The sequence below is a fragment of the Sturnus vulgaris genome, chromosome 2 (assembly GCF_052056855.1).
Source record: "Sturnus vulgaris isolate bStuVul1 chromosome 2, bStuVul1.hap1, whole genome shotgun sequence".
In the NCBI taxonomy this organism is placed as follows: domain Eukaryota; kingdom Metazoa; phylum Chordata; class Aves; order Passeriformes; family Sturnidae; genus Sturnus; species Sturnus vulgaris.
In genome coordinates this window covers 26,389,764-26,675,976 of record NC_142244.1, presented here as the reverse complement: position 1 = coordinate 26,675,976, position 286,213 = coordinate 26,389,764, and the positions used below count along the sequence as shown (strand labels likewise).

General features: G+C 44.7%; 9 protein-coding genes and 1 long non-coding RNA gene across 20 annotated transcripts in view; 5 read left to right on the top strand and 5 right to left on the bottom strand.

The window, feature by feature from the left end:
• The window catches only part of NHLH2 (nescient helix-loop-helix 2), a 4,381-nt gene extending 3,270 nt beyond the window's left edge, over positions 1-1,111 (top strand). Inside the window, exon 2 of the mRNA XM_088158992.1 lies at positions 1-1,111. This exon is cut by the window's left edge and continues 513 nt beyond it. The gene's annotated coding sequence lies outside the window, so the exon portion shown is untranslated.
• A 34,783-nt stretch (positions 1,112-35,894) lies between these two features.
• CASQ2 (calsequestrin 2) lies at positions 35,895-70,651 on the top strand. The gene is made up of 11 exons (XM_014890301.2): positions 35,895-36,171; positions 49,149-49,233; positions 51,399-51,499; positions 53,662-53,773; positions 55,821-55,894; positions 56,339-56,469; positions 60,447-60,492; positions 63,182-63,236; positions 63,860-63,960; positions 64,346-64,420; positions 68,721-70,651. Exons 1-11 carry the CDS (start codon positions 35,938-35,940, stop codon positions 68,919-68,921), a joined length of 1,215 nt encoding a protein of 404 aa, XP_014745787.1. The 5' UTR covers positions 35,895-35,937; the 3' UTR covers positions 68,922-70,651.
• An 8,366-nt stretch (positions 70,652-79,017) lies between these two features.
• VANGL1 (VANGL planar cell polarity protein 1) lies at positions 79,018-129,732 on the bottom strand. Its single transcript, XM_014890291.2, has 8 exons — positions 129,615-129,732; positions 121,629-121,915; positions 119,785-119,911; positions 115,971-116,578; positions 95,707-95,840; positions 88,129-88,261; positions 85,953-86,187; positions 79,018-84,736 (listed from the first exon to the last, which is right to left on the bottom strand). The coding sequence occupies exons 2-8, from the start codon at positions 121,709-121,711 to the stop codon at positions 84,476-84,478; spliced, it is 1,581 nt and encodes a 526-aa protein (XP_014745777.1). The 5' UTR covers positions 121,712-121,915; positions 129,615-129,732; the 3' UTR covers positions 79,018-84,475.
• A 47-nt stretch (positions 129,733-129,779) lies between these two features.
• Positions 129,780-133,419, top strand: LOC148224688 (uncharacterized). The gene is made up of 2 exons (XR_015801204.1): positions 129,780-131,639; positions 132,931-133,419. It is a non-coding gene; the product is annotated as an uncharacterized LOC148224688 (long non-coding RNA).
• A 3,125-nt stretch (positions 133,420-136,544) lies between these two features.
• Positions 136,545-159,982, bottom strand: LOC106861703 (ATP-dependent chromatin remodeler CHD1L). Its single transcript, XM_088158991.1, is given in 25 exon segments — positions 136,545-136,886; positions 137,587-137,695; positions 137,936-138,050; positions 138,271-138,341; positions 139,088-139,186; positions 140,236-140,444; positions 141,055-141,218; positions 141,580-141,725; positions 143,041-143,208; positions 144,330-144,481; positions 144,904-145,018; positions 146,606-146,673; positions 146,675-146,714; positions 147,814-147,887; positions 149,066-149,162; positions 149,603-149,695; positions 150,796-150,951; positions 151,455-151,502; positions 151,505-151,613; positions 152,852-152,933; positions 155,566-155,597; positions 155,949-156,059; positions 157,308-157,418; positions 158,177-158,289; positions 159,837-159,982. Coding segments are annotated over 25 exon segments (2,658 nt in total). The 5' UTR covers positions 159,934-159,982; the 3' UTR covers positions 136,545-136,807.
• Positions 159,884-177,410, top strand: LOC106861699 (uncharacterized). 2 transcript variants are annotated; one of them, XM_014890267.2, is made up of 20 exons: positions 159,884-160,206; positions 160,289-160,345; positions 161,865-161,902; positions 163,162-163,302; positions 164,258-164,320; positions 165,910-166,030; positions 166,426-166,518; positions 168,319-168,479; positions 169,515-169,600; positions 169,837-169,920; positions 170,745-170,807; positions 170,947-171,024; positions 171,113-171,201; positions 171,924-171,960; positions 173,167-173,315; positions 173,534-173,596; positions 173,903-173,978; positions 174,355-174,439; positions 174,602-174,689; positions 175,196-177,410. In XM_014890267.2, exons 1-20 carry the CDS (start codon positions 160,054-160,056, stop codon positions 175,304-175,306), a joined length of 1,836 nt encoding a protein of 611 aa, XP_014745753.2. In that variant the 5' UTR covers positions 159,884-160,053; the 3' UTR covers positions 175,307-177,410. The 2 variants fall into 2 exon arrangements, with proteins under 2 accessions (XP_014745753.2, XP_088015108.1); XM_088158982.1 differs by having other exon boundaries at positions 174,984-177,410.
• Positions 176,283-207,298, bottom strand: TMEM39A (transmembrane protein 39A). 3 transcript variants are annotated; one of them, XM_088158983.1, is made up of 10 exons: positions 207,082-207,298; positions 198,803-198,861; positions 185,718-185,911; positions 183,987-184,209; positions 182,513-182,596; positions 180,973-181,115; positions 180,176-180,518; positions 179,185-179,372; positions 178,570-178,690; positions 176,283-178,041 (listed from the first exon to the last, which is right to left on the bottom strand). In XM_088158983.1, the coding sequence occupies exons 3-10, from the start codon at positions 185,828-185,830 to the stop codon at positions 177,808-177,810; spliced, it is 1,449 nt and encodes a 482-aa protein (XP_088015109.1). In that variant the 5' UTR covers positions 185,831-185,911; positions 198,803-198,861; positions 207,082-207,298; the 3' UTR covers positions 176,283-177,807. The 3 variants fall into 3 exon arrangements, with proteins under 3 accessions (XP_088015109.1, XP_014745757.1, XP_014745756.1); XM_014890271.2 differs by lacking the exon at positions 198,803-198,861; XM_014890270.2 differs by lacking the exons at positions 198,803-198,861; positions 207,082-207,298 and adding an exon at positions 196,065-196,376.
• B4GALT4 (beta-1,4-galactosyltransferase 4) lies at positions 207,228-235,309 on the top strand. Of its 4 annotated transcripts, none has more exons than XM_088158985.1 (8): positions 207,228-207,892; positions 209,274-209,343; positions 221,602-222,082; positions 223,634-223,866; positions 227,192-227,379; positions 231,670-231,792; positions 234,130-234,234; positions 234,677-235,309. In XM_088158985.1, the coding sequence occupies exons 3-8, from the start codon at positions 221,815-221,817 to the stop codon at positions 234,816-234,818; spliced, it is 1,059 nt and encodes a 352-aa protein (XP_088015111.1). In that variant the 5' UTR covers positions 207,228-207,892; positions 209,274-209,343; positions 221,602-221,814; the 3' UTR covers positions 234,819-235,309. The 4 variants fall into 4 exon arrangements, with proteins under 4 accessions (XP_088015111.1, XP_088015110.1, XP_088015112.1 ...); XM_088158984.1 differs by having other exon boundaries at positions 207,396-207,575; XM_088158986.1 differs by lacking the exon at positions 209,274-209,343 and having other exon boundaries at positions 207,396-207,575.
• On the bottom strand, positions 228,831-251,314 carry LOC106861702 (beta-1,4-galactosyltransferase 3-like). Of its 4 annotated transcripts, none has more exons than XR_015801203.1 (7): positions 250,724-251,314; positions 243,609-243,844; positions 241,233-241,423; positions 240,498-240,620; positions 237,778-237,882; positions 236,497-236,875; positions 228,831-235,103 (listed from the first exon to the last, which is right to left on the bottom strand). XR_015801203.1 is itself a non-coding variant. In XM_088158990.1 (7 exons), the coding sequence occupies exons 2-7, from the start codon at positions 250,755-250,757 to the stop codon at positions 236,734-236,736; spliced, it is 831 nt and encodes a 276-aa protein (XP_088015116.1). In that variant the 5' UTR covers positions 250,758-250,851; positions 250,949-251,286; the 3' UTR covers positions 228,831-236,733. The 4 variants fall into 4 exon arrangements, 3 of the variants coding, with proteins under 3 accessions (XP_088015116.1, XP_014745763.1, XP_088015115.1); XM_088158990.1 differs by having other exon boundaries at positions 228,831-236,875; positions 250,724-250,851; positions 250,949-251,286; XM_014890277.2 differs by having other exon boundaries at positions 228,831-236,875.
• Positions 251,315-255,064: 3,750 nt separating this feature from the next.
• On the bottom strand, positions 255,065-282,739 carry LOC106861696 (galactosylgalactosylxylosylprotein 3-beta-glucuronosyltransferase 1-like). Of its 2 annotated transcripts, none has more exons than XM_014890263.2 (6): positions 282,563-282,739; positions 264,288-264,436; positions 263,432-263,970; positions 261,991-262,287; positions 261,401-261,508; positions 255,065-258,398 (listed from the first exon to the last, which is right to left on the bottom strand). In XM_014890263.2, exons 2-5 carry the CDS (start codon positions 264,397-264,399, stop codon positions 261,422-261,424), a joined length of 1,035 nt encoding a protein of 344 aa, XP_014745749.1. In that variant the 5' UTR covers positions 264,400-264,436; positions 282,563-282,739; the 3' UTR covers positions 255,065-258,398; positions 261,401-261,421. The 2 variants fall into 2 exon arrangements, with proteins under 2 accessions (XP_014745749.1, XP_088015114.1); XM_088158988.1 differs by having other exon boundaries at positions 263,432-263,967; positions 282,563-282,736.
• Between the last annotated feature and the right edge of the window lie 3,474 nt (positions 282,740-286,213).

Here is a 286,213-nt window from a genome sequence, read left to right as displayed (position 1 = left end):
GGCCACGGCGGGCAGCGCCTTCGCCGGGGCGGGAGGTCCTCGCTGCTTGTGCTCCCCCCTCGGAGGGCTCCCGCCCGGTCGAGAGTCCGCTTTTCGAAGAGAAGTGTAAAACCGGATTGTCTCTTCAGGCTGTCAAGTGCCCCTTTATATATATCCAAAAACATCTACTTGTGACCTTAAACGTGTTACCCATGGGTGCAGTTAAAAATAACTATTTTTTATTTATGGTAGAAGGAGTTGACAATTTATTTTTTTCAAGATTTATTTATTTTTCAGAGTGGTGGCAATTTTACTTTGGATACTTCGTGCCAATTGGTTTCTATAGTCGGGTGTTTACACTTTCTCCTGTGGAATATTATGTTTGACTTTAGGAGTGTTTGTTGGGACCAATACAGTGTTCATTTTCTTTTCTTTTTAATTTATTTTTTCCCTCCAATTATATTGCACTTGTGTACCACAAACCTCCCCTCCCTCCCTGTTTATATTTTATATATATCAATGCATTTATTCTTGAGCTTTTTTCTTTTTTTCTTTGTATGGGATCAACAACCACTAGCACTTAACTAGGAGAGGTTTTTTTTAAAAACTTGTTGTTATTCTGATCTATAGTTGCGTCTGAAAAGTACTTTGCAGATCGTTTATAAGGGATGTAGTTTCTTTGTGGGTGTATATGTGAGTGTGCTATACATGCATGTGTGTGGGAGTGAGCGTGGGTGTGTATGTGTGTGGTATATTTTTAGGAAAGGACATTTTTTCCTTAAAAAAAAGAAAAAAAAAGAAAGAAAAATAAATCCAGGACTGCTTTCCTTTGTGACAACCAAAAAAATTCTATAACCTGAAAATGTTTCATGTTCTTTGCTGTGAATCTCTTAAAACAAGAAGCGCATTTTAGGGACAAAAGAGAAAAAGAAAAAAAACCACATCTGCTATCCAAAGATTTTAGTCTTTTTCAGGGTTTTTTTGTGTGTCTATGTTGCTTTATATAATGCAATATTTTGTAGTGAAAATAGATAAATCTGGTTTCTATCTGATGCGTTTTTCATATCTCTCATGAATGGTGAGCTGTTTTGCATATAAATAAAAGTATAAAATAAAAGCTGTTTTTTCCTAATTATTTTTCCCTGTTGGTCCTTCTGTCAGACAGACAAGAGATGGCCTTATGGATAAGGATTGCAAACGCTTCTCAAGTAACATGGGGGAAGCTTCAACAGGTTACCTGCCTCTTCCTAGGGAGACTCGGGTTGCATTCCCTCTACCACAGCTCCCTTGCTCCAGCTGCTCTCAGCTGGCTGCCCTGCCCAAATGCAGACATAGGACCCTTGCTGCTACTTTCTCCCAGTCTCATCATGACTGGTATCTGGTCACATGTCCCAAAGTTCAAGCTGTATAATCCAATCTGATGGTTGCAAGCACCTGTTTCGCTATCTCACTCTTTGAAATGTCTGGCTTTGCCACCCAAATGTATGTGTTGTGTCCTGCCTGAGTGTACTGAGGTTTTTTTTCTTGTTTAAATTCAGCTTTGATCCTTCTCTAGGCAGGTCTTATTCTACTGAAACCAAGGAAAAATCTTGTGCCCTTTCCCTACTTTAAAAAATCTCAACCAAAATCTTTTTATATAAGGCTTCATTGCCAAATCTTGTCATTTGAAACATGGAACTCAATGGCAGACAGGTTACTACCAGAGACTATCTCATTTATTAAACCCTTTTCTCACTTACCACAAGGGGTTAATTTTACCTATAACTTGAATATTGCTATTGATTCTGGTGGCTTCATCATCCATTCTTATTTGTTGGAGAGATAAAACCCTCCCCTCCACTCCATTTTTATGGCTGACACTTTGTGCAGCGATTCAATTAAGTGTAGTCTTGACCAGCTCAAAAGCTTCATGAAGAAAACCTGTCAGAGAGACTGTTAATTCCATTTCCTACAATATACACTTGCCATGTCCCAGGGTAGCACACACTGGTTTGGCAGTTCAATGCACAGGTTTCAAATCCTGCATTTCAGGGCTGAAATGACTCCAACTTTGGAGATGACTTTCTTTGGGACAGGTTTGTTTCTTAGGTTCAATATCAGGGCACTGTGTTGAGTTTGATGTAATTGTCTGAGTGATATTATAAATCCTGCTATCCAAAAAGTATTCATGGTACCAGAACTTCGGTGGACTTATTTAATAAAAAGATAAACATTATTTCCTTCTTGACCATTGGGAAAGCATGTTTTAGGGGAAGAGATTGCTCTGCAACGCCTGCCTGTAAAGTATGATGGCTGCAGTCACTGGTAGTTGTAGATGTGCACCATACATTCCCCCTGGCCTCACTTCCCCTTCTGGAGGTCTCGCACAGATGTTAGAGGCACAGGTTGAGATAATGCTCAAGTCTCAGGTTCCCAGCCATGTGATCCTGTGCCCAAATGATAACCCAGAAATGCTCCTGTGTTGTGAGCAAAGAAGAGCACAGCTTGGAGATGTGTGGGAACAGGCTCAGGAAGTCAGAAAATCTTGTGGGCTGTTCCATTCCTACCATCCCTGAGATAACAAAAAGCCTGTCTGCACTCACAGAGCAGCAAGATCTTTGCTTTTGGTAGTATCCAAAGGGTCAGATCTCAAGTTTAACCTACAAAAGGGTCAGGGCACTTGATCTGAAGAGAGGTCCTTTTCTTCCCAAGTTTTATCTGATGGAAGAAATTGCTTCTTCCTACAAGTCCCATCTCACTTGCATACACTCACCACCTGGCTTAAATCCTGTCCCCACCATAATATCACCTCAACTTCTATTTTTCCTGCTAGCACCAAGAAAGAAACTCATTTTCATCTAGCAGTTGATGAGTGTTGAAAACAGAAATGTAGGTATGTAGGTTTTGCTCCCACATTCCACACCTTTTTGTATTCTTAAGGAGCTGAGTAGTATGTACAAGTTACAAGGCCTATACAAAAAAACCCAAAAAACCAAAAAACAAACAAACAAAAAACCCCCCCCCAAAAAAAACAAACCAAAAACAAAAAAAAAACCCCGAAAACCAACAAACTAACAAACAAACAACAACAACAACAAAAAACCACCAACCAAAAAAAACAAACAAAAAAAAACAACAAAAAAAATGGGCTGTGTGGCTAAGTGCTCAGAAGTCTGGATTTATGAAGAATGGGTAAACAAATATTACTCCATCTCATTGCAAGTCTGGGTTAGATAGCAATAAAGTCTAATTATATAATAAAAGTTTGCCTATGTCTATGTTCCCTCAGCAATGAAGGAATGAATGACCTTGAATGACAACACTATAGGAGGACTGGGGTTGGAACTGGTGAATGGAAGTTTATATCATACTCAGCTACTACAACAATTGGCAGAGAAGAGACACAGTTAATATTTCCTGGTATTTTAGCTACATTCAGATGCCTTTCTTTCACAACTGAAGAAGAGCTCATCTTACAAACCATGAAAGAAAGTGCTCTCAGAGACAGAGAAGGCAGAGCACTATCTCTGGACCTCTAGCTGACTCTAAAACAGGGACTTTAGGCCTGAATTCAATACAATATATAAAACATTTAAAACATTACATAAAATATATAAAATATTGAATGGAAACCTCCAGCATTCACAGAGAACAAGCAGGTCTAATGGATAAACCCAGAATATCCCAGTACAAGGGATATCCAGTGCATGCTAACATCAGGTTACAACACCTATTAAGACACATTTTCAGGCCTATATGGACTCACAAGGACACAGTGCAATATACACTCACATGGTATCATTAGGAAGCAGGGCAGCTAATGCACTCATCTGAATCCTGGAAATAGATCCTGACCCTGATAGAGCAAACAAGGACAGACAGCAAGCCTGTAACTCCTCCAAACGAACATAATGGTTTTGACAGGACTGCACACCTAAGGGGGAACTGTATCTGAGTATCATACAGTTTCCTAAAAGATCTCGAGCACAAAATATTCCAAAATATAAAATTTCTATTCTAAAATTTATGGTGCTATTACATATGCACATATAAAAAGAAGAATTTCTAGGCATAGACCATCACTGTCCAGCAAACTGCATGGTACTGTGCATTTAGGATCACGTTACTCCCCAGTCACCAAGTCGTGTCTTATTGTTTGTGCTAAAAAGTGTGTGAGCCAGGTAGGATATGACCACTGATCTCACAGCAGATAAATTCTGAGGGTCTTGGATGTGATTTGATATCTTTGCTGTATTTCTAGCAAAGGGAATGTGTGTGTTTGAGAGAGATGGGGGGTGGGGAGCTGAAGAGAATGTTGTATATGAAACTCAACAAAGAAATGGATCTTTTCCATTATATAGCTGTGAAGAAATAGCAGAGACATTCTGTCTATCTCTTCACATATCTATCCATCTACCCATCCTGTACCCCAATTAACCCAGTTCTTTTAGGGTGAATAAATATGTTCTAATATCAGCCATTATTTTTCGGTACTCTCAGTTTATTCTCCAGGGTGGGACAGATCAATAACCACAATAGCAACCAACCCGAAACGCAAAGGCAATCCCCTGGTGCTTCTTATTTATTTCTTCAGAGCCGATTTAGTTTTTCCTGCCTCTTCCCCTGGTGATGGATTTTGCCTTTCCTCCCCAGAATGGCCGTGTTGTTTTATCCTGAGTGCTATTTGCATGTGAGCTTCAGATTCATCTTTGGCTCCTTGCACGGTTTGGGATGAGACCCTCTTGTCCCCAGAGAGGGGGGCAGGTGTTGCTCCAGTCGAGCGAATGGAACCAAATTACAGGACCGTCTGTCGCCTCCTCTGGGAGCAGGCAGAGGGAGGGGAGGAAGGGGAGGGGAGCAGGATGCCGTATTACAGAAAAGCAAAGCAGAACATCATACTGACGCCCATAAGAGCTTGAAAACACGAGTCGCCCCAGCCCATAGCCCCACGCAAAACCATGCAGCAGCCACCTCAAAGAGAAATGTCAGGAGCAGAGACAGAAATAAATTGAGTCACTGGGCTGGAATAACTCAGGCTCAAAATGAAGAGAGCTTAGACCCTGTCCCCTTTCAGACACAAGTGCAGGCACAAAGTCGCTGTTTTTCTCAGTGTACGGCTGTGCTCTTTGATGTCACCTCCTCTGTCCTTTCAGAGCAAGCTCCTCTGCCCACCACTGCTCTCCACCAAGTCCTCACTGTCCGGCTCTCAAAACAGCTCCTGCACCCTCCCTCCAGCTGCCCCTTCTGGCCTTCCCATAGCCACCCTGCCCTTCAAGTTCCCTGAGAGTGGCACAACTGTGCAGAGGTGGTTCTCTCCTCTGCCACCTCACCAGCCCGTGCCCTGCAGTACAGCCAGTCCTTGCTTTCATAGGGAGTTGCTTGGTGCTCGAGCTCAGGGCTGGTGTCTCACTTCTCATCCATGCAGACTGCTACTCAAGTGATCTGAGAGAGGTAATGTTACAGAACTTACACTTCTCAAATTCACTTATTTACTTAAGGAATTCTTAGCAAATTAATAAAATACCTCCATCCACCCCACCCTCCTTGTTTTTGCTGGTTTTTTCCTCCCAAACTTTTCTAGATATGAGTGCACACACACATTGATGTATGCAATGATTGCTCTCAGAGTGGCTGGGCACAGAGTCACTTGGAAAGCAACAGGTGACAGTTGTTCTGCTGTTCCTCACTAAAGAAGATTATCAGAAGAAATGTGTGGAGAATTCAGAAGAGATTTGGAAGAAGGCATGAAAAAAGGTGCCATTAGGAGTGCTTGAATCAAAGCAAAAGTAGCATGGAGTCAATGAAGGGCAGAAGAAGTCAGGTCACATAGGTGGAGGAGCCTCATCAATCAGAGATTGGGCATAACATGAAGGATTTTCCATGAGGGAAGTGGGGTGTACAAATGAACCTAGGGTCTACACCAGGGCATAATGAGGAACAAAAGGCATCTGAAAAGGCAGGCAGCAAACATAGGAAAAGATGACAGCAGGAAGTGTGAGGAAGGAGAAGGATTTGAGTGGCTGGGAAGAGCTGCTGGTATGGGTGGATAGGGAGAAAATGCTCCGGCAAAATCAGAAGGAGCAGCTCACTCAGGGGTTAAAAGCAAGTTCAGTTCAGGAACAGACAAGAACCAGGCAGGAAGGGAACTGAAAGGAGTTGTTAAGTAAACATTCAAAACTACTCAGGAGAGATCAGTACAACTTTAGTCGTGGCCAGAGGGATGGACTGGTACAGGAACGTTTTTTCAAGGACCAAAAGACAAGGGGTTTGTCATATAACATCTATCCTCTAGAGAAGTTCTCTGTCTCCTTGCTCAAAATGATTCTGTGCATAGAAGTGGCAGAGAGATTTGCAAACCCTAGGTCCAGAGCTCAGCAAGGGCTCACAGACAAGGTAAAAATAAATAAAGAAAGAAAAGTAATGCAGAACAAAGCAGAGCAGTAGAAAGCAGAATTCCAGTGTGTGCAGTCACAGCATTCAACTCTTTCCCACATATCATACCCAGTATTCCCAATACCAAGGGTCTTCTGACCATTTAAGCAATTTCAGGATTTCAGATAGGCTTCAAGACTATCCCAGAAATTATCCCTATAGGATAGAGCCATAAAGCTGTATTGGAATTTTCTTATTTAAGATAATAAAGACAAGGACTGACCATGAAAAATTCCAGAAGGACTGTATTAGACTGATAAAATAGCACAAGAAATTCAATTTAAATAAAGTGATGTGGTGATGCATGCAGGGAAGAACATTTCTAACTTCACATATAACTGATCAGTCCTGAGCCAAGCAGAGAAGCAAGATCTTGTAGCTGTGATATATTGCTTCATGATAACATCAGCTTGGGTCTTTGTGTCATGGAAAAAGAAAACAAAATGTAAGATATTATTATCACCACTGAGAGAACATAACAGAACAGATAGAGAGCAAGGCAGAGAACGCACATTATGCCATTGCATAAAACCAAAGTAAGTCTGTATCCTGAATTCCACGTGCAGCTCTGGTTCAGTCTCAGTAAGAGCAAAGTAAAAGTTCAAAAGGATCTGAGAATGGCAGAAAGGGTAATACAAAGCTTCCATACAGCAAATGACTAAGTGAAAAGGACTGAGCCAACAGTGATTTTACAGAAAGCCATCATATCCCAGTTAACAAGGGGATGGTGGAAAGGGATCAGTTGCTCCCTGTCTCATCCAATATAATTTGATACCAGGAGGTGTCAAATGAAACAGACTCAAAACAAACAAAAGGAAGTGTCTTGTAACACCAAGTGCAGTAAAACTATGGAACTCCTTCCTCGGGATATTGTGAAAGCAAAAATATTACACAAGTTCAAGGATAGAAGCTCAAAAAACAGAAATCTCCTCAGGATTAAATGTGTAGAAGTTCCTCCCAACTCAAGCTCTCCTGAAACTATGAATGGCTGAAGGGCAGCAGACCTTTAGCAATTGTATATACCTCTGCTATTGTGATAGCTCCCAGGCATTTGCTTTAGCTTTAATTTGCACTGCGATGCTGGGATAGATGGATTTTCAGTCTAGCTCAGTCTACATCTTCATCTTCTTCCATCTGAAGGAAATAGATCTTTGGCAGATGCCAGCATCTTTCAAGCCTTCAAAGCCTTCAGGTCTTTGGACCTGAACGCAAAAGCTGTCCACAAAAGCTGTCTGTAAGGTGAGTCTTCAGTGGGCCAATGTGACAAGATAAATATGATCTTTTAGGGAGGGAGAAGGACATGTTCCCTGGAGCAATAAACATAACAAATGTGGTTTTCCTGAAAGTCAAAGGATTGGAGTTTCATGTGAAACATATAAAGGTAAGCTTACAGCAGTTCCCTGATCTCAAAGGAGTTATTTATGATTGTCACCACAGTAACAATCCTAAGAAGGATCCTGAAGAAAATCATGGTATGGTAGGATGGTCAAATGTAGGATGGGGCCTGCCTTGAATTCAGCCCCAGCCTCCTTGTCCTGACATATTTTTAAGACTTTACTTTGACAGGACTGCCTTCTGAACAGGTAGGTCCTATTAGTCAGGGTCACAACCTCTTATCTTGCTTTAATTGCCCCAAGAAGATCTAAGCTCTGGAGACCTTAAATAATATTGAACTAGCAAAGTGCTTGAAAGAAGAAAGGACTGTTGAGAGACTTGAAGAGTTTATATTCAGCCATTGTGGTCATCCAAACCTAGTAAATTTTGACACACTTTAGATTTAAGCCTCAAAAATGAAGAAGAAACAAGGAAAATGAAGGAGAAGTTAAAATGGTAACAAAGAGAGGAGGAGTGAAAATAGTAGTTTACATGAACCATGGAGGGAATGGACAATCATCTTCTAAGCTCATCCCACTGAAGCTTTTTTGGTTGATCAAAGGTGTCTCAGACAAACAAACAGTCTCAGACCGCATATGCAGTCATTCAGAAAATCCCAGTACAGACCAGCTTGAATCTTGTGGCCAGAGGCCACCTCCAGTATGAGCTAGGTCCTGCTGACCAGCTAGGAATGGAGTCTTCAAAAGTGGTTTGGGGGCACTCAATCTGTCTTCCTGATGGAGACACAGAACACAAAAAGGATCCAGAGATTCAGAAATTATCTTTAGACATTGAAGTCTCTTTGCTGTACATAATCATATGACATATATCTCAAAGTCTACAGTCCCTAGTTCAGGGTCTATCACTGAAAGCATTGCTTTCAAACAAAGTGTCTTTAAAAAGTGTAGAGCAGCCCCCTTGTCTCTCCCAGTTCAGTGCTCCCCACACAAGGCTCTTCAGTGCCAAAGGATTTCTAAGGGAGACCTCCCAGCTTTCTTGACTCATGAAGTATCTTCTGACAATGTGCAAAGTAAATGAACACAAAACTTTCCTACTCCATTTGCCTTGTAACAGCATCTGAGATTTTAACTGATTTGAACCTTACTCTGTAAAGGTGAATACACCTCACTTGACCTTTTCTTTAATCATTCTTAAAGCACCTCTCAGTGGTGCATTTACAGTGCATACTTGAACTACCGACACTCCTGTGTATCATTTCAAGACATCCAGGACTCTTGCTACCACATAATTTGCTTCCCAGTAGCATCCAAAAAGTGAAACTACAACATAAAATGGGATTCAGAGTACATATTTAACAAGTTCTCAGAATACAGTGTTAAATGGGGCCAAGGCCAGGGTCAAATCCTATCACTCACACAGGGATTCTTGCACAAGGCTGCACTGTAGAGCCAAAGGCTTTGTATCTTTTTTAAAACATGCAGATATTTTCAGCAGTCTCTTAAATTCCCCCACCAGAAAGAGAGGTTCAGGTGAGAGCTGATACAGGATGAACTATTGATGCAGATCCTTAGTGGGATGAATATTTTGAAATCTCAGAATCCAAAACTCAAGCAGCATTAATCACCAATGTCATTCCATGAACCAAGGACCAAATGCATGGTGAAGCTTGCACTTAGCCTAGCATACACTTTCTAGGCTAGGGTTAAACCATGCTGGTGGGATGGCACAGAGAAACCTGAATTACTTGCTACCATAAACAAACTGTAATAGCATTCACCGTCTGTCTATTCAGACCAACTGCATTTAATTATCATGTGTCCAAGTTACAATAATGTATAGTTTTGATTTGTAATCTGTATGCAGATAGATTTGAAGCAAATTGAAAGGAAATGGATTTTATGTTATAATGTAGAAAGGAAAAGCACATTAAGATAAAGATGATTAGGTGGATTGGAAGAACCTTGTAAAAGATAATTGCGTTCAAAACAATAGCATCTTCAGCAGGGGAATTTCTGTCATGTGGAAATTATATTACTGTCACACTCAGGGAAGTGTCCACACCTTGTCTTCTTCCTTTGCATGGTGGCTCCTTAAGTTTCTCTAAGAGTTGCAACTTCTAGCTTGACTGACACCAGCAAAGTAATTTTTCTAAATCTCTGAATCTCACAGCCAGTCTGGTATTTCTCTGTGTCTCACATCCTCCTGGGAGACAACATATGCTTCCCTTTTCCACCCTTTACGTGTTTAGACTGCAAATGCTCTGTCAGCAGTAAAAAGGCCTGACCCACACAGCAGGAGAATTTGCAACCTGCCCAGTCCCACCCTGTCTGTGAAGCTGACTAGTCCCATCTAGCTTCATCCCACCATGAGAAGTATCTAAATCCTTGTCTAACACAGGTGTTCTCTCAATGCCATGAGGTGACTGAGCCACTCTGGTACGTGCCTCCAGAGAAACAAGACCTGCTCTTACTGACTGAGAGTAGTCACATGGGGATTTAATCACTGTTCCTAGCAGTGACATCTGAAAGAGATAAAAAAGGGAGCTGAGCAGCCTATGTATGCCCAGCTGCAGTCAGCCAGTTTGTTAAGGCATTAGATTCATCCACCAAACTAGGAGCCAGCTTTCAAACAGATCAACATCCCAGGCTGTTTTGATCCAGAGCTGTGGGTTAGCCTTGCTTTATTGCTGGTCACTGCTTTATGAGAGCAGGAACTGTCACTAATTATGGAGTGTGAGTAAAAGGTTGCACCCTTCAGCAAGCACTCAGAAGCAAGGAGGTTACCTTCATTCTCTCCTGGAGGGACTGGTACAGGATGACCTTAGTCTCCATATGTGCTGCACCACTGCTGTGGTTGTCACACAAACCAGTTACTGATGTGCTTCACCATATAATGGGATCCCTGCTTGACATCCCTGCAGCACATGACTTTGAAAAAATACCTACAAAAAGTAGAAATATTCAGTGATCCTCTGGATTAGCTGATTCAACGATGCTGAGTCTATTGTGTCTTAATGTCTCTTTTGAGAGAGAAATGGCACAGCTGGCAAGCAGCAGTAAGCCGGCCTGTTGTGGTCACATAACATCAACTGCCTCCTCATGATCCTGCTGTCTTTGTCTGAGGCCCTTCCAGAACAGAGAGTGCATCATTCCAGCTTCTTTTTCACTCATGTCGTGAGAAGCTGCTCCTTATTTCTTCACTGGATGTATTTACCTGTCTTCCATATTAGCAGAGCTAAATTCACCATTTGCAACTTTACCTCTGATTATAATGATGCATTATAGCAACTCCTGGGTCCATGAATCACATATCACTTTTTTTTTATGGTGGCTTTTCCTATGTTAGTCACCAGGGACTCTGATTCCCAGTGTTCCTGTCCGGATTTTTCTCGTTCTTCAGTTTCTTACTGACCATGTGACAAGCCACACTGTTGAAGTACTACTCTGAACTCTAGCAGTGCTAATCATCTGTTTGAATTTGGGTCTGTGTCCATCCTCAATAAGTACTTTAGTACCCAGTCTGATAGATTGTGGAGTACAGATATTTTGATATCACGTATATTGTATCCAGGAAAAATTGCTTCCATGCATTTGGAACCCTCTTGCTGGCTGACAATTACCTGGTTTTGGAATGGGTCCTCTACACTTTTTCAGAATCAACAGAATCTATGGGAGCAGATTTTGCTTCACAGTTTTGTTCACTTCAGCCTCTATAAACCCTAGGCACAGCTGGCACACAACACCTCTGAATTCTAATTTCGCGCATCTCATGGTTACTTGCCTGCCTTCCTTTTGGGATAATGGGAAGAACAACGGCACGTTCAATCCGCTGCAACCTTGCTGCAATCCTCCTGTTTATCAGAGCCGGTACCTACTGAGGAATTGTCTGTGCTGGGGCCTTGCCCAGGCCTGACATAAACAGCATCTTCCTCAGTGTCTACAGTTTGATCACTGAAGTCATACCCTTCATGCTCAATATAGACCACCGTAACAACCCTTGCTCTATTTTTTGCTTCTTGTGGTTTCACACAAATTAGCATTTTTGTTCATGTTTCATTTACAGTAATCTTACTATTTCACTCATGGTAACCCTACTATTCCTATTACTTATCCCTTAGATATTTGACAAGCTTCATCAGCTTCCTTGAGGCCACTGACCTCCTGATGCCAGCATGAAACATCTTTGGCCCCTCTCTGATTTTTTCAGTTCCTGAACACCTTTGATGTAATTCTTTGAACATATTTTTCTTGCCTACCTTGCTGTGTTAACTTCCCTTTCAGGCACACCATTTCCACCATAAGAAACAGACAGTTTTGCTAGTTCATCTGGAACCTCCAGCTTTTTCCAAAGTTGCTCCAAGTCACTAGTCATGCTATCCATCGCTGCAGATCTAAGTATCTTAATATCATCAATCTTGCTGTTATTTTCCTAGGAATTAGGGTAAGATATGAAACATGACCTGAATGTCAGAAGAAGGAAAGGATGTTTTCTAGAAAGGGTGTTGAACACTTTGCCAACACTCTGTTTTCCTAAAGCCTTATGCCAGAAGCCTGCTGATACGTCACACGTTACATCCAGGGAATATATTTGAGGATAACAAAAAAATGTCTCTGATGCCTGCAGTTAAAAAACATTCCCCTTCGTTTATTTGTTTCACGTCAGGAACTAATGGAAGAATTTTATCTATTTCATCTGTGACAGCAAATAGCTACTTCATTGACTTTTCTCCTTACTCAGTGATTCCTGATGCTCTAAGTCCATCTAGCCACACTTTTAGCCATCGATGAAATGCAAAGGAAACTTTTCTGTGTGTGCCTCTCAGCTGTATTCCCACAGTCTGTACTTGTGGTACCCATCATCAAAGAACTCCCACACAGTTAAGCGTATTCCAAGGAAAATGCAGCTCAGGGCTGTGCTCCACAGGGATGGGTCAGGCACTGTGGTCATACATGCCAAAGATGGACAGGCATGTAAGCTGTTAAATTCTGACAAAACTCTATTGCCAAGTGCCAAAGAGACTTAATCTGGTTTTCTCTGGAGACTCACGATCTGGCCAAACTGGGACAGTTTTTCAGGGTATAACAGAAGTCATATCCCCTGCAGTGGAGCTCCTTTCAAGCCAATTTCTAATCTCTGCTCCATAGAAACTTTAGATCTTCTCAAAGAAAGGCGCTACTAGTCAATTTTAAACTACAGATACATCTGTTTCTTTTTCTCTAACCTCCTTCCAAGATTAAACTCAGCTCCCTCAACCCAAACTACCAGAGACATCCACCATGGTGAATCTCAGCCTCCAGAATTACATTTGGCTGGTTTGTATAACACTGGGAACAGATTCTTAAAACCGGCCTTATAGAAAGCATTGTCAAAAACTCCTTTTTCTTGCTTTCTATCAATAGCTGTAGCAGAAAGCAAATACAAGAGCTGAAAGCAACAACCTATTGATCTGTACCTATCTGCAATGCTAAGGAACCTATTTCTGCCACATTCATTTCTCTGTCTTTTCAGTAAGCCAGCTACTACCACAAACCTTTCCTCTTTCAACCTCTGCATGCACCTGCTAGCATATTAATCCACAGAAATCACTTCCTGCAGTTGCCTGATGGATGAATTCAGCAGAGGCCTGTCCTGAAATATATCAATGGTCCACAGTTAGGCCAGGCTCAAGGGTCTGCTTTCTAATGATAGACACGAGGGCAACCACAGGATGCAACCTATGTGTGAGATGGATGCCCTGTGAGAAGAGGTGTAGAGATGAGAGGGGATGTGCTGCTCATGTAAATTTTATATATTAGATTAGCTGACAGCATCAATGCATAGAAGCAGGTTGCCCCTAGTCGCTAGGACTCCAAAGAAAAGGGAGACATAGTAGCAGTGCTAGATGATCCTATGATCCCTTCACCTTAATACCTCTCTGGAGAAGAATAACTGATGACTGCTGAAACTGAACAGCTCCTGTCTGAAAGGAACATGTACCTGCCTCACTTGGAGAGGGAAGTATCAACTAAGGGAGGATTTCATCCTTAAGAAAACAGCTCCACTTCTGTGATTGAAATAAGATATGAGACATTTAGAAAGAGTCCTAAAGCTAGCATGAGCACAATGACTGCTTGTAATCATTGTTTTTCCAATTTATTTATTTGCATTTCTATTCGTGTGAACAGATCACATTCAGCTTGTTCACTGGTTTTGATATGTTTCATTTTTTCTGGCTCCCTCTCTTTGAGTGTACCCTGAAGTTAGTCACCCACACACACATTAATAAACTTGCTGGATGGGGATGATGGACACATTCAGTGGGATTTGTTGTGCGCCACTTCTGAAAATGAGGCAAAGACAGTAACACAGCACTAGGTATCTCACTTGAAATTACTCTTTCTGAAAATCTTGGCCAGGATCAGGTCTTGTGTCTGCAAAACTCTCCTCTGCTTCCAGACTGATTATGCTACTTTGGTGTATTTATTACAACCTGGGTGCAATCAGTTCTCATGATGAATATCCCTTTAGCCATCCTATACCAATTACTCATGTGCTACCTGCTCAGTGGAAAAAAACAAGTGAATCTCATTTCTTCAGTCACCAAAGATTTCCCTGCCTCCTTTTCCATCGTTACATTTCTGGAAGCGCTTTTCCTCTTCTTTTATTTTAGTCCTGGGTGTCCCCTGAGCTCGGTGATTGCATTTAAAACAGACACAATGACATTATGAAGCATTAAACTAATGGCATTTGAGACCATTTTTCTCCCATAAACCATTATGACGTCCCTGGAATGGCTGGCAGAGGGCTGAACATCAGTGCCACCATCCAGGGCTGCATCCCTCTCTGCCACTTGGTACCCGCTCTGGGATTCAAGGTGCCATCTCTTGTGCTTCTCTTGCTGTTACAGCCCCCAAGAAAGCTGTTTTGATCTTCAGATGAGTTGTTTGGCACGACCATAATGACAAATATGTGAATGGGGAGTTAATCATGAATTGCAAAGTACCTATCAAATCCCCAAGGTAGAGAGGAATATATCTTCCTTCACACCCTTTTGATGTATAGTTAATTACACGAATCTGGAACTGTTACCATGTGCAAACAGAGTGAAAATTGACTTTCTAAGCCATCCCTGGCCCCTCTGCATATGTCACTCACTCTAGCCCAATATCATGCTCTGTCTGTACACACACAAATATATAATCAGTATGGGTTTAGACCCTTTTTTTGATAATCCAGCATTATAAAACGTTAGAGGCAAAGAACGGAATGTAGCATCCTTCAGGCCTGATGCAGCTTTTCTAAAAAGAAGAAAAAAAATCCTTATTTTATATTGGTTGTTCTTTCTCTTGCCCGAATAAAAGCTTTAGCACAGCTTGAAAGGGTTGCATGTGTTGAAATGTAGCCCAAGGATATGTGTTATTATCCATCCCCTCTTGACCAGCAGGGTCTCAGCTCTCTCTCCCTTTCAGCCTTTTGTTTGAACAGATGGGATTGGGGAATGAAGGGAAAGAAAGGCAGTCTGTTCTCATTAACGCTCCCAATACACAAACACAAACCTGAGCACAGGGGACCTACAGAACAAGACTGCTTCCACTCCACACATATCCACTGAGACCATATGTACCCATACAAAAAGGCAGACAGAAGATCCACGTTAAACCAGCTACTAAGCATTTACCAAAGATGACTCCTCACCAACTATTTAATTTTTTTTAATAGAAGTCCTTATAGGCAAATCTTTTTTTTTTCAGCCACCCAATTAAAAAAATAACCTTCACAGATGTGGTGTTGAGGTTGTTTTAAAAGAAAGATTGTCATTAAATCAGCCTAACACCTGAGCTGGGAGCATTTGTTTTCTCTTGGTCTGATGTGAGCTATGTAAAGAGGTTTCAGGCTGAACCTGACAGACTAAGGACAAGGTTCATGTAGCTCAGTCTCATGGCATGTGCCAAGGCTGCCTCATTTGGAAAAATTTCTCAAATACCTGCTGTCCTCCATGATGGGCTACTGGTCCATTGAAAATATCTCATGAACATTGTGGCCAGGGTAGGCTGTAACACTTCAAAGCTGGATTCTTCCATTCCCCTCATGGCTCTTGCATATTTTTGCATATTTACTGATAGAGAACTTGGAGGCCCACTTAAATAAATATTTGATGCCTTTCTTTGAACTAGGCATAGTCATTGGCCTCAGTGATCTCCTGTCACAGTGAAAGTCTTCATGGGCAGTATGTGAAGAAACATCTCCTTCCAGCAAAGCTTGACTCCTTGCTTTGGAAAAGTGCAAGCAGCTCTAAGCTCTGCAGCTTGATGGCTTACAACCCCACAGCAGCTGAGCAGAGATCAATGCCCACAGCCTGGGACAAATTTAAAGCCACTTGAAATGGCAAAGATGAGGAAGTGAGGTGGTATCCTCAGCACCCCATTGCACACCACACATTCATCGCACACAGATGGTTACCGCAGTGTGGCTGACATGTGGCAACTCATTAAACTGCTGTACTGCAGCCACACACTGGGCTCAAACCATGCTTGAAGCTGCAGCAGAATGAGTCTCTGTCTGAGCATGGCAGGCTCCTCCAGATACAGAGTTTCCTCTGCTCTCCTTTCTGGGTGGTGACCATCACTGCAGTGTGGAAAGCATTTCTGGGCAACTCAGGTCTCCCTGCCTCTTCCTTCCTTGCCATGTCAGCTCTGGCTCAGCTTGTGTTCACCTGTCCTCCCCAGCATTAAATGGGTCAGGCCTGAAAGGAAGATGTGCCAGATGTCTGCAGGTACTTAATAAGGACCTCCCAGATCAGAAGCACGACAGACACTGAGGTGGCTCTGAAACAAGCACTGGTGAAATGAATAGTCGGGAACCAATTCCCCAATAAGGGTCTTTGGTTTAAGCCCCCAACTGATCTTTGTAGTTGATCATATTTCCCTAGGAGCCTCACTATACCCTAAAGAGCACCATATTATTACTTCAGGTGTCTGGTAGCAAAGTGAGTGAAGCTAGAGAATGGCTCTCCTCCAGCTGCAGTAGGCTGCAGTGAGCTGGAGACATGGCAGCTCTTTCCTCAAGTGCAGAATGAAACCCCCGTGTATTATGTCCAGCATCAGGTAGATCTATATTTCATTACAGCCCCAGGCATTCGACATGTAGTCTCAAGAAAAGAGAACTGTCATTTTTTCCCCAGATATTGCAAGCATAGGGAATGTAGAGCAGAAAATGAAGCCGCTCTCCCCGCAGGGTTGTTTGCAGAAGATCACAAGGGAGCCAAAGTAGAGGAGCATTAGTACCTCTGTTTGCAGGCTCTCACACTCTCTGCGCATGCAGAGGCAGGTTTCCATAGCTGCACACCTCCTTTGTACACCACTGCACACACACGTGCTCTGCAGGTTACTGCCAGCAGAAGAGAGGTTGGCAAGACACCCTCTGCCAGCATTTTTCCATGAACAGTTGCCCAGTTTCCATAAATAACAGCAGCCCAGGGCAGAGCCCAAATGCAGCCCCCTGCTACCCAACCATGGACTGGCACAGAGCAAGCTAAAAGCTTGCAGGCCAGGTTGCACATGAGCTGCACCGTGAGGGTGGAGGCCCTGCACCGAGCCCCATGGCACAGCAGGTCAGGCACAACTGCTCTCAGCAGCTGAAGCACAGCTCATGTCTTGCAGCAGCACCACTTCAGCACAGTGCAGAGCACAGCTAATGAACCTGGAGGGGTTCACATCAGCAGCAAGCAGGTATAGCACAGCTCTCCTCAGTGATGGCTGCACAAGTAGCATGGCGAAAGGAGCCAGGGCCAGGACACATCACTTGGAACAAAGCAATGTTCAAGAGAAACCCTAGATCTCTGTAGCACACCTCCCAGTGCTCCCAGCCGAGGACTGGACTTCACATCAACTTTAATTGCACTTTAGGCAAGCAATGGTTAGCAGGAGAGACCAAACCACCAACCACCGTTTTCAGCATGCTGTAAGAACAATATTGTTATCTGGAGGCTGACACTTCGCCCATTAGCATGTCTACATGGCATAATTTATAGAAAATAGGTTATATTCCTAAAATCCCAGTTAGTCAACCAAGCAACACAGGTCCCCAAGCTCTTCAAAGCATAACACTTGGAAGTTTGAGCTTCGCAAACATGAGACAGCTCAGCAGTTTGCACTCTTCTTAGCAAGAAACGGCAATGCTTTCACCCAAACCATTACAACAACAAACCCACCCCCCTAAACTTAACAGAAGGGTCAACTGGAGTCTAAGAGTAAGGTTCCATAGTTTTCCTCTGTCTCTTCAGCAGAGGCAATTCGAAAAATTCAGCTCTTGTATTCAACCCATACCAGGAAAATAGCCTGGAATTTGAAATTATACTTCAAGAAAAAACTCTTTGCAAAGAAGTGAGTTTCAGATCAATTAAAACATTCTGCTTCACCTTAAACAAAGCCTAACCAAGAAGCTGCTTGAAAGTGAAGTATTAATACAAAACATTTCAATAACTTGGAGATGTCCCACCTTTAAATTACCTATGAGGGTGCAAGTGCCTGTGCACAATGAAAAGTTGCTCAGAGTGCCACTGCAAAATCAGCAAGTACCTTAGGCTGTGAGTTATCCAGCTTAATTCAGGCTGTGTCATGGAAAGATTGATTAAACTCCTCTCTGTGGACATTTCTAAAATGTCCCAAAGCTACAAAGGTAGGCTTTACAGTGCTTCTCCTCCTGATAGCTATACCTTTTCCCTACACAGCTGTTGCTAGTCATGCTTAGAAACAGGATGCTGACAGACAGCTCTTTGGTCCAATAGAGTTGTCACAACATTGCATGCAATGTTTTGCTCCACCAGTGCAGTGTGTTACTTGAGCCTGCAATGCCACGGGAGAGGTCAGCACCCCTGGCGCCACCTGACAAACCACTGCTTGAGCTCCATCTTCTGACACTTGCTGGCATCAGTTCCCATCAGCTGAATGCACCCTGCTGTTCCCCAAGCTCTCATATTATTTCAGATTCATGGAACAGGACACAGAAAAATGGCCAGGGTGCCACCATCAATGGGACTCAGGGGGTCAAATCCTAAATGCCACCTAGACTCATGACTAATGGTGCCAGGACTACTCCTTGGGGCTGTATGATCTGTGAGTGAAGATATACCTGTTTATACCTAGCTGAAAAGGACCAGCGGAGTTCAAGGAGAGTGTTGCCATTGCAAATAATGCCATCCACGTTCTAGACTACATCAGGAAAGTGGCCAGCAGATTGAGAGAAACTATCCTAATCTGATCCTAAGTGTTGGTGAGATTGTGCCTAGATAGTCTGTTCTGTTTGGACCTCCCTGGTTCCAGAGAGATCTTGAAAAACCTGGAAGTATCAATTGAGATAGTGAGGGACCTGGAGCACATAACCTATGAGAAAAGGTTTTAGGAGCTGGGCTTGTACTCTGGTGAAGAGAAGCTACCAGGCAGTATAAGAGCAGCCTACACTTATTTCAAACGGAGCCCCAGAGATGATGGAGCCAGACTCTTGTACAGTCCTAGTCACCAACAAGGTGTGGAGAGAGTGCAGAGAGGCTGAAGGGAGAGCTCAGCATGACAGTTCCTAAAAACAGGAGAAGCCATTCAGGAGCCAGAGCTGCTGCAGACAGAATACAATAGCCCTCTCTGAAGTTTTCTTGGGATCAATAACCAGAGGTCTCAGTTCAAGTCAGGGGTCAAGTGTTTTCATTGAGCTTCAGAAGTTGTGGTAACTCCTCTGTGCAACACAGACTGCTCCAGCTGTGCAGAGGTGTTTTTAAACTGGTCCTGGCTCTAGGACTTTTTGCATTATATCCCTCCATCTCCCCACACATTATGTCCCACATCTCCCAAGTGAATGTGGGAACATGACCATCCAAATTCATCTATGATGTTTAGACTTGGATCACAGCTGGGGCTGGAGACAGCAAGTAAAACACCATCTGTTCATTAGCTTTGAAAATTGCCCAAGTACAAAGCCAAAACTTCCTCTGAACTCTGTAGAACTGTAGATATGGATCTGAATCTTGTGTCTGGCTGATCCAAGTGCTCCTAAGTGGCAAGTGGTGAGGGGGGGATGGGCTTGCTGCTGGACTGCAACTGCTGGCTGCTGTCAGTTCCCAGTACTTCAATGCTGCCTGGCCTGACACTCGCTCTATTCTCAGTGAAATAGCTGGAGCTGGGATGCTTAGCTGGAACAGATCTTTAGCTTTGCTGCTTGGACTGATTTCTACCCGACAGCTCACTCTTTCTCCCAGTTACACACATATCCAAGGCACCCACTGACACATACCGAGGTGCCAAATTGTGAAAGAAAAGGGAAACTAGGGTGGGTAAGGAGGTCCACTTGAAGATGGGCCCCACTTTGCTGCTTGCTGCAGGATCCAGCTCCATGTCATCAATAGTCACAAGAGCTCAGCTCCCCACCAGCTGGTTCTACATGTTCGTATTCAAGCCCTGTGTGTGAATGTGATTTATGGTCCTCAAGAAAAACTAGGTCCTTTGGTCCCTGACAGTGGATGCACAGGGAGGACAACAGAGAGAACAAGCCACCCCTCCTGCAATCCAATATAAAATCAGAGGGATTGGCAATGGCAAAATTGGCAGAAGGAGCATGGCCCCTCTGTGCTGTCTGGACTATTTCCCAGAAGGGACAGCAAGGCCTGTGTAATCAGGCTCAGCTGGTAATCAGACAAAGTCCAAACTAGCATAAAGACTAAATTATCCCTTAGTCCTTCCAGCTCAGGGGAGAGAATATTGATAGGGGAGGCAAGGGTGGCTGCTGGACTGCAGCTGCCAGCAGCAGCCCATGCGGACAGAGAAGTATCTCTCTGTCTATATATACACCTAACTTGCCCCTCGCCCCATTGTCATTTAAATAGCTGGCACCTGGCGTGCAAAGGGCACATGCAAATCCCAGCGCCCCACTCAGCCGCGCACCAGCATCACTGTGGGCACTCCGCGGCCCTCGGGGGGGCACACCATCTGTGCCCACCAGCGCTCGCCGAGTGCTGCTTGGAGACCCTGCCGCTCCTCGCTGTTCTGTGTGCCCCGACCTGCCCCTCTCTCCAGTGCACAAAGAGGGGGACTGATGCCAGGCTGCCTGAATTGGTGTGAAAAGGGGCCCCAGCAGACAAGGCTAAACCTGAGCCCAACTGGCCATGTAGCTTTGTTTCCATCACTGCTGGAAGAACGTAAAAAAAAGCATCCCACCATGGGGAAGGTGGGGGTGTGCCTTGGTGCTGGATTCAGCCTTGGGAGAAGGATTTATCACACCCCTAAAATGCAGCAGACCCATCTTTACCTGTTCAAAAAATAGCAGCTGTCAAATTTATATGACCATTTTGAAATCATAAGATTTAATTTGCATAAATAGACTTTTACGTGTGTATTTGGTTGGGAGGGCGTGAGCATTTTTACATTTTAGTTTTTGACTCTTTAAAACCCTGTCATAGGTCATGGCTTCAAGCTGCCCTTTGCAACTTTGGGGGCCAGAGAGAGCCTCAGAATTTAAAAGTGGAAAGTTAAGACCTGAATCTCACTCTAGCAGTTACCTCTGAAGTCCTGTGACTCACCACCTCTCCTCACATTGCAGACACTCTGTCAGCTGCCCAAACACTGTCCACGGGGACCGCTCTGGAGCGCAGACCTCTGTATAGGTCCTGGTTAAAACACAGAATTTCATAATATATAAGGCTGGAAGGGATCTCTGTAGATCATCCGGTGCAACCTCCCCATTCAAGCAGGGTGGGGAGCAGGACAGGTGGGGACAGGATCCCGTCCAGACGGTTCTTGAATATTTCCATGAAAGGAGATTCCACATCCTCTCTGGGCAATCTGTTCCAGTGCTCAGTAACCTGTACAGTCAAGAAGTTCTTCCTCATGTTCAGATGGAGCTTTTTGGGTTCCAGTTTCTGCCTGTTGTCCTTTGTCCTGTTGCTGGGAACTACCGACAGGAGTTTGGCCCCATCTTCCTGGCATTCTCCCTTCTGATATTTAAATACATTGATAAGGTTCTCTCTGTCTTCTCGAGGCCGAACAGCTGCACCTCCCTCAGCCATTCTTTGCAAGGCACATGCTCCTAGTCCCTTAATCATTTAATCAACTTTTCACTGGACCCGCTCCAGGAGGTCCATGTCTCCTGTCCTGAGGAGCTCAGAACTGGACACAGCACTGCAGATGCAGCCTCGCCAGGGCTGAGCAGAGGGATAGGATCACTCCCCTCGATCTGCTTGCACTGCTCTTCCTAAAGTACCCCAAGACACTCATGGACTTCTTGGCCATAAGCGCACACTGTTGGCACCATCAGCCAAACACGGCGAAGGTGCTTCTAGAACAGCACCCGCTCTCTTAAGGGGGCTGCGTACAGGTCAGGAAGCATGCGTAGGGCACGGCACAACCGGCATCAGAAGCGGACTGCCCTGCTGTCCCACGGCGAGCTGTCCCTGGTCACTTGGGCTGTCCCTGCCGGGCTGTCCCTGGGTCCACCCTCACGCCCCGCGCGCGGCTGCCGGAACAAGGCGGGCGGGGCGTGCAGCGCCACACGCGGGGCGGCAGCGCCACCTGGCGGTTCCCCGTCAGGCGGCGGCCGCGGGCAGGGGACGCACGGCGGGCACGGCAGCGGCCGCAGAGGAGGAGGAGTAAAACAGGCTGGCTGGACGCAAGTATATCTAAAGATGAGGAAAAGCTTTTGAGGGCCTCAAAATCACGACACTGTAACAGGTTGCCCAGAGAAGCTCTAGATGGCCCATCTCTGGAAGTGCTCAAAGCCAGGCTGGATGGGGCTCTGGGCTAGTGGAAGGCATTCTTGCCCATGGCAGGGGGGTTGGAAGTAAATGATCTTTAAGGCCCTTTCCAACCCAAACTACTCTATGACTCTGATTCTATGACATGCCTCTTCCCAGCCATCAGCTTCAGCAGCAGTTTTCAGCCATGCCAAGGAGAGAGGCGAGATCTCCAACTTTTTGTTAAACTTCCACTCTATCAGCAGTTTATGATTTTCAGATCCTTCTGTGGCCCTTCATGACAGGTTTCATGCTATTACCCAAACATTCCCACTGCAATTTTCAAATAGAGATGCTTTAGTAGAGAATCTTTTCTCTCTTCTGTGACTGCAGGTAAAAGCTTGAGCAGAGGCACCCTGAAGCTGCCATGCTGGAGAAATATCATGAGCAAGAAACTTTTCAAATCCCTAGAACTAAATGATCGTTAAGGTCCCTTCGAACCCAAAACATGCTGTGATTCTATGGTTCTAGGTCACAGTCACCTCCTTTGCCTTTGTCAGAGGACATGGAAAGATCAGTCCCTGTCTCCTGCCAGGCACACCACATGTGATACGGGGGGCTATATCCCACCACCAAGGAGACTCAAGAGCCACCAGTTCAGTCTGAAGACCTGATTATCCTACAGTAGCTGCTCTCAGTCTTCTGACAGCTCCTAGCTAAGGCAAAGTCACTTTCAAGCTTCAGAGTTTGCTCTTAATTTAGAGTTTGGCATGTGGATGCTGGGTCTGCAAGGAGGGACAGCCTTTATCAACTACAAAAAGGCTGATCTCCCAGAGACTTTGATAATTAAAAATTATGAATGTGTTTATAGTTGATAGTCTGTGAGAAGCTATTGATGGCTGGCTGTATACTTCTGTGCAGCCCAGCCTCCCCCCGTCACAAATCAGCCACTAACAGAAAAGAGACCATTATATTAATTGCGTAGGATCATTTAAGAAGCTCTATCTAACTAAATCTTGAAGGACCTTCAGGAGTTGGGATCTGATCCAGGAAAGCAGTGACCCACATACTTAACTTCTAGTGCAAGGGCAGACCTAATAGGATGCAAAATTTAGCAGAGGCCTAAGTCTTTTCCCTGGGTTCAGGGCCATACACACTAACACTTTAGAGAAGGTCAACATCTTACAGCCTGCCAGTGTCAGTGGAGAGATAGATGGAGTGCTGCTTCCTAATTTTACTTATGCTAATAAATTCCCCACCTGTACACAGTAATTTACAGGCCAAAAAAGCCAAGCTACTGTCACTGGATAGCTACAAGACAGAAGCTGGTCATAGTGTTTGGTTTACTAGAGTTTAATAAGTGAGATGTCTCAGGGTTGGATAATTCTGGGCAGGTGTGGCTGCTCCTGCAACCTCTTCCTGAGTATCAGGCTCCCCAGGCTTCCTTCTGTTGGGGGCTGGTTTTTCCTTTCCTCTTTGCCTGTGGAAATTTTTCCCATTGACATGCACTGATGGCTAGGGGGGAGGGGGAGGGGAACCTCACTGGGTTTTGGGAGTTTTCTCTCAGGGGGAGGAGGGGGGAGCAGTTCCTGGCTCTCGCTCACTCTTGGCTTCAGAGGAGGAAGGTCGCTCCTATGTTCCTAATGCCAACATCCCGGTGCCGGGAGCTGCCTCTTCTACTGTTGGACCCCACACACCCAGGCCTACTAGGACATTCTTTTGCTTTCAGCTTTCTGTTTTCCAAGCGTCCTGCCTCTCCTCCATCCCTTCACATCTGGGACACAGTCACCATCACCTCAACGCTGCTGCAACCATGCCGGATCATAGCATCTGCCCTGTCCACCAGGAGCCTGCCAGCACTCACTGCCAGCTGTGACGGGAACTGCACCAGAGGGAAAAGTGCCTGCAGCCGAGAGGACTGGAACTGCATTCCTGTTCTGTTTGTTGTTAATTCCATAGTTGTTGTTTTGTTTGCCTTGTTATATATACTAGTAAAGAACTGTTATTCCTATCCCCATATTTTTGCCTGAGAGTCCTTTAATTTCAAAGTTATGCTAATTCAGAGGGAGGGATTTACTTCCTCCATTTCAAGGGAAGGCCTTGCTTTCCCTAGCAGACACCTGTCTTTCAAACCAGGACACCTTAAAAATGTTTCCAGTAAATGTGTGTATGTGTGTGTGTGCGCGAGCACGTATTAGGGCCTGATCCTCAAGCAGTGGTCTCTCATCTCTCATCTGAGACATAGTTTAGGTACAGGAAGGGAATTTTGGATAAAAATGAAAATATTGCAGTTCAAAATGTCAAAAGACATACTTTCACTCCAAACCATTCTGTCGAACTAAAACACACTTTTAAAGTCCTTTATGTTGCAGGATCTGTTCTTTCTGCCACTGGAGAGTTTTAGCTGGGTTTTTTCAATTAGCACTTCAATTGTCATGGAAATGTCATGGAAAGCCTTCCTGAGATGATTGGTGGGTAGTCTTCCCCTTTGGAGTACTACAGTTATTTGGATTGACACTGTCAGGATAAATGATGCTGTTCAGCCACATAGTTCTATATATGATCACAATACGTGGAAGTCAAAAGGACTAACTTAAGTCTTAAATACTCAGGGTCTTCATCAGATCTGAAAAAGTTTAAATGCATCAAAGACTCAGGCCCTGTTCTGATTCATCTACATGCTTAAATCTCTCCTCTGTAGGTCTGATCTGGACAAATAGCAATCAGAACAAGCTCTAGGAGCAGGAAAAAACATTTGAGTTTCACATCTTCACAAGACTAGCCTTAAGTATCTAATTGGCTGTTTAAACCCCAAAAATCTGCTACTTGCAAATGAAATAATGATCCTGAAATGACTGCAGCTTGAAATTGGTCGTTAAAAAGGGCATTGTGTTCATAAATCTGCAGGCTTTAACTCTGGCAAAATAGTCATGTAAGTTAGTCCAGAAAACACCACTTTATGGTGAGACAGGTATTTGTGTCTTTGTCAAAGCATCTCAGAGAGCATAATGAAAGCTCTGTAATCCTCCTGGAAATCTTTCCCTCTGTACTGGATTGAAATGCAAAGAAAGAAAGTAAGAAAATAAAAAAAAAATAAAAAAAAAAAGCCCAACAAGAAAAATACATTAACCAAGCATGAACAGGTATCAGTTGTATTTACTTAAATAAAGCTATCTTGGTTTCCTGCTACTGGCCAGTAAGAACTGAACACAAACTGCTGTGCTAGATAATTTTAGATCCCCTTTTACATGTGACATTTGCCTGACTGCACTAACTACTAGGTCAAATTACTGCATCCCTGCCCTGTATATCCACATCTGCTAATCCAGGGAGCTTTGTAGGAACTTAGTTGCAGCTGTCAGTGTGCAGGTACTACACATAGCTGTGATGTGCAGCTCCTGAGAGGTAGAAGAACTGAGCTGGCAGTGCCAGTTCTTCACCCCACGCACGTGCTCTGAGACACAAGAGGATGAAGAACACCATCAGTGTACAGCCTGACTTCTAAAACCTGTCACATCCTCCAAGCCGGCTTCTGTCTCCTGCCAATGAAAATATCTCTCAGTCAGGGATCTTCAGCATTCACTAGGACCACAGCACCCAGCAAGGGACCTGTTGAGAGCAATGTCATGCTGCCAAGCCAGGAGGAATATCTGAATGTTGGCCACAGGCTGGCATCTGGTGGTGTGATCTTCTCTTTGGTACAACTCCATTTGGAGTGTACCATATGGTACAGCTGGCAGCTCTAAGAGTCAGTCTGAAGACATCTTTGATGAACTCTGAGAAGAGGGGACAAATCTGGAGCCATGCCTTAGTTTTTTGTGATCCTCCTTACCAACAGTACCTGCTAAAATGCACCTTAAGAAGAAAACTCTTCACCTGCCTAAAGACAGCTTGTCTCCCACAAGGATATAGTAGTTCCCATTGTCCATGGAGCACTAGAGAAAGCCACATACCTACCTCCTAGAGTTTACACTACAAACCAGCCACTGTATCTCCTGTGCACCCTTTTCCTTGTCCCCTTTACCCCCAGACCATTCTGCCATGCCCCTCAGCCAGCCACCCCCAGACTCCATCAGCCAGGGGGTGGGAGGTCCCTTGGCAGGCAGGGATGGAAACAGGAGCACAGCCTGTGGAATGACTCCCCACTCCCAGGGGAGAGTTGACCTCTGCAAGCTGACACCATGCCAGGGCAAGTTATGAGTGAACCCAGAAGCCCTTTATGGAAACCATGACCCAGGCTGCAGCTCAGGGGTGCTGCCAGGTGGTACTTAACTAGAAATCTCAGGTTAGAAAAAAATCCAAACCCTTCTCTGGCATGCTAGCCCTAGGCTTGGAGAGTCACAGCTACTGCTTTTTCTTCCAGGAAAGCATTGCCTGCATGTTTTCGGGGGTGTTGGGCTTTTTTCCTTTCTTTCTTTCTCAGGACAGAGCTGGTGCAGGAGGCTGCTGCTGCTGAGGTATCTTCCTTCAAGCAGGGCTCCTCTGAGCATCTAGCCTACCAGGTGGAACCTCTCCTTCCCAACCTCCCACAGCAGCCAATGGCCTAGTGCTCTGTCCCAGGATGAAGAGACTCTTCATCAACACAAGCCAATGTTTCTTCAAGAGTGGGTGGCCATTTCTAAGGAGGGGCAAAAAGATTCAGAAGAACCTGCAAAATGTTTCTGCTGCCCAAGTGTTTCTGCTAACCACATAAACTGTGAGTAGTGGCTGATTTTCAGTATGGCAGAGACATTTTTTCGATAATGCAGAGACTTTTTACAAGGGCATGTAGTGATAGGACAAGAGATAGTGGCTTAAAACTGAAGGAGAATAGGTTTAAATTACATATTAGAAAGAAATTCTTTACTCTGAGGGTAGTGAGGTAGTGGAACAGATTGCCCAGAGAAGCTCTAGATGGCCCATCTCTGGCAGTGCTCAAAGCCAGGCTGGATGGGGCTCTGAGAAACCTGGTCTAGTGGAAGGTGTCCCTGCTCATGGCAGGGGGGTTGGAAGCAGACGATCTTTAAGGTCTCTTCCAACCCAAACTACTCTATGACTCTGTGATCCTATGACATGCCTCTTCCCAGCCATCAGCTTCAGCGGCAGTTTTCAGCCATCCTAAGGAGGGGGGTGAGATCTCCAAGTTTTTGCTAAACTTGTACTGTATCATCCTATAATTTGTAATTTCCAGATCCTTCTGTGGCTCTTCGTGACGTTTGATGCTGTTACCCAAACATTTCCACTGCAATTTTCAAACAGAGATGCTTTAGCAGAGAAGCTTTCCTCTCTTCTGTGACTGCAGGTAAAAGCTTGACCAGTAGCACCCTGAAGTTGCCAGAGAACAATGTCACAAGCAAGACACTTTTCAGATCTCGATATTTCTAAGCTGACTTAATGATCCAAGGGAAGGGGATACTTGAGTCATTACTTCTGAATTCTTGGGAACACTGTGTATCCGTACCCCAGCTACATATCAATATCCATGGTGAGTTTCCTGCCAATAGAACTTATTCACATAGAAATTTTTGAAAATTTTGCAAAATTTGAGTGGGACCAAAGAAAAAAGCACGTCCAGAGCATGCATAATGGACTGCCCGGAAGACATCTGGACTGCCTGGAAACTTATTCACCCCAGAAATGCAAGTGCCTGGTGAATTAACTTTTTAGAAAGACTCAGAGCCATTCCAGACAGTATAAAATCCACTTGGAAGAGAAGAAGAAGGTAGAAATTGAGCAGAAATTCAAGAGCAGCAAATCCACTCTGTCTCCTTAAGGAGCGCGCTAAGCTTGTCTGGCTCATCATTCAAAAGGAATGAGGTTCCTGGTGGCACAGTGAGCTCACCCCAGCGCTTCACAGCCTGTCAGCTGTGCCCCAACAGGCATCACTGTCCAGGCAGGGGAGGAGGAAGATTCTGAGGGGCAGCATAAGAGGCCAGGAGAAGAGGAGAGCTGAGCAGCCACTCCACCAAAACAGGTGTAAATCTGCTGGGAACAGCTCTGTCAGCAGCAGCAGGCACCACGCCACTAAATTAAACACCCCTCCAATCATCAAGCTGTTATTAAATATGCTGATGCTCTCATGGCTAGGAGAAACCTGACGTGCAGGTGTCACCCCAGACCTGTCCACCCCAAATGGGTGTGCTTCATGTGGGATCCTTCTTTTAGAGTCTGGCCCTAAAGAGCCGGGGGGAAGCAGTGCCAGTGGTTAATGCATGCGTGCATGAGTGCATGCAGACAGACACATAGACATATGCTCGGACATACCGATCATGGCCAAGGCTGGGCAAGAGTCCAGTGATCCCATCTCCTCCAGGAAAAAGGCAGGGGACTGATGGAAATGGCTGGGTTTTTCAGAAGGGAACATATTGCATCAGATCATGTGCTTTATTTATTTTACTTTATTAATAATGATTAAATTATTATGATATTATTTGTAATTGCTGAGGTCCCTGAGTCACAGCCGAGTCTGCACCATTCACACCTCAGTTCTTGGGGCACCATCTTTGGGCCAAACTTTCACACTGGCTCACAGCTCAGCTGTGGATCACTGAGCTTTCACTGAGATCTCAGCCCCTCTCACAGGAACATGTTTGGCCTGTTTTCTGAGCCAGCTGTCCTGAAAACATGGCCAGCAGCAGTTGCATCTCTTTCTCCAGCTCTCCATGATGCCGAAACCTTCAGGAGCCGAGACCTTCCCCAGGCTCCCTGCCTGCCTAAAGCACTAATCCCTGTGAGTCTGATGTCTAAGCACCTTGCAGCATCACATCATCCCTAGACCCTGCTGGCACAGTTCACATGAAGATCTGAGGCCTGGAAAGGTTTTTCCAGAGCCCTGTGGGAAGCCAGTGACTGTGGAAAACTTGGACATCCATCTCCTACCCACAGACTTCCTGTCCCTTGTAAAGCACCTACCCACACCTTTTCCGAGAGGGGAGATTATACCACTGTCTCAGAAGCAACGGCTTTAACTCGTCAGTTGTGATATCTCAGCAGAAGAAAGTGGCATTAAACAGAGCAAGGTGGCAGTGAAATGATGCGGTGGTTTTTCTGAAGTAGGGTGCACTAGAGGTATCTGGGGAAAAAAAATCTCTCATCAGTCAGCTTAAATTGCTGTGCAGGGATCTGATATGCACTGATACCAGCATATTTTAGAAGTTTATACATCAAACAAAGGTTGAAGGTCCCAGCACCAGATGTGTTCCAGACCCCTTCTTGCTCCCAGGTCCTGCAGAAGAGAAGATGGGCAGGAGCCCACTGCAGGTAGCAGTGGCCAGGGCTCTGTGTGTGCTATTTTGTGCAGCATGACTGGAATAGTTCTGAGTCACAGCTGGAGGGCCCCAACTCACTGTGATTACCAGCAAAGCAAAGATTTTACTAACCAGTCTATGGCTGTCACAGGCACAAAATTCTCCCATCCCAGTGCTACATGCAGGAAGCCCTCCAGGGAGCCCCTCCACCCTTTCCAGAGTGAGTTGCATGTGGACAAATACAACCCTGCTCCCACAGGCTGGCAGACCTCTCAGCCCAGATGGGAGGGTAGAACAGGTCACTGCCTCTGTGTCCTGTTGCAAACCATCTGCCACCTTTTCCAGTCCACCTGATGGGTTCCCTAACCACCACAACAGATTGCCCTCTGATGTCCCTTATCAGACCTTTGCATGAAGCAATTAACACTATGCATTTTCAATTAATTTCTCTCTTTCCATCCCATTTCCACACATGCCAATAGGCACATTTCTATTTGGCCACAGTGATGTCTTAGTTAAATCCTTTCTTGCTGTGTAGGGATTATTAGCTCATTAAGAGGTAACTATCCCAGTCCTTCTGGGGCAATCCCAGATTTGACCTTCTAAATTACTTTTTGACATGTACAAGTCACAGGTGCCAGATGAGGTCCCAAAGGCAGAGAGGTGCAATGATCCCCCTAAGGTGGCACAGAGTAACTTTGCTCTGCGGGACACAATGCCTAAAAAACACAAGATTTTTTTGAAATTACTGTGTCTGAGAATGAGTTAGGACACCTAGATTATCTTCTTGACCTTCCCTCTACAGCTTCTATATAATTTCATAGAAGTGCTTTTGTCTGTCCTGTACTTGTTTTTCCTTACCAAAACCACTGTCCATGAATCAGAATGGGTTTATAGCATCTGATCACACAGCAGGTCTCAAGACACCCCAGTCAAAGTACTGGCAGGTACTACAAAGATGTCTGGCAATTTGTAACAGGTAGAAAAGAGAGGGAATGCCAATGATACAGTTCCTCTTCCTTGTACTTGCCTGCCATCACTATCATGAATGCATTGGAGTACAGACAATGTAAAGCACCATGAAGGACTTACCACCTTTCAGGGCTGAAGGGAAGGGAGAGAGAACCAGGTATTTTTACACTGCAGAGCTTTTATCAGGATGATAGTGTTCCCTTTGGTCTCTTTAGGAAGCTTCAGTGTGTCTCTGAAGCTCCCACCCTGGTCATAGCAGTACACTGCAAGCTATTACCCCTTATGACCTTGCTTAGCTAGCTGGTGGCAAAAGGCATATTTTATGAAAACTCCTATCTTGCAAAACATACAAGGTCTTAGAAGCTTGAAAAGAGATTAGCTAAAGCAGAAGCCTAAATCCTGAAGCCCTGGAAAAAAGGCTTACTGAAGCATTGGGATCAGCAGTGGCTAGGGACATCTTACTATGTGAGATGGAAAGGACAGTGAAGGTGAGAACAACAGCACGGCGTATGGCTGCAGTGACCAGGAGGGAGGAAGTGTATATTCCTAATTTATAATACAAGTAGGAAAAAAAAAATCAAGAAGAAGGATATTTTTATTTGTCCTGTGTCCCCACCCTGCATTTCTGCAAGCCTGAATTGAAGGGATGAGGTTGTACTGTTTTGAGCTCTATTACTGAGTACCTATCCTCACAAAATTAGAAGAAATAAAATAAAATCCTATTTCAATTAATTTCAGGGGTGGTTTTGCAACCTAACCCTGGAGCTAGGATTTTGCTTGATGGATGAACCCAGAAAGCCAATAGTAGTGAATAAACCAACAGTGTTTCCTCTGAATTATCTCTCTCTTTGCCTCAAGTTTTGGGCCAGTTCTGAAGGCTGTTTGAGCAACCTGGGCACCTGTCATGGTGGACAGGCAGTGAGCCCTACCAGCTCATTCCTCAGAAAGCTTTCAGGGAAACATCTCTGCGATAGTTAGCTGGGGGAAAGCACTGTACTGGTTTCTTGAGGCAGGGCTAAGAGGTGCAGCAACAGAATGGAAGGAGTCAATGGTTAAGTAATCAGAGCTGGGAGGTTGAACCTTGCAGTCAGCTTATATCAGAGACTAACAGATGCCAGCTTTGCCAGGAAATGAGATATCTGAGCTGAAAGGCAAGTGTCTCAGGATTTAGTTCAGACTATATCATTCCCTTTGTGACACCGCCCACAGAAACACGTGTTGAAACTATAGGCAGTTAAATGGGAGCAGGAAGACACTAGACTATGCAGGAAGATAGCACAAAGTATTTGCAGTGAACAGAGGAGTGCAAAATCTGAAGTTTCACAGAGAAGCCGATGAAATTTCTTTGCTCCTCTAGTCCTTCCCTCCCACGGGGAGCTGCTATTGCTTCTACCCTATGAAAGAGGATCTGACACGCAGAGAAAATTTATGCCAGTGTGCTGTTGAAATGGGTCTTCAACAAAACTCAGGTTCCCCAAGTGCCTGGGGTCTGCACACTATACTTTTCTTGATAGTGAGCCTGACCCAAAACTCCAAATTTAAAACGCTGTCTGAGAGTGGATGGACATGCTTTGAAATTCCAAGGAGTGTTGCTTCTGAGATTGAGATGAGCTCATTTCAGTGCTGCTGTTAGCTAAGAGACATGATGAAGAGAATGCCGCAATACTTATGGCCTTTGTCAGACTGTGGGAGCATCTGCTTCAGTCCCAACTCTGCTACTCCTCAGGGAAAAAAGTGAAGCAACTCTGCTCAGATTCAAGTATTTGACTGCTGTTCTGAACATCCCAAAACACACGAATCCAGGATTTCAGATCTGTATTGGCAGGACTGCAAGGAGAAAATGTGCTTTGACTAAAGTTTATTGGAATTAAGCATTTCAGGTGATTAAGGCTGTTGTTCTGACTTTGAGGAATTCACTGTTACTTCTACCTTGTTGAATAAGGTGTCTTGAATTTCATAGAGATGCAGCTAGAGCTAGAAGACCACAGAAAGTGTCTGCTAGATTTTGCCCTAGCAGCCCCACTGAGGTTCTGAGTGGAGACACAGAGATGGACTCTCAGGTGACCATGACAACCAGGGTTGGTATGCTGGAAGAATTCCCTTTGATGCAGAGGTGAAGCCTAATGATCACAAATATTTGCTACTCATGCCACAAGCAGATAAATGAGATTCATGTTGGGCTAACAAAGCAACAATTTTTGTGAATAAGAAACTTTTTTTTCCTTTTTTGATAATAAAAGAGGAGAAAATGAAAAATGTATTATATCTATTTTTAGGTAGATTAAAAACTGAATCAGACTAGACAAAAAGTGCATTAAAAATAGCTTGAGCAATAGCTGAAGATCTACCAGAATAAAGGAGGTCAGGAGCCTCATAAGCCAGTGTCTGAAGTAGCTGCTAACATATAATTTTCACACCCTGTCTAATGTGCTCCTGCTTTAAAACACATTGTGACACCAGTGCAGCCTGCTCCTGCACCCCAGATCCATGGATGTCCTTCAAAGGCAAGCAACCAGCCTAATATATGTCTAATCATTCCACAAACTTGGTTTTGTGTTTTACATCCTAAACACTCAGCATAAACCTAACCAGCCTTGCCACCCACTGTGACAGAAGTCTTGTGTCTCCCACTAAAAGCAATCAGACTTATTCAGACTTACCTCTCTGTACTGGATTGAAAGCAAAACCAGTGAGAGACTCCAAGTCAGAAATACAATTTAATAGGAAAAAAAAAGAGAGAAAAAAATAGAATACATGCAATAGTACAAAAGAAAACCACTGACAGAGTCAGAATACAACCTGACACCTTGTCAGTCAGGGTGTTGGTAGCAGTTTGATTAAATGGTGGCTGCAGACCTTCTGGAGTGACAGGTGCTTCAGTTGAACCAGCGGTCGTGTACAAGGGTGCAATTTTCCTCCAAAGGTCCAGTGATGATGTGGAAAGGTCCAAATTTGCTCTGGTATCCAGTGGGAAAAGGATGCTTTTGTGTAGCAAATCTCAGTTTTTATCTAGGTAGGAAATGCTTGGCTCCTCCCCCTGGGTGAGGCATCTCACAATGGGATTATATAATTTAATCAGTCATGCAGTGGGACTCAGTGGCCCATTAACAGAAGATATCCTCCTGGAGGAAGGATGGGTAGTAGGAAAGATAAGGATGACTGCCCACCTGGTTTTTAACAGATGGCCCATTAGCACAGGATATCTCCCACAGAGATAAGGATCACTGCTTCACCTGGCTTCAACAGATGGTGTAGAATACAAACTTTTGGGCACATCTTTACATTGTAACCTAGAACACTCTCCCTCTAAAAATGACTGCCCCTGAAGGCTGCCACTAAGTGTATTTTGGAGGCTGCCTTGCCCATTTGGCTTTTATCCACATTCCTCAGGCTTTGTCATTAGGACTTTAATTTGCCAGCAAAGGTTGAACTTCTGAAAAGTCTTTGGAAACAAGACAGATTTGGAAACTACTACCCAGAGGGTTTCAGTCAGTATGTTGTGGGCTGTTCAGGTAGGAAGTGAAAGCAGACATAGAAGTGAAAGGATGTGTGCTCCTAAGTCACCTAGAAGATGTGTTAAATCTGCCCAGGAAAGTGTTCTAGTCACCATCCTTGAGGATTTTTAAAAGACATGTAGGTGTGATGCTTAGGGACATGGTTTAGTGGTGTTCTTATCAGTGTTTGATTAATGGCTGGACTTAATGGTCTTAAGTCTTTTACAACCTAATGGATTCTGTGATTCTGTAATTGCTAAGTAATGCTCATCTTTTGCCCCAAATGTTGAAATAATCCCAGACATAGAATTAAAGGGAAACAATTGCATTAAGAAGGGATATTGTCTCTTCTCTGGTGTGGATGGAGCAAAAGTGTGATGGAGCAGCAGGCAAGGAAAAGACCTGATAAGGCCACTTGTCTGCACATCACTTTGGCAGGGGGAAGGGAGCCATGCCTCCGTCAAGCTCTTCTCTGCCAGTCCCTCAGCAGGCCTTTTCCAGTGGATCCATGCTAGCCCCAGGGCTGGATTGTGGCCAGCTGGCCTGCCTCCACCTGCCTGTTGCTGCCAGTCATGGGTCAGAGGTGATACCGTGGTCAGAGGAGGGGAAGAGTTGAAGGACTGTGCCTCTGAACCGCTCTCCCCAGCAGCGCTGTGCAAGTGATACAGCAAAGCAGCAGCTGGTGCTGAGCTCCCACAGAAGGAGGAACTGGCCACCATCCCTGGTGGGGTGACATGAAGAAGGAGGAATATGCAGGGAATGCAAGAAGGTTGTGTGAAAAACCTACTCCAGTCCAACAGGCAGAAAGGGCAGCTGGCAGTGATGGTGCCATCTGACCATCCTCTTGAGAACAGGCCTGCCTCCTGCCCCAAGACACTGACTTGGGCACATGCCTCCCACCTGTCAGCCCCCTCAGCACGATAAAGTTTAACCACCCATGAGCAATGTATGTAGCTTGGGAACTGCTGTGAAAATGGGAGGCTTTAACATAAGCTTCCCTCTGCTTTTGGCTTACAGGTCCAAGGGCCAGCAATTCTCCTGCTGCCCCATAAGCAGAGAACATGCTTCAGAAGGCACCTTGAATGTCAGCTAGCAGCTCCAAATGGTGCTCCGGGCAAGAGAAAGAAGTCCCAAGAGTGGTCACCTCCTTTGCTGCTGAGGAAACAGGACGTTTCCCCTAGTGGTGCAGATGAGACTCTGAAATGGTTTAACCTGAGATCTGTTATCAAAAGCCTAATCATTGTGATACCCAATGGGATGTAAAGAGAGATACTCTTATTATAAATTGCAGTTAATACCTTCTATTTTTGTCAATTCCTAGTAGGACAGCCTGTGCCTTGGTTCTCCTGTACAAGTGAAGTCTGTCCCTTCTCAAACCCTGCCTGAATATTCCCAGGACTGACATCTTCCACGCCTCCCTCTTGTCCACTCCCTCTCTCTCAGATGATGCAGAGTGCCAGCAAGTCCCTCAATGGTGTCATATCTGTCCTTTTTATTCATTGCAGGGTTTATTTTTAGAATGAAACAACTGCTTCCTAAAAATGGAGTTCCTAATGACACAGGAGCTGGACACAGCTATGTAAGGAATCCAGGGCTTGGCCTGATAGCTTCTCCTGTCTATCTCTTTCTTTGTTGTGAGTACAGGACAGTAAAGATTGCTGCTCCCCACCAGCCTTGCAGTGTTTGGGCTCAATGCTAGGAAAGCAGCAGAGAGAAACTTAGAGAAACTAGTTCAAACTTCACCTGGAGTCTTTGGTCTCCCTCTTTTCTCGAATTAATAAAGAGGGGGACATTTACCCACCCTTCACTGGACTCCAAGGGTGCCTCTATGAAGGCAATTTGCTGGATCCTGGCAGGTTTTTACCTGCTTTCCTTCTGCAAGACAGAAGAGGGACTGAACTTCCCTACTTACGATGGGAAAGACCGAGTGATTGACCTGAATGAGAAGAATTACAAGCAGGCACTGAAGAAGTATGACATGCTCTGCCTGCTCTTCCATGAGCCTGTGAGCTCTGACAAGGTCTCCCAGAAGCAGTTCCAGATGACAGAGATGGTCCTGGAGGTAAGTGCCACTGCATGTCCCAGTCGGGGTCAGTACCACAGCACTGCTCAGAGTCGTGGAGAGGAGACACAAGACAGGAGAATCAAATGGTCTCATGCAGGGGAGGTTGGGCATCCAAAAGTCATTTCAGTTAGCCCCTGCCTGAATTCTGCAAAGCTCAGGAAAAAGACTCTTTTGTGCTCTTCTCAGTTTGCTGGGAAATAGTTTTTCTGGATTGTCTGTCAGAAACTCAGGCAATAGCAAGTAACTTTGCGAACCTCAGAAACATGAACTCAGCTCAGCTGAGCTTTCCCAAATCTCAGCACCTTTCAGTAGCTAGAAATTTTTTGATCCTTTCTCATTTTGTGCAAGCCAGTATCCCACTTGTATTCTGGATTGTCCCATTTTTTATCCCACTAGGAGCAGTCAGCCAAGAAACCTTATCAAGCTGTGCAGCAAAAGGGTGTCCTAGCTCCCCATCTCAAAACCTCCCTGTTGGTGCAGCATTAAATCCCTTTTTGTTTTTCTGACACTTGGTTGCCTGCTTGGAATCAGTCTATAGCTGCTTGTTAATGCAACCATTCACTTCTGTGTTGGAAAAAAGAATGTTGTTAATTCTGTCATGAATGAATGATTCATTAATCCTCAGTAAAATAAATCGTGGTAAAAGTGACAATGTAGATTCGTAGCATTCTTTCTTGTAGTGTAGCTGTAATCTAGGGAATCGTACAGCTACAAGCCTCGATTGTTAGGTCCATGTTTCTTACCAGGGGCTTGCAAATATTCCCTCTTAACTAAAAGACATATTTGAAAAGAAAGTGATTTCAGAATTGTAGAAGAAACACTTCAGCTTTATTTATCAGATTCAGAGAGAAAATGCATTGCACCCCTAAGAGTGTAGGAAATGTGAATAAGAAAATATGCTTGCTGAGGGCTAGGACCCAAAAAAGTCCAGTGTCAAGTTCTAGGTCTGCTGACCTCCTCAGCAAGCCTGATGACTGCCAGAAAGAAAGATCCAAAATCTAACCAGATTTTACTCACATGTCAGGCAATGGTTACTTTCTGCAGGTGAATGATCAAATAATATTTGGCAAAGAAAAGAAAAAAGTAATGCTTGAACTCCAGCTGAAATTTTTTTGTTGATAGTATAATCACATTGTTGTTTAATACGATAGCTATTTTGTGCTTGATAGGTGTCAAACACTCACTAGATACATATTTATAGACACCTGACAGAAGCATGTCCCATCCCTGGAAATGTTCAAGACAAAGTTGAATGGAGTACTGGGCAACCTATCATAGTGGAAAGTGTCCCTGTCCATGGAAGTGGTTTGGAACTAGATTATCTTTAAGATGCCTTCCAACCAGGCCATTCTATGTTTCCATGACTCTATGATCTGATGTCTACCATTAGTCTAAGTCCTCATGACACCATTATCCATGTTAACAATGACCCATATCCAGAGTGCAACAGCTGCAATACAATCTGGCTTTAAGCTTTTATTTTTCAGGATTGTATTCAGCTGTGAGTACATTAACTTAGGATTCAGGTGATTTATTTGGTTTCCAATTGCTCTCTGATATGGACTTATGCAACCTTGGGCAAGAGACTGAGGGTTAGACCTGCAGCAGACTTTACACAATTGTAGTGCTCCAGTCCCCTAGTGCTCAGCTTCCAATTAATGGTGCCATGCATCAACCAGCACTCGTGGCTCAAAATTTCCAAAGCACTTGCAGTGCTGACTCAGTGCATGTATCACAGTTTCAGAACAGTCCCTCCCCTAGACTGGGAACTGCAGCACCAGCAATCTGACAGCCCAAGCATAAGAGAGACCTGCAGACTGAGCACTTCTTTGCTTGTCACCTAGAGGGACTCAGAAGAGGAGAGAGTCTCAGAACACAACAGAGAAGATATGTTCTATTTTGCATAGGACACAGGCCAGCATGGTGCTACTGTTCCCAATTTCTATACTAACTCAACCATGGGAGCACTCATGAAAGCAGTGGGCAAGGCTGTAATCTGCTCCTTGTGAAAGAAATCAGCTCCCTCAGTTCAAGCCATAATGTGTTGTGCCATAGGGGGTCACTCTTAATTTTCCCTATGCAAGGTCATTCAGCTGCTGGACTTCACTGCATGTTCAACAGCACAGGGAGGAGGAAAGAAATGTCTACAGTAGCTCCTTGAGTGAGATGTGGAACTGTTTGCCTGCAAGATGAACTGCCTGGGATCAATATTCCTGGAAGCAGTCAGCAGCTGAACCCAGCTCTCTTGTAATTTGAGCAAGTCTTAGAGTAATGAGCCGCTCTGTAGGCACAGGAGTGGTGACAGGGCTCTCCTTCCAGCCAAACCTGAGAAAAGTTCACTCAGAAAGGTTTTACATATCTAATTTCAGTAGAGGGATCAGGACTTTGATTGCTGAAGGTCCTTTACACCTGAAATGAGGTATCGAAGAGGTAAATACTCCAGCCCTCACTATTCCCTGCCAGCTGGCTTGGAAGGTTCCCAGCATGGGGTGCTGCCTGTGTTAAGATGCTCCTTTCTAGAGCACCTTATGCTTTTCCATCTTAACTTACAGTTTTCCTGCTGTTTCACATTGAGACATGCTGCTCTCGTCTTTAGCCCCTTTCCATATAATGTCATCAGTCTTCATCTTAGGAATAAAAGCGAGCCTCTATCCAATACAAAGTCAGGTGTGGAACAAAGCAAAGGTTTGAGTTGGTGGTTAAGGGTTGCTACATCAGATTGTCTCATGGACATGCATGGATGGGCACATGAGTTTAATGAATTTAAGTCCAGAAAACCCCCAAATAGTCCACCCTTTCTGCTTCTCTTACATGCACCTTACAAGAAATGTACAATTCCAAAGATCAAAGGCCTGAAGAATTACCTTAAACACCAAAGAAAAGAGCAAGAGACATCTGCCACGGCTCCTTGAAATATGTAGCTAATCAGTAACAAGCTCTGACTGGGCCCTCTCCCAGGAGTGAAAAGCAGGTGAGGCTCTCTCTTAACTGAGTACTTTGAAATTCCATGGGGGTTGAGCTCATATGGCAACATTTCTTTCTTTTGGGGCACTTCAGCCTTTTCCCTTCCAAGTCTTTGCTCTTCACAAAACTTGCAATAGATTTGTTATGTCTGAGATAACTGACTGGAAAATTTATTTGAAAAGGGCCAATAGCTAGAAAATTTATTAGGGAAAGCAGCTGATAAATAGGGGAGAAAGAAGAGAATCACGAGGCTCTCATATACTTAGGAAATCAAACTGACAACCGGACAGCACATATGTAAAGTTAAGCAGTATTTAACTGCTCTCTGGCTAGGATGGAAAAGAGTTGGGGAAGGATTGTTCTAAGACAGCCCTGGGCAGAGATATCATGAGCACAGGCTGTTTCACAGCTCAGCTTAAAGGGTTCCTTTCTTCTGTGTACCTTTCTCCTATTACTCTGCACCACTAGCTACTGGAAAGCACCTGCACCTTGAGTAGGGAAAAGCCTCCATACTGGGCAATACGGAGTTTGATGCAGGCAGTCTCAAAGATAATAGTGGCCATTCCTACCCTGTGGTGATGTTTACAAGAACGCTGCACTCTCCATGAGGTGAACACAGTGAAGAAGATGAAACAGCCAAGCAATCAGAAGAATTGTTTAACAGACAAGTAAAATGTCCTAAATGGTCTCAACTTTAATGAAGTTAAGAGGAGAAAAGATCGAAGAAGTGAAGCTGAGAAATACCTATTCTGCCTGTTTCACACCATCATTTCTCAGACCTCCCTTCTCATCTCTGAATGTGCTAAATAGAGTTTGGCCTTTCAGTGGGCCAGCTCCTGTCTCTAGGAATCCTGTAGCAAGAATGAATGAGCATTCTTAGGGGCTTTCCTTTTGCTCTCTCCAGCAGCTGAGGTGTTCTCACTATCAAAGCAGACTGCCTGCGATGCACTCTGGTATCCTCTTTCTGCTGAAACTCCTTCAGTCCTGGCTCCCCTGCCATTCTGTGTGCATGTGTAATATCCTTAAAAAAGAGAGGCTCATCAAGCCCAGATATTTTAGTCCCTTCAATGCAACAGTGCCCCTGGACTGAAAGTTTGTGGAGAACTACCCTAGCACAAACCAGTCTGATAAGAGGAAAGAGAAAAAGGATATGGTACTCTCCTCTCCAGATAAGGCCTAGGATCAGTCCAGCCTCTAGCAATGAATGGCAGAACAAAGTGAAACTCCTGAACATATTTGGCCAATTCTGTAACACATGGAAACAGAGCCAGTATCTCCCTGTGGTGTGAAAGGGAAAGAAGGATTTTGACTCCAGTAAAAGACAAGGATTATACTGTTTGTAAGCTCTACCTTCTAATTCACTTATTCCCAAGTGCTGAAACTACTGCAGCTTCCAGCTCAGGATGGAAAAAGTAGTACAAGATCAGCTGGTTTGGAGGTAGTTTTACTCAAATGATCTTGAACTCTCTTGAGAGCAGATATTCCCATAAGAGTTCAGAGCCACGTAATACATAGCAAAAGATCTCTCTCTGCTTCTGATCCAACACAGAATCAAGTCTTACCAGTTTAGGTCTGTATACTTTATCCCAAAAATCCATAAGAACCAGGAGACGAGATTCTACTTTATCCCCATCTCCAGATATAAGTATAAAATCTTTAAAAAATACAAAATATCAGTAAAAATAGAAATATAAACCCAAGCCCTTTCTTTAAGCCCCCTTTGCTGTTTGTTTCACAAACTCAGATTTCAGACATTTTCTTTGAAAAGGGCCATGTTTATGGGACAGTGCCTCAACATAATTTAGTGTCAATGTAGGAGCATAAATATGGATATACAAGACATGTTCAATGAGTGTCACAGAAATTCTCAGTTCTCTGGGTCCCTACAGAACAAGTTCTCAAGGTGAGAGATGAGAGAGATCTGGCTGGATAGGTATGTGCAGAAGCTTACAGTGCAAGAGCTTGTAATAAAATAGGTGTTTTGATTTCTATGTCTACAAAAGAAGTGGCTTCCACTACAGATAAGTAAATGTAAAAAATAAGGAAGGGAGGAAGGAAAAGACAACGAAAAAGTATGCATTGATTACTTTGACGCCATGTAAGTAGGTCTCAACTCATCAATAGCCAGCAAAAAACTGATTTTTAGCAGTAGCACCCAGGAGGATTTCACTCACTGATATGGCAGTCACAAAAACAGGTTACAGAAAGCTCCCTTTCACAGATGGGCACATTGACATCTAGGGACAACTGTGTGCCTTGATCTTTCTGTAAAAGCGTGGCAAAAATAATTTCCAAGGCTGAATTACTTATTATTGCCATGTTTCTTTCTTTGAAGTCCCTCTGTCAGTTCCCAGTAGTGACTTTGGACTGGCTGCATGAGCAGCATCTCTCCTAAGACCCCACTTTCACAGCCATAACTCTGCTTTGAAATGCACCTTTCTCATCTGCTAAATTATGATTGGGGAGAGGATTGTACTGACATGAGCAGGAAACAGCTGTAATCCCAGGATCTATAGAATGCAAATGTGTCCTGGAGACATGGCAGACCCCTGAGAGCTTGGGCTTGCTTTGCTGACAGAATGCAAGGCCAAGTCTGCTCAGGTTTTGTGGCCTTTCTTGGCCCTGAAGTGTGTAGCTCTTATCATAGTCCAGCTGTTGCAGACAACCTCTGTAGGTGTGATAGAATCATGGAATAATTTAGATTGGAAAACACCTCTAAGATCATCAAGTCCAAACATTAACCCAGCACAGCCCACCACTAAACCTTATCTCTGAGTGCCACATCTACATATCTTTTAAATACTTCCAGGGATGGTGACCCCGCTTCCTCTGGTGCAATTTGAGGCCATTTCTAAGCAAGACCTTGAGCGACATGGAGACTCAGAAAGTTCTGAGTCACTCCCCCCTTCAGGAATGCAACTGAGGAAAAATGTGGAAAAGTCCATCCTCTTTAGTCTTGCTATCCTGCTATTCTAGTTGGGCTTCCCTAAAAGTGCCAGCAAGGGCTCCCAATGTCTTTGTGCTGAGCTGATTCTCAGGAGGCAGGGTCTCATTTTTCTATAATGAGATGCCTTTCATACAAATGCAGAATGGTTTGGATTTGAAGGGACTTTAGAGATTACCTAGTTCCAACCCTCCTGTCATGGACAGGAACACCTACCACTAAATGAAGTGTGACTTCCTCATCAGGGTGGATCATCACACCAGGCTGCTCAATGGCCCCTTCAGCCTGGCCATGAACACTTCCAGGGATGGGCCTTCCATGTCTTCTCTGGGCAATCTGTTCCAGTGTCTCACCAGGCTCACAATGGAGAATTTTTTTCTTGGCCTCATCCCGAGTGAGGGGCCCAAGAAGGGCTAGCTTGAACACACAGTCACCTACTCAGTGGACATGCGTGCTGTTTGTAGTTACCATTTCAAGTTCTCTGCCTTGGACCCTGACATTTCTCAGGAGCTGACTACAGGCTGGGGCAGCTGTTGCTCTCTGAGGCAGACTGGGTAGGGGTGGCCATGCCATGCTCACCCACCCTGACCTTACACCAGAGTCTGGTCTTCCAGTGCCCTTGATCTAAAGCCAAACTAATCAAAGCCTATGACTGCCCTTCCTTTGTGCCTGAGCCATTTGTGGGAAGAACGGAAAGGGGATATGATCTTTCTAAATACCCAGGAGGGAGAAGAGCTATTTAAGAAGAAAGCCTAAGGACAAATGGGCTATGAATAAAACAAGTCTAGAACTACAAAGTCCCTAATCACCAGAGGAGGAAGGAGAGAACAGTCCAATGAGTTTTAAATGGACACTGACTGCTTTGTGACAGAGATTGAATGACACGATTCTGAGTCTGATGACCAAAGATGTCCTTTTGCAGCCTCTGTCTCTAAATAATAGGCAACTAGGCACGAAATCCATGACCTAGGAAAGAAGTGACTTAGCAAGGTCCAAATTCTCCTTTCTTTTTTTTTTTTTTCCCCTTTACACATTGGGATTTACCTACATACATGAGAAAAAAAAACTTGCCCAAGGAAACAGAGTGAGCAGCGACCAATAACTCAATTCCCAGGCAGTCGCTCCTCCCCTGCCTGGCACCCCGGAGAGTCAGCGTTCCCTCCTGAGCAGTGCTGATGGTGCTCATTCCTGCACGCTCCCTGACACAGCTCCAGCGAAGGCCAGCTGCTGTACATGATATGTTCTTTTTCTGGAAACCCTGTTCGGCCCTGGCAGGAGAGACTGCCATCAGCTAGTAACCCTCTGACATCTCAAACCCAGTGCAAGGACGGCTGTGTACATTTAAAGCTTTCCTCAGTTCTTATTTCTCTCTGCTTACTCCTTGGGGAAAAGGGCTTTCTTGCCTCAAGGACAGCCTCGCTGATCCTTCCTATGGATGCAGGATGGGAGCTCCCATCTCTTGCCTGCAGCATCCTGGACTCTCTGGGATTTCAGAGGTGTTGGCTTACATGCACTTGGGTCAGAAACTGGAGAAATCTGTCTTGTTCCTGAGAGCCGGAGGCATAGGAATTACATGGGCATGTGTAGGTGAATGGGCTTAATACTAAGCATGCCTCCCTCCTCCAGGACCCACTAAAAGCCCCAGATTTCTGCCCTGCATGGGCTTCACAGCACCTGAAGGCAATCTAGCCTTCAGTTTCAAAATAACTTTTCTGAGGGCAGAAAGAACCAGGAAGCAATGGCCTTACTTTTGCCCTTGACATGCAAATTGCACAGCTGAGTTGTCGAAATATCTGCAATATAGTGCCAGCAGGGACTGGCTGGGAGCAGTGGCAGGTGGCCCCTGCACCCATGGGTGCTCGGTGGCACGGGACAGCCTCGGCTAGCTCACGGCTGGGGAGGCTGTGCTTTGGCTTGCAGATGGCTAAAATTAGGGATACCAGGAGCAGATAAAAATACAGCCATAGCAATGTGAAACCTTTAGAGAGGCAGTCAAAGAGCATGCTGCCATATGTCTGACCCCGCTGAGTAGCTGCGCAACAATTAAAACTCCAGGGCAGCATTTTTGAAGCATTACCTGTGAAAGCCAGCTCTGAGGGAGTGACCTTTGAGTGTTCCGTATCTGGGGACTTGCCTTTCAGTCCAAGGAGCAGTGATCCCTAGAAGGGGAGTTTCAGCCTCTCCAAGCAGCTCAGGCGGTGGAAAAGTGTAGTAACACACGCTCTCCTTCAGTCCCCACTGCCAGCAAAGTGACTTTTCTAGTGGCAGCTGCTCAGCAGGCTTCTGGCCCTGCTCTTTTATCACCACAGAGCTTCAGAACAGCCTGAATTATGGAAGAGTCTAACACATTACTAGTGTGGTATGCAAGGGAGTGCTAGTGGGGAGAGCACAGCATTAGGAAAGGGAAATAGCAGCCTCTGTTCTCAAAGAAACTGCCTAATGTCTCAAACAGAGCAGCCAACTAGAGTGTGTAGGTGGGAGTCCTGCTCAAGGATTCAAAACTTTTGGGGGAATACACTAAAAACTTACAATCTCCTCCTGCTGTTTCTGAAAATAAAAACCTAGCATTTCGGGATATACAATCATAATCATTTCATCAACCAGTTTCTGACCATCAGCATCAACTGCAAGATTAAAAAGAGTAGAAGAGAGGCAGCAGAGGAGTGTAGATAGCTTGAGGGATGTTTCCTCATCATCTCCTGTTGCTCTTCTCCCTGTATTGCTGGAGTTTTGTTCTTCCTCCACTGCTAAACAGCAAAACAGAAAGCTCCCCAAGGTCAGGAGAAGTGTACTCATGACAGCTTTCAGAGACACCCAAATGCCCCCAGCCCTCTTCCTTCCAACTTGAGCAGCTGGGAAAGATGAGCCTCACTGTCTGTGGGAGCTCTGGGCAGGTGCGAGAGAAGTGGGAAGAAAATCCAGGCCAGAATGCCATAATGTCACTTCACAATGAAAATTGACTATACTGAGACAGCCACCCCTCCCACCCTCATTTTTAACCCTCTCTGAGGGATTTTGTCTGCCATTTAGCAGCAAAACTGACACCAAATGTGAGCTTTGGCACAATCAGTATTGTCTGCAGCTGGCACACAGTGACGTTTCTGCTGCTGCATAGCCTAGTATTTCAGAATGACCCTTTGGGATTTCCTATATCTTCCAAACTTCCCAGCATCACATCTAGGCTCAGATTGGTGTGAAACTGAGATGTTGGGCACAGTGTTGTGCCTTTCCATATCCATTATTCTGAGTGCCTGTAACTGCTGACACCATCTAGGATGAGATGATTCTTGCATACTTGGTAGTACTCAAACTTCACTTTGGGCTGAACCTCTCACACATCCCGGTGGGCCATTCACCCTCTCACACTCACCCAAATTCAAGTGTGGTTATTACCTGAGGGATATAAGAGAAAGGAAGAATGCTGCTGAGCTCACACCTCCTTTTCCCAGTGCTGCACAGGGCACAGCTTGGTAGAAAGTATGCATTGCGAAGACTTCATGTACATGAGAATAAGTCTGCAAAATGTGCATGGGACATGAACTTACAGCCTATTGGGCTCTTTGCTCATGCTCTCAGCCAACTCTGACAGCCTAAAGTTCCTGCTCTACCTCAGGGTCTGCATGATCTCTTATGTCCAGTTCTTCCAGAGCAGTTTCTACCCACCATGTCTCTGTGCAGCTGTTGAAGCTAAATTACATGCGATAGAGATAGAAGCTGACACAAAGGCAAGGACTCTGGCTGGCCAAGACTTCGAGCAATATGAATTTAAAGACAGGAAGAGGAGGAGGAGGAGGGGCTGTGCTCTTAGATTACAGATGCCTCTGTCCCAAGGTCCTGAGCCAAGAGGATTGTCAAGATTAGAAACATTATCTGCATTCAAAACCCACTAGCCTTATGGAATCAGAAAATACTGTAAGGGGATATGTAAATGCTTGATACTGTAATGAGTAGGTGACAATTAGCTAAACTGCTGTGTGTCTGGCATACTCCATATTTTGCTGCCTTTTGGGGTTCAGATATAGGTGTGGGAATGTATCGTCACCTATGCATGGGCTAGACTCACCTGCTGCAGTGTAAAGCAGGGAAAGCAAGGCCAGGAGCAATGCCCAGCCCCTGCATAGCTTGCACTTACAGAACCCACCATAAACACCCTGCAAAGTCTCCTGCCTCCAGGCTCTGCCACAGTGGGATGGGCTCCCAAAAGTCTCAAGGACTTGCACAAAGACATCCCTATTGTGAGACCCTGCTCTGGACATTAGCTCAGGCTGTACCGCTCTCCTCCTTGTCTCATTGGCATGAAGGTCTCTGCAGAGGAGGAAGGCTGCCCACTGAGCTCCCAGCTCTGTCCCCACAGGCACATTCACACACCATTCACAAGCACTGTCCTATATGCCCAAACTCTTGCAAAACTCTTGGGATGAGCCTCTTCAGAGGAACACCTCCAAACACTCACACACCTCCAGGAGACAGTCTTGCTAGTCACAGTCATGCAAGCCCTGCCATACAAACAGGCACACCTCCAGCATTACTGAGACCATTTTTTACTATTGAGCACTCCCACAGTCTCACACAGAGAGGCTTTCATCACATCACCCAAGTTTTCTTAACACTTTTACTCTTTTCCAGCAAGCTGCCATGCTCATAGCTACAGAGCTGCACCCACACCACTCTGAAGAGCTACTTTGTGTGTGCTGCATGCTGACATTCATGACTCCTGATCAATGCCTCTTCTCTTGCATGCATCCCTGCTCACATCCAACCACTTGTCTGTAGCAGATGTTGCAGCTTTTCTGCATATTTCTGACCTTCTAACACCCACAAGAAACCCTAACCATATCTGGACTATCCATGGACTGGACTGGGCGTGACTGAGCAAGTCTTCTTCCCTTGGCCATTCTGCATTTTCCTCCAGTCACAGAGCAGCCAGAGTCTCAAGTGATGATTCTCAGGAACCTCTTGCTGGTATACACAAACACCAACAAGCAGGGACATGCTGACAATGTCCCAGTAAGCTGATGATCCTACAGGCTTCATCCTTTTGTCCAGTCAGGGCAGATCCCCATAATGGGAAACAGAAAATCTCTTCTCTTACCACCACTCACTTGCAGATGTCTAGAGAGCTAACAAGAGGTGTCCATCTCTCCTTGCAAATATGGGGCTGCAACTGCTCTCAGGTGCTCTAAGGTGGCCTGAGCCACCAGATGGGATGCCAAACCAGACCAGTGCCTTATCAGCCTAATAAATGGATGTGCAAACACAAACCAGTGCTCTGCCCCTTTCAGGCAGTGTCCATTGTAAGCACAAGCCATGAATGTACAGCCTTACCTTCATTTCAAAGCACTGGCAAAGAGCAAGGAAAGAGTATTGACACCCCTGTTTCCTGTATAACACAGGCCTTTTGCCTCCCATGGTGGATTTACCCCTAAAGGCAACAGGGCAGGTGCTGCAGGAGGATCAAAATTGCGGCAATGCTGTGGTGGTTGGTCCTCTTTTGGGACAGGCCTGAGGATGTGGAAGTGGTGGAAGGGAGAAAACAACTGCTTTCTCCATCTCTGCCTTTTACTCAAGTAAGGTCCCTGAGCCCTGACCACCAGAGTGCCTGCTACCATCCCCCAGAATTTCAGAGACAGGCTGTGTGATGACAGCACAGGGAGCTGGCTGGGCCCATGACACCCCTTTGCACAGGTGAAGTGGCTGCCCTGCCACTTTTGCTCTCCAATGCCTCTAATCACAGCTCACTCTCACAGAGGCCTGGCACAGGCAGAAGCTATTTATAGCAGGGGAGCCAAGGGGCCATGTGACCATGGTGGCAGTGCTGCTGGGTAACATTCAAACTGGCTTTGAGTCTGGGGGAGGGAACCAAAATGAGCCAGGGCAGGGAGGGAGCTTCATCATAAATCAACCCACCATTTCTCTGGCCATGGCTTTCTTCTGCCCCCTCCAGCCTCCTGCTGCCAAGCACTGACAGCTGTGCCCTAAAAAAGATATTCCTGCCCCAGAGGCTCCTGACCCCTCATCTCCATCATCCCCTGCCATCCAGCAGGGCTGGGAGGAGGAACAGCAAGAAGACCATCAGCATCAGAGGCATTTGTGCAGCAGGAAGGAATAGGGAGGAGGAGGAGGCTCTTACAGCTGCTTGGTGGTTCTCAGAGCATCATTTCTACCTTGTAGGGTCTCTAGTATGCTCGTGGTGGAGCTGTCAGTCATCCAGTGCATATGTGGATCCATTTACCAGGGTCACAGCATCTCTAGGAGCCAATTTGGAATTCACAGGGTCTCACCCGAGGTTGCTCTCACCATGGGGCCCTTGCAGAGCGTCTCTCCTTTCCCCACATATCTGTTTTCACAAAACAGGCAGGAACTCAATATCTTCAAGAGGCCCCTTCATCCAAGATGGTGGTAACAGGGTTCAGTGGTTTTGCAAAGCTGTGAGAAGGTGAACATTAGCATGGCTGGACTTAGATGCATTTCTTTAGTAAAACCAGGGGATCGAGATCTGGGGGCTTATTGAAGCCTGGACAGGAGGAATGACTTCAAGCACTTCACAGGAAAAGGAGCCTGCTTTGGCCACCCCATCACATGCATGAAGAAAACATAATGCTGCAGAGTCCTGCACTCACTGCTGCTTGGCACCATGCCCTTCCAGAGTTAAAATGTCCATGGTGCCCACATCACACTCCTCTGCAGGAGGCCACCAAGGCACCACAGAGGAAGCAGGTTTTGCTTTGTGTTGGTGGCATGGGACTTTCTTCCAGCCATGCCCTCTGCTTTGGTGTCCCCAGTTCACTCAGGAACCCTCTCCTGAGGCCAGTATCGAACAGCAGAGAACAGCACATGGCAGTGCCAGCAAACTCCCTCCTGCAACACAATGGGAAGAAACCCAATCCTTGTGATCTCTGGGTTATCTCAGCAAAGAGGCAGCATGTGACATATCCCACCCATTGGTGCTGCTCAACAGCAGAATATGGGTCATTTGTGTCTGTCATGCTAGCAGGGCGTGATGCCCTTTAGCTACCCTGTGTTGTAGCTAATGTACTAATGTTGGGTTCTCTGCTTCCTCCTACAGCTGGCAGCTCAGGTCCTGGAGCCCAGGAGCATTGGCTTTGGGATGGTGGACTCCAAGAAGGATGCTAAGCTTGCCAGAAAGTTAGGTGAGTCCCAGGTCTGATATCTCTGGAATAGCTTGAAGAGACTGTGAGAGTGATGTCCAACAAGCAGCCCCATACAGTGTGAGGTTTCGGGAGTGACCTCCGGGTGCCTCCTGTGCACCCACACTGTCAGGCCTATTCTTCTTTTATGTAAAAGCAAAGCCGCTAATAGTTGCTATAAAGTTATTTATTGCAGAAGCACATCAGTCTCAAAAGCAAATACAAAGCAAGGCAAAGCAATGGCTAAAAGCAATGGCTAAAAGCAATGGCAAAGCTGCAGTGGCAAAATGCACATGGCATAAAGCCATGGCATAGAGCCCCAGATTTCCCTGATCATGTTCTTTTATAGAAACTTTCCAACTAGCTAAGACACAAACTCGGACCACTACTTCTTAACCTATTAGAATTCTGGTTTCTTAGCACGCTAGACTACGTATAGACTATGTTCATGGCCTATCTTGTTCTAACTGAAAAATGTAAGCAATATTCTTAACTCTAACTCTATTATGTCTGAAGCTAGGTTCTTGGAGCCTCTAAGAAAACACTAACATGTTTTTCAACCTTAACTAGAACATGTACTACTTCTCAGGCATCTAAGACCTTTTGCTTACTAAAAGCACTTAAAACTTATTCCATTTACTTACTTATTTTCTCTCACTTATGTTACAACTTAAATCTTCACTTCTGCCTTGTAAGTGAAAGGCCTAATATACTTTAATCCATCTAAAGATTTCAATTCAATCCCTGCACTCTGATTTCTCTCTGAAGAAATCAGAGAGACTCCTGACTTACTGACTCCAACAATACAGGACAGCCAAATCCTTGCTACCAGGATGGGGAGAATGATGGTGGCACTTGCACACTGACCACTTGCCCACCCCAACAGGGGCAGGATCAGGGGTGGGGGGTGAGAGTGAGAGAGACAAGCCAAAAAAAGGGCTTCCAGAAAAAGGGTCTGTCTGTCAAAACAAACCACACCAAGTGAAAAAGAAAGGCAATTCATGCTGTAATGAAGACAGGGTGTATGTTCACAGCTTTCTGTGCAGAAATAGTAAATAGAGAAACTTCCTGCTCTTCCTACATAGAGACAAGACTGATACAACAGTGCAGAACCAGAACATACTGGGAAAACACTAAGTCCCTCAGATATCATCAGCCCCATGACACAGTGACCGACCCCTGTCAACAATTGCAGCAGCCACAGCCTTGCAATGACTTGTCAGTCAAGTGCTAATCATTCTGGCTTGTTCTCCAGAGTGAAAGAGGAAATCTGCTCTAAAGATGGAAGGCTGCTGCTTTCCCCACCCCTGGACACAGCTGCCTTCCAGGTCTGGCTGTCCCTTCATATTTTAGCCCACAAAGCATTAAGGAAATACTGTGTCACTTTAATACAACAGTACACAAAGATACCATTAAACCTAAGGTTTAAGCATACTGGAGTGTAATTTTCTTTCCTAAATTAGAGGCTGTGATTGCTAATGGGAGCTAAACTAAAGACAAGAGCTTCTGCCTCTCCAAGAAGGAACGAACTACCAACCTCCTTGGTCAGTGGTACCCTGCCATCCTGCATTGCAGGAGACCAGTGCTGTTGATTTTGGAACCTCCAACAAGGTTCTGTGGCACTCAGTCCTCAGTTCAGTGACATAGCAATGATATCTGTCACCCTGCAGTCTGTGGTATCTCTATCATTGGTTTCTAACCCTTTTGCCAAGGCCAGTTAAGCCTCAGTTTGAAGCTCACTTTCAGGTCACTGGTGACACTCACATACTTTAGCCTTCTCTGGACAGTCAGCACAACTTGAATCAAAATCCAATTTCCATATAGTGACAGGTTGTTAAAATCTGAGCTGCCAGTTAGAGCCCAAGATAGACAGCCAAGATAAAACAAGTTCCTGGTGCAGAAGTTTTCCAGCTGAGACCAAACTGTGACCTGAATGAAAAGTTAAACATTTGAGAAGAAGTTTACACCAGTTCTGGCTGAAGTCTGTCCCCTGTGTCATGAAACATCAGTCAGGGCATTACTCAGGATGTTTCTAACTAGACCAACACAGCAAACTGGCAACTGCATTTTCCCAGGAGGAATTGCTGGGATAACAAGCAAGACACTCTGCACTAAACATGTTTTTAACAACATGTTAACACTTATTGTTTCCTCTCTTCTTCTTTCAGGCTTGCTTGAAGAGGGAAGTCTCTATGTCTTTAAGGATGAGCGGTTGGTTGAATTTGATGGGGAAATGTCTGCAGATGTCTTGGTGGAATTCCTCTTGGATGTAAGCACATATAAGCTCAGAGCTAGATAAAACCTCTTAGAGGAGACCTTGCAAATACTTAGTTTGCTAAAACAAGTGTACCTTTGCTTGAAATTTCATCCCTGTTGGCTATTCACTGGTAGAGATGGCATTTCACATCTTCCCTAATGCCCGTCTGACCATGAGTTCCCAGGAAAGGTGGTACCCTTACATGGCACTAAACACTTTATTATATCTTAGAGACAACCGCCTTCTTTCCCATTTACACAGTATTCGAATGGAAGTCAGCTACAATCCATATAACTGACTGCTGTTCACCCACCTCGGTTAACAAGCTCACGTGCAAACACTTTGCCATTCACAAAATCTTTCATACTTTTTCTTTTTTTTTTTTTTAAGTGCTATTTTCAAAAAAAGAATATTCAAGATGTAGGATTCTCATAGAGCAACTAAAAAGAGCTCAGTGCACTGAAAAAGGCTTATGTTGCAAACTATTTGCCCATAAGCAACACAGCATCCCTTCAGTGAACTTGCCAAATTGCACTGCCACGAGCGAGAGGAAATCAGGGTCCTAGAACTAAACGGTTTTGGGTCATTTGTGCATGGGCACAACCTTTGTACCTAAATGTGAAAGCAATGCTGAATCCCAAGTCTACATGTTGCACTTCTCTTTATTTATGTTTTATTCCTAGAAGAGGCAACAGACCAAAAACATGGTCTTTGCTCTATAAATGAAAACATTTTGCAGTGGCTTGGCTTTCCTTTGAAGTGAGGCTTTCTTTGTAAGTGGCCATGCAGTAGTGCAGATAGGGGAGGTAAGGTGAGCAGTGGAGCTGGCAGGGTTTGTTTATCAGGGTGGCAGGTTGCCTACATGGTCACCTGTGGTTCAGGACTGCTGGTGAGGAGAGGCCTTGCCAGGGAATTAAAACAGATCCCTAGGACCTCAGTTCTCCCTTGACAATGTCTGTGGCTGCATGCATTGGATATTGTGACGAAAACACATGCAAATGTCTTCAGGACAGAAATAGGTACTGCCCTACCCATAACGGTCACAGACAGGGCAGAGCTTTGCCATCACCCCGCGGCAGTGGGGTCCCAGTTCCCATGGCTCAAACCACGATGGCAGCAGGAGACTGCACATGCTGCTGCAGGCACAGCATAGGCACAGCCTCACACTGGAACATCACTTTCAAGAATGCTGTAAGGTACTTCATGAGGTTTTGCTTGCTATGCCATGAGGTGGGTCACTGAATAATCATGTCCTGTGAAAAAAGTAAGAGAGCAAGGATTTCTGGTTTTGCGTTTTCCACTCAGGAAGGAAAATACCTGGCAAAGCAAGGAAATAAAACCAGACACATCTATGGTGTCTTGGCTGATCTGAAAAGTAAAAGAAACCCAGAGGTTCTCTACTCCTCTGTAGGCAGTAGTTTGTCTGTTTTCTTTTTCTTCTAGTGAAAACACAATTTATGTTGGGCAAAATAATCAGACTGAACCTTTTCACCAGCAGTGACAACTTAAGAATAAGAGAAACAAAGTTTGGATCCATGACACTCTAAAGTGCCAGACAGGTCTTCCAACTTCCTCATTAACATTGTGATGTGTGTAGGACCAAAGAATAGGTTTAAACTATTTTGCATAGGAGGAGGATCAGCCAGGAAAATTCACATCTAGACTTGCTACTGCTCCAAACGACTATTTGGCCACACTCTAGCATGCTGGTTTTAATGTTTTCCAAAAGCAATGGCCTCTTCCAGCAAATGAGACTTGAAAAAAAGTATATATAGATTTAGATACACCGGTATCATTCACAGATGTTCACAATGATCATACCAGCTCCTTTCAACTGCTCTTCTTTCTTCTTGGCTTCCTTAAAGCCGGCTGCAATTGCTACTACTCAACCCTCATTACAGTAGGTTCCTCAGCATTCATTTGGGTTACTCAGTCCTCTATCAACCTCCCTCTCAATGCTTCCACCTCTTCAGTGAACCTACTACCATCTCCCTTTGAAGGTGACCTGCGTCTCTCAGCTCCTCACATTAAGGCAGAGAGCACTAAGTAGGGTTTCCCGCTGCAAAGAAATTGGGTGACCTCTTTCTCCGTGCTTAGGCTGCTTGTGACACACCCTGCCAGGCATAGGTTGGTGCTGCAAATTACTGCATTACCACATGCATTTGTCATGGCAGTTGCTAGAGGATCCCGTGGAGGTCATAAACAGCAAGCTGGAACTTCAGGCCTTTGACCAGATTGACGACGAAATCAAACTCATCGGCTACTTCAAGGGAGAAGACTCAGAACGTAAGATAAACATGTTCCTTGTGGGCATTGGAGCTTGCCTGGGAGCTCTAGGGGCTGGGCACTCGTTGCTCTGCATGAAGGGTATTGTGGTATATGTCAGCCTGTGACAGAGTGAAAATTGCTGGAGGATGTGTGTTTGCAGGCAAGTTTCTGCTGGTACAGTGCATGACCCCAGTCCTACACCAACATGGGTGACCCTTCTGCAAGGTGTCTGCTGGCAAGAGAATGGCCATAATCCAGGGGCTCCTGCAGTAAAGTGAGTTTACCTTCCCCAAAAACCAGCTGAGGTCACAGTTACACTGAGAGAGCAAAGAAAAGGAGCAAAGTGTCCCTTGTAAGCAGTGAGCCCAAAGGATGAAAGAAGGAAGAAGGGAAAAGGGTGGGGAAGAGAAAGGGGGACACACATTAGATACTACCACTACTGGCAAACATACAGCAGCAGTAAGCAGGGCTCTTAGGGGTGGCCTGGCAGAGGCACTGACCTGTTCCTCCTTGCTGGTTCCCAAGACTGAGAAGAAGCTGGTCCCGTGCCCTGAGGGATATGCAACTAGGGACCATTCTGGGCAAACCCAACTTTCACAAGCCAAGAAAAATCCTCACATGAGAAATTCCCTGTCAAGCCTCTGCAGTCTCCTCTGCCAGCCCCAAGTGCTCTCCGGGCAGTGCTGGCAGTGTGCACCCTACCCTGGCATGTTCTGTCTTTAGCAGAAAGACACGTATTCCTATGTTAATAAGCCTGTCTCGGTTTGAAAGACAGGTATTTGCTAAGGAAAGGCAAGAACCCCTTCCCTGAGATGGAGAGTGCAACCCCCTCCTTTCCAATTATTATAGTTTGAAATCAGGGGCTTTCAGGCATAATATATAGGATGTAGGAATAACAGTTCTTTACTAATATATCTAACAAGGCAAACAAAAGAAACAACAGCTATAAAAATTGACAACAAAACAGAACAGTATAAGCCAGTTCCAGTCCCTTTGAGCCGCAGGCTCCCTCTCCCTGTGCTCAGTTCCCGGTGCTGTGGGCAGGGCAGGTCCCGCTCAGCTGAAGGGGCTGGGTGATGGCGGCAGCGGCCCAGGGGTGAGAGGGATGGGGAAAGTGACTCCTCCCTCACGGTGTCGGTCGTGGTGCTTGGCAGAATGTCCGGAGGTAGTAGGATGAAGTGGGAAAGCAGCAGTACAATGTCTGACAGCAGGGAACGTGGCTCCCGGCATTAGGATGGCGGGGAGGATGCTAGGTAGGAGCCCCGGCCGTCTTCCTCCGACTCCACGAGCGAGCGAGAGCGAGCCCGGGCCCCTGTCCCACCTCCTTTTCCGGTGTTCCCCCTGTCCCCACCCCCCTTCGAGAGAAACTGTTACTAGCTAAGGTGTAGCCACACATACTTAGCATAACAATGGAGGAAATTCCACAGAAAGAAAAGGGAACAATTCAACCCCTAACAAAGCCACATATCACCAGGTCTGCAATGCAACAGCCCACCCACCTCTCCGTCTTTCTCAAATTGTGCTGCAGGGCAGCGCTGTGACCCTAACACTGTTCAGTAATAATTACTTGGAAGAAAGGTGGGAAATGCTTGTTGTAAAATCCCCTGCAGGCTGGGAACATCTTTCCCAAATCCTGAGGTTCAGGAGGACCTGGTAGCAGTTACAGTAAAAACCTACCTGATTTCTGCCCCATCCTCCTGCAGCGGGAGAAGCATGCCTAATCACACTTGGTGACTGGTTAGGGAATGGCTGCAATCCTTAATGCTGGAACAACTCATTGTATTTGCCAGGCTGAACTACCCCCAGACCTGCTTCACAGAGCTGCTGATTTCAGCCCCAGTTAAGTATGGCATGCTGGGCTGTGCAGCTTTCCTAAACACTGTGGGACTGCACAGAATATTCCTGCACATGAAATCATCCTTCTTTGTAAGGGTGGAAGAAACATTGGGCAATCACTTGACGGAGTTTGCAGGAATTTGTATTTGTTCTTCCCCAATGCCTTCTGGGCTGATCAGAGTGTGGTCAGCTGCCTGTGAAATATCTTCTTCCCCTTTTCTCCTTCCAGATTTCAAGGCATTTGAAGAAGCTGCTGAACAATTCCAGCCCTACATCAAGTTTTTTGCCACCTTTGACAAAGGGGTAAGCATCCACACATCTTCATGGTAGCTCACGTATGCCACCATCTGTTTGCTGAGAGCTCAGGGTGTTCCCAGATTTGTCTGGTTTCAGCTTGCTGTTTTGGGCATTCCTGGATTTTGCGATGTTGGTGTCTGCATTGATATTTTGGCCCTATTGCAAGATAAAAGGCCATTTCTGCAGCGTGGAGGCAGGTCCTGATGTGGGTTTGGAACCCAGCACCTCCAGGTCTGCAGGCCCTAGGCTGTGGCTTTGCTCTGCCCCACTGCTTGACACCAATAGTGTAGGGTGCATCAGTGGGTTTTTAAACACAGAAAGATACAGTCTATTTTGTAGGCCACCCCAAAGAGTTCATGCTCTGAGAGAGCAGCTCTGCCACCAGCAAAGATTCTGGTAGGCAAAGAGGCACATCAGGTTCTCTCACCTGTGACTTCTGCACTGCAACAGGTTGCCAAGAAGCTAGGCTTAAAAATGAACGAGGTGGACTTCTATGAACCCTTTATGGATGAGCCTGTTCACATCCCTGATAAGCCTTACTCAGAAGAGGAACTGGTTGATTTTGTGAGAGAGCACAGAAGGTATGTAGCATACAGGATATTCCTGGACAAGGCAAGTTGATCAAGGGGTCTGTCATTGTGACCTTGCCTCTCTAGGGCATCACTCTCAAAAAAAAAATTAGGATGATGACCGCTTTTGATGATTTTCTGACCCAGGTTTGAAATGGTGAAATTACTGTTTTTTTCCTACTCCCAGAAGTGCAAGTAATCTGCATAGCAGTCACAGTTCACCACAATGGAGCTGTGATAACACAGTTTCCCTCCTCCTGCTCTTCCTCCTCCCTGGTTAGTCCTCACTCAAAAATAGAAATACCACTCAGGACAGTGACACAGGTTTCCTGCTGCTCCTACAGCTGCATTTCTCAGTAGACATTCAAGGGACCAGACGAGTTTGAGGAAAGCAGGGCCATCTCATTTAGAGGGGGGATCTCAAACCAGACTCAGCTGGAGGTCTGTGTTCACACAGACAGGAGATCATCTCCAGAATCTGAAACTCACCAGAAACAGTTCTCTGCTTTTTCTGAAATATAAAGGGCTCCTCTATGTTCCATGTATCCACAATTCACTTTGCTGACCTTCTAGGCTTCTCAGCCTTAGTCCTTCCCATTTTATTTTCCCCAAGCTCTTTCTGTCAAGCAGCAGCATCAGAAGGCTGATTAAACACAGCCATCTAAATACTATCCTAAGGAAAATTCTTCACCAGCACAAAATTGCAGTGGAATTACCCCAAGTCTTAGATACATCAAGATATTTTGTGGTGCTTAGTAGAAGCAAGGGGGTGGGCCATGTATTTTGCAAGTGCCAAAGCTCAGAAATTAATTAAAAAGAGTCCATAAAACCATATATCTGAAACCCCAAACTTGCCAAGGTGCTGCCATGGCAGGGGAAGAAGCCTGGAGTGACAGTAATATGTTCCCAGTAGTTCATGCTGGGCTTCTCAGTATGCCACCAGTAAAGGACCTAAAGCCACAGGCTGGAATTAATCAGACATGGAGACGATCTGTAGATTAAAATGAAGCAACCTCAACAGTTGCCATATGCTGGTTCCTTATAGGCAGCTCAGCAGGATATTTCCTGCAGGAAGGTATAGTGGCTCTCTCCCCCTCACACAGCAGACTTTCTCTCTTCCTAGACATGGACTATCCCTCCTCGGACACGCAAAGCCCCACTGCCATCTCTCCATCCCACTGAAGGATCCCCATCACATCACTGAGAAAAGCTACCACTGGTCAGCTGTACCCAGTCTTCTTGGCATGCCTCAAACAGCCCTTCCAAAACCAGCTTTCCCATTACTGTGCCCAGGCAGGATTCACTACCACTTCCTCCAACCCTGCACAGAAACTGGGATTTGCTGAGCTTTCATTGCAACCTTGAGACTGGAGCTGAAGCAGGTGCCCAGGAGGAGCTCTTACACAGCCTCCCAGCTGAAGCTTCCCTGCACAGCTGCAGGCTGTGGTGGGAAAGTTCATCCTCTCCACAGCAGGTCAGGAAACGAGTGCTCAGCACTGTGGGGTGATGCATCCGTGGCTGCACAGATGGGTGTCCAGCTGGGCACAGTGGTCACCGCCACTCCAAGGTCTCAGCCTAGATTTCACTCTCAGCTGCACAAATACAAATTACATGGTGCAGTCCTCTGGGCTGATGTCTCTTCCACATGCAAAGTGCTGGGGTTGGACATCCACTTCTCTGCAATTGTGGTCTAGCAACACGGGGGCTGAATTCTGCTCCCCTTACTTACCCAAACCCCACTTGCCTCACTCCTCCAACACAGGGAAGTATCCAGAGTCAACGTAGCAATCCGTACACGTGGGTGTGGCCAGATCCTGCCCACTGAGTTTCCTTTCTCCAAGAGCTTCCCCCAGAGAACAGATGAGGAAACTGTCTTAAAAGCCAAGTACAAGAATGCCTAAATACATAATATGCACTCACCTGATTTAATCTCTAGTTTTGGACTTGCTTGTTCAAAAATTGTATCCCTGATCTTGTGCTTAGTGGCTATGTCATCAATTTCTATAGCTGTTTTTACCTTATTTATGTTTTGATGCTGAATGTACCAAATGGTAATGAGTTCAGCAGCTAAAATACTCATTGTATCAAAAAAAATTATTATTTTTTTAGTTTATACCTGCTACCTAATAATTTCTCTGGGCACCTACTAACTTTTGTCTTAAGAGGAACAATGATTTATACTTAAGGTTATCTATAGGGAGAGAATAATAGAATATTCTGAGTTGGAAGGCACCCACAAGGATCATCAAGTCCAACTCTTAAATGAATGGCCTGGGCAGGAATCAAATCTGATAACCTCTAATGTTATTAGAACCTTAGCCATGTTCTAAGCTACTCATGGTTTCTTTACCATTCCCATTTTTTTAGAATACCTGCCAAAACCCTCTTCAGTAACCACTTTTACAAGATAAAGTATTCTTATCTATTTAATCTTCATCAAATAGAGGTAATTCCATACCTTCACTCACCACTCCCACATTTCCAATTGCCTTTTTCAGTTTTTCCATATCATTTCTGGAATGGGATGACCAGAGCTACACATAACTTTACTGTAAAAGCTATTTTGTTTTACTCCTTGGCCATTTCCTAACTGCTTGTGACTTTCTTTTGGCCTTTTTCCTTTGGAGCTGATTCTTTCTCAGTTTGTGACACCTGGGCCCTTTGTCTGAGAGGCAATAATTAATTACAGCTAATTTAGAACCAATTGCTGCACCTGTACAATCAGGGTTGGTTTTCTGCAAGTGTGTTACTTGCTATATCCCTATCATGCAGACAATCAAGTCTCAGGAGATCCTCTGTATCAACTCATAGCCAGGCCTTTGTTGGTTGCCAAAGAATTGGGTATGATAAGCAAATGCTGCCATATTCCTATTTCCCATCTTTTTCAGATTATGTGAGGATATGTTATGCATACGATCATGCCAAAGAATATGCTATGGATCTTAACTGGTTAATTCCCTCTGTCATGAAAACTGACCATTCATTTCCACCCTTCAGTGTTATTAATCCACAGGAGATTCCCCTCCTCTGATCTAACTGGAACTCAGTTCTGTGGCTCCTCAGGTCTTTTAGGAACCTAGAAAAAATGTTCCCTTGTTTCCATTGCTCTGTTTGTGAGGCAAACTGAAGCAACAGGTTAAACATCTCACTTATTCCACCTGGTTCTGGCAACACTCCTATCAATCTGTTTTAAAACCTCATGGACTGGCACTTCTCTTTGCAGCAGGTCTTGGGACAGGTCAGCTAGAGAGACCTGCTCTGTTGGGGGATCCTCCCCAGACAGCTGATACCACAGCAAGCAGATGTGCGAAGGATGATTTGTGCTTTTCTGCTATGGCTTTGTGTTCCTTGGGTGCCCTCTCTAACACCCCAGTCAAACTCTCAGCCTGCCAGGCTCTCTGACAGGCTTCCTGCTACAAATGCGTCTGAAAACATTTGCTATGAATATTTTTTCCTTTATGAGCTACTTCTAAAAAAAATTTGCTTTGACTAGTCTTAGGGTTTAGTGGTTGTTAGCATCCAAATTTTCTTCCCAGAGTTTATTCTGTCTTCTTTGCTTCAGCTGAGGTGGGAAGGATTTCTGTTGTGAAATTATGTGGGGTGAAACCAGGAGAAAGGGGGGACAGAGCCCATAAGGAATGTCCCAGGGACTCCAAAACAAAAGTGAATGTTGTCTCATGCTCTCAGCAGACAGAAAAATCTGCCATGTGTGGGACTAATGCATCAGCACATCCCAGCACAGAGAGGTGTCTCATCTTCCCAGCCAGAAATAGTGGCTGCAGTGACTCCAATGGGGCATGGGCAGCATTTTAGCATCATAAATAGACACATAAATTGACTTACAGTGCCCCCATTCGTGCATTCAAAACGTGGTGGCTGACTCCAGCCACAAGCCAAATGTGCCATGGTGAACTTTCCCGTGATACTGACAGTGTAATGTGTGGCAACGCTGGATATGTCCTCAAAGAGTGTTTCTGCCTTCCTTTCAGGGCCACCTTGAGGAAGCTGCGCCCAGAGGACATGTTTGAGACATGGGTAAGCACATTGTGGCAACCACTGTGTCCTCTTCCAGCTTCCAACAAGAAACTGCTGCTCAAGAGCTCTAGCCTCTGGCTAGCAAAACATTACCTTTTCTTCCTTGCAAAGCTACTCTCTTCTGGGAAAAAGGGAAAGCCTTGCCTGTGATGCCTAGTGCCTCAGTTCAAGCAGGGTGCTTAAATGCTTTGCATAGCAGTGATGGAGAGCTGCTCCTGCTTGCTTCACAGAAAGAAGAGAGAAAGCTAAGCAGTGGGCCAGGCAGGTGTGGGGCCTGTGTAGTGGTCCTGCTGAAGGATGCTCCATCTGTGCTAAGGGACATCAGTGCTGCTGGTGGGGTGATTTCAGTGGCCTGCTCACTGGGTGAGCTATGGAGATTGCGCAGATGTTTCATGGAAACTCACAGAATCGTAGACTGATTTGAGTTCAAAGGGATCTTAAAGATCATCTGATTCCAACCCCCTGATGTGGCAGGAACACCTTCCACTAGACCAGGTTGCTCAAACCCCCATCAAACCTGACACTTCCAGGGACTGGGGCATTCACAACTTCTCCGGACAACCTTCACCACCCTCACAGTAAAGAATTGCTTCCTAACATCCAGTCTGAATCTACCCTCTTTCAGTTTAAAGCCATTCTCCCCTATCCTGTCACTACATGTCCTTGTAAAAGTACCAGAGCAGTTGTACAATTCGAAATGGAAGTGAAGGCAGGCAATAAAGTTAATTATACAGATTTCAAAGCAGACTGTGCATTGACTGCACTACTCACAGTGCAAGCAAGATGCAAATCAGCAACTGTGAAGAACTAACCCATATATTGGCCCCTATCACACACAGAGGACTCTCGTGGTCTGCAGGAGTGGGGAAGAAAAGAAGGATGAAAATGAAAGAAAAATTGTATATAACGAATTATCCCTTCACTGTGAGTGAATATGGTATTAAAAGCTAGTCAGACGGTCTCAAGTGCCAGATGAATGCTGAAAAACAAAGCTGAACAGGTGCTTTACAGACAGCAAGGAAGATGCAGTCATTCTTCCAAAAGGCTCAACACATGTATGACAGCATTCAGATGTCCCCTTCTTGGCTGTGTAACATGAAATGTCGTGGGACTCCAAAGCGGCAAAAACCTTGGGAATTCTTTAATACAGCAAAGCAAGAGGTAATAAAACTGAACCAGGAGTTGCGAGTTACTTAGGCATGATAACTTTTTGTTTTGTTTTGAAATACAGATTCTGTATAGAACACAACTTCCAAGATCCTCCAAAGCCCCTCAAAGGTTTTTAATGGAACTTCAGTGAGTCCCAAATTACATATGCAGTGGTTTCCCTTTCGTACTGACATATTCTAAAATAGCCTCGCAAAAACTGAATTCCCAGTGGTGGGATGCTTGCTCAACCAGCAGCCTGGGAATACAGAGCTTGCCTCTGCTAGCTCATAGCTACAGAAGTCGAGGGGCTGGATTCTGATCTCACTGCAAGTTCACAACATCCTCGCTGCCTTCACTGGAGTTAGTCCAGTTTTGTTTGCTACCTTGTAGGCCAGAATAGAGCTGCATTATATTGGTATATACATGTAATTATATCTGGCATATAGATATATACTTTTTATTTTGCTGTCTGACAATGCTGCTGGCAAATATGAAGAAAAAGCAACAGTGTAAATTTTGCCAGCTGTAAGTGGTCTGAATCCCAAGTAAATCTGCCTAGAATGTTCTGGTGAGAACACATTCCCTGAAGACATCCACAAAGGCTGAGCATCCACTATTGTTTTTAAAGATTATGTTTTCCACTTAATCTTTCAGGGTTTTTTTTCCCTTTCAGTATTTGATGGTGGCTTTGTCACCTCTGGGCTCAGAAGGGAAAAGAAATTAGCATTTAGATGGGAATTTTTTCTTGCATTAAAACTAATTGAATTGGAAGCCAGGACCAACAGAAGGTGAGGAAGGCAAAACCGATCCATGAGATAATTCAGAGATGACATTCATAGCAGGCGGATGATGAACTGGCCAGCAGATCCATTGGCCTTTGCCAATATCATTACTCATGTGTTTCACAGAGAAAGGTAATCCACCAGGCTGTAATTTCTGTCTTCCACTCGTTGCAGCCCTGAAATGAGCCTCCCATTCAATTTCACTCACTGCTCACAGAGACCCTCACCTAAAGCAGAGACACTTCACCTCCAAAAAGGGGCCCAAATGAGCCACCTTGCCTCTCATATTGTGAGGCAATTGTGAGCCCCAAAGGAACATGTTTTAGGGCTGAGCATAGTGGCAGATATTTGTTTCCTTGCAAACTATCCCCTGGGAGCTGAAGAAAATTTATGAGGGTAGGTCGCACAGGCATGAAGGTAGAGCCTCTCTTTTTGTCCTAGAGAGCCCTCAACCTTTTCTGCAGAGAAGCTTTTGCCTCACATCATCAGAAGCTCCCTTGCCATTGCCATCATGCTGCCCACCTCCTTTTTATCTGAAGAGTTTCAGCAACTCTACACAAACTACCCCCTTCAGCACTAAATACCTTCATGAGTCAGCCTCACCTCAGCTCCCATTTCTGGTTTCTCAGTGGGGCTCTAGTCAAGCCTCTCTTTGTAACTGTCCTTTTTGAAGGCATCCCACTGCTCCTCATCTCCAGCAACCACCCAGACTCTGTCCTCCCTCCCTGGCCCTTCAGTAATAGTTGTGTTGTTTCCAGGAGGATGATATGGAGGGTATCCACATCGTAGCCTTTGCTGAAGAAGATGACCCAGGTAGGAGGTCATTTTCTTACTTCTATAACTCTTCATCCTTCAAGAAAGTGTATTTTCATGTGCTTTGTTCGCATTGTAAACACCTACTGGGTGTTTATGCTAGCAGGTGTGCTAGCCAGGACTCAAATTCTGAATAGAAGTGGATGATTGCCTGGGATAAAAAAGTAATTCCCTCCACCCCAGTACGAGGATTCATTCCCTAATTCTGCATCCATTTTGCTGTGTGGCTGTGGAAGAGTGCTGAGGGCTGGGTGTGGGATGGGCATGCGGGAAATTCAAAGCCACCAACTCCTGAAAAGCCGTGGCATGAGTGCTTCTCAGAGCCATCAGCAAATTGGAAAGCTTTGGCCTCTTGGGGCTCAGTTCCTCCTCACCACGAGAAAATAGTGACATTGTTCCACTCCACGGAAGGATTATGGAGCTTAATTAATGTGTAACTAATTTCAATACCCAAGGAGGATGCTTGAAATTAAAAGCCTTATTATCAAAAGAAAGTGCTGGAAGACAGCATTGTAATGAGAACTATAAACAACTCCTGTGTGCACAGGGAAGCTGGAAACCCCACAAGGAAAAAGTGCCTGTGCATTTGCAGGAGAGTTGCAGTGGTTCCTATATAATTTCAGATGGTTTTGAGTTCCTGGAAATCCTGAAGCAGGTTGCCAGGGATAACACCGATAATCCCGACCTGAGCATTGTCTGGATTGACCCTGATGACTTTCCTTTGGTGAGCAGCAGAGGCTTTGCCTTTCTTGGTTGAATTTTTGAATGGCGTGGGCCTGAGGGGGTGTGTGGGGGTGTGCAAGTGCACACACCAGTGCAGGAATTGCCCCAGGGAATCTGGGACAGGGAAGGATGGGAAACCAGACCACAGGCCATCTCCTTGAAACTTGCTGGTTTGGGTCTGCCTCCCAAGAAGGCATTGTCTTGGGAACACCCCTGGAGTCGATATTTTCCTTTGCCATGTGTGGCAGCCCTAGTGTGCGTCCAGCCTCTCCTCTCTCCTGTGCACACATGGATGCACATTCCTCACTCCACAGCCCAGCTGACTGAACTAATGCAACAGGGCCTTGCAAGCACCCCTGTCTGAGCCTTGTGTCTCACTCCTGCAGCTCATCACCTACTGGGAGAAGACCTTCAAGATCGACCTGTTCAGACCACAGATCGGGGTGGTGAACGTCACGGACGTGAGTAGCACGTGCCCAGCAAATTAAGTGATCTCAAAATTAGGGTGCTGGAATGGTTGGGCCCTGAGATACACTGGAATCAGTGGGATTTCCATAGTTAAGTGCAGGTAGAACAGGCTTTTCCCCTGGGGAAAAATATGAAGAACTCACCAGGGGTTTGTAACACCTGCCACAGGGTTTCTAACACCTCCAAGGTAGGGCTTGAGGGCTTTAGTACGAGTGTGTTTCTGCTGCCAAATCACACGCAAACCACATCTGCCGAGGACAGCACCAGCCTCTGTGTCCTGGGATTCAGGGCTTTGCCCAGTTCTGGTTTTAAGGTCTTGCCTTTCCACCCTGACTCATGACACACACCTCTGTCCATTCCCTGCTCTGACAGCTTGGGTGGTTTTGTGCAGAAAAAGTATGTGTAGTAGGAAAAGAAAATAATGTTTAGGGGAGGAGAAAGAGGAGGTTGTTTTTTTCTACAGAAGCAATAGGGCACAGCTTGAGTGTAGGAGGGAAAGATTGTCCCCAACAGACGACAGGGAGAAACTGCACAGCACTGCTGTACAGGTAGTGCTGGAGGGATTTGGGTGGGAAGAGGAGACTTGCCTGCCCCACACCTGGTAACAGTGAAGGTTTCCACACCATTTCACAGGCAGCAACTGCAGAGGGAGTCCTGCAGAGGCAGGTGCTACTTTGGCACAGCTGAGGGAGCAACACTACCCACAGCACCCATAGATGTGCTACTGGGACAGCTTTCTAGCAGCTACTGTTTTCACTGTGGTTGTCTTTGAGCCACAAAGCCATGGGACTGATCTCATGTTGTCCACACACTGTGAGCTTTTAAGGCAGGTGGGAGAGGGACCTGTCTGACCCTCAGCAGTAGAGCTCTCAGGAGAGCTGCTGAGTGCTATGTAACTTGTTTCAGAGCCCTGACACAGAGGGAAACCATTCTTTCCTTTTTCTCACAGTAACAGTCCAGATGATTAGAGAGCCCGTAATGCAGCATGCTCCTGCCTGGCTTACCTATTACCTTAGTTTATTTTAAATGTTTAAGTGCTGGGTGTTTGTTTTAATCTTTATAAAATAAACCAGTGTGAGTATGTGTCTCTGGAAGCAGAAATCTCTCCACCAAAGAAGTGTTTGTAAATTGGTGCTTGACTTCATGTTTGAAATTTGAGTCGTAAGTGAACTTCATGTTTCATCAGAAGAGAGCAGTAAGGGATTTAAAATCGGGACAAGTGTGTGGGGCTGGGTGCTGGTTTGGCTCAATACTGACTTTGCTTCCAGTCTCCACATCCTCTCTCCTGTATCGCTTGAGAAAAAGAGGGACAGCGAGGGTGTATGGGCTGGTTGTGCCTCCTGTTGCTGCAAGGCCATAACATGGGAGATGTGGTGAGGAAGGCAAAGCAGTGGTATTGTGAAGAAAGCAGAGCCCCTGGATCTTGCTCATCCCACTGAGGGAGTTGAGAGGCTGACTTGGGAGTCACGGAGTAGTTTGCAGCCTTGGCTGCATGTGAGCTTTTTGCCTGTAATAGAGCAGTACTCCATCAGACCATAGGACAAACACCTAGAGAGTGAAGACCCAGTGAGTTAATGCTTCTTAGTAGAATTGTTAAGGGAGAGACAAAAAGAAAAAGGGCCAAAATAGCATCTGAAAAAGCCAGAAAGAGAGCCTAAGTCTTCCAGTCTTCTGCCCTTAATGTTAGCCCTTAGTGCAGTATCTCCCTTCATTATATTTAGTGTGACCGTTCATATTTAAGTCACGTCAAAGCTACATTAAGCAGCAATGGATGGAAGTTCGTGAAAGTAGGATTGTCAGCGGCATGAGAATCATATAGAAAGCAGAATTAGGTAAGAACATATGCCTTATTATTCAGCAGTCACTCAGAGACCTGTAAAAATTCATGCATTATCTGGCTTTGATATAGTAAATGTTTCAGGTTGTTAATTACAGTATTTGAAGGTTTTATTTCTGTCTTGGTTTGAAAGACAGATATGGTCTAAGGAAAGGCAAGAGCCCCCTTCCTGAGATGCAGAATGTAACCCCCTCCCTTTTAATTATTTTAGTTTTAAATCAGAGGCCTTCAGGCAGGAGATGTGGGGATAAGACTAACAGTTCTTTACTGATATCTAACAAGGCAGAAAACAACAACAGCTATAAAAATTGACAGCAGAACAGAACAGTCTAGCTCCGCTCCAGTCCCTTCTGGCCGCAGGCCGTCTCCCTGCGCTCAGTTCCCGGTGCTGTGGGGGCAGGGCAGGTCCCGCGCAGTTGAAGAGGGCTGGGTGATGGCGGCGGCCCAGGGGTGAGAGGGGATGGGAAAGTGACTCCTCCCTCACGGTGTCGATCGTGGTGCTCGGCAGAGTGTCCGGAGGTAGTAGGGTGAGGTGGGAGAGCAGCAGAGCGATGTCCAATGGCAGGGAACGTAGATCTCAGCGCTGGGGTGGCAGAGGAGATGCCAGATCCGAGCACGGGGCGTCCTCTCCCTCCACGAGCCCAACGAGAAAGAGTTCCAGCCCGCTCCCGACCCCCGTCCCACCTTTCCTTTTTCCGGTTTCTCCCCCCTTTCCCTCCACCCACCTCCCTTCGAGAGAACATTACCTTAAGGTGTAGCCACTTAGCATAACAATGGGAGAAATTCCACAGAAAGAAAAGGGAAGCATTCAACTCCCAACAATTTCATTCCTCTTAAGTCTTTTTTTTATTCCGAGAGAGAGATTTAAGAAAGTTCTAGGTTGGCGGGTGATATCTAAAACAAACATTGAGCTCATTTTGTTATTTCAATGTTACATCACTGCATTCAGCCAAGTTACACAGGTACAAAGTGGGACTTACACAACAGAGTGAAAATAAACATTGCTGTTGGCTTCAGTAGACATAACCTTCGTGACCCCATCTCTTCTGTAAAAACCTGCCAATGCAAACACTAGAGCTCCCAGCAGCCCCAGCTGATTCATCACGTTGTGGTGACTGTGGCTCAGGGCCATGATGCCCTGTAAAGTATCACTACTTTATTTGCATAGCACCTTCTCAAGATGAAATGGAGTTACTCCTCTTCCCATTATTTAGAAGTGTCACTTTTTTGCTGCACGAACAGTCCTGAGGTTAGGGACGTGAACATTTGAGTGAAGCAAGAACTGCATGCCTCTCCAGAGTTTTTTTTCTTTATTACAGTTTTGGTGATTTAGGAGAAAAGTATTGTATGGGAGACACAGCTTTCCTTGAGCAGAAATTGGTCTGGCTTTTTAGCAAGCCATAAATCAAAGAGAATTAGGTACCATAGACAGGGAAAGAAGTTGGATGCATTTGCTAAAGCTGGTAGTTATCTTCTGATATGTTAAGATACTTCTGCAACATCAAATGCTGAATGAGATAACCTTACAATGCCTCTGCAAAACAGGAGGCTGATCCTGTTTCATGGAGAGGAGACAGTGAACAGAAAGGCATTTGCCCAAGGAATCTATAGCAAAGCAGAGAGGAAAACTTTCATTTCTGGACCAGAGAGATCACATAAGCTTGCTGTCCCTGGGTAATAGTCACATATTTGTCGTTGTCTTCTTACTGAATTATCCCATCCCCTTTGGTTTATGGAAGTAATGCAAACAGCTGGAGGGAAAGAGCAGGGGCACCTTCAGTCCAGGGCATTTGTGTTTCTCACTCTTCAGCTCAGATTCATGATGTGCCATCTCAGCCATGCATGGGAGCATGGCTGAGATGATCTAAGGGAATGGTCTTCCGAGAGCAGGAACTATTATCACACATGGAGAGTCCAGAGCAAGATCCTGAGGCAAAAGTAATTGTAAAAGAGGTTGGGGAGAAAGGGTGCTGACAGTGAAGGCTCCAAGGAAGAGGTCCCAGAAGGGCTGCGGATAGAAGGAGGGAAACACTGTGATGTCCTGCAAACTGGGGTGATGCAGCGTGTGCTGGCAGAGGTCTCTTTGATCTCTCTTTATGTAGACTTGGAGTCTACAGAACTGTTCAGATAGAGTGAGGAATGCATCAGATGGGCAATGCTGCTGCTCACAGCTATAGTGGACACAAATCTCATCAGGGCACACAGCACCACACACTCCTGCAAACCTGCTGAGCAGTCCCACTGCCCTGGTCAGACACAGCAGCACTCCAGGGGGAAGTGGGAATCCTGATGCATGGGCAGACAGACGCTGTGGCTGAGCCTGCCCACAGGCTGTAGAAAGAGGGAGACAATGCCCTGCACCCGTGCTCCAACACTCACCCCCCCAATAGCCATGTACCTCCGTCTCTTCCCTGTGTCGCTGAGGGCAGCTAACCCATCTTCACCTCTCCCCACAGGCTGACAGCATTTGGATGGACATCAGAGATGATGACGACCTGCCCACAGCTGAGGAGCTGGAGGATTGGATAGAGGATGTGCTTTCTGGGAAGATAAATACCGAAGATGATGATGATGATGAAGATGACGATGATGATGACGATGATGATGATGATGATGACGACGATGATGACGATGATGACGATGATGATGATGACTAACTGTCACTCTGTGCAGTTTGACTTGTGGGGCCCAAGAGCCCTCGCTCTGAGGCAGGTCCCTCCACTTGGAAGACCTATGTTTGAGCATCAGCAAGCACCACTGCTCCTCTTTTTTCCCGGCCTCGCTCCCCTTGCCCTCGCCCTTGCTGGGACCCCCTCACCTGATTCCCAGCGGTGCTGAGCCACCAGGACTGCCCCTGTGGAGGGCAGGACCTGCAGGCACCCAGCACCGCTGCACATCATGCCTCCTTAGTAAGGACAGTAGGAATCTTCAGGGAATCTGCCCCGAGTGTCCCAGGGCAGGAGAAAAATGTCTGCCTGCTTGCTGCCAGAGGGATGCAGGGAGCCAATTTGTATTTTCTGTGCTCATCAGCCCAGCACTTAACATCAAAAGACCAAATTTCACTTCAAGACATAGGGAAAACCCTAACTGCAAAGTTTAGCTCTTTTATTAAACGCAATCCCCTTTGCAGCTACTCTGCCAAGACCACTCAATCCTGCAAGTTCTGCTGTGGGAATCTGTAGCTACTCCCTAACATGCTGAGAGCCAGAAAAATGCTTTGGGAGGGAAGGGAGGTTCTAGGGATGTTATTAAAGTTTTCAGTGATTCCATATAACAACAGGATATTTTTGTCTGGCAGTGCAATGCACTACTAAACACAGGATCCCCTGTCTGAACCTCTCTCTTCTTGAAAGCTCAGGCCACAGCTGGAGTCAATGCAGGGGGCCTGACATGAGACACAAAGCTCATGAGCTCCTGAACTGCTGGACAGGCTGGTCCAGCTCTGATCCCAATGTGAGTCCAAACCACTGAGCCTGAAGATCGTGGCACTGAGCCAAGCCAATGGAAACAGGCATAGGGGCCCTCCCTGATGCACTCCTATTCCCCATGATCTTCCAGCTTTTGCTGACCCTTCACCCAAAGCCCGCATAGCATCTTTTCCCATGATCAAGGTGCTGGGGGGAACACATCCATCCAAACATATTGGATAGCGGATGAGGTCCTTAGGGGTGGGAGCAGTGGAGGGATTCTGTTTGGCTTTTGAGTATTTAGTTGCACAGTTACTCCCTGCTTAGAGACTTAGATATCCCATGTGAGAAGCCTCTTTTGACTGCAGGAAGAGAAGGAGCTCAGGATACCAGTTTGCAGTCAAGGGGGTGACTCACAAAGCCAAGGGTCTCTACCACGGTCCTGACGAGTGCAGCACCATTCATATGCAGGTCACTGTGGCAGCATTAGGTCTCACTGCTTTCCCATGCTGGCAGATTTCAATTGTCTTAGCTTCTTATGTTTGGCAATAGTGCAATGAATGGAGAGTTCAGTGATGGTTTTATCTTTATGAATACATTTACAAAGATGTTCTCCAGTTGTTCAGAGTTGCTAACACAGGTAGTGTACACATCTCCTCTCTTGCTACAAACGAAAACATTGTTCTGACCATCCTTATACTGGCTTAGGACAGAGGTACGTGATGTAAGGGGAAATAACAGCACGAGGGACAGAAGAATCAGAGTTACACAAATGTGAATTAGCCTGATGAGAAACAAGGTTTACACACTATATATTTTCTTTATCACACAAACTGCAATGCAAGATTTTATAGATTTTTATAGATTTTTTTTTCTCCTGCCTGTTGATCAGTTTCTTTGACTCTCTCTCTCTCTCTCTCTCTCTCTGTTAGCTGAAATAGAAATTTGAAACTACTGGTATAAAAAAGCTGAAGTATTGATATGTTCCCATGTGTGCCATATTCCTTTGTGGAAAATGCCAGTATGAACAACACATAGCTGGATTTCTTTCTGTCTCCATGCACTTCAATGAATACTGTGCTAACATGGTAGATGACTGTAGGCCACGTTAGCTCCTTGTTGAGCCTCAAACCCTCAACAGGTGTTTTTCAGATACAGCCTGTTAGAAGAATAGACAAGGCGGCAAAGCTCCCACATCAACCATTTGCTCTTCCATGCTTCCTTATGATTGACTGGAAGATGAACCTGTTTGTTCAGGGAGAAAAATCAAATTATTGCTCTGGGGTGATGAACAACTTTCAAAAGTTTTGAAATTCAGAGTGCTCTCAGCATGGAGGTCTCCTCCTCTCTTCCACTCACACCCTACTCTGTGCTGGCTGACAGGGTGCCCAGCACTCCCTTCTGCTTTTTCCTCAAGAGGTTTGCTGGACGACCCAGCTCAGAAAGGGAGCGAGCAGGACTCAAGGTCTCATTTACCTGCACTGGTAAGGAGCAAGAAGAGGCAAAAGTAGTCCTCTGGTAGTCTCCTGGCCTATGATTAAGGGAAAACTATTGACCTGAGAAAAGAACTAGCTTATCTTTACCTTTGGGCTATTCCCAGGAGCAAAACATGCACAGTTTCACCTTGCAGAAGATAACAGCTTGCATTTGCCACGTGCCTCCTCATCAGTTACTCCAAACATGAAGAATAATGAAAAGTTTCTCTACTGCCTTTCTTAACTGGCACAATCTCCAGACATGCCAATTGCCTGAGTGCTTTCTGTGTGCTCCTCTCCCACTCTGGTTTCTCCTCTTTTCTGAAGTGCCCCACTCTAGATGTTCTGAAAGGCACAGATTACCCCAGCACAGTAGGCAGACCCTGCAAACAGCACCAGGGACATGTTCAAGTGCACAGGTGTTTCACAGGTACTTAAACACTTCAAAGCAAAAGACCTCTAGGGCGAAAATAAATAAATAATGTAGAAGGGCTGAACTCATACTAGGGAGTGGTGCCAGTGGTTTATGGAAAGTTTCCCTTGAGTTATGCAAGAAAGAGCTACAGCTGCCATTCCTTCATAGTGCCAGGTATGGGGCTGCCCTTTCTCTCTTCCCTCAGTCTGCCATTACAGTTCTCATCATTGTCTTTGCCCACAAACAGGAACTGTTTAGCATTAGCTTTTGGGACAATCACATAAAAAGTTAGAAAAGTGTATTGGTTTGAAAGACATTTATTTGCTAAAAGAGATAGGGGCCTCTTTTTGAAAAGGAGAGTCTAAACCCCTCCTCCCTTCACTTTACTATGATTTTGAAATCAAAGGGCTCTCAGGCAAAGATATGGGAGGTAGGAATAACAGTTCTTTACTGATATATATATATGTAAAAAGGGAAATAAAACACAACAACAATAACTGCGAGATCAATAGCAACAGAGCAGAAAACCCAGTAAACAGTTCTCTCGATTGTGGACACCTTTCCTCTGTGCTGCAGTTACCATTCTGGCGCTGCCTGCCAGCTCTTGGTGAGCAGGGAAGAGATGAGGTGATCCCACTTGGCAGGAGGGGCGCTGCAGTGAGTGGCATCTGTGTCCCAGATGGGAAGGGCGGAGGGAAGATGCTGCTCACGGATCCCGATGCTCCAAAAAGATGTCTGAAGTCGGCAGGAGATGCAGGAGAGAGAGAGAGCGTCCGAGCAGAGAGACTGCGGGATCCCACAGCCAAGGAAGGCAGCTCCCCCGTATCGGGACGGCAGAGCAGAGTTTCTAGCAACAGTCCTTCTCCGAGCCAGACGAGCGAGAGAGCGCAGCTGCCCCCCGATCTCGTGGTATTCCTCCTCTTCCCTCCCCGCATCACCAGCCAGGGTGTAGCCCACAAACCTCTCAACATTACAATGAGAAAAATTCCACTGAGAGACCCAACCCCCAACAGAAAGCATTGCCACAGAGGAAAAATCGCAGCAATGAGGATAGGTAGGCAGCAAAGCCTTTCCCATTTATCCATAACACCTCATCTGCCCCAAGATCCTAATAACCAAACTGCTGAACGATACAATGCCCCTTGTGAAGGAGACGGCAGCTTGAATTTGAGTATTTTCCTTGTAGAGAGGGGTAACATACTGGTAGGGGGATGACACACAGGACCCCAGGCCCAGGTGCTCCTGGACTCCTGTCACAAGTAGGAACAACCGGCATTTGAAAAGCACTGGTGGCCCTGAGGAACAAAGCCAGCCTAACTCTGCCCACTATACACTGAGAAGAAAAAGTCAGCACATTTAGATGAGGAATCTGCAAAAAACTCTTTTATTAAAAAAATATAATAGCATATTAACTAGAAATACTGAAAAGGTCTTTATAAAGGCCTATATACAGATAAAGATGGGAATTGTATCATGCCCTCAGCCAGCCAGGAGTGCTTCAAGCTGATCAGTTTCTTCACAGAACCATCCAATTATTTTGGTTGGAAAAGACCCCTAAGATCATTGAGTCTGACCATTAACTCACCACTGTCAAGTTAATACCCAAAGTACTCTAAAACCTGGTCTTATCTGTCCCCAGTGACAGTGAGGACCCTCCTAACATGAGATATGTGGCAAGAACACCAAGTTATGTAGCACCTCCTCCCAGTCCCCAGACACTGGGCTGGAGGGCACAGCTGAGGAGTTTGTTTGGGGTACTGTACCACAGCACACCCTGGGCTGCTCGTGGGCAACAATTAAGGGAGAAGGAAACCCATCAAGAGCAACACACCTCTCATACTGCAGCATGGAGGAGAAGTTTCTGGCTTTGCAGCAGTCACTGATGTAGAGGCTCTGTAAACCCGAAATTGCTCTGAGCCAACAATTTGGGAAGCAGCTGCAGGAGGAAATGACAAGGAAGACACTCTGGAAATCGCAGATCACTGCAGCAAAGCTTTGGCTTTGAGGAAGTCCCACACACAGCCAGTTGCACACCTGGACTTGCAGGGCTGAAGAGGAGGATGGGCCAATAGGCAAGAAGCACCCCAGCCCTCTGAGGCAAAGCTCACTGCCTCCTGGCTGCTTTCACACCCCAGGTACATCCATGCCATGCAGTGCAGACCAGCTGCTAGAAACTGGAAACAGGAGAGCACAGCTGGAAGGATAAATGACGCTGGTAATGAGGCTGTGCCAGCAGGACTGTGTCCTACCTGAGACCCGAGACTCTGGGTCAACTCACTGCACTGCAACATCCTCTGCCTTCTTCCCGTCCCTTGTACCACTGACCTCTAGCAAAACAGCCCTTGGCAGGTCAGCACCCCTAGGGGACAGCTGTGAGATGACTCTTACACCTCTTTGGCAGAAGATGACATCTAATAACAACGGGGACCATGGGACAGGGCCTGGGGCAGAGTCTTGGCCCAGCTCCCAGAACACTCTGCCAGGTTTAAAAGGTGCTAAGCTATTTATAGGGGAAAAAAAAAGCTAGAGAGCTTCCTTGCAGCTTGAAGACCCATTTCAGAAATCAGATTACAAAGTGCCTTTGGGATGGAAGCAAAGACCTCACTCCCCCCTTGCGCTTTCCTCTTGCCAAGCCCCTGCGATAAAGGGGATCAGCAAAGCACTCAAAGAGCATTGTCCTTAATGCTATGGAAAACAAGAAAACAGCTTTTTCACCTTATTTTCATGCCTCTTGACTTACTACTTTCTGACCCGCACTGGCTTACTGAATTTATTTTCTCTCTCCATTTCTATATAGTCCATCTTCCTCTTCTTCTCAACCCACCCCCACAGCATATGGTACTGAGGGTCACTGAAGGATAGAGTCCTTCCCGGGCCCTACTGCTCCTTCCCCAGCCCAGGGAGACAGCAGCCTCCCTCACATCACTGCCACGAACTGCCTGAGCTGGATCCCCACAGCTGTGAACATGAGGAGGGACAACATTTCCTTTCTGAGGAGACAGATGTCCAGACAAGGCTGTCACTGGCTCTTATTTTGAGGGGGACAGGTGGGACATACTCAAGGAAAAGCCATTTCACCAGCCTGGGCAGAAGCAGCAGAATTTTTTGGCGGACCTCTTTTCTCACTGTCCCAAAAATCTAGATGAGGAACCACTGTGGGAAGAGACCAGTAACACCCAGTGCCAGCAGCAATCACACTACCACATCATCTGAGCAGAAGACAAGTGTCATGGCTTCACACAGAAGAAATAAGTCTTGAGGGTTGAAGGAGCTGAGTTTGCTGGAGAGGGTATCCCACATTCAACAGCAGCCAGAGAGCCACCTCCCTGCCAGAGACTACCAGTGGCTGTCCTGACTGAGCCCTCCCTTGGTCGTGGGTGGTAAATCACTTAAATAGCCATGGGCAACCTCATGTGCTTTTGGATTTGGAGAAAGCCCAGCTTGAATACTGAGATTCCTCCTTCAGTAACACAGTTCAAAAATAACGTGATGTTTGACCAGAGAGCAGTACTGGAATTTGCCTGGTATCAGATTTTGATTTTTGCTTTAAAATTCAATTCAACATTCAAAGAAAGTCCTGCTCTTGCTAGTGACAGAGAGATTATTGAACAACAAAAGTAGGTAAATGTTTAAGGAACGTTTTAGTCCCCACAAAATGAAGTTGCTGAATGAATTTGCACAGCTTCCCACAGTCTAGTTACTGAATTACTAAACCAGTTTCTCACAACCACTTACAAAGCAAAATTATAATCAACTGTAGGATCTGGTATATGAGTACCCAAGAATGAGCTTTTACAAAATAGAAGTTAAAAGATCTGTTTCATGTCTGTGGCCCAGATATAATCAGCTCCTTCTTCCCTCTTCCAAAGCAAGCCCACAGTATCTGACTTGTGCTGAAGAGAGGTCCAAAGAGCCATAACATTCTGAATGTCTCTTAAAACTTTCAAAGATGCTGAATCAAATGTGTTTTGTCAAACACATCTCTCTTCTCCCCACGTGTCCACTTTTGATTTGTGCTACAAATGAAAAAAAAAAGAAAAAAGACAACCAAGACTAGATGATTAAGCATTTGTAAGCCTGATTTTTGCCTTTGGAAGAGACTTAAAATGTTTCAATTTACAGAGTAGCTTCATGCCTAGAGCAATTTGCGGTGTCTCAGTGTTTTTAAATCTCTGTGCCTTCATGTTCCTAAGGATGCTGGAGGGGAACCCACTCCCTAATCTCTAAGGTCTCTTCCACTGACTTCATGTTGCCTTGTGTTAGTTACTATCTCTCTTCAGGCTTTGCTGTTTGTCCATATTTTGATACGTAAGCAAGGTGGATGCATTGAGCTATCTCAAATGCACATCCACAAGGTAAAAATTTTCTTCCTCCATCCTCTTTAAGTTGTACTGAGTGCTGCCCATATAGAGCCCAAAGACTGATTGTCTCCTCTATCCTGGCTGTGGTCTCTGCAGCAAACACCTGCTCTCCTTCTCCCACTGGCAGCACCCACTCGGGAGGGCTTCGGGAGGCCAAGTAGCAGGGCCACGGTGGGAGGGCTCCTGGGGTCCCCAGGTTGTTCACATTAACTGAGCTGGAACCAGAGCAAACCCCAAGTCCTGTACAGACATCTTCATTCAGGTCCCCAGATTTTGGAGGAAAGGAGGATCAGCTCAGGGCTTTGGAGTAGGCTGGCAGTTTCGCAGTGTCAACCTGAACACAGACTACAATGTGAGCAGTAGGTGGGGGGGAAAAACCCAAACAACCCACAACCTTTTACAATGTCATTATGAAGAGGGACATGGGAGATGGGGACAAACAGGAAAACAGCCTTCTTCCCGTTTGACGTACTCCCCTAGCATCATGTCAATATAAAGCACACAAGCTCACAGCAGGGCTGTAAAACTTGTTACAGCTTTTCAAAGCAACTCAGATAATCTTGTCCACAGCTAATGATTTATACTTATGCCATCACCCCACTATACCATCCCTTACTTCTGCAGACACAATATGCTCAATGCTCTCTTTTCTCTCAGCACCTCCTGACCCAGCAGTCCATGGATGCACACATGAAAAGGGAACAGATGCCCTTGCCCCAGTGGATTATCTGTCAGGACAGGAAAGGACTGTAACCTAAACCCATCCCCTTCCCAAACCAACATAAACTCAGGAGCGCTGTTGAAAGACAAATCAAAGAACTCTGCTTGGCCAACTCCCAATTCACTTTCCTTTCCTGGACACTGTTGTGAGACACTATGTCCTGCTGAGAGAACCCCTTCCCTTGCACCTAACTCACCTGTCCCGATCTCCAAGACCCCCTGGAAGCCCTTGAGTTCAACCCCTCTTGTACTTCCCAGGAGTCGAGACCTGCAGCTGAGACAGCAGAGCCAGTTCACTGCACCAGATGTTTGGGTTTGAAGCCCCATCGACCTCCACAGCCAGATGTCTCACTGAACCATTAATTTAACTAACAATGTCACATGGTGAGGTGGTGCTAGTGCTTCAATCAAGGCTCTGGAGCCTTCAGAATTCATCAGCTGCTGAAGGTGACAAACCCCTTTCTTATAGCATTTGTTATACATATGGCCCCTTTGCTCCACATGTTCCTATTTCATTCCTTACAGCTGATGTTTTCTGTGTCCACAGCTTGAGGCCTAGTCCCATCACCTACCAGAGCTAATCAATCTTCATATGAATCAAGCCACAGCTCAGCCACCAAATACTCACAGCAGTGGCTGGTGCTATGCTGTCTGAGGGCAGCCAGTGTCTTATGCTTATATGATCAGAAGGGCATTGCAGGAAAAGCGTCTCCTCCTCAAGTGCAGTATGTCTTTCAGGCAAACGGTGATTACCTCTAGTTCAGGATGCCAGGTCCCTCCAAGTGGTTGGTTTATTCTAGTACAAACCTCCATCCCCTTTCGGTCAGAGGTTTGGGTCTGGTAATACATAACCCAACATTGCACCTGAGGCTCCATCACACAGACAAAAGTCTGTGCAACTTCAGTGAAAAGACTTGACCAAACCAGATCAGCTCCCTCAGCTCTAATTTCTGCTGAACTACATACCACAGCCCTTTATGATTCAGATATGTGAGCTCTGCATGAAAGACAAAGAAACTAGTCCCTCTAGCAAAGCCTGTTCCTTCCATCAGCTTCCACAGCCCACAGCAGGACAGAAAGTGCCACAATTGGCAGCAGTCAGGTGTTGATTTGGTATCAGCACTATCCCAGAAATTAAATAGAATGTGCTGAACTCACATGTAAAGACACAGCTCTCAAGGCTAAGAGCCTGGAATGAGGCTGACAAGCCCAGGATCTTGTTTATGACAAATTCCTGCTGCTTACACCTTCCCATGACACACCTGCGGCCGACTCCCACAGAGCCTTTCCCTCCACACCTCCAGTCCAACAAGTCATGTCTTCCTCTAATGGGCAGGAGGGGACCAGCAATGGCTGCACCCCTTTCAGGCTCTGCAGGGCAGCAGCAGTGCTCTTTCCTTTCCCTGGCCATCTCTGGGAGCTGACCTGCAAACAGTGCAGGGCTGGGCACTGCCAAAGCACCAGCAGGATGAGAGGGACAGATCAAAAGCAGAGATCAAGGGAGGGAGAAGGCAGAACAGAGCACACCCCCATCCCACCCTTCCTGCTTCCTCCCAGGCCTTAGTTCAGCTCTCTCTAGCCCAAATCTGTCTCTCCACAAGCAGAGCTTTACCCATGTGGCTGCTTCTCTCCACAGGCATTTATGTCTGTGATGCTTATCTTCACAACTGCTGCACTCTTTTTCACTCAAGAGCACCATCCTATGGATTTTTCCAGCAGCTGAAGCCACCAAGGAGATCTGCTGGGCTGTGCTTGCCTGAAAAGTGGGCACCAAAGAATATCTAGACAAAAAAGCTGCTCCCATGTTTCCTTGGGCACAGCTGCTTGATCTTTCTGAGCTCTTGTGCTGGAGATGGAAACTGATAGTGGGGAAAGCCACACCCAGAGATGCTGTTGAGGTGAGATCCCTGCACCTTTTTTTAGCAGAGCACAGGCTTGCATCCACAAAAACAAGGAGCACTGGCTTTTCTGCCCCTCACCACTCCTCCTCCCCACCAGAGCCAAATAAGGAACTCGGCAGTGAATCCTGCATTTCATAATTTGTGTGCAAACTACGAGAACATACTAGGCAGAAAAACCTGTTCCCACTCCAGTCATGTCCATCCCCCACACCCCAACATCCCCAGCTGCATTTGTTCCCCATCGTTTGAGATTTCAGGTGTTCAAAGCAGTCATTTACCTTCAGAAGTGGTAAACGAGTTTGCATTTTACTGTGGCAGGGCAGAGCAGAAAAGCCTAGAATAAGGACAACAAAAAGACAACCTCAGAAAAGCTAAACCACATGTTTGTAGGGCCCCTCCTGCCCACAGCTAAGGAATGCTTGAAGACCAGAAGAGCTTTTTCATCTGAAAGGATAAGAGAAAGGAGAGGGACAATCGAATCTGGTTTCAGTTTATTTCCAGAATTTTACTGTACAAAATATGCAAAGTGTAAAACGGTTTTATGTTTCAGTTTAAAAAACAACAAAACCCCATCCAGCTATAACTTAAGAGAACCCGGCTTGGAACAGAACAATTTACAAGGCTAAACCCAAGTGCATTAATGTCACAGACACTAGGAATTTGCTTACGTAAGTTCACAAGTAGAAAAGACAGAAAGACCATGTACCACTCACTGCAGTTAAAGTCACATGTGCAAAGAAGAGAAAAAAAAAAGAAATCCTGGTTAGTGTCTATTAATTAGAAAACCTAGGCAAAACCCTTCTTACTATACAGTGTTTGTAGAAAAATTATTACACAGTGATAAAGGAGGGTGGGGGAAGGGCATTTTGCTCCCACCCCCCTCCTCAAGACACAATAATGCTGAATCAAAGAAACAGGCACTAAAGAGTGTAAGATTCCTTCACAGTTATGCCTGTTCAGGTAGTGGCCACAGCATCTCCCCACTGTGCACACAAGAGATACCCGCAAGCATTGTTAGCACTGGTGAGAGGTGCCTGGGAAGCGGCCAAAGGGAAGGAAGGATCCCCCTCCCTTCCCGGGCAGAGCACACCCAGGGCAGGGCTGGCTGCCTGCTGCCCACGGGGCTCCGTGTGCACCAGGGATAAAAAATGCAGTCTGTTGGAGGGATGCAGATGGGCGGGTAACGCCAGCTGTACTGCTGGCACGGGAGGGACCCTACTCAGGACCAACCCAAAGCACCTGACCTGCACCACTCACAGCTGTCAGAAACGGCAGCTTTTGGTCATCATCATGGGAAGCAGCAGCCTGAACGCAGGAGGATGCACACTCCTGTAGGAGACGTCATGGCCCAAAGCCATCCCCCGTTCAAAAAAATTGGAGGGGCTTCCTTTTTTCCTTTCTAAAACCAGCTCAATTCCAAGAGCACCTCCTTCTTAAGGACAGCTGAAACACTGAGCCACCAAGTCTGGCTCGAGGCTTTAAACACGTATAACGTGCACACTAGAGGGAGAAAAGCACACAGACACACACAAGCTGAATGAGAAAACACCTGCACACACATCTCATGAGAAGCTCTCACACGGCTGGGCAGCAGAGCCCAAGTGAGGAGCCAGCTTGGGACCAGACTACAGCACTGTTGCAAAAGACTCCAAGACTTTTGTTTATCCTTTCAAAAGGGTGGAATTACAAGTTTTGGTGAGCAAGATGAAATTGGCTTGAATAGGTTTCCATGTTTAGCAAGTTATAGATCTTTTCAGTTTCTTCAGCAGCAAGTGTTGGAAGTGAGCACATATCAAACAAGACCTTTCAAAGCTACTTCTGTGGGGCAGGACCAGCTCCAGATATTCCTCCCCCATAGCTTTTGGCTGTACTCAGCATCAGCGGATTCCAAAGGTGTTGCACAGAGAACCCCATCCCAAAGGAAAAGGTTTGGAGGCTTCATAGGGTTGGGATTTGTTCAGATCTCCAAACTTGAGCCTTACTGTGCACTGCCTCCAAGCCTCCAAGTACAGCCTCAGCACCTCCCAGCCCTGCAGATACGCTATGGAGGAGAGTGCTACAATGTTTACACTTCCAAGAGTGCTGCCTGCTCACTTCCAGGTGTGGAAAAGGACATTGAGACCCAGAGCAGCCTCACAGAATCTGCACCCATGGATGAAGCCACACGGCAGTGACAGGTCAACAGATGTGACAACACCACCTGCCCATGCCCAGTTACAGGACTGGCAAATTGTTAAGAGTAGTATCTGCCCCTACACTCCTGGAAGCTGCAAGAAGTTAAAATCTTTCAATTTATAGCCAGGAAAGAGAAAGCCAGCCTTCATGAAAACCCACAGCCATTTCCATCTGCTCTAGAGCACCTGAAAGTCTCAGCTGCATCTGGTTTTGCAAGATTTCAGGATGGCTTTGGATTTAGGCTGTAACAAATCTGAGAGCAAAAAACCCAAAGCCTTTAAAGTAGCAGCATAGCTGAGTTACAGGAAACATGCCAATATAGAAGAGACAAGTGGGGCACCACCACTCCTGGCTGGGCAGCACAGCACCCTATCAAATGGTTCAGCCTCTAGTGAAGGATGTCCAGTGCAACAAGGATCATCTTCGAAGGGGACACTGACCAGTCCATCACCAACAGGGTTGTCTTAAAAAAACCCTTGAATTCTAATAAACCCCCCACAATTCCAAACCAGGTACAAACATCCAGACTGGGAGAGAGGAAGGAAAATATGTGCAAGCAGACAGTGCAGGATAGGAGAGACATTCGGAGGAAGAGCTTGCACTTGGCTAGCAAACCCTACAAGTTGTATTTATGCTCAGCTCTTGGCATGCTTGGCAGAAGTAAGGGCTACAGTAATTGGATCAGAGCTTTATTCCCTATGACTCCATTCTTACTCATTAGCTGGCTGTAAACAGAATTAAACAAACCAGTCTGCACTCACCGATCAGTATTTTTTATACAGTTTGAATTCCTACAGATGCCACAGATCCAAGTGTGGATCTCAAAGAACTTAAAAGCAAGTTGAGTTTAGCCTCACAACACTCCAGTGAGGTAGGTAAGACAGTGGTCTCCTGCATGGAGAAGGGAAGCAAGAGAGACACTGAAAAATGTCACTAAAAATATAAGAAAAGGGAATATCCAGGAATCATGATTCTCCTTTCAGTCTGTCCTCACCTCTCAGCAGGCTGCATCTCTAAACAAACCATTTGAGAGAGTCCTCTCCTTCAGATTTCATCAGGCAAAGCACTCATGCTGCTGATATAGGGAAGAGCATTTAATGTAGGAGTTGGCCCCTGTTGACAGTGTCCTTTTTGGCAGCAGGCAGAAAAGGCTGTGTTGAACCACAGCACAAAGATGAAGAAGCAGACCCAGACTGAGCACATGCTGCTTCCGTCTGTTTCTCCATGTGTTAAAGGACTTAACAAAATTAAGACACTAATTTCCTGAGCAGATACTGTCAGACAACCCCTCCTCATGGGGTAGGGAAAAGGAAAGGGGAAGGAAATCCTGGGAAAGTAAAAAAGTTTTGCAGATGTGCCTGTGGCAAGGTGCGCTCACATACATGGCACACCCAAGCCCCTGGCAAGGTGGTTCTTGTTCTGGCTTCACAGAAATGAGCCAACTCAGCCACAGGCAGTAGTCTCAACAGAGGTATTAAGTGCTCCACAGTCTCCCAAGCTACTCCCAGTCTCTCCCACCCTGCTGGTTATGCACATCATAAAAGCCATATGTAGGTATATTCAGAAGAGCCGAGTGTAAGATACTATATGTTCTCCTTCTTTTTTTTTTCTTTTAAAGGAATAAACCAATCTATTTTTTCAAAGTAAAACACTGCAAAGGCCACAGTCAATAACGGGGTCCCCACACAGACTACCAGAAAACCTTATCTGCCAAAAAACCCAAACACTGAGCTTAGAAAACAGTACCTACTTCCCATCCTTTGAGAGCAAAGGGCATAATCCCATCCTGTGCCATGCCAACCAGTTTCTTTACAACCATGTCTGGCACATTACATGGACTAAAAAGGAACCAGGAGACTACCACATGCTTGTAAGAAAGGCACAGGAAACTGCAGGTGTCACTTGGATGGGGAATCATCACTCTGGACCCTCACTCCCCAGGGTGCTCGCTTGATCCTGAGAGGACTATCCACACATGCTGCTGGACATGCATCTCCACTGCTACTGAAGCTGGAAGAGGACGGACCCTCCTGCCCTATCCCCAGTATTCCTGTTTAAGGTAGCTGCTCCCTCCCACCAGCTTGTGGTGGGCACCAGCCAGCCCAAGCCTGCCGTGGGAAGGGCTGGGAAAGGCCAAAACGGACAGGAGGGGCTGTCACAGCCCTCCTCAAAGACTGTGAAGGTTGGCAATGAAAGGCACTGACTTACACACTGTTGGAACTAGGGCCTTCTTCGTTAAGACATCCATATAGAGGGGAGGGCAGGTCCTGCCCGATAAGGAATATTTACATGGCAAAAGACTGAGCAGAATGAATTGATCATTTACATTTACATGAATCTCAAGGGACCTTCAGGTCGATGCCAGCCCCGGTCACTCTGTGCTGTGTACTGGCAATAAGACTTCAGACACTGATTTAGGCTCACAGTTAAAAAACAAACCTTCCAAACTCAGGTGACTGAATTCACACATAAAAGCTACACTGGTGGGCAAAGGCAGCCTCACAAACAAAACTGCATCTCTCAGAAGCAGATCACACTGCTGAGTAGAAACTCCCACAGTACAGCAAGGCTAAGAAAGGCAGGCAGATTTTCAACATTCAGGCATCGTTTGATATTTCTTAGCTACAGCTGAAGGTGTACGGTGGGGAAGGACTCACTGCAGTGTTTCCAGAGCACAACAGTTCTCCAAAGCAAGTGAATGGGGCAGAGGTCAGCCTTTCCCCTGGCTCCTCTCCTGAAGGAGGGAATTGTTTTTGCCTTTTTCTCCAGATGAACTTGAAGCTGGCTAGAGGGGGGGCACATTCCTGCCTGCACCTCCTTCCCCTCAAAGAGGCTGTCAAACGTAGGGAGGGGTCTGTGATTTATTTTAGGAGGAGCCAGCTACTTACTGATCCTGTCCCTGTGCAAATACGCAGCCCTTGCAGGTACAAAAGGAAGTGGCAGTGCCCGGAGAAACACATTCAGAAAGCCAGACAGAGGAGACAGAAACAGGAAGCCTTGGGCGTGCCTGAGAAAGATGCTGACAAGCAGGACAGAGAGAAGCAGGGGAGAGATAACAAGGAGCTGTGACATGCAGAACAACATCACTAACAAGCACTGATTAAGGAAAAATAAAAAATTGAAGAGCTGCAAATGCGCTGATCCAGTTCAAGACAAGCAATTTCACAGAGGGTGAAACCATCCCATTGTGCCCATAGGTCCGGCACAGACACAAGAGGCACATGGAGAGGAGGAGAAGGCGGCGAAAGTATAAAAAGTCCCCTCACACCCCCACCATTTGACATTCCCTCCTCCCCAAGTGAGCAGGGACTGTAGCACCCTGTGCCAGGAGGTTTCTGTGAGGAACAGGTGAGCAATGAGCCCTCAGGAGCAACCACAGGTGGCAAAAGCAGAGACACAAGAGTGCAGGCGTGCGTGGTGTAAGGCAGCGCTCCAACAACAACTCTGACACCACAGCTGTGCAGAGAAAAAGAGCGTGAGATTTACAGGATGCCTGGAAAGAGGGGCAAAGAAAAAAATCTGTTCTGTCTCCAAGGCTGAGCTAACTGAGCCAAGTCACCCTGTTGCCTCTTAAGATGCTTCTTTCTACATAAGATATCCTTACTCCCCCCTCCTGTTTCCAAATAAAGTGCAGATGGTCAAATATTACTGGTCCATCATCTGCCAGTTTCAGTCAGCATTGGGGAAATTAAACCCAAAAGCATAATATTGAAAAAAAATAAAATAAAATCTCCCAACAACCCACCCCCAAAATCCCTTAGACTGAAGTCTCTGACTGTAAGCGGAGGACGAATTTATGAGATTTAGGGTCTATGAACTCTTCTGAGAGTTTGATAAAGGGGATTTTTTTCACATTAACAACAAGGCTGAAGTCCAAGCACTTGAGGACAAACACAACGCCGTCTTGTAACCCGCTTGTGACTGCTTCCTCGCTGACCAGTGTCCACTGCTTGGAGAACCAGCGATCCCTGTCATACTGGAGGGTTGGGCCTGGGCTGAGGTAACGCTCCAGGAATGCCTGCCAAGAGCGGGACACACGTTAGCACCAGCCCCATAACTCGACCTGCTCTCTTCCCATCCCCAAATACAGCTCCGCAAGCATGGGCTTGCCAAGCTGCAAATTGTTTCAGCTTTCACACTTCAAAAGACATCTTTCTCCCTAGTCCCTCTTAGCTTTTCAGAACCAGGACACAAACATCAGGAGATCCTCTTTCAGTCCATCCCAGCAAGTTTCCAAAGTTATAGCCCTGACTTCTGCATCAGCACAGCCATCTGGCAGCAGCTCAGTAGAGCAGAGGTCATTTCTCCCCTACCAGCCCCACAACCCATCCCAAAAGTACAGTCCCAGACAGTCAGACAGGATAGCTGGCTCTCTCCTTCAGGCCAAGCTAAGGTAGTAAACAGTTGCCTCCATGTTTTCAGAGAGTGAAAAACTGAAAATAGAACGCAAAATGCCATTTGACCTTATTTGTATTTTAAAGTCCCCCCGCAATATTAATGGCAGCAGAAATCCCCTTCCATATGTGGGCAAAGTCCTAAGTGGCTCAGAATGAGAGGGTGCTAAGCCCCATCTCTTGACAGCATTTCTGCTCTTGCTGCAGTAAGTCCTGGGTGAACGCCCAAGAATAACCCTTCCCTAGGACCGTGGGGTGTTCTTAGAAGGGAAGGTAGAGAGTGGGAGGGGAATTGTGTGACCCGTTTCCCTTATCATTCAGTCCCTCCCTGTGTCTGCAAGTCAACAGTCACAGTCTGGGCATGAAGCAGCAAACTATGCTTGATCAAGCAGCTCATGAATTAGAAACACTGTCAGAGAGACAGAGATTTAGACAATAATTAACAATCCAAAATGCAGCAAGGCAGAGGGCCAGAAAACCAAAGAAGACCTTTGCAGGTTGCTACCTGCATCATCCTGCTACCACAAGCCAGATGGGAAACTTCCTGTGACTCAAAGCCACTCTTTCAAATATTTATTAAGCATTGCCTTTTGGAATTGGATTCAAGAACACATACCTCAGAGGCACTTTCAGATAAAAAGAGACAGAAGATACTGCGGAGGAAATATTACTTCCCTTCAAGACTTGATGCAACCTACACCACACTGGACAATTCACAGGAAGCAACTATGAAACCCTTCACTCACCTCCCTTGACAACCTTCTGTTCTGCTTGTGCACACAGATGTGCCATCCCCTTCTCCCTCCCTCCTGCAGCAGCGTTAGAGAAGGCATTCATTACCTTTGGTGTCATGTTGTTGGTGATGCAGAAGGACAAGTGTTGCAAGATGCTCTCCATGCTGTGGTACTGCTGCTGGCACGTGGTGCGAAGGTACTTCTGCAGAGCTCTTGCCATGGAGGGGAAGATGGCCTGGGCTGCCTCTCGGGGGTCCATCATCTCTCCTGGAGATTTCTGCTGTTCCTCTGCCTGGAGGCGTTTGATGTGAGTGAAAGCCTCTTCTACCGCAACTACGAGCCTGCAGCAAAAAAATTAGGACAGCAAGAGTCATAACAAGAAGTAGAATGGGTCTGTGGTTAAGGCAGAGCCTGGGAGTCAGGATTTACAAGCCTCCTATTCCCATCTGCTATCAAGTCACTGCCTGCCACCAGTTTACACAAAACCTTCTCTATTGACAGTCTGAGAGGCAGACAGCAGCTTTTCCTTCCTTGCCCAAGCCATCCAGCAACTGAGGGCCATAAACCAGGATTAAGACTAAAGCCCTGAGCACTGCACCTGTGCTGCCAGCACAGCATAAACATCAGCTACATGACTCAAACAAAACGCAGCTGCCCTTGTATTTAAGTGTCTGAGTACAGTGGTCCCAGCACACAGGACTGCAGCATGAAGCACAGGCCGGGCAAGCACGAAGGGGGAGGCTGACCACACCCCAGTGTGACCCAGGACACAGCCTGCTCCCACTCAGTGCTCACAAGCTGGTGTCTGCTTCCATTTCCACCAGCTGGGTGCAGAGCTTGTGCTGCCCAGTGACTGCCCTGCACCTCACTCCACTGAACAGCAAGGGTGAAAGAACTCCTCCATCTTTACTCCTAACGCTGTAGCTAAAGGCATCCTCTGCAAAGCATTCCTGTGTTGGCACAGGTGAGCAAACACCAAGACCACACCATAAAAGGGGAACAGATGTCTTATGACACTCATTGTTTAGAACTGGGCTAATTTGGAAGTGAGGGGCTGTACTGCAGCTAGTGATGAAAAAACAATAATGGAAGAGCCACCCAACAGAACTCTTCAGCCCCTTCAGACAAGACTTGTTTTATACTTAATTTCCTCTCAAGTCACCAATGACTGTCCACTATGATCTCAATATCCAATGCATCTTAAAGCCAGGGGCCGCTACCTCACCACAAGCAGAGGTATAGCATACTGCATTCAGAATGCACATGAGGAACAGTTCAAGAAGTCCTGATCCTTGCCCATTTTGTCTAATTTGACATGGGGAAGGTGTTTTTAAACTCCTGGCCTGAAACATCTGGCCTTATATAGAGACTGGCGGTTTCCCTCTGACAAAGCAGTTGCTCTAACCAAACTCGGCAAGCATGGGAGATGTGCCCAAGTTTGGATGCTACACTTCACAGAACAGCAAGTCTAAGGCTTGCTGTTCCGAGGCTGGAAAAGGACCTAAAAGAGGCCATAGACACAGACCAGACTGAAGCAGGCAAGGAGGGGACATAGTGCCAGCACTTTCCCAATGAAACAAACTGACAAAGAAAACTCAAAACAAGCCAGCTTCCTTCCAAATACAGCTCAGTTCAGGGAAGCCTGCCCATAAGCAACTTGCCTCAAACTGTTAGGTATGCTAACTACAGACTGCAATGGGGCTCCTGAGCGAACAGAGGCACTGTCTTGGGTCACCTCAACAAAGCATCCTCTGCAGCCTAAGCATGACTGGCAGAAGACATATGTATGTTCGAAAATACAATGTAACTGCTGGTGGTCAAGCCTTTCCTCTTCAATTCACTGAAAGCCAGTCAAACTGTCCCTTTGACTAGCCTGCAAACACAAATATTCTCCTCACCCATGAATGGGCAACACCAAGCACTCCACTGATCCTGTCTCTGGATTACTTCAGCTGACAAGCCTGGGTATGGGAGAAAATAACTGGATTTCCTACCAAGTAACTACAGACTTGTCAAGCACCGGACTGTTCCCTAATCAATGACACTGCATTAGCTTATCGGCCTCATATACATGAGTTCAGCTGCATGCACGTTCTTCGGATAATAATTCGGATAAATAAGTTGCAAGCTGTCACCATCCCTTATACACCTGGGTTTCATAAGCTTCCTCCCTGTGCCAGATTTACAGCCAGCCCTTCATGGTGGGTTGGGGGCACCCTCCAGGATCAGCAAGCCCCGCGTGGTCAAGCCTCACAGCAGCACCCGGGACAGGGTGGCTTTACCTTGCCCGGCGTTTCTTCACACGGCGCTCGTGGTCGGCCTCCTCGTAGTAGAGCTCATTGTGGCTGGAGTCCCTGCGCCGGGCGGCAGCCGCGATCATGGCCCGGGACTGCCCCGACGCGTTGTTACCTGGGCCTGCAGGGGCAAAAACGGGCACAAAGGAGACAAAGGCGGTGTTAGTGCCACAGGGCTGCCGCTGGGACAGACCAGCACCCCATGGCAGCTGTCACATGCTCTGGGGCTCCAGCCTTCCCAGCCAGCGCTATAAACCCTTCCCCAGTCCTCAGGAGCTCCAGTAGAAACCTTGCAAGGCAGCACAGGCTTAGAGAGGGCATTCTGGCATGTGGACAAGGGAAGTTAGTTGGGATGGAGGGTCTCACACAATATACATAAAGGCAGAGTGAGGTGAACATGCCAAGGATACAACCTAACCCCCATTATATATGCTTTCAGTTTGAAGGCAAGGGCAGCTGGAGCATATCACATTTCAGCATCAAGACAGTGTGAGAGCACAAAAAGTGAGAAGATGGAAAGAGAAGAGAGACAAACACAAGAACATAATGAGACATGGAGATGAATAAATGAAAGCCAAACTCCAGACGGTTATTTACAGGAAGAAGAAACAGGATGCAGGGGACGGCAGGGTCACCTTTAGACAAAGCATAGAGTTTCCCAGAAGGGCGGATGTTGTCAGAGCAGCAGCCCCACAACAGGGTAAGATGGGGTCTGCATGTGTAATAGCTTCTCATGGCACTCTGAGCAGCACCTGCCATTAGAGCTTCTGCTGCTAACAGATCCTACACAGCCACAGGAATAGGGAAGCTGCCATCTGCTCTGTAACACCCAGTTGGTCCATATAGTTGTCTACTACGATATGTTAACTACTGACCTTAAAATACAGTCCTAGGTTCTGCAGCTCTCCCATGAAGCCCTCAGCTCTGGCTTTTCAGGTAGCAAGATGAAAAAGGTTGCCCCAGAAGAGTTTACAAACCCTTCAATCCAGATAGAGGGCAGAGGTGGGTCTATCCAGAGAGAAGTGGTAGTCTAGGACTGCCTCCAAGCCACCAGAAGCTGCTTTTGTGCCAAACTTCTCTGAAAGCCCACACTCTCAGCTGGCAGCGGTTAAAGCCAATCAATTGCACAGACATGCTCAAAACTGTTCTGCTCAAGCAAGGGCAACTCATTAATTTTTTCCTAAAAAGCCCAAACTAGATTCCAAGACAGAAGCCTAAAACTCAGCAGCGGGAAGAACAAGCACTCACACAAATAGCTTCTTAAGAGTCCAAACATTTCAGACTTTGTTTGACAGGCCTGAAATGGAGAATATGACTCAAGGGAGACACTATCTCCCAAATTTGGGATACATCTTTAATTTGCCTCATTGACTATACCTGGCAATGAAAATCCTGGTTTTGAAGATGAACCTCCCCACTCTCATAAGAGAGATTACAGTAATATGTTTTTCTTTCCTGGCTGCTGCTGTATCAAATACAAAAGCTGTCAACAAATTAGGCTGCCTTAATAGCATTACTGTCTCTTTACAAGAAGAGTAGAAGAGACTGTGAGGCTGCCAGGGTAAGCTGCAGCCAGAACTACACTCTGCTTTGTAAGATGGATGGAATCTTCTTCTCTAAGGCTGATATTTTCATGTCCACAAAGGCAGCAGCATTGCACACAGAACAGACCAGGCAACTGTTACTGCCCCAGAAGGGAAGGAAGGAGTTTACAGGCCCTGGCAAGCTCACAAGCCTGACACTTGGAAAGCCCTGCCAGCCACATCTGCAGCTTGCTTCTGGTTCTTTCTCTTCTAATGAAGCCTCATGAGCTAGCAGCTTTTGAGCCACTCATACTACCAGACTGACAGTTTTTTCTCTGAGTTTGGGAGTCCCACTGTCCCAGCAGGTGCTGGAGGAAAAGAGAGCACCCCACCTCCTGAAGAGATACTCAGTGAGAAGACAAGCCAATAATCAGAATGGCACACCCTGCAGCCAGTCTGCCAGGCTGTGGGGTCTGAATAGTATGCAGACACCTGTGGGATTGGGAAGCCCTCACCTTCCCTACACCAGGCCTCACTGAGGCCAACCAGTTGGAATGAATGATTTCACCTCTAGAAAAATGAAGAGCATTTCTGTTTGCATATCTGATTGCTTCCCCTCTCCAACACAACTCAACCAAGAGCATCACTCCAAGCAGCAAAGGACACATGATGGGCAACCTCTCCTACCCCTTCCCTCACTTCCCCCCTTCCTCTGTCAGGATGGGAGTATCTCACTGTAAGGATCTAAATCACCAATTAATGTTATCACAAGAATCACAAGGTTGGAAGAGACCTTCAAGACCATAAAGTCCAACCTGTTTCCTGACACCTCAACTAAACCATGGCACCGAGTGCCACACCTAGTCTTTTTTTAAACACATCCAGGGCTGGTGACTCTACCACCTCCCCGGGCAGACCATTCCAGTACTTTATCACTCTTTCCGTGAAAAACTTTTTCATAATATCTAACCTATATTTCCCTTGACGCAACTTAAGACTCAGACTTCTCGTTCTGTCAGTTGCTGTCTGGAGAAACAGACCAACTCCCACCTGACTACAACTACCCTTCAGGAAATTGTAGGAAGTGATAAGGTCTCCTCTGAGGCTCCTTTTCTCCAGGCTGAACACTCCCAGCTCCCTCAGCCGTTCCTCAGAGAGGGCTTGTGTTCCAAGCCCCTCACCAGCTTTGTTGCCCTCCTCTGGAAGCGCTCAAGCGTCTCAATGTCCTTCCTAAACTGAGGAGCCCATAACTAGACACAGTACTCAAGATGTGGCCTCACTAGTGCCGAGTACAGGGGAAGAATGACTTCCCTGCTCCTGCTGGCCACACTATTCCTGATACAGGCCAGGATGCCGTTGGCCTTCTTGGCCACCAGGGCACACTGCTGGCTCATGTTCAGCCGGCTGTCGACCAGTACTCCCAGGTCCCTTTCTGCCCGGGCACTGTCCAGCCACACTGTCCCCAACCTATAACGCTGCAGGGGGTTATTGTGGCCAAAACACAGGACTCGTCACTCGGACTTATTAAACTTCATTAAACTTGTTAGACTCCGCCCATTCATCCAAACGTTCCAGGTCTCTCTGCAGAGCCATCCTACCTTCCATCAGACTGACACATGCTCCCAACTTAGTGTCATCTGTAAATTTACTAATGAAAGACTCAATCCCCTCATCCATGTCATCAATAAATATATTGAACAGAACTGGCCCCAGCACAGACCCCTGAGGGACACCACTGGTGGCTGATCCCCAGCTGGATGTAGCACCGTTCACCACCACTCTCTGGGCCCGGCCATTCAGCCAGTTCTTAACCCAGCAAAGAGTGCTCCTGTCCAAGCCGTGGGCTGCCAGCTCTTCCAGGAGTATGCTGTGGGAGACAGTGTCAAAGGCCTTGCTGAAGTCCAAATAGACAACATCCACAGCCATTCCTGCATCCACCAGGCGGGTCACATGGTCATAAAAGGAGATCAGGTTGGTCAAACATGACCTACCCCTCCTAAACCCATGCCGGCTGGGTCTGATACCCTGGCCATCCTGTAGATGCTGCTCAGTATAAGTTGCTCCATTATCTTGCCAGGTACTGGGCGTCACATTGGCCAGCTTCCAGGCATCTGGAACCTCGCCAGTGAGCCAGGACTGTTGGTAAATGATGGAGAGTGGCTTTGCAAGCTCATCTGCCAGCTCCCTCATCACCCTGGGGTGGATCCCATCTAGTCCCATTGATTTGTGAATATCCAAGCATCTCAGAAGTTCTCTGACTGCCTCCTCTTGGATAATGGGGGGACCATCCTGTTCCCTGGCACCATCAACCAACCCAAGAGGACAGCTGTCCTGGGGACAAGCCATCTTCCCACTAAAGACTGAGGCAAAGAAGGTGTTAAGCACTTCTGCCTTCTCCTCACCTGCAGTCACTAAGTTCCCTCTCTCATCCAGTAAAGAACAAAGGTTGGTCTTACCCTTCCATTTACCATTAATATATTTGTAAAAACATGTTTTATTATCCTTTACAGAAGTCACCATTTTAAGTTCAAACTGAGCTTTGGCCTCCCTAATATTTTTCCTACACGCTCTAGCAGCCCCCTTAAATACTTCCTGAGAGACCTGACCCTCCTTCCAAAGATGATACATCCTCCTTTTATTCCTAAGTTCCTTCAAGACCTCCTTGCCTATCCAAGCTGGACGTTTACCTCATCGACTTGTCTTTCGGTACACAGGGACAGTCTGTTCCTGTGCCCTCAAGATCTCTGTTTGGAAGCACGCCCACCTATCCTGGACTCCTCTGTTTTTAAGGGCTGCTTCCCAAGGAACTCTCTGAATAAGTCTCCTAAGTAGGCCAAAGTCTGCACTCTGGAAGTCCAATGTAAGAGTCTTATTGGTGTTCCTCCTGATTTCACCAAGTATTGAGAACTCTACAATTTCATGATCGCTCTGCCCCAAGCGGCCTCCAACCACCACATCTCCCACCAGCCCATCTCTATTTGAAAACAGCAGGTCTAATGTAGTCCCTCCTCTGGTGGGCCCGCCCACCAGCTGTGACAAAAAGTTGTCCTCCATACACTCTAAAAATTTCCTGGACTGCCTCTTTTCTGCTGTATTAAGTTCCCAGATGTCTGGTAGGTTGAAGTCACCTACAAGAACAAGGGCTGATGATCCTGAAACAGCACCTGGCTGCTTATAGAATAAGTTGTCTCTTCTACCTGGCTGGGTGGACGATAACAGACTCCCAGTAGGATGTCAGCCTTGTTGGCCTTCCACTTAACTCTTATCCATAGGCATTAAACTCCATTAGTTTCAATACCTATGGTGTCAAAAGCCTCCTTAATATAAAGGGCCACCCCTCCACCTCTTCTCCCTTTCCTGTCTCTTCTGAAGAGCTTGTAGCCATTCAGTACAGTGCTCCAACTATGTGAGTCATCCCACCATGTTTCTGTGATGGCAACTACACCATAGTTCTGCTGTTGCACCATGGCCTCCAGCTCTTCCTGTTTGTTACCCATGCTGCATGCATTGGTATACATGCACCTCAGCTGGGCTACTGACTTCACCCCTAGCTCAGGCTTACCACCCTTGGGCCTGCTTTCAGACAGCCCAGTTGCATCCCCTTTCCCCTTCAGACCTAGTTTAAAGCCCTCTCAACAACGCCTGCCAGGTCATGAGCTAAAAACCTTCTGCCCTTAACAGAGAGATGGATCCCATCTGGTTCCAGTAGAGCAGGTGCCGTAAAAGTTGCCCCGTGATCAAAGAATCCGAAATTTTGCCGATGACACCAAGCCTTGAGCCACTTGTCAATGATGTGAGTTCTCCTATTTCTTTGATCATTTTTCTCTGCGACCAAGGGGACTGAGCAGAACACTATCTGTGCTCCTGTCCTATCAACCACTTGACCCAGTGCCCTAAGGTCTCTTTTAATTGCCTGGACACTCCTCTTTTCAATCTCATCACTGCCAGCCTGGAGTATCAATAGTGGGTAATAATCAGAAGGCTGAATCAGCCTAGGAAGTCTCTCAGTGATATTTTGTACCCCGGCCCCGGGGAGGCAGCAGACCTCCGTGTGAGATGGGTCCGATGGAAATACAGGGCCCTCTGTTTCCCTCAGAAGGGAATCACCCACTACGATTGCCCTTCTTTTCCTCTTGATGTTAGAGGTGGTAATCCTTCTTTTAGATGAGTCATAATCGGGAGGCTCACTGGGCAGATAATTTTCTTCTAAATAATCTGGCTGGCTCTCTAGTTCCAGGGCCTCATACCTATTCTGAAGTGGCACCTGGCTAGGGGACGGGAGGCAGGAGGAATTTTTATTATTACCTCCCTGAGCAGGGATGCATTTCCACTCCCCTTCGTCTACCAGGTGCCCTTCTATCGCCCGAGAGTGAGAGGCATATGAGTCCTCTGACTCTTGGTGGGCCTCCCTTGAAGATGTAAGGGCTGAACTCCACCAGTCTATTTCCCTTTCACTATCCCTGATACTCCTTAATCTTTCAACTTCCTCCCTAAGCTCGGCCACCAGTGAAAGGAGGTCGTTCACCTGTTCACACCGTAGGCAGGCGTCCTCCACAACACCCCCTGAAACCACTGATAAGCTCAAACACTCCAGGCAGGAATGGGTCTGTACAGACACATCCTTTTTGGAGGGCTCCACTTGGTCACAAACACTTGTACCAACCAAAGATTTCGACCTAGTTAAAACCATTACTAGGAGAAAGCCCAAAATCAAGCAGCCAACAGAAACAGCTCAAACAACACACAGCATACCTAACTAGCAAGAAGACCTGCAACCCTGCCTGCTTGCCCTGCCTGCGTGAACCGCTGCGCAAACTGCTGTGTCCACATCCCTGTTTGCCGGCTCCAGGTCGCTGAGCTCCCCAGAGGCCTCTTATAATAAGTCACACAGCAACAAAGAAGTTCCACCTCCCGTTCCTGAGTAGCTCACAATGGACTCAGGAGTGCTGCATGAGGTTGGAGAAGACTTTAGGATAAGGTCTTTGAAACTCCCGAAAAATGAAAAAATCCAAACAAACAAATGAATCAAAAGGGAAAATGAAAACAAAATATTCTACACCCATAGGGTGTTGAAAGTGAAATGATCACATCTCTTGTTTTTCTATATGACAGATATTCTTCATATTCCAGTCTCCACACCATGCACACAGAGACACCTTGTCCAGCTAAGTCCCGTCAATCTCCTCTTCCCAGCTCTCAAAGCCCTTCAATAGTAAAAAATTCATGGGCAGGATGTGCCTTTACCACATTTTGTCACTCAACTTCAGCAATCTTCACCATAAAAACTTTACTACTCAACTTCGACTCTTCCAAAGCAATGCGCACCTCTATAAAGGCTGCTGGGCACACTCTATTTTCACTGATTAGGCATAAGAGTGTCAAATGATTAAGTCCAGTTTTCACTGCTTTGAGCATCCACATTCATCCATCCATCCATCCATCCATCCATCCATCCATCCATCCATCCATCCATCCATCCAATTTTCAAAAGCCCCAAAGCTTGAAAACGTAGAACAGCAAAGCTCAATGGGGATTGTTATCTGTGTGTGAATTTCCATGGCCATGGGTGAGCCAGGCATAGCTCATTTAATGCTGAGGCTGCAGGCTGATGAGAATCACTTTCATCAGCAACTGCTGCTTATACCGTGGCTCCTTCTCTTTCCTGAAAGTTGCATGTGAAAGCAGCACAATAGAGGACTGGGGAACTCATTTAAGTTAAAAGTTGTGTTTATTGTACTATCACAGCTAAAGAGAGACTCAAGGGTGACAAAAAGCAGAGGCTGCTGGAAACAAGCAGTGGTGCTAAAAAGTGTCAAACCACATGACAATTAAGCCCATGTGGCCATTTCACCTGGCAAAGACAAAAGCCTTATTGTGGGATAAACACATCTGTAAAGTCATCTGGAACTGGCAAACTCAGCACTGCTAGAAAGATTTCCAGCAAGAGACAAGGATTTGGCAAAGCAAAAAGGTGAGAATGTGTGCATAACAAAGCATAAAGCAAATCCAGCCCCTCCCCATCCCACCCGGTCTCAGCCACTACCATCAACATTGTAGACTTTCAGGCCAGCCATGTGCTTGGCTGCTCGGGATTTGGAGGCTGTTAACAAGGCTGGGTTGTAGACTGTAAAATCTCGGTAGTAATTTTCCAGAACCACCAGTGCAGCTCGTTGGATGCTGAGGAAAGAAGAAAAAACAAAATAAGACTAATTCTCTCAGATCAAAACAAGTTCTCTTGTTTCCATAAAATATATTTTTAAAAAAAGGAAGGAAGAATAGTGATATTATTTGGAACACAGTTGTCAAGCCTATAGGACCGTGCAATACACAGAATATTAATTACTCTTTCTAGGACCTGAACTTTCACTTGAGATGCAAGGTAAGTATCTCTGCCTCAGCTCAATAGGAGGATGACAAGAAATCCCTAAACAACGGCAGCACAAAGTGAAGCACGAGGCTGCCTGCAGCATGGGAAATTACAGAACAAGGGCTCAGCCCACCTTGGCAGTACAACCATTGTGTGCAGAGACCTTACGCAGGCAGAAGGCCAGAACACCACACGGTTTTTGCTGTAGCTGGCCAGCCTGGATGGAGGGACCAGGTCAGGATGGATACTTTTCCTTCTGTGTCATTTCCAGCCTCACCTTGCAGCTCCTCAGACCTCCTCCATTCCAGCACTGACAAGAGTGTGATCTCTTCAGCTTTCACAGCAAGATAGGCTGCCAGATATAGGATTACCTCAGTATTGCTTGTTAAATCTCTGGCTAGGGACAGAATGAGGAGTAGTAACACTCCCTCCATCCCTATGAAGGGATGCCTCTACATAAAATGATGACACATGGGAGCAAAACAAACACACAAAATAAACATGCGCCAGAAGCAGGAAAGGCTCAACCCAGAATTATCTTCCTTTGCAATCCTTTTGACAATGAAGAGAGAGAGATGTCTGTGGGCCCTGTTACCAACAAATAGGGCAGCACTTCAAAACAAGCCTGAGCTCTGGTGTTTAAAAATGTGGGAATAGGACTGAGCTCTCTCCATGCTGCTCTGGCTCTGTGCCTCAGCATGGCACTCAACTGGCAGGGGCATTCTCAGCAAATCACCAAGATGACCCATTCAACCAACTGGAGTTTGCCAAGGACCCACACTAAAAATAGTTTTTGTGCGTTCAAAATTAACAATTGCCAACACATTTGTTGCCAGTGAATTGGAAAGGTCACACTTACCAACAAGATCTCTCCGAAGAAAAGCAACAAAGTGCTCTCATACATGTTACAACATAGGAAGAAAACATTACAAGGACTATAATGTGCGAAAAGAAGGCATGAACAAATCAAGCCCTAAATCCAGTGCTCAGCGCTACCGCAGATCCTGCGTGTGTTCCTCGGGGAGCAATTTAAATTTTGCTGTGCTTTGTGCTAATATTGAAACTTCTGCATCACACCCAAGTAATTTAAACACATATACATACACACACACCCCCCCCACCATACTCACTCTACAGCTGCTACACTCCCACTGCTCAGTGAATTAAGCACAGATGCCAGCCCGTTCAAGAGATTCTGAGAAAGAAGAACAAACCCAGACTTGTTCACTGAGTAGCTTCATTAGTCAGTATTATGGTACATCACCATTCATTTGCTGTGTACCTTTGAGATGATTAATTTAGCTTTTGATGAAAATTCCATCCTTAGGATCGTTTAGAGGGTTCTTTTGGATCCAGCTAGAGTGTCTTAAAGAAGCTTTACCTTTCAGTTGCCACTCCATATTTCCTCACCTTACATTTGGCAAAAAGCAACTCCATTTATGCACTTAGCTACTGATTTGTGATAAAGAGCCACTAGTTAACCAAGAAAACAATTCTCCTTCCATGAAGTAATACAGACTGACCCACTGCCAGACACACGTAGATGCTGACACAGAACAGGTGAAAGCCGTTATATTTATCCCTGCCATGCTTCTGATTTCTACTGAGAATTTGCTGCAGCCTATAAACAAAATTTCATAAAAGTAATCATGTGGCAGCAGCACATATTCCCCCTTCTGATTGCATTCAAACATTATCAAGTTTTTCCGTCTCTGCTTCCCAGGAAGATAAAACTCCATAGAGTTTCACCACAAAACACAATGTTTGGAAAACCAGACCAACTCAAAACAGAAAGATAAAAATGAGCAGTTATTCTCCGTTAATACAGTGTACTCATTTCAAACAGCACTGGAACTTCCATCCCAGCATTGGGAAATATTTGGGAGCTCCACTGACCAACTAGCTCTATTAGGACAAAACACAATGCATCACAGCAGAGAATAATTTATTTTACACCTAAACATTTTACCTGGACCCCACCAACATTATCATCAGGATGCCAGCTTTCCCCACCTAATATCCCTTCCATTCCCTCATAAAATAACCTTCCCACCAATTTGTTGGCATGTGCACTCCAAGTCCAAACACAACAAAAATTTTACATTGCAGCAAGCAACAATCATTGTCCTGAAAATTAAAGCCCGGACATTTGTTGCTGACGCAAATCCAGTACAGACTCAATCCCACACGAGATAGCCCAGTCACACAGAGGGGTCTTCTCTATGGAAGAGGAATGTAATAAGCATCAGTTTCCTGAATTTCTACCAGCCCACTTCTGTCTCCCATGTAGTCCATCCCACCCTAGTCCTGCATGGCAGGTTAGGAAGACAGATACAACTACAACACTTCAAATTCTCTGTTGCAGGAAAAAAAAATAAAATTAGAAGCTGCAGACAAGCAAATTAAAAGGGTCTCAAACATTCACAAGAGCAAGGAAGAGGCTGAATCAGAGCCTCCTGAGCTGTGGTGCTCAACCCCTTCACCCACATCAAGGGGAAGCCTCACCCTGCCCTGCGCAGGACGGCCAGCCCTGCCCCACACGGGTCCTGCAAAGCAACAAGAGCCCACGCTCCGAACATGCACAGCACCCCGAGCACAGCAGAAGAGCACCCAACACTCTTGTGCAACACCACACACCAGGAGGAGGGCAACTGCAGGCATGGCAGCACCCAGAGCAGCCCGGAAGAGCCATCATCAGCGAAACAAACACCAAGGAAGTCTGCTGTCTCCCGACAGCAATCCAGGCTTTCTGGGCTGCCCACTTCAGGGCAGACCCTCTACTGCCCTGCTAGCAAGGTGTAGGGGCTGCAGGAAGCCGCATCTCCACCCAACACGGCAGCTTTAGCGCGAATGGAAACCGGCAGCCTTCCTGGAGGAGCAGCTTCCCTGCAGCACTGTCTCGGGAAGAGTTCAGCACCATGTCGGTCACTGCATTCATTCACCCCTCATTTCAGCGAGTTGGGCCGAAGCTTTTCTTTTGTTCAGTGCCTGGAAAGAATGGGAAGGGGGAGGAAGAGAACGAACACAGAGTCTCAATACTTAATTGCCTGTACTGAAAGGGGTTAGAAGATCGTTCTCACGTCCCATCGAGAGGGTCTGGCAGCCCAGCATATTCCAGGCATTGTAGCAAACCACCAGAACGCAGAAAAATTGTATTACACAAACACAGAAATAATCGTATAAAGGCTTGGATTGGAAAGGACCTTAAATATCATTCAGTTCTAACCCCACCCCCTGTCCGCCCCCGCCATGGGCAGAGTACAAAAATCAGGACACAAATGGCATTTCCATGCAACAGTTCAGATTTAAAACTTATGGCACGAGAGGAAAACCTCTTGCACAATCCAGCAGCCTACCGGAAACACAGTTTTCCTTGCAGGCAGTGTCAGTGAGGCTCTATGCTTCGTTGCTTTGCGTTTTGTGCAGCTGGAGGGTTGCTTGTCTCTAATTATTATTTTTGCTCCCCTAAAGAAGGCCATGTCACAGCATGCTGCCAAGAGGGAAAACAAACGAGCAGACCTAGCACAAGCACAGGATACCCCAGTGGCACTTGGCAGCAGAGAAATGCAGAGCCCTTTACTAACAGTAAGGAATTAACTTTTACAGGGCATCCAAGGAAGTGGAGGAGGGGATATGCGACACAAAATTAGCAATTATTTTTTCTCTCAAAACAGTAAGTCAAGAGCAGTTTCGTCTGAGTACTTGCTGCTACAAAAATTTTGAATATTAGCAGTCCATACACTGCACTTCAGAGGCCATTTTTATTTTGTATTTGCCTTCTGTGACACAAGTACACCAATACCAAAATTGGCTTCCTTAGCGGATTTCTAGGAAAACAGGCCAGTACTATACTGAAGCAAAGCACCAGGAAAAAAGCCTATTTATATCATCAAAATACTGGCTTTGTACACTGGTGGTTTCTAGGAAAAGAGGTTTGAGTTTTATGAAGTGGTGGGAAACGGTGGTGAAAATAAAAAATAAAGGGAGAAAAAAAAGATTAAAAAGTGAGGCCACACCTCCATGCACCTGTCACTCACACAGTTTTAGCAGTTTTCTGCTTTCCTGCTAAGCCAGAAATGTAGCTTGTCATGGTACTATACCAGACACCAGCAGCCACTGAGAATCATCGAGGGCAGAGGAGTGCCCCAAACTTTTGCAACAGGTCTGTGTACACATCCAGAAAGAGCTGAGCTGTTTGCTACCAGAGCATTCTTGCTATGGATGAAGATCTTGCAGCATCAGGGTTTAGAGTGAGCCACACACCCCTAAAATACAGAGATAGTCAGAGGTTTGATGACTGCTGTGCTAACGGAGGAAGCCTGGGGTTATTTAATGAAATGGCTCCCAGCACAGACACCTTTCCTCCAAACAACATTTTTCTCAACGTTCTTCAAAACAGACACCGCATCAAAATAAGCCAAGTTCTCTGGGCACATTAAACTCTTGCCACAGCCAATTGGGAAGTTTGGCACCTCAAAGAAAAGGTAAGAAAAGATTTCACAACACAGCCTTCCAAGGAGAGCCAGCTTTCCCTCACCAGATGTCTCCAGCCTACAATTGCATCAAGCCTTCCTACTGCAAGAGATACTGAGGTCTCCTAGGGCACTGAGCTGCTCATCCACAGCACTTTGTACTCTCTAGAAGTGCTGTCAGCTCACATCCAACAGGCTCAGAGGACTGCTCTGCCTTCCCTCGCCTGATTCACACCTCCCTCCCAGAAAAATCCCTTTTTTCCTTTCTCATACACTTTTGCCAGAGCACAGAGCTAGGGCTCAAGTTCCTGTTCCTTCACCCTTTTGGACTGTTTTCCCAGAGCAAAGTCACCAGAACTAGACATAAAACTGGAAATAGACAATTGAATGCTTCCCACACCAACATCCCCCCTAAAGATGATTACAGAAGGGATTGCCACCATCCTCTATGCAGACCTGTCTCCCTGCTCTGCCTGTCATAGCTACAGGTGAGGCCAGCACAGGCTGCACACGTAGATGAACCTGTACAGCACTGCCACACCAGGGGCCATGAGCTGGCAAGATGCAAGGGATTTGGCATTCTCTGTCCTTCCCGAGCAAGGCTCCCGAGACGACTAAAGTCATGCAGAAGCCTTTTGCAGTGCTGGCAGAACCACAAATGCCTTGGCTATAGTTCTGTCCTCTCCAGTAAACAGAGGCCAAATCAGATCTCGGCAGAGATGCCAAGACAAGGAACTTCTCCTGCAGCTGTGGCCAAACAAGCCGAGCAGAAAAATGCCTTTTCATCGTCATAACTAAAAGAGCATTTCAGTTTGGTATAGTCAAGAGAACAGGACTGCAATTCCTAGGAAAAGGAAAACCACATTTTCTTGCCAGACAACCACAACTGAGATCTCCACTTGGCTAAGGCAGGCAAGTGCAATCCTCACCCTCCCCGGAACAGGCACTGAGCAACTGGGACAGAGCAATTGTTTTAGATACCCAACTTCTGGCGTTAGGTGAAGCAGGGAAAAGAATTTGCAAGGTCAAACCTTTATCAGGAAAGGGAAGAAAACCTCGTCATAGCAGTTTGTCAGCATGATTGCAGCACAGCTGCTGCCCCCAAGGAAGTGAACACCCATCTGTTAATGGTGTAATTTATATGGAACCCAAACACACACAAGGTTTGCCCCAGTTTTGCAGTGACCCATCTCCATCTTCTCTCCCCTCACAGTCTTTTTTAACAACATGCAAAGAAAAGGACAGGAATTTAAAGTGTGTCCCCATCTATATCCAACACTGGACATTTGAACAATACATGACTGCTATAAATTTAAGGAGAGTACCGGCACAGATCTAACCGCAGATCTCTCCTTTTCTGCCCTGTGCAGTCCGAGACACATTACCTTCCAACAGACATTTTAAGTCTCATCTTTTGCAAGACAAAAATCAGAATCAACACACCAGCTGAGCAATACAATAGTTCACTGATGATGTAGACAGGATTTCAACAATTATAAATTTTCTGAATGAGAGAGAGAAGAGTAGAATTCATTTTCAGGTAGGGTTTTTGGTTTGTTTTCCTCAAACCTCAAAAACAGCTTAGTCCAAACCCTCCAGTACAGGTGAAAAAGAAAAAGATCCCTCCAAGTCTACCACTATCGTTGCTGTTACATTTGAATGTTAATTTTGAAGGGAAGCTGTGAGTATTTTTTAAAAACAGGATTTTACAGGTGTTGGGGGTTGAATTGTTCCCTTTTCTTTCTGTGGAATTTCTCCCATTGTTATGCTAAATAGTTGTGGCTACACCTTAGGAACGATAATGTTCTCTCGCAGGGGGGTGGGGGGGGAGACCGGAAAAAGGAAAGGTGGGACGGGAGTCTGGAGCGGGCTGGGACTCTCTCGCTTGGGTCGTAGAGTGAGAGGACGGCCCGTGCTCCGAGGTAGCAACTCCACTGCCATCCCAGCGCCGAGATCCACGTTCCCTGCCATTGGACATCGCTCTGCTGCTCTCCCACCTCATCCTACTACCTCCAGACACTCTGCCGAGCACCACGATCGACACCGTGAGGGGGGAGTCACTCCCCCATCCCTCTCACCCCTGGGCAGCCGCCATCACCCAGCCCTCTTCGACTGAGCGGGACCTGCCCTGCCCCCACAGCACCGGGAACTGAGCGTAGGGAGACGGCCTGTGGCCAAAAGGGACTGGAACTGAGCTATCCTGTTCTGTTTTGTTGTCAATTTTTGCAGCTGTTGTTATTTCTGCTATTTTGCCTTGTTAGATATCAGTAAAGAACTGTTATTCCTATCCCCATATCTCCTGCCTGAAGGCCTCTGATTTGAAACTAAAATAATTAAAAGGGAGGGGGTTGCACTCTGCATCTCAGGAAAGGGGTTCTCGCCTTTCCTTAGAACATACCTCTCTTTCAAACCGAGACAACAGGAGGGTATAACCAAACTTGGGGGCTGGGGGGAAATCAACTCTTTTACTTCAAACAAACCAAACAAGCTACTTAAGCCTTCCTGAGGAATCCTATAAAAGCACTCAGGCCAGCACTATAAAGGCCAGCGACAGAAGTACAAAGCATGAAGTTTTAGCCAGCTGCTAGAAAACTCCAGTAAACCAAATGACATGCTCCCACTGCAGTTCTCCGTCTGAGAAACTTCCAAGCCTGATACCTCAGGAAGTTAACTGGTCTTTAGGGTAGCAGCATACAGCCTGAATGTTTTCTCCAGCCACCTTTATTGGCAGAACTCAAAACTTGATGAATGCCTTCCCAACAGCTGCACTGCCCTTCCTTTTATTTCCAACAGCTGAAGTTGGCAGCAAGCATAATAGACTAGGAAAAAACCCCAGAACACTACTGGTAATATGTAGTGAGGAGGAAGAGGAGAACAAAGTCCTCTCACTCAAGGAGTGGCGCAATAGGTCCAATACGATTTGCCAGGAAAGGACAATCATTGTGTTGAGATGCTGTGACACCACCACACTTCCCCTCCTCAGTAACACAGTTTCACGATATGCAGTGCCAAGGGATGCAAAGATCATAAGGATGCTTGTTACCTCCAATATCATATGCAACAGACAGAAAATAAAATAAGCTGTAAAAGTCTAACATGAGTTTTAGAAGCAATGGAGGTTCTGGAGCACCAGAAGAGCTTCCTCCAGAAGGCAGAGGACTCTCTTTGAAAAAAAGCAAGATTTAATCCCTTGCTGAGACTACGCTTCTTGCCAGGTTCCCTGTATACAATTCCAGGTGACTTTATTGCAGCAGGTCAGCCTAGGTAACTGGAAAGGTTGCTTTCCAGCCCTTCACAGAATAGCAAAGGGAGTTTAACGTGGCAAAGCCATGCGGCCCCAGTTGCCTCAGTCCGTCCACAGGAATGGGTGAGTGTACAACAAGAGCAGCTTCAGGAGCTGAATCTGAAAGAGCAGCTTGTGAAAGCCTGAACATGTGGTGCAACAAACTTCTCTCTCAGAAGGCTGAGGAAGCCAGATGCCAGGAGAGCAGGCTCCAATGCAAACTGTCCACATCCTCTTAAGCCATGACCACCTCTCCAAGGGGAGCAGCATGTGTGGGGAGGTGTTGTCAAGCATACGGATACCTAGCAGAACCACTAAATCCAACCTGTATAGCTCATGGATTAGCCAGGGCACAACAGCAGCTTTCAGGCACTCACAGCTTGGGCTGCATTTAAGCCAGTTCCTCAGACACCAATAACCACATGCAGATGCTCCAACAGCTCTCAAACTAGACATGCACTTCCCTTTGATGCCATACAACAGATTCAAACAGGCGAAGGCCCTACCTTCTCATCAAATAGAAAGAGAACACTTGCTACCAGCATCTCATTGCTCCAGGGTCTGCTGCAACACAGACAAGATGAGAGACAAAGGAGCTGCCCATGCCCTGCCATGTATCTGCCATGTCCCAGACACCTGCAGTGAACCAAAACACCTGGCCAGACATCCAGACCTCAAGCCCAACCCAGCACCCTCAGGAGCCACTAGTAGTTTATCTGGACCTGGAGAGCAGCAGCTACTGGATCTAGGATATAGAGCTCAGCAAGGAGTTTTCCAAAGGCACTGCTAGCACACCAAACATTTGTCTCCTGATATGGTTTTGCCAAGTGGTGGGGGTATCCTCAAGGGAGCTAATGAGAATACTATCTTGCTTATTCATGAGAAAAAAAGCCACAAGCAAACTACCAGCTATTGTCTGCCACACTAAAGTAAAGCCAAAGCTGTGAAAGGCTTTGTTCATCTATTGAGCAAATTGGCAGTTTGGGAAGGAAAGCAATGAGAGAAGAACACAAAGGGAACAATTTAAGTGAAAAGGTGATGGGAAGAAGCTGCTGCTGAGCTTTCCCCACAAACCTGCATAGCATGGTAGATACAGGCACCCCAGAAACACACAGGTGTTGACAAAGCAGGGACAAGTTGGTTTTCCCAGGCACTGTGAGTGTTGCATCCAGCTGCCAGCAGTCCAAAGGGATCCACTTGTCCACACCTAAACTGACACAGACCCATTGACCAATTTGAGAGTCAGGGACACTGCTGAAGTCAATTTTACAGTTAACATTTGCACAGCTGAGCAGATTATTGAGGCAAATGAGCCCTGTGGAAGGAGATCTGCATGACTCAAGATAATAATTTACAAAGTCCAGTCTCACAGCTGGAGATATGACTATAAACCAAATCCAGGGAAGTAAGCTGCCATCCATTTGTGCACCATGTCCAGCTCTCAGTCTTCAAGGACAAGACCTGAAGTGCTCAAGATCAATCCCTCATGCTTGGGCCAAGGCTGGTCCCCTGTAGGTGAGATGGACTGGGGAGGAGAAGCAAGGACTGGAGGTTCTCCTTTCCCCAAAGCTCAGCAGAGGAGTAAACTTTTGCAGACAGAGCCCTTTCTCACCAAGGAGGGCTCACGCAGACTGCAGGGATCTATGGGGCCTGATGGGATCCATGCAATACTCCTCAAAGAGCTGGCAGATGTCATTGCAAAGCCTCTCTTTAGGATTTTTGAGCAGTCACTGTCCCAGTTTTCAAGGGCAAGAAGTAGGACCCGTGATACTACACGCCTGTCAGTATCACTTCAGTGCCTGGTAAAGTGATGGAGAAGATTATTCTGGGAGGTATTGAAAAACACCTGAAAATGTGATGACAAGACATTCATCACTCAGTCAGCACAGCTTCATGAGAGGAAAATGCTGCTTATCAAACCTCATTTCCTTTCATGACAAGGTAACCCAGCTAGTTGATCAAGGGAAGCCAGTTGGTGTAATCTTTTTGGATTTCAGTAAAGCTTTTGGTACTGTCTCTCACAGGATCCTACTGGACAAGATGTCCAGCATTCAGCTGGATAAACACATCTTGTGATGGGTGAGCAACTGGATCAGGCACACAGGGTTATAGTAAACGGTGTGCCATCAGACTGGAGACCTGTCACTAGTGCGGTTTCATAGGGCTCCATCCTCAGCCCTGTGCTCTTCAACATCTTCATAAATGCCTTGGACACAGGACTGGCAGAGATATTAAGCAATTTTGGAGATGATACAAAACTGGGAGGAACAGCTGATACCCTTGAAAGAAGGGAGGCCCTGCAGAGAGACCTGCACAAATTGCAGGGCTGGGCAATTACCAACCATGTGAAGTTCAACAATGGGAAGTGGCAGTTTCTGCACCTGGGATGGAGCAATTCTGGATGTACAGACAGTCTGAGGAATGAGATGCTGGAAAGCAGTGCCACAAAAAGGGACCTGGGCGTTCTGGCCAATGGCAAGTTGAATATCAGTCCATGGCCATGAGAGAATTCTATCCTGCATATTTCCCTCAGCTCCGCCAAACCTTTCCTCTGCCACCAAAAGCCCTTGCAACCATTAAACATCACAAGGATAGTTAAGAAGACCGCAGAAATTAAGCTGAGCAAAATAATCCAAGTAGAAAAATACACACAAACTGCAAAACTACATGGATATTTGGGAGGGGTGAAGAAGGATCAGGCTGCTGACAGGATTTTTTTCTGCAGCAGCATTAACTTAAGAAGTGATGTGGAACTATGAACAAACATTTATATAATTGAGGGGTGTATCGAGTATTTCTGAGGGAAGTGTAACCTCTTAAAAAAGTTTCTACACACTTGAGGTTGTATTTAGGATTTAAGGACAAGTCAGGGGGATAGAACAATACCAAGGTGTGCTTTACGTTCTGAACACAGGAGTTAGGAGCAAAATCATGAGCTTACCCTGCATGCAAGGGTGAGCTGAGACAGGCACTTAGTGCAGACACATGGGATGAAATACCAGACACACCCAAGCCCTGAGCTACAGGGTACCTATCAGCTTCCAGCTCAATCTTGTGTCCTGCTCAAGCACCCAAGAACCCTGCATAAGACAGCAACATATGGGACCCTAGATTACCATTTCCAGTTCCTGGGAGCAGCATAATCCATGACAGCAACATATTTCCTCTTCCCAGCATACATGCATGCTATGCCTCTGATTAATTTGAGGTCAAATGAAAAAAAAAGTATATGCAGGAACTGGCAGGCATGGCAAAAAGTTTCTAAGAGTCTGCATTTACATGAGATAATTTAAAGTCTGTTCATGCTTCAAATAAGGCCAGTCTTTAGACAAGGAATTCTTCAAGCCACATTAATAGTTACGAAGTAACTAAGCGTGGGGCTTTTTGTTCGTAGCTCTTATGAGGATGGGAAAAGGAGTTAGTTGCTGATTTAAGGTTCTTCTTTTAAGTCAAAGCTATGAAGTATAGCTTGAATTCCAAGGAAATAAAGTGTTCAAAGCTTCTACTGGCAGCGAAACTCTAGTGCTGTAATTCGATTTTACATTTAGATGCTGCATCCACAAAACATCAGTATTCTTGATTCTACAGCTGCCTGGTCAGATGCTCTCTCCGGAAAGAGGACCATCTCTTCTTTGACTCCCAGATGGGGACGGGATTAATGTGGCACGACTTCGAATGAAGCTGTCTTTTGAGTCAATAGAGTAGCTTTTACTTGTTCTAGGATTCCTCTCCAAACACCTGGGCATGTTGCTCTCCTGCAAGCCTATGCAGAGAGGCCTGAAGAGGCAGCATCCATGTTAGCCACTAGGAGACCTTTGCACATAGAGGGGTATCAGCTCTCAAACTACAGCCTAGTCCTCCCTGCACAGCATCCCTCCACCACACAGCATCCCTCACAAAGCTCCACCCCAGCAAGCTTTGCACAAGCATGAGCCACCTGATTTTATAACGAGCACTCAGCAACCCCACGAACAACACTGGGGCCACAGGGACATGACCTACAGTTCCAAGTTGAGAAAAAAATCCAGCCCCAGCAAGGATGCAGATAACCCTCTACCAGGACTAGAGAAATGCAAGCCAGAGTCAGCAGTCTGAAGCTCCCAACCACAGCCAAGGTCCTTACTGCTGTGCCAGAAATCTGTTTTCCTGTCAACCAGGGAATAGCTCTCCCCACACTGTCAGCTGATGTCCCCACTTGACCTACACTGAACAAAAGAAATTTAAGCACTGAAGTTCATTTAAGCATGTACTGGAGGGGCAATCAAGTTTTAAGTGAAAATATTGCCCTCAATTTTATTGCCATTAATTTTTTTTTAAAAATTATATTACTACGACACAGCTCCCTATTAACTTTTCTTTACTTTCTCAGGGTAAAGTCAGGAATTGGATTCCATATTTATTGGACTTTACTTGTTGTGCTACATGAGAACTGTAAATTCACAATTCCTTGTCCTCTTAGCAAAATGTGAGCCTCTTCTTTTACCCCAAAGGGCACACAGCTCACTTCTTTGCAGAATATTTGTATTTCATCATTCACCACAAGAAACAGACATCAAAGGTTGAAGGGGTGGATTTTTTTTTTTTGCAGCATTTGAAGATAAAAGTACCTTCATAGCCACAAAGTTTGTTCAGCAGCTTAGGGAGGCCATCTGTCTCTGTGGGTGGCACACACAGGCACTTCACAGGGCACGGACAGCAGTGGAACAGAAATTCCATGACAAACTCCCTAAGTACAGGGCAGGCTGGAGTGCATACCATTCCTGGAGTTCTGGACAGTGTCGGTTTTGAAAGACAAGCCAATAAGAAAGGAAATCCCTGCAGAGGAACCCAATGGCATTCCCTCCACACCATCTCTTTCAGAAAGACAAAGCCAAGCAGCTCCTCACCAAGGAGCAAGTAACACTGTACTGGCCATGTGGGTTAATAATTGACAGCAGGCACTTCACCTGCAAATAGGCTGGCATAAACTTTTAAAGTATTAAGTATTCCAAAAATGCAAGACTGCTCCAGGGTGTAACAATCAGCCTGCACCACTTGCCCTTGCTGCCTAGTGCATCTGCAGGAGCACAAGACTGGTACCTGGCCTGGTGTCTGGTGCACTCAGCTCATGCTGCTTTGGGTGGGAGGAGAGGAGAGATGGTGTGTGCACAGAGGGTGCTGGGGGTGATCAAGGATCAAGATCAAGAAAGGGAGAAGGGCACAAAGATGTGAGCACTTCAGTTCCCCCAGCTCTCTCCCCTTTATCAAAAGGAGAAGCAGTTCCATATGAAAAGCCATATGTAAAATCTGGAAACTGTATGGAGAAAGGTAAGACGCTCAGAAAGCATGCTCCTTTCAGAAAAGCACACCCTCCAAGACTTCAGAGACAGACTTTATTGTATCAGAAACTCCCAGACAATTTGTGCATGTTGTCAATACTTATGGTCCAGCCTAAACTTTCCCCTCACCTCCAATGAGAGTACCTGGCTTTGCTGGAGCTTGCTGTTCACTTCTGTCACAACAAGCAGCCTCTTAAGGAGGTGTTGCTCTGACCCATGTCATAAGTCCCAGCTGAACTTTGCTGGCAACAAACCCCTTGCACCACCAAACAGACCCTTGTAAAATAAAACAAGGTATCATTCCCATAACTCATCTGGAACATCAAAAGAGACTGCTCCCTAATCAGCAGGGAACAGAATTATTTTTTTTTCAGAGGCTAGTGGAAAATTCCCTTCTGCAATTCCATGGGTACCCTCCTGGCTGGAGCAATCATATATCTGCAGCACCATCCTCCAGAAGTGAGGCAGCAGACACAGGCAGGGGAAAAGTATGTCTTGTGACTAAAAATGGTTAAGAATATGGCTGGAAAATCTCTTTCCATATAAGTCATTATGAGTTCATACACAAGTCAGAGCTTTCTTCCCTATTCCATGACTACTTCGTGCATGGGGTGTTTGAAAGGGGCTAATGCTCAACTGCCCACTGTGAACACAAGTTCTGCAAGTTTAGGACCGGGAGCATGGAAAAGCAGTCCAGATGAGTTGCAAGAAGATGCAGAGATGATGAGTTGCAAAAAGGTGGTTGTAAATGCAGTTCTGTGAAATGCTGCTGGAGAGACAGTGGGTTAGGGGCTACAAGTCTGACACCTCTCAGTGCTAAAGAAGCTGCTTTGGAGGAGATCCCTCAGCTCCCCCAGGAGCTTCACACTTGCAGATGCAATTAACACCCCTTTAGCTGGCTATCCCAGAACTTCTTGGGTGGGGAGATTGATCAATGTTTGCGCTCATCCCGTTTGGTGATGGGCGGGAGAAACTCACACAAATGGGCATTAGGACACCTTATACAGATTTCAGGACAGGAAAAATGTATTCAAGAACAAGGTTAATTTCACACTGGCCGGAGGCTCTGGCAACAAAACCAGTCTGCAAATTCTGTGTAACATGATGTTCTAGCAAGTTCCTGTAATCAAACCAGCAGGACAGTTAATAGTATGTTTTGCTACAGAACAAGGTAAAAACTCATCAGCTCAATCTGTTTCATCAGTGTGCATCACTACAGAAGATAGTAAGGTTGAAGAAACCCGAAGGAGAAAGGAGGGTCAAGCCCCTGGGAACACACAGGGAAACAAACTGCACACAGGGGAGAAGGAAAAGCCTGGAGTGTCTCCAGCAGGATTTACAATGTCTCGGCAGGTGCAGCACTGCACTATCGTACACCAATACTTGTCCTGCAGTCCCTTCTGACTGCCCGACTGGAAATATCCTAGAAGAGTACGTGTGTGGTCAGTTCTTCACCAGAAACCATCAAGATTTCAGCAGCTCTTGCTGAGAGAAGAGATCCAACTGCCTAAACTCATGGTTACAACCATGCTAGAAACAGAAACCAAGCTATCTATATTCCATGGAAGCTTTGCTTTTGAGGAGTAGAAAGATTTTAAAACAGCATAAGGGTTGACAACTCCAGACAAGAGCACTCTGTACAGTTCAAACCCTGATCTTGTGCTCTTCATTAGTACCCTTGACACGGGGAGGCATATTTGAGCAGCAAGATCAGATGTCAAGGCTTACAAATGCAAACTGAAATATGGAGAAGCCTATTCCCACTCCTTAGCCCTCCACATACTCCCTCAAGCAGTGAACAAAGTTCCAGCGGCATCAAGGGATGCCTGACAAGAGAGCACTCATCAGATTAATCAGTAAATACTGACAACCTAGAGATCAGCTTTATAAGAAACAGGTCCAACAAACACCCAAAGCAGATGGGAGACAGGCTGAGCATGCTCCCCTTCCACATATCATGTCTGCATCTCCTTTCTTTTGTGAGTGCGTGCAAGCCACCAGGTCTCTCCATAAGGTATTGGTAATTCCTGCAGGGAAGGTACAGGGTTTTCAGAGACAGGTACTTGTTTTGAGGAAGCAGCTGTTCCCTTCCTAAATTTATAAACCACAATTCAGCAAACACCCACGCAGACGGAATGAGTAACAGGGGTACAGAGAATGTTCAAGCACACTTTCACCACACAGAACTGCTATTTCTGAGTACCAAGCTTCTCTTGATTAGATTGATAAGAAAACACTGACCAGTTCACAGCCATCTGCAAAACCTGAACCATGATTCCAAACGTGTACACAGGCTTCCCCACCACCATCCTAGCCACCTGGTTCATAAAGGTAAGACCACACCAGAAAGGACAGTGTCCTGGTTTTCCCCAGGATTGTGTTACTTTTCTTCCTAGTAAACTGATGTTTGGGTTGTTGCTAAGTACTGCTTACTCTAAGTCAAGGACTTTTCAGTTTCCCATTTTCTGCCATTCAGTGACGAGTTGTACAAGAAGCTGGGAGGGAACACAGCTAGGACACCTGACTCAAACTGGCCAAAGGGATATTCCATACCACAGAACATCATGCTCAGTGTTATCAACTGAGGACAGCTGGCCAGGAGCCTGGGAAGGGGCTGGGCATCAGTCAGTGGGTGGAGAGCAACTGTATTGAGAACCACTTGCTTTCCTTGGCTTTCATTTCCCTCTCTCTCCCCTCTTCATTAAAATTACTATTAACACTGTCATTATAATTAGTATTATATTTTACATTAATTAAAATATTAAACTGTTCTTATCTAAACCCATCAAAATACTTTACCTTTTTTCTGATTCTCATCCCCATCCTACAGAGCAAGGTGTGAGCAAGGGGCTGTGTGGTACTTGCCAGCTGGGGTAAACCACAACAGACAGAAAAGAAGATTGAAACTCCTACTCCTTTAAACAGCCCGACACAAGATGAACTACTACAGCCCTGCTCCTCATATACCTGCTTCAGAAAACCAAGACTAACTATACCGCAGCCCAACATTCAGCCTATGTGACAGATCAGTAATTACATGTATTACATGACATTAATTTTCTTGAGCTGTCTAGACTAGCAAATCTCTAGGGTGGGAAACAGTATTCACTGGATAGGAAGGCAATATGGTTAGCACCTTACTACAGAAAAGGAGAGGTTTCTCCAGCAAGATCCTTCCTACACAGCTTCTGAGCCATAAAGACAGTATTGAACTCCGGATGACAAGTGCCATCAGCATCTCTATTTATAAGGAAAAACCAAAGCTGCAAATCCAAGCCTCCACTCACAAAACAACTGGCCTTTCAACTGAAATGTTATTGACTCTTGTGCTTTGTTTCTCTTTGTTGCTGCTTTCCAAGTTGCACCACCATTCCCATCCAACCTCCCGCCTTTTCCCAGGCTTTCCTGCCATCTCTGATGCTCCCTGCTCTTTACCCACACATATGACCAGAAAACAACCCTTCCTACCAGGAGCAGCAGAGCAGTCAGTGAGCTGAGACTTTGCACCACACTCATCAAGACTTCTATTTAATTTTTACCTCCCTCTCCAAGCTCCTGAATCAATGCCAAAGAGAACATTTGTTTTGGCAGTCAAGTCTCCCAGAAGAAAAGTTATAGCCAAAGTGCTGGGGGTGGGACCAAGCCAGCCATTAATAGGCTGATTACAATATGAATTTGGGGAACTACTCCCAAATATGCTTACCATCCTGGACCTAGAGCTCTCAGGGGTGGAGTAGAATACCTAACTCAGCACTTTCAATTTCTTTACTGCATCTGGAGCCAAGGAGGGTGGAAAATCCTGTCTGTACTTTGCCTCGCAAAAACATGGTTAGCCAGAAGGGCAGCCGAGCTATTGTTTTCTTCCCTTCTCCCCAAGAAAATATTTTGCTCTCATACTTACATAGCAGCTCTCTCTGCCTCACCAGAAAAGACCTAGAATTGGAAAGCTTCCATCTTGGATTAAAAAGGGTGATATCAACAATTCTGCTGTGATGAAAATAACTCAGAACTACTCCAAGAAGCAACACTGAACAATACAAGATGTCTCAAGTCCCTTCTCACCACCAGCTTCTCCAGAGCACACTAGAATGCTGAGGGAGACAGGCTGCATAGATTGTTGGTGATCAAAACTTCTAAGATATTTAAGAGCTTAAAGAGACAAAAAGTTTTGATTTCAGGAGACAGACTGCTATACCTGTTAAAGCAATCTGCTTCTTTACAGGTGGCAGCTCCAAACCTCTCCAAGACTCCATTAAAAGTGTTAGGATGAGGTAATCATGCATGGTGGCAAACAGAGTCCAAAGGCAGCAGCAAGTAGTATATACCTACTCCATCACAGTTAGAATCACCTCTCCAGCACATCCACAAAACAGCTTCTCCAGACTTCCTGAAATCCATACCGTCCATGCATGTCTTCACATTCTCCAATCAAGAGACCTCCCATTCCAGCCCCATGCCACAGCCAGAGAATCAGGGGTAGAAGGCAGCACCTTGTGACACTGACCTACATTTCATTAACAAGCATTACCTTAATGAAAAATCTGCAAAATTATGCTGTGAAGATGATCAAGTTCTCTTTTTTTTTTCATGTTTCACAAACATCTCACAATCCTAAGCCCTTAGAAGCTGAAGGAGATATTAACTACATTCATTTTTTTACACCGTTTGTCACATTGGAGCCACACTCTTTATCAAGATCAGAAGCTCTAACCACTTACACACAAGTAACACACAGAGGACAAACTCTTCCTTAGCTGGGAGAGTCCCTGATCAGACCCACAGCTTTACCTTTGCAGCAGTATATATGCAAAGACACGCAGGTTTCAAAACACATGTCAATACAAATTATGCTCATCTATCAAACTAAAGAAAAAGCAACACTATTTTAGCACTATCAGACACACTTGATGAGACTCTTCTGTAACACAGGACACTGGAGCATCCATGCGCTGCATGGCTTACTGATATCAGCTTGCCCAGAAACGAGAAGTTACAAGTTTTCATACATCTCAGGCTTTACAACTCTGCAGCCTTAGCATTGTTGTGGTCAGGGTTCTTGTTGAGGTGAAACAGGTGAAGAAACAGAAATGGCCTTTGCAAGGGTTTCACAGAGATGTTTATTTCTGCCACGTGTGAGCACACTCACACGGAGTTCAGAGGCAAAGGCAAAAGCAAGTGTCTGGGGCTTTGGGTTAGGTATGTGGGATGAGCAGGGCGGGGAAAGAAGTATCAGAGAACAATTACCAGGGGACGTGGGGGTGTCACAAGGGTGGGGTTAGGGCACAGAAGGCAACAGGGAAACAGGGTGGGAGTGCCTTTCAAGGCCTCCACATAGCATCACCCAAGACATTCGAAAACCCTGCTGCAAAAAAGAATTGTAGAAAACACTGCTTCTAACACATGCGCTATTAAATATTCCAGCCTTGATTCTCAAGCAAATTCTTTGCCTCCAATGGCAAGTTAGACATGCAGACTTTGGCAGGTGTAGGATCTCAATTCCTCTGAACACAAATCCACAATCTACCACCAAGCAAACTCCCTCAAACCAAATCTGCTGTGTGTGTATATATGAGTAAATACAGACACATACCAAACTTCCTCTGCAGGATTCTCTTATGATTGAACTGCCTCATCACACCTCAAGGCACAATATTGTAGCACAGGGAAACTCTGGTAGTCATCTTTCCATCTCTCTCATAGGTTATGCTGGATCACTGACCACAGAACAGTTAAGCTCAAGGAATTGTTTTCAGAAGAAAACCAACAGATATTAGTACATTTTTTTTGAAATCCTGAAAGAGACGTTTAATTAAGCAACGGGTGCACTTCCATTATAGAGGAGGGGCTCTCCCCTTCACATTTTCAGAGGAGGAAAAGCAGAGCCCAGACCTACTTCACCCAACAGGCGTTGAGTTCTTTATCCAGGAGAAAACTCCCGGACTTCAGCTTCAATAACTAAATCTGCTTCAAAGCAATTCCACTGCTAAGCTAATGGCTGCAGGAGACTGTTCCTACATCCACTTAAACCAGTAGATGCTAATCTCTTCATCTGCCACAGATAAACATGCCATTGAGGTCTGGACAGGATAAGCTGAACAGATGTTTAAGTGCACATTCAGCCTGGGGAATCATCTCTAGGGCTCAGCTACTAGCTTCACAGGACACAGGAACTAAGGCATTTCTGGAGAGCTTTGCAGGACACAGGAACTAAGGCAATTCAGACACCTGTCCTTTTTTGTACCTTTGCTGAGGGAAGCACTAATGCCAGCAGGAGAGTGGAAGCAGCATGCGTGTGCCATGCCTACAGCTCCCAAATACTCCCTGATACATCCAACCCAACAAACTGATCCATATCTAATGGCAAAAAGAGCCATCATGCCATAAAATCTTCATCCCTTGCCACATGGCCTGGCCTGCTGTCAGGAATCCCCGAGTAGTTATGCTCTGCATGGCCTGAAGGGCTGCTCCCAAAGCAGTGCCTGGCCCATACAATCAAAACACACAAGGTAGCCCCAGCTACACAAGGAGAGATCTCCATTTTCCTCCAGGAAGGAGACAGAGAAAGAAGCCCAGAGAAGGCTCTTTAAGATCTCTTCAGGCATCACACATTGACCATCCCAACATTACGAAACCAGCTTTTTTAATTTACTGAAATGCACAGCACTTCCCTGGAGGCACATATAGCCTCTCCCACACTCAGAGAGGGGGCAGAGAGATTCAGTTTAGTAACTTCGGAGGATCTCCAGGAATTAATCTGGGGGAAGATTCAGGAACCAGCAACAACACATACTCAAATGCAGCTGATGCTTCACGTCACAGCAGATCCACATTTATATATACTACCGGATTCCAAGGGCTTGCACCTACCTCAAGTGTCCCAAGCTATAGTATCGCGACTCCCCGTCCGTAGAGCGAACCACCTTGATGGTGAACATGGGCTGCAGCTGCCGCAGCTCCAGCAGCACAATGGCCAGGTAGTGGATGAAGAGCAGGGCATCCACCAGAGACACGGCATACTGCACTATTCCTTGGTAGTTGGTGTCCTTTGAGTCCAAGATGCGAACACCATAAAAGAGCCAGTAGGAAAACACAAAGAGGAATATGAGGACCAGCAGAAGGGCCCGAAACATAAACACCCTTGGTAGGTCTGCCTTGGGTTGGCGGAAGAAAAGAGCCCAGGTCCCAATCAGGAGAATGAGGAGTTTAAACGCCACAGAGATGAACAGTCCCTCACAGACAGTACCACACGGCTCCAGATCATCTCGCCACAGGATCTGGGGTAAGAGAATGAAGGCAATGGGGGTAAGGAAGACTAGGAGTCCAAGAACAGCTGCCACTGTTAAGCCCAGGTAACGTCTGCAGTCCAACCCAACACTGTCTTCCAGATCCTTACTGATCCGGGCAATGTCCTCCTGGGAAATACTGTGCTCAGAGGTGCCTGTGATTGCCGTCGTGGTCTCACCCCAGTTGTCATCCTGAAGGAGGAAGAGATAAATAGAAATAACATTGAAACCATCAGGCTATTCCTTCCACATGCTCTGTTTTTCTTGCCTGGAAAGATTGCTATGACAGCCTTAAGCTCCAGAAAAAATATACAGCAAAAACAACACCTTAAACATAGTGAATAACCAACCCTGACAATTAGTAAAGATTTGGAAACAAAAGCAACTTGTCCAAACCAGTGACTATAAACATTAGGTGCTAAAAGCCCGTAACTGCAGAGAAGGTAGCTCAGCTTGCTGTGCCACTCACTGTACCCCCAGAGATTCTTCTTCCAGCACATTTAATGAGTAACATGACATAAGTCTTGGAAACTGTAGTAATCACCAGTTCCCATGTCCAGGGCAAGGACTAGTATTCTTCCAGCCCACAAATTCTGCAGTGCAACTGCACCACAAAAGCAGCTGGAAGGAAATTTTTCATTTTAGCGCATCAAGCCAGTTGTTGCTGTTACACAATCAAAAACATGTTCTCACATTATTTTTCCATCCGTAACAGAAGCAACCACACCTCCCAGCAAGTTCTTCCACTTCATTGTCTTTCATTCTCCTCTACAGTAGCACTGCCCTCAGTAGCTGACAATCTAATAAAAGTTTAGTTAAACCAACATATTTCAAGGTGATCGCAGAGGATATTTTCAGGTATGGGGCTTTTAAGTTTAGAGGATCCTAGACTGCCAAGTAGCTCTGGTATTACAATCCAGGCCATTGTCAGAAGCCACTTACAAAGAGTCTTACCTGAAATACAGTCACCATACAGGCAAGTTTCAGATTACATTATGTGTTCTGAAAGTCTCATTTCTTCCCTAGCTAACATCAGACAATGCCTACGTTGGTTCTCCCATGCTACAATGCCTCCAATCACTCCTTCCAGGTGCTGGCACAGCCAAAGAGTTACACTGACGTGTACAGATTTGACTCACAACTGCTGCTGGAGTGACTCATGCACATGGAGGCTAATGATGCTTCCCACAAATGCATGCCGAAGAGAGGCAATGCATGTGGCTCTGCTGCTTGGCATCTGGCACCTTTTATAGCAGCAATGCTCATTCAGAACCACATTTTTCTTTTATTCCTGAGAATATCTTCCTGCAGCCTGTGTCACTAACAGAATTTGCAACTTCCCTCCGACTTCTCCAACTGCACATGCTGAGCAAAACAACTTATTTGAAAGAGACAGGCATAATTTTAAACCTTTATTCACCTCTTTTTAAGAGCTAGAGGAAAGAGTCTTTGGGAAAAGAGTAGACTGAAGCAGCACAACAACTTTGAACAACTCCCAACTCCAGGGATTTAACTTCTAATGCACTCCAAGACATGACTGCCTCCCATGCTTAGAGCAGTAGGGTTTTGAGACAGACCAACCACAAATAGTCATCATCTTGAATTAATATGAGAGGTTTTTTGAGTCACTTCTCACCAAAGCAGAGGCCTCAGAAGAGATATCTGCATTGTAGTATGTCCTGAAAGGCAGCATATTCCTACCACATTTTCCTCTTTAACAGCGTCTCTGCAACTTAGGTATTTCAACTATTTAATGTTTATGCATTAAATAGTTCTGCATAGTTTCCTCCATTTAATAAGCAGCAAAATTGTGCAGAAAGAAGAAGGGACATGAACAGCATAGCAACTTAAGGCTACATCCCAGAAGACAACAGGCAACCCTAGTCACAGTTTAGCCCTTACAACTCTTTCCACTTGAAAAAGTGGACTACAGCCTAATACCAAAAAAAAGGGCATTTATATGGAACCACAGACTCAGAGAATGCTGTGGGTTGGAAGGGACTTTAAAGATCATGCAGTTGCAACCCTCCTGGCATGGGCAGAGACACCTTCCACCAGACCAGGCTGCTCAAAGCCCCATCTAACCCCGTCTTGGAACATTTCCAGGGATGGGGCATCCACAGCCTCTCTGAGCAATCTGTTCCAGTGCCTCACCACTCTCAGAGCATGTAATTTCTTCCTAATATCCAATCTACATCTACCCCCTTTCATTTTAAAACCATTCCCCCTTGTCCTATCACTGCATGCCCTTGTGAAAAGTCTCTCTCTGGCTCTCTTGTAGGCTCCTTTCAGATACTGAAAGGCCATAAAATAAGGTTACCTCAGAGCGTTCTCCAGGCTGAACAATCCTACCTGCCTCAGCCTTTCCTCACAGCAGAAGAAATTTGAGGCTAAATCTCTAGTGGCACACAGCTGTTGGACCTACCTGAGGACATTCTGCTCCCTAGGAAAAAAAAGTCTGGCTCACATATCAACTTATTTAGCTTTGGCTTTAATTGAGGAGGCTTGCATGAAAACAAGGACTTAGGAAGTCACCAGTACCTTTAGAACTATTTAAAATAATAGCTGGGACTCATGAAAAAAAGCATCTGATTACAAAATACCAAATTACAGAACATAAAATGAGCACACAGTAGCTACATGAAGACTCTTACAAGTACCACCATCCACAGTTTGGCTGGAAAACACATAATTTTTTTTTTTTTTGTAAAGGCAGAAGTGGAGCCCCACAGCCCATAATGATTAACAAACCCCAAATCCATCCCAGGAGGTACTGAAGCATCCTTCATTTTATGTCTTGCAGCATCAGCCATTCTTTGAAAATGAATATGCACCTTCACATCACCTGTTACAGCAGAGCACTGGATGCGTCCTAGGTACAATCCAAATGCAGTATTATTCTAGTTTTTATTTAACCCATTTTTATGTACAAACTTCCTCTGAGTTCACCCTCGTTAACAGCTATTTCACACTAGTTCTAAATTTCTTGACTCCTCTCCCTATTGGAATCCTGATTCTAATGTACTTTACATCATTACCTGGAGCAAATCCTGATTAAAAAATGAAATACACAAGTGAAAGGGTTGACCTGAATAATGCACAGTAAGATGATGGAAACAGATGTGTCTATAGAGCTTGGCAGATGACATTCCAGAGAGAGGTGCATATTAGTGCCCAAGGAGTTGTCACATCAGCTCTGGTGCTGTCAGAAATAACATCCTCAGAACAAGACAGAAGTGATCGAGACCTTGGCTGTATGCACAAATAAAGGGCACCTATAAACCATGATTCCTTAGTAAACAGCATGCAAGAAATTCTTTCTTCCTACTCATGAGCCAGTAAGCCACATGCTCTGTCCCACAAGACACACTCCAAGTTTGTTTTCACGCCCTGCTTACCTGGCCCTCCTCTGTCCGAGAGGCGTCATTCCCAAGCAGTGGCTCTGCAGGAGGTGTCTGGATAGTGACAGACTTCTCAGACCGACTGCCATCTTTGCTTCGGGGAGATTTGTGTCTGTCGCGGCTCCTTTTTGAAACAGAGGAGGAGGAGAACAATGTTACCGGTTACTCTATGGAACAGGGCCTGAAATGTGCTGCACCTCTACCTGCAACAGGTGCCCCAAGCACTAGATCAGTCAAGTTTGTCCACCTCTTCATCAACACAGACACAGGCTGTGACAAAACAAGATCTGGAGGAGGTAGAAAGGGACCTTGCCCAGACAAGCTGACAGCTGGAGGCTGGGACAGACCACCCCCTCAGTCATAGCAGAGGACAGGGATCCATGCCCATCACCACATGTTCTCTTAAAACAGCTTCCATTACTGCTGTGCTTAAAAGGAAAGCCTGCATTCTCCAAACAACTGGCAATTCCATTTGAAATTTACTGGTCTATGCAGTTCTCCACCTACAAGAAGTGACTTGCAGAGACATGTCCAGTTAACACAAGGAATTAATCAATAGAGCTTTAGTTCCTGCAAAGCAGAGTCTTGTCATCTCCGACCTTAACACTATAGGACAATTGGTGAAGTTTATTTCCACTGGTTAATAACCTCAAGTTAACCTCTCACAAAGAAATCAAGAACATCAAGGGTACACAGCTAGTCTTTATTTCCAGAGCACCCTTGCAAACCTCACAGCTTCTCATCTGAGAAAGTCTCAAGATGAATTAAGCCCTACCAATCTGCTCCCCAATGTTTTTCCTCCCTGTTCCCAAATGGACAGGAAAAAGCAGCCTTTGCACTGCTCAACCCTCATGAGTATCCCAGCTCTGCCCCTCTCTTGGAATTACTAAAGCCCAAAGGTTTCATGGGATGACACTTTTTCCAGTTTAAGGGCCCTAGGATTTTTATGTTGGTTTTGGAACTCTAAAGGCATCTTTCCACACAGCATTCTAAGTTTAAATGAGCAAATTGTATTGGGGGGGTTGGACGTTAAGGAAGGGAAAAAAGGCAAATGAGATGTTTTCCTCAATAACTGGATTGTGAGCAAAGAGACTTTATGGAAAAATTCTTTTTCCAACCACGCAGGATAATTGCTTCTGAATTGGAAAATTATTTTGGATCCGCTCAGTAATAAGTTGCAAACACTAAGTGGCACATATTTTACATGTAAAACTAAAGATGATGTAGGAAAAAAGAAATAAAATGTTTCCAAATAATCAGAAGTTTCAGAGCAGAGGGGTTTTTAGGCTGTTGAACTGCCACCACAGAGAGGACTGGCTATTCAAGCTCAGGAAAGCCTGACTTCTAATCCAATCAGTGCTGATAAAGGACCTGTTGCCAACTCGAGTACCACTCAAATTCTATTTAAAAAAACCTCAACACACCATTAACAGAGTAGCCTGGAAGAGGGTGGGGAGAGGCAGTAAACCTTATTGTTACAGAATAAAGAAATGGCATCAGAAGACAACTAGCAATTATCAGTTTAGGAAGTCTAACATGTCTTCTCCCCAGTTATTGTACTCATCCCCTACCCTTTAAGAGGGGAGTTAGGTGATCTTTTATTTCTGCTGGCACCATCCCAATCTTTTTGGCCACACATAACCCCAGCATGCAACCAACAGGTTGAATACTACTGAATTATCAACTTCAAGTTTCCTTACTGTGTTCCCCACGAGGACTTCCCACACGTATCTCCTCCAGAGACGTGGGGCCACTGATTTTATCCTGGCTTACAGTTTTTTTCCCCATTGGACATGTCCTAACTTAGAGCAGTAAATAATTAAAAACAAACATTTCCTTACCCTTGTCTGTGAGCTTTTTTGGAGTGACCTGAGTAGTGGGAGTATCCCGAATATGTTGATTCTGTATCCATTGCAGCAGACATTGGGTCTGCACGGAAGGGGCACAGATTCTATTTAGAAGATGAGTTCCTGGTGCTCCTGAGGTGGAGTCCGTGGTAAAAGTGCTTTCCTGGGTACTCTTTGCTTCCCAGTCATGGGTGAGATCTGGTCCTCAGAGACAGAATGAGCTTCACTTAAAAAGAATCTGATCAGAAGGGAGGGAGGTTGCTTAGCTTCTCAGAATCGACCTAAGAAATGAGAAACAGGCATGGAAGTGCACACTAAGCAAAGCAAGACATCAATCCTCCTGCAGGAATTCCCTCACTCTGGCCACATACCACACTCATCAAGCCTGTCCTGGTCAGCACCTCTCTTTCTGATCTAGTGAAATATATGCATTTGAAGAGCTTTAAATTAACTCAAAGCATCTATTTTGCAGAGTTTAGCCCATTCAACCAAAAATCTGGAAGAGACAGTCAAGATCACCTGGTAGATATAGTGACTTGGAGAAGGCACAGCAGACTTAGATATCAAAATTCACCCACAGAAAAAGGACTGGGCTTGGCTTCAACACCACATCTCTTCTCCTGTGTGAGGCACAGCCCAAATAAGCCCAGATTCAGAACAGCAGCATTATAGCCTATTTACAGGGGGAAGAGGTGAGGGTGAGGGCAACTTACCTAGGAGAAATGCTGGAGAGAATCAGCCCACTGTGTCTGAACCTGCTTTGTTTTCATAACTGCAAGGTGTGCCTACTATACGGGCACATTAGTTACTATACAATCATTGGCAGTATGAACACCTCCCTCTCTTTCAATTTTATTAAAAATCATCTCTATATATACACACACACATTAATAACACTGGGGAGAGTCGATTAGAGATCATGTCTAGCTTATATGGGCCAAACTTCTTACAATGTACTTCCATTCAGAACAGCAGCTAAAGTCACATCTGCAAAGGGCAGAAGAGGCTCATGCTTTTTGGAACAGGAGCAGGGCAACATTAGAACAATTCCCAACAGTAACATGTCAAAACCCCTGCGCCCTGTGGGAAGGAAGGGTAGACATTTTCCAAATCTACATCCTGCATTAAGTGAGAAGAGAAACAAAAAGGAGGGGAGTTAAGAAGTTAATCACCATTTTGGGGAAACATATGCAAATAGGGAAGAGGGAAGGATTGCAGCTATGGACAGAGGTATGCTGGCACAGCCTAGCACTCCTGTGGCACACAGGAGCATTCTCACATGCCTTCTGCCCAGGCAACTGCTGCCTCCAGCAAACACAGGACTAAAGCCAAGCTGTGCTTTCAGAGTGGGCAAAAGACCACTTTAAAATTAAACTAGATCCCACCGTAATTTTCTGCTCACAGCAGGTTTCAAAGCTGTTAGCAATAAAACAGGCAACCACTGCTTTCAGCCCTCTTCTTCCCCAAAGACAGAGGGACAACAACAGGAATCCTGCTTTGGCCAACAATTCTTGCCAGCAGTAAGATTCCTCCACTAACACCTCTGCAAAAGCTCATAGCAGAGCAGAGACTTCTACCACATGCAAGCTGTACCAAAGAAGGAAGCCTCTTCCTCACAGGGTTCCTTGGCTGGCGGTGCAATTTGCAACGAAGTAAAGCAGCACCCCCACTGCATCCAGAGCTGCAGGTATTTGCACAACACTTGGGCTTTCCGGGGCTCTTGGAAAGCAGAAAGGCATGGAGACCTTTTGCGTACAGGATTCCCAAGCTCTAAGGGCATATTGTGCCTCGAGAAAACTTTAAGGCATCAGGGTATACAAAAAGGACAAATAAGGATGGGACCATAAAGCCCGGTTTCAGGAGGAAAGGAATGAGGATGGATTTAAACACAGTAAAACATAAAGCCAAGGCACAGCACAGTTTGGAAAACGGCATAATTACTGTAACAAGAATAAAAATCCCCCAGCCCAAGATATGATGTTAAGACCCATTAACTCCCTAGATTTGCATACAGCCTGTACCTTACAGCTCCAGCAATAGGCTGTGACTCATTAAAGCTGATTTTTACCTCTACTGTCCTGCTAGGCAACCACAGAAAAATCCTTTCTCTGTGTTTGTCTTCCTCTGATAAACGGGGGTGAGGCCACAACCTCACTACGTTCAAAAAGCACTATAAGGAGATGGCTACACAGGACTTTGGAGTCATTAGGCACCACGGACCAGAAATACCCTCAGCTGAACAAAAGGTGACAAGTTATTGTAGTCTTAAACCACTGTTTGTGACGTCACTGGAGTCCCTTTGAGAACAACCATTACCTTCACAGGTACAAACCACTGCATTGCAAGAATAAGAAAAGCAAGGCGAGCTGCTGGCATACATCAGTAAGGGTTACATATTTTTCTAATCCTTCTAGGAAAGTATAAACTCTCACCCTTTTCCTCTAACCACATAAAAGAATTTTCCCCCAAATCCCAGGCACAAGAATCAGAGCTGAGATGGGGACAGGAAATAGAGCTCCTCTTCTGACCCTTCTCACCCCATAAGCACAGGATCATACTTCTCTGAAGGCCTCTGGGAACATTTCTGCAGGTAGAGACTGCTGTGGAAATGCACAGGCTGCCTGGACAGGACTCATGAACAAGCAGTGCCCATTTAATGGTGAGTGAAGCAAGGCACTGCTGGGCACCAGGCAGAAAAGACCACCACAGGAACATCAGGGCAGGCTGGATCACACCAACTTTCCTTTTCTGTGTAAGCAAGAGCAATGGTTTTGACGCAGCTCTGTGAAAAGTCAACAAGGTGGCCCCCCAAAACCATCAAGTCTCCTGGATCGCTGTCAAAAGCAGTAATCCTAGAAGTATTTTCCAACCTAAATGATTCTACTGCCATGAACTCAGACTCCACACCTCCTCCTTGCCCCGACTGCAGGATACACCAGTGGCTAAATACATCTTCCTGTTGAGGCACTCACAGGGCTGTCAGGAACAAAATTTATCTACCCAACCTCAGCTGGAAAAAGCAGACCACTGGCTTTGCCTAGCGCCCAACTAAGACAGACTATCAAGAAGGCTTCCTACATTTGTCCAACAGAGGGTAGCCTGGATTGCTAGATAGACACCACTCCCAGTGAAGGAGGGAGCAGCACAGTCCAAACACACACTCCTCAATAGCCATGCCAAGCCAGTTACCCACCTCCTGGTCTATTTCATAACAGGAAGGCAAGGCAGCCTTACACCAGAAAAGCTTCTTCTGTGTAAGAGGTAAGGAAGGGACCAAAAGACAATTAATATGCTAAACTACATCTCTGGGTTGGAGCTCTTCCAATGGCACAGACAGAAGTCAAGCCTGGATTAGCCACCACCCCAAGAGTGCCCACTACTAGAACCTGAGGAAACCTAGAGAAGATAAGCTGTACGTGTGTCCTTCATAACAAAACCATAGCCAAACTAAACACAGCCTTTAGAACACACCTCCACTACTAAATCACTGTTAATGATGATTCCTACCCCTCTGAGCAATAATGACCTTTCTGCTTAAAGCAGCAGCCCCATCATTTTGGGCCTCATCCCTTCACAAAAAAGCGTGAATTCAGAGTCCAAGGTAGCCAATCAAAATGGCTTCACAAAAGATCACTACACAGGATTCCGCTGAAGGCATGGTCTGTTTATAGGAAAGCTGGTGTAAGTAGCTTCCAACTCAGCACCACGGTTTACCACTCTCCGTTGTCTCAATACAATTCTCAGCAAGCAAACAGTTCTGCTGGAAAACAAAACAAAAAATCCCTTTTCTCTCCCCTGCCATGCTTTTGTCTTGGATCTTTTCCATGACCTAGTTCACAGCACAGCTCCAAACATCAAAACCAACATCAGGGTGAAGAGCAGCACAAGCGAACAGCCAGAGGGGACATGGGAATGCCTCCTCTGCTCCACCACAATTGTATAAACTGTACACCTAGAACTTTGCTCCCAGTAGGGCCAGCACTCTCACTTTGCCTTTCCCTTACTGATGACAGAAAGAAGCCAAGTATTAGACGGAAAACAATGGTAAGGGCACCCCAAAGTAAATTTTGTGACCCTGTGCTGGCAAGGAGGACTGCCGCACCCTGCATGACAATGAAGAAATGCAGTTACCTCTGAATACCTCAGAGATCACTGTAATTACAATTTCTACGCCGCTACACAACTCATTGTAACTCCCTCTTTTCATATGCTTATAAATCTCAAAACGATTTCTTTTGAATTGCTATTTTCCACACTGGAAGCCCAATCCTATTTCCAATGAAGTCTGCTTTGTGATCGCCTTCAAGGGAGTGCAGTTTGGCTCGAAGCCCAAGAGAAATTTAAAAGAGCAAGTCACATCTTTAAATCAAAGAGGGCAAACGCAAAGAACACCTGCCTTTTACATCCCATGCTTTCCCACTGATTTTCTCCAGTGAAGTTGATGCAAATATCTTCAGAGCAGCTCATCTTTGAAATCTTTGCACAGTTTCAATCTTGCTCTGTTTAAAACTTGCAATCAATTAGTTGGTTTACCAGTCAGTTCATGAAGTTATATCTATTTGGAAGTGCCATCTGGAGCGCAAGCAGCCACAAGTGTCCATGAGGATGTGTGCACAATTCAGCTCCAAATGCTATCAGCCTCACTTGTTAAACAGCACCAGCTGTCTATGGGGTAATGGATGCCCACGAGCTATTGTACTGAGAAATCTTTTTTTCCTTCATTTAGTGAAACGAATAGCTTTGCAAATCAAGCACACAGAACCTCAAATGCTGAGGGTTCAAAAGTAAAAACAATTAAGGCAGCTAAGCAGTGAGGAAGCTTTTTCAACTCTGGCATTGGCTTGGCTGCACAGCACTGCTGCAGGACATTCCCATTATTCACTTCAGGAAAATGAGACGTTGCATAACTTGCTATGTTCAACTGCAGCCATAGTAAGACCCATGAGCAATGCCACAGGAACCTCTTGCTTTTGAATTTCCAGAGCAGGCCCCAATCCAGCAACTTGATCTGTAAGCACAGAAGTTCATCCATGCTAATCCACTCGCAGAGCCAGGACTTCCAGTTTTAATGGGCAATGAGCTTTGGAAAACAAAGTTTTTCTACAATATTTGTGTTCATTTTTGCATGTCATTAAATAACGTCAATTTTTGCCTTATATACATAAAACTAAACCAGGCTTTTAGTCTATGGTGGTGCCTCTTGATTTCCATGCCTCTCATTCAAAAACACCCTCCGTTTAGTAGTCAGCAAATTCAAGCCCTCTAGCAATAGGTTCTCTTTTCTTTTGCTTCTCAGCGGATCCTCAGAAAAATTTCGCAGATCCCCCGGAATTTCCAGCTCCAAAGCTGAAAACCATTAGTCCCTGACATGGATATTTCAGAAAGAAAAGCCACTTGGTTTATTGAAGCAATCCACTGTTTACTCAGAATGTGCAATAACACAGGTCTGAAAACACAGCAACCGACAAGAGAAATACCCAAGCAAAACCACCACCCAAGGGAGCAGTGTTTCCAAGCAGTAATCCCCAGCCTCTTGCCTCCCTGTTACACAGCTAGAAGCTCTCTACATGGGACCCATCTGTGAAGCATTTCCCTAGAGGATGTCCTCTGCCCACTCCAAGAGCCATATCTGTGATATTCAAGTTTCTGAAGCACAATGAGCACTCAGGACTTTCATACAAATTACACCTAAGCGCCGTCCTGGTGAAAGCTTGTGCTTCCTCACTCATGGGTCTGTTCTGTGCTGCCAGACCTTCCAGAGCTCCTCTTAACCCTAGAGCCATACAACGTGGTACAAGGTATTGTGGCCTCAACCTCGACACCAGAGCATTCGGGACTGTGCACAGGAATACAGTTTTTCACACTGGCATTTAAAACTGTACTGAAACAAACGGGGAAGAGTCTCGTAAGATACTGCTGACTCTGTCTATCCTAGCAGGCAGCAACTGTACCTCATTTTCAATATTTACTTTTAGCCATAGCACTGAGATATTGAGTTAGGATTAAAAGGTATGGACTGCAAAAGGTTTCTGTACTGAAAGAGCATCTCCTCCTTTAAGACACTGCATATCTGCCAGCATCTTCTATTTAAAGTTAGAACAAAAAAAAAAGTCTACAGACCCTGAGCAAATCCCCAGTACACAGAACAGTGGGACTCCACAGTATGGAGTCTCTCTCTGTCTCCCTCGTACTCAAATATGTACAAGTCCAATGCCGTTCTATCCTTGCAAGGAGAGAGGGCAAAGGTGTTGACCCCTGAGGAAATAACCACTGATTTTTAATTTGACCCAAGTCGGAAAATTCTGACATACAGGCTAATGAGAAATTAAAAGAAGTATTGAGATAGTTTTTACACGGGTTCATTTTCTTCTTCTGAGCGACGATACCAGACATGGAGAAACATGAGCCTACTGTTTCCCACCAGCAGAACCGGACATCACAGTTCTCCACTCAGGTCTGTCTCTCAGGTCCCCACACAGCAGCACAAGCCCTGTAGCAGCAAAGCCACATTTCTGATACCATCCTTTGCTTTGGCTGCAATAGGTGGGGGTACAACAGGCAGTAGGCAGGCTACAACAACACAACATGCAGTTCTGCTAGGACAGCTACAGTCATTTGCTAGTGTTTTCCTAGTACTGTATCCCAGTCTCGCAATGACAGTAAGCCCTCTCCAGGTTCATATATCCATAAGACAACAGCCACTAGGAACAATTGCTACTTACTAACCAAAACCAAAAGGTCAGAAGCAACCACTGGGAGCTGCTGGTCAGTGGCTGTGAGCAGTTAGATATTTGCCTGGCTGGTTCCAGTATAATCCGAGATTATTCCAAAATTTCAGCTATAGGGAACATTTTTAAAGGAGTCTTTTTACAAGACGCCATCCACAATTATTTTTCAAAATTAACAACTGTAGCGAACACAGAGCCAACACTGGCCTCGTAGCTGTGGCCAGCTAAATAGCCAAACCTCAGGGGAAAAAGAGCCAAGCATGGTCAAAACAAAGCTTTTCAAAGCACTGCTGAAGCTCCCTTCTCTACAACTCTCCTCCTTAAAGTCAGGCTGAACTCACAAGTAATATCACAGAACATACTTCATAACACCCTAATTTGCACTTCCAGCCAGCGTGACTCCATTTCTTAACTCTTTATAGCTACACATATCTTGTGGGCAGTTCATTACTGACAAACCTGGGGTGAAAAAAATCCCACTGCTCCGAAGATCGAAAACCCTGCCATCAAGTCACTTATGCTTTCACAGACTGCAATTCAAAGAGTTCAACTCTTGGCATAAGAGAGTTAGCTCACCACCTTGACAACCTTCTGAATAAAAAAAAAAAAAAACCAAACCCCCGCCACCTTATTTCGCAGCAGCTCTCCTTCCTGCAACTTCTGCGCCCCCTCCCGCGCTGCCTAGCGGAATAAGCCCGAACACAGAGCAATTTGTTTCAAACGCCGTGGGCACGCAAGGCACCATCAGCACAGCATTCAAACCAGCATGAAGCCTCTCGCACGAACAGCGCACGGGTTCCTTGCAAGACGAGGTTAGGCAGCCAGAGAGCTGCTCGCTGAGCGGGGCTGCGCCCACGGCCCTCGCCGGCACCGAGGGGCTTATCCCAGGATGCCGAGACCGCGGATACGCCGCCCCAGCAGCCTCACGGCGGGGAGCCAGAGCCCCGGCCGGCAGGAGGGAGGCCACCGCCCGCCTTCCACCTCCGCCCAGGCACGGGAACCAGCACGCAGCCCGGAAAGCGCCGGGCAGGGCAGCGGGACGCTGTGGGCTGGCCCCGCAGCGGGTACTACCGGGGCTCCCAGCCGCACCGCCCGGCCCTGCAGGCATGGACCCTGCGGCCAGGCGCAGGAGCCGGCGGCTGCCACACCGCCGCCCCAGCACCGGGGTCCTGGCGGCGGGAGGGCGTGGTGGGGGCAGCGGCATACCCCCCCCCCGCCCTGCACAGACAGACGGGCAGATGGACGGACTCACCTCTCTCCCGCAGCCATCCCATGCCGTTGCCGGCACCGACCCGACCCTCCGCCGCCGCGCCACTCCCGGACACCTTCCCCGGCGGCGGCCGCCGTCGCTGCTGCCGCCGCCGCTTTCCGCTTCCTGTGCCCGGCACCGCCCCGCATTCCTCCCTCCGCCGCTGGAGCCACTGGCGAAGCTTCCCTGGCCGGGGAGCGGTTCCCCTCGCTCTTACTGAGACTCTGGCCGTAAATTTCCCCGGAGCTGGGCCCTGTTGCAGCCGCACCTGGTAGGGCTCTGCAGCGGGACCCGCTACTCAGGCCCCGAGGCCTGATTTGACGCTTGAACCTGTCGCCGTAGTTCAGCCTCCTCTGCACCTCGGGGCGTACACACGCTCCTTCACATCTGCTGCTGCTTTCCCCATCGCCCCCCTCATAGCTCCTGGTGCCCACCCCAGCGCCCCGCAGCTCTTTCAAGGCTCTGCAGCTCTCTTCCACTCAGCCATGCGCCTCGCCTGTCCTATGCCGTCAACGTCTCCTTCAGGAGAAAGATCAGTCCCTTGGAGCTATCCCATCCCACATTACGGTGTCCGTCGGTTTCCTCCAAGGCTAAGTGTATCGCCAGGCACTCTAATGCCTCACTTTTGGTACGGCTTGGTCTGTTCCTCCACCCAAAGCCTGCAGCTTCAGTGCCCTTTGCCCCTGGTGACGAGGACTGCCACGAGGAGGGACCTCCCGCTGCCCAGGGAGAAGGGCCTGGTTTGCCTAAAGCTTGCCTTGGGCACCAAATTCCTGGCACCACTTGCTCTGGGAAGGAGAGTCCTATGTTAGCACAAGTCACTTTTTCTACATGTAAATGTTGCTATTTCATTTAACCTTTAGGTTGTCTTACCCTTTAAAAATATGTAAGTGTTCAGGACATACAATGAGCTAGCAACTGGGAATGTATGAAGAAAATCTAGACCTCCTAGATTCCAGTCTTGCACTTTGAACTGCCCAGGAATGACTCAGGCCATAAATGGAACAAATGCAGAAGAAACTGAAGTTATTCCTATTAAATAGTGTATATTTTGCATTATTATGGCTTCTATAGATGGCATCCTTTATTTTTTCCCCTCCACTTTTCTTCACTCCCTTTTTCCAAAATAATGCCACAGTTTTATTTGTGGTGCTTGCCCTCTACTCAACACCCATAGCCCACAGAATGACATCACAATGAAACAGTCAACCAGGAATTACAAGAAACCTTCCCATATCACTCTGATTTGGTAGTTATATTACCTCCTATTTTGCATGGTATACATGCTTACCCAACCCTGTGACTGACTGGAAGAGTCTGATATCAACTGATAGGCTTCATCTTGTATTATGCATCAACATGTGTCTAAACTTGCCCAAGGCTTGAGTACTCTGCTGCATTCCAGGGACTGTCTCTGCACTGAAAAGCTGAAAGCCTGCCTCAGTCTTTGCCTGCTAAGGGATCTCCACGGCTCATGGGCTTGCATCCTTCCTGCTCAGAGGTGTGCAAAATGTGACTAAAGACGACAGGCTTGAGCTTACACAGGACTTACAGCTGGTGCAGGAGAGAGACTTGGTACAAGGAGGAAGGTTTTGCCTGTGCCGTGTGGGGGAGATACTGCCCTGCCTGAAAGGCTATGGAAACTCGGGAAAATATCAACAAGGGAAACAGGCCTTTACCAAAGGTCTGTAATTAGCTTTCTTTGAAAGCAACAAAGAAACTGCTAAATCTATTTATTTTCCTACCATGTTGCTCCAGCAGCTGCTCAAGAAGATTTAGAGGATTTCTCAGGACTTATTTCATGGTTTAGAGCAGCAAAACTTGTGGCAGTACCCTGCAGAAAGGAGATTGCTAAAAGATCTAAGCTAGGGATGTATACAAACCTCAATGAGGGCCAGCACCCATGCGCTGCCCAGACCTGGTGCAGATACCTGTTAGACTCAGCAGTGAAGCCCCTCACACCTAACTAGGTCAAGGTCTTACACAGAAGACTGGCAAAGGAGGAATACATTGAAGATGGGCTCCAGGGTAGGTTCTGAGATACTATTAGATGCTTCTCCCTCATCATCTGTTTAAACCTCTGAGACATGAGGAAATGCTTTGTACCAGTCAAGCTACCTATGTAGTAGGGTTATGTTCAGAAATTTGTGAAGTACTCTGCTCCTGTACACTACTGAATAGGTAAAATTAGAGTTTATTAGGGTTTTCTTTAAGGTACCTGAATGGATCTAATGAATTCATAGGAGAATTGTTTCAGTTGGAATGGACCTCTGGAGGTCCAGTCTCCCCATTCAGAACAGGGTCAACTACAGCAGGTTGCTTGGTGCTGTGGCAGGCAGGGTTTTGAACATCTCCAAAGACGAAGAGTTCACAAGCTCCCTAGGCAACCTGTTCCGATGTTTAACACATGCAGAGTAAAAATGGGGTTTTTCTCACATTTAAATGTAATTTTGTATACCTCAGTCTGCATCTGTTCCCTCTTTTCCTTTGACTAAGTCCCACGGAGAAGAGTCTGCCTCCATCTTTTTTACTCCCTTCCAACTGATATTTATACATATTGATACACGTTTATACACATCAACTCTACTCTGAAACCTCTTCTCAAAGCTAAAAAATCCCAGCTCCTGGTGTGTCAGATGTGCCAATTCTTGAATCATGTTAGTGGACTCCAGTATGTCCATGTCAAAGTTGGTCTCTGGTCCAGAGTGTGCTTGAAATGCAATACACTTTCACTGTTCTGTTTTCCTCTGCTTTGATCTTTTCCTGGAACAGTGGCCAGGAGATATTTTAGGAAGGATTTGCAAGTGGTCAAGTATATGGTCTGGCACTGCTTTATGGCATGATCTTAGATGCACACAGATAGGTGAGGAGCTAGTGTACTCATATGAGGGCAGGCCCCAACTGTTTCATGAAGTGGCACACAAGAAAGGGATATGATTTCAGATTTTTTATCCCTTTCTGCAACAGACTTGAGGTCATTTAATGAGATTTATGAGATCATAGATACTTTTATTTGCTCCAAATCTGTCATTCTTCCATGAAAAAAAAAAACCCAGTCTTTATCATGTGAATGAAAATGCTGCAACCTCAAAATCACTAGAAGCAGCAGAGAAAGGCTGGTAGATCCCCTACACTTATTTCAGGAAGTAAGTTAGTAATTCTTTTCTGCTTAAGCCACCAAAACCCAAGCCTTTTTCAGATTTTACAAAAAGCAACTTCTGCCTTTCCTTAACTCTCTGTGCATTTGTTTTCTTCAACAGCAACATGATTAGCATTCTCATTTCATACAGCTCATTGAGGGGTTTGTTTCTATCCTTAGATTTGAAGAAACACACAGGAAATTGTTACGAGTGCAAGCAGGAACATTCTCTTCCTGCCTGAAACATAAGGATCCAGACAGTTCCTGTCCTCATCCCATGTTCTGAAGGGTCTACACGCCTTCCCACCAATGCAGTACCATCTGACCAGGGCCAAGATGGGTGGATTGTATAGTCCAACATGAAATACACACTTGCAGGAAATTCAAAATACAGATATCTGCATTCTAGAGAAGACACGTGTAATTCTACTAATCCTTCTACTGCATTCCTTAGACTTGGACTTTTCACTGTGAAAAGCATGAGTTGGACAGAAAACCAGCAAGAGATGAGGCACTTTCTGAAATGTGGACATTATCCTTTGTTATGGCAAATCCATTAGGGTTTTGAATCATTCTGTCTTACACTTGGATTTGCTGATCACAGTGCATGAGCAACACTGCTATTCATCGAAATCATCTGAATAAAGGTTTACATTTTCTCTTCCAGGATTTTGTATTGTAAAGTGGTATGAGTTTTCACACAACTTGACATGTATGCCACACTTTTAAGTCATCTCTCAGCTCAAATGTTTGCTTTTCTTTTTCTTCCAAGACCTTGGCTTCACTTATTTTTAAATTAATCAATCTCCTTATCCTTATATTCTTCTGTTGATGACTTTTGTGGGTCAGATTCTGCTTTGTTTGGAGATACACACATACACTATTTTTGTTAAGACATTGAGGTTGAATTTGGTATAGATTTTCTCCATCACCTTGGAAACCAGTCTTCTTCCTTCCTCAAAATCCAGGCTCCACCTTCCCCAACACACAATGACATATGCAGGTAATTTTTGTCTCTGACAAAATTCAGTGACAAAATCACATATCTATAATGTCCATAAAACCTGCTTCATTTATGAGGTTGGTATTGTTTTTACTACTTCCTGAATAGAAGGGAAAGATCATTCTCAAGTTACAGGCCACTAAAGACAAAATTTGTGTGCATAATGCCCTGAGAATCAGAGGCAGTGCTTTGTCAAGAAACACAAGCATGAGCTGAGCCAGCATAAGTATAAATGTCACTCGGAATTACAGCCTGCTTTTATATAGCATCAGCTGGAGCCTCCAGCACGGAATGCAAAGTTTTTTTCCTGAGACTGGATGTCACTTCATAGGTCCTATCTGATGAAACTGCTTGTACAGCCAATCTGAGCTGTGCGTGATCGTGCTCTCAGCTGCTGATCTCACTCCAATAACTTACATCGAAAGTTTAAGTAAACGTGCAATGACAGAAATGCACAAGGTGCCACTTTTCAGCTCTTCTGCTGCAAAAAAATCTTATTTGGAAGGAGGGAGAGAGAGAGAGAGAGAGAGAGAGAGAGAGAGAGAGAGAGAGAGAGGCCAGAGGGACATGACTACAAAATAACTGCTTCCTTCCCTTTTGGGGTGGTTGCTATTTAGAAAGGGAAAATGCATAGTACTGCGCAGCTGACGAAACAGCATGACACATTTATTTTGTATAGCAACTTGTATAAAAGCTGCTGAGCCCTTTATAGAATTAATTTTCTGAAATACATTATTTCTGCCCAAATAAAGAGAAATGGTGGTGGGTAGCAACACTAGAAAAACTAGAACTTCACTTGGCTGAGATTCTGCAAAACTGAATTCAAGATTCAGTTGAAATCTCACTTCCATTTCAAAGCAGACAGAGGTAGAACTTTCCTTTGGGTTCAGCAGATTTAAAGAATACTAAAGAATATTGTTTAAAAAAATAAGAAAGCAAAAACCCCCCAACAAAGTCCCCACATTCTAGAAGCATTTCCTAAGAATATTTTAAGAGAAGAAAACAAGGTAGATTTCATCTGTACAGTTAAAAAGGATGAGAGAGGAAAAGAACCTGATTTATTTATTTGCCCCTGAGTTAGAGGGCTAAAATCTGTTACATGACCTTTCCTCTGTGTTACAGGTACCTCTCAGCTCCCTGTACACCTTAAGGGGTAAGGGACATTAACAGTCAGCCCTCCTCTCCCTTATAACTCTAGTCAATCATAGCAGGGTGGGGGGCACAGGACAGGAGCTGAAACAAAGGAAAGCATGAGGCCTCAAAAAGGAACAGCTGGCTATAATGGGGGCAGACACACTACTTCGGTCTGTTCTGGGGGACCCAGCCACAGGACAAATCCTCTGTTTATATGCAGCTGGTGGCCAGAGAACCCGTAGGTGCGTGTGAAGCTGAGGAACAAGACTGCACGCACTGGAATACTTGGGAACTAAAGCTTTTAACAAAAGGCAATAAACATGCTGGAAAAAGAAGAGGTGGAGGAACAGAGCCTTGAGTCTGCAGACTGAAATGATGTGTTCAGTCAAGCTGCCAAAGAAAAAAGCGTAATTGGTGTTTAAATTCTGGGAAAGAGGGAGAGTTTTTCCAGGCTGAAGAAGCATTGTGAGCTGCTGCAGCTGATTAACAGTGCCACCAGCCGGCCTGCTGGAAGAGGGCCAGTTTGAGAGACCGGGTAAAACAAGATACATCCACTCACCACCTCTGACCCCTCCAAGTCCTCACAGTAGGACTCTGATCCTGCAGGCACTTTGCCAAATGCAGAGGGGAGCTGTTCCTGGGAACATCTGCAAGCAAGGTCTTACCCATAGAGGTGCTGTGCAGCACTGGCTGCCCTCAGCTGCAGTAGGGTCAAAGGGGGTTACAAATCCCATGGGGTTGTCTGCTACAGCCAAGAGTGAACGACAGAGTATCCAGCTCAGGAGGGCTTCTCCTCGTGTGGAGCACACCAGTCAGCATAATGAGCCATGGCAGGCCTGGAATTATTAAATAACCAGATGGTGCCACAGGGGCAGTGTAAATCAGCCAGTGAGATGTATGCTGGCAGTGAGATATTTAGGGACATACTTTCAACTGCTTGTGGGGTGATTTCCTATTGGAAGATGAACTTTAAACTGAATTGTTTGGCACCTCACAGTCCTCCTGGTCACAGCACTTATTAGGAGAGCTACTATTGTCTGGTTGTAGAAAAACATTCAAAAAATATGTTGGCTAAAAATAGTGTCAACAGTACAAAAAACAGGGAAGTTCTCTTGCAGTAGAGAAAAGCCAACATCAAAAACTCTGCCCTAAAAAGTGAATCAAAGGGTCATGGAACTTTCACACGGTTTTTCAGACAGCAGTAAGGAGCCGATTTTGCCCTACAGCTGCAACAAAAAGCTGTGTAATGAAATAAGAGTTGTGGGAGAAAGAAGGGTATCATTTATAGTCAGTGGCAAATTTTGGCAGCCTTGCACACCTTTGCCAAGGATACTGATAAGCATTTTGTTAGACTATAACCACATGATTAGGTAGGTAAATTTTATATTTAAACAAATGTAAGTAAAATGGATTTCTGAGAAATCAGAAGAGTATAAACAGTTTATCCTGTGTGGTTGTCATACAGCTGACAGGTTCCTTTCTGCTGAGTTATATGTGGACATGTAGACTGAATGCCAGGTAACTACTAAAAAGCTGATTGAAAACAGGTATAGTGAGATAAGGTATGAAATTTGAGAGGGAGGGAGGGGGCAGGGAAATACAGCTAAACAATACTGTATTCCAAGCCCTAACATTAACAATGTAAGGGACAACAATGGACCATCAGTTAAAAGTTTAATTTTCCATCTCCAAAAGAGATCTGGGATTGAGCCAAAATCCTTCCTCTTTGGACTCTGAAGACAGAGAGAGTCTCATTCCACTCCACAGCCACTGACAACATGCAAATGTTGGGGCCAGTCACAGCAGAGAGGTACAGGTATGAATAATGGCTGTGTAACCCATGTTTCTGACGTGAATGCACTTGGACTGCCTGAGTGATGGTTGCTTTTTGTGCATGTTCTTGGTGAAATTACTGCATCTTCATGGCTTTGAGACTGTCGTTGAAGATAAATATGGCTGTGAAGCAGAGGAAGAACCTTTATTCCTAGAGAAGTAGTATCTAATAAAATGTCAAGGAAATGCTCCCAAGTGTCAACCAACACCAGTCAACATGTCCACTAACATATTTACCAAGGAAGAGAGCCAAAATGCTCTGAATACTTTTGTCTTTGTTTCAGGTTTTTGGTTTCACAGAATTGCTGACAGTGTCAGTATAGCAAATGCATGTCTTCCAAGAGAAGTGACAAAACAGAACCTCCTTGTAAACCTGCTTCCTTTCCTGGAAGGTGAAAATCTTCCTAAGCCTGTCCTAACACACCAACTTTCATCATGTTCAGCCAAGGAAGCAGGCTATCACCTGTTTGAAACATTGTAATGTTTTTTTTATGTTCTCACTTTTGCTGCTTTCTGAGTCACTTCTGTTAGTCTGAAATTCCAGTCATGTCTCCCACAGATGTGGCATATACAGGTAAGTCCATGTTATCGACTGAAGACTAGCACCTGGATCTGATAAATTCACACACTGAATCACACTTATCTGTCATTATCACCTAAATTGCTAAGTCTTCAGTGTGGAATGAGTACCTGGATGCTGTCAGAAATGCTGGATACTGACAGCAAAATGAGAGAAACCAGGTTTTTCAGCTGGACTGGGGCATCTGTGCCTTGCCTTACTTCCTTGCTTTGCATTTACCAAGATATTTACAGGATCATTTCAGTACTAGATGGTGAACAGAATGAGACATACTACAAAAGGATACATAAGACTGGGCACACCCTGAGTTGCCAGGTGCTATAGGATGAGCCGCTCAGTGCCGTACCAGTTGAAGCCTTTTGTTGCATACCCGATCCGTGGAAGATGCACTGTTGCTGAGAAGGAGAGAACAGAGAGTGCACACCCTTCAGCAGAAGATACACATACAGAAAGCAATCTAGAAAAAGACTTCAAGCTACTCAAAAAACCCCAGAATAAATACTTTTGAGCAACCTATCTGCTATAGAGATCTCACTTCGCTTCAGAAGAAAACAGTAGAGAGGTGGAAATTGGTCATCATCTTTAGGTGCAACCACACATGTATGGATTTGCTGTTCTACTACACAGACAATTACCATTCCTTTTCTTGGCTGCTAAATAAATCTTCTTCAGGCCCTTTTCCAAAGCTGATAGCTTAATGCCAGACAAGTTGTTGGACTGATCCCGGTGCTGAGCTACAATCAAGGCCAGCTAAGGAGAAAACACAAAAAATTAAATAGAATCTATATACAGTACTAAGAGATACAGTGACAGTGCTGGAAAACTGCATTACTAACTTTTAGCTGTAATAAATGAAGAAAAGAACTCATCATCTCTAATATTTAACTGCAACTTAGCCATGTTCAGTAATCAGTGCCATTATTGTGAAAAAGACATAAGCTTCGAGAACAAATGGATAGAGCATTCTCACCAAATCTTGTCCTTTTTTCCTGGATATTTTATCATCAATGGGGAATAGCAGGGTTTCTCCTAACTCCAGGTCTGTCCAGAAAAAAGAACATGACAACAATAAAAAATCAGTCCTGAAGAGTAAACAAGCAGTTAATGAAGCAGTGACTTCACCGTCACATTCTGTATTCTCTGAGACTCTATCTTGTCATGATGGTTTCAGCAGTCAGATCCTTTGCCCAGAGAAACAAGACAAACCTTTCTCCCCCGAGTCACACAGTCACACACACATATCCCAGTTAAAGACAACAAATGGAAGGAGAGACACTGAAATGAGAAGAAAGCAACTCCCAGGAAATTAGAAAGATCAACAGGTTCATCTTATAGCAAGATGTCCATTCCTAACCAGCTGCAGGTATCTCAAAACTGTTAATATATGCTCAGGAAAAGATTAGTGCTTGGAGAGAAGCAAAGGCTCAGCTGAATGGTGCCTGAGGTGGCTTCCATCCTTCTTGAAAACACTTTGACAGAAGATGCAGTGCTCTGTCTTATTTAGTGAAAAACATTCTGTGAATCATGTACAAGTTTGGAGTTTCTTCCCTTTTTTTTGTGACTTGCAGGATGGATCAAAATGATCAGCCCCTACACAGAGTTTTCACACTCCAAACAAGCCAAGTCAAAGCATCCACTAAGTACTGCTTTCAGAGCTAGGGATGCACATATCCAGAGAAAGAGAAAAATACATGAGTATCGAGGTATCCAGGCACTTCACTCCTGCAGTGTCAAAAGGATTTTACCTCTTTCAAATATCGGCCTCAGGTCATATTTTAATCTCTTACCTTTCATCTTTCCTGCCATCTCATATATTTTCTTTGGCTGATCAGAACTAGCCTCTAGAGCAGTGAATAAACCACCCCTTCCCCAGCAGCCAGAGTCATCTAGAGTGAAATAACAAGTTACATTCCTATTAGAAGTGTGGTTGAGACCACCTCTGCAGGAAAGGCACCTGCTCTGTATACACAGGCAGTGAACGATTATCAAAACCAGGTATGGGAACTCCATACAAACTTAAGTCAACCACTGTTCAAGGGACTATCCTAAAGGATACACCTCAGTCCTGGAGAAAAACAAACTTATCACAGTTCCCTGAAAAACTGCAGAAAAATTCCTAACTGTCCACTGAGAATGCTGAAACAAGCACTAACCACAGCACTGAGCATATAAACCTGACAGTATCCTGACATACCTACAGGTGGTACACACTACAGAGCTTGCATGTAGAATGTCCCCATATTAGTGCCTTGGGCTTCCCACACCAGGTGTTTGATATCTGCAGTCTTCTACTTGGCATTTGTATTTCAAATATGAGCTTTTGTGCAGAGTGTAACATAAGCCAAAGCAGATGATGATGTTCTGCTGTAGCCCTGGACAGAGAGCAGCTCCAACACTGCTTCAGGAGAAACTTTGTCATGTGACTTTCTCTTCCTCAACTTTAATGTCTTAAAAGAGGGCCTTAAACCAGGAGACTAATCTAGAGCCTCTGTACTGTCAGTGTTGAGAAACAACCACCAAGAAACTCTGACCTCAGCCTCTAGAAATGTCTGTCTTCTCTCTGCTGATCAGAAAAAGAAGATTAATTTCAGTATCTCAGTTTGATCCCTACAGCTTCCACAGGATAAACAAAAGACCCTGCTCTCAGGACCTGTCATCATTTAGCCACAAATATAAAATTTCAAGCCCTACAAGCACCTTTGAAGAGGTTTACCCATAAATCCAGAGTGGGTATGCGAAGACCCTTGCACACCTTGATAGTACTTATGTGGGTTATACATGCTGGAGTAGAGGCTGTATTGCCTCTGCACCACTTGAGATTAAGTCAGACTCAAATCCAAATTACATCAGAATTAGAAACTATAATTGTCTTAGGGACAATTCAACTCCCCTGTTCACCTCACCCAACAGTACTCCTGTTGTTCACAAGTCCCACCTAGGCAATGGACAATGATGGCATCTTCCTCTTCTGCTTGAGGGTGGATTACATCTCCCATGATGTACTTGATATAGTTCTGGTTTCCATCTTTGTTATCTAAATCCACATCCTGCCTCAACTCATCCTCCTCAAACTCTTCCTCAGAGCCACTTTCCTCTGAAGGAAGGCAGGTAGATGTATAATGATTGGCCTCCCACCAGGCCATCCTGAAACCAAGAGAAGAGGATGTTCAATGAAAATCAAAGGTGAGGGCACACAGCTCGGTTTAAATCATTGCAGTGAAACACAGGAGACCTAGATCTGCATTCCCTCTGTTCCCTCCCCATTTTAGGCCAGAACACCGGTTACCAAAGTTTTTATTTATAATATTAGGAGTCACATGTGAATATGATAGGTGAATTGCAGGCATGGAAAAAGTGAGCACATAACAAAGGGCAAGGAGCTACTTGGAGTGATGAAAAGGAAGAACACTTGGGAAACAAGGAGAAAGTTAAGATGTGCCAGAGAGTCACAGATGTCAGACCAATTTATAGGGTCCAACTGTGACATTTCAGAAAGCTTCTCCCAAACGCTCATTGATTGTACAGTCAGACATGGGACTCTTATTCGGTCCATTCTCTATGAATTAAAGTAGAGGTAAAGTCAGACAGGGTATTAAGGAAGAAAGAACCCTTGCCAGGGACTCAAGCCATTTTTCCACCTTCACATCCCCATGTTATGCAGTTTGAGCATATTATTTCCATCAATCAGACACATTCCAAGAGTACAGTGCAACAGACATCAGTTTACAAGTAGTAGATTCAATACAAGCCATACTTTTTCTTGTGTTCTGCCTCTGCTTTTGCTGCCTTCTTTTCCTCCATGAGCCTTGCTCTCTTTCCTGCTGCTTCTTGGCGCTTCTTCTTCTGAGCGTCCAGTTCCTCTTCACTCAGCAAGTGTTTCCTCCTGGCCGACTGTTCCCGAAAGCCTGTGAGAAGGGCCTGGAGAAAGAAAGAAGTATTGCAGAAACAAACTGCTCAACTCAAAGACATGTCCGATGCCCTCCTTAACCTACATTCCTTTCCCATTTGTTTACTTGTCCACAAGTCTTAATCATCAGATCTCAACTGTCACGTAGTTTTGTGACCTGAGTTTATAGAAGTACCCTGTACAGCATATCTCAGATCTGTTAGCAGAACTGCTGAATTGTCAAGCCCTGATTCCAGAGCCAGCTTTAGTACACTGACATCCAAATATTTTAACATGCCTTCTGCAAGCGGTAGGTAAAGAGAGAAAACTGCCAAGTTTCATTTTCCACAAGCAAATGAAAGAGCATCACGGTCCTTGTCACATCTGCCTTACATTTGCTTTGTTCTAGAGAGCTCTCCCTTCCTTACTGGTCTCTTCAATTAATGCTTTCTGAAGATCCAAAAGCTGATCAAATGTTTTTTTGTCTTCTCTGCTTGGTTCTTTTGAATAATCTTTGCCTTCGTACATATATATGTGATCGTTAAAAATATAATTAAAAAGTGTGAAAAGGAACTAAAAGCTACTAACACCTAAACTGTACAGTGAGATCAAAAAAATCTGGCTCTTCTGTGACATCCTCAGCAAAGAAAGATCTTCACTCTCACAATTTTTTTGTATGACCAGAGCCAGTATCATGTAGAAACAAGAGAATCAAGATTTGCTTCCTCTGACAAAAGCTTTTAATTTAAGATAATTTAAGATTTTTAGACTGGCAAGGAAGTTTTCTTCCTATTTCAGTTAATTAATTATTTCAAATTGTGGTTCCATCGCTGTTCTCTTTGGTCATTCCATCTCTGCCAGTGGAGAATTCATTCAGCTCTGCTATGTACTTACAGGCAGCTCTTGAAAAGGGACAGCAAATTTTTGCTTCTGACTTCCCAAATGAAATGAAAGCACAGAACTCTGGCAGCCCAGGGTTGCTGCTCACCATGTGAGTTGCTTTCCCTATACCTATTATACAGTGTGGTACCACTGCCCCTCTTTTAAGTCACCACCAGAAAATACCACTCTTTGCTAACTCTCAGCAAATAATTACTCATTGCTGGCAACTGCTGCTGGATGGACAAGAACTGTCCTGCAGAGACACGTTTCAGTTTCAGTCACAAATTTGTATTTAAGTGCTATTGTGTACCCAGACAAAAATTCAGCCTTTCTCTGGGAAAGAAGGCATTGGAAGAGGGAAGTATCCTTAAAATTTATTTTCACATATTATGGGGCTAAGAAAAACTAACCCCAATTGTGCGACACTTGGGCTGGCAAGCAGAGTTTTGAAGACAGAGTAGGTTTGTTTTAGTTCTATAGAAACCACGACTCTGCATTTCTTATCTCACCTTTTGGATTTTCATAGCCAATAATCTTTCATTTGGAGATAAAAAAAGAAACACCTGCTACATAGCATTTCCTCAACTTACTATTACATCTCCAAAACTTAAGATCTATCTTAATGATTCTCTGTGGGAAAAGCAGTGGCTACAATATGAATATTTCCCCATTTCTCAGCAAATTCCATCTGAGGTATTAAAATATGAAAAGGAATTCACCTCTCAGGCCACCAAAACTGGGCAAGTATTGTTAACATTAACTTACAAACAGGCAAAAAAGGACACAAGAAAAGAACAAAAAAAACCAATAAAGACTCAGAAGTAAAGTCTGTGGATAGGCCACAAACAAAATCCAAGTAACTTAATTACAATTCTGCTTTTCTTTTTCTTGCCTGAAAAAAATGCCACCCCTACCTGGGAAGCCTTCTCTACCAGCACTCAAGTGACAGAGGTATTTAGATTCTTAACTTACTCTCTGTATTTTCCTCTTCATTCTTTTCCTTTTGTGGCAGCACAGTGTCCATTATCCACTGCCCTCCTTCTGTCTCTCCAAGGATGTTTTCCAGATCCACATCCTGTATAGTACTTCCCTCAGAAGAGAGCAATTTATCCAGGCCAAATTTCAAGATTTCACTCAGCTTTAACAAAGAGAAGGGGAAATTCAGTATTATTATCCTTTAATTCCATGTCAATCCCAGTGTCTCGAGCTTGTCAGGCTTAAATGCAAAGGATGTATGAGTGGAGAAAGCTAAGCTTTAAGGCTGCCTGTCAAAATACTTATTCTTTAACATGCCCCATTCTCCCAACACCTGACGGGACAAGCCCCAACAACATATCTCCCTCGATCATAACTCATCCAGACTTGAACAGTCGTTTTTCTTCAGGGCTAAATGACAAAATAGCACTGTACTGACTGCATTCAAGCAGCTTTTTTCATAGCCAGAAAGGCCAGGCTTGCTTTTGCCCTCAACCCCTTTAAAACAAAAGCCTAAATATCATAAAAATCCAGGGGGAGAAAAATATCAGTGTGGAATTTCCTATGGGCTCAGTTCCGCCTCTCCCATAGAAACTATAATTACTGAGATACATACAAGTGGGGTAGGAAGGGCAGGCAGAGGGGGAAAAGGTACACTAAATCCTAGTACACTAGCATACACTCTCCTAAGTTTAGCTACACAGGGGAAACATTCCCTTAACGTCACTTTGCTTGATGTTTTGAAGCCAAGTTCTCAATACAAACCTCAGCTTTCAGGATAGAATTATACATCATGCCCTGACTCCCGAGACACAGTATTTGTCAAGAGACCAAAATAAGATTGACTGAGTTTCAGACTAACAACGAAAAGCTGACTAGGTTATCACCTGACTTCTTATCAGCTCTGTTTGTGAGAGAAAAGCATACGAGACAAATCAGTTATAGAAACAATGAGTCAGCTTCCACCTTTTAAAATTGCCACTAATTATAATTAAAAGACAAGTCAGATAAAGAAAGGTTCTGTCTTCCCCTCTTCTCCAAGACAACACACCCTTTTTCCATAATGAACACACTTCAAAAATTGCAACACCTGTCTTCAAACATCAGATGTCTGGACCTGCATATGAAAGCTATTTCCTACATACGAAAGCTGTCAAGCCAGTGCACAACTGTTTGCAGAGGTTCAAATCCGACACGTCTAATGTTTCTGTGTAAACACAGAAACATTCTGGGACATTTCTAAGGTGGTTACTGGAGTAAAATTGAAGATATACTCTGGTTTATCTGTAACTCTGCTGTTCCCTGAGGCTTGGGTGTTCCCAGAACAAACTGCCCCCCTTCTACAACGGCATTGGTCAGCCGGAGCTTCGAGGCAGCTCTTCAGTAGATTATTTCTTCGACTGTATCTCACCCAATCAAACGGATAATTTTTACAGGCCTTGAAAAATTTAAGAAAATTCTTACTACTTACTTTGTTTAGAGGTGCAGTAAGGTATTTACTATCCCCTCACCCACTCCTTTGGTAGGTAAAGAAGGCAAGAACAAAATGAGCAAAAATAATCAGTAATGTGATGCTGATACAATTCTGCTTGACACGGAGAAATGCCCACTGCAGAAGTGCAGACAAATCTCCACCCTCCATCTCCTACTCCAAATTTACAAAGTTCCCACCCTGGATACATGACAAGGACAAGACTGTATGAGGCTGCAGCTGGAAAATGAAGGCACAAAATCCTCTCTGCTCCTCTTTGATCTTCAAACTATCCTTGTACTTTAACCTTCCCTTGCCTACGGAAGGGGAAAGTAATACTGAGAGGCCAAGAGAGTCAGCAACCAACCACAAGTAGTGACATTTTTCACTTGTGCTGCCCAATCCGGTGAACTCTTGCTATTGCTTGCAAGTCATTTTGTGGGTTAAAATCACTGTCAGTAAAAACAACTGTATCTGCTGCCGTCAGATTCATGCCAACTCCACCTACAAACAAAAGAAGGTCATAAAATATGTCACCAACAGAAAATAAAGGAAAAACTGTAGAATTTATGCTGTGCAAAGTTCTGTCAGATCTGATCAACTGTATCTAATTCAATCCATCTCTCAAATCCAAAGCTAAGTCTCATAAGGATCTAAAAAGATGGGTAAGCCTTCCATTTCCAGCTTCCACCTTTCTGCAACTGTCCATAAAAGAAGCTGTACAATGCAATGTAATAAAAAAACATAGGGTGCGAGTGAACCAATACAAAAGGGACTGATTGTCAAGACTGATGAACATAAACATAATTCTTCTGCAGATTACCCCAGCAAGGACTGGCTTCCCTGAAGCCACAACGGACTGCCTAAGTCATGACTTGGCTGCAGCACAGAACCAGCTATCAACACACCACTGAAACAGTGGAAAACACCAAGCCAAACTATACAATAACCAGAGCCCAGGTGTTTATATGACTTAAAGGTTTTGAGGTTAGAACTTGGGCTCTCATGAAATTAAAAGATAAAAAAACCTCAGTTAATTTTACATTTTGAAATACCTCTACTGTGACCACATACTGTAGTTAAAGAAGGGACAGCCTGCTGCCTTACATTTACCCTAGCTCATGACAAGACACCTTCCCCGTAATCAGAATATCCCTGCAAGTGGAGACAGTCATGCACCTGAAAACCTCTGTCCATAATATAACAGCAATGGCAATACTGTTAGCACACCTGCTCCCAGCTGAATACAAGATGCTTTGGCCAGACAGCAGTGTGCAGTAAAAAGTGACCCTAAGTCTGGCTGGCGGGGGAGGGAGAGGCATGAGAGCTCAGGCACTGTGGTGAGAGACACACATACTCCTGACACACATCCAGCATTAGGGTCTTCCCTTCACTATTCCTGTGTGCTCCCCTCTGTGCGTTGTGGTGCAGGCTCATCAAGACAAGTCTAACTAGAAGCCCAAAGGAAAACTTAGTTCCAGTTTGATATTTGAGCCCAAGCAGTGTGGATTCCTCCTCTGGAGACAAGCAGAAGCCTGGCTCTCTGCTTGTTTGAACAGAGAGACAGGGAGGTTTGAAACTGTGTAGAAGATGCAGATTTGCCCAGGGAGTGAAGAGGAGAAGCAGCACAGATGGCAGTCCCATGGAGTTCTCTGCAGCCTCAGGACAGTAAAACGTTCTCCTTTCAGTCTGTCTGCCAGCTAAAGAGCACATCCATGTTCAGCAAACTTGAGAAGCAATTCCACCAGCTTACTTAAAGGAAGTCTGTTCCTGCCTTAAGTCTTATGCTTGCAGAAATAAAATGGTAGTGAGATTCCTTAAGCTCAAACTGGCACAGAGACAGGCATTACAGAACTTGGAATAAAATAAACTCAAGAGGCTGGAAAAGGATCTTGGCATCAGCTACCAAAAGGAAAACACAGAAACCAGATGTCCTAGATGAGAGACCCAAGTTCAGGATGTGTCCTTTCTCCCTCAAAACTCCCTCACACAAGCAGGCTCTGCAGGAGTCAGAATTCCCTGAAACTTTGCCAGAGAGAATAAAATAACGAGTGCAGAAGCAAGATGGGTTGTTTGTCTCTCCTTACATACCTGCTCTAGTGCTTATCAGGAAGGTAAAGATGGGCTGTTGACCAAAGTTCTTGATGGCAAGGTGTCTCCTCACCCCTAACAGAGCCGTCCAACCACTCGTAGCTGTAGCCTTTCCAAACAAACAACGTGAATGTTTCTGAAATTTTGCCTTTGGTCTTATCCTCTTACCTCATTCTCTATTGTCCCACTGCTGTCCTGAATCTTTTTGTGCCAAGTCCTCCTGACTTGTTTCTCATTTTATTGCCTTCAACTCCTTCATTTTTTCCCAGTTAAACCTCGCATAAACTGAGCTAATGACTCTGACTTCCAGATTGACTGTTGGTAAAGAGTAATTTAGCCGAGTCTGAAGCAGAGACTCTTAGTATTTAATTTACTGCTTGGAAACACAACAGGAAAATTCAGAGCCCAAGTAAAAGAACATTAGCACACAGTCCCATTTCAGACTATGCTGTGCTGGCTGTTGGCCCAACAGCAGGCCAACAACCATAGGATTCTCCTTATCCAAACTCCCACGGCCTTCAGTGTGTGCTTTGCTGTGAGCAAGCAGTATGGGATACAGCACTGTGTTTGGCTTTATTCTACATTTGCAGTTGTCCAAAACCATAAACATCAAACAAAAGCCTCTTTCATGGGAAATCCTAAGTAGGCATAGAGCCACGTGGATTGAAACAAAAGAAAATGTCCCAGGAACACATTGCTAACTGTGCCAAAAATGGTCTGATCCAACCTGCCCTCACAGACATGTTGTGGCCCCACTGTCAACAGCTGTTGTTTTTTTAATAAAAAATTAATTTCCTAGTATAACCGTGGCTTGGTTTATGTTGGACAAAGTGAAGCTAGAGCAAGTCCATTGCCTTTACTGCAATTACTTCAGGACACGGATACACAATTGAACACAGTTGAATTGAAATGAAATATTTTTATCTTCCCATTTGTTAGCTCCATTTCATCAAGGCACAAAAGATGAAGCTACTTTGAAGAACAACACTTAACTGCCAGCTTATTTCAGGAAGCTGGTAACAGTAAAGAGCTGAATTCAAGACCCTCCAATTTACAGAGCTGCTGCAGGAATATGGTACCTATCTACTAAGAACCAAAACAACTTTCTCGCATTCCTTTCTCCATCCCAGGCGGATCAACCAAAATCATAGGACCAATATCTGGCAGGCATCATTAGGACAAGCCCTGTCCTATCAAATAGAACATACCTCTGTAGGTTATGTAGTCCTGCAGGATATCAAGCAGTTGAGTCATCTGAGAAAAGAGTAACACACGGTGGCCACTGCAAAAAGAACATGAAGCCCTGTGATCCTCAGTATGCTGTGACAGCATTTCACAGCGTGCTGGGGGTTCACAATAGCTTAACCAGTCATTATTAGTCCCTGTTACACAACAAGGCCTCCCAGAATCACGCCTGGTCCCTCATCACATTTTTAGCTCAACATCTAAATGTAATCAGTTAAGCTTTATCTGCCATCATAATTTGCCCTGTCCAGACTGTGGAGTCACAGAGAGAAGTAACAGGGCTCTGGCACCGCTCTGCTGCTGGCTGGATACAGGTTGGTGAGTAGCCTGCCTAAAAAGACCCCTAGCTTCAGCCCAGCATGATGAGGTCTTCTTCACCACATGACTGCTCTCAAATCACACACTACAATGCATCTGCATTTTCTTCTCCAGCAAATGACCCTCAAAGATCAAGCAATACCTACAAAGGTGTGTTAGAAATCAACTCTCCTCCCTCCCAGCCCTAGGCCTCAGTGCTCTGTTTAAATCAGACTTCACCCTAGAGCAGAACACAGACATTTTCAAGTCCGGAATTTGCACAGGGCCGACCTGCAGCAAAGACATTCAGTGGAGAGGCAGACACTCACAAGGTGCTACACAGCAGCACAAAGACAACAAAATCACATCAGAACACCACAAGGGCTGTTGAAGCTCTGTCCTTTGGTCTTTGGATTTCAGGTTCTGAACTCACCAGAGTACAACACAAGGGGTTCTGAACACCAATCCCAAAACTTCAGAAGTTTCATCTTATTCTTACGTTTTTCACATTTGCCATGGATTGTGCCTCCTAGGCTAACAAAGGCATGCTAGCACAAAGGAAATCAACTAAGGCATTGGAAACCACTCTTAGGAAACTCACAATCAAAGCAGATATGCTGAATACCAAGTCACATGGCTATAGTCCCAGGTTCTCAAATATGGCAAATATGAGAGCATGTGAGAGAGTTAGTCAACTGCTTCAAGAAATGCTTAAAAGGAAGCTACAAAAATGTTCAAGGTTCCTCTATCATCTCCAATACAACTTTTTTTACTTCTTTAAGGTAGTGAGTAACATGCAATAAATAGGTCAGTGCTTCTGTTGTGATGAATAACTGCTCAACCTATGGCTAAATGAAGTAGTTTGCTTTCCCAGTTTACTTTTTCTCCCTATGTCAACCCCATCCCAGTATGACATACCCAGTGTACAAGAATGAAAGGAGTTTATCCAACAAACACATCTTGCCACTGGCTTCAACAATATGGTCTCCAATCTCAAAGAGTTCTGGCTCAACACCTGGAACAGAAAGGAGTTTCGAAAGCAGAGTTAATACCACAGAAATAACAATTCTGTGGTCAACCTCAGTGTGTCTGTACTGTCACTTTTGCTGAGCAGAGCCACACAATGCTTGTTTGAGAAGTGATGATCCTTCTCTGTCTCTAAATGACACCCTCAGTAGCTCACAAAGTATTGTGATTTCTTTGTTTAGATGAAAGAAGACACAGAAATAGAAAGGTGCAGTTAGAAACTCAGACTTCACACTGTCTCCTACTTTATTTGTCATTACTGATGAACTGTCCTGTGTTGGACATGGTCACAAACTCACAGCTGCTACTGATTCAAGTACAAGAGTGTTTATTACTTGCTTCTTCTAAACATTTTATTAATAATAGAAAAAACACTGTAAATCAAGAAAGTTATTTTTTCTGTTTCAAAAGAGAACACTGCTTTCCTACCATTGAAGAGGTATGGGTGGGCAACACACTTCCGAAGCTGAATTAAGACATTCTGGAGTGTAACCTTCTTTCCTGTTTCATTCTCAAAAGCATCTAGAACAAAGAGCAGAGAAAAGAACAGCAGGGAAGCCCATGCTCCATTAATGGCTGTGACTGGGAATGTCTTAGTACTAAGCATGGCTCTGAAGTGCTTCAGTACTGGTGTATTTCTGTGTATCACATCTGAATTTGAATTTCCCATCTCAAGACTAATTCATCTGTTTTCATGGACCAAAAAAAATTTTCCTCACACTTTTTGGACAGGACTTTAGAAATAAGACCCTGATCAGCACTACTTTGCCTTGTCAGACTCACTGAACTTTCTGTACTCCCTGGAAAAGATCACAGTAATTTTTCTGAAAGCTAATCATCTAAATATGTGAAAGAAATTTGGTGCAAATTTCATTTACATGTTCCAAAAAATTATACAGCACAGTCAAGATCTCCTAGGCAACCAGAACATTAAGAAGAGTTGCATTTTTGTGAGGAACAACAAAAAAATGTATGCACATATGCTGACTATAGTAGAAGACGAAATTTTGGATTTCCAGGTGATGTGCATGTAAAGTGCTAGAAAGCCCTAGAAGAGCAAAAACTCCCCAGTTTTAATTTCCCTACGACAAATACGCACTCACACAGCACATGATGGTAGTGGTTGCATTGTCTACATAAACTTGCAGTTTCCCAAAAACCTCCTATCTGCATTCAGTAGGTTGAAATTTGCTTTATGACATCTGTGCCACTATTAGAAAATTTGTAGAGAACCACAGATCCAAAATTTCTTTTACCATCTTTTTGTTTGAATATAAAGACATGCAATAGGAGCAGGCTTACCTTGTGATAAGTATTTTTAATTACTTTAATTACTTTGAGACTGGCCCAAAGCAGATTCTCAAGTTGACCCTTCCTAGCTCGCAATACCTGAGCAATAGATCAATACATATGTCTCTTGTTTTGCTACAAGCTAAAACCAATTGAGCAAAAATTAAGTAGCCCAAATTTGGCATATTTATTCTGTACATATTCTGCAAATCAAAGTAACTTCTGCTTCTTTACAATAGAGCATGCATGTACAAAAGGAATTAGTTTGCATGTACAACAGGAATTAGTTTTGGTTTTTAAAATAACTTATAGACTTCAAAATGCCCAGTTACCTATATCTTTTGTCAAAATGGCCTTGTAGTACTTCTTCTGCAGAGCTGACATTCCATGGTACAGAACAACTTCCACCTTCTTTGGCAGCTCTGCAGTCATCTCAGATTTGACTCTCTGAAGCAGAAATGGCTGCAGAAGACTGTGCAATTCTTTGGCTATGCAGAGGCAGAGATAAATTAAAAAAAAAAAACCCACCAAAGAAAACAAAACAAAACATAATAAACGAATAAACAAAAAACTCCAAAACAAAACCACCACCACCAAAAAACAACAAAAACACATACACAAAAAAACCAACCAACAAAAACAACCAAACAACCAAAAGAACAAATAAAAAAAAAACGCAGAGGAGAATACTGTGTTAAAGGTAAGGAATTCATACAATACATTCAGAGATACACTTTCAATATAAATGTAAAAGACATCTCACATCTATTAGAGAAATCATTCAAGCCACATTTTACAAACACAGAAACCAAAATATAGCTGCAGACCTGCAATAATTAGGAGCTACATTAAGATAGCTCTTGCCTTAAAAGTAATCATTAGTTTTCGTGGCTTTGTCCTAAAGCTTGTCACCACTAAAAGAAAGCATGGTTGTTTCCTAGTCAAGATAAAAGCTAGCTTTGACTGAAGTACAATGTTGCTTATTACTGACCTGGCTCACTCTCCTTTTCAATAAGTTGGTAATACTCAACAAACTCACTTGTTCCCTAGGAAAGATGTCAGGCTCAATAAGGCTGAGTAAGGAGCACAGTTCCTGGAGGCTGTTCTGGACTGAAGTGCCTGTGAGTAGCAGGCTGAAGCCTATCGAGAACTGAAAAAACAGCAATAAAATAAAATTATTAGGAAAAAGTATTTGTAATGAAAAGTTAGTTAATACACAAGTCCGCCCACTCTTAAACTTAACTTAAAAGATGTGAGGCAGCACAGAACTGCTCACAGAATGCTGAAGATTTGCCAAAACCATCCAAACATGAGGTGTGGTGTGACAGTCAAACAGCTGCCAAGTGACTAGGCTGACACCAGTGCAAGTAATTCAGTGTAAGCAAAATAAGAACAAAGTGCAAAACGGACTCCATTAAAATGCTCAGGTCCACGCAGTCTACAGTCTAATACTGCATACTAGATGTTACATAAGGAGGGATAACTGGAAAATGCAGTTGGAACAGGACAGTGAAATGAAACTGCGTCAGACTAAGTTCCAATTCTGTTTGCTGGGTAACTCAGACAAACAGCAACATTATCTGGTCCATGTTGCTTACAGTAATCCCCATAGACTTGGGAAATATGTTTACCTTTGGAAAGATACAAATTTTTCTCAAGTTTGGTAATAGAAAATTGGTTAGGAGGAGATGAGGTGAATCATGTCTTTTATTTTGTGATTACAACCAAAGCCCCTGAATTACAGACATCATGGACAATATGATCAGAATATGTAAGACTTTCAGGAATTCAATAAAACTCCTCTACTTTCCAAGGTGTATTGTAGTACATTGTGGCTGAAGCCAGCACACACCAAACGCCAGTGTTTCACTGCCATGACAAGAAGTGCAGCCTTCACTCAGGCATTTGTGCTGCTCTGGCAGGGTGCTTTGGAAGCTGGAGCAATTCTTCTAGTTGTAAACAAGGGTGGCTCCATTAAATGACACCAGAAGTCAGTAGTTCAAGACTTGAGGTCTCATGAGCTAGGCAAGGGTTCTTTCAACCTGCCAGAGCTAGAGATGGCCTCTTTTCCTTAAGTCAGCCAGACTTCTACTTCTGCAGTAGCATGGCTGTGGTTCAGCACCATGTCTGGCTGTTTTACTTTTTCAAATCTTTCAAATTGCTCCAACATGGTAAGCCTAAACATGACGCAGAATGAGAGGGAAGGTCTAAATACTGCCTACTGCCATGCAAAGCCAATAAAGCCTTTATCTCTCTGCCACTGAATACGGGAAGCTGTTCACCAGCTCTGATGGAAACAAGTGATGGTTCAGAGCTTAATGCTCTGGGAACAGAGAATCTGAAAAGGGAAAAGTCTTAAGACACTAGAAGGTAGATGAGTTACTTTACCCCAGAAAGTGTCTTGTAAAGAAGAGATTTTTGATTTTTCAGTCTGTGAGCTTCATCTACAACCAAGGCAGCCCAGTTAAAGCTGAATAAACAAAAACCAGCATCTTCAGTTAGGGGCTGACAATTCATTCTTTTAAGTACAAAAAGACTGAAGTGGTGGGTGGCTCTGCTTGGCTCAACTTGAGGCCGGGTCCCACCCCATGAACAACAAGCAAACCCCAAAAGTGGGGTGGCATTCACAGGTACTGTTTTTGAAGAGCCAATACAGGTTTTTAACTATAGTCCGGATGAGTTTTTTCTGAAATCAAGACTAACAAAATTCACTTGAATTTCTTGCTTCTCTCTCCACCTCTCAGGAAAATGACATAAACACAGTTCATTGAACATTCAAGGAGGTCTCTGATTTGGAAAAAGAGACATGAAACTAGGCCCTAGCACCTGTGCAAAAACCCAGCAACTATCATGAGGCAGTCACGGAAGAGTGATCCCAAGACTTTTGCAAATCACCCAAGACAGGAGCTTCAACTTATTCTGTGTTCATACAGCTCTATGCAGAGTGTCCTCAAATAGGTTGCAGAATCACTGGTGATCCAGTAGATCCACTAGGCTTAACTGAAACTCCACATCTTCTCAACCCTCTGTGTTTGTGCCTCCTTATCACTAGGGTTTCAACTTCCACATGAGAGTCATTCCCAGGGGTGGGAAAGCATGAACCTCCATCTTTTCTCACTCACGCACTTCTCTTCCCAGTGGAATACAACATCTGAAATCACAGTGACCTACGTTCTTCCCAAAAAACCTTTTTGTTTGCCTTGATTTCCCTCCCTGCTGTATCACAGAGGTTCTCCATTGCCAGAACAATCAAATGTCATTACTCTTATTCTACAAGCTCAGGAGCTGAATTGCAGAAGGACTCTGCACCGTGAAGCACTGCAGAAGCTCATGTGCAGAGCAGAGTCTGATCCTTCATCTATTCCATTAGAACATGGCTCTTGCTCAACTCATTTGTCCTGTTACACTGCTTGTAAGGAGTAGCGGTGGGGAGACATCTGATAACTCTGACCCCTCTTTACAAAGTGCTCCAAACGCTCCCACACAGGACAAGGTACAACTGACTAGCAACCACTTTTTTCAGAATGAAGACTAAAGGGCAAAACCCTAAATTTGAGTGACATGGCTTTAATTTCTAGCTTTAGAAGTAGGAAATTACTCTGAAGCTGACATTTCTCTGATAATAGAGCTGGCTACTTGCTCTCCCTGGGTGCTACATACCTGGGCTACACTTTAAAATAGAATAATATGCAGCAAAGCAGAACATGATATGGAACTGTAAGGACAATACAGTCATGGCAACCTTTCATTAGACCTGGTTTCTACCATGATGTGCAGCACAGTCTGCTACTTCCAGCAGTGGCCAAGTGTGGAGGTCCATGGGCCTGCCATGGCCCTGCCCATGGCCTTGCCCTGGAGGGATGTCCCTTGAATGGGCTGTGATTAGTTTATCTCAACCCTCCTGGAAAGATGCTCCTTAGGTTGGCAAATCTTTTCTTATCATGGTGAGCTATCCCCCAAAGACTTCAGTGATCCCACCATGCCCTAGTACCCATGTTAATCCTTTTTAACCCATTGGTCTTTCCCCCTTGATACCACCCTTGCTTTCCCCCATAAAAAACAGTTTTTCCCCCAGTTCTTTAGGGGAGCTGTTGTTCCTGGCTCCCTTCACAGAGCTGCTGGATAATAAAGGAATCTCTGTGGAATTTGCCATACAAGCAGAGCTGGAATTGCTGAGCTGAAATCACTGAGCAGAGCTGATCACTTGTGGCCCCAGGCCACGCTTCCTGAGGTTTATCCAGTGGCTAGAAGACCAGCCAGAAGACCCCCCTAGAAGGCAGTTCCTCAGCGGGACCCTCTCTCTGGGAAGGTTGTTGGCTTTCTGGGTCTGGAGCATCAGATCTCCATGGACTCTTGAGCAGCCTACAGCCAAGGACAGGTGCTTTGCTGAAAGACAGGAGGGTGCCTACTGTGGGCCTGACTAGTCCTGACAGACACAAAATTGTGCCAGTGGGAGCCACTGGATTTCTGCTTCTACAAAGATACTGAGCCATTCATTACGTATAGCTGTTCCCAGCATTTGTCACAATACCACTGCAAGGCAGTGGCACTACTACTAAGAAAAAAATTCCTCCCCATTTCAAGTGGAAAAAAAAAGTCCCTCCCCACTCCTGTGGAATTCTGCATGACCATGACAGTACCTCCTACAGGCTGAATTTCAGCTGAATAACCAGTCTTTGTATAAGGCTTAATGCTTCATAAGTGCTCCACAGTTCTGACTGGAGGTAATAAACTTCAGGACATGGTATTAGCACATTATCACTGTTATAATGCAGGTCAGTTTCAGTGAATTTTGCAACTAATACCTTTATAACCTGAAGCTCTTGAGGATGTCCTCTGCTGGACTGATATTTAATGTACTGCTGTAAGTCACTATGTGCCATATTGCTTTGAGTTAACTGCCTTGAAACCTGTCCTTGGGGGAAGTTCACATATATTTTAGCTGACATTAAAGACTGAAAGTTGGAAAAGTTCTAAACACAAGCCAAAAACATCCCTGTCTCTTGTAAAACAATACAGAATATTGCACATCCAAACATCCACGTAAGAAGTCGTTGACAGATAGGCAGACTAAAATTTGAAGAAATTAAAACCAGACTCACGACTTTAGAAATGATGCATCTTTCAGGCAAATCTGCAATGAAAGAAAATGAACTGTGATTTATGATTTAAGTAAATACATCAGTTAAGAAACAGAGCATTTTTCTGTCTACTTGCAAACTATGGTGAAATAGAGCAGAGTGGAATGAAGGCACTTACTACCTGAGGAAAAAAACATGACAGCTACATGACACCTTCAGCATGTCATGGTTTAACACCACACGCCCTCTCACTCACTCTCCACCAAGAAGAGAGGGGAAGATAATTGGAAAGGGAAAACTGAGAAAACTTGTGGGCTGACAAGGCATGAACTGGGTGGTACAGAGGAATCAAAAAGGCAAGGAAAACTCGAGCCCCCCTTTCAAGTGACAAAGACATCACGTACCTCATATGTTGTCAGGAATGTATAGAAGTGATAGTCTTTCAGACTCTCCTGCAGTTTGGGTCTCTTTTCCTTGCTGCCTACATATGTTATGAAAGAAAGGCCTGGACCAAACTTGTTGTTAAGAGAAAGTGAGCCAAGCTAAGTGTTTTCATGTGTTTATGACTCTGGATCCCATTATTAAACACAGCCACTGCATAGGTAATGAGAATTCATACCCAAACACCCTACACTCCTGTGAGATGTGTCTGGATCTCAGCTTTTGAATCTCACTCCTTCATAATTTTTACCTCAGGTTGGCACATCAGCTGCTGGCTCTGGTTTGGACAAGTCATAAATAAATCTGCATTCTTCTAGGTGTAAGAGTCAAAGGCAGATGATTGAAAACCAGTCTTATGACCTAACTGCTATTCTGAACTGAAAAAAGTTCATAAGAAGCAGGTGAATTAATACAATTGGCCCAGATAAGGCCAAAGAATTGGCCTGAATCATACTAAAATAAAGACAAAAAAATGTCTTCTGCAAAGAGGTCCAAGTCAGGGCCTCAAAAATATATTCTTTCAGTCAAAAAGCAGATAAAACCAGTTCCAGTTGTTGGGACCATAAAAATGTTCCTTATTTAATCCCACTACTGTTTTTTACCTAACATTCCTTTTGGAAAGCTGCACTGCTGATCTATGAAGGAATGCACTTTCTCCCAACTATTCCAACCCTAAGTCTATCCAAATCAGGCCAGCTCACTTCCAGATGTAACCTGGATTACTTCAGATGCTAAGAGACAGCATCAGCCGACGGCCACACAGACTTCTGTTCTAACCTTTAACTTCTAGCACTTTCTCTTAAAAGAAATCTGTGGGCTACAGACCACAAATGCACGTATTTCAGGCACAGCAGATACACCATCAGCACAGTCACCCCAGTGAGGATGGGCTGCATGCACAAGTGTGATGTATTTTGTGTGGATATGTGAGCACGCTCCCCAACTTGGGTCTTAACTTTCATTTTAAAGATTCCTGGCTATCTTCAGCAAATTTTGCATAAGAGAGACTGAGCAGGGAGGGTTACAAATCAATAATAAGCAAGGAGCCAGTGGAGGCATTTGGACTGAAAGTCAGCCAATAATATAGGATGGATGGATTCATGTATACTATAGCATTGTAAAGGCTATGCAATGACTGCATACTTTGCATTGATTTGTTGGTTTAGTAGCAGCTTCCCTTTTCACTTTTTATCCTTTCGAAAGGATAAAAAGAAAATGTTGGAGTAAGCATATTTGAAAAGCATCTTTGCAATCTTGCAATTTGCAAACTTTGCAATTGCAAGTCTGAGCAATACTATGGTAAATCAGACAACTGTTGAAACTTACCTCTCCAGTTCTTCCTTCCAGTTGCTCAGAACTGACAGAGAACAAAGTATCAGAAATCTCTCTTTGTTGGATATTTTTTTTGTCAAATAAAGAAGTAGAGAAATGGTATAAAAGGCAAGGAAAGTATTTTTTTATAACAAGGGAAGGGTTCAACCTGATAGACTGATTCTACATAAGCTGTCTCCTTGCTGAGCTTTGCAGCTAGTTTCCACAGGTTCATGATCACAAATCAGAGTTAATAGAATATCAAGTGTGATACAGACAAAAAGCCTTAGATTCTAAAATATGACTTCAGTATATGGAGCCCCTTTCCAAAGGCCTTTCTTGCACAGTCACAAGCCAGGTCGTCCATGCATCACTTTCTAAAACTATTTGTAATTGAAGATCTATTGAATAAAATCAGCTGATCAAAAGCACAAAAGTAATTTTCCAACAAAACTTAAATCCACTGAAAAAAACTTAAAAAAAAAATCCAACAAATCTTGAAAAAATTTGACCTACAAATTTTAATCCAAAAATCTTCTTGGTGCAGTTGCATCAAAAGGACATTATTTTTCCTGTACGGGCTGTGTATTTTGCCTTCAACTCTGTACACTATGGATTATGCATTAAGGTGTTTGTGTAAAATGGCCACTCATCTTCTTACAAAACCCTGAAACCTATTTAGAGTGACTCAGAACTTAACTCAGGACTTGTTTTAAGTGGTTCAGGACTGAAAGAGACAATGAGCTCTCACTTGAGTATGGAATTCTGAAGGCGTGGGGGATAATAATTAGGGTGCTTTTTCTTTTTCATTCTGCAGAAACACTGGGCTAAAAATCCAAAAATTTAAGCAAAGATTATTTTCCAGAAGAAGAAGACACACCTGACAAGTTTTCTCAAGGCCCATCTCATCACCCAGGATACAGCCATGCTGGACTTCATAGCATTGCACCAGCCAGTTTATACCTTCTAATTGATAGGGACGAAGTTTAATGCCTGGGAATAAAAGTGATTTGTTACACTTACAGTCACCCAAAGCACTTTACATACACACTAAAAACAGGTCCTGCCCAGAACAGGCCTTGCCAAACATCTGCCTTACACGAAAAGCACAGCAGCCTTCAGCAGAAGCTGGTTTACCCTCCTGGACAGCAAAGACTCCGATGTTACAGCAATTCCATTAAATTAAAGCATATTCAGAAACTTACACACACAAAAATGCCCTGAGTCATTGCAACAGACTGTACAAGGAACCTGATCTAATAATTAGGCTGGTACTTTGCATTTCTTTAGACAGCTTGACTTTCAGCTTGAGTCATTTTTAAAAAATATATAAGTACTAGAGCTAGGGACATGCTTTAGGCTACCAGAAATGTTTGTCAGAATTCATTATTGTATAGTAATAATTTCTCAACAAGATGCTTTCCAGCTTTTCTGTACTTAAAGCCAACAGGCCACTGAGACTACTACCACCATTGCAATCCTTTTCATGGGGCACAATATGTCAAAATGAATACAAAACAAGTCATACAGGAGTTGGCAAGACTTTTCCTTGTACTTAGACTCAAGAGCTATGTATTGTGCTACTGTTGCCCTCTCTTCCCTGGGAGAATATGCACACTGAGTGCGTGAAGTAACTCACCAGCCCACAGGACCCAAACCAGCCTGGGGACTGAGGTGAGGACTTCCAGCAGGTAAGGCAAATGTGCGGGCAGGATGGATTCATGTTCAACATCAGACCATTTAGAGGCTACTGAACAGGCCAACCCTTGTTCATGTTGTCCTGAATCACAGAGCTCTCTGAGGCTGTGCTGAGGCAGTAGGGGAGTTAAAGCCAAGCTCAGCCCTGGCCCAAACATTCACATAACCCCAAAGCCAAGAACAGGGACTGCAGCATCTGGGAAATGTTCGCACAGAGTGGAGAGCATGGCAGCAATGCCATCTCTGCAGCAGCTGCAGCAGATCACTTTGACAGGCCCGGGAACCACTTTATTTGCATTTCATTTATTTTTCTGTTAGTACAGAGCTCAGACAACTACAGCTGAGAGAACTCGGGTTGTCCAGGCTGGAAAAGAGAAGGCTTCAGGGTGATGTAATTGAGGCCTTTCAGTACCTGGAGGGAATTTCCAGGAAAGATGGGGCAAGACTATTTACAGGAGCTTGCAGTGACAGGACAAGAGGGAACGCATTTAAATTGAATGAGAGTATATTTAGATTAGATATTACGAAAACATTCTTTACTGTGAGGATGGTGAGCCACTGGAACAGGTTGCCCAGGTAAGTTGTGGATGTCCCGTCCCTGGAGGTGTTCAAGGCCAAGTCAGATGGGGCTTTGTGCAACTTGGTCTAGAGGAATGCGTCCCTGCCCATGGCAGGGGGGCTTGGAATTGGATAATCTTCAAGGTGCCGTTCCAACCCAAGCCATTCTATGAGATGGGCAGCACCAGGCAGGGCAAGGCCCCTCCGCCACATCCCGCCATCTCTTGACAGCAACCTCATCCCTAAGGCTCCCTCCCGAACCTTCCCCCGAGCTCCCCACTGACCCCTCAGCCCCCACTGCTGCACGTCCGCCTCCTGCACTCCCGGACTCCTGTCCCGGACGCCGCCTGCGCGGCGGAGCGCCTGGAAGAAGCGGGACATAGCGAGACGACAGCCACCCGCAGCACCGCTCCGTTTCCACCGCCTGCGGCCGACTGCGGGCGGGGCCAGCAGCAGCACCGCCCCGGCAGCGGGAGGGTTCCCTGGGAAGGGAGCACGGCGATGGCGCCATTGCTGCTGCTGCTGCTGTCGCTGCTGCCCGCGGCCGCTGCCACCTACCTGTGCTGCGTGCGGCGGCACACGGGCAGCGCGGCGGCCGTGCTGCACCGCCGGGGGCCGCGCCAGGCCGGGCCACCGGGCCCGCCCCGGAACACTGTGAGCGCCGGGCCGGGCGGGGGGCGGCGGGCGCGGGGCGGCGGGTCTGGCGCTCACCTCGCTTCTCGCCTTCTTTCCGCAGTGGGCTCCGAGGCTGTGCGGCGCCAGGCTGCGCCTCTTCGTCCATATGGCCAACACGGTGAGTGCGGGCCGGCAGACAGGACAGTGAAACCCGGGGCTGCGCGGGGGAAACAGGGCAGGGGATCTGGAGGGAGCGGGGCTCGGCGGGGAGATTGAGGCTCTGCGTGCTCTCAGGTTCCCGTGCGCCCCCCAGGTGTGATACCGCGGGCCCTGAAAGCGCCGGCCTCTGTCTGAAGGGTGTCCTGTGTGTCTTCGGGTGTGGAGAGCCCAAAGCTGACATCAAACTCGAAATACAGCTGCTAGCAGCTTTCCTTGGAAGGACTTGGGTCCCTCAGCCCTCTGAGGGAGGCTCCAGCAGGGTGCAGAAGGCACCTGTGCCGCCAGTGCTCCTCTCGGGTGGGCTCTGGCGTGTTTGGGAGCCTGCGGGCTGATCCCGCTCTGGCAGTGGGAACGCTCGGTGTCAGCATGCAGGGAAGAAAAGCCTGCATCCCCTGGGCACTGCCCACCTCGCACCAGCTTCTGCTGGAAGCAGCTGAGTTTGGTTACTGCTGCTGTTGCTTGGCCTTTTCCTTTTGAGCGAGGTAGGCACAAAAGTTTCTTTTCGGCTATGTTACCTGTTACAAAGCTTGGTGTCCGGCTGGAGCGAAACAGCTTGGTGGGTTGTGTTTATTTATGAGAATACCTTAGGAGTGGCTCTCTGTCAAGATGTAACAACGAGAGTATTTTGTTATCTTTTGCTTTGTGGCTGCTTCTGGTGTATAGCGAAGGGCTTCTTTCCTTGGAAGGGGGCTGTGATATTCTCATTCTCCTACGGGATTGTGCTGTGTTAGATTACATGTCGATCAGGAGCCATTTGTTTGTGTTTTCAAAAAGGTGCTGTAATTCTTATGCAATGTATGAGATAACATGCGGCTTCGTGGGACTAGCAGTGTGAGCCTTGTCTCAGACTTGTACTGTATTTGTATATCTCACGTGTTTCTGAAGTCCATTGTTAAGATACTAAGACAGACCAAAACAAGGCTGGTCTCTTTGGGACTGCTGATGCTGCTACACTTGGAGGCAGGGTATTGAAGGAGTATTTTCAGCTGTCTGCTACCACAGAGTCTCTAAATTTCTTCACACTTTTCCAAGTTGACTCATTTTACTGTGGGAGCTGTTTGAGAGATGGGAAAGGTCCTAATAGTAAATAAAATAATAAGCTCCTACCTTATCCCGTGTTTGCATGATCTGTGGAACACGAAGAAAATAACAGAGGGGAGCTGTATAGATATTTCTTAACAGAGTTGTACTGTAGGTGCAGGCTGTGTTAGTCAGGGAAAGACAAAAGCAGAAGAATCAGAAGAATACTCTTTTTATAATTATATAAATATGAGACGTGAGGGGAAAGCATTTCAGGCCTTTTTGTGGTGTAAAATACAACTGTTTGTGCTGTTTCTTTACTGCATAGCATTGCATGCTCTCTAGGATGCTCCGAGCCTGCAGCAATCGTGAACATATTCAGCATTCCTTGTCTAGGGAAAGACGGTGTTCAGGTCAAAGTTGCTGCAAAACAACATTTTTGCTTGCTTTTTTCCTAGGCTTTTGGGCAGATCTGCTTACTGCCATTCTTAATGAGGTAAGTGTGGGGAGTTTTCTCCCATTCCGAGTTTCTTTTATTTATTTTTTTAGGTTTAAGGTACTTGCGTTGCACACTGCTTGTAGGTTATCTGAAATTGTATTTTTTAAAGAGAAAAGCTGCATAATTTTTTTGGAGAGTGAGTAAGATTATTTGATAGATTATATAGATGTTTGCTAGATTATTTTTTAACTACTGTTATTTGAGTGGGTCTCTATGAGAAGAAATTAACCTTTTTTCACGCTCTTGCAGCTGCATAGAAATTGTATTCGCCAGCTTTTCTTTTTGCCCTTTGTTTGCCTTTATGTCTCTTTGCCTTTGCACTTTTATTAAAGGACAAACTTTTTTTCAAAGCTGGTGGATGTGCAAATATGCTATGCTTATCACTGATAGGGTTAAAAGAATAGCAGTAGTGGGGAAGTGAGGCCAGATATAAAGTTCAGAGGTTTTGGTAAGTTCTTTTTAATTATGTTCTCTATTTTAGGTCAACCTTTCTTCTTTCTCTCACATGTGTTTTTGTTCAGAAACTGATTTCAAGTATACATTGCACTAGGAGACGCTTGGGTAAGAGGTTCAGGAACCTCTTCATGCTTTTTTCATATAGTTTGCTCATGGTTTGAAGGGTCATCTGTGCAGATCCCAGGACACTTGAGAACTGTGTCACCCCTGAATTTGACTTGGGATGTGGGCTTTTTGAGCAAATCAAACCCAGGCAAGTGTCACTGCTGTTATACTGCAGATCATTCCTGGATATCTGTGACAGGGTTTTGGTTTCCTGGCTTTATGTGGTCCAAGCTATGGATTTATGCTGCAATCCCCGTTGTATTTGATTGCCAACCAACTATGTTGAAGCAGGTCATGGAAAAGTCTGAAGAGGTGCTTGTTTTAACAGGATTAGTCGTTGACTGTATGGCTTACACTACACTCTCCTTTTATTTTCCTCTCTATTCCTGTCTTGTTTGGTCTGTTATGGGAGGTCTAATTAAAGTGAATCAAAAACTTCCACCATTTGTTTCCCAGCTCAGGTTTACAGCAGCTGGTCTTATGTCAAGAGGTAGGAGGCTTTGTTAAGCAGGCAGAATGGATTTGATGCTGCCTTTAGGAAACATGTGAGAGATTAGCTTGTAACTGTTGCAACTCCCTGCTGTGAAAGCCGACTGCTAAGACAAAATGTTCTTCGGTAAGGTTCCTTCTGAACAGTCTGAAAGATTAGTCAGAGTCAAGGTTGAAAACTCCAGCAGTGACTCTCTCTTATTCAGAATGAACAACTTCTCACTTATGCGTTCCCTTGACATTCATGAAGATCCCACGTTTATCCCGGAGGTTGCTGCCAGTGTTACAGAAGACAAGTCTGAGGCTACAAGTCCTTCAGATGTTATCAAGCAGCTGACAGATGCAAGGTCAGTATGTGATGTGTAATAGAGAAGTGGAAGAACACACATGCTGGCACTGTTATATTAGTGGGAAGTTGTCATTGTCAGCAGTTTAGATTGAATTCTTGTTTCCATGCCCAGCCACTTCACAAAACAAATAATGCTGTCAGTCATCTCGCCTTTTCTAACTTGTAAATCACTAATAATTACAAGCCATGTGAAGGGAAAAAGCTTAAGGGAGTCTGCCTATTGGGGAGAGACCAAATATTGCCCTTACCAGGGGCTCTGGTTGCAGTATTAGAGCAGGTACACTTAGTGTTTGGCTAGTTAGTAAATAGATTCCTCTAAGTGATCTTACAGGAGTGCTGTTTCTAGCCTGCAGGGAATCTCAAAGAGAACACCAGGTTTACTTGGAGAAGGAGCACAGGTTTTAAAGAAAATGATGCACAAGAAATTAGCTTTGTTAGTGATAAGAAATGGTCTACTGCCTATGTGCTAGAGCCACTGACTTGGCGTTGAAGCAGTTTGCTTGTGCGTGTTGCACGGTGCCTTTTCCCACTCCTGCACTACACACCCAGATCTGCTGCTGGCTGTCTCTGGATTGAACTTTTGACAGAGTAGGTTCACAAGTATATTCCAGCTAAGCTATGATGTTGCAGTGGTGAATAGCAAATGTAAATCTGGAATACATTTTGAACAGTTTAATGACTGCTCTATTTCAGTAAGAATATGAAGAAACTAGAATATACTGGTAAAACTGATCTCTTATTTCTGTGACATCTGTAGTGTACCTGTTCCCTGGCTTGTGTGCAAGGAGTCTGACAGAGTGTGAGCTGCAATGCAGGGGCTGGCAATCCAGATGGTTTGCTGTGAGTGATGCCAAAATCTGCATGTGATGCATGAGTGATGCTGAAGTCTGCAGGCCTAAACAAACCTGGCTTTGGTGGCTCACAGTTGCCCCTTTTAATCCTTTCTTTTGCAGGTCTGATTCTGCTAGGAACGGGTTTAGCTTCAAAGGGATCAAAGACTATCTGGAATGCTACCGGTAGGTGAAATGGTGACCTGGAAACAACCTGTCCTGCGTGTTCCTCTGCTGTGGGCTGCTACCGTTCCACAGCCTCTCAGACATCTCTCTGTTAGCATTGTCCTTGAGGTGCCATTGTTTATCATCACTTCATGCTGTTCTTTCCCTTTAGTAGAATAACAAGGGAAAGTCAGCTGGGAGAGCTGGCTCACCTTTACAAGCCCTACAAGGATATTTAAATGCCATTTTCTTTGGCTTATTGTCAGTCTTGTCTGAGAGAGGTTTCTACATATCTTGTTTGCTCAAACATGAGTGAGAAGTAGATGAAGGTTGATCTGGATTATGGAAGTTGTGAATACTGTAGGTCTCTGATAAATCTCCTGATTCCCTAGCTCCTTGTGCTTCTCTAAACATGACACCTGCTTGCACCTAGTAAATGTGTCCTGCTTGGAAAGAGCTGAAAACAACTCCCTCACTCTGGGGTTCCATGAGCTGTTGGCTGCCTAGTAGTCCTAGTTGCGTCTGGGACATGTGCCAGATGTGGAGCCCTTGGATAAATATTCTTGCACTCCTACAACTTGTTCCTCAAAGTCCACCTCTGCCTGCAGGCTGTGGCATTGGAGCAAAGGGCTGACACTGCAGTCTGGTGTTACAGGTGCATCTTGGCCACAAGGCTTTTGTGTCATCCAGACATGGTGCATTTGTGGTGTAACACAGCCTTCGCCAAGGGGGAGGGTGTTGATGTTGGGGTAGCTGTTGAGATGAAGCAGATAAAGAAGCCGGAAGGGCCTTTGCAAGAGTTTTACAGAGATGTTTATTTCAGCCACGCATGTGCACAGTCCCAAAGTTCAGAAACAAAGGCAAAGGCAAGGAAGTTGGTCTGAGAGTCCAGGTTAAGTACATGGGGGTTTTGGGGTGGGGGAAGTAGTATCAGAGACCAATTACTAGGGGGCATAGGGATTAGGGTATAGGGACTAACAAGGAAACAGGGTGGGAGTAACCAAAAGGCTGACATACAGGGAGAGGGCATGGGGTTGACCCAAGGAACAAGACAGGGATTGTTCTGACCTGATAGAACAGGATTCGTTATCAAAAGGAGATAGCTGGGAGAGAGGCCTCTCATGTCTTTCTAATTCGCAGTGCCTTTCAAGGTTTCCACAGAAGGGAAGGTTTATTAAAAGTAGCTTATGACAATACTGCTGGGACCCCCTTCTCTGTAATAGGAGGCCTGCATAAAGGGGTCTGACCTCTTGATTAGCTCATTATACTGGGAGTTCTATAGCTTCCAAGCTTTGAGGAGCTTGTGGACTCTCAGTGTAGTTTTCAGCTGTTTGTCCCTGTTTATCTGTCTGGTGGTTCAGGAATATTTGGGTAACTCTTCTAGTTTTTCCTCCTCTAAGGAACATTCTGTGTAGGCAAATTCTCCCCTTAAGGAGAAGAATCTCCTGTCTTGATGGTGTCAACAGTGTTCAGATCATCACCACAGAGATTCTTACCTAATTCTTGCTTAAAGCTGTAACAGCTGCCATCTTGCTGCATGGGAGACAAACCCTACAAGTGGATATGATGGGAGGGGGTCTTGTAACAAACTCCCAACTTCTGTCCTGTAGGAGTGGGAAGCTGACACCATCCCAGGTAGCCAAGAACATCATTGCCATGCTGGAAGATTGTGACAAATCCACGCCACCACTCAGAGCCATAGTGCAATGGGACCAGGAGCAAATAATGCTGGTAATGTCTGCCTCTGGTAGGAAAGGGGCCTCTGCCACCCCAAGGGCGGGTAGCATCCATTAGAAGGGCCAATATGCACAGAAAAATAAGTACATTTTTCCTTCCTTTGTATTTAGAGGACTACAAACAGGTTTGCTTTCCTTCCTTCGAAGAGAGGTAGCATTAATGCAATCTGTTTCCTGCTGGATGGCTGTTTATAATAGGACTTCTGTGCTTATGTGGTATCCATTAGTGTAGATGGTTCCAAGTTGTAGTTGTCCACCAGCATATGGTGGAGGAAGGAAACTTTAATAGACTGGCTAAGAAAGCTATTTTTATATCCATTCCAATACTGGTGAATACCTTCACTCAGCTAAATATATATAACATATGCTTTATGCTTTTTCTCTGTGCAGATGGCTGAGGCCTCCACTACTCGTTACAGGAATAAGTGTACCCTGTCTTGTCTGGATGGCATCCCAGTGTGCCTGAAAGAAGAGTTCAAAGTGGTGAGTTTCCTTGTATAGCTGCCAGTTCCTACTCAAGGTGGTTAACTAGACAACACATTGTGACAAGGTTTTAAGACCAACTTCTCAGCAGCAGCCTGAGAATATGTTTGTAATGAAGGGTTGTATGTAGGTTTGTAGTGAGTAGGATTAACAAGTTTTGCAAGGTGAAGACAGATCTTGCATACAGCAGATGTGTTCCATATCTTGATCTCTTTAATCCATGCAGAGTAGAGAGTGGGTGTGGGAAACAGTTTCCTACGAGAACGTATAAAAGCATCTGTACAGTGAGTGTAAGCGTATTTCTCAGGCACCAACTCTGCTCCAATGGCAAAGCATCCCTCTCTCCTTACCTTAAAATACACGTGCCAGTGTCTTGGTTTGAAAGACAGATATTTGCTAAAAGAGACTGGAGCCTCTCTTTGAAATGGAGAGGGTAAACTCCCCCGCTCCTTCCCTTCAATCTACTATAATTTTGAAATTAAGGGGTTCTCAGGCAAAGAGATGGGGAGTAGGAATAACAGTTCTTTACTGATATATATATATATATATGTATAACAAGGCAAACAAAACACAATAACAATAACTACGGAATTAACAACAATAGAGCAGAAACCCAGTAACAGTTCTTTCGATTGTGGACACCTTTCCCCTGTAGTGCGGTTAGCGTGCCAGCTGGCAGGCAGCGCCGGCCAGCTCCCGGTGAGCAGGGGAGAGATGCAGCAATTGTACGTGGCTGCAGGGGCGCTGGGGATGATGGTCTATGTCCCAGATGGGAAGGGCGGGGAAGAGACACTGCTCACGGATCCCAGGGCAGCGTCGGTCCCGATGCTCCAAAAGGATGCCTGAAGTCGGCAGAAGATGCCGGAGAGAGTGTCCGAGCAGGGCGGTGCGGGATCCCACAGCCAAGGAAGGCAGCTCCCAGCGTCGGCGTGGCAGGGTGAAGTTTTCCTAGCGACTGTCCTTTTCCGGGCCAAATGAACAAGAGAGCCAGCGACTCCCAAACCTCTCCTTTACCTGCTGCCTGGATATCTCGGTGTTTCCCCCTCTTCCCCCGCCTCCCCTCGAGAGAAGCTAGCCATCTGAGCTAGAAAGTAGCCACAGATTCTTAGCATAACAATGGGGAAAATTCCACAGAGATAAAAAGGGAAACACCCAACCTCCAACAGCCAGAAATACACAAGTTACTTTGAAAATCCCTACTGACAAAGATTTCTACCTGTGGCCTAACAACAGCTAACAGTAAATGCTTGTGGCAGTGCCATCAGACTGTTGTAGGCTCTGCAGAGACCTACCCCTATGTTGGGGAGTCCTGCTTATGTATACATTCTTCTGTTGGTGTCTCAAAGTAAAGAGTACCTACCCTGAAAATAAGTCCGTCTGTTATTTTGGCATTCAACTAATCTTGATGCCAGGCTTCAAAGCATGCAGATCTGAAATGCTGTAGCTCTGTCCACAGAAAGAAGGAACACAGAGCTGTGTGCTTTGGGGCCAAGGCGATCTTCAGCCTCTGGGCATAGCAATTGCATTGCTGCAGGGAGGCAGGCTGTGATCATCTACATGTTTCCGCTCTTCTGTATCATGGTGTGAAAAGGAATTTGCTGCACAGGAGAAGGACCAAATACCAAAGGGTTAAGTGTCCCTCCTGACAGAGACCAACACAGGACAAGTTGAAGAGTGGTGCTCTGTAGCCATTGCTTACCTCCATGGATCCTAATGTCTGGGATCTGTTGTGATGTTGAAATATGCATGTGCTCCTTTTCCAGGGTTTTAGAATGAATAATTATGTGTTTTCTTGCTAAGGTACCTTACCATCACCGAGTGGGAACAGTGTATCTTGGGACACAGCCAGAAACAGAAGATGCTACTGTGGCCAAGAAGCTGCGAGAGGCTGGGGCTATCATTATTGGGGTCTCAAACATGCATGAACTAGGGACTGGAACAACTGGATGCAACCCTAATAGGTAAAAATCTCTTTCCTCTCTCTTCTCCCAGTCTAGAAATACCTATGATTGTCCAGAACTCACAGGGAAGAGTACAGAAATAAGGGGAAGCATGACAGAACCCTGGGGGTATGAAAACCTAGTACTGTAGATTTGAGGGTTGGAGTAGCTGTGGAAGCCTGAAGGCTCCTGAAACTGAAGGAAGGAGAGGCTGCAGGTGTTGTCTGCTGAGTAAGGAATTTGGTTTGTCAGGCTTGGAGATGTGAATGTTTATAGGATGAGTGGTAGACAAAAGACAGAAAACAAATAAATAAAAAACAAATAGTCATGTAATGCTCAACCTCAGTGATGGCTGAAGGCCTAGAACGTTGAGAAAAAGGTACAGTCACCTCAGGAGATCATAGTGGTTTTATCTTCTGAACTAAAACAGGTTCACTGAATTTGCTTTACTATGGTGAATTCTCCAGCTATAGCCAAGCTGAGAACTCAATTCCAGAGCAGTGGTGCTCATAGCCTTTATAAGCCTTGTGTAGAGCCACACTTGGTGCATGTGCAGCTGGGTGAAACTAGAGCTCCCCCTCAGCTGTGACAGCGTGACAGCATTTCCAGCGTTTCCTCACCATAGGAAGGCAGCTGGATATCCAGCAGCTTGGCAGGGCTCTGCTGGCTGGGGCTGTGAACAGGCTGGAGATTTGGGGATAAAGGGCAAAGCTGACTTGCTTGTCTGTAAGGATTGCTGGCCACCAATTGCTCCACCTTGCATCATGCACTGTGGCAGGCAATAATGGCATGGAGCCATTGCCAACAGAAGAGCTGAAGTGGCATCCTTTACTTCAGGCCTCTTTTGGGTGGGCAGCTCATGCTCACAGGAGATTGGACTCTGAGGCAGAAGTCTTTTTTGCATCCTGTTTTCTAGGGACGTGGCACTTTCTGAGATTAAATGGTGTCTCTTTACCAAGAGATTAGAATCCCTGAGCTGTGTTTCTGGATCTTTTCCTATCCTGCAGTGTACACAGTCCTCCTAAGAAAAGGTTAAACGGTCTTTGTCTGCTTCAGGTACCACAAGATTCCTAGGAATCCCTACAATCCTAACCACTTCACAGGTGGGAGCTCCAGTGGGTCAGCAGCAGCTGTAGCAGCAGGTAGGTGGTCCTAAATGGAGTTGGTGGGAGGAAGGTCCTGAGCCATAGTACCTCAGGCTTATAGTTTTTATGGGGGGTTTGGGTTTAGTAGCTGAAGAGAACTTCTAGCTAAACAGAGAGCTCTGTGTGCTGCTGGTAGAATGGACAGGGCAACATGATGTGTCTCTGATCACAGGCCAATGTGTGGGTCTTTTTTGTAGTTTTTGTGGTTTTTGTGTTTTTGTGGTTTTTTGTAGGTCTCTGCCCCGTGGCTATTGGTACAGATGGAGGAGGCTCTGTGAGGATTCCTGCTTCGTTCTGTGGTGTGGTGGGGCTGAAAGGTAGAGCCCTTTAATCATGGAGGAGTGTGTGTTTGTCTTGTTTGCTGTTCCAGATAGAATGCCACCAAACAAGTCAGTCACTTATTCCTGTGAAGTAAAATTTGACCAGAGAAACTGAAATATAACACCCTGAGAGTCATGAGGGTTAGACTGGCAGCTGTATTCTCTACTTTCTGTTGAGCAGAGGTTCTAAAAACCTAACTTACTTATATCAAATACTAAACAAAACATGTTTGCTGCCTTTCCTTTCTACCTTTTCTACCCTTTCTACCTTTTATCCAAGACCAGATACTCAGCCACTACTCTATTTCCATCCTTCACATGTGGTTACCTTGACTCATCTCGATTCATCTGAGGACGATCATGATGATGACAAAATGCAACTGGTCAGAAAGGTGATATGAGTACTTGCAGAAGACAGCTGGTATTAAGCATGAAGTCTTGCCAGTGAAGTGGGTGAGACCTCCCATGGGGTGCTGTCTCCTGCTGTTGATAATCCTGCTCCTGCCTCTCCATCCTCCACACCACAAATGCTGCTTCTGCAAATATAAATACAAATATTACAAAATATCCCTGCACATATTTCCCCTCAACTAAATAATTCCTATGGGGGGAAACCAATTTCACTATTCATATGTTTCACTGATGAGACAGATCGGGGTCAGCAGAACAGGGTACTGAAGAATGAGAGACTGGGCTCTGAAACAGCAGACATAAAAGTGACTGGCAGGGATTTGTTGTTTATCCTGGGTGTACCAGAGCCATCTAGGTGGCTCTTCCTATGACTGCTGATACACACCTAAGTCCCATTTCTTGTTCTCCAGGTACATTTGGGCGCATCAGTTGTCATGGCAGCTTGCCACTCTCCTACTCCACAGTGAGCGTAGGTAAGAGGACTTCTGCTCTACTTCAGGGACCTTGCTGTGTGCTGCTCTCACAAGGGAGGCAATCTCTGCCTAGAAAAGACCTGGGGAGGAAGGTACTATTTACCTCTTGTCACTTTTTTATAACTGGTCTCTTTTACAGGCCCTATCTGTACATCAGTGGCAGATGCAGCCATTGTTTACAGTATCCTTGCTGAGCCAGATCTGCTCTACCCATATGGTGGGTGAACCCTCTCCCTCCCTGAAACCAGATGCCTTCCTAGAGGCATCCTAGAATAAAAGGAGGAACTGTTCTTTGTTCCCTGCAGGACTAAAACAGCCCAGAGCAACCCTATCTGGTATGTGTGCTCCTGACCTGAAAGGCTTAAAACTGGGAGTGGACTGGACAGTTTTTAAGGTGCTTGGTTTATCTCTATCTTTCTGCTGCTTTGCAAAATAAGATTTTAAAGGAGCCCAGTGCATTCATTGTTCTCTTGCCTGTCATCATTAGAGCTTCTTATATTTAGTCCTGTATTTGGAAGATAATACAGCCTGTGTGAAAACATCAACATGGAGATATTTTTTTTTCCTAAGGCAGCCTTTTGAGTTGTTGTCTGTTTTGTCTGTCTTTTGTCGGAGGCATGAGGAAAGGTAATGACTACTTCTGATTCTATGGGGAGCAATGCTTTTGAGCTGATAACAAAAGGCAGTTAGTTTAAAATCAAATGAGGAAAAAGAGTGTATCTGCTTGGTGACAGTGCTGTAGCTGCTGAGTGTTATTTCATTATTCCAGTGTAGAAATTGGGCTTGCAAGATAGTACTGCTTGAAAATTGTAATGCAGCCCCAGAAATGCGATCGGGATTTCTTCCTGGAGATACAAAAAAGACTTACTGGCTCTGGCACAGTGCAGATGAGGGATATTCTCTGCTCTGGAAAAAATGACCTTTCCTCTTCATTAGGGGTGTGACCTGCAAGCTGTTCTCTTGCAGCATGTGACCTAAGTCCTGTAGGACTGTGTTTCACTGCTCTTAGGGACAGGAACAAGGAAAGCACCATGAGGACCGAAGTCCTGTTGAGTGTGTTCACCAAGAGGAGAGCAGTTACTAAAGTTACTAAAATTCTTTTCTCTTATTCTTTAGGCATGTGATGCTGAAGTCCTGTCTGTCTGTGAGAAAGGTAAAGAGGGAAAGTCTGTAAGTCTCTTACTGTGCTTGATGTTTATGGTGTCACTTGGTGCTCCTCTTATGTATGCATTAAATAGCTCTTGCATGAAGTCCTTAAAGGCAGTTGCTTGAAGGGTTCTGGCTGGATAAACAGCAGTAACTTTGTATGAGGGAAACCCCCCTGACTGCTGAGGATTAAAAAGCTCAGCAGTTGTAGGCTTGTCAGATTAAAATGGAAGAATGCAGTTCAGTCTACTCAGCCTCTGTGTGTATAAAGACAGATCTGTGCTTGGTAATACTTACTCTGCAAGCTTTAATGTAACAGACTTTTAAGGGAAGGCCTTGTTTAACAACATAATGCTCAGTAGTAATACAGTGCTAGGTCTTTGTGATATATCCAGTTGTCTGGTATTTCCTTGAAATCAGCCAAGTGGTGCCTTTAGGGTGCCTTTGTCAGAGTTTAGACTAAGCAAAATTGACCCTGGTGCATACTTGGGGGTGGGACAGAAAGCATTTACAAGGCATGGTATAGTAGTTGCATTGGAGCTGAGATAGTTCACAGTATTTATGCTTTGCCTGGATTTTCTTCACCCTCCTGATTTCCATAGACACGCTTCTACATTTAGTTTTCTTAGGAGACATGGGTATTTATGAAGAAGCTGGGGTCACAGAAAGAAGAGGATTCTTTTCAGACTGCAGAAGATTCACTTTTCCCAAAGTCTTGGTGTTGAGCCTAGTTAAAGTGCATCAAGATTTAGTGGCCCTGTATTATTTACCCGGTCTCTTTAGTGTTCCCTGGTTCCTTTACCATTATGGTTCAGAAGGGGCTTTGAATGGGAATTTTTTGATGCTAAATAATCACTTCATGCTGATAGAACACTGGTCATGTAAAGTGCTCGGGGAAACATTGTCAGTCCTTTTACTCTTTGCTTTAATGGGAAGTTAGAGGGGCAAGGTGAATGTGCCTGAAATACAGCAGGTAAGTTAGGGACCTGTCTGCAAGCCCCTGCCCTGTTGGAATACTGAGATGTAGTTAGGTTGAATGCATTTCCCTAGGGGAAGCAGCTGCAGTCATGCATGCCACACAGTGCACTAAAGATGCTTACCCTGCAATGGCATATGGGGTCTCTCACTCTGCAGGGGTTGGGGACTTGCAGGGTTTCTGTGAAGTCTGGTGAATTCAGGGAATATGTCTGTGGTTTACCTGTCCTGGACACAGCGGTGAAGCACCTGCAGAGTTTGGGAGCCATTGTGGTTGAAGTCTCTCTTCCAGAGATGGAGGAAGCACGAGTGGCACATGTGATCTGCATTCTCAGTGAGATGAGAGACTTCCTGCAACCTGACTTCAATAAACATTTCCATGATATGGTAAGTAGCAGGAGCTTCGAGCAGTGTCAGTAGTTGTTCTGGCTGATACAGAGCAAATGTCATGTCAGTGAAAAATCTGAGGTCCTCCTGCTGCTTCTATGACAAATTACCTGTTTGATGACTACTGTTACGAAAGAGCAGACCTGAAAGAGAGCTCCTGGGCTGTCACAGTTCAGTTTCCTGCAAGCAGAGCCTTGATCAGTTTTTTTTAATTTCAGAATTTGGAAACTCGGGCTAGCCTGGCCTTGGCTTCCCAGTTCACAGCTCTGGATTATATTAAGGTAAGGAACATACTGGGGTGAAGGCTGAAGGGATGCACTTAGTGAAACTGTAAAGGTGGGATAGAGGCTTCTGTTAGCCTCCCCATACCCATGGGAAGATGTCACCCAGCTGTCCTCTGCTGTGAGAGCATGCTGAATGGTAGGTCACCACAGAGGACATGCTACCTGTCCTGCACCCTGATTCCAAATTGTGGGAATGGTGTCTTCTTTTGCAAAGGCAGAGATGCTGATGGGCAGTCTGCCAACATCAAACATGAATTTTGTGAGCCAAGAGGGTCCATCAGACTGTATTCTCTCTGCTTGCAGGCAAATCGACAGAGAACTCGGAGCATGAGATTTTTGCAAGAGATCTTCAGCACTGTGAACTGTATCCTTACACCAGGTATTGGCACCCTTGGCTAAAGAGCCAGTCCTCAACAGCTGTGTGGTGCCTTTTAAGAATAGTTAAAAGGCACTTTCCCTCCTCAATTTTAAGAGTATGACTTTCATGCACTTTGCTGTGCCTTGCACCCTTAGAAGATAATGCAGCCTGATTAGAAAGACTGCTGTGTATTTCCAGACTTCCTGGTTGTATCCACGGCACTGCATCAGGTTGCCCAGAGAGCCTGTGGGATCTTCATCCCTGGGAATATTCAAAAGCTATTTGGACATGGTCACGGGCACCCTGCACTCTAGCTGACCATTCCTGAGCCAAAGGTTAGACAAGATGACTTCTGGAAGTCCTTTTCAAATTCAGTTATTTTGTGATTCCTCCACAGCTGTTCCTTGCACTGCCCCAAGAATTTATGAATCTGACCTCTTGACTGGAAGCAGTGATATGTCCTTCACAGTCCGGTCCATGAGGTAAGGAAAGTGCTACTTGCACTACAGAAACAAAAGTTTGGGAACAGCTGGAAAAGAACTTCAGACTGTAAGGCTGGAGAGATTAATCATAGCTGCCTCTACCAAAAAAGGATGAATTTGCTGCCCTCCCCAGGAATACTGATTACAGCTTTTTCCCCCTAGGTTCATGCAGCTCGGTAACTTCACTGGAATTCCAGGCCTTGTGGTGCCCATTGGATATTCTACTGCTGGGTTTCCGATTAGCCTCCAGGTGAGTATTTGCTCTTTGTGAACAACACTGGGGTACAAAATCACCAGCTGCCTTTGTCCTGAAGCATCACAACCAGGTCCCTGCAACCAGCTCACTTGAGGAGCTATCAGGTAGTGGAAATAAAAAGCTTTAATTTGGACGTGATTTGCCTCACTCCTAAATGGCAGAGGTCTCTTTGGGTATCTTTAAGAAAGATTTCTCTGTCTCCCTGTGTACTTGCATCAATACTCAGTATTGATCTCTACCCTTTCTTATTTCTCATTTCTGTAACTTCTTTAAATCCCCTTGAAACAGGTCTCATGTAAAGGAAATATTTATGTCTTGCAATTGAAGGTCACACAGCTGCCTTTATCCCAAATACAGTGATGCCATGCTTATTGAGGTAAAATGAGAAAACATCTTTTGAGGATGAGGGGAAGAAAATTGTTTCCAAGGCTTTCAAGAGCATCTGTATGTGCTACTTTTTTTCATTTATCCTTCTCCTCCTGCCTCTCATCTTCTCCCAGGTCATGGCAAAATGGTGGGATGAAGCTGTTCTTCTGAGGACTGGCCTAAAGCTGGAGCAGTTCCGTGACCAGACCAAAAAACCATCCATTTATTATGACATCCTTGCATGATGGAGCAACCAAGATGGGGAACAAGTCTATTTTTTTCCTAGTCTGACCTGACCAAATATTAGTGAACTTGTTTTCAGTGATCATCAAATAAGGCTTAGTAGCAGGCCCATCTGAGGAATGAGGACAAAGCACTGATCTAATCAGGCACTGAGGCTGAGCAGACATAATTTCGGCTCTCTGCTTGGTGGATAGTCCAGTTTATTATAGGGAGACTAACTGTGCTAGCTAGTTGAGTTTTTGCCAACAGGGAAAGCTGCAACTGTCTTCCACAATTTCTTCCCACGTAGGGGTCCTGTGTATGGGAGGAAGGCAGTTGCATCTGCAGGACTGCATGCAGGCAGTTCGTACTACTGTACATGGCAAGGTAAAACCTTAACCTTCTCATGGAACTCCTCCTCCTCCAGAACAGAGGTACTGTTTCTGAAGGGGAAAGGCAGCAAACACTGCCTTGCACCCTCAGAACAAGGAGGATCTTAACTAAGCTACACTTAGACACTGTACTCAGTACACTGGGAGCAAACCACAAGCCTGTAGCAAAGGAGGTGTTGCTGCCACCAATGCAAGGTCAGCCCAACAGCTGCACTTGTCTGGGTGCCTCTGAGTCCTGCCTCCCTTCAGCCTGGCATGCAAGGGGAGGAGAAGCCACACCATGAACCTTCCTTGACTCTGCCCCAAAGCCCTGGTGCAGTGTTCTGGCTTTCTTTTGCACATCTCAGTTTCCCAAGCTAAGCTCTGGAGAGCCTCTTGTCTCATGCTGGTTGCTTATATATAAGCCTACTATGATCTAGGTGTCTAAATGGAAGAAACCACTGGATGCTATGAAATACTGTTCAAGGGGTGCTGAGCCAGCTCAGGTGGAACTTGAAGGAAACAGGTAGAATTTGTAGGAAATACCACTGAGCTACTGCAAAAATTGAAGCTGGATGCAAGAAAGGTGTTGCAGAAAGCCATATGCAGCAAAAACCTGTTCTAGATAAGAAGCCAGCCTTCTCTTATCTTTAAATTACTTCCTAAAGTAATCAAGGTAGGCATGGATTACTGCATAAAGTATGGCATGGCTGTAAGCCATCCTGTTGTTTTATTGAAAGGCACCAGACTATAAATTCCCTAGTACCTTTGTCCTGTCTGCAGCATTAGGGAAAGGCTTAGGAATAACTAAACCTAAGCATTTGTGTTCATTTTGGGTTGAATGCTCAGAGGCATTTCCTGTTGCCTACCTTACCAGGTATCCTGGACTTGTGATCAGGCTGCTGGAGAACTGTTCTACAGACAGCAGAGATCACTGTATTCTTACGTAGCTTGGAAGGAAAGAAGAAACAGAAAGTAATTGCAGTTTCTCAGTACAGTTTTGGGATTCTTTTTTCCCTCCATACCTACATATTCCTTAAAAAGAGCTAGCACTTTACTAATGGCTGAAGTTGTCAAATGGCATCTGAATGCAAGAACATTGCATTGCTGTCCCCTGCTTAATTACCTGAGTTAAAACATCAACTCCTACCATCAGCTGTCACCAGCATGTACAGTTACTTCTATGTTTTATCTTGAATACCTCTATGGGATACTGCCACAACTGTTTTTTCACTGCAGCCTAGGAAGCTTTAGGAAGAACAGTCTCGAAGCAAAGTATTTCCTCTATTATTAATGATAAGTTATTTACACTGCCAACATAAATGACAGTGAAACTGCTGAAATGTACTGCTTAGCACTTCAGGGACTTGGCAAGTGTTTCACAAGAATAAATTTCACCTAGGAACATTACTGCTTGAATGAAATAGATAAAACTACTTATTTCAAATCCCTTCCTAAATGCTACACTACCCTAAAATCCTAATTTCAATATTTAGTTCATTGGGTGGGCATGGTGAGGGGAGCTGAGGTTACTAGGAGTAGAGAGGCTAAAGTATGTAGTTATTTTTTTTAAGTACCTGCATCCTCCTAACAGTGGGAAGAAGAAAGAACTGAGTTTTTACTGACTGTCAGTAACTCAACCTCTCTTTTCACACACTGCTTCCTCCCTTTACCTAAACATATCTCAGCAATGCACATTTCCAGTGCAAGACTTTTCTAGTACTGAGGTCATTAAAATAAACTTATCCTGGTGAAAGGCCCTTGTGTTTTCTTTTTTCCCCTGGCTGTTAGTTTATCTGGATTCTACAGCAGACCAGTTCCTGATTACCAGCAGTTCTGTGAGCAAAGCAGACACAGTGACCACACAATCCTGTTGCTTCACATAGATATATGTATGGATATAGATATATGGTATATACACATGGATTTATATATATATATATATATATATATAAAATAACACCTTGTTTATAAAGCAACATTTAATTGCCACTGGTTCCCCTCCCGCCCCACAAAAACAATAGTATACAAAATATAAAATATTTTAAATATTTATAAACGTCGCAAGAAAAAAATAGAAGTGTACGAAAATATTTTTTTTTTCTGAGGTTCCCTCCCTACCCTGCGGGATGAGGAAGAGAAGACTGGCCGGCCTAGTGTGCCTTGAGTCCATAGTTGTTAAGTGGGTAGGAGTATGCCCTGCCTAATACTATCCGGTCCCGAAGGAGCTTAAATAAGACATAATAATTGCAGAAAAGGATGAGGGCCATGGAGAGGGTGTGGTTCCACTTCTCTGAGCGCAGCAGGGAGTAGAGCTGGTAGCAGACCACACTACCTTCGATGAGAATCAGCAGGTTGAGCAGCCGTAAGGGACGGTGAAAGAGGAACTGCAGGGAAAGAGTTAAGGAGAGATTTCTGTAAGTTTTTGCTGGGTTGAAGTGAGGAGGAATATGGACATAATGCTGTCAGGGACCGTTGTGGGGCAGAAGAAATGCTTGTGCTCCAGCCACCACTAGCTGCTGCCCAGGCAAAACAGTAATAAGGCATGTAGAAGTGGCATTTTGCTCAAGAAGGGGAAGCGGGTGAAATAAACCTATTGGCCTTCTGACGCACTTTCCCATTTCCCTGAAAGGTGTTAACTATAACTCTCTCAGGGGAATGCCACTGCCTGATGGGAGAGCTGTGTCACCTCGATGAGAAAGCACTGACAAGGCAGCCATGGTTCCCATCTTACCCAGAGGTCACTGTAAGACAGAATGGAAAAGCCCCACTGCTGCCAACATGTATTTTGATCAGCAGCATCAGCCTGTCATGTAACACTGAACTCTGTCTTGCAGTCTGCTCTGCTGCAGCTGAGTTTGAGCCTCTCCTCCTCCCACAGCTGTAAGGCACCAAGCAAGAGAAGAGATACTTGCATAAAAGCGGGCATGGGACACATCTGAAGGCACTGCTACGTTGTAAGGCCCAACTGCTTTATACAGGCACCGGCTCCGTCGCACCAGAACTCCCTGTGGCCATATTGTGTTTTCTGACCAGCTGTGGGGAAACAATGCCAGAATGTTACCATCTGTGCTCCCAACCCCCTGAACGATTGTTCAGAGCAGTGGACTGCATCTTGAAAAACACCAAAGCCTCTGCCACAATGACATGTCCTAGCTCCCACTGAAGAAGCACTAAGGGGTGATCACAAGCCCATTCAATGGTCTCTGAGTAATATGAACTAATGGCTCCCAGTGCAAGAACCTTGTCGACTGCAGTGGTGGGGGCTACCCCCTGCCTCTGCTCCAGATACTCTCCAGTGGCCAAGAAGAATCTCAGCATTTCTTTCTGGAAAGGAACCAGCAGTGACTGGAGTAGCTTAGACAGCTCTCTAGAGCAGCCATTACTGTTTTCAGTGAACGAGGCCAGTAGAGTTGCATGGGGAGTGGAGACACATCCTCAGTAGATAAACACTACTGGTATTTGCTCATTCACTAGAACATCTCAGCTCCTTCCTAGGCATGCCAAGCCCTGCCCATCCCCACACTCACATGTGCTGTGGAGCATTGCTGTAGGAGCCATGTTCTAGTTTCTGCCACTTGCCGAGGTGGGCGGCAGACCTGTGGAGCAGGTCACAGTACTTAGGAGGCAGCAGCTGCGTGGTGAGCATGACAAAGGCATTGATCCACACCATGATGAGGTGCTCACAGGACCAGCGCATGTCATAGTACTGGGTGCTCTGTGAAGAGACCAGACAAGAACTTGGCACCACTGTCACAAAACAGAAGGAGGAATGACAAGGGATATACTGCATGTGCATCCACACCACGCGTTACAGGCATGCGCTTTTGGACTGGTGATTTTGGAAGGTTACAGCTTAGGAGACACTCAAGGCTTCCTTCTCCTTGAGCTGAAGGAGAAAGGCAGGGGATGACGCTGCAGCTGGTGCATCTCCTTCTCCAGCAGCAGCAGGTAACAAGGCAGATTGCGTGCTAGAGAACTGCCCCAGGAGCACCAACTGCACCAAGACTGTTACATGGATTGTGGAGCCCTGCCCATTTCTCTACACCAACTGAAACTTGTTCAAGTTAGAGAAATGACAGATGAAAAAATGCAACCCCCACACTAACAAGAGATTCTTGGATTTAATTTGCCAGGCATCCTAGTTGGCTCTAACAGGCTGACCACCAAAGCCTCTGATCCAAGAACTCAAAAGCCATGATGTTGGATCTGAGATGGTAACAACAGGTTCTCTTTCCTAGGAAGAACACAGCTATTCATCTACCTAGGACAGGGGTGGGAGAAGGGGAGTTAGTAAGTGGGGTGATGGGACTAGAGGTGCATCACATTTATGGCAATACCTATCTGCCAACCAGGAGCAGTACTAGTGCACTCCGGATGCAGCCATACTCCACTATCCGGGCTGCCAAAGGGGAGACAGAGAAAAGGGGAATTAACCAGGAATCTGGCCTGGCAGCAGTTCACACAACATTCAGAAGGAGACAGTGGACAGGGGCACAAAGAGAGTCAGACAACAGCTACCTTCACAAAGCACAGTGGCAGGAATGCCACGTAGTAGGCACTGAAGAGAGAGTTGAAGAGAACTTCCTTGATCCTGCGGTTGAAGTCTGCTTTTAGGCACTCCACCTCATTGCGGATGAGATCTGGGGAAAGGGGGCAGCTGTGGGTGGGGATAGACGTAGGATTATTGAACTGTTCTCTCAGGGATTCCCACAGAAGCGAGAAGAAGTCTTTGACCAGGCTGCTGACAGCTGAAGCCCCATCATCTGCCACCTGGTCCTGTACCAAGTAACCACAGTCTGAAGGTAGAGGCTGTGCTCTGCTGTCCTGGTGGAAGCAGCACAGAGGGACGTAGACACCAAACCTGCCATGAAAGAAAGATAACAATGGCTGAAATAACAGCCATCCCGACAGGGAACGGGGACACCTCCTCAACAGATACTGGCCCTGATGAGAGTGACATAGGATCCCTCACTCCAGAAACTAACAGCCAACTATTCTCCCCACTAAAAGGCCAGAGGCTGCAGCTTCAACACCCCTACAGAGAAGCTTTTTAAAATCCCATTTGTAGAACCAACAATCCCAAAGGTTCAGTTTTCAAGTGGCAGTAAAGGCCCACTCACACACACAGCAGCTGAGGCAATTCACTTCATCAGCTCAGTGCCACCTCGCACCATCCCCCAGCCACTACCTGCTTCCTTTTTAATCATAAATCAAGGAAACATTACAGCCAACAGCTCTGCTTCCCACGCTGGCTCATGGCACCCCCAAGCAGCTCTGCCCCCACTGCCCAGAGGGTTCAAAGTGGTGTCACTCACGGGTAGCCCAGGAAGAGAAGGTTGAGAACAGAATGGCTGCGGAAGAGGTTGACCAGAGTCCAGCAGAGCACCCATCCACAGAGGGTGAGCAGCACCAGGCGCACTATGTAGCAAATCAGTGATGTTGCACCCACTTGAGAGGCCTGCAAACAGAGAGGAAACACTCAGCAGTCCTACAACAACCAGTGCCAGAAGATGACCACAAGAGATGCCTGTGGAGGACCAGGGAGAGGGGTGCCAGGAGGTACTAGAAGAGGGATAGCTGCCCTCTTCCTCTCAGAAGCAGGAAACTGATTCTCTTACAAACGTAAGTGCCTTTGATTTTATTAATGATTGACAGAATCCAAAAGATTCAAATAATCACAAGTTGTGGAGCATGACTAAAATAGAATTTTCTTCTTTTTTTTAAGAAAAATTCAGAGCTGCAAAGTAGAAAAAAATTTTTGCTCAAGTCTCTTATGCTCTGATGGTCCAGGATGGCCTGAAACCCATTTCCTCTCTCTTTTTGTCAAAGGTCACAGTTCACAGTTGAGGGAAGAGAAGATGTGCACCTTGTCAATCCCAAATCCAGATTTCCATAATTTAGCTCTATTGGATGTGCACGCTGCAGTGAAGTGAGAAGGCACCACAGCAAGAAAGCCTGATCCATTCTCCAGAGGAGAGAAGGAAACTGAACTATGAAAAGATTCTTAAGGGTTTGAGCCTATACAAGGCATGCACAAGAACCTGTACGGAAGATTTCAATGCAGAAACTTCAGTCTATGGGAAATTTTACGGAGCATGTGAAACTGAGGATAAATGAAAATGGAAGAAATCAAATATAAAGAGACCTTCAGAGTTCCAACGTTTTCCATTCATCTATTCAACAGGACATAACTGTTCCTTTATTTAACTTACTTATTTTAAACACTGCTTAGTTGCTTAGCCTAGAGTTGTATTAACCATTTTAGTGGACAAAACGATTTTCCTGAAAATGACCTTTTACAGATACCTAATTTGGCCTAATTTTGGCCTAATTTGGTTCTGCTCCCACAAACAGAGAGAAGGTCTTAAAATCTGTGGTGACATGATCACAGTCTCAGTTACTGAGCAAGCAGGACTGGAAAAGCAATTCTACCAGTATTCCTATTTCACTTCAGGGTAGTCAGACATCCTCCTCCTGACCTTTCCCCCCTAAGATCTCCTGTTCATTCTTCTTGTCTTGGCCAACCTCCCTATTCGCCTTTTTGCTACCTGACTTGCAATTCTCTAGGCCACTTCTCTAGCATGAGACAGTGGGGTACAATATTGTACCTGCAGAGATAAAGCAAGTGGGACCATTTAATGTCTTCATACATGCAGAGCCAACAGAGCTACTCAATACTATGGGACATGACTGGTCTCAAGGAGAAAACTCCATGGTGGAAGGGCACCCTCAAAATCTTAGTCCTTCACACCCAGACTCTTCTGAGGGACAAAACTGCAGAATTTTCTTAGGCCATGGATGATGATGTTCTGCAGCAAGTGCTACAGGCAGGAGAGGGAACAGTGGGAATGTTACCTCAGAGATAATGGCCCACACCAGCCTCCGTGCCAGCATCACTGTGATGAACGCCGCCAGGTGGTAGTCAATGAGGTGAAAATTCTGAAGGAGAGGAAAGAAAAAAGGTCTTTACCAGGAAAACGGACTCTGAAACCACCCAGATGGGGTGGGACTAGAAAGCTGGCTGCTGGGGAGTACATTAGGACCTTTAGGACTTCACATAAGCATTCCCCAAATCTCTCTATTAGGGATAAAGTAAAAGCAATAAACATTAGTAACACAGAAATGTCTATCTCCAGAAGCAAGATCTCCTCCACAGGGAGATTCCTTCCCATGGAGAGGTCCACAGAAAACAAAACAGACCCACCCTTCAGGCAGGTATTTTTCGGGTCAAAGGGAATCTAGAACCAGAATCCCACCATGAAGAACAGGCTGCAGGTTCTCCATAGAAAAGCCCCTGAGCAACCAGACAAAGGGCAGCCAAACTGGAGTCCAGAGTGAACACACTAGTTTACTTTCCCTCTTCGTCTCAAAAATTATCTGTAGCAATCAGTGCATCCTGATGAAACCAAGCTGATCTTCATTGGGCATGAAGAAATTCTCTAGGTGCATCAAGTTAGATACAGCTCTTACAGCTTTTCAGTGAATCCATCCATACATTCTGGCCAGAGGAGTTAGTAGACTCTGAATAGTAGACTGCTATTTGGTACTCTGAATAGTTAGTAGAATGCTGTTTGGTACTTCAAGGACATTTTGGGAAAAAAGAACGCTTGAGTTGTGATGGGAATAAACAAATGAGCGCTAAATTCTGCCGGGTATGGAGCCCCAAACAGAATGCTTTGACTTCTAAGCCAGCTGTGTCCAGCACGGAAGAGCTGAGCAGAAGGCTGGTAACTGGAACACCAGCACCATCTGTCGGTACAGGTAACTGAGGGGCCACCTCGTGCTTCCAAACAGCCTTTAGGACACGGTTCCAGCTGCACAGGCTGGCTTTGCTCACATGAGGCTCGCTGACTCACAGGCCGCTTATTGGGGCAGCAAGAACACTGAAACCGAGGAGGTTGAGTGCTTTAGGTAAGCTGAGGATCTGACCCCCTCCCCAACTGTGCTGTTGACCTGCTGTGGGATCCTAACAAAAATCTGCACATCTTCCTTCTCTCAGGCTATGTTGTTTCAACTGGCAAGGGACACTCACAACAGCAGACAGCTCCTGGAGTCTCAACTTTGTGTCAAATCCTAGGAGCTAGCTAGACCATGCAAACATGTGGAAGAAATTTCCCCTGAAGGAGTCCTGCTAACTCCTTTCTCTCACCTGCCATGTATTTTCTTCCCTGTAAAATGGGGGATGACATGGCCCTGACTGATGGGGGTGCCTGTGAACTCTCATTCACTCCCTTAAAGTCAAATGCTTGGTGATTCCTGGACTGAAGAAGCATGAAAATAAGCTGTGTAATGAAAACGCCCAAGTGATGGCACTTGCTAGGGAACTTACCAGTGAGGTGCAGGAAGCAGGGTGATTGTATGGGTACCACCAGACAGTCTTGTAGATGTTGATGTACTGAATGAAGAGGGCTACCAGAAGGTAGATGAAGAACAGGAATTCAAAGAGAAGGCTCCCATCCAAAGGCAACTCAGGGATCCGGCAGTGACGCACAGGCTCTGGAGTAATCAGTGCTGTGATTGGAGGTGCCGAGAGGCTGATGGCACAACCATTCCTGAAGCAGATGGACATCACTTACTTGGTAAACATTCTACACAATCTCTGACATTTTCCAGGATAGAATATTTGAGGTTGTGAATTTGAGACTGTGCATTACTAGGGGAGAGGTGACAGCAGTCTTGAATTCATATTTCTGATATGAGGCTGGTGGTGAGCTCCATCATCTTAGCTGAGACAAATCCCTTATCCAGAATTTTCTCTGGACGACAGCTTAATCTGTCAGAAGTGCTGTGACATGCCCAGCAATATTTCCATAAACTTGCAGACTGAGGAGCAGAGATACAGAGAAAAAAATCTGTGCTACACCCAACACTTAATATTGGCTCTTTCTACCCATCATCAGGGCATTACAGTAGCATCCAGCCTCCTTCTCCAGCAAAGTGCCCACTGCCTTTCTGTTCATATTTCCTCTTTTTAAAAGAGAAGTAACTAAAAATGGAATGGAGTAGTTCAGCCACTTCCTAGAGGCTAACCTCTCAAGTGTTCTCACACTTCGTTCTTTTCTAGCTTTTAGAGGAGGCTAGGACAACTAAAAGCTCTGGCATACTGAACTGGTAGAGGAACTATGCTTTGTCTGACTGAAGATAAGCAAGGCTCTCCCAAGACTCTGGGGCCCTGACTCCACAGTCTCAACAGTCACTTGCTTCTCAAGAACCTCAAACCGTGCTATCTGTCCCTCTGCCCTAGAGAGAGAAGTCTGTAAAGGCCAAAGCTAAATGGCTTGGATTGCTCTACTTTGTAAGAATGAACCAAGGCCCCAGCATGCAGCAAATAGCTTCTCTAGTCTGCCAGCTTTTTTATGTAAAGAAGTAATGCTGGGACCTTTCCGTTTTTACACCAAATGTGGTAATCACAATGTCACCGTGTGTCTTCCTGTTTCAGCCCCCAACCTCCCCAGAAAATACTTCCCCAGGTCATCTTTACCAACTATGAGAATTAATTTCATCTGCAACCACCAGGTCTAAAACAGAATATGGGCATTCTCCTGCCCTGCCTTTCTATTATGTAGGAGGAGGAATCACAGCTGTGCTCTGACGTGTCACATTAATACCCCAGGGCAGCAAAGGCAAGTGAGACAAGGACTCATCATTTGCTAGGACCCACTGCTCTGGGAACCGCTGCAGGAAAGACAAATGGAGCATTGTGTGATTTCCACCCCTGGCTGTTGTGACCACAGGGAGTGGTGAAGGGGGACTGAGACCACTTCCACAATTCCCTCCATGGGGCTAGTTTTAACACATGAAGTCAAAAGAGGGGCTGCGGAGGGAAGCATGTACCACAGCAGAGCTGAGAAGCTGGAAGAGGCTTGTCACACAGGACTTGTTCCCTCTTGGATGAGCCATTTCATAATGCCACAGTAGAGAGCTCAAGGTTCCCCTCTCGCAACCCCTCACTTTCACCACAAAGCCATGCTCCCACACAGGATTCAGGGTGGATCAAGGCTCCTTGTTTTCAGTTCCTTCCCAGCCACAAATGTCTCAACAACCCTGCCGTTGTGCTCACCTGTTTCTCAAACCAGTACCGTTTCCAAAGCTCCCGCCAACCAGAGTTTGGAGAGAAGGCAAAGCTGAACGGCTTAGCTGCTGCCGGCTGGGTCCCCTCCTTCCACCGGGCATGACCAGGAACCAGTCCACTTCCAGTGCCTCCAGCAGGCTGTGCCCCAACACCTAGACAACGATCCAAAAGCCTTCCCAAATCTGCAAAGGAGGCAGAACCATCACTTATGCTTTAAACTGCTGGTCACACTCACCCAGTTCACACTCTAGCCAAGCAAATTCATGCAGAAGGAAGTCACTCTCATATACTCAAAGCCTTGTGGGACAGCCAGCACCACTCTAAAACACTATGCCACTTCAATGGCAGCAAGTCAGTGTCTGCTTGCCCACCCAGAATGAACACCACTGACACTGTGTCTCTACAAAGGGGCTGCTTACATTAGCCATCAACGACTGACAGCACTTATTGCTGGCTGGAAAGCACCACTGAGCATCTCCAGAACTGGAGATGACACAGACGTGTGCTTTATTGCAAAAGCAAGCCTGGTTGAGCTACTAGAGATTCATAGCTCTTTTTAGGCATCCAGCACATTACTTTCCAGGCTCTGATGCTGGTAGGTAATTCGGACATCCTCTGGCAGAGCTCTGAACAGACATACTGGTGTCCTTGAAGGAAACTGCATAGTTCATCCTTTCTGTGCTAAGAATGCCCAAATGACACCAAGGTAATACATCCATTTAAAAGTGGGCTTAGTTAGCAGAGAAGCACAGCAAAACACACGTGTATGCATGTACTTCAAATGCACATATGGGCAATCACATAACCCAGCCCTGAAAAGAAAAATAATTCAGAAGTAAACTTGTACATACTTATTTATACATTTATTTTTAATGACACACTTAATTCTATCGATTCCTTAAAATGAACTAGTAAGAGAGGCTGGGCAACTCAGAACATCAGAAACAATGTGTAGTTTCTGGCACAGATTTTATCACTTCCCAGACAATTTTTCTTCTGTTTCACTGGTCTCCCACATGACACTGCAAGGATTTTGGCACTCAGGAAAATTTCCAATGGAAACACATAGCAGACATAAGGGAGCAAAGGACTGAACTGGAGTGCACGTGTGCTGTACAGGAACAAGACACCAAGTGAGCATCTCACCACATGGACTTTAGTGTGTCTGTGTGCCTGGAGTCTAAATCAGCTGCCCTTTTGGAAAGATATCATAGCCAGAACCAGCCCAGGGGCCAAAAATGCACATCCACCTTCTGGGAACCTCTAGATGTAGCTTTGAAATGTACAGATGGAACCTATGGTCTATTTATAATTCAGCCATCACCTCCTTTAAAAATCCGGAGAAATCACTGGCAGAAACGCCAGAAGCTCTCACTGAGTCACAGGACTGTCACCATGAACAGTGTGCAGGAGTACTTCTCTAAAAAATTCCCTCAAAGAATTACCCTGTGCATTAAAATTTCCCAACCTTCATCTCTACTCCAATAAACAACTGTCATGACTGAAACCAGGATACCAATTCTCAAACTTCCAACAAAAATCAAGATGTTTCAAAGGATGAATGGTTTCTGCATATCCACACGAAAGTCACTTGGAAAAATCAAACCAAACCAAACCCCAAAAAACCATACCAAAAAACAGAGATCCAGGAGAGAGGGAAAAAAAAAAGTAGATGTGAAAATGCATGAAAGGCAAGCAAACATTGGATAATTTTGGTTTTGAGGTATATTAATGTGTTTTGGCAGACTTTAAAACTCTCACATCTCCAGTAACAACACAACAGAGATTGAAGCTTTCCTTACGTTTTTAGTCAAGCAAGACTTTAAAGCTTTCAGATAAATTTTCCTAGGATGTTCTCGAGTTTTATTTGCATTTCAGGAATGAAATATAAACAAGAAAATTCTCCTGCAGGTGCAAGATGAGCAGGGGCCACAACAAACAATGCAGAATTTACTTAGAGCATTCAGACACTTTTGATAAGCAGCTAAAGTGAAGGAAAAAAATGAGGAAAACCCCCCAAAAAAGAACAAACTTGAAAGCCATTTTAAGCCAAATTTAGCTACCACAGGTAGCTGAAACAATTGGTCTGATTTGACCTGCAGGATATTTATGATAATGGATGCAACATATTGGTGGTCTAATTAGTGCTATTAACTGCAGAAGGTATTTTATATTACATTCAATAATTCATGTAAATTATTTAACAGGTCTCATTAGTATCACCCCATTAGTATGCCTCATATGCTCACCAATACAGACACTTAGACACGAAGTAATTGCAATTCCAGCCCCTGGCTTTGCAAACCAATGAAATGCAGGTTTCTACCAGAAAAAAACAACTGCCCATGGAAAGAAGCCACCCTTAACGTCAGTGCACATATTTTAAATGCACTTGAATAAGCCTTTTCACAGTGATTCATTAACATATAGACTGGGCAATTCCTCAAGCCAAGCTTTAAATAACTTTACTGGAGTTAGATTAAGTTAGACAAGCTTTTGTTGGAGCAAAATCTGCCTAAGAACCATCCCTTTTTTGTTTGCCTTTATTTTGTAAAACTAGCCACACAAAACTGAAGCTCCACAGATAAACCTAAACAAAGCAGATCAGATTGACTCTAAATCTGCTTTTTTTGGCCTTGAACCAATTAACAGCCCTCCTTTTTGAGGAGAAAGACATGGAGAAAGCCTTTTTATAGCTTTCCATTAATAAACAAAGGCATTATTCTACTTTGAAAAATATGTGAACAAGAAAAAAAGGTGTCCATAAACCCCTTACTCCAACAGACAATATTCCTAGTCCTATTAAGTGTTAATGAAGAGTCTGCCCTGCTCCCTTCTCTGTTTGCATTCCCCACCCCATCAGTGATCTTATTTTATAGAGTCATGCAGAAAAAGTGAGTAATGAAAGATAAAAGCTTTTCCTGACAAGACTCCTCAGTCCATTAAAGTGATTGCACACTGTTCTTTCCAGTTCACCTACAATTTCCCTCAAAAAGTAAGTCACATGCTTGTAGACCCTTCATCCTCAAATCCTCAGAACCAATACTACCTAGCCTCCAAGATCTCCTGTCTGGAGCAGATGTGGGCATCATAAAAACACATAGGCAGGATCTGGAAAGCAGCTAGAGAACAGCAAAAAGTGGTTCTGCCCATGCAAAGGGAACAGATGTGAGTATGGACAGCTCTTGGGTCCTAGGGCAGACCATGCTTCAGGACAGAGACAAAACCTTCCATTGCAACTCAGTTACAAGAAAATCCAGAAACAGAAGGCATCAGATGCTCTGATTTCCAGTTCTTGCTTTTAGGACTACAGAAAGCACTTGGTCAATTTTTTTTTTTTCCTGTTGCACGATACCCCTCCTGCCCATCAGCTCCCCAGCTATCCTGATGAGGCAGGATCAAGGCAGGCAAGAAACACAGCCATGTGCAAGACTTTACTGATAACAAGCTAGGCAGACGAATTATTCATCAATTCAGAGGTGAAGCAGTATGCACCTCAGTCCTGCTCCCCAAAGACCATCACTCAGAATCATGTTCATGCATCAGCAGCTGCCCAAACAGCTCTTTCAAGAGGCAAACCAGGAGAGAGTCAGTGACTCATCAGAATGGAAAGTGTGCCTGGTTCCCCATCTCTTTGCTGGAAACGCTACAAAGCTCAGTCAGTTATTTTGATGGCGTTAACATTTTTTAGTTGGAGAAAACTCCGAGCCTCTCCAGTCCTGTCAGGAAGCTCACTGCACTGAGACATGAGAACTCTCAGAGTCTGGAAAACATTCAAGTGGCTCTCCCTGGCTCCACAAGTCCTACAACCAGTTACTCACAAGAGCAGAAAGGGAAACGTGACCATCCTCACTTGGTGCAATGTGGGTCAAGAAGGTCTCTCACTGCAACTCATCATCTCAATTAAAGCCACCTTCTTTCCTGCTGAGGAAGCATGTGACAGCTGGGGGTGAAATAACACATGGCCTCTGTGGTGAGGGACTCTGCCTCATCCACAGCAACACAGACACTCCCAGCGAGACTTTCCATTCAGGGTGTCTGTGCTTTATGGAGACACACCTGCTACATGTGCAGAGCTCCCTTGCACGGAAGTGCTGCCAGCCACCCTCACGACATGGCTGCAGAGCACTGACACAAAGCACAATTCACTTCTGAAACTGAAAATGCTCTCTTGCTTGCTAATGTCCTCAATTCAACCCACTTCAGCTGGTCAGCCTAACCCTAAACTTGCAGTTGTCCAGCAATCCTAATATCCTTGCAAATTATCACACAAATTTTCGTTTGAATTTTAAGAGTCCTAGTTAATATAGGTTATTTTTACTTCCTTTTAGTGTGAACCTCTTATTTACTTATTTAAATTAAAAAACAACCAAAACCCCATTTTGTCTGCTGGAAAAACAGTCACAAAGCTAGTTATCAATTCACCCAACATAACACCAAAAAGAAGAAAAACACCACCAGAGAGCCAAGCAATGGCTGCACCTAAGCCTTGGTAACAAGGCCACCTTGTCAGCACCCCCACATCTGCCACACCAGAAGCCAAAAAGATGCAAAACTTCTGTGAAAGTCCCAGCTGGTTTGGGAATAAAATAAGCATTTGGTTGTTGCGAGGGAGGAAACAATCGACAGGTTATCAGATGGAAAGCCAAATATTTGGCTTGCACAGAGCTGCCCCAGTGCTAAGTCAACACAACCTTTCAACTCCGGCTGGATCCAAAGGCACACATCTGCCACCTGGCCCATAGCTGGGAGGCAAAACCAGGTTAGGAGGGAGGTCTCGAAGTCAGCACATTTTCCAAGCCCTTATGCCATACAGAGCAACGGATTAAGATGGGGATTTGGCACAGAGAGACAGAAATCCCCTGAAGAGCAGCCCAAACACCATCAAGCAGGAGAATTGGGTAGGGAATCAACACTGTCAGGTGGTACATCAGCAAGACTAATTTTTGTTCAGTGACTAATAACCTCCTCTGTAAAAACAAAACCAACCCATCAAGATCACATCAGTGTAATCTTTTCTGATACATCACAACTCTGGCTGAAGAGGCTCCATCTATCCGTCCTCTACACAGATGCCAAAACCAAAGGGTGGAAGTAGCAAGATTAAGACAAGAATTAACAAATGGCATATATACTGTATGACTTACTTCAAGTGTTTTCAGCAAGGAAGACTAGAGCTAAGCAGAAAGGTAAGTGGGAAAAATAAAAGTTTTAGCTAAAGACAAGGGGAAGGCAGCACCTGCCATTTGTAGCTGCCACAGTACTTCAAATACCCACATACAAAAACGGGAACAGGAAAGAAAAGTTTTTCAGGAAAAGTCTATCAAAGTTAAAGTGCAGTAAGCTCAGTCAGCTCATTTTGCTGACATACTTAAGGATAGGCCATAGATTTAAGTTCTTAATACTCTAGATAAACAAAATTATCCAAGATACTGAAAAAGCCATTTTTTAAAACAGAGAAATCCTATACATTCCCTACAAATCCCCTCAAAGACCTTACTTTAGGGGGTGAAAGGAAGAAATTTCCAGACATATGCAGACAATAGTGTCCTCTTCAGAATACAGGCGAGTTCAGGTTTTTGTGAATTGGAAGAAAGTTGAGACAAACACTAAACACTCTAGACAAACCTCTGGCAAGTACAAGAACAAAGCTATAGTTTCTGGTGTAATAAAATAGTATTACCTTATATTACCATATAATTACCTTGTGCAACTAACTGCTGCAGCAGGTCAAAGCAAACAGATTAGGAAGACTTTAATGAATGACTGCAATAATTTTATGAATGAAGACAAGAGAATTTATATCCCAAAAGGAAGTGAAAAAAATATAAAACAAAGCCATAATGCAAGACCCTCAAGGCTCAGCAGCTCCAAGTAGCCAATAACACTCCTCACCCAGCCAACAAGTATTACACAGTTAGCAAGACATTAACGTTTTCTTTGGCTTCTTCTGATTTATACAGCAACACTCACAGCCAAATACTGGATCTGGGAATAAAGAAAACATTGGCTTGTTCTCATGTGAGAACAAGACAGAATTGCAAAGTTGAGCCTTTCCATCAGTAGAGGGAAATGCAGGCCTGACCAGCTGGGTCACAGTCTATTTTGGTCCTAGAGCTCCCATGCTTCTGAACTGTGTGGGGAAAGGGATAGCAAGCCCAGTCTCATCCAGAGTGAGAAGCACGAACTACAGAGCTGGAGGGAATTACTGAGCCAGACAGTTCTCTAAATATGTAATAATACAGAAGTTTTAACTCCAACTCCATATTACTGATAGAAACTGAAGTTCTGAATAGAAGGGGACACTGGCTAGGAAGTGAATCACAAGGCAGTGTTTCAGCAGACAAAACACAAGCAAAGCTATCAAAGCTGGCCGTTAATACAATTTATCAACATGCATTCACTCCTAAGTATATCTTGCACCAGAGCTCTTCAGTAAACATTATGTACAGCCACAGCTCTGCTAAAACACAGCTACAGATCACTTTCCATTACACCATGCCACATGCAGTAACTGAGAAAGGCAGGGAATTTTAGGTATGGCCATGAAAAATTTTTTTTCCAAGATATCAAGGCAAATGCATAACAAAACAAATCACTACTGAGGGGGTAAAAGAAGTAAAAAATAGAAAATGCTTATGTTTTAAGAGCCCATCTTAAAATTTTCCATCAAGCAAGCCACCAAAATATGCATTATCCTCCCAACCTTTAAGACAAAACCGTAGTCTAATGGCCTGAGCACAGGCCAGGATATCTCTTGCTTTTTAATCTTTCCTCTTCAACTGACTTCCAGGGAACTTGTTTTACCAATACAGACCTGTTTCCTTATCCAAAACAGGATAAACTGTTCAGCAAGTACTTCTTTTCCCAAGGATCTCTGTATGTAGTAGTTGATTTTTTTTACTGTATTATTTTAGCACTTTAGAGAAGCTTTCTTTAAAACAAATAGAAGCAGCTTTCCTGATGGTTTTGTTACTCTGTCAATCCCTATTTTTAATTTAATGGAGATCAGCCATGATTACAAATCATTGGGAGTCACTAGGATTTTTCTATTTTGTTCTCAAATAGCTAAAAATAAGGTAGGCATTTGCCATCTGTAGCAATGGGCTTGAAGGCATGAAGAAGAACACAAGTTAAAAACCAGTTCCTTGAGCCTTACATCAAGTCATCACACTGGGATTCACAGCAGAAAGTATCAGTGAGACAATGCTTTGCACATCCCTGACACTTCAGAAAAGCAACAATATTGCAGGGAATTTTAAACAAATTGTAATTTGTATAAATCATAAATTTGCATTGAAATATAAACTGCATATGAGAATGCATTGATTCTCCTCTATTTGCCTGTTAAACAACAGGTTCAGGTGATATAAATATTCCCCACAAAACAGTAAGTCTTCAATTCAATCTCCATGACTTTGGTAGGCAGGACTCAGAACTTCGTATAACTGTTTACAGAGCAACTAATCCATCAGACTGAGAAAATGCAATAGGATACATTAATCCCTTGTATAATTAATTATACTGAGACTAATCCAGCTGTCTGAATCTGCATCCATGCCCCCTTATATGTATTTCTGGGCTGCAGACGTCTAGTGACAATTTAGCTTTAAACCAACAATTCCAACGTTCCCCATACACATGGATGCCACTGCACCCTATCTCCTAGGACAGCTCTCCTGACCAGGTTGCATAATACCACCTTCTCACCAGAAGTCTTGCTTTCACTTGCAATGCCCAAAAAAGTCAATAAAAGGTTGGAAATAACTCACCAATGACAACAGCCCCCGAGGAATGGAACGAAATCTTTCAGGACAGTTTGTGAAAGCTAATGAGCTATTTTCCCAAGTCACATAGCTACTACAGATTTACCTCTGATTTTAAAAATCCACCTGCTAACAGCTACACCCACTTACCTAACTGTGGTAGGGTAGAAATAAATGGACTAAAGTTCCAATTTTAACTGCCAGAAGAAAACTTCTTCTAGGATTTCATGATTCTGAGGCACAGGGAAAGGACTGAGATCAAGGAGCAGGACAGTCTCAGAATCACTACTACCTTGTTGCTTTCCACCACATCCATCTTTAGGAATTGTAACTCTACTGGGAAGTACTGCGTGGCCCAACTGGTTTCTGAACTGAATGCTCACGGATACTGAAAGCCATCTTAACAAACATTTCTAGCACATTTGCTCTTGGATGTATTCTCAAACATCCAGATTTGGTGCCTACAGAAGTAAATAAAGTGTTAAGTTTTATGACAACCAGGTTTGAGTCAATCTGCATCACATATCCTTTCAGAGAAAGATTTGTGTTCAGTGCTACTCAGTTTCAAAACCAGCAAAAAGGTGTGGGACTTGCCCTTCAAACACTATATACATAAGTTAATCTTTTAATCTTAAAATTTCAGAACAAAGAGGAATGTCTGAAGAATGCACAGACAAAAAAAGTGATTAGGCCTGTTTGCTTAATCATAACACTACACCTATACTGGCAATGTTGCATCAGCACAAATGCTGCTAATACAGGCAGGCCAGTAAGATGAGAATCACCTTTTTTCCTTAGCCACCATAGAATTTACTGTGGTAAATGTCATTAGTGTCTCTGAAAGACAAATAATTCAACAAGGCGCTAATCTCTATAACGCAAAAAGTTTTTACAATAATTTATCATCTTACAAGCAGAATAGAAACATGGTCCGCAAGGTAGGAAGCAAAATGTTTTATCCTCATTTTACGATCAGAAAGACTAAATATAAAAGAAAGAAGTAAAAGGCCTGCATTTTTGAAATTATTAGTGATTCTGAATGCACTGGTTGAGGCAGCACAGACATCTTTATTAGTAGGAACGTGGACACTCAGAACTTCTGAAAGTCAGGTCTCTGCAAGTCTACAAAGAGCCAGAAATGAGCTGCACAGCAGGCACGCAGTTGTTCTATGGTCTTGAGATCAGGAGTATATGCTGAGCACAGGTCACTGTGTCAGTGATATCATCTGAACTTCTTTGTTGCTCCAAATAAATCAAACCTGGAAAACATTACCACTCGATATGCTGGGCTGTACAGCAAAACCTGAGGCAAAGAAGCTTAAGAACAGAAACACGGAGTAGCAACATCTTGTACCTGAAGAACTTCCAGTCAGATACGGGACAAGTAGCAGGTGGAGTTTGAGCCCAAACCCCAAAGCCAAAAGCTTTTGTTGAGCCCAAAAGAAGGGTCAACATTGCCTGGCTACACACCAGTGAACCCAGGTTTAACCAGCAGAGTATCATCCAAGCACCTTGGCTGAAGGAGCTTGCACCCCAAGAGGTGCCGCTGGAAGGAGAAATGAGTGTCAGAAACAGTCCAACAGCAGGAGTGCCAGGAGGTGAGCCATGGAGCAGACTGTGAGTTAAAAAGGGCTGATGTCCTCTGCCTTCAGCATTCTGTGAAACTGGAGCTGAGCCGTTCCAGTCCCATCCCTGTACTACTGTATCCCTCTCCCAGAAAATCACTTCTGGTTACAATGAGTTAAAAGACAGAAGGGATGGTTACAGAAGGGATACCTGGTCTCCAAAAATTTCGTAACTCACCCGTTTGTAACAAAGACATCTAATTTCTTCACTTACAGTCATAACAGACGACAGGGACATGAGGGGCCCCTTACTCACAATGGAAAGAATGCATGAGAGCAATCAGAGATTGCAAACAAAGCTGCCTCTGTTTCTGCAGTACGTTCACATGTTAAAATGATGCTGGAGTAGCGAAGGAGCTGCCTCACATAACAGGGAAAGTCATGTGTCCAAATGCTACCCTATATAAGGGAGAACGGTAGATACACCAGGTTTCCTCTGCGGTACAAAAAAGAACAGTAACAGAAATACCTACCCACATCCATTCTGGAAGCGGTACCTTATGGCGGGTTGGATTTGCCTGGACTTACAAGATTGCCTCAGCTCTTCATCTTCCACAGGACAGAGCCCTTACATGACTGGTTACGTAGGGACAGAGTTTTAAAAGCCCAAAGCACACATTCCCGTGATCTCAGCCCAACTTCCTCGCGTTTAATCCTCAACTCTCCTACCACAGAGCACCCGGCTCCCAGCAGCGTGGGCGGACCTCCTGCTTTAACCCAAACACAGCAGGAAATGTCTCAAAGGAGAAGCCCGAGATCAAATGCCGTAACTTAAGAGCAGGACGGAACAAACCCGACAGAAACCTCCTCACCAGTCACTTTCTACACAGACCCACACCAAGTTTCGGCGGAGAGCTCCGGCGGTCGCAGCCCGCCGCCCGACTGGGTAGCCGTGGCTTTCCCGGCGCGGCGCTGCCTGCGGGAGTGGCGGGGCCGATACTCACACATCCAAGCGCGGGCGGTGGCGCGGCTCGGACATCAGCCGGCAGCGGGGTCCTCTCCAGCGGCAGCAGACCCCGCAACCCGGGCCGGCCGGGGGGAACGAGGCTGCGGCGGTGGGAGCCCCGCGGAGCGTCCTTCCTCCTGCCGGGCAGACCCACCTCGCCGCTGCCCCGCGACGGGGCAGGAGCAGGGGAAGGGAAAGGAGGAGAAGAGGAAGCAGGCGGGCGGGTCCGGCCCCGGCGCCCCAGCTCGGCCCTGCACAGCGCCGGCTGCCCGGGAGACGTGGCAGTGAGGGCTGATGCTCTCATCACACGGCGACAGCGGCGGCGGCCCTCGACGGCCGCGGCCGGCCCAGGGAGGGCAGGAGCCGCGGGGCGGGGCGGTGGACGCGCCGCGCCGCCATCTTGGTGGTGGCAGCCGGTGCCCCGGAACCACTCAGCCGCCGGCCTAGCTTCGCTGCTGGGGCTCCTCAGGCAGGTGTTCCTTGTTTTCTCCGGCATCACGGGTTGAAATAGATACAGAAAGCTCCACACCAAATCACACAATCAGTCAGGTTGGAAAAGAACTCTGAGATCGTGGAGACCAATGTATGACTGATCACCGCCTTGTCAACCAGACCATGGCACTGTGTGCCACGTCTGGTCTTTTCCTTAAAGACTTCCAGGCACCGTGACTCCACCACCTCCCTGGACAGCCCATTTCAATGTCTAATCATCCTTTTAGTCAAAGAAATTCCTCCTAAAGTCGAATCCAAACCTCTTCTGGCACAGCTTGACTGTGTCCTCTTGGCCTGTCGCTTGTTGCCTGGGAGAAGAGACAGAGAGAGTAATATAAGGTCCCCCCCGAGCTTTCTTTTCTCCAGGCTTTTTCTCCTCAGCTGCTCCTCACAGAACTTGTGCTCCAGACCCTTCACCAGCTCCATTGCCCTTCTCTAGACTTGCTCCAGCATCTCAAAGCCTTTCTTGTGGTGAAGGGCCCAGAACTGGACACAGCACTCGAGGTGTAGCCATGTTTTGCATCATGCGATGCCATTTAAAACAAAATAATAAAATCATAATTAACTGCTTCATTACAGCTAGCACATCTATTTATCAATGGCTGAACATCAACAGCTGAAAAGCCCTGCTGCCATTGCCACCCTCAGCTGAGGTGGAGAAGGCCCATGTTCCCATTTGAAACCAGCATAGTATCCAGCCCTTATTCTACATCATGCCATCTCCCACACTTCCAAATATCCCATCATCCCTCCTGTCCTTTTGTGTATACACACAGATATCATTCCCTAAGTCCGTCTCTATAAAATGTCAGTTTAATTAGTTTTGTCTATGACCTTGATCTTCATTTGAGATTGAAGCCTTTCAGGGCAGAGAGATAGTGTGTGTTGTTGGACTGTTGCGTGGTGAAGCCAGTTCTGATTACACATTGCACTTGTTCATATTTATCAAAGTTCACTATTAATGTAGTAATCAGAAGGGAGTTGGGTTCAGATCCCCAAATCCAGAGTTGGTGGAGATACGTGCTGCAAAGTGCCCAATGCACTGATGAGCGTATCACCACCATATAAGTGATAACACAGTCTTATATAGCAACTACATCAAACAGTTTAATGAATTGTAACTTCCACCCATAATCAAATCCTCTTGAGGCACACACCAGACATCCCCATCCTTCTACATTCACCCAAGTCTCTGAACAAAAGCAACACCATGGATTGCTTTTGCCTTTTCTTGAGGTAGGAACAACCCAGACTTTTTTCCCCAGCATATTTTTATGCACACTGCTGGAAATGTAGCCCATTCTCCAGTATGTAAAAGTTTTAATTGAGCAATACCAGCCTGACCAACAGATTCTCTAGTGCTGACTAACTAGGTGGCTTTTGTTAAATGCTTGAGGATTCCACCACCCATTGCTCCCAGTGCAGTCTTTAATAGTTCATTGCACTGCTGGAGTTTTCCTGGAGGCTGGTGTGCAATAGGGTGTGTTATATCCACTCAATACATGTTTTTGTCCCAGTTATCTACAAGGTTGTTTTGGAAAACAGTCCCATTGTGTGACTCAGCTGTTTCTGACCTACCAGGTCTCCACAAGACTTGTTTTTCAAGGCCCAGGCTAGTTTTCTGAGTGTTGGTATGGGGCCTAGAATATGTTTCCAGCCCTCCAGTAAGCCTATGATGGATTTGTGGGAGTGTGATACATTCATTCTGCCAGGCCTCCTTTTATTTATACTTCAGCCACTGTCGTTCATACTAGAGAGTCTTTAACCATTTGGCTTGCTTAATCTCAGCATGCTTCCCATTCATGGATAACCTGTGTGACAATGTCCATGGTCAAATCTACCTCTCAATTGCAATTCTGTTTATAGCTGCATCACTTTCTTGATGGCCCGAGGTGATGGGCCCACTGAGCTATAAATAATTCACCTTTATGTTGCCAATCCAGATCCACCTGACCCACCTATTGGTTGTTTTGGTGTTCTGCAGTGGCACATGAGCATTTATGTGTTGCTCCTTCCCAACCAGGTTCTCCACCCAGGCAGCAATATCCTGCCACAATGCAGCAGCCCAGGTGGGTTTACCTCTGCACTGCCAGTGACTCTGCTTCCATCACTGCAACCACCTCCACAGGGCAATTGCCACCATCCTTGAGTCGGTAGAGAGGTAAAGTATTGGCCATTTTTCCCATTTAACAATGTCTAAAGCCAGCTGGATGGCTTTCACCTCTGCAAACTGACTGGGCTCACCTTCTCCTTCAGCAGTTTCTGCAGCTTGTCATAGGAGACTCCATACAGCTGCCTTCCACCTGCAACACATTAGGACCCATCAATAAACAGAGCATATTCCTTCTCACTTTCTGATAATTTGTTATACAGTGCAGCTTCTTCAACTGTCACCTCCTCCTCTGACCATATTCTGAAATCTCTACCTTCTGGCCAGTTCATGATCACTTTCAAGATTCCTGGATGCCTGTGTTCTCCTATTCAACCTCGTTGTTTGATCAGTGGTATCTTACTTATTCCATGTAGCATCAGTTGTCTGAAGTGCAGAGGAGACATTCCCTTTGAACATCCAGTCCAGCAGAGCTAACTGGGATGCCAGGAACAGCTCTGCTTCAGTACCAATCACTTCTGAAGTAGCTGAAATCCCTTCATATCTCTTTCTCAGCTGGAATGTAGAAAGCCTTAGATTCTCTGTATCCCTGACTCCAAAAGCCATGGGGTTGACCTCAAGTCTCCCATAGTGATTTTGGCCAGAGGTTCCACACCAGGTCAGTCTCCCCAGCTGCAGAATAGAGCACATTTCTAACATCTTGTCCTTCCCAGACTGGCCCAAGGGCTATTGCATGAACTAACTCGTCTTTAATTTGTTCAAAGACTTGTTGCTGCTCTGGGTCCCATTTGGTATCACTCTTCCGCTGGGTCACTTCATAGAGAGGACTGTAATTTGGAATTTGAAATTTTCCAAAAATCCACAACATCTAAGAAATCTTGTGTTGCTTTCTTGCTAGATGCTGGACATGTGGCTGTTGTTTTGCTGATCACATCTACTGATGTCCAACTTGCCTGGGTGACATATAACATTTTCCTTGAAGAGATACTTTTCCTCCATGTTTGACAGGAGTCAACTGCAAAGACTAAGGACTTGTATCCCTTTGCCAATAAGCTTGTTGATGCCCCTTTCCCTAGAGAGTGACCCCACATGCTTGGTTTCCCTACCTTCTAATTCCAAGCTGCTAGTCCCATTATCCCAGCATTTTAGCAGCCTGGTGATAATGTGTTCACCTGGACAATAGATTAAATCTTTTCCCATAACCCATAACTCACTGAGTGATAGGGATTAAGTGGTGGTTACCTTTTGTTCTGCTTCTTCCTCTTTTTCTTATGATGGCCCTGCTTTGTCACCCTTTACTGAACGACTGGACTATATGGTGACTGAAATTGGCATGGGTTGGGTCTCTGGTTCAGCTGCAGTCCCTGTCACCAGGGATGGAGTAGCTGCAGTGTCTAACGCTTTGCCACCTGATTCAGACCATCTCATCCCCTTGGAGTACTGAAGAATGTTGAATAGGGATCAGTAGGCATGGGCCAAGCCCCAGCACATCTCAGTGACTTGTGCCTGTCTGGAATTGACAGAGTAACCTCATACTTTTCCTAAATATTTATTCTGCACTTGTTCAGGGAGGAGGTTCCAAAACACTGGAGGTGCTCACTGTCCTAGGTACTTGCCACATGCTATCCCACTCATCCTGCTATTTGTAACTACCCAAACTCAGGGAATTCTCTTGGTCTGAAACAGTAGTTGAAACATAAACAAGACCTAGAACACATTCAACATTCCTGGAAATAGGACCGTGCTGGTTTCAACATCCCAAAGGCATTCACTATTTTCACAATCCTCAAACACTACTGTAATTAGCCTGGCAGGAAAGGGGAAGGTGTGGAAGGATGTCTCCTCCAGAGATTGTCTCTCGGAGGAGGAAAGACAAAAGGTGTGATTATTGATAGTTCCCAACAGATGGCTCTCGAAGAACAGAGGTGAGCAATGCTGAGTACACACACCAGTTTAGTCCTGCAAACAGTAAATCTATCATATCACAAGTCAGCATTACAAAGTACAGTAAAATGATAACCTTCACCCAGACCTCAAAGGCAATACAGCCAAGACAGGGAAAACATGCTGAAAGTAAAATGCTGCATAATGCAGCCCCAAGAACAAGTGCAATGACTCTGAGAGCAAATAAATCAATGTTGTTACTAGTGATTGTTAAACCAATGCAGCAAATGCTTATAACAAAATTGTTCTAACATGCTCCGGTTGGATCTATCCTTATCTCAACCCTCAGTGCTTCATGTTGGGTGCCAAAAAAGATATCAACACCAACTGGCAACTAAATACCACCCAGACTCACTACCCCACCCACCTGGCAAAGAGAGGGGGGAGGAGAACCGGAAAAAGGTCAATCTGTGGGTTGAGATAAGAACAATTTAATAATTGACATAAAGTAAAATATTAATACAACTAGTAATAATTGTAATGAAAGTAGATATAATAGAAAGAGAGAGAGAAATAAAAGTCAATATAAGTGAACAAGCCAACAGTCATGCACAATACAGCTGCTCACCACCCACTGACTGATACCCAGCCTATCCCCTAGAAGCCAGCAGTAACTCCTGGCCAACTCCTTCCAGTTTGCACACTGAGCATGACATTCTATGGTATGGAATACCCCTCTGGCCAGCTTGGGACAGCTGTCCTGGCCATGCTCCCTCCCAGTTTCTTGTGCACCTGCTCCCTGGCAGAACATGGGAAGCTGAAAAATTCTTCACTTAGGGTAAGCAGTACTTGGCAACAATGGCAACATCATTGTATAACCAACATTATTCTCATACTAAATTCAAAACACAGCACTGTACCAGCTACTAGGAAGAAAATGAACTCTATACCAGCCAAAACCAAGACAGTTGTTCTGATTTACTTTTAGAACAAATGTCTGGATGGGGCTCTGGTAGTGTCTTATTGGTTTATCAAGTGCGATTTGGCTTGTTTCTGGCAGAGAATACTTCTTCATTCCCTGCCAGCAGATCATGGTCTGTGCCTCATGCATTCACTTTCCTTCCTTCTGCCTCAGGAGCATACTCACATAATTTCCATGTCTACACACAGGATCACAGCTGCTGCTCAGTGAAAAGACTGATCGTGTCTGCCTCACTGGCCTCACACATCAGCTTTGCTGATCCTTCCCCTTTAGCCACAGAAATGACCAGTGACAGCCCACAGCAGACTGTGACTGTAGTTCTGTGTCTGAACCTCTGTAATACACACCTTATACTAAGAAATCTGCCAAAGTTTCCCGTTGCTCCAGATCAGCTGCAAAAAAAAAAAAAAAAAAATACCCAAACAAAACAGTGAAATATTTAAGAAGTTCTTATCCTCAGTCCAGATGTCTCTAAGGCCTGAGATGCCTGCTCCAAGAGAAACCTGCTCTTTGTGTGAAAGATGCCCAGGAGATCTTAGCTGATGGAACTGTGCAAGAAACCACAGTAAGGTAGGAGACAGATCTGTGCTAATTCAGCAGGGGTGAAATTCCTTCTCAGTCACAAATCTGAACAGCAGTTCAAGTCTGGATACATGCAGATGAACCTTACAGCTGCTGTGCATTTTTACTCAAATAAGTAACTTTGTGCTATTTATAAAAGTTCGGCTAATGACTTGAGCACAGCTTTGGTTGGATGCTTGAAAGATCTACACACCCTCTTCCCTAGCATATTATGTATGTACTAATTCTTATGCCTACAGAATTCAATAAAATGGTATGGAGACTTAGGTCTCCTCTTTTTCTTTCTCATTTTCACATAGAAATGTTAATGTGGCCAGAGCAATAATAGAGTGACAATTTATACCCACTTATCCTTGATAATGATATTTCACAAATAACTTGCATTTGTCTGCCAGGGTCCTTGTGTGCATGACATGTTGTATTTTTATCACTGAATTAATCAGTTGCATGAATGTTTGGGTCCTTGCTTTCTTCATGTTTGCAAGGAAACTGTAATCTAGATTGAGCAAAGGAAACTGGTACTGAGGAACAAGAATCAGGTCAGGTAGAATGGGAAAGTTGAGACCCTTCTTGCTAGGTTTTGTGAAATCCCCCTTAGTTATCAGTCTGCTAACTTATCCTTGCTTGGGACTTTATCATAAATCATTGGATTACATATGTGAGAAAACCATCAAAGTACAGAGGCCCAGGCTCAAAAAGACCCTTCTTTAATTAAATGTGTAACTACTGCAGGGTCCTAAATAAAACACTCCTACTGAGTCAAGGAACACCAGTTTGCCCCCACCAAGCACTAAGAGTATAAAACTTCTAATACTCTAAGCATATTTGATTTTCCTATCTTTCCTCCCAACTCTCATTTCCTTTCTCTTATTTAGGTTAATGCCCTTTTCACCTACTTCTCCCTTCTGCTATGCTTCATGTCTGTATTCTGCTGTCCTCAAGAAAATACAGACCCCTTTTGCCACTCTCTCTCCCTCCTGTTTCAAATCCTTTTCCCATCTTACTGGCTTCTCAGTATTTCATTTTATCAAACACCCCCTCTATCCTTTCACTCCAGGGCTATTGTTCCACAAACTCTGGGACATAAAACAGGTGTGGTCCTAAACAGGAACAGTCCTTTAAATTTACCTTGGGATACAGCTGTTGCTTATCTCAAAGCCTTACCTTGATAAAGCAAAGACATAACTTCAGTTTCACTTACACATATTCAGAAGAGGTTGGGTACAATTAACAATGTAATTGTAGTGACATGAAATTCAGCATGAACTAATTGCTGCAATATCTAACAATTCCTGGCATGACTTTTGAAGAGCTCTCTGCACCATATCTGCATGCAAAAAAGGGTCTCCATTGTTACTCACTTTTCGAGGACGCATGGCACCAGCTTTCATCCAAACAATTTATCAGGTAAAAATCTTTGTGTTTAAACTATGAGACTGAAGAAAAGAGATGAAAAGAAAAGCTGCTTTCAAAACGTGTCTTGGTTTGAAAGACAGGTTTCTGCTAAGAAAAGCAGGAGCCTCTCTTTGAAATGGAGAATGTAAACCCCCTCCCTCCAAATTATTATAATTTTGAAATTAAGGGGCTCTCAGGCAAAGATATGGGAATAGGAATAACAGTTCTTAGTAGGAAAATTAAAATAGATATACAGCATTACAAAGAACAAACCCAAAACACTGACAGAGTCAGAACACAATCTGACACCCCGTCAGTCAGGCTGCTGGTAGCAGTCCCATTAAATGGTGACTGCAGTCCTCCTGGAGTGACAGATATAGTTCAGTTGAAGCAGTGGTCCTGTAGAAGGGTGTAGTTTTCCTCTGAAAGTCCAGTGATGATGTAGAAAGGCCCCGTTTCCTTCTGGAATTCAGTGGAAAAAATGTTGCTTTGGTGTTCCAAATCTCAGCTTTTATCTAGGAAATGCTTGGCTCCTCCCCCTGGCTGAAGTATCTCACAATGGGATGATGTAATTTTATCAGTCATGCAGTGGAACTCAACAGCCCATTAACAGCCGATATCTTCCTAGAGGAAGGATAGGTTGTGGCAAAGATAAAGAGCACTGCCCCACCTGGTTTTTAACAGATGGTGATAGAATATATACTTTTGATTATATCCTGTATTGCAACCTAAGACAAAATGCTGCAGAGAAGATTGCCCAATGTGGACTTTGTATCTGTGTCCAAGAAAACAGGGCTTCTAAGCATCTTCTAAAAGTATGTGTTATAAACAAATTTATTTCAAGTCATTGATGTCTATGTGAGTAGGAAACTTACCTGCAGGGCTTCAAAATCTACTGCAGCTCAACAAATAGCAGCATTAACACAATCAGACCCCAGTGACCCATGATCCAACTCTGTTTGCTCAGAAATTCTGCCATTTCTATGACGCAGTATTGAGATAAACTAGTAGCATTAACAACCTGCTGAGAAGGATTTGATTTCTTAGGGAAACCTTTTATGTTGTGCTAGGCAAGTTGATGAGGTATCAGGTTTGCCATTAATATCATTGCTGCTTCTGGACTGGAAAAATACTTCTTTTCATCACCTCAATGTAATAACATTATTCAGTATGCCATGTACTGTACTTCTCCAAACTGGAGATGTACCATTGCACTGAAATACGTACTGCTAAATTTACAGATAATTATTTATTGGATGGCATTATTTCCACAACTAATAATCATTGCTCCTTTTCAAAATTAAAAAAAATATCATTTTACACCTTGAAATCCTTGAGTCATTGGGACATTTGACATAAACCTATCTTATACAACATTTGCCATGTGGTGTGGAGCTCAACAATGGTTGATATTCTGCGTAGGTTAAGTTCAGTCTTTGTCATATTCTACAAATAAGATTAAAATCAGCAGCTAAAGAGCATACTTAGGACAACCTGAATGTGGACACACACATTAGAGAGCTAGAGAATTACAGCTTGGAAATTCTTTTTCAGGCCTGAATTTCTCCTGACTCTCGGACCCATTCTCAGGTTGATAAGCTGACTATAGCTTCAGTTAGGGAGGAAGACTCCCAAGGTGATAATATGGTGAAAATCAAAGTGGAATTCATAATAAAGATTAACACCTGGTATCTTTCCCGTGGGATACATCCTGAGGTACTGTCCCATGGATGTTTTTCCCAATTGTCCAATGAACTACTGTCCTGTCCTAGCTGCACGTAACACACTTTAAATACGGGCTGTCCATACAATAAAGTTGGCCTTTTTTCCCTAAAGAGGTCCATGTGTGTTGCTGTCCTTTCTCTTTTTAGCGCAGTGACCACACCTGAATATTTGGGGTAGGGGAAAATGTAAAGTTTACTTAATAAAAGAACAAAGACAGATCACTGAGAAGACCCCAGACCAGGGCCTTTCTCAAGACTGTTCCCATGAGACCCACAAGGTTTTATTTTTTGGGACAAGCAGAACATTTAGTCCAGAAAAAAGAAACCTAGCTAAACAAAGTTAGACAAATGTGAAATTTGCAATGTAAGAATGTTTGTGGAGGAAAACACACAGAGAGACTTCTATGGAAATGCAGTGTTTCATGGACCATAAACAGAGTTAATTGCTGTTCTCAGAATGTTTCCCACATTCCTTGTGATCACTGCCAAAGCTCAAGGTTCCCATACATCCTTTAGACCCCTGCAGCACAGTATTCCTGATGATTGCAAGTCCACACAACGCTTTCAGATCCTCTGCATAACACAGTTTGTTTCTAGAATCTTCACACACACCTTTGGCCATTTCATCTCTCCCCTATCCTGCGAGACCACTACCACAGTAATTTCAGGCCTCCTTGTTTGTTTCCTTCTCTTTGTTGGTCTGTAGGACTAGTGATTTGCTGCATGCACTGGGATTTAAGATATATGCTGGTTAAATCTGTGGTATGAGGGCGGACAGACAAGCTGATAATGCCAATGCACTCTTGATGGGCCAGATAATGACTAATACTGTGGGTCACTCTCTCAGCAGAGTGTCTTCTGTATCTAGTTCCGAGTTACACAGCACTAACAGAAACACAGTATATTTGAGACCAATGCACTCTGGCAGATTTGTTTACAACCAGGAAGTAGCATTTGGATCTGACAATTACATAACATTATTAAACTGGACTAAAACTATCAACTGGTGTGACTGATGCCACTAGAAAAGGGGTCACTCATACACCTATTACTGGACAAACCTTTAAATGTCGAATTATTAACATTCTTTACTATTTACAAACAGAAGGAATGTAATACTATCCTTCATTCTCCCTCAGATCTATTTTTTGACAATCTTACTGTTTTGCCTTTGATTTCCTACACTTTTAAACAGAAACTTTCTCCTCTCTGGTTCTTTCAACAGAAGTAATTTCCACAAAAGAAAATGAATTTTGGCCTTTTCTTGAAGGACTTTTGTAGTGCTTCATAGCAGATTCCCCGTGGGTGCAGCTGTATGAGGTCTGGGTGGTATATTCCAGCTCCTGACAGGTACATATGCAGGCCCACTTTAGAGCAGGGTAACACCATGGTCATCCCACGGCTCCTATTTTGCTTTCCTTGCTTTAGTCAGTGAAATTGCCTTGTTATTTGATCACCTAGTTGGAAATAACCGGTATTTTTGGTAGATAGGGGCAGTTAGGTTGGAAAGATTTGCATGATTAAACAATCGATGCCAAGTTACAGCAACATGAACTTTGGTTAATCCATACGGATCTAATATGTATTGCAAGTAAAATCACCTTTGAGGCTTTTTTCAAATATTAACTTCCTAGTAATAGACAAACACTTTCAGCCGTCTGCATGCAGGCACACAAACTTGAAGGGGTTTTGGGTCTTTTTGCACTTTTAGAGTTCGACACCAAAATCCCAGTTGTGATTTCACTTAAGGAAGGAGAATACCATTCTCGTTCCTGAGCAATTATATTTTGGAAGCAGGCATTTTAAGTTCTTATCTCTAAGAACTCCTGCAGAGTTCTCCACTTACCTTTCACTGTAAAGAATTGCTAAATATCACAGAGCCGCAAAATCACAGAATGGTTCGGGTCGGAAAGGACCTTAAAGATTCCCTGGCTCCACCCCTTGCCATAGGCAGGGACATCTTCCAATAGATATGTTTTGAGAGGAAGTGGCATTCAGCTGTTGCCAGAGCCCTGCCTGCTGCTCGGGAAGCCCAAGGCAAACAAATAGCTGATCCGTGCTGGCCCCTATACTCCCGCTATTCCCGGGATGACCCGGCAGCGACCGTAGCGGGAGGGACGCTTGAGGGGAGTGCGGAGAGGGGCGGTGCTGCGCCAGGGCGCCTGCGCGAGCGTGGTGGGCGGTGGGTCGGGGGCTGCGGCGTGAGTGAGGTCGTGATCGTGTCGCTGTGGCACCGGGAGCGTGTTCTTGTCCCTGCGGCCGCGGGAGCCGCAGTGGGAACCACGCCGGGAGCGTGTCCGTGCCCCTGCGGCCCTAAGGGTAGTGGGAGGCGCGGGTCCCGTAAGTACGAACTCTGTCTGCAGAGCGGGGGAGCGCGGTGAGGAGCTGCCGGTCCTGAGGGCGAGTGGTGAAATTGCGGGGGCGAGTGTGGAAATGAGCGCTGGGGGTAACGATTGCCCGGCCGGTGTTTCGGTTTGGGATCGTTAGCGAAAGGGCGAAGGAGATTTGATTTGATTGCACCTCCTCGGACTTGGAGCGTCTGGTCTGTGGCCGAATCTGGGTCGTCTTGTGCAGCTCAGGACTTGCAGGGAGCCCCTGTGCGTCCGGGGAACCCCTTATGGACATGACAGGCAGGACTTGAGGCTCTGATCGTGCAAGTAAGTCTGCCGGGGCATAATGTTCATCGTAGTATAGCTTTACTGAAGTAATTGGCAATAGTTATATATTTTAAAATTGCATACTCGGTGGAAGTACTTAACTATACTCGGGCTCGGGGTTTGTAAGTCAGGAGGACGTCTGCAAGGCACTGTTTTTTGCGTTTTAAGTACGGCTTTGGATGGTTTTGAGTTAAAGTAAATGGAAACGTGGTAACCGGAACACAGGCCAGTGATGCTTTCCTCTAAACATTTTCTCACTGACAGGACATAAATTATTTCATTTGCTGCTCCAAATGGTAATTTGGAAGAGCCAGAATAGTGATCAGTAGGTTTGAAAGGAGACTTGGACAGATTCACGGAAACCATTATTTGACAAACATATTCCAGGTGATGATAGAAACAGCTCCCTGAAAGGAGGTTGTAGCCAGGTGGGGGTCGGTCTCTTCTCCCAGGAAACCTGTGACAGGACAAGAGGAGACGGTCTTAAGCTGTGCCAGGGGAAGTTTAGGCTAGACATCATGAAAAAATCCTTCATAGAAAAAGCGAGTGGACTGGGAGTGATTGGAATGGGCTGCCGGGGAGGCGGTGGAGTCGCTGTCCCTGTAGATGTTTAAAAGCAGTCTGGATGTGGCACTTAGTGGTTTAGTTGATGAGGTAGTGTTAGGTCATAGGTTGAACTTGGTGATCTCAAAGGTCTTTTCCAACCTAGCTAATTCTGTGATTCTGTGAAATGTGTTTGGAAGTGTTGAGGGGAAACAGAAGTGGGGCTACTAGCACAAGTATTCAAGAAGGTTTTATTTCTGAATCATAATGTAAATGCTTCTAAAATAGAGCTCTGATAAGATTTGAAACCTTGCAGATTTTAAGATTTTCACAGCATTTTGGTAGTAATAGTCAAAAAGGAGAATATTCAGTTTCTTACTAACACTTGCTTGTCTCAGAGAGTTAACAATGAATATCTCTTGTGGATTTAACATTTTTTCTACCCTTTCATTTGGCACCTGTGGAAGTTTTCAAGGGATAGCTGAGGCAGTTTGCAAGAGAGTTTCCAACACAGAGGTTTAGAGAAAAAGAAGGTGAAAGTTTGATGTCTTTGAGGTAGCTACTATTAAAAGAACCCGAAGAAACTTTGGGATTAGTTAGAAATCTTCAACTTAAATATTTACATTTTTTTTGTCAGTAAAGTTGGTAGCTATGTGAGATGCTCTTTCTCTAAATATTTCTTTTTCTTTGCCAACTCAGTGATGATTCTGTATGTCTTCTGTCGTTAATTGCAAACACTGCTTAAACTTAGAATACTTAAAAGTGCAACTTTGGGGTTTTGTACTATTCTTTCTCACTGTTCAACTTGGATAATATTTCATGAACCTTTCTTTAACAGGGTGAAGTATCACCTTTCATCCAAGAAAATATTACTGTGACTGAGTTTTCTTGATAAACACTTCCTTTAGGTATGATTGATCTTGTTTTTGATTTATGTGATATTTCCATGTCATTTTTGTAAAAGCTGTGTTTCCTTTTCACAAATGCATTTAAGTTAGGAGTAAGGCATTTGCTTCATCTTTGGAAAGCTTGGATTTTTGTTTTTCTCTTTGCTTTGAGTTGGCATGTCCTTCTCTTTTAAATAATATGTAGGAGAAAAATAGAAATGGAAGGGTGCTTGATTGCTGGCTTTCTATTATAAAATCTTAAGTCTAAGCTACCTTTATCAGTTTGGTGAACTTGGCTTTTGTTAGTTTGAAGGAAGTATGCCTGGAGATTCTGTAGCCTGGTCGAATGAATCAAGAACTTGGTTAAAAACATTTTTTGTTTTGTTTTGGTTTTTTGGTTTTTTTTTTGTTTTGTTTTGTTTTGGCAAATAGGAGTTCAAAAGTCACCCAGCAGGTCTGCAGCTGGAATAGCTGGGTTTTGTTTTTTTTTTTTTTTTTGCTTCAGAGACGGGAGGCGTTGCCCTGCATATAAATGGGATCTTGAAAATATTGTAAAATAATGGGAGAAAGCTTCCTTCACCTTTTTTCTTTATGGTTTTCAACCTATGTAGGATGTTTTATAAGTATTTTGTCTTCTGTTTGAAGTGCTTTGGCATGCCTACAAGTAACATGCCTTACAGCTACAATTGGGTCATCTTGGTGTCCTGAGAGCAACAGCTGGGTAATATTTATTTGTCAGGCAGTGAATTGTGGAATAAAGTTATCATGCATTATAATTCAGATAATCCTTTTAAACTGATACAATGGTGATTGTAAATGTGTACAGTGACAAGTAATAGCAATGTATTTGGATCTGATGTTGGTGGGGCATCATCAGCACTAGTCTTGTGCTTCCCCTCAGTCTTCAGTCCTGTAGTTGACTTCTGAACTCTTGCATCTAATTTTATTCATCAGTGAGATGAGAAGGGATAAGACCTGCACAATAATGAGAAACAGAGGGTTGGAAAGGAGACACTTCCCCCAGCTCTGCTTCTGAGTTAAGTATCAACCTCTCTACCTTCTCTCTTCTTCCTGGAAAGAGAGTCTGTCTGCTGCTTGAGTGAGGAGAGTTGGAAAGACAGGAGCTCTTTAGTCCTGGGAGGGTAGGAGAGGAGGAGCCCAATCACATCTCCCTGAATTCTGCAGACTCCCAGGCAGGATCTGGTTAGGTGGGGGAAGGAAATTCGTAACTGAATGTAATAATAATTAGCTGTCTCCCTCTGCCTGAAGTTTGCTGAGCTGCTTTTCCAAAAGGTTTAATAATATCCTGACTCTCAGGAGTGTATTTTTCAAATTACTTCTGCAAGTATTTGATTACAATTTCTCGTTGCAATGTTGCATTAGTTTTGAACTCCAAAATGTTTTTCTAGGCCGTATCGCTTCCAAAGGGTTTGAGTTAGAGCTCTTAAATTGTATGTTTGAAACTTTTCTGCTGCATAGAGATCCATCTGTAGATTGGTTGAAAACTGTCATTGGTGTAAATTGTGTTTTAACATGGAAAAAGTTCCATACATTTAATAGCTTAACAGAGTCATGCCATCTGTACAACTTTTTGATGGATGTCTTTGCAGTAGGCCCTGAGAATTTGTAATCCTTACTGGGATAAGACTGCAAAAATAATAAAAAAATAAATCTGATCATGCCTAAGGAAGCTTTGGCTGGAATGTCTTTGCAGTTCTCATGCTGAAGTACCTTCATGAGAAACAAATAATGGGATTCTGTTCTCAGTTACGCTTTCATAATGCATGTTCAACTCTATTAATTTTCTTTTTTTTTTTCCCAAGTTTTTTTCATAGAAGCTTGTAAACTGAGAATTATAAATGTATTAAGTAGCCACAGGTCTATACTACTTCTGTATTGCTTTAGCTAATTGTGGTTGACACTTCCATTTAAAAAAATGTATTATGAAGCCCAAATAAGAATATGCAATATTGTAATATAGTGGTTTTCTCAGGTTATTTTACTGTGCAGGAAAGAGTTGAGTGAGGAATTTGACTAGGAATGTGTTGAAGTGTTTTTGTAAAGTGTTAAGGCCTCTGACATCTGTAATCTGTACTGAATGATGCCACTCCAGCAAGGCAGCAGTTGCCAGAAAAAAGATATGGTATTGATGAGTTGAGTTGTGACCTGAGCATTCTGTTGCACATTATGTTCCTGTGTTCACAGAAATCTGTTTTATCATGTGTTTTTTCAGGATATTCCACTCATCTTGGATAGGAAGGTGTTTTAAAAAAGTGCTGTATTTAAAAATATTTCTGTGGTAATCATTAGGGAGTGATGGGCTGTCCCAGAGCTATTTGCTGTATCCCTCACTCTGTTGCTTTGGCTGGGCTCAGGCTGACAGTGCCATGTCTTACAGTGAGGTCAGTGGCTCAGCTGTAGTTGTGTAACAAAAGAGGCCATTCATAAATGTGTTTCTTGGCCTAGAGATGCTAGATTGCATTTCCTAGCGTAGCATCAGAGTTCATCGTGCCTCAGGAAAGTGAAAACTGTACTGCAGGATTGGAGTAGCACCCACTCATTTGCTATGGCTGGGGAGAACTCTCTCACCTGAATGTAAAGTAGCCAGTCTCATGTTGTAGCAGGAGGAGAGGCCTTGAAAGAAGCTGCAGCGTATGGCATACTGGCCTGGATCAGTAATGGTGCGCCCAGCAGGATTAGGGTAGTGATTATCCCCCTGTATTTGGCACTGGTGAGGCCACACCTTGAATTCTCTGTCCATTTCTGGGCCCCTCACTACAAGAAAGACATGGAGATGCTGAAACAAATCCAGACAAGGGCAGCAGAGCTGGTGAAAGATCTGGAGCACAAGTCTGATGAGGAGTTGCTGAGGCAGCTGGAGTTGTTTAGCCCGGAAGAAAGAAGAGAGACTTGACCTCTCTTTAGAACTACCTGAGAGAGTTGATCTCTTCTCCCAAGTATCAATCAACAGGACAAGAGGAAATAGCCTCAAGTTGCACCAGGGGAGGTTTAGATTGGATATTGGGAAACATTTCTATATGGAAAGGATTGTCAAGCCCTGGAGCAGACTGCCCTTTGAAGTGGTTAAGTCACTGTTCCTGGAAGTATTTCCAAGACTTCTAGATGTGGTGCTTAGGGACATGGTTTAGTGGTGGACTTAGCAGTGCTGGCTTAAGAGTTGGACTCGATCATAGAGGTTTTTTCCAACCTAGATGATTCTGTAATTCTGTGGCCTGCATTCCTTGTCCCCCTGCACTTTTTTTGGTTGGGAATGAATGAGTGAAGTTGAGCCTGGGAAGAAGGAAGTGGAGGGAAAGTGTACTTCTTGTCTCTCACCATCCTACTGAATTTTTAATTAATAACAAATTCCTTTCCCCAAGTTGAGTCTGCCTTGTAAGTTGGAAAGTGACCTCTGAGTATTTACCTCCCCGTCTTCTGTTTAGGAGTGATAAAGTGAGAGTCCAGCAGCCAGAAAATCAGGAATACACGTTCAAAGGACAATGGACTTCACACATACCAGTGCTCAGGGACTGCTGCATTTGTCTAATGCACTCCCTGTGGAGACAGTTGTTCAGCTTATTGATCATAAACTAGAGCAGGCTGGAACATGAATAGCACTCCTTGTTCAGGGTAACATTGAGTGGAAGAACAGTGGTGTCCATGTTAGGGATATGCAAGATAATGAGACATTCCTATTTTCTTCAATGTCCTACATTAAAAATGTATGGAAATTCCTCTTTCAGTGCTTTTCTGATATGAAGTTCTCTTTGCGTGAAATGGATTTATTGTATTTACCTCCCAAGCCTTTCTTCATTTAAATTGTTGCAATTGCTTTTTCTGTGATGCCCACACTCCCAGAGACAGTAAGTTGTGTAAGCTAAAATATTCAGGCTATTGCCCTGGTTTCAACTGGGATAGGGTTAATTTTCTTCCTAGTAGTTGGTACAGTGGTGTGATTTTTACTTAGTATGAGAATATGGTTGATAACACAGGGATGTTTTGGTTGTTGCTGAGTAGTGTTTACCCCAAGTCTGGGCTTTTCCGTTTCCCATGTTCTGCCAGTGAAAATGCTGGAGTGGTACAGGCGTTTGTGAGGGGCACAGCCAGAACAGCTGACCCCAAATGGCTGAAGGAATATTCCGTACCAAAGGGCATCATTCTCAGTGTATCAGCTGAGGGGAAGGCTGGCCAGGAGCAGCTGCTCAGGGTCCTGCTGGGCATTGGTGAGCAATTGCATCATATCTGTTGTATATTCTAATTATCATTATTGCCACAGTTATTCTAATTATTATTTCCTTCCTTTTCTGTCCTATTAAACGGTTTTTATCTCAGCCTGTGAGTTTTCTCACTTCTACTTTTCTGATTCTCTCCCCCATCCCACTGTTGGTGGGGAGTTGAGGGAGTGGCTGTGTGGTGTTGAGTTGCCAGCTGGGGTTAAACCACGGCAGTTATTTCCTGGTGTGTTGTGTATTGTTTTTTAGTTTGTAATTCAGGGGGTTGGAGCTGCCGGTATCTTTGGTTTTTTATATTGAGTATCAAGCAGTTATCAAGTAATAAGGAGTGTGGAGCCAGCGCATCTGTGTATCTCTTTATATTCTTGACATAACTGGAATATTTTAGCTGGCAGTGGCTGTTACTGTAATCAGGCCCCACAAGCACACCTTGGTCTGTTTCTTTTTAACTCACACATTTCCTCTTGTAGAATGTTACCAGTCATTCCCTGGAAATATCTGTTATCATTCTCCTAAAATAACCATTCCCAGTCAACTGAAAGCTGAACTACTGTTTTTCTGCTGGTCGTCCTACTGGGTTTTCTGACATTTTTCAGTGGGAAGCTGAATCCTTTTCCAGAAGGATTACAGAAGGTTGCTAGAAATTATGCTTGCTTCCTAATCAAGATAGCTCCATGTTTTCATGAGAACTTGTGCTGGTGCAGAGAAATTATAGTTTGGGGTCTGGACCAGAGAGAAAGATGAGATGGTGGCAGTCGAGACCCAGAGTGGTCTGGCTTTGTGACTGACCAGCTGAAACATATGGTAGTGCTAAAGGTTCTTTCTGCACTACTGAGTGTCTGAAATGAGGAAATTTTTTTCTGAAATTCTTGTGCAGTCTTGATAATAGATAAGACCTTTGTGGCACAGAGGAGGTGCCACTGACTGGGGAAGCCTAGAAATACCTACCCACTTGGAATGCATGTATTGCACAAAGAGTTCAAACAGGTTTGAGTTACAAGAGATTTAACACTTGTCATGAGGCTGTACCTATAATTTTTCTCCCATCCTTTACTGCAGTCCACCTTAACCATATACCCTGTGTCTACACAGGTCGTTGCAATGCTTCATCCCTGGTGGTCTGAAGGAGCCCCAGATGGGTGAGATGACAAAGTGACACCTCTGTTTCCATCCAGCTGATCCTGTGGGTTTTCTAGAGGAGTTTTACAGGTCAGAGTGGTAGAATAAGCACCAGTGAGGGACAATGTAGTAAGAGGAAGTTGCCTTTTATGAAAAGAGTCAGTGAACCAGGCTGTTTGCATAAAGTAGATGCTTTGGTTCATGGTGGACTGTCATCAACAAGTATGTCTAGCTGATAACAGAGAGGAGTGTAGTGAGAGCACTGGGACTTCTCCACAGATATGGACAAGAAAGTGGGCAGCTTGGTGTGTATAAGAAGAAGGACATCTCTAATGTTTAGGATCTCCAAATGGAGAAGATGCTGAAAGGACGCTGATAGATTGTGGTTTGCCTTTTGGAGCAAAGGCTTGTGCATTTGTTTCTAATTGGAAGGGTTTGTTGTGGGAATTATTTCTGAGCAGTATTGCTTCTGTCCCAGTATGCCTGAGTGCCTGTATGCTGTTTCTGCTGTGCTAGGAGGAAAGGAGGGAGGCTGGCTGCCATCCCAGCTGGTTCATCAGCTGAGGGAGGGGCATGTGGGACAGCACCACGAAGCCTCTGGCCTGAGGAAAAGTGGGATGTGTTGGCTCTTTTTTTTTGTTCTTTCTTTCTTTCTCCTTTTAAATTTTTTCCCCCCATCCTGTGATATTGAGCTGATTCTTTCCTGCAGCCTGTGAGAGGTAACAGAGATCTCTTTATGGTGTGGGGTTTCCTGGATGAAAAGTGTCTGCTGCTTGTGAAGTGCTCTCCATAGTTGTTGAGTGTTCAGGAGGGAGGGATGTGGTAGCAGCAGTGAGTGGTTTAATGTGCTTTCTTCATTAGGTTTGAAATTCTGAGAAGTGGAAAGGGAGTTTGTTTGAGGATTGGATTTTTTTGTTGTTTGTTTTTCTTTTGAAATAGCACCATTTCTCAGTGCAGTTGGTGGGTTTTAAATAGGAAGAGGTAATAGGATTATGAAAGTGTTGCATAAAAGATAGATTAAAAGCTATTGGCTTAATGCCCTACTAAGAAAGTAATCTGTTGAAAAGAAGGAAGTCCCTGTGAAAGGAGCAAGTATAGACTCTTGTAAAACTTGAAGACTTGAACTGTCCTGCATAGGAAAGCTGATGCTGTACAGTGATTTTTCTACCTTGCCAGTTGTCAGGAATTTTAATTCCTTCTTGGTGGATTTAATGAAGAAGACTGCTACACTTTCTGATGTACCTGGAGCTAACCCATTGCTGCTTTTGATTTTGGTCTAGATAAAATAATAGATAATTATCTGTTTAGTACAGAGCTGATTAAATGTAGTCCCAGGGAACTCTTTCATGCTTCATTTCCTGCTTGAACTTATTACAGTTTTTAGAATTAGGTTGAAGTGAATGCTCGTTGCTGCTGAACCTGTTCTGCTGCCTTTGGAATTTGTATGTGAGCTTGAGGAACTTGCAGGGGCTTCTAGAAAATCCTGCATGGGATATCTGTCCTTACTCGACCCTGTGAAACAGGTAGTCAGAAAGTTTGTTTGTGTAAATTAAAAATTAATTTTCCTTTCGTCAGATGAAAATATCTTTCAGGAGCTGTCCTGCAGATGTTCCCTACAGGGTGAATTGTTTCAAATGTGAACATGTGAAAAGTAAAATTTAGGCACCATGTTCTCACTGATTATTTATACTGCTAAGCCTAACTTTTTTTGGATAAGTAATCACTTGATTCTAGGCTTTGGCATAATTATCAACATGACATAATATCTAAATATGTATCAGGGAAAAATCATTGTTTGGAACATAATGAGTTTTTATCAACTCCAGTTACTTACCAAATTTTGTTCATAAGGTTACTTTCCTTCACTAACATCTAGGTGAGGGCTATCAGTTCTCAGTCTTCTGGCTGATACTGACTTTGTCTAGGAATTCTGCTTCGATGAAAAAGAACAGCCTTTAGTCCAGCATTCATGGGCATTTCTGAGCTTGGTAGTGCTACTGGCTTCAGTGCACAGGTTAACCCTGCAGCCCTTACATGGGGAACCACCTTGTATGTGTGTTGCTTGCTCATTCTGTTCTTTCACAGTGTGTCAGACTCCAGTGCACGTGTGTTTCTGCTGGGATAACCCTGTATGAGTATGGATGGGGTTCTGATCTTCTCAGTTTGCTTCAGAAGTCTTGTCCATGCTGGAACCTTGCTTACTATTTTGGACTACCTGGATGGAAAAGGGCAAGTTAGGGCTTCATGGTTGTCTCATCAGGCTCAAGGATGAGAAATGAACGCCCCTGCTCCTGGAGAAGTCATACAGCTGTGTCCTGGATGGGTTCCTGCAGATAAATCTCTTCTGAGCAGTGCCAGGAACCTTCTAACAAGGAAGCAGTGTTTAAACGGCACGTGATTCAAAACACATAGCAGGCTACAGAACTTGGGTTGTCAGAGAAGCTGCAGAGCACAAGGACAGTTGTTGGTACAGATGTGATATTGGGAAAGGCTGAACATGCACTATTTTTGTGCCTCAACATGATCAGGAAGCTATTTAGAATTGTGTTACAGCATCTGTCTAGATGAGAGTATATCTACATGTAGATGGAGACCTGATACCTTTTCCATCGATTTTTAGAATTCTGAGTGATGCCATATTTGCAAACTATGGCTTTGTTGTGTTTACTTTTTTTTTTAATTATACATCTTGAAATGGGTACTGTGGTGGTTTTGACCTTGTGGTCTGAAGGGCCGTACCCTTCTAGCCAGCTGTAACTTTCTACACTAGGTTTGGTTATGCTTCACTGAGAATTTTTTTTACAAGAAAGTTGCACTTTGTTTCCTATAGAAGTTTCTTTGGTCTATTTTATGAAGGTCACATAAAACTAGTCAGGTTTCAGAGCTATGAGAAGAGTTTAGTTGCACTAGTGTTCTCCTACCCATGTTTGAGGGTTGGTCACCCTGAGTTATGAAGTGTAGGAGAAAAAAGAACCATGTTTCCAGCTTCTGAGATACTGTTGTTTATAGCAAGATTTGTTTGCACGTGGTATAATGTATGACTAGGTGGCCTTTTTTCACCACCACCCCCAACCAATATATCAGCCATAATCCAGGGATACCAAAGATGAAAAGATGTGCTTCATTAACTACTTCGGGAACAAAAGGAAGATGAGAAATTGATCAGTGGGACGGGGGGACTTGGTTGCTCAGGATGTGGAAAGGACTCAACTACTGAATCTCTCTTCTACATCAATTTTTACTCTCAAGACTATTAAGGCTGGAGTAGATTTTGCATGACTATTCTAGTCAGCATTTGATTAAGATTATTCCCTTAATAATGATTTCAAATTATGTGTTATAACTCTGGCTTTTATACTGCTTCTTAAAGTATGGCTTTTTAGCAGAAGGCCCTGAGCCTATTTTTTTTTTTTTCCTTTACCAAGGTCAAAGCTCTGGTCTTCTTGACTCTAGGTTAGCTGCCTGACTTAGCAACCAAGGTACTTTAGGCTTGCTGAAAGATGACTTTTTTAAACTGAATAGTCCTTAGTGTGAAATGGTAACACAACACCCTCCAGAGGGGCAATGGCCAAGGTTTCTTTTTGTTTCTCTGACAGGTAGGTTCTTACTGAGGCTTAACTTCTTGCTTGTCCTTTTATTCTCAGTTATTGTCATCTTAAGTTCCCAAGTTCTCAGTCTTTGTCAGGAGTCATAAAAGTGACAGCTCTTCACTGTCATCTTCATTCATAAGGGTACAGTTTTTCTACAATTCTTCGTCCTCCGTTGGTAGAATCCGGTTTGCCTTTCTGTGCACATGCCATTCTCATGTTTCAGAGGGAAAAAAGCCAGGCAAACAACCTTTTAACCTCTGAAGTAATAATGTATGGTAATTGGTGGGTGAACTGATTCATCTGTGTTTTTCCATTTAAAATACCGAAATACCTTTGTGTGTCTGCATCTTGAAATACATGCTGTATTCTCTGTAGATAACCCAAAAAATCAAACTGCAGGTTTCTGAAACATGAATTACTGTCCTTCTATATGAGTGTTGTGATGAGTTGAAGGTGACTAATGGTTGTGCTCATGTGTGCAAATTTTTGCTGCCGTGTTGAAGGGCTCAAGTGTATTTTAAGCAGGAGCAGCATTCTGTTGCTGACATAGAAGCCAGTGGAGATGTGAGTTTAGTTATTATGGGAAATTTTTCACACTGACAGTAGTATAGTGTGAATATTTGTCCGAGACAAGTAATGTGAACTTTTAGTAGCAACTACTTATAGAATCTTGCAAATCTGTCAAAGGAAATTCATGTGTGAGATTTGGAATAGGAGTGGAGGAGAATAGAAATAAAGTTGGTGCAGTAAGTTCATAGTTTATATCCATAATTTTAACATCCTAGTACCTTAGCAATTTTACACCTGCATGCTCTTCCTGATATTTTAACAAGAACAACAAAATATTTCAGAAGCTGCTTCTTTTGACTAGTACTGCTGCCTGCCTCCTGGTGCTTCTTTATAACTTTTCCCATGGATAGTTAACTTTAAACTTTATGAACAAAATTTATGAACAAAAGTATTTCTTATGGGGGCAACCTATTTGCACTAATCTGAATACCAGTGGTGAGCAACAGTTTTAACTCTTTTTAAAGATTGTATTCCATTTCTGGGAAAGTGGGAAGCAGTGAATATAATAAACACTGTTGGGAAGGACGAAAATTTAACAGAAGAATTTTACAGATACTCAGAAGGTTCTATAGTTCTATAGGAAAGCAAGTTTAGATATAGAAGAAAAGAATTGCTGAGCCGGTCTTACTGGGTAACTAAAAGGCAAAGAGCAAGTAAGTTGGAAGGGGCTTTTGTGGCTTACAGCAAAGGATAAATCCACCTCAAACAAAAGATGTTTTTACCAAACAAAAGGATTTGCACAGGCAAACAAGAAAGCCAATATTGCAAGTAAAGAAAAGATCTCAGAATTTTACACTGCAAGAAAACTGAAAAACAACTTCTAGCTTAAATTGTAACATAGTAACCTTCTGTGATAGGAAAAGAATAGCATGAATATGGTAATGCTAGTAGTTATGTTAGGTTATATGTAAATGTAAAAGGTATTGTGTATGATGTTGATTGGTTGTTATGTAACAAAATGCACAGCAGAGAAAGAATTATAATGCTTTGTAACATGAATGGAATTGGGCTTCAGGACACACAGCTTGCCTATAGCCAGCAGCTATAGGCTCACCCACGACCCTCAACTGCTGTAACCTCGTCTATGCAATAAACAGCATTTTTCAGGCTCTTATAAAACACCTTTTGATAGTCATTTGCTGCATGTTAAATTCAGTATCTTAATTTTTACGTTGTCCTTTTCAGCCCAGGTTAATCTGGGGTGCACTTGAATTGGATGATGGAGAAGGAAATTCTCTCCTCATGCATGCACTTTATGCTTTGAGACCTTTGGTTTGTTTTGGACAAAATTGCACCCTTTGGGGGAAGGGCTTCACCTGATGAATGCTGCATAGTAGCCGAGAGGCCATCAATGGCAGCAATTTAGATTATTCCATAGAAACTTGTAGGTAGAGTTTAGATAAGCAAATTCTAAGGTCTTTGATTTAATAATTACAGGCTAATATTACCCATGAGGTTCACACTGCTCTCAGATGATTCATAGAGCTTATCACTGATTTCCTGTGTGCAACTGTTGCAGGGTGTAAACTGATGGGGACGGTGGATATTTTCTCTTTTATTTGAGTCCCTTTACTTCCTTTAGAGAATTGCTGTGTGTTGCATGTGAATGGGGAAAGCAGGTTGGCTCTTCCATGAAGTGCCTGCCAGGAGGGACAGCAGCTGGTAATTCCCAGTGAGTTCATCTTGCTAGTCCTGGGTCAGGCTCCTGTACACATTCCCACAGATCAGCAAAATTCTCCAGGCCTAAACTAGGGGGAATGTGGAGTTACTTTGCTCCTTATGCCTGTGTTATCTCTCCAGGGTCTCATGTACTTCAGAGGCTGGTATAAAATAACCTTTTCCATGTTTTTGTGTTTCTTCTCTTTGATCTAGCCTGTTTCATGTGCATTGTCTTTAATCACTGGCTTTGCTTCACTTAGACTAAGTCCTTGTTCTTCTCAGAGGTGGTAGTTTTCTTGTGTGCTTTCTATATCAGAGCTTTCTTTTATTAAAATTTCGTTCTTTCTCTGCTATGACATGATAACAGCCAAAAGAAGTAGACTGGTAACTACAGTATGATGGCAGTGAAAGGCTGTATGAAAATGGAGCCCTTGAAAGAGGGCAGGAAGTGGAAAAAAGGTTTGGCTCCTCATACCTAACACTTTTGAAAAACTGAACCTTTTCCTTAAAAAGCAGGAAGATTTTCTTCCTTCAGCTGTGTGAGAGGGGGAATACTGGACAAAGACCCAAAAGGTGGTACTGAAAGGCAGCAGATAAAGAATAATGATTTTGATACCAGTCAGGTGTTGTGGGTTTCACATTGCATTGTGCAGAGCAATGTAGCATCAATAATACTGTCTTTCAGAAGAAAACAGTTTTATTTCTACAGAGATTAATGTGGTTTTCATTTTGGATGGGCTTTACTCATAGCAAGCAGAATCTCTTGCTTTGCAACTGTTACTGATTTTGGTAGGAACAGAAGTAGTAAAACCTGTATATTGCCAAGCACTGTACACAGACATAACATGGGGTAGTGGTTGCACTTTCTGATCTGAAAAAAACCCAAAACGATTGAGAGAGAAGAACAAAACAGGAAAGTGATTTACATAAAGTCATGCAGCTGGTTTGTGGCTGAGCTAAGATCTAAGCTCAGTGTCTTGGTTTCTGACCAGTTGTTCATACTTGCTGTTCCTTTTGTATATGGTCATAACCTGTTTTCATGCAGTCTGTGAAGGTGTAGACGTGGAGAAACTAATTATCTCCTTCCTTTTTTCTTTTTTGTGGTCCAGGTTAAAGTCATATTTAGTGACATTTGAAGAGCAAACAATACTATGGCTCCATGAATTTCAAAACTGCAGGAAGTGCAGCAGCTCTTCCTACCTCCAGCTTTACTTCCCTACTGTGACATTCTTATTGGGAACTGTGGTTTCATCCCCACTGGATATGCAGTAACCTGCCTTGGCATCAGAGCAGAGGAAGCAATTTGTGGATCAGGGAAAGCCATGGCCTTGGGCTTGAATGTTTTCAACCTCTTCTATAAGTTCAAAGTGTTGGTGCTTGTCACTTCATTTGTGATGGTGCTATGGACCACATTCGGTTACTTAGTGGACACCAGACAGGAAATTGCTAAAGCTAAGAGCATGGTGGAGTTTTTCAGGAGGGTAACTAGCCTGGAGTACAGTCAGAAGGAAGAGAAGATTGAATCCACTGCAGACGTTCCCATGGTGAAATCATTTCAGGGTCCCTGCCCAGCTCTGTCTCCATACCTGCGTAAGTGATGGTGTTTTCCTTTCCTCTCTGACGTGTTAATCTACTGTAGTGCTGCTGACTTCGGTTTCTTCCTAGCCGTATTCCAGTTGGATACCTTTCCTGAGAAACCAATATAAGCAGTTGCAGGAAGCACTTCTGGGGGAGGGAGTGTCTTGTGGCACCCAGTGCCTGTGCTGGGTCTAGCTGGGAGAGCAGCTGGTGCTGCGCTCTGCATTTGTTGATAAAACAGCTTTGGTAACACACCAGTGGCTTGGCTACTCTCAACAGTATTTACACTCTGATGAGGCTTTGTCTCTGTCTATCCTGGCCCTCTAAAATCCAGTGGGGTGGGCAGGAGGCTGGGAGAGGACACAGCCCTGACTGCTGACCCCAGCTGACTACAGGGGTGTTCCATACCCTGTGACTGTGCCACTCATCATGCTCAGCAGTAAAAGCTCAGGGAAAAGAGGAAGGAGGGATGTTCGTGGTGGCAGTATCTGTCTTCCCAACAACTGCTGGATATGCTGAAGCCCTGCTGCCCTAGATGTGGCCAGACGCCTGTCTACCAATGGGAATTAATGAAGGAATTTTTCTTTTCCCTTGCTTATGCATGCATCTTTTGCTTTTTTAAAAAATTAAATTATTTTTGTTTAACAAGTGCTTTCCTCTTTCCCCAGTTTTTTGCCTTTCATTATTAAATATACTTTTGTGTGTCTATATTGACAATTGAAGGACTTCACAACTCTGTTGCAATTAGCACTAGTTATGATGAAGGTTCAAATGGGTGACTGTTTTCTTTGTTTGGGCGTTTATATTATTCTACTTATTTCTTGGCTTGGTACTGCTAGCAGCACCAGGCTCCTGCTTTGCAGTATCATGTCATTATCTTCTTTCTCTTCCTTATCGTGAGCCTGATTAGGGATTTGTTTGGAAAGCTGATTCTTCCCTGATGTAGTCCAAAAGCTATTGTCTCTGCACAACCTCACCCCAAGACACATTTGATTAAGTAAATGCAGCGATGGCTGTAGCCATCACAGCTGCCTGTATTGTAATTTTTCATGGGATTGCTGAGTCCAGAGGAGCTGGGATGATAGCTCAGTGTAAGAGAAGGAATGAAAATTTCATTTGGCTACAGAAAGCTTTGGTATGTTTTATCTTACTAATTTATAGCCTTCAGCCTGTTGTCCTTTTTTTGTGCTTTAGGTACCAATGACTTCTTACAGCCACAGTCCTATGTCTCTTTCCACTTTATTCTCGTCTGCTTTGCCCTGGCAGCCATTTCTGGCCAATCCTTCTGCAGTAGCTTAGAACTTCTCTTGAGTTTTTAAAAAATATTTTTGTTTTATTGCTGCTACTTCATAGTCATTTTAAGCAACTACATGCTTGACACCCTCCCCTTCTACTGCCTGCATAAAATCCTTGTAGTACTACTTTTCTCTTGGAAGGGAGGGAAGCCAGTTGGGGCTTGAACCTGGGTTTCTTACACTGGTTGCATAGTGCCTCATTAAGTGACTGGACCAGCCACAACTTACCTGAAAGGACTCAGGAAAGGTTCTTGTGCTTCTCTTACAGGAGGTGCCAGCAAACTCTCCTTCAAACCATTGGTTACACTGGAAGAAGTGCAAAAGAAGAACCCTCTGGTAGCTAAGGGCCGGTATCAGCCTGTGGAGTGCTCAGCCCTGCAGCACGTGGCCATCCTTATCCCACACCGCAACCGAGAGAAGCATCTGCTGTACCTCCTGCAGCATCTCCACCCCTTCCTGCAAAGGCAGCAGCTGGATTATGGCATCTATGTCATTCACCAGGTGAGGCAGCTGTGCAGAGGTGTTTGGGTGAGGATGATGGCTCTGCCCTGCAGCCTCAGGAGAGGCTTCTGCTGCCTCTGCTGTCTGACATCAGTCCTCCAAGCCTGCCTCCAACAATTCTGCTTGCTGAGGGACGCAACAATGCCTGCAGTCACTGCTGGTGGCAGTCCTGGATCTCAGGGCTGGGGAGTATTGGCTGGGGAGTGTCTTTATCTGGTGTTCATTTCTAAGTCTAACTAACTTGGTGTTTCTGAGTTAACATGCAAGGTCAGCATCTTTTGCACAGCTGATGTAACTCAGTTCTCTTGCGGTATCCACATATGTAACTAGGCTGGCCTGTTCTGTCTTCACATTTGGAGTAATTTGGATAGAAGGCCCTAGTTTCTCTCTAGCCCTTCTCTCCAATCAGGCTCTTGTCCTTAGTATGTTGTGTTTATCATGTGGTTTTATTTTTGCTTTCTCAAACTAAACATTACAGCTGCTGCTTGTAGCTGCTTTATTTGCCCAGCAAGTGCAGTGGGAAGTAGTCATCATGGAAGAGCAGTTGGATCCTCAAAGATTTATTTATTTCTTTATTTGCATTTTTTCTAGCAATGCTGTTTCAGTGGCTAAAACCTAAGCAGACTTGTGCCACATTGTCTTTCATCAAGATGCTTATGTTTTAATTGCATATGCTAAGAGTATTATATATCTTCTTTTGTAATATGTCTTTTTCTTGATCTTCTGTTATGTTTGCTTTCTTTTACTGTCGTTTACTTATATGTTCTACTTTGGCTCCAAAAAGTTGAGGTAGCAGAAGAAAAAGGTGATAAATTAAAACAGTTTCTCTTCCCTCCTGATTAAAGAGCCTAGAGTATGAGGCAGTGCTTTTTAGGTGAAAGTTTCCACTCTAACACTTCTGCTCAACTGAATGTCTCAGCCAAACAGCAATAAAAGTCATGGCATGATATTTTTACTTGGAATGAACTGTTCTTTCATTGTTTAGAGTCATCATGTGGCCTCTAGAGTGGAAAACCAAGGGCTTTTTTTCCTGGATTAATATGTACTATAATCATACATTTGCTGGCTTATTCTAGCAGGAAGCAGTGGTTCGGAATAAATTATTGGGAGAATAGGCATAGCTTTTTAATTTACTTAAATATGTGAAGTGGAGAACTGCTGTTGTCATGTTACTAAAAGTAACAGCAGTGTCAAGTCTGAACTTGTTCTATCAGAGATTATTCTTGGAAGCTTTCACGTAGCTTTTCCATGCAGGTAGGCATGCCCAAAGACTGGAGAGTGGGTCTGACAAAACTCTTCTGGGGCAAATCCATCTTCACTCTCAGTTTGTGATGTCATTAGTTGTTCTACGCCTCTTTTGTCTTTTGGAAAGACAAACAGGATTTAACTGTTAAAATACACAGTCTGCTTTGGAGGTAGATTAAATGGGCCTTTTGTATTTTTTTTCTGTGAGCCACTGAAGGGCTTACTCCAGATTTCTTCTTTATGGGCTGCTTTTAGCATTTCTAAAGTCGTGCTTCTCTAAATGTATGCATACATGAATTGTGCACTCAAAACAGTGTGAGTTTGTAATCCCTAAAGGGTGAGTAATTTCTTTCCCAACATAAATTTGTCTTGTGGTCAGTGTTATTCTTCCATAGAAACAAAGGGAGACAATTCTGTCCTCGATAAAAGATGAGTAAATTTTACTGTTTGTTCAGTATGTAGTCTGACATGGAAAACTGCCCTTCCTGGAAAGCAGTGTCAGCTGGCCTTTGGCTGCTGTGGTGGCTTGCACTGTTGAGGAAAACAGAACTTCAGCAGATGGAAGAGGCTGTCCTGAATTGGGCTGGGTTTGATACTCAATACAAGTGATATTCTCCAAATGTACCTTACCAGACATCTGATTTGTTCGGTTCACTCAATAACTTATGTGTTCATCCTCAGGAAGAGACTGTCTCATGGGTATTTTTATATATGGGACATTTTAAGAAAAACAAGATACACAAAAATCCACCCCGTTCAGAAATTTGGCATCCTGATTTTAGATGAATTGTATCTAATTTTTTTTACTGGAAAATTTCTCTCCAGACGATGGATGCAATTGATTATCCATCTCTTAATTTCTCAGAATGGGCACTGTATTGTATTTCTCAGACTGCAGGTATGGAGTCATAAATCCCATAAATCTTCATTCAGGAGCAGATGGTTGTTTTAGTGAACAAATCCTGCTTTAGAGCAAAGTGTTACTTTTTAGTACAATAAAACATGCTCTATATATAACAGCTTTTCTCTACAGCTCACCTTCTCTCAGCCTGGGGAGTCCAGCTTCTTTCTTATTTTCTGTGGACCCTCTTTCTGTCCAGGCACCTTCTAGAAAATTTGCTATAATTCCAAGCAGTTTCTGTTGAAAATATTATTTTTTATTATTCTTTAAAGTACACAGGTTCCTTGCTCTGGAAAATAACTGTCCTGTCTGTTGCTGGGAAGGCAGGAGGTGGCCCTCTGGTCCCAAGTGGGAACTTGAGGCAAATCCTCACTTTGTCCTCAAGAGCAGAAAGCCTTCTGCAGACTGGTGCAGTGTGCAGCCAGGTAAAAAAGGAAAATAGCAAGATAAGCATATGTCTTGCTCCAAAGTGAATGTTGACTTGATAAGCTTACAGAACTGCCAGGTGTGTGTGGATATACTTGTACCTCAGAGATGAAAAATCAGATTTTTGAAAAGCGGGTACTAAGTAACTTACAGCAAAAGCAAACGGTGAAGTCTAGTAGAAAGGTGAAAAAGCTCACCTGTGTATGAGCTGAAGAAATACAGGGAACTCTTCCAGCATTGCTGTCCTCCAAACTGAGGGGACAGGCATAAATAGTTCATGGTAAGGGCTCTAACATCTAGAGACTAATTAGCATGGGATTAACATCGGGGTTTAGTTTGGTTTTGCTTTTTTTAAAAAGGACTTCCATGAGCCTTACTGACACAGTTGTATGGAACACCAGTTTCTATACTGGTATCTCTTCTGTTGTGGAACCTGATGGTAACTCTAGCACCAGGGGCAGAAGGGCGGTTAAGCTTTGGAGCACTCACACTTGCAGTGCCCAGCTAAGCACAGGCTTTCCTGGCCCTGTCTGAGTGTGTTTGTGATGAATAGAGGCTAGAGAAACACTTTGCACCATTAGCCACTCAGATGCTGTGCCTGGGGCACTCTGTGCATTTACTGCTCTCCAGGTGCTGGAAAAGCCACGTGGGTGTGGTTACAAACTAGCAGTTGGAACAAAAACCTGGGAGCAGCTCTGATTCAAAAGCTGTGACACCTTCTTAAGAGTTGTTTTTTTCCATTTTTTTCCACAGGCTGGAAACACCAAATTTAATCGAGCCAAACTGCTGAATGTAGGATACCTAGAGGCCCTAAAAGAAGTGAACTGGGACTGTTTCATTTTCCATGATGTGGATTTGGTGCCAGAAAATGACTTTAACATTTACATGTGTGACACACAACCAAAGCACCTTGTAGTTGGCAGGAACAATACTGGATACAGGTAGGAAACCAGGAATATGGAAAGAATAGCAGTGGGGAAATACCATGTTACAGGTGATGTTCCTCTTCTGATGGAGCTGTGTGCTGGTATCTACCCTTCCTTGTGACACCAGGTTTCTGGCAATAACACTTTACCTCTCTGGAGTAGAGAACTCTATATAGACACCTCTGCAGTCAGCCCTGTGGTCACCTGCACAAATGATTATTGTCATTGTTCTGGTTTCTGGAGTTGAATTAAGGGGTGTTTCGAGAGGAAAGCAATGTGCCAGAGGTTGTGCAGAGACCTTCTGGAAAAGCTAGATACACATTTGCAGTTTCCTGATCCTGTGATTTGAGGATGTCATCTTACTATAACAGAACTTGTCACTTACTTCTGCTGTTGAAGAGGTATGTTTGATATTGAGAGCTCAGGTGTGGGAATTTGCCGAGGGATGGGGCTGCCCTTTAATTATTTGACTGAACAGTGTATAACACAGGATGATTCTGATTTTTAAATGAGTCCCCTAACTGCTCATTTGATACAAATAGTTCAAAGTGGAAAGTCAGGTTCAGTCCACCTCGGAGGGAAAAGGCTTCTGAGCCTGGTGAATTTAATGACTAAAAGTGTTTTCATTGAACTTGATTAGGAATGGGCTTTTCAGAAGCTGATCTCAAAGTACTTTGAAGTAAAGCTCTGCTTTACTTCTGCATTTCCTTCGTTAAATATATGAGAAAGAGGTGGGATGTGCCAATACTGATACAGAATAATATTTACTTTCCAGTCATTTAGTGAAAATTGGAACAAGTACATACGTGCTAGGCTTGTGACAGGCTTTTGGAGCACTTTCTCCAAAGTGTTCCACTGGAATGCTGGTGGCTTGAATTTGATAATTCACCTTGAATTTATAATTAATACCTTTTCTGTGTCACTGCCTGTGTTTACACATCCATGAAGTGGGGTCAATAATGCTCTGCTTCCAAGTCATGTCTTAAGGAATTCAGATTCTGAGCTCAGGAATGATACTTGAACTGAGCTGATACCACAGGTTGAAATCCCAGTTGGGTGACCTCAGTGTTTTGTTTCAGCTGAGGTGAGCATATTGAGACATGTTGCTCAGATGAGGTAGAGAAAACGGAACCCATCCATATTAACACAAAATGTCCTGGGCAGAAATGTGCATTGGTTTGTGTGTTTTCTGTGAATTTTTGTTTTGGTTTGGTTTTGGGCTGTTTTGGGGGGAGAGTTTTTGTTGGTTTTTTATTTTTTTGGTCAGTTTTTTTGGTTATGAGGTTCCTGAGGTTATTAGTTTCCTGATATTGGGTGGGGGGGATTTTTTTTCTTCCATGGGGCTGTATTCTACTGTGATGCAGTGTGCAGGAATCTCAGCAGCCATGTGCCTTTGGAGATCCAGTGCTGTCACTGTTTGCTATAGAGTTAGCAATGGGAAAAGAATGAAACACACAGCAACATGGTCTCCTTTCAAGATAGGAAAGGGACAAGTTTATTATAACACACATTCCTTATAAACACTAGATCGAAGGACCGAGGACAGAATCAAACTTATTGGTCCAAGGAAGACAACACCTCCAGTAAACAAGCTTTCACCAAAACACCATGTTCTCACACATCCCTCCTGTCACAAGACCAGATGTTAACATTGTTATTGACTCTGTTTTCCTTTGAGCAGCCTGAGAAAACTCAGACTGCTCCTTTCCCTGGCTGTCCAGAATGCCACACAGTGCCTTATCTTTAGCTACATAAACTGCAGCTCAGTTTTGGATTCTTTTAGACAGAAGACATACATTAAAGTTTTCAAGATAAGGTTGGGAAAACTCTTTTATTTTAATTAAGCTTTTTCCTTGAGACCAACACAACATCTCTTCCTCCTGACCATTCCTATTGTATGTATTCTTCAGTCCAATTTTAAAAATTCCAAAGGACCTGATGTTCTCTTGTCCTCAGGGAAGGGGTGGTTACATGGGTTGTTACAGAGATGCATTTTTGCAGTTGATGTCAGCTGGGAGCAAGCTATGCCTGGGGCCTGCCACTTCTGTACTGCCTGAGGAGGGTTGAGTGGGCAGCACTGTCCTGGTTACAGGATCACAGGATGGATGAGGTTGGAAGGGACCTCTGGGAATCATCCAGTCCAACCCCTCTGCCAAGGCAGGGTAACCTAGAGCAGGTGACACAGGTAGGTTTGGAATGTCTCCTGAGAGGGAGAGTCCACAACCTCCCTAGGCAGCCTGTTCCAGTGCTCTGCCACCCTTGATGGAAAGAAGTTCTTCCTCATCTTGAGGTGGAACTTTTTGTGTTTTAGTTAGTTTAGCCTTCTCTGATTTGACTGCTTGGATGAAGGTGTAGTAGTAGATAATGTTTATCTTAGGAAGGTTTTCAACACTGTCTCCCATAATGGCCCCACTGAAAAAGCGATGAAGTATGGACTGGTAAGTGGACAGTGAGATGGACTAAAACTGACAGAACTGTTGGGCTCAAAGGGTTCTGATCAGTAGAGCAAAGCCAGCTAGGGGCCAGTCACTAGTGGTTTACACCAGAATCTGATACTGGGGCTGGTGCTAGTTAAGAGTCTTCATCAGTAACTCGGAAGATGTGGCAGATGGCACCCTCAGCAGGTTTACAGAGGACAGAAATCTCACAGAGTTGGTTTATATGCAGGGCTGGAGAGTGTGGCCAGCAGGAATCTGAACAGAGAAGTTAAACAAAGGGAAACAGTGTCCTCCACCTGGAGAGAAGTAACTCTGTGTACCAGTAGCTGCTGGAGGCCAGCTGTCTGGAAAGCAGCTTTACCAGAAAGGACCTTGGGCTAGCAGTGTGCCCTTGTGACAAAGGCCAGTGGCATCATAGCGGGGAGTTACCAGCAGGTTGAGGGAGGCGATTGTTCCCTTCTACTCAGGACCATGGAAATGATACTTGGAGTACTGTGTCCAGTTCTGGGACATCCTGCAGCAAGTCCAGAAGAGAGCCTGAGAAGATGATTAAGGGATTGCAGAATCTGACATGTGAGGGAGGCTGAGGGTGCTGGGACTGTCTAGCAGAGAGAAGGCAGAGGGGGATCTTGGAAATGTGTGTACATTCCTGATGGAAGGGAGTAGACTGTGGAGCCAGACCCTTCTCAGTGAAAGCCAAGAGGTAATGGGCACAAACTGAAATACAAGAAATTCCACTTAAACATATGAAAAAGCCTTTTTTTACTGTGAGGATGGTCAAATACTGGCTTCCCAGAGAAATTGCAGAGTCTCCATCCTTGGAGATGCTCAGAATCTGACTGAACATGTTCCTCAGCAAATTGATCTAGCAGACCCTGCTCTGAGCAGAGGGGTTGAAATACGTCATTTTCAGGCGTCCCTTTGACATTCATAATTCCTCTCTGATGCTGTGAGCAAAAATCAGCCAGGAAAAATAGTCTTGAGGGAGGTTGTGTTGAGGTTCTTGCGTTGGTTTATTTTCTCCTTTGGTGTTTTTAAAATTATATTCATGGTAAACCATAAATAATAAGCATTTTCTGGCATGTCAAATACCATAATGAGTACTTTCTAGCCCTGACAATTTGTTCATCTGTTTAGATTCATATACATGTACAAATGCAATCCGCAGCCATGTGCCCATCACCTCTGAATGGGCTGGGGCAAGGTAGTAGAGGCTGAGTTGTTATGTTACCTTAAGGGCCGAGACAGAGGAGGGCTTAATAAAAAGCAATTAGCAGAATGGCCTAAGAAGATAAATAATTATATGTAAAGATCTTTTAAAAGTAGATTCATTTTTCAGGATGAGGAAGGAAAAAACTTAGAAATTAATCTCCTTTAGAGCTGAGCTCCATTACACTGGGTTACTAAGTAACTTGCACTGTACCTTACCCTGGAATTGTTATTGCAATATCCAGTATCACATGCCCCCTTGCTGTGAACTGATTTCTTTCCAAGTTTTTCAGCTCTAAGATAATCAATGGCTTGTTGTTGTTATTGCAGAGCTTCCACTACATTAGTCTTTAGCTTTGTTGCTTTTCTATACCTCAGAGTCCCTGAAATGAAGTAACTGTTTGGCTGGCAAGGGGAATTGTGTAAAGAGAGAGAAGCTTCTGAATAAGATGCTGTTCTCTCAGTTGGAGAGGTTATTTTTTCTGGCCAAAAGCAATTCACTATCTTTTTGTGAAAAGAGGAAGAGAACAGGACCAGCTTTTAAGGATTTGTGCACCCTTAACTCTGTGAAAAACAAATCTATATCTGGGTATCAGGGTGATGTTTTCATTGTTGACAGAATTTGACTTAATTTTTCATTCTCTTCTTGTATGTCTAGGTTACGGTACCAGGGATACTTTGGAGGTGTAACTGCTCTTACAAGAGATCAGTTTTCCAAAGTGAATGGATTCTCTAACAACTACTGGGGTTGGGGTGGAGAAGATGATGACCTTCGAATCAGGTAAACAATGAGGAATTAGTTTTAAGAAAAAAAATTAAATTGGCCCAGCTTCATACTAAGCCTCCAAGAGCATAATATCCCAGGGGCCTTCATTCAAAACAGCATTAAACAGTATTGCAGTGGAGTTATGAAGTGCAAGATGCAGATCTGTGAGCAGTTTCCTATTTGCAAGAGTTAGGTATGTCTGATGCCTAATCCTCTTCCTCACAGCACTGTTGGCTGGGTGTGGGTTAAGATATTTGGTTGGTTTGGTTTTGTCTCAGACACACATTTGTATTCTCGCTTGGAAATTGGTTTTAATTGAAGTCTGGAGTGTAGTTTGATAGAGACACACAAATGTATTGAGTTTCCAGTGCTTTGCTAGAATGTGGAAGTATTTTGGTGGGACTGGGTGTTTTGCATTCCTTGACTACTGGATTTGCTCCCAAGTAGGGCTTAGATTGTATTTGTGTGGTGTTGATTATAGTGAAGATAGCAAATAACTTGAATTTTAGAAAGGCTGCATATATATTCATATGCCCTTTGCTCTTTTGAAAACTCATTTTGTAGATGTGCCTGTTGGCTGGAGAGGCTTGGTGGGACAAAGAAATCAACCAAACTTTTATGTTGATCTTTTACCCTTTGCCTAGGACTAAATCTCTAATCCTGCACTGCTATTAGTAAATGCAGAAAAAGCCACAAGCAAACAGCAGATAAGAACCCACAACTCCACAAGCTCTGCTGGCAGAGCCTATCAGTTTGTAAATTGATTTGTCATTTTTAAGTTATCCTTTTCAACTGCTTAAATATGCAAACATTTTGGGGACATAAAATTTATATCCGTAGTGATATTATATAAATATACAGGGGATTAAGTGTGTTAAAAGTTAGGAACTTCCAAATGAAAGTTTCTGTGTCAGTTCAGCAGATTGGTCAGCTCTATCTCAAGAAATCTGAAAGGTCTGCTGGAGGTATGGATTTCTGTCCCTTAACCACGACTATTTTTTCCTTCTTCCTCCTGCCTAGACACACCAACTTCTCTGTGACCACCTGGGAGCTGACTTTTATTGTTTAGGGGGTGGCTTGGTGTTTTTTTATTCCCTACCTTCCCATGGGTGATAGTTCTTTCAGATGTTCCTCTGGGCAGCAGAGAAGCAGCAGGATTTACTGAGGGTCTCTATGATGTTTGCAAGGGGTGTTGGAAACAAGTGAAGTTTTTGTGTGGCACTTTGTAACTTTGCAGCTCTTGAGGTCATGGTGGGGAAACCAAGTCATGACCCAGTGTATGCTCTGCAACTGGACTTGGCTTGTGCCTTTCCTCTTGGCTGGGCTGGTGACAGAGTTTGCAGGGGTAGGTAATGGCAAGGTTGTTGTCTGGTGGGTTGTTGTGCAGAGATCTCTGGAGCCTTCCTGAGGGAAGTCAGCAGATGGCAGCATCCCCTTGCCCTCAGAATTCAGGGCCGCGGACTCTCACATTCTACTGTTCTGCCTCTGGAACAAATGTGATGGTCTCTTTTGGGCCTCATCACAAGGCGTGTATCACAAACAGATTCTTCAGATCATTTGTTGTAGTTGTTTGATAATTTACTGTTACAAAGTCATAGAAATCTGTAAGGAGCTCAGTTTTTTCAAATCTTGGTTTCCTGTTTTTATTTCAGCTGATGAGTGACTAGCAAAGAGGTGGACTATTCCTTAATTTCCTTGTCCTAAAGTTTCTTTCTCTCTGCTGCCAGGGCAAAGTTGTGCTCCACAGATATGTGTAAGGTCAAAAGCTCCAACTAAGTGCCTGATGTCAGACATTTAAATCTGTGCATAGGGCTCAGTGCTTCTGGCACTGTTCTCAGAAATTTTCTTCATGTGAACAAATAAAAGTTTTGCAGCTGTCTGCCAGCTATTAAAAAAGAAAACAAGCTTTAAATTTTTTAAAAAAAATTTCTAAGTGGAGGACTATCAAGTATAGGGGGTTTATTGCCGGGGTTGAGATAAACTTGTTGCAGAACACGTAGAGACTTGCTACAGGGCAGTAAAGAGTAGTCCAGTCAATACTGATATAAAAGTACTCCGTTGTATAATGTGTGCTTAAACCTCTACATCTCTACTGTAGTAGCTACCTGCTTCTGTTCAAAAGAAAGGTGTATATGCCACCTTCCCCAGACTTGTTCTCCAGGAATGCAACTCTGAGCTTCATTTCTCTGGCAAAATGGGTTGTGGAAGATATGCAGTTGAGCTTTCACAACTCCTCTATATTTGCTTTCACAACATCTACAAGAGATGAAATCTTCAATTGTTTTTTTTTTTCATTAACGCCTGGTTTATAGGTGTTGTTTTCCTCACAACACTTCTCATTGCTTCTTGCAGGGTTGAGATGCAGAAGATGAAAGTGGTGAGGCCACCTGCTGATGTGGCCAGGTACACGATGATCTCCCACAACCGTGACCACGGTAACGAGGAGAATCGAGAGAGGTAGGTCAAGAACAGGTTTCTACCTTGCATTGTCTTGATCTGTGGCTGGGCCAGGCACCTGGGAGACAAATTCTTTGTTCTAGGCCGAGTAGGCTTTTTGTGGTATCCAGAGGCTCTGGGGAACACCTCTGTGACAACACTGTTCACAGCTGGCAGCTGTTTTTCCTACATGAGATCTTCCTATAAATGACTAGGTTGTGTTCCCAAAAAACTTCCAAAATTACACTTACATAGGTATGATTCAAGCATTATTTCAGACATTGAGCCAAAGGATTTTTCTCCCCATAGGTGATTGTGCTGAGAACAGGAAAAACGGGATTTTGAATTCCCAGTAGACAGAAAATGGCAGTAGCTTTGCTTTCAAATTTACTGCTGTTGGGAAAGAGCTCAAAACTCCTCTCCTGTGCATGTGAGTGAAAATTTCTCTCCTCTTTGCCCTCAGGATGAAGCTTCTCCGCCAGGTCTCTAGAACATGGAAGACAGATGGGCTGAATTCCTGTTCCTATAAACTGCTCTCTGTGGAACACAACCCGCTGTACATCAACATCACGGTGGACTTCAGTGCGCAGCCCAAGGTCTCATAGGGGCCAGCACTCGCCAGGTTATAGGAAACAGCAACAGCTCTCCTTTGTGGCTGCTGTCAGAGCAGATGACTTCCAGCACTTGCTTGGAAGAGTCTTTCAGTAGCACAGGAGAAAGTCAAGTGTTCCTTCACAGCATCTCATTGAGTGGTTGAGAGTTTCCTTTTGTGAGGAGTTATGGACTGACCCAAGGGACAGGTTCCCGTGTTCTTCTATGCACTTTTTGCTGGGACACTGGAAAAAGTGTCCTTGTTTAGGCTGGTCCAGTGAAGGACTTGAACCAAGTCCCTGAAAAAAAATTTGGTTTTGCAACTATTTCTGAAGTTATTTGTGGTCTTATTAAAAGCACAATAATTCTTCAAGAACTACAAACTTCATGAGGAAAAGTTAAGCAATTTTTCCTTAGGCTAGAAAAAATTATGTGTAAGGGAAGGGCAATAATGGTAATGGGTAAGGAGATGTTACAAATTTCTCAATAAATACAGTCCCCTGAACTCCAGAGTGTCTTGTCCTTCACATCAAAGTGTCCCCTGCTGAGGGACTGCTGACATCCTGTGGCAGTGATGAATCTCATCCTTCTGCAGCAGGATGCCTGTTATTCTCCAGGGATCAGGAAGGCAAGGCAGTGGCCAGCTGTGCTGGAGGGGGAGGAATTCCTCTGCACATACTTTAATGCTTTGGGCCACACTGTTAGCAGCGTGTGTATTTGTATACATACCCAGGCCATTATCATCTGTGAGTCTTGCTTCAGAAACAGGTGAAAGGCTGTGGATAACCAGCTGTTCTACTGTGCTGCTGGATTTGTGCAGAAGTCTTGATTAGAGCACTTGACTTACTGCATTGTATTTAACTGTCTTTACATGCTGATGTGAAGCCAGGCTAGAGAGAGTGTCTTTTAGGACATTATTCCAGTTGTGGAAAAGACTGTAACTAAATATTTGTAAGTGTAGTGGCATAGATGCAGCTTTTCAGTGAGGATGGAATTTTGGTATCTTCAAGTAACAAGCCAAAATACCCCGTGTCACACTCTCAAAATAACTGGACTTGGCAGGCAGTGCTACAGACTGAGTTGGCAGAGAAAGAAAGTTTACAGCAAGGGCAAGGCTTTGGGCAGACTGTGTCAGTCTCACAGTCAGGTAAGTACAAATGCATTCCTGCCAGGGTCAGAGCTCCACTGTTGACATGTTTGACTTAGAGGAAAAACTAGTATTTAATTTTTCAGAAGTATTTTATAGTGAAGACAGCTCAGCTTTGAATGATACTTAATGACTGCACAACAGCTGTAGATTAATTTCCCTGCTCTGAGCAGGAGATTAGACTAGGTGACAGCCTCAGGTCCCATTCATTCTTCATTACTTGCAGCTAAAATAAAATCATTTAAACAGTGGTGGTTCGGATCAGAAAAAAAAATAATCAGGGATTTAAATTCTGGTTTGTCTGGTTTCAGGGCAACTTTCTCTTTTATCACACTCTTACTCAGTATTCTGTAAAACTCTTAAGCCAAACACATAACTCCATTTATTTTACTCAAATGCACAAAAGGTATTTATAGAACTGTAACTGGCTTCAACACCTTCTCAAAATCTAACATGTCAGAGGCCAATCCGACAGAATGGCCAGCATTCCAGAGCTATCCAGCTACAAAGGACAAAAAGGTTCCAGAAAACTTGGATCAGCTTACTGTCACAGAGAGATGGCTCAGGAGTCAGTTTTACAGCAACTTGGACAACGTTTACAGTAAGCCACAGACTGTTGAGTGACTGTCATACCCTGTTCCTGGAGCCTCTTCTAAATCTGAAATAGTCTGAAGAAAAGTGAAAAGCAAAAGGGTTAATCTCAGGTGGGGCAGACTCCACAGGAAAGTGGGAGGTACTGAATGCCTATGTGGCACCCAACCTCTGCTTTTATTTTCAGTCTCTTAAAAGAATGGGGGAACATATCCAATGTCCACAGTGATCTTGGTATAAAGAGGATGCTTAGTCCTGGAAAGGAGCCTGAACTGTAATGTATTCATTCCATCAGTTTTCCATGTTTTTCTGGTGTTGTGTTGGGAAGGAGGCCTGAGGGAGGAAGAATATCTGCAATTAGGAGAAATAAGGTAACATTTGCAGCTGAAGCTGCAGAAGAGTCTTCCAGAGGGAAGAAAAGCCCTGAGACAGTTCTTCACACAATAGAGACTGAACAGATTAGAGTATTCCAAACAAGGAGGACAACTCAGACTGGACCCTGATCAGAGAGGAGACCAGCGAGGTGTCACCTACTGTCTCCAAAAGCCAAGAAGCTGTCAGCAGCTTAGAGAGACTAGGGAGTGCAACGCAAAAGTTTGCAGCCACAGTGTGCATAGGCTGCTCTATGTAGGTTTTGACAGGGTTGTTATGGAAACCTGAGTTTTGAGATGATAAAGAGAAATCTGCACTGTTGGTATGAGAAGTTGCCACCACACTTGACCCAACACCCTCTTCCAGCTCTTCTATATGAAACAGTTTTTGATAAAGTCTCTCATAGTACCTTTCTCGTGTCTTCAAAGTGGAATATTGTTTTCCACTATTTTAATGGCACATTGTAACTCCACACAGACTGAACAGCAAGCTTTTAATATTGGGAACTTGTAACTCAGGGGCTCTTCAAACTGAAATTTCCCTATTTACAAGACAGACATTATTTTTTTCTTTAAGTTTTACTTCCTGTATAATTTTATGTTTAAATCTGATGTGTTAGCTTCCTAGCTGGCATGTATCCTTCACAATAGGAAGAAAAGATAGGGAACTAGAAAAAACCCTTCAAATGTGAAAACAGGAGCAGAATGATTCAGTTGAAACAGACTGGGGCCTGCTTTTAAATAGCCTTCCTAAAGCAGAAAAAGCAGCAGTGACATGAGGCCTATGGAGCTTGTACTGGGGAAGATGACAGCAACAGCCAACCTGCTACAAGGCCCCAGAGCAGCCCCCAGCCCCCCAGGTACCTCCTCCAAGGCTTTTGGGTCTCTGTCTCTTCATTGTAGTCTATCACTCGGTAGCGTCCAAGGTGAGGTGATGTCCGGACTATTTTCATTCCTGCTAAGTGAATCCTTTAAAACACCATAGAAAAGTGTTTGCTTAGGCATAGAGATGCCACTTCCAGGCTTATAGTCAGAGATGATTTTCAGTGCTAATGCAATAAAAACAAAGTGCAGAAGCAGCACAGGACCACATGATCTTCTCTAGTGGGCTCTAGGCCAGGCTTGGGCTAGAAAGCTCCCAGCTGCAGTGCATTTTGACAGGGCACAAGGGGATTAGAGCAAGCAGAGAATGAGCTACAACATACAGAGCATTCAAGAGCAGTTCCTAAGTGCAGAGCTTTTGCTGCCTAGTGGTCCATCACCTAAACTTTAAGAAAAAAAAAAAAAGACCTTGCAGTTTCTGAAAGGAAGCCAGTCCTGAGTTTCAAAATCGAATTAAGCTTCTCTGTTCTCTGAGAAGTGCCATTCATTCAGATGGCCTAATTAGACTGGTTCATAAAGATTAGGGATAAATACAGGCACTAGACAAACATATGTAAGCTCAGCAGCAGGACAGTTAGATAAGAGGAACTGAAGGCTCAGAATTCCAGAACAGAGCTTCTAAACCCAGCATTTTGGGTGACTTTCAAGTAACCCACAGCCCACTGCCACTAGCACCTATGTTACTTTGCCAATAAAAGTGCTAGGGCTACCAAACTCCTGTTACCACAGGACAGCCCTTAGGCAGAGAAAACTCCTGTGAATGTAAGAATGAATGTTTGCTCAGTTGAGGTTATCTAACTGGCATGTTTGCAGCATTTGACTGTGTTCTATTGGGATCGGATATAGCAGGAATGTTATAAAGCTGAAAGGCTACAGAACTGAATATATTTGTTAGGCTAGAGCCATCAGATGATTGTAACACTTCACTGACAGTGTTACAGTTCTATAATTTCAGATGGAGTTTTACGCAAAGTGTCTTGTTTTCTGAATATAAGCTTATGGCACATTCAATCATAAAGAGACAAAAAAGCAAGAACACTAAACCAGCTTTGCTACTATAGTTTTTTGCTTTGCAATTAAGACTAAAACGGAACTGTTAATACATTCATTTACAGTTAAGAAGAGCCCAGCAGACTTTCCTGTAGTTGAAAATTTTAACACGAGTGGCTCCAATTAGAATAGTGTTTTCTTCTAATAAAAGGCAGATCCTGGTATTTGCTACAACTTGTGTTATAGAGTACTGCAGTCTGCCAACTATAAGTAACAGCTGGCAATTTTTTTTCATTAACTCTGCATTTAATAAGCAGAAAAAAAATCTTTGCACAGAATTAAAAAAAATTGGACATTGAAATGTCAAAAAATTAATTGATTTTTTTGCTACATGGTAAAAAGTGCTTGAGCATCTCCTAAAATCCAGATCCCAGCTGATCATTGAAGAATAGCCAGTTCATTCCTAACTTCTGCAGGTTGAGACTTCAGAATGTGAATAAATCATTAACAGGCATTGTCAATGGCCTCCGTGTATCTCTGGGCCAAAACACTGCTAATCATTAGTGTAAGTTTTCTCTGAAAACATAGGCTCTAATTCCCTTCGAGAAAGGGCTATTCTGGGAGATATAAAATTCACTTGCCCTCCAGCAGTATCTTCAAAGGAGTGCGCTCCTATGCATAACTGGCACGACTCTACCCTGGGTACCAAAAACCAGATTAGATGCCTAAGTTATACTAAGAACAGCTGAACAGACCCAGCATTGTAGTACTTGATGTAAAGATCTATTTTCCTGGCATTCTATTCCTTCATAAATGCCGACTTTCTAAACAACCACGCAACCTTTTAGTTGGCTTTCTCTGAAAGGCAAAGAAGGTATTCTGTATTAGAAAATCTGGCTTTCAAGATGAATACTGCTTTGAAAAAAACTCGTGTAACTTGTCACATTATGCAAGACAAAAATAGCAAAGGCTTCCATGGTCAGTTTAGTTTTATAAACTCTCCATGAGCCTGCCTCAGTGCTGGATCATAAAGATGCACAGTGCAATTCCAAAGCTGAATACAGGAGGTGAATACAGGAGCTGCAACCACGATTCTGTACTTGAAGAATTTGCATTAGACAAAGCACCTGGAACTAAACTCATCTATAGAATGCTGCTGCCATGGCAACCAAAGTACAAGAAAAACCATCAACTCTTGATGTCACTGACACACTGGTACACAGGCTCCTCCATCACCCAGCACTGCAGACAAAAGACAGAATTCCTTGTGTTCCTTAATGACAAGTATCAGTGATTAGGTAACACTTGGAGCAACCTAAATGCACTTAACTAATTCTCAGACAGCTGGGAATTTAAGTACCTTCTTATTCGTCAAGCTTGCAGATTCCTTTCCTCTCTTGGGGCTGTCAATATCAGTGGAGGCACTTGTTAACTGCAAGTGTTTGTAACGCCTTGTACTGAAAGCAAAAGAATGTGAAAGAACATTCTGCTCCTCAGAAATGAGAAAGCTTTGCTTTCCTAGCACACAGTGATTGGATTCATAGGTTCTGAGCATCTTCTGACATTAAGCATTCCCAATACCAAGAGCATTTGGGATTATAATGATATTGCAAGCACTTTAAGGAACAATGACTTTGGTTCCTTTCCTAGGGTGCTGCTATGCTTCACTTGCCAGCTTAGATGCATTTCAAGCCTCTCCTGTGCATTGGTACCTTGTAGCAATGTCATCATTTTCACCACCATCACCCCAGTACGTGTTGGGAAACCCATTCATCTTCATGTAATGTTCTGGAGTCAGAGCAGAGACGCCTCCAAAAAAGGAATTGTATGGCAGACTAAAAGAGAAAACAAACAGGCAAACAAACACCACCCTCCAAAAAAACCCATTCAACAAAAACCAGTTCACTATTGAAGACTAATGCCTGTCCTCCACAACTAGCAGTGTGATCCAAGTCATGCATATATTAATTGCATTCTTGCAGGCACTGTATGACAATGCCAAGCCCCGAAGCAGTAAACCCACTGTAATTCCCATCATGTTACATTCCCCTCGTTGTTTTCCACCACCTTGCCCCAAAACTGACCAAAGTAAAGCTGGTTTCAAAATTCATATCTTGGATCAGTTTAAAGTACCTATATCCTGTCACATCATATTCCACATGATCTGACAATCCCACCCTATACTTTTTTTCTTGAAGAAGAGTCAAGTAGAAACCTGCCGGTCATTTGCCAAGCTGAGCTAACTGTGGAACAGGGAACTATAAGCAAGGAAACATTCAAGTTTGCATGCTTGGGTCAAAAATATCCTTTTCTAGGAAGTCACTACAGCAAAACTAACACACAGAAAACCTCATAAAGGTTGTGTCTTTCACTGTTCCCACCTATACTTTCTAACAGAAAGTGAAACAACAGGAATATATCCACAGAAAGCAAATGGAGGCACTTACGTGTACTGAAACTTATCCATGGCACTGGCCATGTGCTTGGGATAATATTCATCACAAATGTAGAGGTTATAATCATTCTCAGGCACCAGGTCAATATCATGCAGGACAAGGCAGTCCCACTCTTCATCCTTCATGGCTTCCCGGACACCAACATTAAGCAGCTTTGCTCGGTTAAACGAGCCAGTCCCCACCTGGAAAAGAAAACCTACATTTCTTCACTAAAATAACAAAAATTGTAACTCAGATAAAATTTGTTTCAGACAAAAAAACCTTATTCAATTGAATGAATCAATACTGGCTGCAAATTCCATGCTCCCAGCTTTGAAAATGTTATAAATTACTCACCACAATCAGGTAGGTCAATCAATAAGGCAATTTATTAGTTCGTTGATAAGAAACAGGCAAGCAGCGCTGGGGACATGGGGAGTCTGCGCTCTGCCAACACGTCCGTCCTACCCCTGGTCACCCCTTTTATAGGCAGTTTCTTGGTAGGCTGTGACATGCTGGGGTACAAGTCCGAGCAAACCCGAACACGTGGGCTAGCACTCAGGCAGCAGTGGCTACAAACCCCCACCAGGTCTGGACAAAGCTCGAACATGTTCTCAGGTTACACTCCTAACAAGCAGGTAACAGCAGTAGCAAGTCTGTTCATGTTCGCACAAGCCTGCATTCTCCTTGTACATAAAAAGTGGATACAATTAATAATTACAGTGGCAAAATAAAATTAAAAAATAATAATAAAAAAATACGTAAAACCAAAAAGCACAGCTAAGTGATTTGAACAAATATAATGAAATCATTATCTTTTCCTGTGTCTCATTTCCATGCCTTACTTTGAGTTCAGTATTCTTGTTTATATTGATCCCATGGTATATTTCCATAATGACACGAATCATTATGTACAATCTCACAAAAATGTAACCCATCCTCTTCACAACATTCTCAACAATTGTCAGCTTTGCTGTGTCAGGGGCTATGCACTGTTGGCACCTGAAGAAGGCAGACTTTCAAGAGACTCATAAGCCAATTCTCAGGTGCACATCTGCACAGCAACACTTTTGCCCTGACTACTGTTTAGTAAAAATTACAAATGAGAAAAAGATCTTGGTCAAACAAAAAAGCTTCTTTGCCCTCCCAATAAACTATTGGTTTTAATTGATGAATCAAAACTTGCTTACTTGCCATTCATCTTTTGCAACAACAGTCCATGTCAGGTTCAAAAGGCTGTTTCACCTGCACAGGCTGCCCCACAGCAGGGCCAAGCCACAAGTTTGTATTTGATACAGACTAAAAATATCCAGCTTCACTTCAGCATTTAGTCTCCAGGTTTTGCTCAGTAGTCACACTGACAAGCTACAGACAAACCACATGCAAATCTCAAAAAGAGGAAAACACAAGTTATCACTGTCCTGGCTTACAAAAGGAAAGTGCTAATGTGGGGTGTAACCAAACTCTGTATTCTACTTTCCTCGACTCATTTTTGGACAAACTCTTAATGATGGGTCGTTCGAAGCAGCTACCCAGTGCACAGCCACCCCTCAGGTTACACCTGGTTGTTAAATGAGATAAGGGGGAAAAAAAAGGCAGCCTGCCAAGGCAGGATAGTGTTTCTTCACACCAGTGACTCAGCTGTGGTAACTCCCTCCGGTGAAGCAGCAGTCCCATTCTAAAGGGTCTCTGCTAAGGGGCCATCATGAACTCAATGGCACCAGCAGAACAGCCGGCAGCAACAATCACCAAGGACTCCAAAAATATTCTGTCCCTTATAGGACTACATCACTCCATTGTGAAACTCCCTGCCCTGGGAGGTACCACCTGAACCTGACGAATATAATCTTAATTTGGGGGCTTGGCACACCACCACTGCTCGAGGGACTCAGAGGAGGACCAGATCTTCTACAGGACAACCGTTTTCGACACTACACCGATCACTTAATCAGACTGTAACTACCATCCTGACCAACACAGGGACAGGGTATACTCTGTCACTTTAATCCAGTGTTTCTGTATTAATGTATTTATTGTAATCTTTCTATGAAGTTGTAATTCCAACCTGAAATCTTTCTCAAGGTGATTGTGTGGGGGTTAATGTCTCCCTCTGGCTTACTTTCAAACCAGCACAACCACTTAGTGACAAATTTATACCCCCAGGGGAAAAAAAAACCAGACCCGATTAACAGCAGAATGATGATCTTGACAAGTTGTATGGTATTTCAATCATTAACAGGCATGGAGATGGGACAGCATATCTGACCTTCTCTAAACCCATGCATAAAATAGTATTTCCACATCAGAAGAGTCACATTTCTTGTTCAGAACCCGACCCTTAAGTGGTGTAGCTGAGCTTCTCAGCAGGCACATTTGATTTGGATTTACCTGCTGTATCAGGTAGATAGTGTAACTGAGCTGTTGGCGCTGCAGGAAAGGATGGATATAGTAGAGAAGATGACGAAGGTACTTCTCCTGATTCCTGTAGGCCACAAGGATGGCGGATTTGTAGCGGGCAAAGCAGTGAGGTGGCCTGTAGTGGCCACCAGACTGAACAAAACGATTTCTTTCCATGATTATCCTTTCACTAGGGAGCACCCTGAAGGTGATGGTTAATGGACCAACTGTAAGGAGAGACAGAAAAAAGTACAAGTAAGATCAGTGATGTTTCTCCACCTGTTTTCAGGCCTACCAGATCAGCTACTCATGTTTGCTCCTTCAGACAGCAGCCCCACCAAAGAAGAGTTAACAACACCCATGCAGATGTGGCTCCGTGATGAATTTCACTACTGCCTGCTGGCCACCTCTCCCTGCTCCACACCGAGTGGTGCCCAGCTCAGCACCAGGAGGACACACTGCCTGCCAGGCATCCTAAGTCCTGGCATGGCCAGCAAGTCCCACTGGGCTGCTGCACACCTCCTTCTCCCTGGGACTGGCTGCCTACTACAGTCTTGTGTTGCTTAGATGAGATCTTTGAATAAATGTATTAGCTGAAAGAAATAACGTTAAAATTATTCAAGATGAACAGACACATCTGTTTTTGCTACCCATTCAGAAAATTTCTCTAAGCCTCTTTCAAAACAGATTCAAGGACAAAGATGTGCAAGTGGATATTCAACAGGTAAGGAGAGAAACAGTTTAAAGCCTGGATGAATACAGTTGCTTTAGGAAATATCAGCTCTACCTTTAAAAGCATTTCAAGTTCAATTTGATGTTATAATCACATGCCACAATGGCTGAATGTGCTATATTATTTCATTTGATACACTGTGATAAGCAGGCAGTACTTCAAAATGTTGGGAGAAACAGATGACAGAACTGAGAAAGAAGAAAGATGTTATATTTTCAGGAACAGGCACAGGATAGCAAAAGAAACTGTAGATAATTGTTCCTCTGCTCAGCACTTCATTTTTAAATACAAAATATATTGGTTATGTTCAAGAGTTTTTGCCTAATTAAAAAAAAAATCTGCATTTTTACATGAATTCTTCAGATGGAAAAATACTGACAAGTTGTAAGTGAAAAAGAATCCATGTAAAGTGTCAATACCCATTTTAACACAAATCTCATTGTTACAATATGAATAAACAAATTCTACAATTGTCTAAATGCCTGTCCTCCTGGGTAGTGAAAAAAGCTTCCAGAAGTAGCAGAAGACTTGTAAGACACACAAATCAGTGTGTCTTAACGGTTTCCTACAACTGTGAACTTTTAAGAAAATAAAACACAGATGCAGAGCAAGATTAACATCAATGCTTAAATGAACTAGGGAAAAACTTTCACCCAAGTCATATTTAGAAGCTGGTAATTTCAAACTACAGTTCTATCAAAAAATTCTTTGCAGGCCATGCTACCAAAGGCAAAATGGTTTTTTGCACCAGAAGTCTGTAAGGCAAGTTTGGTGGTGGTGGCGTTTTTGTTGTATTTTTGTTTGTTTCTTTTGGTTTTGTTTGTTTTTAATAGCTATAAACAAGAATTTCTTTTTTTTTTCCAAGCTGAAAATTAATGCTATGGCTGTTTTCAGTATCTTGTAAATCAGACTCCCTCTTAAACCACTGAAATAAATTATTCTCTTAAAAACATTCTGATAATGAAGCCTGAGAGGGAGCAAATATTTAGGCCTGGTGTTTAGAAGCTTTCACTTGAGCAGAAGAAGGTACAGGTGTTTTTTAAGATTAAATGAGCAAGTGAGTCCAGAATATGCTTCTTCTAGTCCATCCTATATTCAAGTCTCTGCTACAATTCTAATAAAAACAAACAAACAAACAAACAATTGAGCTTGCCCACACCCACATCCTGTTTAACTCACACAGAAGGAAGCAACAACCCTCAACTGGTTTTGGGGGTCTGGATTTTTCTGGGTTTGGTTGGTTGGTTGGTTTTGGGTTGGTTGCAGATTTTAGAGCAGTAACAAGACTTAAGGACTAAACTTGCTGTAAAAATCAAAGTGCCCATTCTGAACCAAGGAACATTTTGCTACTGTGAGGTACACCTCACATTTCTGATGGGAAAACCTGTATTTGACAAATGTCTCCTTTCCTTCCTCAAGGAACACACAAATGGCATTTCCTGAAGGTTAGTATAAAGAGACACTGATCTCATTCCTAATGCTGTCAAAGACATCTGGTCTGAATCCCACTGCATGGGTTTTGTTCACTGGTTTCTGTTAGTTAGTTTGTTTTTTTAAAAAAAAGCCTGACTTTTGCTTGTCAGCAAGATTTTGCAATAGCTCACTCTTAAATATCACTTTTCAGTCCTTCTCCAACTATTTAAAATACAGAAGAATTTGATTTTCACTGCATTACCCACAGCAGGAAGGCAGAGTACATTGCCATATATCTGTACCCAAAACAGAAGGGTGATTCTTCAGAGAATCATTCTGTGGGCTATGAACCTAGGTCACATTTACACTGAAAATTTCATGTTATTTTCTACTTCTGTGCATGCAGTTTCCCTTTTCACCTTTAAGACTCCTGCATTTCAAAACCACGATGTTATCAACCTGTAGTCCATGTTGCTGTTTAGATTTTTGGACTCGCTAATTATCAGATCTTTCAACCTAGAGCACCATTAACCACTGATTTGATGACAAATGGAGCTTGCTAAAGAAGTATTATATATTATATTCATGGATTTCAACTATAGATCATTGATCTAAGGAAAATACAAGAAAAGGGAATTAATACTTTTTATTCTTCCACAAAGGAAGTATTTTGTTTTCTATGAAACAAATGCGACTCTGTATTGCAGAGTAAGATTCTGCAGCAATAATCTTTAAATTCCAGAAAAAAAATAAGATCTTAATTTGAATATGAAGGTACGAGTAAGATAATGTGAATAGCTTCACTCCTGCTCTCTCTTTCCATACCCAAGCATACCATTCAGGAGTGTAACATTTTCCAGGTTTTTCAAGATATCGTGTTCTCCCATGCTGGCTCCATACCTCAAATAAATCAGCTCAGAAACTCAATCTAGAACATGACAAGGGGAAAAAAAAAACAAAACAGTGTGACTTATAGCCCCAAAACCTCTAGCTGCACTACACTCCTTGGCTACAAGCTACATTCTGGCTCTCATGTCTCCCTGCCATCCAATTAACAAAAGGCTAATGCAATCTAATCCAATTAAATCCCGAACGTGAACAGAGTAGCTGCAGGCTGGACCAAAGATGAATAAAACTGCCAAAGCACAGCTTTGGAAAAGGAGGAAAAAAACCATCTTTACACATATTAGGAAGCACAGGATTCCTGCTGAGGCAGGGTATAGAATCAATACCCTGAAGTGTCCAAGCAATTTTTCCATGGCCTGGTTCCTAAGACGTTTCTGTGCCTGTACCATCACACAGAGAGTGTTTATGAATATGAAACTTCAGTCTATAGAGTTAGGTCTCACAATTCCTTGGCTGTGTTATCAGCTGGTGCCAGTGACAGCACACTCCCTGCTTGCTTCACTTTAAAGGCAACATATTTGCCTATCAGGGGATCTATTGACTTTGACCATACCTATCCCACCTTACAAAAGTAACTCCAGGACTTCTGAACTCCTTGCTATACATTTAGAGTTTGCAGCTGTAACTACCAAGTCCAATCAGAATAATCAGAACTTACACAAGATGAACAAAGAGGAACAGTAGCATGGGTAAATGCTGCACTCAGATACTGCAGCACCACACACTACATTAACAATCATATTTGTATAATTCTACCAGTGCTTGGGAAAAAAATTAAAAACCAGACCAACAGCTTTCATTTAAGCATCAGTTTCTAATGACAGAATACAAAGCTGCTTCAATGGCACCTGAAAATAAATCTCAGCATTTAGCACTGCCACCTTTTTATTTCTCTTTCAATCCAAGAGAAGAAATGCTGGCAGCATTAGAAAACGTAGCAGGAGCTATTTAACGAAACAGATGGTCCTGCTCATGAAAAGGTTATGATAGATGGGAGTGAAAGGCAGTAACTAGTACAAGAAGGGCTTGGAAAAAATCCTTCCATAGCATGAGCAAATTATAAACAGCAGAGTTACAGACAGAACTTTCAGCTGTTAAAGTCCTCGAGGGCCAAACCAACTTGTCCAGCACATACCATGCATGAAAGAAGGTACCTCTTTAGACCAAATCAGAAATAATAAAATAAAGCCAAGTCTTCTAGCACTAAACTTCTTCTTTGTGAGAGCAAAAGATGAACTGAAACAAGACATCTTGCATGCAATGTGAGAAAGTCAGATTTTGAATTTAAAAGCTACTTAGTTATGTTTAACAAAGTACAGCTCTGGCATATAAGCACTTCACTTTTTCTAAAAACAGAGGAGGAAGAAGCAGGCAACAGGTTATTTGTGTAGAAACTTTAACCTTTGAGGAAACTCGAGTAATTTATTCACAATATTAGTGAAGACACTGAATACCTGCAATGCATTTCAAGCTGTTGGTCACAAAACGTTCAGTGGACACCACTAGGTGCTTAAAAAGTGCCACTAGTTAGCAGGAGTCTAGTTCCTCTAAGGCAGAGATGATTAGCAATTACACTTTAATTCTTACTTCACAGCCCTGGAAGAACCAAGTTACTGCAGATTCAGGAGACAGGAAATAGATGTTCTGCAAGCTGATTTACATTCAAATAGTTATCTGAATAATCTACTACATATAGAAATAGAAAAAGTGCTGCACTTCATAAAAGCCTCGATGCAGAAACTATATAAGCCATTTGGCATCCTTCCAGGTACTTTAACACGCTTTAGAGCTGGCACAGTGACTTATTATCAGCTCTGAACTGGAGGCTGAGTCTTCAAGAATTGATTTGAAATCTCATTTAATAGAGTTTATGAAATTAATATTAAAAGGCATTGCTCTCTCCAATATAATGCTTCCAAGAAAAATCAGTCTCATGAGAGATGATGGCAACAACTATTCAAGACATTTATAAAGTATTTATATCTCAATTCATATCTGTCCATCACATACAAAACAAAGGACAACTCCCTCACAAAACAGCAAGCTTCTCAGTTAAGAAAAAAGCAAAACACCCAGAAGAGGCTGGCATGCAATGATAGAAGTAATAATTTACATCCTATATTTACAGAGAAATATCACTGAGTAAAAGTTAAGTTGTAGCAGAGACCTAATTTTTTTAAGCTGAATTTGTATCAGTGCTCCAAATTACTTGTATTTCACCTCAACAATGGTTCATATTCCCAACTCAGTATTTTCATACAGCAAAGCTTACACAATGACTTTGTGTCATGGTTAGCTTGTTTTTTCCTCCCAGCCAGCTTACTGTTTGTTTCTGTCTATGACTAACATTATGTTTCCATTTTAGCTCTGAAGTACTGCCTGCAAGATATCCCCTGATCTCAGCACTCTCAGTGAAGGGCAGAAGAGTTCTTAAAAAGATTTCCCAGCTCTAAGAGCACAGATCAGTGTAATTTTACTTTGCACCTGCCTCCTCCATACACATCACTACTTTTACTTATCTGATGGTATGCAGGCAAGCTGTAGAATTTTTTGGTTCTTTTTTTTTTTTACTGTCTCATTTGACTCTTTAGGACAGAGGACTTTCATCAGTAGTGGAGACAAATTGGGTGCGGTCACGTTTCTGCTGTGTTTTTTCAAATCAAACAATTCAGCCTGAAACAAGGAATTGTAGCTTCCCAGAACTAATGGGCTGCAGTGCACTGAGGCCACGACACTGGCACCTGTGCAAAAAGGCTCTGTGCTATCAGGATTTCAGGATTTACTAGAGACATTTCTGAGGGAAAGGCTGAAACACATTCCCAAAGCCATCCTACAATTTCATCATACATACTGTGAGTATTTAATTTAATTGCAAGCAACAGGGGAAGGAAGAAAACGTCTCAAAAGAACAAGCATCCTTACAAAGACTGCAGACTGAGCAGGCTCATTCAAAGGGTCCCAGCAGAGTTCTCCAATCTAAGTAAGACGCTAATTAAGCACAGGCTTACCATAGAACTTCCACGTGGACCAAGGTCAACCATTTGCTCCTAACGGGCTCCATGTGCAGTGATCAGCTTTCCTACAACAGCAGGGCCACTACTGAGCAGCAGTCCAAGGCTAGGTGTATACAGTATTTAGACATGCAGAAACCTATACAGTATGGAAAAAACCTGACAAGAGTAACTTACTACACAGTACTCTAAAAAGGTGATGGCCCCAAACCAGCTACAGCTGGTGCATGCTGATAGAACTTAATCCATTCATGGCCGGCTGAGTCAAAGGCTTTCACTATCGCCTGAGCACCACAACTTTACTAGTAACATGCCTGCTCTTTAGATTTGACTTCGTACTGACTTAAAATTTCTCAACTGTTTTAGTAGTGCAACAGCTGGATGAATGCTGCTTCTAAGATCAGCTCTGGTTTGGTCCTACTGTGAATACAAACTAACCTGTGACCAGACTTTTAAGTCTAACAGAGAAGTTTCTAAGCCTAAAGGATGTGTAACAATCATAGACTAAAAGATCACCATGAAGAGCAAGGTGCCAAACTACATCCTCACACAACCTCCTTAAGCTGATTTAAAGTCAATTTAATCAATTTATATTGAACTACAAGCCTGATATAAGTCTAAGACAAAGAACCCAGGAGTTATGGTCAAAGTGAGAGGTCAATATTATGCAGTTTCTGAATCGTTGGGCCATTTTACGCAGGACTGCCAAGAAAAAAAACCAAACAAATTACTAACTTGGTATTATCACCACGCAGTTTTCACTCTTGCTCTAAAATCTTGACATCTATGTAACCAAACTCTTAATACTAGGAATTTGTAGGTCAGTAAAATACTTTTCCTCACATAAGCAATAAAAACAACACGAGTTGTTAACACGAGAAAATTTAGTCGTTGTAAGTACTTCAGCTCACCTGTTTCAAAGTACATCAGCACACCCGTTTCAAAATTTGACGAAGATACAACTTACATTTATGACACGTTCAGGGTTATGAAAGAAGTTCTTTCAAACCACCTTTCCATGGTGTTTGAAGGTTAATACCTACCCAGGATTGGGGACTGCGCTGAGCAGTACGGCATCGTGTCCTCATTGGGAGCCCGGGTGAACAAGCTGAGGTTTGTGTACACATCACGCGGCTTCGAGTAATCCACCACCCGAGGCGACTCCAAAAACCTGCGAAACACATTCGAAGGTCCACTTCGGTAGAGGATCAGGATAAATACTGCTTGGAAGACAAACACGAACAGCAGGAAACAATGATTTTCCATACGGGAGACGAACATAGTTTTTAGCCCATGCTCCAGGATCAGGGCGGTGAGAAGCTGAACTGCCTTCCACGGGCTGTCTTTCCACGTTTTGGGCTACATCGCTGTGCAGACCTTCTTCTTTTTCTCCTCCTCCTCTCCCTCCTTCTCCTCCAAATTTCTAAAGCGGCAGCGTGCTCCCCTAGCTGAGCTTCATCAGGACGCCGAGAGCCAGACGTCCTCTTCTCGGTGCCAGCTGTGCCAGACCGGCTGGAGGAAGGAACGAGCTGTCCAGAGCTACCCCGCTCAGCGCTCCGGGACAGCGGCACAGGCTCGCTGTGGCACAGGCGCAGCATCCGCCCTCCCTCGCCCGGCTTCCGGCGAGACTACAGCTCCCAGAATGCAGGGCGGGCCCCGGCCGGGCCGTGCTGCCGCGCGGCATGCTGGGAGATGTAGTCCTTGCTCCTCCTCCCTCAGCGGCCGCCGCTGTGGGCGTCGAGGGAGAAGGATGAGGTGGCTGCTGGACTGCGCCCCGTGTCATCTCCACCCGACTGCTGTCTCACTTTAAATTGGTTATTAAACTGACGGAGAGATGAATGGAAATATAGACATTGCAATGGACTGCCCAGGGAGGTGGTGGAGTCTCCATCCCCGGAGGTGTGTAAGGAAAGACTGGATGTGGCACTCAGTGCCATGGGCTACTTGCCATGGCAGTGTTCGGTCATAGGTTGGACTCGATAATCTCAGAGGTCTTTTCCAAACTGATGGACTATGAGATTCTGTGGAATGGATACACCTCAGCCAGTGTCTAAAGGGACCACAGCAGCCTGGCCACTGAGAGGCCTCTTTCCACAGCCATGCTGCCCCCAAAAAATTCAGCTTTTATGCCCCTCTGTGGCTGATTTTGTAAAGAGATGGGGCTTAGATTGTGTTGTCAATCATCTGTCTGCTCTCATGTGCTCACTTTTGCTTAAATGCAGGAGAGAAGAAGACATTTTACAGATACTAAATTCCTACGTGGCTTCAAAGAAGAGTTGGCATCAGCCATATTTACACTGGGGAGAGAGTTAAGAGGAAATCTGTACCTATGAGAGGGAGCAGGCTCCCTGAGCTCAGCATCCTGCTCCAAGGCATAGCCCCTGGCCAGGCAGCCAGCCCATGTGTGCTGGCCCAGACCAGCCACAGCACTGAGCAGGCTGCCCAGACGGACTGTGAGTCTCTTTCCCTGGAGATATTCAAAAGCTGTCTGAACACAGTCCTGAGGAACATGCTGTAGGGGACCCTGCTTGAGTAGGAGCAGATGATCGCCAGTGGTCCCTTGCAGTCTTATCTGTGAGGTGATTCATGAAGCATGTGCTGCTGCTTGTCTTCCAAATGGGATGGCATGGGAAGAAGATAGCAGGAGAGTGATATCACTTTTATGAGGAGTTGGGAGTACTCTTGCTTCAGAGTTGGACTGAGATGTATGGGACGCATCTATGGGAAACTTAATCTCAGTCATTCTCCTGCACTGAACAACCCATTAAAATCCAATTAAAGTGGATTGCTTAAGACCTGGATGCAAATTGTCATCATTTTACATTTAATTTTAACTTAAGTGGATTTTTAAATAAAAAATGTAGAGAACATTTTTTTCCCCCTGGGCAAAGTCTTGTTTTACTGAAATCCACACGATGCTGCTGCCACAAAGGTTGCTTTTTTTGTGCACCACAATGACATTCTCCTTGTGCCATTCCCTCTACAATCACAGCAAACCCACTCTGCTTGCCTTCTCTTCCATAAACCAAGCAACACTCACTGTTCTGCTGATCGCTCCAGCAAGTACAATGCCAAGGACAGGGAAGAATTAATCTCTGCATCAGCTGTGAAACAAAGAAAGGAATCAAGATTTTCATGGTATGACCTGGGGCTGCAGGCAATTGTACAGGGCCAGCAGTGCTTTATGTTTTCTCTTGCAATCCCTCCTTGGGTCACAGTAGGAAATCTCAATGTAGGAAGAATTTGGACAAAGCATGCCTGCCTCCCTCTGTCTTGGAGAATAGAGCAGCTTGACCCATTAGAGCTGCCTCACATCAGTGGCTCTGCTATCAGTCAGGGCTTGGCTGTAAAAATGGCCACCCTGTGCCAGTTCTTGGGTAGAAGCAGGTCAGATGGAAACAGCCTACCCCTGTATTTTCACCTGTGTGTATATTTGTTCTCCAGTCTGGAAGACTAAATACAGCTAGGCAGATCAGCTGTTTGCAGAGGAGCCAGCCAACACGTGTTTCTGTGCGGGCTCGGAGAGCTGAATCTTGAATATCTCCCTCAGGAACCTTCCAAACCAACTACAGTTCCTCTCCTTCCCCTTCGATCATCAGCGCTGATATGAGTAGATCAGAAACCCAACCATGAGCCTTTTCCTCACCAGCAATCAAGCAAGCTGGGACAGGAGAGCAAAGTACAGGTCAGAACTTCCTGGTGCCAGCAGGTCTGAGCCTTTTCAAAGTCACAGTACTCCTGTTTTAAACAGCTGTGGAAATTAGGATGTGTTTTGAATTAAAAATGAATTGGATTGCTTAAATGAAAAAAAAAAAAAAGTAACTGTCTCCACTGAAGCGTGGAAGGGAGGTGGCAGGCATTTTAGCAACCTTTACGCAGAGATTTATTGAGGGCAGTGATGGAGGAAAACAATGTGAGACTGGATCTGTAAGAACCAGGCACCGGGCTGGCTTCACAGTCAAAGGTCTGCCTTTCTGAATTTCACACAGCTCCCTGGGAAATTAAATTGAACACATTAAAAAAAAAACCAAAACCAAACCAAACCAAACCCAACTAAACAAAAAACAACAACAACAACAACAACAAGAAAAAACCCACCAAAAACCAAACCAAACACCATCTTCAACAGAGCTTGAAATTAAGTTTGTGCGAGAGCCTCTGGATTGTCCCAAGGGAGGGGACTTTCCCTCCCTCCAACTGCAGTTTCACCTCCAATCGGCCTGAACATGATGAGAGACTGAGACAAGTGCCTCACTCTGTTTGGTAAGATTCATTCTTCCTTGATCTTTTTCTCTCCCTTTCTCCTCCATGCCCTGTCTTCTGCGGGCTGAACTGGATCCCTGTTGAAAGCGCAGCAAAGTGACTTTAGGAGGCTCTGCCTTGAAAATGCAGGGCCTGAGTAAGGGAGGATCAGCTGGTGTAACAGAGTGGTTGATACCAGGCTGGGCGCTCATACAGTGCTCTCTCAACCCCCAGGGTTTCCATTAAGTCAAGAGGAAGGTAGCATTACTCCTACAGATGGATGCTTTTCAGCCAAACAGAGCTGTCCCTCATTTTTAGGGAGTGAGGTTGTTTTAAATAATGACACTGTGTTTTCTAGTGAAGTGGATGTTTCAAATACTTTGGCCAAGCAGTTCTTTCTCAGCCTTTTGCAGGATCTTGATTTGTAAACTTCACATTGTTTTTCTAGCAACACCTTTGTGAATGTGATTTTTTTATTACACAGGTATGAATTTGGCTTGTTCTCTGATATACTAAATTTTCAGCAAGGCTTCCTCAGAAGAGTTTTAAAACTGCTTCAATGTTTCTGAGAGGTGGATGCCCTGCTGTTAAAAAACCTGGATAGCTGATGTCATGTACCTTGGACCAGTGATAGAGTAAATTAATGAGTGCTTCAGAAACAGGACCTGGATATCCAAGCTTCTTCCAGGCTTGTGGAATAGCCAACAGTGGGCTCCTGTCAAACTGACATTTCGCTAATACAGCTTGCAGCACCCTTCCCCTTGGGATGGAGAACTGACTGCCTGGCCTATATTTTGACCACCACTCACTTCTGAGTCATGGTCAGAGCCTTTAGAGAGCAATCTCAGTAGGGATGGGCAACATACCCAAAATGAGTGCTAGAGGTCATGAGAGACCATGGAGTCTAGGCAATATTCTCCTATCTCCTATTTCCTTTATCTCCATAATGCAGACACTAGTCTCAGGGACCTGAAATGTTTTTGCTTGACTTTCTCTTGTAACATTTAGGTCAGAGGAAGAGTGAAATGAGTAGCCTTGAAATGAGAACACCTAAAATAGATAGTTTTCCTGTTATAGATTCCACTGTGTTTTCCTGGAAAAGGAGTAAGCACTTAAGCTGCAGACAAGACAATGCAATATCATACTATTCACATCATATTTAATAATGCTCTAGTACCATTCAATATAAATAAATAACCATTAAAAAGTAGTTTCTCGACAGTCTCTTCATCAATAGTATTTTCTGCAACAGGAAAGGTTAGTAATATTCATTGGTTGATGAGCTGGATGAATCTCAGAGAACATGAATATCAGGTACTAATATGCTAGTAAAAACCAGGCACTGGGATGCCTTCTCTTGTTTAAATACTTCAGGCTTGATCTGCGGCTTCCCTCCTTACTGCATTCACTTCCCCTGAAGCCTGTTACCCTGAAGGCTGCTTCTGTCCTGGGCTCTTCCACCCTGCTCTGCTGGTGAACAACCATCTTAACTTGTGGTGCCTGTTACTTAACCACCCTTAGCTGATATGCCTTCCCCAGCAGCAGTCCTTGCTGTCCTCAGGCTGCTCTACAGGGAAAAGAGTATTTGTGCTGAACAGGTCCATCTGTCTGCTAGCGTGGAATGTCAGCTGTGTACATTCATGCTGTCTATACAAGGTCTCAGTTCTGCACAATATAGTGACTGACAGAACTTCTTGATTCTCAGAAGGTCTGCTCCACAGAGCCCGGCTGGGAAAGAAAGGAGATGGTGCAATAGGGCTGATCTTTAGAGCTGACTGACCAAGATTGAACTGACAGTGTAGTACAGACAGAAGGAGTAATTTTGCTTTCTTGTAAGGATGTAGAAAGAACAACTCTCTAAAAACATATGTGTGGTGGGATCTGTTGCAATGGGAATAGATCCAAACTCTCACTGGCAGTGCCTAAACCCTATAGAGGACCTATGTGAGATTAAAGGCCAGAGAATTAATCATCACATCTCCTCCTGTTCATACAGGCAGAAATCTTGCCCATCTCAGAGGAGAAAATGGAGGATCATAAATCAACTCCTTTATTCCTTTGCTCTTGTTCATTCATTGAAACCACAAAGAAGGGGACTTAATTTTGGGTTAATGCTGGGTAGAAGCACTGAGCCCACCTGCCTGCTGGCAGGATGGTTTGGCAAATCCCACTGGAGTACAAGCCCTGCTACATTTGCAGAGGGCAGGATGGAAAGTTCTGACAAATACAGAGTGAAAAGCATTCTGTGGTTGCAGGACTTCCTTTATGCTATCTGGTGCCAGTAAGCTCTGCAAGGATGCTTCTACAGTCCAGAGAATACAGTGCTTTCTCAGCTCATTCAGTATTTTCTCCATATTGAGACAGCTGGCAGGGTGGCCTTCTGCTGCTGGTGTGTTCATCCATACAGAACCTGGCCTTAGCCTCACTAAATGCAGTCTCCATTTCTCTAGTTGTTGCCTATTCTTTGATTTTTCCCATCTCTCTCTCTCTGAAAGGAGGCATTTCATCCCCTTTGCCCCTCCCATACTGTGGCCCCCTCCTATAGCAGGATGTATTGGCTGCTCCTTCTCCATTGTGGGAATATGGACCAACTCCCTCTCTCAGATACCCTTCAAAGAGCCCCCTCCATGGAGGCTTCCTGAGATCCCATGGGGACTGTCTACTGAGTGAGGCAGTCCTTTGCTCATGTTTTTACCCCACTGTGATTGCTTGGGAGCCGGAAACTTAGTGCCACCCATGTTTGTTACATAAAAGAACTGTAATTTCCTTCACTGTATTGCCCCCCTTGCTGTGTTGCTGATTATTTCGCCAGTTTAAGATACCATTGTAAAGAAACCCCAGGGAGCAAAGAACATATGACCTTCATCGGTGAACACCAAGCTCTACTGTTCTGAGGCAAGAGGGAAAATATTCTTTCTCCAGGAATATGTCATATGACCTAAGCTAAAAACCAAAATTAAACAAGGAATAGGGAGAGAAGAATTCTAGTATGAATAAATAAACAAATAAATAAGTTTCCTGCTAGCCCTGAATTTCTTGGACAAGGGATGATTCAGTTGCTTATAACTTTCTCCCAGCTGTAAAATCCTTGATGTGTTTTGAATGCCTTGAGCCTTGTTTCTCCTGGCCTGACTGAAGAAGGTTTTAAAGATCTGCTCAGAGGGGTTTCTGGGTCATTCAAGGAATCTTCCTGGAGAAGTTACAGTGACACCACTCCCCACGCATACATATGGTACCAGCACTTGTGCTTTTAATCCAGTTCATCCTTCCTTCAGTCTTCATTTGCACCTCCTGTTTTGTAGGCTGCCTCCCACCTGACTGTCTTCCTGTTTTATTGAGGGAAAGGGAAATCCTTCCACATGACACTGACTCCTCTCTCTTCACAGCACCACACACTCCTTTCAAAGTTCAGCTGGAATACCTTGCCACATTTGTTATTTCAGTTGTCATGTACGTGCTCAAGATAGGTCTCCCAATGATGTCTCCACATTCCTTCATGTTCTCACAGTAGATGACTGCAGGCTGAGGGTTCCTCTTCTCTGAGCACTTCTCACCCACCTCCCTCTCAGAGAGTTGTCTTCCTCTCTGGAGATCTAGGAAGCAAGTCCATGCACATGATTTGAGGCTCCTGAAGCACCTGATGATGCTGCAGCAGGCTTCCAGGCCTTGAACACATTCAAGTCCACCCATCTTTGCCCTTACTTTCTGCTCTTTTGTCTCTTCAAGACACAGAGGCATGGCTTCTGAGGTACAGTACCTGCCACGTCTCCCAGAGCAGGAGAGGAACTTCATCCAGAGGGGTCTGTGCCTGGGGATCTCAGATGGCGTTTTCCAAAACAATCTTAAGTGGGGACGGTAGAAGATCTGAGATATGGGATAGGCACTAGATTCCTTCTGAACTCCCAAACCCCAAATAAGGTTCGTCAGCATGGCTTCCTCTCCAGTACTGAAGACTGATCTGTGTACATATCGGAATGCATCCCTCCGAGGGAGAGACTCTCATGCCAGCTTTGCTTTAAAGCTGTTTTGAGAGCACACCAGCCTCAGGCCAACAAGTCCATGTTTGTGCTTTAGTGACAACTCCTGTCCTTGAGCTACTGCTGTTCACAGTTGCTGTACTGAAGCTCAGGTTTCACTTTATGCCAGGAGAGACCTTTGGAGGCACCTGCACCCATCCTGGATTTCAGCCTGTGCTGGCACAGTGGAGAATGAAGACCACATCTAGTAAGTTTTAACAAATGGTTAAAAGTACAGGGCCCAGTGGGGAAGGGAAGCACTCGTCTCCTAGGTGGGGAGGATCTCAGGGCACCACCTCAGCTCTGTCCCTCTTTATTACCAAGGGAGCTGTTTGGTGTGGTGACATTTGGGGGTGTTTATCGTCCTCCAACAGTGGAGCAGAGCGCTGGGCAGGACAGGCAGGGTGCACAGTTACTATGGTTGCTGATGAACTTCAGAAACAATCACAGCACTCTGCCTCTGTCAAAACAAACACAAGGTGAGGTAAGAAGGTGTAAATACAACATCCAGTGTAACAGGACTATCCCCCTGGCTCAGGCAAACACCTTGCAGCTATCAGTGAACATGTTCCTCAACAACACTGTGCATGGCTTTGAGCTAGGATATAGCTGAAGAGCTGCTTGTTCTAGCTGCACTAGAGTCTTAGCTGGGAAATTTTATTTACGAATTAGAGAAAGTTTCTGACAGATTTTTTTTTGTCTGCACTTAAAGTAATTATTTTAACTTTTTTGCTAATTTTTTAAAAGAGTAGGAGAGTGAGATCTGAGGATTTCTATACATCCTGTCTGGAAGGTGTTGAAATGCAGATGAACCATCTCTTTTTCTAAATTTCACAATAGCGGGAGTCCTATGCTAACCTAAGCACACTCTTTTTTGGAGGCCTGTAAATAGAAGTTAGCAATAAGAATAGGTAGTTTTTATAACACTGGCCTTCTGTGATAGCTTTCAGGACTTTAACAAAGAAAAATATGAGATTAAATTAATCTCCATCTCCTGTTCTCAGAAGGCAAAGCCCGTGTTTCAGGGATGTTTCAATATAGTCATATATATGCTGTGATAGCTTTTGGCTGCTCTGTGGCAAGCAGCCATGCAAGCAGTCCAATTCGAGATTAGGAGTACCAAATCCCACACCAAGCAATGTCTGCCTGACTCACATCTGCAGGATTTAAAGGGAAGGAGGGCTCTGGGAGGTCTTGGACTTAACTGGCTTGATCTGATTCTCAAGGAGGACTAATTGGCAGGAGGAAATATTCTTCCTATTGTGTCTAAGAACAGAAGATCCTCAGGGGAGCAATTTTGCCTCTTTTTTTCTCAGCACTGGCTTATTTAGATCATGTCTATCAAGGTTCTGAAGCTCAGCAGCCTTGACAGTAAGGACCTCCAATACACCGTAGCCTTCAGCAGAGATCTCAATTTAAATTTTAAGAGATGCAATCTAACGATTTTGCTTAATTGCCCTTGATTGTCAAGCAATTTACTTTGCATGTGTCTCCTGGAGTAGATGCCACCTGCTAACTTGATGTGTCAGAGCAGCCGCCCCACATGACAGACAGTGGTTCAGAAGGGATTGTGGTCAAACTGACTGCTAATGCAAATGCAAAGATCCTTAAAAATCAGCAAGGCTGATCCAGCCAACAATCTGCTTGAAAACATTGGAGAGGATAGCTTGGATAAAGGTGCAAGTCCTGCTGAGTGAATCAGTGGCAGTGTCTTATCTTTTAGATTGGTTGCTTTCCTTTCCCACAACGAATGACTCATGGGGAGCCATTCTCATGAGACTCCATAGCTGGTGCATTGCATTTCTTATGGAGGATGACTGATTGTTAGGCCAAGGAGAGAGGTGAGGACAAAAGTGCCCATCTATAAATTGAACATTTGTGAAAACATCATGTCCGCACTGTGCATCTCCAATGGAGCAGTCAGCCTCTCCTCTGGCAAGTAGGCAAGGATAGTCTAATCTGAGTTTTTATAGGCCTGTTCATCCTGTACAAAGCAAGTGATTTCTCCAGAGCAGTTAACTGGACTGTGAGTCCTTACGAGGTGAGTTTGGGCAATCATTGCTTTAGGTAACTGCAGACTCGGCATGGGTGAGTGTGTAAAATGATTCTGTTGCTGCTAGTGGATCTCACAAAAGCACTGAAAAGAGGAGCTGCCGGCTAAGCACAGGTATCTTGCATCATTTATGGTCTCTAGGATATCTGTAATATTAATAACAAGCTGTCAGAAATGGTACAGCGTTTGTGCCCTGTAGGGGGGACAGGTAGGCTACACCAGGGTCCCTATGGTGGCACCAGGTGTCTATGTTTAGATAACTGCAGTCCCTTCTATCTGCTGCTGGGTGTGCAGGCACTGGGATTGCTTTGCACTATTTGTGTGGCTGTCACTCAGAGATCATGAGGTGCTGTGGCGTGAGTGCAGCTACTAGCGATGCACAGAGGAGATCAGTGCAGGAATTGAAATACTCATGACTGCCTGTATAAAACCTGACAGCTTTATTTCTACTGGTAGAGCTGAGCTGAGGTGTATATTGGGATCAAAACTAAAAGCACTCCTGGAATATCTTCCAAAGTAGGACTAAATCATTCAGCATCCTCTGTCCTGATATCCTGACAGATATGAGTCATTTCAGAAAGAGCTGGGTACTCTGAAATTGGGATACTTTTATTCTTTTGGGACTTTTGAGACAGGAATCTGCCATTGAGATCAGAGGGCATGGCATCTGAATGCTTCTTCATCATCATTCTCTTTCTAAGAACATATCAGTGATCTCTGATACATTCCTGCCTCACCTGTGGTGGTTGCCATAATCCCCCATCCTGCTACTGAACCTGGTTCTTTGAACTGCAAAGGCACTTCCTAGTACATTCACTATCTCTCCTCAGAGCAGATGTACTCCTAGCTCTGGTAGCATTGGTACCAAGCACCTCAAACTGAGAGAGTCTGTGTAGGCTGTGCTGTGCTGGTTCCTGTTCTGAGATGCTCTAAGCATTCCATCAGCCTTTCCCTGCTGCACCCACACCACAGCTGTTCATGCAGGATAAAAACTGAAGGGGGATGCATGAAGCACTGCACAGATGGCAGGGCTGTCGGGACAAAAGATTGCCTGGAGAAGTGTGATCTCATAGGACAACTCCCACACTGAAGGGAGTTTGGAGCTGGATGAAAAAGTCCAGGGACAAGGAATTTGGCTTGTCATTAATACCTGAGTGAAACCGGGGGATTCTGCTGTAACTTTTCTCTCTGTCAGGCAAGACTCCCATATGGTCTGCAAGGAGGCTTGAATGCGCAAGAAATACAGAGCATACGTGGATAAAGATGATAATCTACTTCTTGTCCAAAAGGTGGCACGGTGAATTACTGGAGCAGTCACATATGCAGTTTTTCAGGAAATAATAGCAGAAATAAGGAAACAGATACAGATTATTTGCCTTGCTAAAAACAGTAAAGACAAAGATACTCACACCCTGGAGCTGGGTCTCTGCTTACACCTCTACTCTGTGGTCTGTAAACCCACGCTTGCCTTCATTAACCAGAGTGGGCCTCTCAGTTCTTGTGTGCCAGACCAACACCTAGAGGGAAGCACAAAGAGTTCAGGCATTCTGAGTAGCATGGAAACAATGAGAGTGCTGCACCCATTGGGTGGCATCCTCAGAGAAGTGAAGCTCACAGCTGTTTGAAGCATGTGATTCAAAGGGGTTGATCCTGGGAGACACTTCACAGGCACATGAAACGTGACGAGGAGGGATCATTCTAGAGCAAAATTTCAGACTCAACCCTCTGTCAATCCGCCTGGATTTTGGAGAAGCAATCTGGGCACAAATTGTACATCTGAGATTCTTTATTAACACAGAATGCCTAGCACTGCTCCTCAGCTCTCTCTGAGCTTCACATCTGTGAAGAATTTAGCAGGCTTTGTCCATCTGTCTGTCCCAGCATCATTTGGCATTGACACGTGCCAGCACTGAAAGGTGGAAGAGTGTGGCAGGAGGTTGTAAAAGCAGCCAACACCCAGCAAGAAGACTATATCTTTGAGATTTCTTGTCCTACTCACCTTTGTGCAGTTAGCTGCTTTGGGCTCCAGGCCGTCCATAGTCACTAAATCCTTCAGCAGACTGGTTTCCTGGTAGCCTCCTTTAACTCCCTCCAGCTTGAAACTGGCATGAGGCTTCTCCAAAATCAACTTGATGCTGATAGCAAATCCGGCCATGTCAATAGCAAATGGACGATTAGGGTCAAAGACGGTTTTCCAGCCCACCACCTTCCCTGCTGGGTTCACTTTTGGGGATTCATATCGCAGCCCCCCGACAAAAGCCACTGGCCAGACTGAGACCCGCCTTGTGTAGCGCATCTGTGTACCAGAAAGAGAGTGCTGTGAGAATTCAACCCCACCATGTTTGTCCCAACCCATTAGTGCACCATGCTCTGCTTTCATTGGCACCTCTCTTCTCCCATTGACTTCCTACGCAATCACAATTGCTCTCAGCAGCACAAGCTCTAGTTCACCTGTGCTGCTGCTTGAAGAGCTACAGCTTCCACTGCCACAAGGCAAATTCTCAGCACATTATTCGCTGAACAACACACTCATTGCTTTTCTAGGCCTACATTCAGCCCCTCAGAAGAATGAAAACCTCTGGTTTTCTCATCCCATTTGAACTTTTACCTTTTATGGTAGAATTTTATCAATTTCTAAATGCCAATTACTACTTTTACCAGGCCTCTAGCTCTGTATTATCAACTCCACTCACTCCAGCTTCACACTCATGCAAGTAATCACTCTGACTGATTCATCTTTGTCCTCATCTATTCCAGTTTCTCTCCCCACCTTCTGCCTTGTTTTTCCATCCATTGCTACTACCTAGAAGTGTGGGGGTTTATTGAAATTTTCAGAAAGGACCTGGAAGGAAGTACGAAAGGATGAGCTTAACAGAGACCTAACAACTCTGAAAACTGGAAATAACGTTCTGATGCATAATTCTGCTCTTCAAGAGGCTTAGTACAGTTTGGCTTATATTGGTGACAAGAGAGTTTACTGGATTTTTTACTGCAAGTTTACAATAGGCTTGGCATCTCACAAAAGCCAGGTCTCCAGCAGAAGTCTGGGCAAGCTTCGGTGATCCCAGAGGCACAGCCCTGTTGTGGTGGCTGGAACCTAGAGAACTGAAGGGCAGCCAAGGAGTAAAGATGGATAGAAAGTCAGACAACTTTTCTATCATCCCCTACCCATCACACCCCTACAACAGTGCAAATTTACACCTTGCCAGAAGTTTGTCTTTGATGCTTATTTAAATTAGATCAGCTCTCCCTGAGGAGAGGCATAAATTCTGCAGCCTCTAGAATGGCAAATGTGTTCTTTGCCCTTTCAGCTTACATCTGCTTTATACCCAAGTGCCACTCCATGCAGAGTGGGCGAGGTCTTTGCAAGTGCAACTGGGCTTAGGAGGCTCTTCAACTCTATCCTGCTTTTCTGTCCCATATAATTTTATGTCTCTTACCTCCTCAAAGAGCTCCAGGCTGTAGGTGTTATCATCATCAGCAAAATAGACTACGCCTTCTGGTGGTGCGGTGTTGCTGAAGCTGTCCCTCAGCCAGTGCAGCCCCAGGTTCCTCTGCAGTGTACCCCTTGGGGTGTGGGATGGGATCCAGGACAGACCCAGCTTCAGGCTCTTGGGTGTTTCCACGTTGAGGTGGGTGAAGTTGAGCCCAGCCTTCTCCAGCAGGTTGGATACAAGGTTGGTCCTCCGTGGAGAGTCTTCCACCACCACCCAGTGCAGGTTCTGAACATGGAGGAAGGTGTTGGCCAGACGGGTCAGCTCAGCTTTTTGCACTGGCCGGGTGTAGGTAGGGGTGATAACAAAGATGGTTGGCAGGGTGTCTGACCATGGGGGAGGCCTGGAGTACACATAATTCTGGATGATTTTAGGCATTGCCCCTATGCTTTGCTGCTGCCGAGTGCATGATGGGAAGCCTACTTCTCTCTTTGTAGATGTACCATTAAGGAGAACTTTAGAGGTCACATTCTCATCTGTCTCTTCTGGGACAAAACAAAGGAAGAAAGAGGAAAGAAAGGAAGATGTCAGAGGACTAATAAGTAGCAGGCTACCTCCTGTCCAGGGAGGCACACATCTATCTGGAGTTAGTGATGCATCCTCTGTCCAAAGTCAGCCTAAGGTGCATGTTTAACATGCTCTTAAGATCAGTTTGTCTTCCTGCTGTCAGCAAACCCCAAAGGGGCCTTCAGGCAAGTCTGTTTTTGTTTAACCCTTCCCATGAGAGAGCATCCCTGCTGTGGGTTTGCAACAGAAGTCATCACAGCCACTAGCACATTGACAGCAGAGCTTTTGCACTTACTTCTCAGCAGGCTGAGGTAGTCAGTGGTTGGGTACTGGTGCCACAAGGTTAGGAGAAGAGCCCATGGTAAGGCAATCAGGAGTGTGGTAAGAAGGTTACGTCTCCTCAGCATGCTGCAGGGAGCTTCCAATGTCCAGGCATCTCTCTACCTATCAGAAAATGAAAAAGAGTAAGGCCTCCAAAATACCAGTCACCAAAAATGCAGGGAGGCATGACAAATGCTTGGCTCTGATCCAGCGAAGTGCTAAGTTTACAAGGAGTTCCATTAACGTTTCAGGTCCAAACCATTATCCAATTTAGCCAGCCCTGGTGTTATTGAATAGCTTTTAGCTATTTCTGGTGCTCTAAAGAACCTCTCATTATCCCATGATGAAACCACTGTCCTTGAGTTAGGGTGGTTCATGTTGCTGATTCTGAAGCTGGAGAGGACTGCTACGTGTCCCCCCTCTTCGAGACTTGTGTTCCTTCCTGAGCTTTGTGGTGACCATTTAATTTCCTTCTTTTGTACAACTTTTTAGAACTGTGTGCAAGATTTGTGTGCCTGAATATGCAATTGGATAACGTAGTCAGATGTCAGGCATCCTCTAGATAGCCAGCACCTCTGAACACTTCTGCAGTGTTAATTCACACTCCTTAAGCAGATGCATTGAGGCAATCAGGCATGCATGCTATCACCTACTAAGTGTTCCACGAAATCCCTGCCTTGGTCATTCCACAGTGCTGGTGATGCCTGCTGAATGCTTAATTATCCCACATCCCTTTCTACTTGTGGTTTGCACTGTTTGGCCATTGCACCATTTAGTTGAAATCACAGACTTTTGAGTACACACCAGGCCCTGCCAGGTCCCCTTGCACTCCTAGGCTGAAGGCATTTTGAGGGAAGAGATTGATGGCATCATGCCGATACAAAAGATTGAAAGGAGGTTCAAATTGGTTAGCTCTAAATTCCTGCTCTGCTAGGGATTTTTAATTATACTGAAGGCCAGTCAGCTAAAATCAAGGTCCTATAAGGGACACAGGCACATTTTGTTCAAAAGCAACTCCTTGCCCAGAATTTGGGTCCTGCAGCTCCTCATCTGTCCAGAGGGGAAGGATTGCATTGCTTCAGTCTTAGAGAGTTGTGTGAGAAGAAAATGACAGCTGGTCTGAAAGGGGTCTGCAGTGACAGCAGCCACAGGGTACTCCTGAAAAATATTAGGAGATGCTATTCTAAATTCATCCTCTGGGACCTCTTAGAATCTGTCTTTAATTGTTTCTCTGATATTTTGCCTTGGTGTCCTGAAAAAAAACAAGGATTATGCAATTTCAGGACTCGTCAGTACCCTACCACCGTTAACTGTTAATCCCATTTCAGCCACATCAGACAGAAGACTAGCGTGCCTCAGCAAGTCCTCTGGTGGGCAAGTGGATGTTCATAAGGAAATTACTCCAACACAAGCTCATTCCTTGTTAGAAACCAATGGTATCAATGCTGGAGCAATCCCTTAGGGAAATATATTCCCACTGACTGCTACCTAAGCCAACCATTAATGGTGTTAATATCTAATGTTTCTTACCTCCTCACTCAGGAAACACCGTGGTGCCCATTTAATTACTTTCAAGCTACAAAAAACTGATGTAGAAGTGGGCCAAGGAAGCTGTGTGGCCAGGGGCACACAGGAGTGTTTTAATGATGTGAGCAGGAGCCTTGTGTAGCAAACACGCTGGCTCTGCTTAACTTCATTGCTTTTTGATGACTGGGTCTGGGGCAGGTACAAAAGTGTCCTTCAAGCTTTAGTGCCAAAGGCATAGGTATTTGGTAAGCTACAGATCCAGGCTGGACACAGGGCAGGATGGTGTTACCCGCACCAGGGACTGCTTTCCCTGCAGGCAATCTTTTCTCTTACCAGCATAACAGCGCAGAGTAAAGCTTCCCATCATTCATGACTGTGACAACAGACAGAGCCACAAAAGAAATCCAAGGATTGCTATTAACAACTACAGATACCTTGGCCCACTGAAGCCCTGGCTCACGTTCGTTACAGCTCCTTGCTTCCTCTAGTATGCTTGCAATTACGAATGTCTTTGCACCAGAGTCAGGCAGCCAGTGCTTCTTCCCTTTAATGAAAGGCCTTAATTATACAGACACAGTTTCTATGCAACATATCATTGCTACTGCTGCAAACTCAGGTTGCTGCTGGAGGGAAAGAAAGGAGAAGGCAGCCCTGGCAGCCATGTTACCAATAGAGCACAGAGGAGAAGGGATCAGAGTTAGAAAAAATTTTAATTAATTTCCTTTCTAGTTCTTTCTCCTCCTCCCTCTTCCAGCTCTGTTCATGCTTCCCAAACACTGCAAACAAGTGGAGATGCTGTCTGTGTGTGCAGCTCCCCTGGTGCTCTGTGCTCATTTATTTCTGCATGCACCTTCTCTCTATTGCTTTTCCAAAGCAAGCAAGGCTGAAGAAATTAAACCCTGCATAAAGCCCCAGGTAACTTGTGTATGTCACAGAGGAGCTGACTTCAACCCATTTAAAAAAAATCTCTATTGCAATACTTTATTTTCTCTTTAAAATGTTACCTTGTCGCTCCCACTGTCTCCCCCTGCGTCCATCATGCATGCTCATCTCTGTTGCTTTATAGCTTTCACCTGCCTTTTCTCAGTCCTTCAGAGTCTCTTTTCTTCTCTGTTTCCAGAACTACAAGAATCCCCTGGCTTACAAATAATTTTAGCCTTTGTCTTCTGTCCTTACACACACAAAGGCCCTTTGCATTCTCTTAATGTCCACCCCTCATGGAATATTTCCCACAAAGTGGTCCATTAAAGCATCAGTCCATCCTTTTGAAAACACAGCATCAAAATCTAGTCACATATCGATGCTTCTGGGTAGCCTGCTGATGGCCCCAATGGAGCTTACAGAGGCTTACTGCACATATTTTTACCTAATTTTTATAATTAAAACCAAAGTCTCCTAAGCGGCTTGGATTAATTGCAAACTTGCAATTAATATACCTGTACTCTTGGCACAACCAGCTACCTTCCTTCTGCCTTTAACCCCTCTCAGAGTAGATCCTATTAAATGAGATTTAAGATCAGAAGAAATTTTTGTGATCATCTAAACCCATGTCCTGCGTTCATCTGGTAGTTCATGGGTTTAAGCTGTAGAGGGCAGGGACCATCTCTTAATGTGCTTATACAGTCTGGCACTGATCCCAACGGGAGCCTTTGGATGTGACTGCAATACAAATATTATTGATTGGACTCTCTTGCTGGCTCTTCTCCTCCCTTGCTATTTCTCTGTCTGTTCGCCATTCTCTTTCCTTTTCTTTTTTTCCCTTAGTGCCTCCTGCAGCCCTTGTTTGTGTTACACACCCTTAACAACATTAGCTGAATGTTTGATGGATGTCTTCAATATGCTGCCTGTAGCCTTCTTGCCTGTTTTCCAATTACACATCTCTCTTCTTAATTTCATCCATCAATCCTCTGTACTCCATTAAAAAATAAACTAACACACAGAGCACAAAGCTGAGTACGATAGGGACAAAATGTTTTTCATACTACTCTGGCTTCACGCTGCTTTTATCAGACTTCTCAGCTCCTGGGATGTGACACTATTCAGTCTCCATTTAAACTCTTGTGCTGACGCAGGGGGCATGATTCTGAAAGGACTCAGGAGAAGACAGCGAGAGAAGCATACAGGGGGAAAACCTGGATTCCCCAGAATAACGCTGAAGAGAAAAAAGATCTATCTGGCTGAGGTTCAGACCATTGCATGTGACCAATCCCTTTACCTATTGTTGACTAATTAACAACAGAGTAGAATTTGTTACAGGCAGGACAACCCAGATATTGAGGGAGGGATAAGGACTCCAAGGCTGCAAAATGACCCAGGGAGTGACTTTCTCCTGAGCTGCAGTGTTTGAAAGGACATGCTGGGTGAATGGGAGAATGGTGAAAGTTAGGGAGAGATGCAGCTGACTGGGCTGACACATTTCAGTACCTCTGATTTTCCAACAGCCCTGTTGAGGAGCTGCTCAATTTACATCATTTTTGGTAACTCAGAAATGATTAGGATCACACGGGCTTTGGTCGTTCTCTGAGGTTTTGTTTCTGCCCTCTGTCTGCCTGATCCAGAATGAGAACACCACCTTTCAAAAAGCGTGCCCTGCGAGGAAGATGATTTTCCAGCCTCTGGTTCAAGGCAGCTGGCCTGTCTGAGCCAAGCTTACAAGACTCTGAATGCTGGACCAACCCCAGCCCCAGGACTGTATGGCTCTAGTCAGAGACACAGGCTCTAAAGACCCTTACCTTCCCAGAGGGACAAATTTCACAGTTCAGACTGTCCCTTGGGAACATCCCACCATCCAGCGTAATGATTTTCTGGGCAAGCACCCAAAACAAACTACTCTCAGGTAACGGAGCCAAAAGTTTCAAGAAACACTCCCTAATATTGGTTTGAGCCATGTTTGCAAACCTAGTGTTCTGTGTGTACCCTGGGAGGAGACTGGTGTGGAAAGGGGAGGAGACAGGGATGTGAGGAGCAGGCCCGGAGCAGACCTGCAGGTAGCTGCAGATGACTCTTAATTTCACGCACCAAAGCTGTCAGCAGGGTTTTTGGTTTGTTTTGCCTGCATTTTGCTGCCTCTCTCCACCAGCCATTAGCCACCTTGAGGAAGTCTATGCAGATTTCACGAGTTCCCTAACTCCTGTATGGGAGATATGATACTGAAGGCAGAGCAGGGAGCTTTCAATTATTGATGAGAGCGACCTCTCTTTAAACAAGGAATGCATAATTCATGACCAAGCCGATATTTGTGATGAGCAGCACCAGCTGAACCTCTGCCTTGCTGAAATGCACAGGAAGCCACTGTCCCCTCTCCCCCCATTCCCTTGGGCCCATCAGAGCCTTCAGCCAAAACTACAATAGTGCTAAAAATTGAGATAGGCCGAGATGCTGCAGTGCCTCCCCTCACCAGGCAGCTGCCTTCCTGTTTGAGATGTGCACAATAAAGTGGGAGGATGGATTCAAGGAATCACAGAAGTGGGTGGAATGAGTTATTGCTCTGGGATAAGCATGGGTAATTACTGTGCAAACACAGCCAAAACAGGGCATTTCTCAGTATTGAGACTTCTCCGACCCCCAGATAGGTCTTCAGGAATGGCATCATGGCATTGTTGTAGGACAGAAAGGATAGGCTAGATCTAAAGGACAGTGCCTGAGGGTTCACATCCAGCTATATTTTTTGTGGGGATGGGAAACAAAAGGGAAAAGGCAGATTTGGTTTTCTGCTCAGAAAGTAACAATTTCTCCCCTAAACTCTGCTGGGACTGGGTGACTGAAAAGCAAAGAGGAAAAAAAAAAAAGCAGCAGTTTTTCTAGGAAGGGAAATGTTAATCATGGACTGTTTTGGATTGGAAGGGACCTTAAAGATCATCTAGTTCCAACTCCCCTGCTGTGGGCAGGGACACCTTCCACTAGACCAAAGCCCCATCCAACCTGGCCTTGAACACTTCCAGGGATAGGCTATCCACAACAACTCTGGGCAACCTAGGCCAGCGCCTCACCACCCTCAAAGTGAAGATTTCTGTCTTCCTAATATTTAACCTAAGCCTACCCTCTTTCAGTTTGAACTCATTCCCCCTTATCCTTTCACTACATGCCTTGGTAAAGAGTCCCTCTCTAGCTCTCTTGTAGCCTCTTTTAGGTATTTGAGGGTGCTCTGAGGTCTCCCCAGAGCCTTCTCTTCTCCAGGCTGAACAGCCCCAACTCTTTCAGCCTCTCTTCATAGGAGAAATGGATGGAACAGGGAAGAGAAAGGCTCTGATTCCACAACTGAGATCTTGATCTCCCAGTAGCCCAGGCAATAGTAGGAGACTGCGGTTTTGTCCCAAGGTGTAAGACTGCCCTTCTGCTGGTGGTTTTAATAATTTCTCTGCTGCAGAAGGGCTGCAGGAAAATGACACCTGCAATGTGAATGAGGTGAGCACTCCCCTACTGCTCATGGGGAGAGAAGGCAAAGGAAAATTAACTGAGTCCCCTGGAGAGACAAAACCCAGGGAACTACAAATAATAAAACAATACAGGGAAGGATGGTCAGGGCCTTCCCCACAGCAGGAAGAGCAGAACTTCCAGCAGCTGTGTAGTTTCAAGGCTCAGCCCCATCAATACTCTGTCCCTTGGTACGCAGGCTCCTGTGGGGACAACTTCCCCAGGAAGTGAGTCACTCCCAATGAAACCGCTGCCCTTCCCAAGCCCCTGCGCCTTTTCCTCAGATGCAAAGAAAGGCTTCATTCTCTCCTTCCAGCTCTGATCCCTTCACCATATGGGAGCACTTCAGTAGCTGGGAGTTACTTCAGCCCAGAAACCAGGCTTATCCCTCAGGAATACACCATGCACAACCCCCATCCTTCCACTGCCCACATGAAGCCAAGTGGAGCATTCCTCAGAGCTTGGTTTGTAAACAGCTTGACACAGCACCTTTCCGAAGATCATCCTTGTCCTAGACATGTGGCTTGTGTGTGGGAGCATGGACTGGAGGAGGGAGCCACTTTATATAGGGATTTCTTCCAAGTCAAAAAAAAACCCCAACAACCCCAACAGAAAACAAAAAAGAAACTTTGACGGAGCTAATTAAATCTGCTGGCTAGGCCCCATGGTAGCTAATACTTTAGAGACAGCACGTGGCTCAGCCTGCTATCCCCAGGTAGATAGATGGGCTGTAACTCAGAGGGACACAGCCCTCTGCCCCCTGCACTGCAGAGCCATAATCCAGGGGTGCCAGAAATACCCTGAGAAATATTAGCAGCTCAGGCCTGAAGAGAAGCAGGGGACACCAGATGTCTCCTGAGAAAGCTAGCTCTCTCCTGAAAGACCTCTAAGCTTGGAGTTATCCTCCCTTGAATGGGAACTCAGGGGCTTATTCAGACATCAGCTTCTCTTCCCCACTGCTGAGCTCTGGCAGAATTGAGGTCCTTTTTAGATGCTGATGACTATTACAGAATAATAATTCCAAATGTATCAGCATGAATCAATTAGCCCAATATCTGCATTAACCAAGAAAAAGAAAAGCTTTTTTTTTTCCAAGGAGGCAAAATAATTATAAGGAAGCAAAACCAATAGTGGATTGTTTCAAAGTTTCTGTATATCTTATTCAGAGCTTTCCCTATGGAGTTAACAGCTGATGCCTGTTCAGCAGGAGTGGGAGCTGTCATTTTACAACTTTTTTACAAAAGCAGAAAGGAAAAACCCATAGTATTTCCTTCTAGAACATTTTTAAAGATGGAGAGGAATTACTTTTTCAGAGAAAAAGGCATTAGATATTATTTGATAGATAATTACATTTCACAGGTGCTTGTTATGGGGGAAAAAATAAAATTGATCACAAGCTCCTTGTAAAGATGTGGGGCCCAAAGGCCAATGCTGTTCCTCTGGTAGGAGCCAGGATACAGACACAGGCTTTGATCTCAGCTATGTGTCAATATGACATCAAATGCAGACTCCAGAGGAACATGCTATCACTAATGCACACTCTTGATTGATTTAGACAGCTTGTTTTCCTCCTGCTTTCAAAGGCAATGTTGAAATGCTCTTCCTTGCTGGACTGCCCCATTATTCCTAGGGAGAGCAAAAAAAAGCGAAGGAGAAACTGCTCTGGCTGAAATCACAGTGCAAATGAGTGGGACAGCAGTTCTGCCATTTAAAACACCAGTGTAGCTAGATATGTGTACTGTATTCCCAAAATCTGTGGAAATACTGGCATTTTAATGGTTACATGTGTGTGCTAGCCCCCTGAAGGATCAGAGTCCTGATCTGTTATCGTATGGAAAGAACTGTGGGCAGAGAATGAGTGCAGTGTAAAGGCAAGAACCCCCCTGAGTTTTTATTTGGGAATGCTGGCTAAATTATGCGATCAATAAAAGCATTGTGCAAACAGCAAATTTGTGTGGAATGCTCCTGTGGGTGGCTGCTCCATATAGATTAGGACAGAGAGGACATTGGACAGCACTGATGCTACATCATGCAGGTATTAGTTGTGTGAGATTAGAGAGAGGAGAAACACCACTTTGCAGCCCTCTGAGCTGTGTGAAATATGCTCGCTTTGTAACTGGCTGAGATGGTCCAAAATGCTAATTCTGATTTCTTCCTCCAAATAAATCATCAGCACTCATTATATTTGCCACTTGCTGTGCAGCATCCAAGTGTCATGCGGACATTTTTAGAAACAAATGTAGAATGGATAAATTAGCACCTAGAGAATTGTCTTCTGCCATAGATATATATTACGGTCCGCTGCTTGATTTGTACCTGAAATGCCACAGCTGATCTGTATAGCTTGGGCTTGATTTAAAGAAACACTAGAATGAAAATTAGAATCAGCGGACAGTATTTATTTTTCTGCCTTCTGCATGTGAAATAAAAAGGGAAGAAGAGAGCAAAAGAAAGAAGGGGCAAAAAGCTGATGGTCAGTGTCTTGCTAGAATTGTCCTGCTGTCCTTCCCTGTCCTAATAGGGAAGCTGTTGAGTCTGGAGTACAGGCAGGCCCCATTTAAATTACTGTCCAAGGTGTTTGAGATCAAGAGACCTGTATGCAATTCCCATCTTCTGGGAATGCCAGGGGAGCAATATCTAATTTGGGCACGAGCAGAAGCTACTGGTATATATCCCTGCATCATGATCAGAGTAAGGTTTATTTTGTAGAAAAAGTAAGCATCAGATGCATTTGGGTGAACAGATGGAGCTGAGGAGTAGCAAAAGTCACATGCCCCTTTCTAACAACAATCCAAATCTGCCAGAAAAAAAAGATGTGGGTTTTGGTTTCTGTTTTTCTGTGTCTTGCATGGAAATGGAAGATTCTGTTGGGAAAGCAGAGAAGGCTGTGAGAGAATTCAGGGCAGATGAGCTCACAGCGTGAGAAACAAACTGCTCTCTCTCTCTCTTAGCATGCATAGGGCTTGCCATAGGGCTTGCTTGTATAGGGATTGTTCTCTGCCATGCTCCTTAGTTGCACATGAAAGCAGCCTGGTCTGAAAGTGTCTTTGCATGTAGTGTTTATAAACCTTCCCTTGGGAGGGAGGTTAGCCTGTGCTGTATTGTACTTGTGGGCTTATCTGTGAAATTGTGTGCTTCAGGCTGCCCTAGTCCTGGATGTAAAAGGGGGCTGATATTACCCCCAGGCTGGTGAGTTGCCTGCTCTTTTTTCTGAGATGGGAGTATCATCTTTGCACAAATACAACCAGGATAACCCTGGGAGATGTGTCTCCCCAGCTCTTACACTTCTGTACTCAGGGCATGCTGAGCAGTGCTGTCCTTCCTACCTTACCTCCACATTCATGTGCTGTCAGTTGGCCTTGGACAGAATAACTGATGAATAGACACTTCTGGCTGGAGAGGGAAGATGAACTAGGCTTTTTTAGAACCTTTCTCTGCAGTTTGAGAGCCCTTGGAGGTTCAAAGGCAGACCGAGATGGCCTGGAAGATCAGGGCAGACTAAGAGTGGTTTCTTGTTAAAACCAGAAATGGGCTGCTGCTGTAAATCTGAGAGGTGGATATGAATCTCTCCTGATTCTGAGGACGAACCTGGCTCCCTCCTTGTGCTTGGGGAAGGAAAGTTCTCTCTGGTTATGAGGATGTTTGTGGAGGTCAACATCTAGGTTAGGTATTTCTAGCTTCACACATGCACGTGTGAACTACCTCCACCCATTACCAGCTCTGCAAAAAATACCCCTGAAGGGCCAGCAATAGCTTCTCAACAGAGGATAAATCCAAAAACTGCTTGTGAAGTAAGAAAGAAGAAACTGGATTTTTGCTTCTGCTGCTATAACTAATTTCTAAGCCTTTTGTGTTCGTTCTGGTGCTGAGATTAGGACCCATGTTTGGGTCATTAGGAAAGAAATACTTGATATCAGATTTTATCAGTCTGGTAAGTGCACTGCAGAAGGGACTATACAAGAACAGGAATCTTGCCTAGTGACTATTTTGCACCAGTATTTAATAGATACATTACTTGGTTTGACTTCAAGAGTTCTACAATCCAAGTGTGGCTTGGCTTGGCATGGCTTGATGGACTATGAATAAAACTTGCTGAGATAGCAGCTTATCTACCACAGAACAGGAGCTAGTGTTGAAAAAAGAGTCACGAACATCCTCTGCAGCACGTCCAGAAGAGGCTGCTAGGTTGGAAGAAGTGTACAGTTTGTCTAGCAGACTGACAGGACGAGGAGCATAAGTGGGGAGACTGGTCATGATACAGGAACTGTCTTGGATTTATTCTCAAGAGGGTGACAAGAGAGGCTCTTTGAGGTAGTAAGAGCAATTTTAAATTATCCTTTCCAAAAGAAACCTGGTGAAACTATATTCACCCTTAAAAGTCAGCACAGAGGTCAGCAGTGATGATCTTAGCAAAATGCTTATCGGTGTCCTGTGACTTCCCTTGCAATGGAGCTGCTGATGCATATCGATTAATAAGAGATTTATTGTATTTTCTTTAATGCTCCAAGAGTCCTATTCTAACGTAGAAATTAGAAACCTCACTTTGGCTGTAAAAAAACCCTCCAGTTAAAACTGGAGGACATGCTGCTGAGCATTGTAGGTTTGGGGAGAATAGGAAACAGTATGAGAGTTGCTAACCAGAATGGGAAGCACACTGGGATTACTGGAGGAGTTACAGAGAAGCCTGTGGGGTGCTACAGTACAAGAGGTGCTGGTATCCCATGCTGGAGGGCAGACATGGGTTAAGGAAGGACAGGAGACTGGATTGGAGAGAACACCTGAAATTGTTCACAAAACAGAAAATGTGAGAGGTTGGTGGGAGTAGGATGGAGAAAGTGGTTCCAAGGGCAAAAAGAAAACAAAAATAGGCTGGGGGAACAATGTTGAACAAGGCTGAGATCTGCCATTTAAAAACACTTGACAAAATGCAAATAATTTCTCCTTCCTAAAGATCTGCCAGGGGATGCCTCAGCTATCTGAAGTCAAAGATTAACACTCCTACCTCCTTTATTACTGCTCCATGGAGACAAGGAGCTGGCACACATGTCAGAAGGAGGAAAAATACTTGCTGTGGACTGTGGAGCAGCAGAATTTGCCAGCTTGCCTCTCACTGCCTAGCCCAAGCCCTGATACACAGCTCAGCTCAGCTTGTGTTTGACTGCAGCAGACACTGCTTGTGGGCTTTGTAGAGGTGCACAGGGATAATCAGGATTTGGTTTCTGTTTGCTTGCTAATTTCAGCCCCTGCTGTGAGATTTGGATGCTTCTGATGATTCTGTATTAGCTTTAATGATTAAAAAATTACTTCAATGCTTAGTGAAGAAGATGCATGATCCATCATTGAAGCTGCTTAGCAACAGGACTCATTAAGACACATATTAGTACAGAAAGATATCCTTGCCTCAGCACCCTCTTGGAATGACTATCCACTCGTCTAAACAAGATAAAGGTCTTTGCTGGCCTCCTCTGAGGCCAGAGGATAAAGCAGTCAACTGTGAAACAAGATTTCTTGGTTCTTTTTCTGGCTTCAACTATGCGTCAGTATGTGGATCTGAGCAAATCACTTCACCTGCTTCAGTGCCTCAGTTCCCCCACAGGTAAGATAAGCACAACAATATATAAGCACTCTGGGGAAATGACTTTGAAGTGCCTAAGCTCATTAGAGAAGAAAGCAATCAGTGCAATGAATAAAACTCTCTCAGCCCCTTGCTGGTAGTTTGTACTAACCACATGGTTCGTTTTGTCCTGATGAAGCCCCATATACAGTTAGCTAAATACGGAGGAGAAAAAAGATCTAGCTCCTAAGCACCTGGTGGTAGCCAAGCGCAGATGTTAAAACTTGTCATTTGGCTCAAAAGAATTAATTGTAGGCAAAGCATTTCTGGTTATCCTTCAAGGAAGGAAAGGGCCTGCCAGTTCTGGGGCCAGGATCTAATTTTGCTCGAAGGAACACTGTTAAATACCACGTCTGAGAGGAGAACAGTAATACTTTGTGTTTTATTCCCACAGTCATTCACTGAATCTCTCAGGAAGCAACATTCTTAGGAGGAAAAACAGAAGTGGAGTGGAGGAAGCAGGTGTGAGGGCAGACATTTCAGTCTACAGTGAAAAAGCTGAGGCATTCCTGATTCTTTGGCTTACATGCAGGACATTGAACTTCATACTTGGATGCACAAGCCTTGGTCACACCTTAGGGTGGGCTAAGGGTAAGGAAAACATAAATGAAAGGAAACAAAGGAAGAAAAATAGGTGTAGGTGAGAAACTAACGTGTGACTGAAAGTGATTCCTGAGAAAGGGAACAGAAGAAATGAGGTTAATGGGAATGCAAAAGTCAGAGAAAGGAGGAGGAATGAACAAGGGTGGAGGAGCAGGAGACCAAGTGGGACAGCAAGCAGGAGGCACAGTCAAATCATCTGAGTGCTCTCTGAAGAGATTGCCTATTTTGTTTCTCCCTTATTTTTGTGTGTGATCTTGCCTTAAAATTGCAGGAATGTGGTGGCACAGCACTGGCCCTGATTTATTAATTCCATCCCGTCCCACAAGCCCAGAAAACAAAAGCATCTGTGTTTGCTCAAGAGAAAACCATGAAGGGCCTCATTCACATGAGAGGTGGAGAGAGAATCTGGCAGATACAGGAAAGTCATCGTCTCCTCCTTCCTTTTCACCTTTGTGTGGATCTGGGCTGGGGGAAGGGCCTCGGGAGAGAAGGATCCTGGGGATGAGGTATTAGCAGGGAGAAAGTTAAGATCACCCTGGCATTTGTGCTGGAGAAAGTGTAGGGGAGACACAATGAACACAATGGCTGGACCAGTGAAGAAGGCACCCCAGCATAGCAGAGAGGACAAGATCCCTTACTGCCATCCAGGCTCACCCAGCACTGGTGAAGTGGCACTTGGTGCAGTGTTACCCCAATGAACATCAGTCCCATTGCTGTGGTCACAGTCAGGGCTTTCATGAAGCCTAACACTGTTGTCTAACCATAGCTATGGATATAACCATAAAAATAAGTTAAATCTTCCAGTCATAGAAGAAATACCCCTTTATAACTGTTTTTATCTTTCAGAATGAGAGAGAGTCAGGACAAGATTAATGTTAACTATCCTACTTTAACAATCATAAAAGGGGGAGAGGAGCTAGCAACCTCTATTCCTGCCAGGCCAGGATCAACTGTGCTGTTTCTACCAAGAGGCACTGGGAAATATTTGTTGGGAGCAGAGGACCTTGTTAAAACCCTGCCCTTAAGGACAGTGTCTTTAGAAGCCAGGCTGCCCTGCAACACGCCAGGTGAGCATCACCTCAGAGGAGGCAGGGTCTGCAAGTTACTGCTGCTGCCTGGCCCTTGGCTTTTCCTCCAAGTTCTCCCACACAAGGATTCCCGAGGAGCAATCCTGCTTTGCTTAGCAAATCACAGTTCCCATGTGCCCTGTACTCCCACACACAGACCCACTGTGAACTTACATAAAAAGACAACACTGTTGCTCTAAAATCTTTTATCCAGAGCTCAGATTGCCTGACTGCTAACCCTGTTCAGCTCCAAGTAATCCCAGCACTTTGCTTGGCTAGAGGTTGACTGTACTGGGAATAAATGCCCTTGCTCTCATTGACACTGAGGGATAACATCCAAAGAAAACCACTTCCTTTTGCAATGCAACATTATGCATAGATCAGCACCATATAAAATTGCCAGGACAGTTGCTGGCAGTCTGCGAAAATCCGCAACACAGTCAGGGGAAGCAGCAGCATAAGCATCACTGGACCAGCTCAAATATCAACAGAAGTTAACCTTAACCCAATCCAGCTGACAAAACCCAAACCTACAAGAGCTAAGTGTCGGCACACAGGCTGGAAAACAGGTTTTTTTTTTGCTTCTGTCTGGAAATTAAAATATGCCCCAGTAATCTTCACTTGAACATATCTGTGTCCTTTTGTCCTTTGTCTTACATTGATCAGTGTTGTGGGTTTTGGAAGGTATAAAAAATCCTATGCTAGAGGATGTGAGAGGTTCAACCCTGAAGATTTAGATCTATTTCAAGTGGACTGCCCTGTCCAGTGATGAACAACCTACTATCACAATTTCAATTTCTCTTCTTCTTGAATCCTACACTCATCACCAGCAGCATCTTGTAGCACAGAGTTCCTTATGTCACAGTGCATGGCATGGGAAAATACTTACTTTTATCATCAAATTGCTACCTTTCATGTTTTCCTGAATGCAGTCCAGTTCCTCTACTGAGAAAAGACCTGTTGAAGAGAGTCATTCTCCCTCTTCCGTGTTGTTGATTGCTTTGTTTTTCACTCAAATGTCCCTCCTCATCTGTCTTCCTGAGCTAACTAACCCCCATCTTAAGGAATCTTTCTACGTGCACCAGGCATTAGTGGGATTACCTGATCAGAGTAAGGATGAACAGCAAACAAAATCTGAAGGTCCCTGTGCTGGAGCTGTGGATCGCAGTTCTGTGTCTCAGACCTGGGAAGCTGTGTCTCATGAGGAAACTTAGCTCATGTTTTATAAATCTCAGGAATTTGCAGAGTGCAATGTTTTCATCTCAGGCAGAAAGATGATCAGACAGCCCCCCACACTGCGTGGTGGAGGGAGCCAACAAGGCAGTTGATTGAACACTTGGGAACATTGGCAAAGTAGATAAATTCGAGTTTTACAGAAAGGTCTTTGGTAGCACTACTGTCACATGAGAGCAAGCTAGAAGAGACTTCAAGCTCTTAATTATTAGTCTATGCAGACTAAGATTAAAGGACCATGTTTTTATAAGTGTGCGGACCACGGGTTTAGGTGCGGTTTGGAGACATACTCCAACCTGGAGGAATCAGTGGGGTCTGACCAGTGTCCCTTTTGAAGAACTGGCCTTAGGCAGTCATGTGTGCACCCAAGACGAGGGTGCTGACAGCCACAGGTCTCATCCATGCCCTATGTTTATTGGCCTTTTGTGGTACTGTAGGTTTTAAATTGCAGTCCTATTAGGCTGAGCTGCTTCACAGCAAGTGCTTCCCAGAGATGCAGGGGCCACTCACCTTCGAGACAGATGATCTGGGGCTGTCTCAGCTCTGACGCAATGAACTGCCGTGTCTCCCTTGTAAAGAGGGAGTAGTCATCCTGACAAACAGCTCTGTATGTGGGCAGGGAGTGCTCTTAATCACACATGCTCAGTACTTGGAGATCTTGGGATGGGAAGCAGTGCAGAAAAGCGTAATGCTTATTATTAGGCAGAAAGGCCAGGAGCAAAAAGGGCAGAGTGATTTTAGACTCCTCCAGGGCCCTGGAGGTGTATGGGACCCAGATTTCAGTCTGGCTTATTACCTCCTTTTTAGGCTTCTTCTTTGATTAGGAACAATTAGATACAAGGAGGAAGGGGACAGATATAATCTTTCCTGTGTACATCCTGAAGAATAATTACAGAGCTTTCTCAGAGCAATTTTGCATGCTCAGTAAAGGGCATCTTTGAAGCCTATCAAGTATCTCATCCCTTGTAGGCATACATATGAAGGCTTGCAGCACATCTTTATTGACGTCCCAAATTTTGTGAACAGGAAAGACCATCAAAAGTGCTCAAGGAGAAGAAGAAGAGGCCTTGGAAGTAGTATCAGGAGGCGGATGGAGTTGTGGGGTGGCTTCTTATGATTGGAACAGGAAAATTCCCTCCCAAGGCACTGGAGGAAAGCAGGAGGTGACTGTGACTGCAGCACCATCACCCTGGGAGAGAGGGGCAGCCGAGGCTGGAGTTATGAAAGCACTGAGAAACACAGGGATGTGTAGAGCACTGTCGCTGGCAGGTGATTACCGTGGTGAAGAGGGGAGGAAAGCCATCCAGGGGTACTGCTGGAGTGTAATCCAGCTGTAGTCCAGTCCAGACCCCTGCCAGCAAATTGCCTGCTAGGTATGACTTTGGTCTCAGACACTAAGGACATCTTCTGGCCTGCTGCTGAAGGAAAGTTCCCTTCAAAAAGCACCTTTACCAGTGCAAGAAGAAAGGATGCTGGATACACAGGAGACACAGCCTTGAGCTGTCCAGTACAACCTCAGACACTGCAGGGAAGATGCCATTAGAGAACACAGGCACTAGGCACCAAAATATTCCCAAACCATGGAAAGAATATGAATTTAAGGGCTGCGCATTGTGGAAGTGTTTTCTCTCTTGTGTACATTTAGCTGCTGTATAGCTCTGTACAGGTCCCTGGCAACAGTCTTCCCAGATGACACTGTAACAAAGCCCAAAGGTGTGGCAGCTTGCCTCACTAAAACAAACCCTTGTCCTGGGAGCAAGTGTCCTCAGCCCAGCTTCTTTGCTTTCTATCCTGTGGCTGTTAAAGTGTCTTGCAAGCCAGGCTGAAGCCCTTTGTTGTAAAGGTGGCTGCATCTCAGCTGTCCTCTGTCAGCTGGTTGAATTGCTTTGGGATTGCCAGGTTGCCTAGATGATTTTGCTAATATTATTATTACTACTACTATTATTGTTACTACACTGAAAATGCCAAAGAAGAGTTTTCACTTGGTCTCACCAGATTCCTGAAACACCCGATACGATGCGTTAGCTGCACATCTACCTCTGTACATTAACTGCTCAATGCAGACTGAAGTGCCTTGAAAGCAACACCAAAGTCACTCCTGGGAGTGGGGGAAGAGAGGGCAGGAATCACAATCACTGAGTTCCTGGCCTCACACCAGGCAGGCACAGCGTGTGCTCAGCTACTGGCACTCATGCTTGGTCTGTATCCCAGGTATGCCTGCCAACAGATAGATTCCAGGAAACCATGGAGCAAGCACCAACCAAAGGTGATGGAGCCCCCACATCCTGCTCCTGGGCACGGAGAAAAGGGGATTGGCAGCATGCATGGCTGCAAACAGATGTGACACAGGCTGTCACACACAGCTCTGCCAGTGGCCTTCTCCTGCCCTGTAACCCCCTCTATTGCCTAGAGACTGAGGTCCCCATAATCTCCTACTGAGGAATCACATTTTGGAATAATGATGGCCTCCCTTCTGTGAGGTTCCTATCCTGCTGTCTCTGCACCTGTCTCCCAGCTTGTGGAACTGCTATATGGCCCCTGTTCCTAGTCCTGTCTGAGGCTAGCGAGGCCAATGCCTTGCAGTTCTGCAGGCTGTCTAGAGGTGCAAGATGTAGACCTCCCCACTCATTTTTCTCTTTTTGCACCTGATGAGATTTAAGCCCAAGCAGAAGTGGGTGATCAGACTCATGTGTTAAGCAGCTGTACCTTGCTACACTTTCTGCATATGCAGAGATTGCATTGTGCTTTGCACAAGGAGGCCTCCTCTGGGTCCAAAAAATGAGCTGAAGGCACCTGCAGGGGCTGCATCGCTCACTTTCCGCCACTCATTTACTGAACTGTGTGGACTTCAACTTATCAGATAGGTATTTATAGCTTGTCATTATTGCTCTGCTATGGTGATGCTTGGTGCTGCCCTGCTGATTCCAACACCCCTTCTCTTCAGCTGCACAGAAATCTCCCTTTGGCAGGTCTCCCTAAGGAGTTACTGAGGAACTCGCTGCTTCTCTCTAGATTTGCAGCACCTTGAGGGGTTTCTCTCTGTCAGGCATTAGCTGCTGAGCCTCTCCCTCTTCTCCCCTGGCCCGAGGCTGGATGGGTGAGTGGCTGGAGTGGGAAGCCGAAAAAAAGTGCTTTCCAACTCACCTAGCAAGATCCACCCCAAACTGCTCCAGAAAACCAGCAAGTGAGTCTCTCGGTAGACGCGGTATGCGAGGCAAGGGTAGAAACGGGCAGAACCCTTCCTCAGACCTCCTACTCTTGCCCTCTCCTACCTCTCTAGAGCCGCTCACTGCGACGCCCACTTGGGGTCGGCTCCCAGCGAGGCTACCTGTGCCTGCACACAAAGCCCCTTGTCGCCCTTCTGTAATTTGGCTTCTCTGGTATTTGTCACCAAGAGCCGAAATAAAACCTCTACGGGAGCAGCGGCGTGCCCGGGACCCACGTTTGGGTATCCTTGATCGGAGATCCCGGTGGCGAGATTCCCGGGTGGACACACACCAGGAATGGGGGCATTTCACCACAGCTGGAAAATTCCAGCCCGGGAGTGGGATGTCGTTCCCCTGGAACGTGTCCTGACCAAGGTGTGGGGGGATGCGAGGACAGGAGGTCCCCGTCAAGCGCGGAACCCGTTCGGGCGCTGAGCAGGGATGAAGTTCGTGGATACAGCTGCCGGTCGCAGGGAGAGCACCCTTCCAGCGCCAAGCGCCGGGGGACCGCAAGGTCACCGCTGTATCCCTGGCGCTGCTCCCACCTCCAAAGCCCCGGTGCCCGAGCGCGGGGTCTCCCGCTTACCTGGCGAGATGGGCCGGTCACGGCGGAGACGCCGGGGCGCCGGACACGGGGCGGCGGCGCGCCGGGGGCTGCCGGAGGAGCATCGCCCGCCGCCGGGCGGAGGCGTGTCCTCCCTGCGCCCTGGGAACGGCACCGGGACCGGCCCGTCGGCGCTGCCGGTGGATGGCGGCGCCCGCCTTCAGACGGCGCCGGCAATGCAGCTACGCGCGGCGCAGAGCCGATTTAAGGCCACCCCGTGCCGGGGGTGGGGGGAGCGCCGACGGGCCGCCCGCAGTGGCTCCTGCTCGCTGCGCATCCCGCGGGGCCACCTTAAGGGGGGAAGGGGCGAGCGCGGAGCCAGCGAGGGGGTAGGAGTGGCGAGGAGGCGACCCGAGCCGGGAAAATGGGGAAAGGCAAGCGGGACCAGGCACAGCTGTACCGCTGCGGGGACTGGCACCCTCGAAGGGGGAGGGTTCCCTACCCCGGGCCAGCCGCTGGTCTTCCCGCCGAAGGCGAGGGGCGGGATTTTTTAGCCTATGCCGAGGTTCTCTCTTTGCCGCTGACCAGTGTTGGGGTGATTTCCCGCTCCGGCTGCTTCAAGAAAGAGCCACCTGCCATGGCCGCAGCCCGTGCGGGTTGGCTGTCTTATAAGGCAAACTACGAGTCACAGCCCGAACCCAGCGGCCACAGCGCTTCTGGGATTTGGACCCCACAGTTGCTGCTTGATGCGCACATGGCCACTGCGTGCCTCAGTTTCCCTGAGGTGGGATGATGGTGATGTAGGTACAACCACTTCTCACTGCAGCAGCCGCTAGACCATTCCTTGCACTGGCCACATGAACAGCCACAGCCAATGCTTTGTCTGGCGGCCTCTGCCTCGGAGGAGGTTAAGTAGGAGCAAAAGACCGGCTCGCTTCAGTTTTACCCTGCCTGCCTCCCTTAAGAAATGTCTCTCGGCCATAACCGAGAGCCATTCGGTTCAACCATGCTGCTTGAAGAGGGGTGTGAGAAGCAGCTCTTACTTCAGCCTCCCATCTGGGGCTGGATGCACAGAGGGCAAAAGTGAGGGCTGTCACACCTCAGCCCTGCTGTAGATTTCTTGCACTGGGCTGCACAGCACGCATCTATCCCTCCCTTACTCTTCTGAGGGTTGTGACTGCCATATAACGGGAGTTTCTGCTGAAGAAGTTTCAGTGAAACAGATCTCAGCAAACCACGAGGCACAGAAGGTAACATAGTTCCCAGGCTCAGGTGGGAATTTGTTGATCAAGTTTGGCTTCAGGTAACAAACCTCCTGCCATGGGATGCAGTAAGCAGGGCAAAATGTGATGAGATCCTTTGCTGGCAAGTCTTCTTGGAGAACAAGAGATGTCTGTCTTCTCAGGATAGCTGGCAGGTCTTGGCACATCTCTTTCTGGAGCAGACATTCTGAAAACACCTTGGAAAGAACGACATCGAGTGACATTTTACAGCCCAAATGTCATTTACAAGGTGGAACACAGAGGCGAACCCAACACAGGCAAAGCAGCAGGCCAGTGCCAGTGCTTTTGCTCACCTGCTTCTCCCTTTTTTACCAGGGGACATTCTGAGTGGTCGTGTTCAGTGCCCAGAAGGACTATGGCCATGCTTACCACTACTGTGCTTATGGCTGTGCAGACCTACTGGCTGTGTCCTTCTGCACCTCTCGCCCAGCTGAGCAGAGCATGAAGTGCTGCTCTTCACTAAGTGTATTGAGGGTTGCTCTTATTCTGCCCTGGCATCCTAGGCTGCCCTTAATGGTAGGAAGCCAGCCATCCATCTATCTATCTAGCCAGCCAGCCAGCCATCCATCATCAGTGTTGGAGGCACAAAGTCCCCAGATTGCACGGTCAGCCCAGAAGGGTTCTGTGTGCTTGTGGATGAAAGCCAGCATGTGGGTGTCAGGAAATGGCGAGATGCTTCCCCACAGATGGCACAGCAGAAGCCTGAATTCCTCTTGCACTACTGACAGAGTCATTACCCAGCTCCAAGAATGAGTTACTTGGGTTGTTCCAGCTCTGCAGCACCTTGATTTTAGGAAAATCCACACCAAAGGAATTGATTGTCTATGCCTGCAAGGCATTGACTCTTTCAGAATTCTCTGGGATAAGGCAGGGACTTTATCCTCCTGTGGCTGGGGAAAGAACTTGGGGAAGAATTAATTGACTGATTATTAACCACAGACATCTTGTGTGGTTTGCTCTTGAGAGCTGCAAATCCTTGGGTGAGCACCCTAACCCTGGGACCTCTCTAGGAGAGGCTGGTTAAGGACTTTGACTCCTGGTTTCTGTCTGGAGTGGAAAAGCATGAGGATGAGGTCAGATCCAAGGCTGCTGGAAACTCTGGAAGCCCAAACCACTTAGGCTTTTCTTCCTCATGCTGGAGGTTCTCCCTTTTTATGTCCACAACGTTTGACATGGCTGTTTCACTGCTACATACAGAGCCACAGTTTAGTCAGTCTGTCCTGTGATTGGACTGGGAGTGCTGAGAGTCACCAGTGCAGGAAGATGCTTCCCTTCATGCTACAGTCAGAGCTAGCTCCTGGCAAAAGCTGCACACTTCTGCAGTGAGACTCAGTTTTTGTGCAAGTGGGTCCGTGCAGAGATATAGTTCTTGGATAGCGCATCCACAGTAGATTTATTGGAGGGGACAGTGGAGTATCCAGTGTGCTATAGTCTTCTTTATCCCTCCTGAAAGCAGTGGCTGGAGCAGTCCTAGCCACATGGCAGTGGAGGTGCTGACCTGGTAAGACCTTCCTCCTTCCACTGCCACCACAGCTCTGTCTAGCACAGACATATGCAGCAATCCACACTGCGGTGCTCTGGGTGGCAGCTCTTCCCTGACATGCTATGCTTTCCTAGGCCATCTGCCCCTCTCTCTGCCCACACTTCCTCCACTGAAAGTACAACATCATGTGAAACTCCATGAAACCTCCATCCTGAGGTTCAAACTAAGCTAAGCTCCCTCCCAAGTGATAAGTGCTTCAAGATCCTGGGAGATATGCTGTTGGAGAGAGTAGCTTACAGTTGCAATCTGTGTGCAATTTATTTCTGTAATTTGCTTTTTCACTGCCATGCCCTAAGGGACCTGATGCTGTGTCAGCCTTGAGGTAGACCCACAGATCACATCCCTGAATCTTGCGGCAGTAAGTCACAGGAGAGGAAACACAGTGGAAAATGTTCACTGACTCGTCCTGCAGAGGAGGAAACTGTGCCACAGTGTTGTGAGCCTCCCGACGTCTTACTCCATCTGGGCTGAGTGGCTGCAGCTGCTCCCCACTCTCCCGACTCACCCCTCCTCTTGCAGCTCTTAGAAGCAATGTATGGTACAGTATGTGTCTGAGGCACCTTACAGGATTGGAGGAGTGAGTTGTTCACACTTTCCACCCTTCCTTTTGACCGGGGATTTTTTCTACAGGGCAGCAGGGGCCTTGCTGGTGTCCTCTGCTGTGGGAATGTGTGTGGTGCTATGCTGTTGGGACAGTCTGTTCCCAGCTATGCTGAGAACTTGCCTCTTCAGTGCCTTCAAAGCAGGGGAGAAGCAAAGAGAGGCATTGCTGATTCCCAGCTGGCATGGTGTATTTCACAAACAAAAGGTGAGGAAGAGCTGGCAGGAGCCCTAGAGAAAGGCACACAGGGGATGTGGATTTGGGAG

Coding starts and splice junctions, on each gene's coding strand:
- B4GALT4 (XM_088158985.1), top strand. CDS start 221,815: ATGGCCTTGGGCTTGAATGTTTTCAACCTCTTCTATAAGTTCAAAGTG. Junction 222,083..223,633: donor AGCTCTGTCTCCATACCTGC/GTAAGTGATGGT, acceptor CTTCTCTTACAG/GAGGTGCCAGCAAACTCTCC. Junction 227,380..231,669: donor AGGAACAATACTGGATACAG/GTAGGAAACCAG, acceptor TTGTATGTCTAG/GTTACGGTACCAGGGATACT.
- LOC106861702 (XM_014890277.2), bottom strand. CDS start 250,961: ATGTTCGTCTCCCGTATGGAAAATCATTGTTTCCTGCTGTTCGTGTTT. Junction 241,424..243,608: donor CTATCTACCTGATACAGCAG/GTAAATCCAAAT, acceptor TTTCTTTTCCAG/GTGGGGACTGGCTCGTTTAA. Junction 240,621..241,232: donor ATGGATAAGTTTCAGTACAC/GTAAGTGCCTCC, acceptor TTTCTCTTTTAG/TCTGCCATACAATTCCTTTT.
- CASQ2 (XM_014890301.2), top strand. CDS start 35,938: ATGAAGGCAATTTGCTGGATCCTGGCAGGTTTTTACCTGCTTTCCTTC. Junction 63,237..63,859: donor TGCTGAAGAAGATGACCCAG/GTAGGAGGTCAT, acceptor ATATAATTTCAG/ATGGTTTTGAGTTCCTGGAA. Junction 64,421..68,720: donor GGGTGGTGAACGTCACGGAC/GTGAGTAGCACG, acceptor CTCTCCCCACAG/GCTGACAGCATTTGGATGGA.
- LOC106861696 (XM_014890263.2), bottom strand. CDS start 264,399: ATGCTGAGGAGACGTAACCTTCTTACCACACTCCTGATTGCCTTACCA. Junction 263,971..264,287: donor CTACCTCAGCCTGCTGAGAA/GTAAGTGCAAAA, acceptor GTTTTGTCCCAG/AAGAGACAGATGAGAATGTG. Junction 262,288..263,431: donor GCCTGGAGCTCTTTGAGGAG/GTAAGAGACATA, acceptor TCTGGTACACAG/ATGCGCTACACAAGGCGGGT.
- LOC106861699 (XM_014890267.2), top strand. CDS start 160,054: ATGGCGCCATTGCTGCTGCTGCTGCTGTCGCTGCTGCCCGCGGCCGCT. Junction 161,903..163,161: donor TTACTGCCATTCTTAATGAG/GTAAGTGTGGGG, acceptor TCTCTTATTCAG/AATGAACAACTTCTCACTTA. Junction 168,480..169,514: donor ACTGGATGCAACCCTAATAG/GTAAAAATCTCT, acceptor TGTCTGCTTCAG/GTACCACAAGATTCCTAGGA.
- TMEM39A (XM_088158983.1), bottom strand. CDS start 185,830: ATGCCCGGTGGAAGGAGGGGACCCAGCCGGCAGCAGCTAAGCCGTTCA. Junction 184,210..185,717: donor GGTACTGGTTTGAGAAACAG/GTGAGCACAACG, acceptor CATCTGCTTCAG/GAATGGTTGTGCCATCAGCC. Junction 178,042..178,569: donor TGTCCCATGCCCGCTTTTAT/GCAAGTATCTCT, acceptor CTTTCCCTGCAG/TTCCTCTTTCACCGTCCCTT.
- VANGL1 (XM_014890291.2), bottom strand. CDS start 121,711: ATGTCTGCTGCAATGGATACAGAATCAACATATTCGGGATACTCCCAC. Junction 116,579..119,784: donor CTCGGACAGAGGAGGGCCAG/GTAAGCAGGGCG, acceptor TTCCTCCTTCAG/GATGACAACTGGGGTGAGAC. Junction 88,262..95,706: donor GAAAGTCTACAATGTTGATG/GTAGTGGCTGAG, acceptor TTGCCCCTGCAG/GCCCAGGTAACAACGCGTCG.